This window comes from Podarcis gaigeae (assembly GCF_964106915.1).
Source record: "Podarcis gaigeae genome assembly, chromosome: 2".
Classification (NCBI taxonomy): Eukaryota; Metazoa; Chordata; class Lepidosauria; order Squamata; family Lacertidae; genus Podarcis; species Podarcis gaigeae.
In genome coordinates, this window is record NC_139679.1 from 57,520,648 (window position 1) to 57,796,222 (window position 275,575).

Sequence of the window (275,575 nt, forward strand, 5' to 3'; positions counted from 1 at the left end):
TCAAAACACATTCAGAATACATTACATTTTATGAATACTTTTGGCAGTTGTTTGAGATGTAAAGATATATATATCTATATAGATATATATAGATATATAGCAAAGCAAGGAAAAGGCAGGAGAGAAGAAGAGGGAAGAGAAAACTGTTTAAAAGGGCATAAGAAAGGAGCCTTTTATTTTCATCTCTCAAAATTATCCATTCATCTGCTCACTGTGACTATCTTTCAGCTCTATCATGAAACACATCACAAATTATTGTGAGAGGATTTACTTTGTTATTAATAGGGGGGAAAGTATACACACAGTCCAACATTTATCCCCTTTTGCTTATGAAGGATAATTATGAAAATGTTTCAGAACTCCTTGGTGTTATTTAGAATTGTATGCTTTGCCCATTTTCCTGGATGTTATCATATGAAATGAGCAATTTCGAGGATCAACATTTTTTAAATAAAGCCAGATGTGACTGGATTCTTAGTGGTGGAGGTGGTGAAGGTGGCAGCATTTTTGCAGCTAAAAAAGAGAAAACAATAAAATGCATATAGATGCAGATGTTTATTTCTATGAGGAAAACATTAATGTCCAAACTCATGCATTTAAAATTTCAAATCTGCAGATTAGCTATGTCAGGGATGGCCAGGATTATCATTTGGACTGACTTTATTTCTTACATAATGGCAAAAGAGCATAGCTATTACCTGCCTTCAACACATGAATGCCTATGGAGCAGTATTCTGAAATGATTTTTTTTAGCAACTCCTTTTCTTTTTGATATCTCACAACATTCTGGAAATGGGGGCATATTGATTTGAGGATGTCACATCCCAACCACCTGGCTCTCATACCACCTGGGGAACTGAGACATGGTCACAGAAGAGTGTACTAGTCTGCTTGCACCTACCCTTCCTTTGTTTGAGGTTTTGTTGCTCCTAATCATTTGCTAGGCTTACCCTTATCAAACAGCCTCCAAAAGTTCCCTGGGATCTCCCATAGCTTCCTTAGGTAGGGTGGGGTTTAAGGCAGGAGAGTGTTTAGTATAAGCTGGGGCCACACAGGTTTATGAAACAAGACGTTAGTTTACGAAGATGGAAAAATATAAGACAGGAAACTGTCTTCCCCAAAAAAGATTTAATTAATTAATTAATTGAAATTATTAGCTGCTTGTCATTCAAAGGTTTCCAAATGGCTTACACACACACACACATACACATGCAATATCCAAAAATTTCTGAATCCAAAAATATTTCCTTTGGAGCAAAAACAGGTCAAAATTGGAGAAACTCCATCTTCTGTTCCTGGCATACACAGATCTTTAAACTCAACAGACTCTCACTAGTATTCCTACTCATGAGTAATAATAATAATAATAATAATAATAATAATAATAATAATTTAATATTTATACCCCTCCCATCTGGCCCAGCCTCCCCAGCCACTCTGGGCTGCTTTCAACAAAATATTAAAATACAGTAATGCATCAAACATTAAAAGCTTCCTTAAACAGGGCTGCCTTCAGATGTCTTCTAAAAGTCTGGTAGTTGTTGTTCTCTTTGACATCTGGTGGGAGGGCGTTCCACAGGGCAGGTGCCACTACCGAGAAGGCCCTCTGCCTGGTTCCCTGTAACTTGGCTTCTCACAGTGAGGGAACCACCAGAAGACCCTCAGCAGTGGACCTCAGTGTCCGGGCAGAACGATGGGGGTGGAGACGCTCCTTCAGATATACTGGACCGAGGCTGTTTAGTAACTTTTGTTATCATGCTGAGATCCCTTTGAACTAAAGAATTTCCAGAATAGAAAATGTGGTGTGGTGGGGGTGGGTTGCCCTGGATGTCACCAATGAAGGGGGTGACAAAATGCCAGGCGGCACTCACTGGGGGGCCTGTAGTGCGCCTGAGCCATGCGTCTCTCTTGGCAGTGACGTGGTGGCTTCGGCGCCTGCAGGCTGCACGCTGCCCCAAACAGTCTGCCTGCCGCCTCCCCCTCAGTTGTAGGGCGGCTGAGTGGGAGGAGGCAGGCAGACTCCTTGGAGGCCCCACAGATCATCCTGCCCCAGCTCGCACCGCCCCAGATGCCCAGTCGGCTTGCTCCACTGCTGGATATAGGAACACACACACACCCAGGGTCAATCACAGATCCCTGCCTCAGGTTACATGTTTGTATGGTTCTTTTAAATCTCTCACCCTCAGATGTGGGATGTGAAGTCCTGTGCATCAGCAATGATGGTTGCCTTTGTCTTGATGTTTAGAATCTTGAGGCACTTACTGGGACTCCAAGCCATCCCTATAACCCCATCACAGACTGCAAGAAGACATACAAGCAATACATTCATTATCAATACAGTTGAGGGCAGCAAAGCCTCATTTCTTCACAACCATCAGAACATTATGGGCAAAAGAAGATGGCAGCTGCCAGTCTGCCACCACTATTGAGGGGGAAAGGCAACCAATGGAGTGGAAATGATGAAAGAGGAAATTATGCCAACATTTCAAAGTTTTGGCTCACCATTAAGAGATATGCTCCTAATATGCATATGTGGACAACATTCCATGCATACAGTTTAGAATATGGTTCCATTTTACAGCTGAGGAACATTGATGCACAGTAGTAGGTAATAGTCACAGATCAGTCAATGAATCCATGCAAAAAAAGTAGACATGTTAAAAATTAAATGACTTAAGAGTGCTTTCCCCAAAACCTCTGAGCAAACATGGCATCTCCCACCCACATTTATGAGTAATTAGCAGAGTTTACAGAGTGATGGCATGAGCCCAAGCACCCTTCCCATTAGAAATTAAGTACTGACCTCACCTCTGCTGCCAAGCAACTAGAAACAGAGAACACATACATTTCTTACCACTGAACAAGTCCACTCAAAAGCACTCAAAAAGCATGTTGCCTCTGACAATATAATGAAAAGCTCAGCGTTTTCATTACAAAGGTTGAGGACACACACACACACACACACACAACTTCTCATTTCCTTGTCACTCTCCTCATTTCCTTTATTCCAGCAGCACCATGATTATTATTTTTTAAAAAAATAATAATCTCATTTCAAAGCACATTGCCTCCACAGTGGAAGAAAGCACTTTTTGTTTCCAGTGTTCATCATTAACTGATGTGGTTTGTTAAGGGAATGAGTAACGGCCCAACCTCCTCCTATTCCCCCACTTTTTTATGACTGGAAGGTTTCATGTTGCTCACCAGTGGTCATTGCAATGTTCCCAATGAAAGCAAAGACTTGTCCTCTGCTTAGTGGGCTTAAGCTACAGGAGGGTAGACTTCGGTTGAAAATTAGGAGAACCTTCTTTACCGTAAGAGCATTTCAGCTATGGAGCCAATTACTTGTGGGACTGGTAATCTGCCTTATCAGGAGCCTTCAAGTAGAGGCTGCCAAGGCATCATTTTGGGAGGTTTTAGCTCTTGATTCCCTCCATTGATCAGAGGGTTGGACTAGATAGCCTACAAAAGGGATGAGGAAATGTGTGCCTCCCATTTCAAAACTTGAGTGTCTCTAACAACTGACACATTTACAGTGTGTGAGTAGAGGTCTGTGCCACAGGAGCTGTTGAGGAGAGGCCTTATAAGGCCTTATAGGCTTTCTTCTTGCTGAGGAGAGATCTTGCAGGTTTCCTTCTTGCCTGCTACCATCTCCTCCCTCCCCATTTTAGGAGGGGAAAGGGGGGATGGGCAATGGTGGGGTGCAGACCCCGATTTGAGGATGAGTTTTTTGTGGTGGGGAACTGTGTTCACATTGGAATAAATCAGGCAGGTGCATTTGCATATTAGAGCTCCCTCCATCAGATAATTTCTCCTATTCCTGATCAAGTATCTGGTTGCATTTTCGACCCTATGACACAAGTGGATGTTATTCCATGTGCAAACGGTGTGCGTGTGTGTGTGTGAAGTGACTCTGGAGCTTCACAAATGGTTTATCATGGGGAGAAATCTCTGTGTGGTTTCACTGCCCGCATATGTGGTTTCATTTTGTCAGACGAGCCATTTCCCCACCCGCCAACAGCAATATCACTTGACTAGGAAAAAGTATACACAGAATAATGTATGAAGAATGTATTACGTGCCAGTTTTTCCACATACACATATTCTTCATATATGAAATAAGTTATACAGGGTTCAGTGGGTTTACTCCAAAGAACTTGCCATTTTGTCCTGCACTGTAGCACAGTGCCATCCCCATCTCCATGAAGCTGACTGTTTTTAAGACTTTTTTTAAGGTAGGCAAATGTCCCCTGTATATATCATTCTGCCCTTCAATCCCTGTAACATGAATTAATTTTGTCTGTTGTACTGGTGGGAGGCTGCTGGTTTCTTTGTATGCTAGCTACAGATATGAAACTGCTCCATGATTATAAATGGAGGGTACTGATCCGGGTGTGCAAAGGGATAATATCCAGAAAAATGAACGTGGCAGGCTTTGCAGGTCAGAGAGCTTTGCGTGAACTAAAGTTTCAGCAATCACTGGTTCAAGAAACATTTCATATAGGCTCTAAAATTTCTTTGGCCATCATTACCAGATAATATGAGCTGAAACTGTTCTTGACCCTCGTATCATTTACACACAAACCTCAGCAATGACAGTTAGGAAAAATGATTCAAGGAGATGGAATAGAGAAAACCCCAGGTATTATTCACCATGGGACCATAGTTGAACATTCCATCTCACAATAATAATAAAAACCAAGAATTCCACAAAATAAATTTATTTAAATATGTTATATACCTACAAAACTTTCATAAATACATTTTTGTTGTCCTGGTTTGCAAATATTATGCAATACTTTATAAATAAAATTATAAATAATTTTGCAAAGAATAATAATACTATATATAAATTACCTGCATTCCTGTGTAGATATTTTTTAGTTTTGCAATCCTCAACTTTCAGCTAGAATTGAAGTATAAATGGCTAGACAACCAGGGACAATAATCTAGAAAAGTGCTTATAACTCAGTTAAAAGCAGCATGTTACATAAGAGGGTCTATAACTTACGGCTTCACCAGGGCCCAAAATATTTCTCACAATCCCATTTGAAAGAAGTGCCTAGCCTATGTTGAGTCTTAACTTCCAGAGGAGCTGTGGTCATTAAAAGAAACAGAGGATCTATGTCTTAGCTGACAGCCCAGTTCCTGTGGAATAAACCTCAAAAGGAAATCTCACAAGATTTGAGATGTGTTCGGTGGAAGCTAGTCTTTTAGGGCAAATGGGGCACTGCCCCACAAAGCTCAGCCTGCCCTCAGTAAGACCCCACCCAATAGCTGCCAGCTTCCTACTTACAACCAGCCCTGAGTAGCACCCTCTAGCTTCCTCCTCTTTAGACTCTGATGCCCTTGTAGAACTCAGCAGGGAGGAGGCTGGGAACAAAGATAGAATTAGCTGGTTCTGCATCTGATTGGCTCTGGTTCCATCCAATCTAATGTCCCCTGCTTTCTCTCCTACCAATCCCAAAGGGCACCAGTCTTCACTGGATGGATTTCTGGTGCCATTTGCCCGTAATCCATGAGTCCCAAACCCAACAGTTGGGAGACACATCAGACAAAGACAAAATTTGGAGCACACTTTCTTTCTTTATCCCTGTTTCTCCTGTTTTCGTTTTCGCTTATTATATTGGTATTGCTTAATCATTTATAATTTGGGGAGGGTGGGTGTATTTTTAGGTGGTGAAGGGAGGATGGCAGGGAGTATAAAGCAGGAAAATGTCTAGGGGATTTGTTGTGTGCTGAAATTTGTGGAAATATCAATTAAATATTGAATAACATAATAATATAATAATTTATTATTTATACCCCGCCCATCTGGCTGGGTTTCCCCAGCCACTCTGGGCGGCTTCCAACCGAGTATTAAAAACAATACAGCATCAGACATTAAAAACTTCCCTAAACAGTTGTCTTCAGTTGTCTTTTAAAAGTAAGATAGTTGTTTATTGCCTTGACATCTGCTAGGAGGGCATTCCACAGGGCAGACGCCACTACCGAGAAGGCCCTGTGCAAAATGAGGTCATAAGTAGTAGGGTTTCTAGAATGATTTCACGTACAGAAATAAATATGTATTACAATTTGATAACATTAAATAATATATTAAATAAATAAATAAATAGTTTCATCTTTGAAAGACTGTTATAAGTTAACAAGCAAATTGCATTCCTTTTCTTCTTCTTCTTCTTCCATGATACATACTGATGAGAGTCCTGGTTTGTTCAACACACTTGATTAGTCAAAGAGATCCTCTTGAACAGCAGAGCAAATGATCCTTTGCATGATCCAAGTTCACAGCGTTGCTTTTTTGGGTCGCAAATGACTGTGCAAGGTTTTCAGAAAGCGTTCAAGGTATTCTAAGAGTTTGTCAACACTTTTGTGTGGTGCTGTACAATTCCTATTCTTCTCCTGTGGGGTAAAAAGTTTGCATTGAAAAATTAGATTGTTTTCAGCTTGCTTTCAGTCAGGGGCTTCAGGTTGCCAATGGGTCATTGAGAAATCACAAACAAGTCATGGGCAATTATTAAAAATAAAAAATAAAAAATGTCAGATTATTTCTGCAAAGGAAAAACTAGGATTGAATGGGGTAAAAATACTGGGTTGGCATTTTTCTGTTAAATCATTTTTATTAATTTTCCAATAAAAAACATCCAATTAACATATTAAATTAGAGTTGGCATTTTTATGCTGATGATGGGTGGAAAACTGTGGAAAACCTTCACATATGAGGGGTGCCAATCTCACAATAAACACTTGTCTGGAACCACCCAGAGTGCAGTGTGCAGAAATATTATCTTCCACAGGGCAGATATGTTGAGTATGGTGTCCCATGATTCCTGATTTAGGTGGAAGTTGGCATCTCTTGTATCACTAACTTATCAGGCTATTTATTACTAACCACACACATGTGACTAATCCAGGGACAGTCAAATTGGTGCCCTGCTAACACTGTTGAATTCAATTCTCATCAGTCCCAACCATCATGGCCAGTGGTCAGGAATGGTGGGAGTTGTAGTCCAACAACATCTGGACAGCACCATGTTGGCCACTCCTGAAGCATTTAAAAATATGTTGTTTTTGTCAATTGATTGCATTAACCCAACATACAGTATCAATATTTCTAATGAAGATAACCTTCACCACCAGAAGTTCCTTTAGGCTGCAGTCCTAAATTTAGTTCTGTACACGCAAAGGATTACTTTGTTAGGCATGGTAGCAGATGACCAGTGACAATGAAATTGCAAATTCAAAAGGCATCTTAAGGATGCCAGGGATTTAACGTAGGACCATCTGCATGCAGAGCAAATGCTCTACCACTAAGCTACAGACCCTCCCTCTAATTAGTCATCTTCATGACCATCAAGTATCTTAATAACCAGCAAAATGCAATTGCAACCAGAGGAACTTATCTGTTGCAGCTCCATCATGGTTTATTTCTAAAGATGGGAATTGAAATTATTACTCTGAGAATATGCACTTGATGTACAAAGTCAGCTGCTTCTCCCTCAATGCTCTTTCCTAACATGATTGCTGTATCAACATTGGATCCTTACCAACAACCTAAGGAGGAAGCTGTACTCCACCAAATGATATGTGCCCCTCTCTCAACAAGAGGTCTGCATGCAGAATTTAACTCCTGTATATGCACCTGTGATGACTGAAGACAGGGCACCGGAGCTCAGAAAGCACATCTATGCCCACACCACATGGATCATCCAGGCCTATTAAAGGAAGCATCCTTTTGATGCAAGCGGTAATATTCTGGAGTTGCTAGTTCTTGCATATGACTAGGGTTGAACCAGGTCTGTATTTTAAGCATATATACCACAATTTCCCACTTTGTGATAATTTTCCTGGCCCTCCAGCCACATTACTAAATCCTAACGGTGGAGAGCTGAACCTTATTCTTATGGAACAGTCCTACCAGCAGTTTCACTGACAGAGTGGTTCATAGGATTGAGGACCCAGATCCCAAGGTGGTATGAGAAGACAACCTATCCAGTTTGTATGGGAGCTGATATTTAATGGGATCTATCCCACTCATGACCAGGGCTGCATCAACACTCCACACACCTCCTGCTCCAAATCTCTGCACAGCTCAGATGTTCACATGAGGGTTCCCTCCACCCCCAGAGCAGCACGTGCATTAGATGGATTTGTAGCCATTCTCGGGAGTGCCTGAGGACTATCAGAATGGTTCCAGATCCCCAGCTCTAGCCCACAACTGCAACCAATATTTTAACATTAATGTTAAGATGTGGTCAGGGCAATCCTAATGGGAATTTAGAGAATTACAGTGGGATTTGGGAGAGGTTATGTGTTAATAAAAATAAAAATAATATATTTGTACCCTGCCCACCTGACTGGGTTGCCCCCTCCACTCTGGGCAGAGCAGCGTTAAATAGATCAGAGTTGGTCATCTCTGATACACTACACATACTTAGAATGTTGAATTTGCTACTGCTGCACAAACACCTGTTTATAACCACTGCAAATAAGATAGCACCTCGTGGTTTGGCTGCCTTTGACACAACCTTAATAGCTATGGCTCTGGATTTTGTGGCTTGGGGTATTATAGGCCCTACAGCAATATGGATCCATCAGGATGTACAAATAGGGACAAACTGGAGCTAAACGAAAGCAACTTTGTAAGGTTTCTGTGAGGGTAAATATGTTCCAATATACCGTTGCTGAAAAGTTAACTAAAATAGCTTTACTTACATCATTTTTTGGCAAATCTTCTTTTAAGTGCTTAAGGTTTCTGCGCAAGTTGTCGATGCTCCTGTTGTCATCAGTTTCAGCCCTCACTAATTCCAATGAGTTGATAAATACATCCAAATTATCCTTTGCACAAAATTCCTGAAATGAGAGTATGTGAGGAATTATGTAGCCTTCTGAGGAATAACATACTATATGCCAAAGTTATTTAAGACCAGACACAATTCAGTATTCTTGCACAATTCCCATTTACATATTTCTAAGAGCCTTCCACAGAAGAACTTTCAGGAAAGTCATGCCTCCTCTTTTAAGGAGTAGTATTTGTTCTGAATAGATATCTTTTCCTGACCCAGGCTTAGAATGCCATGTTGATATCCATAAATGATAGACATTTCATTAGGTGAGTGTTCTGTACCTCACAAGCCCTTTTAAGACCACTCACAATAAGTGGGAACTAACTTTGGCAGGATCATGTTTTACCATTTTAAGGGAAATCCATTATTTTGAAAGATAGGTTTTCATTTGAAAAAAACCCACTTCCAAGGATGTCTTTTAAGTCAGGACATCCTAATGTCGTACCCATGTTCCCTCCTTTTCAATATGCCAATTGCTTTACACACCAAAAGTGCTTCTTCTAGCATCCCATACCCAATATTTGAAATGATTCAACATTTTAAATAAATAATAATAATGTTTTAATTTCTTACCCGGAAATTTTCTGGGACAAGTAGTGATGTCTATAAATATTAAATGACAAAATGTAGTTAAGTAGTGGCCGTGTGAAAGTCAAAGTACATGTTCAATTAGACAAGGTTAAAAATTAGATATGCCTTGATAGTCCCCTTTTCCTGCCCCCCATGTTCAAGGAACACATCAAGGCAGAGGATTACAAGAGGCTCAGCAAATGGCAAGGGCCCATTACTGATTGGAAGAGGAGAATTCTATGTAACCTTTCATGTCTTATTATCCTAACCCATGGGTGGGCAAACTAAGGCCCGGGAACCGGATCCGGCCCAATTGCCTTCTCAATCCAGCCCGCAAACGGACTGGGAATCAGCGTGTCTTTACATGAGTAGAATGTGTCCTTTTATTTAAAATGCATCTCTGAGTTATTTGTGGGCCATAGGAATTCATTCATACCCCCCCCCAAAAAAAACAAAAAAAGTCCAGCCTCCCACAAGGTGTGAGGGACAGTGGACCAGCCCCCTGCTGAAAAAGTTTGCTGACCCCTGGACCTAACCTATCCCTGTGGCATTTTAGAAAGGATGCAGCTTTCTAAAGGGAGAAAGAATATTGAAAATATGAAAAGGGTGTGTTGGATGAGAATGGAGGAAACAAGGAAGGAAACAAGGGATCTCTGAATACTGTACCTCTGAAGACACTATCTCTGAATGTACATATGGAAAGGCCCAGTAGCACAGCCTGGGTAGCTCAGTTAGTTAGAGTTTGGTGCTGATGATGGCAAGGTTCAATCCGCATATGAGACAGCTGCATACGTTGGACTAGATGATCCTCAGGATCTCTTCCAAGTCTACAATTCTATGATTCTATGATCTGCTTTGTATGCAGAAGGTCCCATATTCAACTCCCAGCATCCCTAACCCTGTCTGAAACCTGGAAAGCCATTGCCAGTTAGTGCAATGACTCAGAATACTGAGCTAGATGGACCAATGGTCTGAATCACATTATGACAGCTTCCTATAACATAACATAACATAACATAACATAACATAACATAACATAACATAACATAACATAACATAACATAACATAACATGAGGAGTTTCCTATGTACCTATTAACTTTTAATCAGGTAGGCCCTAAATTCCATTGAGCCTGTGCCGGGGAAAAGTGCAGGGTTCCAAAGACACATTTCCACATGTAAATCTTCTATAATTTCCTTTACTTTCTCATGTGCCCACCACTGCAAGTCCAATTCATTCAGAAAGGCTTGGTTTTATATGCATTTTTACTCAGAATCAAGGTTCACTGAATTTAGTGGAGCTGAGGAGGTCTTTCCTAAATAAGCATGCAAAGGATGGCAGGTTTAGTTTCTTACCATGGCTGGATCCTTGGGTACCACTTTGGTCTGCAACTAGCAAAATACAAAACAAGGTTAGCTGGTAAATATGCATTCTTTCATGATCAAATGTTTTAAAGTTCAGTCAAACATTAGTTAACTTTGCTTTACAGTTATAGCATACCTGTGTCAAATCTTTCAGACGATTCTGTGTTTCTATAAGCCCCTCTATACCGGTAAGTTCTTTTCTCGCAGTCGGATTGTGTGCTGGTCTGCAATTGATGTATGCTCCAAGGCAAAGGATGATCAAACAGTGGGGCAGCATTGTGGTGATAGCAGTGTGCTTCAATTTCCTTGTTCTGAACCTGGTAAGACTTTGATGCTCTTATATATACACATGAAGCTAAAGGAAATGATTAATATCTCACCACAAAAGTCAAGCATACCCAACGGAGGTGGAGGGGTGGGAAATTACCTTGAATAATGGAATCTCCTAGCTGCTTATCTGATGCTCGGGTGCATATGATTTGTTGTGAAGAATGCTTGAATTTTAAAGGGAAATGTATACGTATATGGGCACAGAGATAAGCACTTTTAAGTTCAATTGATTTTAGTGAGGAGTTAAGCATGCAATAGTACATAAGAACACAAGAAGAGCCTGTTGGATCTGCCCAATGGCCCATCTTGTCCAGCATCCTGGTCTCACAATGCCAACCAAATGCCTGCAAGAAACTCATAAGCCGGACCCGAGCACAAGAGTGTTCTCCCTTCCTACAGTTTCTAGCAACAGATACAGTGGTACCTCAGGTTAAGAACTTAATTTGTTCTGGAGGTCCATTCTTAATCTGAAACTGTTCTTAACCTGAGGTACCACTTTAGCTAATGGGGCCTCCTGCTGCTGCCGCCGCGCAATTTCTCTTCTCATCCTGAGGTAAAGTTCTTAACCTGAGGTACTATTTCTGGGTTAGCGGAGTCTGTAACCTAAAGCATCTGTAACCTGAGGTACCACTGTATTCAGAAGCATCTAACCATGGAGGCAGAACATAGTTTAGCCATTGATATCCTTATCTTCCATGGAATGGTCTAACTCTCTTTTAAAACTATCTGAGTTGCTTGCCGTCACTGCTTCCTGTGGGAGCAAGTTCCATACTTTAACTTACTATCTGCCCTGAATCTTCAAGCTTTTAAGCTTCCTTGTATTTTCATAAGTTATTAAAAGAGGAGAAAAACGGTGTTATTAAAAGAGGAGTAAAACATTTCTCTATCCACTTTCTCTGTGCCCTGCATCCTTTTTTTAAACTTTTAACTTGTCACCTCTAACTCACCAAAAATGATCAAGGGCATGGAAGAACTCCACTATGAGGAAAAGGTTGCAGCATTTTTACAAAAAAGCTGAAAGGCTTCAACCTTTCCTCAAAGGGAAGTTGCTCCATCCCATTGATCATTTTGGTTGTCCTTTTCTGGATGGTGTGCCCTGTGTCCTACTTTTACAATGGATAGTCCTCTCTTTGAAGGGCTCCTCTGAATGGCTGCCCAGCAAAAGGCCAATTATTAATAATAATAGCCTGCCCATCTGGCTGGGTTTCCCCAGCAACTCTGGGCATCTTACAAGACACAAGACCACAGAAAAGCATCAGCCATTAAAAACTTCCCTATACAGGGCTGCCTTCAGATGTCTTCTAAAAGTTGTGTAGTTGTTTATCTCTTTGACATCTGACAGGAGTCTGTGTGTGTGTGTGTGTGTGTGTGTGCGCGCGCGCGCATATGCAGATTTTATTCAGATCTGTGCTCCATTTCATCGTTGGTGTTGCAAAAGGAGCTGCCAAAAGTTAACAGAATTTAAAGTACGGTAATTAATTTCATATAGAATTATGTCCTTACACAATTTGGAATTATGAAGCCACCTTCAATTGTCCATGTATATTAGAGCCCTGGTGATGCAATGGTGGACCTCTTTCTAAGGAAGGAGTTTGGACTATTGCTTCATCACCATGGGGATGTGACATGAGAGCATGGTTCTATCTCTTCAGGCACATGGGCAAGCATGGGCACTAGATCAGTGACCCTGACCACAGGCTTGTAGATGGGGGTCTAGTGGGGCTTTACTCCCCCTTATTTTTTTGTTATAAGCAAGTAATTAACTCAGCAGGAAAGCCTTTGTTTTAATAGTACTATCAAGCACCACACATAAGCCAATCAGAGCCATATATTCTTAATGTCTTCATACATCAGGCATCCTGCATACCTCTAGCTAGTTTGCAGCAATGTGTGGGGAGGGCGAGACAAAGGATTCATTTTTATTTCATTTTTTGACTGTAAGGCACAGGACTGGGGGCAGAGTTCTCATTTGAGCGGTTCCTCAACTTTCCCCCTTTGTTAAGGAGGGTTGTAAGAAAAAGGGCCTCCTAAGAACACTTGGGGGTGGGAGTGGAAGGGCGGAGAAGAGAGAATTCTGGAAGTTTCTGTTGAAATGCATCTAGGTTGTTGTTGGTGATAATTTTATTCAGTGCTTTTTTCTGGGGGGACACAGGGGGACGCTTACCCCTAAACATTCTGTGAATCTTTGTACTTTTGTCCATTTACTGTATTTATTTTGTCCTGATTTGAACTATAAAATGGTGATTTTCTTGAGTCAAAATGAGAGTACCACTAAACATTTTTTTTTAGGGAAAAAAGCACCAATTTTATTTATATGCCGCCCATCGGACCAAGGTGCCCCAGCTACTCTGGGTGGCTTCCAGCAAAATAGAATGACTAGCAAACCAATACATTCTGGGTTCTATTCAGCTAAGTCCTACTCAGAGTAAACGAGTCATGTCTCTTAACTTCAACAGGCCTCCTCTGAATAGGCTAGCATTGAATTACTCCCCCACCCCCCAACTTATGCCAGAATACTTGTGTGTGGGCAACAAGTGTTGAGAGGGATAAAGAATATTAAAAATATGAAAAGGGTGTGTTGGAGGAGAATGGAGGAAACCAGGAAGTGAATGGAGGTCAGGGAAGAGGTGGAAGAGAAAAGAGAGGGGAGAGGGAAGACAACCAGTGGATGGATGGCTGAAAAGATGAGAACAAAAAGGAGATGAACAGAGGGGAAGGCAGTGGGAGGCTGAGGTTATGCAACCCCATAAATAGCTCTCCTCCAACCTGGCTTACCACTGCTACAGGTTACAGTAAGAAATATCACCTTTATCAGCGTCATCATTAACCACATTAATGTGTACATGGGGATGAACTGCCCCCTACATTTTTAGTGCCTCCTCCAAACTTTTAGGCTAGCTATGGGCCTAGCCTGCCATACTCTATGGCATACCTTGTCTTCCTGGTGTTCACTTTTCTTTACCTTTAAAAAAAGAAAGAGTTGCATCTGGTTCAGGAAGTACTAACTGTAGTTCCTATTTGTGTGGGGAGGATATTCTACAGGATATCCTGTAGATTTCTGAAGGCTAAGGAGCGTCCTGGGACTAATCAAGGACTGTTTCTCAGTCTGTATATACAGCATTAAGAAGCCAACATCCTTGTTGGTTCAGGGTTTGGTCACACAAACCAAAGCATTTCCATTCAATGGGACCTGAGCTCTTTTCTACTGCACACATGCTGCCAGTTATGTAGACCCTTAACCACAATGTCCTGACAATAATTCATGTGACCAAAACAGCTTGGAAAGATGTGTGTGAGAGGGGGAGTGCTCAACTTCAGTTAAATGCCCAATGACTGAAATCTTTGCGACACTTTCTCTTCTTGCCATCTAGATAAATATTTTTTTAGTATGGATCAAACTTTGAAAATCTATTACACTGTAGCAGGACTAGGAAACTTTGGGGTTTTTCCCTCACTGAGGGGAGCATTCTCTCAGACGTAATCTTGAAAGACCTACATTGGCTCCCAGTACGTTTCCGAGCACAATTCAAAGTGTTGGTGCCGACCTTTAAAGCCCTAAACGGCCTCAGTCCTGTATATCTGAAGGAGCATCTCCACCCCCATCATTCTACCCGGACACTGAGGTCCAGCACCGAGGGCCTTCTGGCGGTTCCCTCACTGCGAGAAGCCAAGTTACAGCGAACCAGGCAGAGGGCCTTCTCGGTAGTGGTGCCCGCCCTGTGGAACGCCCTCCCACCAGATGTCAAAGAGAACAACAACTACCAGACTTTTAGAAGACATCTGAAGGCAGCCCTGTTTAGGGAAGCTTTTAATGTTTGATGCATTACTGTATTTTAATATTTTGTTGGAAGCTGCCCAGAGTGCTTGGGGAAGCCCAACCAAATGGGCAAGGTATAAATAAATTGTTGTTGTTGTTGTCACAGCCACAGGCCAGCAGTAGGAGGGGCTGAAATGATGGTAGGTGAGAGCAGAAGCAAAAGAGGGTGGACTCCCTTTGTCTCTCTCCTGCCACTTCCCTACCCTGTTCCCCACCACCAGCTTGCTTCATGCATTGTAGCTCTGGAGCCATAGGTTGCCTACTCTGCTTTACAGCAATAACTAAGAAACCTGTCTCTGCAGAAACCAATAAAATCTGCTTATTCCATAGTTTACCTAAAGATGGCTACTTCAATGTGGGTTGCTTGAGACTGGAACCACAATGACGTTCCAATATTTGTAACCAAAATATTTCTCTAACAATAGTAGTGGTGGTATATGAACCATAAATATAATAATTTCTAGAGTAATGTTGTTGCTATGGATGTGTGAGATATATGGACTGCTGACACAATTTTTTTGCAGTTTTTGCTGTCACCTGGTTATCTTGATCTGCTAGAAGAAAAGACATAGTAGCAATGGTTGAGTACTTGATATAGATAGTAAAGTAAAGGTAAAGGGACCCCGGACCATTAGGTCCAATCATGACTGACTCTGAGGTTGTGGCGCTCATCTCGCTTTATTGGCCGAGGGAACCGGCGTACAGCTTCCGGGTCATGTGGCCAGCATGACTAAGCCACTTCTGGCGAACCAGAGCAGCGCACGGAAACGCCGTTTACCTTCCCGCCGGAGCGGTACCTATTTATCTACTTGCACTTTGACGGGCTTTCGAACTGCTAGGTTGGCAGGAGGATATAGATAGAGGGGTAATAACCTCACTCCTCAAATCTTTATAAACAGTGCAAGCCAGTAGCACATGAACTACTGATTCAACACTGCTATCTCCACATGGACATAAGCATTGCTCCAGCAGATTTTTTTTAAAAAATCAACCCTCAAGAACAGCTGAAGGCATTATATTTAATTTTGCGTAAGTGAAAGCATGTCTGTATTTTGGAACTGTTAAATTTTGCAAATAGGATGCCAATGTGTCAAAATGACTAGGTGGAAAATAATCATACCATGAACAAAATTTCCTTATGGTGGTCAAATTATTCTGTCACTCAATATCATATACGCACTGTCTAATTAAATTTCTTGCTTTGCTGAAGCCCAGTGTTAATAACTGCTGTGGTGATAAACCAGAAAAATAAAAAGATGGCTGTTTTTGAAAAAGTTGCACAAATCAAACCTGATGGTGTTCAGTATTCTACCTAGAATATACACTGATATCAAAAGAGCTGCCTGTCCTACTTAGCTGGGATGGGTAGGATTCTGCTACTTGATAATGAAGAACTGAAACAAGTTGACTTGGACTAATTTTGTCCTTCTGATTAACAGGATGAAGGCAGACTTGAGGAAATGGAGCAAGTTTAATTAGTCCATATTTTGGAGCACTGCGTCAGTCAAGATATCCCATCTCTTTAAAGTGCTATTTTTATTTCAAATGCTATCTATTCTTATTTCTGATAGCATCTTATCTTCCTGGCAATGAATATACAAGAAAGTTAATTTTGGCTCCAAGAAATCCAGAATAAAAATAAACTATTTAGACAGATCTGCTTCAACTGGAGACTGGGGGAGCCCCAACATTAACCTCTCTTTTGACCAAGTAATACCACCCATCACTCAGGACAAAACTTAGGCGTGGGTGCAGTTTGAGCCTGCTCCATGGAGTGTCATGAGGGGAGCAATTCCAGTAAGTCAGCGTTTATGAGATTTGCCATTTTCAAAAGCCACATTCTCAATTTAAAGCAACAACAACAACAACAATTTTATTATTTATTCCCCACCCATCTGGCTAGGTTTCCCCAGCCACACGGTGCAACTTTCAGCAGAATATAAAAACATAATAAAACATCAAACATTAAAAACTTCCTGATACAGGGCTGCCTTCAGATGTTTTCTAAAAGTTGTGTAGTTCTTAATCTCCTTGACATTTGATGGGAGGGTGTTCCACAGGGAGGGCACTACTGCTGAGAAGGCCCTGTGCTTGGTTCCCTGTAACTTCATATCTCGCAATGAGGGAACCACTAGAAGACCCTCAGAGGTGGACCTCAGTGATTGATGAGGGTGGAGACGCTCCTTCAGGTATACTAGGCCAAGGCCTTTTAGGGCTTTAGTCAGCACCAACACTTTGAAATGTGCTTGGAAACGTACTGGGAGCCAGTGAAGATCCTTTAGGACCAGTGTTATACAGTATGTATATTGGCAGCTGTTCCAAGTCACCAGTCTAGCTGCTGCATTCTGGCAGAAGATACTGATTAAGTGTGGATTTCACAATCTTTCATTGGCAGACAAATTTCCTTTTGCTGCTACTGACAAGAATCTTAGATTACAATCCTTAAGGGAGGGAGAGGGAGCAAAGTGTTTGATAAAAATCATTTTCTGCTTGTGTGTTTTTTCTCCACGCCTCTAGACTGAGCATCCCTTGAGTATGGGCGCCATTCAGCCAGTGTAGCAGCAGCATCCCTCTGGTCCCTGTGTAATGTGAATATAAGTGTCCTGTCCTGGCAAAGCAGAGCCCACAGATGAATCAGGAGGGTACAAACAGTCTGGAGTGGAAGGAGAGGGCAGGTAGCATTTCTTCAGGGTTTGGACGCAGGAAGACAAGGGAGGGTGGCAGCAGGTCTTTCAGGACCCCGGACAGAGCCCAGGGAGATGACTACAAGAGCTTCTGAACCCAGCCTATTTTCATTCCTTAACCTTGCCTACATTTCTGGGGTAGAACCTTAAAGGAACAGTTCCTTTGCCTGGAACTCTACCATCTCTTTAGCCCAGTGGTTCCCAACCTTTTTTTGGTCATGCCCCACCTAAGCATCTCTAAAATCCTGATGCCCCCCCCCCCCCCGGTGACATATAATTCTTATTATTCAAAAAGTGAGCTCCTATTTACATGGAGGAAGCCTAAAAGGCCATTAACTGTTAATAACTCATTCTTGAATTGCACCCCCTTAAAAATCAAATTGCCCCACATTGGAAACCACGACTCTAGCCAATGCTGCTTAATGCTGGACTGTCTAGTCCCTTCTCTTAATGCCATTGGATGAGCATTTGGCTTGGGCAAACAAATGTTACTGTCATTGGCTTAGCTACTGTCTCAAAGCAGCAATGCTATAGGACAGGGGTGGCTAACTCTCAGCCTGTGATCCAGCCCCCAAGCAAGGTGGGTTGTTGTTGTTTCTGCCTGTCCCAGAAAAAAGAAGCCACAAAAAGGTGGGGAAATAAAGTTGGCATGGCACTAGGTTAGGTGGAGAGGTTTGTTTCTGTGTCCTGATATCATGTGTGTGTGTGCATGTGTCATGTATGTGCACCCACCACTAGCATTCCGTCTCCACAAGTTGTGGTTGGCCAAGGGTGAATTAAGCCCTTGTTCTTACCCCTCAAATGTTTGCCAGTATAGGAACCAGCATCTGAGGGCTAAGCCAGAGATGAAAATCTAAATGATTCAGATTCCAATGCCAATGAGCAATTCTTGTGAGAAGAAGACTTCAATCCTAGCCACATTCTTGTGAAGTAAGTCCAAATAAATACAGAGGGGTTTATTTCAGAAAACACTTGCACATTGTTGCATATGACTTGGTTTATGGATTTCCCATTGTTTTTAAATGGTACTTTGGTCATGGCAAGAGGTTAAGTGGATTTAGAGCTTTTGTCTAGAAACTCAGGCTAGGAACATGCTATCCCTTTAAAGCACATTCTTTCCCTCAAGGAATTCTGGGCATTGTAGTTCACCTCTCACAAAGTTACAGTTCTATACAACCCTTAACAAACTACAGTGCTCAGAATTCTTTGAGGGAAAGACTGTGCTTCGAATGTGCTTTAAAAGGTAGAGTGTGCACACATCGACAGATGTTACTTACCACTTAAATAAGTGATCAAAAGGCAAGTGTGATGTTAGAGGGTGTTTTTAAAAGGGAAATAAGATAATATTAAAAGAGGTTAAACAAATCAGCCACTTTGCCTCTGGAATGAGGAACTGCTGAAATGTATCAGTGCTTGGGCAAAGGAACCCAAAACATCAAAGCCATGGGGAAAGAATTATTCTGGAGCATAATTCAGAAGCCAGAAGCCGTCACTTTAGACAGAGGTCTTAGTTCTTTGGCAACAAAGAAAAAAATTAAGCTGAAAGGTTGGCATGGATGGGGTTTTTCCTCCAAATGCCTTATCATATGTGCTGCAGGATGTGGTTGATGAAATCAAGACCATGGGCATTCATAGAGAACATACAGAGCAATGCAAGGGCTGAATTGTCATAGGGAAAATACACAGTGGATTCTATAAAATTAGAAACAAGAATTCCCTATGAGAGATAAAGAAAATGGCAGGTGTACATCAGAATATTCCCCATGAAGATCATTTCCTACGAAAGATGGAGGGCACAAGGAGAAGGGAACGACAGAGAATGAGATGGTTGGATAGTGTTCTCAAAGCTACCAGCATGAGTTTGACCAAACTGCGGGAGGCAGTGGAAGACAGAAGTGCCTGGTGTGCTCTGGTCCACGGGGTCACGAAGAGTCGGACACGACTAAACGACTAAACAACATTTGGTGATTGGAAATGAACTGCTACCCTTGAAGGGCTATAGCTCAGTGGTAGAACATCTGCTTTGCATGCAGAAGGTCTCTGGTTCAATCCCTGGCATCTCCATATATGGCTGGGAGAGACCCGCCCCCCCAACCACCTGAAATCCTGGAGATTCAAAGCAAGCCTTACCAGTAAGTCATGAGAAACCGGGAAACTCCCTTATACCAGGTCAGATGATTGGTCCATCTAGTCCAGTATTATCTACTTTGACTGGTGGATCTACTTTGACAGGATCTCAGGCAGGGGTCTTTCACATCACTTGACACCTGATCCCTTTTAACTGGAGCTGTCAGGAATTGAGCTTGGGGACCTTCTGCATCAAAAGCATGGGCTCTACCACTGAGGCAGTGTCTTCCTCAATCTTGGGATTGAATTGGAAGCTTCTTGGCCTGAAGCTAGTGTTCTGTTTTGCACAGCCAGTGTCTTTTTTTTTTTTTTCAGAGTGTATTCTCAGGTACGCAGAACCAGCACGGGTTTCTTTGGGGGGGTTGTTGTTGTTAAAAAGTGTGGCAGAACTTCATGGTGAGTACCGGCACCTATTTTACTAGGAAAAAATGCACTGTGAACAGCACAGAGGTCAATTGAGCCTTCCATGATACCTTGGGCCACTCAGTTCACAGCTGAGGAGAGTGTTGTTTCAGCAGCAGTCATCCTCAGAATAAGGCTGCATTCAAAGCCCAAAGAATCCTGGGAACTTCATTTTACCCACACCCAGGACTACAGTTCCCAGCACCCTTAACAAACAACTGTTTTCAGGATTCTTTGGGGGAAGAACCATGTGTTTTAGATGTATGGTGTGTGTGCAGCCTCTGTCTTAAATAGGGGGTGTGGGTGCCTGCCATGAAATTGTTTAAAGCCAACAATGTGCCAAGTCACTCGTGCATTCTCTCCTCATGTGTCCTGGTGCTGCCTTCAACATGGGAGATGTTGTGTATGAGGAATGGAAGGATTTAGTCAGGTTCTGCATCTGACTAAATTCTTCCGTTCTCTCAACGGTTCTATCCTTGTAACTTTGCCCTCTAATGTTTTGAACCAGAAATAAGCTGCCACCGGTGCCAGATATTCTTCCCAGGAAGAATGTTTTTTAATCTAAAGCCTAAACTCTGTTTCACCCACCTGCTTTCATATGGTTCATATAGCTGAATTTCTAGAAATAGGGCATGTCTTTTTCATTCAAGGAATTTAAAAAGTGACAACCACAGTTCACTGTGCCCTCTTCCCACATGGCGTCACATATAGTAGTATCAGGAAAATGCCCGCTTTCAGATGAGTCATGACCTGAATTCTCATTTACCCAATTTACGGTTGGCTATGCACTGACAATACATTGCTTCTGTTTTCTGTTTTCTTTCCTTACCTTCTTTTTGCATCTTAATTGTGGGGAATGGAACTCCTTTCCTGCTGAGCTGCAGCTATTGCTGTCTTTATTTTTCAACACCCACCTATGTAATTTAGCTTTCGTAGGAGTCTGATATTCTCAATATGCAGCTACTTTCTGCTTTTAACTATTTCATCTGTATTTAAATAGTTTGGCTGTGAATTATTCAGGAGGGTGGATCTGTAATCTGCCTTAATGAAGGAAGGGTTATTTATCACAAAACACAATACTACCTAACACAACATTGTTTTTGAGGTGCAGAATTTCTCTCTGTTGTGATTACATGGATATATTAAGCTCTTTTAAGGTTTCTAATATAATGCAACATGTTTTGACATGTTTTGACATGCAGCATGTTTTGACATGACATGATCCACGCTTTATATTCAGGGGAAATGAGGCCCAACAGAAGAAGCAAAAAATTGTACATGCCTGCTAGCCCTCTTTCAGTACTGATGACACAAACCTTGTCAAGTTACTGGCTTTAAGTCTTCCCTTATTTGCTTGTGAGCATTAGCGACTTATTAGAAATAAGGGGGGGGGGGATACCAAAGCTTTCATCTCGAACAAATCCATAAACTGAACTTTATCCTGGAAATTAGTACAGTATTCCAATGGTTTACAAACAAAAGTCTTCTACAATTTATTTGGCAATCTAACCTTTCTGCCTCTTTTATAATAAGTCACATTAGTAAACAGAGCACTAGTCCATCACCTTTTCCACCAGATGGAGCTTCTATTGGTTTCCAAGGTGCACCTAAATACATTCTGGCTGAAGTCAACCAGCGGGTAACTAACTCAAAATCTTCTAAAATTATCTTTATTGCCTTTTCCTCTCTCCCTTCCTCTGAGGAGCTCAAACTAGTGTACATAGCTCTCCCTTTTCAATTATAACTTCAACACCATCCTGTAAGGTAACTATGGATGGGCAGTCTTCAGGCTCCCATGATCTACATTTTGTTTTAATAAACCCCTGAAGGCTGCCAACTGGATCCAGGTGTCAGAGAGAGAAAATAGTAGGTAAGGGTGTGACCCAAATAACCTACTGTACTGCATGCCATAATAGCCAAAGGGTGTGACCCAAATACCTACTGTACTGCATGCCATAATAGCCACACACTGGGTCAATACTGGAATGGATCAGGGCAGGACTGTGGAGAGGTTGGGACTGTGCAATTGCATCAGTGGAGGCAATCACAGATTTGCATGCTCCAGGTCTAACCTGCTCTCCATTTCCACTGCACTACTCTGGCTCTCCATCATATGTTATCTTCCTTTCAGGGGCTTTCCACGTGGTTGTTCTGCTGCATGAAGAACTGTCAGTTGTAACTTAAATGCTGCGCGTAAAATCAGCATTTCCCCCGAAGTATCAGTCAATATCATCTCACTGGAAAAAGAAAAGCAATTCTGTTACCCAAATGCCACATGAAAACTACCATATCTAGCTGTGGTTTTGTGAGTATCACAGCCGTTCAGTGGCTAGTTTCCATGACATAGTGAATGACCGGAATATGATTCTTTCCACCACTAAGGCCTGGCATTTGGGAAATGTTTAAGAAACAATGTCATGTCTTAAAACCTGTTTCTGCCATTGTTTTAACAGGCTGAGTGTACCATCCAACGGGAAGGAATCATCTGCATGGAGGAAGACATAACTGGAAGGCATGTATAGTAAAGTTATAGCAGAAATGTGTTGCTTGCATTACCATAAATAAGTCAAGTCTGTGAGAAAAGGTGCAAAATAACGCTGTGTAGCCACTGGTGTGTGTGGAAGATGATGGGAAACATCAGCTCTCTTCCACAGCATTGCCATGCAACATAATAAATAAATAAATTGGTTTTGTTTTTGTTTTTAATTTATGTGCTGTTCGCTTCCTACCTCAAGCCATGGAACATTCATTTACCTAGGTTAATTTTAAAAAGACAGGGCAAAGCATAATCTCTCAAGCACTTTTGTCTCTCCTTCCACTGTAAAATCCTTGCAAATGAAACTGTGCATTCTGATGACAATCTGTTAGAGGGACAAGGGATTCAGTCTGGCTTCTCTCGCTTTGGACAAACTTCACTCAGGGTCAAACTGGACCCCATTATATGTATATTTGTATTTAACATGCAGCCTTTTCAAATAATTTTGCATTTCAAAGAAAACGCAAATAACATCAGCTACTGAAGGCAATAATTATCAAAACTATGGCAGGAAAATTCTTCATCCCAAGCCATTCCTCCCTTACACTGGGAGGAAATCCCCATGAGCAAAAATGGGGAATTTCCTCTTGATGCAAATACCAGCTTCAGAGGGGATTTTCCTCAGGGTTGCAGCAGGAGAGGAAATGGTTAAATCTCTCTCTCTCTGTGTGTGTGTGTGTGTGTGTGTGTGTGTGTGTGTGAACACCCCACATTAACTAGGTGTTTAACATCATGTCCAGTTCAGCTTTCAGAAGCCGCTAGAGAGACCAGTGTTTTATTGGACTGGTAAAGGAGGGGAAGCTCATCTTGTAGATACCTATACCTTCCTTATATCTATTTAATCACAGATTAAGCATCCAATCTCCTGTTGGGAGATAGCACTTTCATGACTCTGGGTCTGGATAGAACAATGTGAACACACAGAGTGGTCTTAGCAGAGGTACCAAACAAAGTCCAGGTTTGATTTGTGCCAATCCCCACCAGGGCTTGATGCCAGAATATATGGGAAAGTGTCCCTGACAAATGCTTAAGTACCTTTTCCATCATTGCTGAGCAGCTCCACAACCCTTATTGCTCTTTTGCTAGCAATAAAACACTAATACAGTTGACTGCTTCATCATGTCATCCTCTCAAAAAGCTGCTCCCATAATCACCTATGTAATTGGTTCATCTCCATATATGTGCAAACAGCTTCTCTAATGCACAGATTCTGGCAACTAACAAGAAAAACATCCTGTCAACATAGCATGGAAAGTACCTGTAAGATGAGTGACTGACCTGCAAAACAGATGGCATAATTGACTGGCATTTGGAATTCACTCTGTCGTTAAGGAAGTCAATAGTACTCTTTCATGCTGGAGTTACATGATTGTTAAGAATGGCATGACCTCTAAAAGAGTCCTCAGGAATAAGTCTAATGAAGTATTCTGTTTACTTTGGCATACCTCACAGAAACCGCTGGCTGGTTTACTACAACCGTATAAGCTGTATAGGACCAATGACAGTGTTTGTTTGGTATGGTTCATTACTGTCTCCTTTTCTTCTGAGCTTGCAATGTTCCTCACAAGATCTGTTTCCTGACTGGCTGTGTTGGCACATGCATGGACCTCATACTGCACCTCAAGAACTGCGGGTCCCATTCCTGTGCCACAGACACTGTATGTGTTCGAGATATGTTGCAAATCAGACGTTCACTTCCAGTCCCTGTCTGAAATATGCCACTATTAATGGTGTGACTCTTGTTAATGGAGTGACAGATGTGTGTTAGCTACATGTAAAAGGTAAAGGACCCTTGGATGGTTAAATCCAGTCAAAGGCGACTATGGGGTTGTTACGCTCATCTTGCTTTTCAGGCCGAGGGAGCCGGCGTTTGTCCACAGACAGCTTTCCAGGTCATGTGGCCAGCATGCCTAAACCACTTCTGGCACAACAGGACACCATGCCAGAAGTCAGAGTGCATGGAAATGCTGTTTACATTCCCAACGCAGCAGCACCTATTTATCTACTTGCACTGGTGTGCTTTCAAACTGCTAGGTTGGCAGAAGCTGGGTCAGAGCAATGGGAGCTCACCCCGTCACACGGATTCAAACCACCAACCTTCCAATAGGCAAGCTTAAGAGGCTAAGTGGTTTAGCCACAGCGCCATGTGCTCCTGTAAAGCTCAACCCTGCAACCACTCCACCTAACCTGGGCCAGAGAGCAAGAGATAAAGTACCACTCTCTACTTCAGGGGCCTCAGACAAAAGAAACCAAGTTACCAAAGGAAACTAAGTAACAGATGTGATCAAAGAAGTCCAGACACTAGTTTATAACCAAGGCTTAACCCAAAGAGACACACCAAAATGAAGAGGTAGATGTTTTATTAATAATGGTTAAAATAACAGCAAACCATGAAACCTGTTTACCACATAGGAGAAATAGGAAAGGGAAATACTTTTCTGTTAAGGAATATAGGACCATTTGGGGAATCACAAAACATTACAAAAACAACCAAGCAAAGCTAATCTAAGCAATGAATTCATGTCCCCACAAAGATGCAACACAGGTGCCAGTCTGGAAGATAAAGACCAAGTTTAAACATCACACACAGAACATATAGGTAACTTCTACCCTTTTGCGTAGTAACCAGTCTGAATCTTCCCATCAATGAGTAGATATCTAGGCTGGAACTTTCCAGAACAGAGAGTCCAGAGTGTACATGTAACTCTGGAGCTCTTAAATGCTTCCCAATTAGAGAACTTGCCATCTTTGGTCTTGAAGCCCTGATGCAGACAAGATAACACAGATGCAATTAATGAGCATGCTATCAACTAGCAGAGAAAAAAAACTGCTTTCTCACAAGCTCACCTCTTTACCCAGAAGTTTGAGCTCCTGACAGTACCAACATTTGAGAACAGAACCTAATACAAGATTTAATTCAGTTTTGTGTAGTGTGAATATGTATGTGAATGATTCTGGTGGTTGCGTTATGTGGGTTTTTTGTAATATTTATGGTTTTTATGCTATATTGTAATTATGTTGCATTTTGATGTATCTTGATAAGCTTTAGTGTTTTGTATATGATTTGTAATTATGTTACTTAAAATGTTGATATATGAGGAACATTATTTTTGGTTTTGAATGTGAAATTTGTACTGTGTTTTCTTAAATGGAATTATTTTTGTTGAGATCTGTAAAAGTATGAAGCAGTATATCAATTAAATAAACAAATTCATCTTGTCATGAAGCCACTCACGAGCAAGTCAGTGCATTTGTGAAATGCTATGCCGCTGCCCCCCTCCAATAAAAAAAAACCCACCCAAATGCTTGACAACTTTGCAGCAGACAAAAATATTGGAAAAGTAGGATAAAGCATTTATTCCCAGGGCAGCTGACATGCAACAGTAAGAATAAAAGGAAGCAGTGCCATAAAAATGGCAGGACAAAAACTATAGCAGGAAGAAAAAAATTCCACTAAAAGTCTGGGAGAAATAAACACTTTCTCATTTGGTGATGAGAAGACAGAGTAAGCATCATTTAAATAATAAATTAACGACAACATCTCACACTTTCACCCACACTCAGTAGCCCCGGAATGAAAAAGTTCTGTATCCTATTCAAAGCGGAAGACACACCCTAATCCTATTCATCTATGATTTATTCTGTAGGTAAAGGCATAGGAAAATCACACAGAGCCAGGCTGAAGGTTGACAGCCCCAGTGGTCATATCTGACGTATAGGCAGGTTATTCTGAGAGGAAAGCATTAGTGGACTAGATATATAGCCCAGTGGCTCAACAGTGTATTTGCAGCTTTTCTTGGCAAACACTCTGACTCATTTCCTCTGCAGGTCATCCGAAACCTATACTAAATCTAGCCCAAAGAAGGGTTCTAGTGAATTCAAAAGCATGTTACTATACTTGGTTTGCTTTGGTTTAATTATCTTCTATAGATAAAGTCAAATGACATGCCAAAAATAAACTAGCTTAACAGTCCATATAGATATTAATTCCTCCCGGTAGGCAGCAGCAACACACCTGCCAGGAGGTCAGGTAAGCCCCAGCCTGTCATCTGCTGCTGCCCATAGTTAAGCAAACGAATTCACTCCCACAAGATGTAGCAGAAAACTTCTTTTGTAATAGCTGGTGGGCTATGATTTTAAATTTTTACATCCCCCCTCCCTTGGGAAAGGAGCTGAAAGTATTAAGAAGAACAAAAAGAGAGATTTAAAAATGCACAGTGTGATTTCTTAGTTTTATTGCTGTGCACATCACCCCCCTCAATCCAGGGCTCTGACCTGAATTAGAGACCCCAAATCGATTAAATGGTGGGGCTAATACGGTACTTAATGAGGGTTTAAAAAAAAAACCCTTTATGATGCAGAGGTGGGGGGGGAGGTGACACTGCCGCCCCTTTCCTTCTCCTCCCATCCATACTGCAGAGAGCAACAGGATTCAGTCCCTGCAGGAAACATGTTGGCAAAGTAGATCCCTGTAGCCAGCAGGACTGCACTCTTGGTGTGCATTTCTCAGCTGCTGTGTCAGGCCTGCTGGGCCTCCCTCTCATTTCTTTATACCCAGTGTGTGTCCCAGCTTGGTGTGGTTTGGGGCCCTGCTGTCTTTTCCACCACCACCAAACATTTCTGAACAGGGACCAAAACCTGCTTCTCTATCTCAATAACCCTCATGCCAAATTGGGCAACCTTATATCTTCAGAGGAATCCATATTGGTGCAGCATGGAATCATCATGTCAAAACGGTCAACATCACCCCAAATTGGGTGACGACATCTTCAGAGGCATCCAAATTTGCGCAGTTTGGAATGGTTCAGCCTGCCATCTTTATTAAAAATGGTTTCCCGCTGTTTCCAAATGTAGACCAAAACATGTTCCTTGGTCTTGGAAACCATTGTGCCAAATTGGAATGATGGTATCTTCACATGGAAGTAAAGTTTGGTACCCAGAATGAAGTATTTGATGAAAGTCAGGGAAGCTGGGGCACGCCAAGATAATGGAAAAAATAGTCATATAAGTCACGAGATTAGGGTGGGTGATGATTAAGCTGGATTTCTTATTGATTACACAGTAATGTACTGAAACTATAGATATGGCTTATATGTATCAACATGTTCTTTATACTTAGTCATGTATTAGGCATTGGTTACTCAGCCACCCTTTATTTTTAATAAAGATGGCAGGCTGAACCATTCCAAACTGCACAAATTTGGATGCCCCAGTCTTGGCTGGGGAGGGCGGGGTATAAATAAATATTATTATTATTATTATTATTATTATTATTATTACTTCTTTTATCTATGAAGATAATAAAACAAAATATAACTTTTTTTAAAGGGGTTGCAGCTTTTTGAAATACTACAAAAACCCTGCAAACTGTGTCCCACCACAGGCCACAGTAGGAGAAATAAATAAAATAGCATGTACCCAAAAGCAATCATAGTTTTATTATGTCACCTTCAGATCCCTGAAAGATCATCTTTGAACACACTCATGCAGCCAAAGGGTGACCTCTAGAGGCGACGTGTCTACCAGGAAAAGGAATCTGAGACAGACAAGGAGGCATTATTTTCTCAAAAAGCAAAAGAATGTGTGTTGGTCTATTAAAAACATTTCGTAATTCTTTTCTGGGTGGCTCAGTGGCTGTCCAACTACCGGGCCTCACTCAAAGGTGTGCATCATACTGTTTGGGGAGATGATTGCATTTTTATAGTACATATTGTTGTTGTTTTAGTATTTCTTGAGTTTTACATTGTTGTGACCTGATGAGATCATGTATGATGAGAAACATGATATAAATTCTAGGAATAAATAAATGGGTTAGTGAATAATTATTAGCCTTTGAAAAGCTGCTTCAGACTGCAATCCTACAGCACACTTACCTGGGAATAAGCCTCATTTAACTCTTTAAGGATTACCTCTTGAATAGATGTGTATAGGATTGCTCTGCCAGTAATGTTTTAACACTTGTCTTTTGCATACGTGTGTGTAACCTATGGTTAAAATGATTAAGCAGCTTTAAAAACGACTGAAAGTAAAGAAATTATATATCTTTATCACTAAGATTTTTATCCTGGTTGTCAATGAAATAATAAGGTTGGCTGATTCAGCTGTTCTCATCAGGGAAAAATCCCGTCCTACTTGTTATAAATTACAGTATTTGGACACTTCCAGGCTTAGATTCAACAGAACCATCAATATATGGCAGGCATAGGCAAATTCGGCCATCCAGATGTTTTGGGACTACAACTTCCATTATCCCTAGCTAACAGGACCAGCGGTCAGGGATGGTGGGAACTGTAGTCCTAAAACATCTGTAGGGCCGAGTTTGCCTATGCCTGATACACTGGTACCTCAGGTTAAGTACTTAATTCGTTCCGGAGGTCCGTTCTTAACCTGAAACTGTTCTTAACCTGAAGCACCACTTTAGCTAACGGGGCCTCCCGCTGCTGCCGCGCTGCCGGAGCATGCTTTCTGTTCTCATCCTGAAGCAAAGTTCTTAACCCGAGGTACTATTTCTGCGTTAGCAGAGTCTGTAACCTGAAGCGTATGTAACCTGAAGCGTATGTAACCTGAGGTACCACTGTATTCATATTTTAGCTCTCAGTCCAAATAGCAAAGACTCCTATAGACTTCAGATGAAATTGCATTACTGGTTTCAAACAGAAGGTGTCACTTTCTTCAAATGTGTGGAACAACGAAAATCAACTTCCTGCAAATCAAGCAAAATGTAATTCTTTGGTCAATTTCCAATTTGACCCGTTGACGTTTTGCCCTGTGGAGCTTGAAATTGTGACCAGCTATATCTGCAAGGAATTATTGCTTTCCATACCCAGGCCTCACGGGGGGGGGGGGGAGAGTTGGAAAGTTTTGAATAAGGAAACGGTATGTGCAACCCTGTGCATGTTTACTTAGAAATAAGCTCCATTGAGTTTAATGAGGTTTGCAGCAAGTCCTCTCCACCACCTTCAACATGGACTTTCCCCTCAGCTCCCACTGTAGGCAGCTGTGCTCTGGTGGGTCCTGAGCTAGGAACAGAATTACATTTGAAGGAAACATCACTATCCATGGTCTTGGTTTTTCTAAAACCTCAATGGCGAACCTCCAGTTTATCATTAAGTGCTCCCTGGTTCCAAATCCTCATAGACTGCATTACTTCCTGAATCTGTATTGCTTCAGCAGAAAGAGTTGAGAATCCATCTTGTCATAACATTGCTATAAATATCCCTGAAAAGAGAACATTCCCAAGTCATCCATTTTCTTATTGGCATTCATAAAAGGAAGAGGTTTATCTGAATCTAGCCTGCAGCACTTAAATTTGCTATAGTGCTGGTAGTTCACTGTTGCCCAGAGTTCTAATGCTGTAACAGCAGTGTATATTAAACAGATATAAGCAAAATTCTAAGTGGAGTTCCAACTGTACAAATCAACATCAAAACGCCAAAGCAATATCGTGTGAGCAATACAAAAATTCAGTAGCACAGGAATCAAGGAAAGCCTGTGTGTGTGTGTGTGTGTGTGTGTGTGTGTGTGTGTGTGTGTGTTCAAAACATCTGAAGCAAATGATGATGTCTGACCACCCAAAGGGCATCCCAAAGTGTAGAGGTAATAGCAGGAAATGCCTCTTTTGGGATCAGCACCATATGAAATCATGTAGGATGCTGTGCATGAGTAAATATTTCCTCAATGATCTAAGTGTTCTTGCAGGTCAATAGAAAGATAGAGGGTCCTTCATGTAACCTGTCCCCAAGTTTTTTAGGGCTTTATTTACTAATTATTGAAGATGATCTGGTAGCTATTTAGTCACCAGTGCAACCAACTAAGGCAACAGAAGTCCTTTGTTTCTCAGCTGCATGGTAAGAAGGAACCCTAGGTGGGGGAAGAGTATGTCCTTTGCTTTGGGGCAAAATAATGTTGCTTTTAAGATTGGCACCATCTATCTGGGTGCCTGTCCATAATATTATATTCAGCTTGTATATGTGTGGATAGATAATGCAAAAACAATATTGGGCTCTTCTCACAAGGGAACTACAGTAAAGCTACAAAGCACTTTCCCTGGAACTTCCGTACCACTTGAGGAGATAAAGAAGCATGGACCAATACTAAGTTATTGTTATTGTTTAGTTGTTTAGTCGTGTCCGACTCTTCATGACCCCATGGACCAGAGCACGCCAAGCACTTCTGTCTTCCACTGCTTCCCGCAGTTTGGTCAAACTCATGCTGGTAACTTCGAGAACACTGTCCAACCATCTCGTCCTCTGTTGTCCCCTTCTCCTTATGCCCTCAATCTTTCCCAACATCAGGGTCTTTTCCAGGGAGTCTTCTCTTCTCATGAGGTGGCCAAAGTATTGGAGCCTCAACTTCACGATCTGTCCTTCCAGTGAGCACTCAAGGCTGATTTCTTTAAGAATGGATAGGTTTGATCTAATACTAAGTTATATCCACGGCTTTTCAGTATTTCTCAACAGGGAAACAGTCTGAACACCTTAAATTTCAACAACAGGAGGGACGTTTCTCATGGAGGTAAAAAAAAAACCAACTGTTTGTACTTCACTTTTTGGTTTTCAGAATAATGTGGATCAGCAGTGAATCCTATTGCAGAACTGGTTGGCTGTTCATTTAATGAGCTTCCATGATAAATTCTCACAACTTAAAAATTAAACACACAAACACACATTCTAAACACCTATTCTAAAATAAAACCTTAAAACAATGCACTATAAAACTACAGCCAAGAATTAAGGTCCATGCATACACAATATAGTCTAATGTCTGTTTGATGCATTAAGCCCTCTAAGGACAAGCAGGGTTTGCTGCCACTCTGTCTTAAGCACTGCTTGGACTCCCTCAGGTTTCCCCCTTCCTGACTCCAGCAGTGCTATGCGTGCCCTTTTATTCCATCTGGCCCAAACCCTCTAAACCAATCACAATTTACTATCTGGCAACTTGACAATTCCATTGGCCTATACCTATGAGCCAATTAAGCACAGATAGAATGCTCCCTCAAGGACCTATTACTGCCTGACTTTTGCACTGCTTTTTGATTCTGTTGGCCAGTGCTAAAGCAAATGGACATACCTGTAGACCTCCAAATAAAAATAGTTGCTACTGTAAATGCTGCTGTTTCTTGGCAGGCTGCCAACTGTCGGGCCCATAAATATAATGTGTCTTTTAGACCTCAGTAAATTGCTACCTTTTACCTGGTTACTGCCTTATGGGAAAGCTGTGGTGCTCAATCAAGTGCTGACTGCATGGTGTGTTTTTCAATTGTTGCTGTGTTTTATTACAATTATCACTTTAAATGGAAAACATGTATGTGACTGGTGGTGTTTTGGATTCTACAATATGCACCCATTCTCCTTGATGTTGTTGTTGCTTTGCCATTGCTTCCCTTAGTGATGAACTTTATCAACTTGAACTTGGCCTAGGTAATGGAAAAACATTTGCTCTCACAGAAATTTGGCTGAAATTTTAGCAGCCTGTGGTATAAAGCTTTGCAAGCTTGGAAGTTCGTTTTAGTGATACTGAGTGATGGCTAAATCCTCTGAGATGTTGAGTGGAGATGGGTCCTAGCACTGTGTATGAATAAGGTCAAGGTTCAGGGCCTGATGTCTCCAGTTAAAATAATTTCTGGCATCCGAGATTCAAAGGCCTCTGCTGAGGATTTGGGGTTCTGCTGTCAGTCAGAGTAAAAAGTACTGGATGAGGTGGATCAATGATCTGCTTCAGGAGAAGCAAATTCCTTGAATCAGCCCTGAAAATTGAGAAATCTTTCTCATACTAGTGAAAGTATGTGAGCAATCTCACTGGAGATTTCCTATTCAAACATCATATTTCATTGGATCTGATTAGCTACCAGCTTTTTGAAAGAGAGAGCAGTTCACTTAGCTGTGCCAAAAAACAAGTTTGATGTGAAAAGATAATATACAGGCTATTTAAAATTTTTATTTGCCCCTAAATATGTTAATCAGCATCATTTCTCACACGCACACACACTTTTTAAAAAACTGTATTTCTGCCATGGGTGTAAATAAGATCCTATCCAGGGATGGGAGCTTATTTAGAATAGAAATCTAAGTTCGTCCTCTAAACTGCGGAAGATTATGCGTTTATTCCTTTGCCTTAAATGACTCAAGTTAGAATGTGCATGAAATGTTACTGGCTTTGACAGCTGTTATGTCCTGCTTTGATCTCCAATCTTAATTTATTTAGGGCTTGATATGGAGGGCTACTTACTTTACACACACACACACACACCCATAAATGGCGGAAATTCTCCGGAAAAAAGAAGAAAAGTATTTCATATTTTGAAAAAAGAACAATTGGACATTATTTGCCTGCAAGAAACGCATGTGACAAGGCTCCACAGAAAAGTGCTAATTAATAAAAGACTAGGCCAAGAATTTATCTCTTCGGACAAAGTGAAGAAAAGAGGTGTGGTGATATATGCAAAGGAGAGCCTGTCACCGAAATTCTTATTTAAAGATGAACACGGCAGAATTTTGGCGATTGAAATTCAGACACAAGGAGAAAAATTTCTGATATTAGGAATATACGCCCCAAATGAAGGAAAATCGGAATTTTTCAGGAAGCTGCATGAGATTATGCTGGATTACTTAGACTATAACAACATCATCATGATGGGTGACATGAATGGGGTTGTGTCTGTAAATATGGATAAGTCGCAAAGTGCTAACATAACGAAAGATGGCAGACTACCTAAAACTTTTTTTGAAATGACTGACAATGTGGACTTAATTGACATATGGAGGGTTAAGAACCCCCTAGAAAAAGAAGGGACTTTCTTTTCTGAAGCTCATCTGACATGGACACGAATCGACCAAATATGGATAACTAGAGGACTGGCACCCAAGACTAGAAAGGTGGAAATCTGCCCAAAAACCTGCTCCGACCATAATGCTTTGAAAATGGAATTGAGACTAAATACAACCGGATCCTTCAGATGGAAAATGAATGACACCTTATTAAGGGACGAGAAGATTGTTAAGAAGGCCCAAAAAACTTTAAAGGACTATTTTGAGATAAATTTAAATACCACTGTGGAAAAAAGAATAATCTGGGACGCAAGTAAAGCAGTCATGAGAGGGTTTCTAATACAACAAAATACGATCAAGAAAAAATTCTGGAATGAAAAGAAGGAGAAGATATTGGAAAAAATAAGAGATGGAGAGAAAAAACTAAGATCCAGGCCAAAGTCGAAGGAGGTGCTGAGAGAAGTGAAATTTTTCCAAGCACAATATTTGAAACTGATAAATCAAGAGGTGGAATGGAAAATTAAACAAATGAAACAAAGATCCTTTGAATCAGCAAATAAGTGTGGGAAACTGCTAGCATGGCAGTTGAAAAAGAGACAAAAACTTAATACTGTTACAAATCTAGAGATTGAAGGGAGAATGGTTCAGAAACCCGAGGAAATTAGAAAGTGCTTCCAGAGATATTTCAAAGAACTTTATTCACAAGGGCCACAGAAAGATTCGGAGGTGGACCAATTTCTTAAAACCAACGGATTACAGAAAATACCTCAGGAAATGAGAACAACCCTGAATAGTAATATCACACAGCAAGAAATTGAAAGCGCCATTCAGAACCTCCAATTAGGCAAATCTCCAGGCCCCGACGGACTTACCTCCAAATACTATAAGGTTTTGAAAGACTATTTGATACAACCTTTGTTGGAGGTTTGTAACCAGATTATGGAGGGGAGGAAGGCACCGGAAACGTGGAAAGAAGCCTTCATCACATTGATACCCAAACTAGAAACTGAAAAGACTCAGCTGAAGAACTACCGCCCCATCTCACTCCTAAATGTGGATTACAAAATTTTTGCAGACATTTTGGCAAGTAGGTTTAAAAAAGTGCTTAATGAAGTGATCCATAAAGACCAGGCTGGCTTTCTCCCTGGTAGGCATTTGTTTGTCAACACAAGAAACATTATCGACATTTTGGAACTTTTACAAACAAAACTAAACACTAGAGCGGTGTTAATTTTTATTGATGCGGAGAAAGCCTTTGACAATATTTCCTGGATGTTTATGAAGAAAAACTTGGAAGGGATGGGAGTGGGGCGGGGGTTTGAAAATGGAATAGAAGCAATATATTCAGAACAAAAAGCGAAATTGATAGTAAACAATGTGGTGACAGAGGAGTTTAAAATTGAAAAAGGGACACGGCAGGGGTGCCCCCTATCCCCCCTATTGTTTATTTCAGTTCTGGAGGTGCTATTGAACATGATTAGAAAGGACCGGTTGGTACAGGGAATTGAGGTCGGAGTGAAACAATATAAATTGAAAGCATTTGCAGATGACCTGGTATTAACATTGCAGGAGCCTGTCTCTAGTACTAAAAGAGTGTTAGAATTAATTTCGGACTTTGGTCGGGTGGCGGGATTTAAGCTGAACAAGCAAAAAACTAAGGTTATAGCAAAAAATTTGACAAGTACAGAAACAGATGAGTTTGTGAAAGAAACAGAATTAAATGTGGTTAAAAAAGTAAAATACCTAGGGGTGTATCTGACCTCCAAAAATTTGAATCTGTTTAAGGACAACTACGAGAAATGTTGGTTAGAAATCAAAAGAGATTTGGAAACATGGTCAAGATTGAAACTTTCCTTGTTGGGCCGAATAGCAGCTATAAAGATGAATGTATTGCCAAAAATGCTATTTTTGTTTCAGACCCTACAGGTCGTGGACAAGGTGGAATGCTTTGGAAAGTGGCAGAGGGATATTTCTAAGTTTGTTTGGCAGGGCAAAAAGCCCCGAATAAAGTTTAAGATACTAACTGATGCGAAAGAAAGAGGGGGATTTGCCCTGCCAGACTTGAGGTTATATTACGAAGCTGCAGCCTTCTGCTGGTTGAAAGATTGGATTTTACTGGAAAACACTGATGTCCTAGATCTGGAAGGGTTTGACAATGCTTTTGGGTGGCATGCATATTTGTGGTATGACAAGGTTAAAGTGCACAAATTGTTTAAAAACCACATTGTCAGGAGAGCAATTTTAATGGTCTGGACAAAATATAAAGACTTATTGGAGAGTAAGACTCTCACCGGTGGAGGCCAAGGCACGTAAGAGACCTAATATGGAAGCCAATTGGCCTAAATATGGGGAAATTATTGAAAAGATTGGAGACAATTGGAGGTTGCAGAGCTTGGAAAAACTAAAAAACAAGGTGCGAGATTGGTTGAATTATGCACAAATTCAAGAGGTCTTTAAAGTAGATAAGAAGGTTGGATTCCAGGTGGAAAAATCGAAACTAGAGACAGAATTGTTAGAACCAAAAAGTAAACTACTTTCGAGAATGTATAACCTGCTGCTTAAATGGAATACTCAGGATGAGACAGTCAAATCCGCCATGATAAAGTGGGCGCAGGATTTGGGGCATAACATTATGTTTGAAGACTGGGAAAGGTTATGGAACACCGGAATGAAATTTACGGCATGTAGTGCCTTGAAGGAAAACATTATGAAAATGATATACCGGTGGTACATGACCCCAGTCAAGCTTGCTAAGATATATCACCTGTCTGATAATAAATGCTGGAAATGTAAAGAGGCGGAAGGGACATTCTTTCACCTCTGGTGGACCTGCCCGAAAGTGAAGGCCTTCTGGGAAATGATTCATAATGAACTAAAAAAGGTACTGAGATTTACCTTACCTAAGAAACCAGAGGCCTTCCTTCTGGGCATGGTGGACCGGAGAGTGTTTAAGAAGGACAGAACTTTTTTTATGTATGCTACTACAGCAGCAAGGATTCTGATTGCAAAATATTGGAAGACACAAGATTTACCCACACTGGAGGAATGGCACACGCAGTTGATGGACTATATGGAACTGGCCGAAATGACTGGCAGAATCCGAGACTTGGGAGAAGAAACATTCGAGGAGGATTGGAGAAAATTTAAAGACTATTTGGAAAAACATTATAAGTTGTATGAATGTTAAAAAACGCACCTTTTAGGAAATTCTAGCTTCAGTAATGTTAAATTAAAGAAATGGAAATTAAGGTACAAGGAGTCAGAGATAGAATAATGAAACAACTTTATTGTGTTAAAATGAAAATGTACATGATTTGGGTTATAATACATTTGAAATTGGGTAACATGATAAAAAGGAAGATACAATAAGTATTGAAATAAGTTAACAAATTGCAGACGTTATGCATCACAGAGAATGCAGGGTTGGGAGGACGTGGGGAAGTCCAACAGATTTGGAAAAAAGAGTAAGAAAAATTTGTAACCTTTCTTTTTTACTTCTATAATACGTTCTTTATTCTTTTTTCTGTATTTTATAAAACTAATAAAAATATTATTTAAAAAAAATTATTTAGGGCTTGATATGGAGGGCTACTTACTTTACACACACACACACACACACTGAAATTAATTGAGAGTGGAATGGAGAGATTCTGATTTGCTCTCTGTGGTATCAGAAAGTTAAAAGTCCCCATGGAATGTCCTGCCTTGCCCTACATACAGTTGTACCACAGGTACTTAGAACCAGATCTTAAGATGGCAGACAGAACAAAAAGGCTTTAACCTGGTGCCAAAAGACAGCTGTGAGGGCGTCAGGCAAGCTCCCCTAGGAAGAGCATTCTACACTCTGCCGCTCTCTCATGGCCACCTTCTGAGCTTCATATGCAGGGGGAACATGGAGAAGGTACACATGGGGAAGGTAGTATTCCATGAGAATATCTGATACATGTGCATGGTCTGAATGCTACAGTGCAAATAAGTGATTCAATCCTTTTTGGTCCTGAGCATCTGACAGTGGGAGGGAAGACACATAGACAGAGCATAATGTATACATGTGGGAAAATATATTAACTGCTCTATATTCCAGTAAAGTCATCAGGAAGATCAAGAATTTGCCTCCACATGATGGTCAAATGAGCCAACCAGTACACAAAGACTTCTTAGGCTGTAATCCTAACTCCAATTACTTGGGAGTCAGCCTCATTGAATTCAACAGGACTGACTTCTGAGTAGGCATGGTTAGGATTGCCTTGTGAGTTGTGAAGATGGTTTCAATAATTTGGGAGGAACATTTTAATCTTTCTCTGTTCTTTGAATAGAAGACTGTGGTGAGGGTCCTCTGGGCCATAGTCAGGACAGCTGAAGGACCTGAAAAAAAATCTCTGGGCCATATGTTTGACACATCCTTTCTTTCTGTCAGAGAAAGAAATACACTCCAAATGTATGCTGAATTACTGGGATCTCCCATTTCTTGAATCCCTGTCCTAGGTGCTGGAAGAGATGCTGTGTTTAGTTATGTTAAATGATATCACCACTTCACATTTTTATATTGGCTTTTAGAGTGTTTCAAAAGGCTTTATATATTTTATCTCAGTTACTAATTACACATCTTATTCTCATATTCATGATCAGTTCCAAGGTGAAGGGTGGAAGAGGATTTTGAGCGAAAACAGGTGGTGATAGAAGAATAAACTAACTTTATCTCCAAAAGTGACCCTTATTTCGGAGACTCACATTTCCTTGTTGTAATCCACCACAGCTACACACAGAAGAAGTTGAGATGAAAGTACAGGACTGTGGTTTCTTTGCCCAAAAAATCGGTACAGCTTATCGAAGAACTGTGTGGTCACCAGGTTATCAACAGCCACTAGCCCTTGGCAGAAGCCCCTCGAATAGTGAATCAATAAGAACATTTCTAAGAGGTAGGCCTGTCAACCATTTAAACCATTTTAGTTTATAAATCACCTCTTTTTAAAAATGAGATATTGAAATGAATCTGAGATTATTGTGGTTTTTAATAAATTCAGAGCACCTTGTGCAGAAGAGCCCCCACAAATTTCACCTTCTTCATCAGTGACATTCAAGGCTCTTGTGGCTAGTGTGCACTATGAGTACTCCGCTGCCACTCTCTGCTGCATTGAACCAAGCACTAGAATTGCAATAGTCCATGCTGGGAGCCTTGCACTGAGATGTGACCTCAGTCCCAGGCCTGTTACCATAGCTGTTAGTAGCAGATCTTAGTGGGGATTAATAGCAGGACAACAAGAGGGGATTTTGTGAATTTTTATGACTTGTACTTCAAGCCAGGAAGCATAAGCACCCACCATCTATTTCACAATGATGAGGATCTCCCTGCCCTTACCACATTTGAGCACATTACATATTAACAGCAATTCCATATGGATACCTATCTGGACATTTGAATGCCTTGCATCAATTGATATTTTAAAATACATTCTATATACTGATGGTTATTGTACAGTAAGCCCGTGAACTATGCCCATTTAACTTGTGCACATTTGTAAAGAAACCAGAGGCTTTCCTTTTAGGGATTACAGGGAAGGAAATAAGAAGAAAGGACTGTAAACGTTTCCAATATGCAGTCACAGAAGCAAGAATTTTATTGGCCCAGAAATGGAAGCAAGAGGAAATACTGACGTTAGAAGAATGGAGAATGGAATTGACAGACTATGCAGAGTTGGACAAATTAACTGGGAAACTCAGATATCTTCGAGACTAAGGGAGCTGGGCATGTTTAGCCTGGAGAAGAGGAGGTTAAGGGGTGATATGATAGCCATGTTCAAATATATAAAAGGATGTCACATAGAGGAGGGAGAAAGGTTGTTTTCTGCTGCTCCAGAGAAGTGGACACGGAGCAATGGTTCCAAACTACAAGAAAGAAGATTCCACCTAAACATTAGGAAGAACTTCCTGACAGTAAGAGCTGTTCGACAGCGGAATTTGCTGCCAAGGAGTGTGGTGGAGTCTCCTTCTTTGGAGGTCTTTAAGCAGAGGCTTGACAACCATATGTCAAGAGTACTCTGATGGTGTTTCCTGCTTGGCAGAGGGTTGGACTCCATGGCCCTTGTGGTCTCTTCCAACTCTATGGTTCTATGAGACCAAAAGTTTATCGAAGACTGGGGGAAATTTGCAGATTATCTGAAAAGTATATGTGATGTGCAAACAACACTAGTGGGGTTTCAAGAAGCACTGTGAATTTTAAGATGTATTGGTAAGAAGAAATAGAAGTGGGAGGGAAGTCCAATGGCAATACAAAATATGGGGAATGCGTAATTGAGAGATTGATATGGGTGATTGCCAGAGAAGCTGAAGGAAGTCCAAAAAGAGATAATTTGTTAAAATTTGGATAAAATTGTATATTTGTGTGGGAAACTAATAAAATTTATTTTTTAAAAAACTTGTGCACTTCAGCTTTATGCACTTGGCAAAATAATGTTTAATAAATTAAAAGGGGGGCAGAAAGAGGGTGGACATCTGGGGGGGAGACTTTGGCAATCCCACCCACCATTGCACCCAACGTGTTTTGACGATTCAGGATTTTGGCTTTAGGTGCCATCCCCGGAAGGAACCCCCTGTGTAAGTTGTGAGCTTATTGTATTATCAATGTCAGCTGGGGGAGGGGTTTCGCTTTTCTTTAATTTTTCACCATCCTTCTTTTTAAAAAATTTGTTATAAAAATTAAGTTTTTAATAAAAATAACAGCCAGCATCAGAACTGACACGCAGCAGTGCCACAAGAGACACTCAAGAGTGGGCAAGCAGGTGTAAACCACTGCAGAGAGAAGAGTCTTTCATTTTAGGGACATAGCAACTATTTATGCTTCCTTTGCCTTGCTGGGCAGTGCTCTCCAGGGTCTCAAACAGAAGTCTTCCTCGCCACTCTATTGTGGCAGCACTGGGGATTCAGCCTGGGACTTTAGCATACGAACTTTGTGCTCTGCCACGGAGGCATAATCCCACCCTGCAGGTAGGTAGGTAGAATTGGGCTGCTATCTGCCTGCTCCACTATAAGCCTGCACAACACTATTCTCTGCGTTGCGAAAAGGTTGTCGCATGGAAGGTTTGAGACAAAGAAAACACCATCAGTAATCCAGTCTGTCGACAAGGTAGGAATTTTGAATATCAGGTAATATGCAAGCTGACACCACCCAATGGGAACAAATTGCTTTCCCAAATATATTTCTTTTTTGTTTCAGAGTCCTACTGAGAACCCATTAATTTTCATCAACCACAGTTCTGCAAATCTCACATTAATAACTCTCCCAAAGTGACTTGTTCCACTAATAACTTTTCTTAGGGAGTCTTTCAGCATGTGTCTCAGAATACAAGCTTAGTAGGTAGAAAACAATAATTGTATCCAGCTGTGCAGTCACTTATTTTTGTTGTGTGGTTCTTGAAATAAAAGAGCAATGGGGAGAACCTTTTAGAAGCCTGCATGTTCCCGGCAAAGGATGACCCCACCATGTGCAAAATGTCTGTATTTCAAAATGTATTGGTGCCTCATTGGCAACTAAATTACACTTCTGCCAACATTCATGAGCCTTCCCAAAATGATTTATAGCAAATGCATTTGGGATGCTTTCATGTTTTCTTTGACTTAAGTGATTTTATTTATAACACATGATTCATTGCATTTATTTGGTTACTGACATTTAGGCAACAGTCCTCACTTATTAAGTAGTAAGCCCTGTTGCAAAAGTCAGGCTTACTTCTGAGTAAACACTTATAGGATTTTCACCTGTAGTAATAGGAAGAAATATCAATCTATCCCCAATTTTAAATCAATTGCCAAAAGTTTCTCAAGCTTCAGGCTGCTTTTAAGCAATAACTTATGGGGAGGATACACTGCTTTCCATAATATGTTTCAGATAGGTGTCATACAATACTTCTTGAACCAAAGGTAATGCATTTCATTGTGTGATTCTTTACATGTCTGCTATGTTCCATTGAGGGTGGCATGTAACAATATTCCAAAGGTGGCTGACAAGTTGATTCTGTTGGTAGGCTATCATCCCCAAGAACAGACATTGAGATCTTTCTGCATTTGTATACCAAGCACTGAGGATTACACACCTCTTGAAATGGCTCTGATTCCTGTTAGCAGAGGGTATAACATCAACAGTGACACAGTAAAATTTCCTAAGCCAGAGTGTTACATATTTAAATCTCTTGGCTGGATTCATCTGAGGAATGAAATTTGAGAGATGATAAAGCAAAGCAAACAAGTCTTTGTTGAAGAAATATCTATGTTAGCTATGGAGCTGCTCTAAGTTCTGCAGGTTTCTTCACTGACCTTGGTATCTGTCACCTCGGTCATCCCTCTGTAGTGGCAGCCCCAAATCTTTTTCAACCCATGCTCCACCTTTAGCTCAAATATGTGTTTGGGGATCCACTTCTTTATTTATTTTTACCATGTAGATGTATGGTATACTGGGAGTTCACTGAGTGATTTGCAATAGAGAGGAAATTTGGAGTAATAATTCCTGCTAAACAATAACAACAAGAAAACTTTCCCCCAAATTAGGCAGCTGAGATGAAGAAAGCTTGGTATGGGGATGGGAAGCTGAATGGGCTGTGAGCTCAGTTCTGTTACTGGGGGGAAATTGAGGGTTGAGTGTGTGTGTTTGTAAGCACCCTGTTTCTAAAAGTGTGTTGCTTCCCTCACCAAACCATGATTTTGCATCTGGCTCTGCTTGATGGATCTCAGGGTCCAATAAAAACTAATCAATCAATCAATCAATCAATCAATCAATCAACAATCAGATACAGCAGTCCTGAAGTCTATCTGCCCCATCTCTATCAGGTAGGTCATATCTACAAAAAGTATAGGAAAAGCTCAATAATGATTGTGTTGCAGGTGAAGCACTACTCACACTTCTTCAGTTCCTTCTAAGAAGGTGCAAGGGCAATCTGAGTCTAGTTTTCCATGACACAGCTGATGGCAAAGATTTTATTCAGCACATTCCTCTCCAAGTACTGCATTTTTATTAGTTCTGTTATCATTTGACTCAAAGCACATTGTTCAATATTGATTCCCCCCCCCCCGCCCCGATAACCAAGGAAACAAATGCCAGAGTGGAAACACATGAAAATAAAGATACTCAATGAACACACAAATGAGAATCCTGGGTTGATTTGTGTTGTGTAAAAAGGTACCTATGGGAGTGGATGCAGGCATTTTGCTCCATGAAGGAATATATGTAGTCCTGTCTCAGACAGAGACAAGAGCAGGTAATATCCAACCCTTCTGTTTTCAGAAGTTTAGTACAGTTGTATCTTGGATCCCAAACGCCTTGGTACTTGGACGTTTAGTTTCCCAAACGCCACAAACCCAGAAGTGAGTGTTTGAGAACGTTCTTTGGAACCCGGATGTCCGACTGGGCTTCTGCGGCATCCAATGGGCTGGAAGGGCTTCCTGCAGCCCATCAGAAGCCGCACTTTTCTGAACATTTTGGAAGTCAAACAGACTTCTGGAATGGATTCCGTTTGACTTCCACGATACAACTGTATCTAATTCCTGTCCCTAACAAGAGAAAACATGCCATCCTAGTTTTCTAAATGCAGGGCTTGTTGATGTTCTTTTAACTGGGGCAGAAGCATTTAAAATATGCAGCCTCTCACCTGCGTTTTGAAGTACTACTGACTTTAAAGGCTATGCCGCTACAACATCTTTGAAGGCAGAGTGCGGCTCTAACTCCTCAAGTGCCTACCATCTGTTTGACCTTCATACTACACAGACATCTGTGGTACTCTGGTTTAAATAATAATGTTGCTCTCCATCTCTAGAGACTAAGAGCATTTTTCCATTCACTAACACTAACAACACCTTTGAGCCTCTGTTTTGCTATTTGTGGACACGTGAGAATGTTTTTTGAAAAGCGGCATTAGAAAACAGGAAAGAAAAAAATATATGTACAGCATAGATTTTACATTCACATAAAAGATATGTGGGGGGTGCATTCTTGATCATTGCCTTTGTCTTGGAACATGATACAATAAGGATTTTGCCACTGTAGATTGCAGAGAAACCAGTGCTCTGACCCTAGTTTGAGAGATAAAGAGACCGAGGAACTTCTACACTGCAGTTTGTTTGATTGAACTTATATCCTACCTTTCCTGCAATGAGCTCAAGGTGGAGTATTTGGTTTTTTTTCCTTCTTATTTTATTCTCACAACAACCCTGTGAGGTAGGTTAGGCTGAGAAACAGACTGGTCCAAAGTCACCAAGTGAGCTTCTTGGCTGAGTAGAAATTTGAACCCTGGTCTCCCAAGTCCTGGTCCAGAACTCTAACTACTACACCACCCTGGTTCACTGGCCTTTGGTTGCTATTGCAATCTTTTAATGGGACACAAAGGTTTTTCATATGTTACACTGAATAGCTATTCCCAGTATGTTTCATTGTCCCCTTTCTGGGTAGCTTTTGCTGAATGCAATCAAACCCTGAGAGATTAATCTCCAGAGAGACTATTGGGGTTGCTGAAATTTAATAATGAATAACTCAAATCTGTTTTCTCCAGATGCTGCCCAAAGAAGACCATGAACAATATGCAGGATTCTTATCAAATTCTCAGTGATCAGACATACTTACAGGTTCAGGGCTGATGACAGGAATTCAGCTCCCATGTGACAGCCTCCTTGAGCTCTTTATCTTCAACCTTTCCTGACTCAGAACCCACCTTTGCCCAAATATGCATTTAGGGATCCATTTCTTGATTTTTATTTATTTTTACCATATATTTGTATGATGAAAGTGCTGTTACTATGACTCACCTTAGGTGCTTTCTACTGAACCATTTGAAGTGAAGTCCAACTTGCTTTATGTATTGCATTTTTATTGTTTGCCGGTTTATTGCTTAGCTTAAAACAACAGCAACACAGTACATATAAACATGAAAAATATGCAACAAAAATGTAACAAAATGTTGCACATAATAATAAAAAAAATCCAAGTATCATTGGGTGCATTTGCCAATACAGTACAGTGGTACCTTGGGTTACATATGCTTCAGCTTACATACACTTCACGTTACAGACTCCGCTAACCCAGAAATAGTACCTTGGGTTAAGAACTTTGCTTCAGGATGAGAACAGAAATCGTGTTCCGGCGGCGCGGTGGCAGCAGGAGGCCCCATTAGCTAAAGTGGTGCTTCAGGTTAAGGACAGTTTCAGGTTAAGCACAGACCTCCGGAATGAATTAAGTACTTAACCCGAAGTACCACTGTATTGGCTCACTCCGCAGCAGCTGGCCTGGCTTTGTAATGTCCGAAACCAGTTGTAGAGACCCCAGAGCATATATTTGACCACTGCAGTCTTGGGCGTTTGCCGCCTGCTGGCCCAACCCTTAGGCATTGGGAGGCAGTAGTCTCTGGCAGCTAATTGTGGGCATCAGGAAAGTGCAACAAACTGGCTCCCTAATGCATCATTACAGTATTTTTTATTCTCAGGGAGAAATGCTTTGTGGGGTCTTTAATTTTTTTAATGTCTGAGGTGCCAGGAGAGCAGCTATTTGGTAACTTAACTTGAAGGGGAGGCGAGAGCGTTTGCTGCTTCGCCTCATGCCTGGGGCCTGCTCTGAGGCGACTCCCAGCCTCTTTGTCTGTAAAGCGCCTGGCTTCTTTTGACCTTTGCCCTCCTGCAAGGCGGACTACCGGCGCCTTCTTGGGCCTCCCGCTGCCTGCCTCCTGCGCCTCAGCCGGACTCCCCAAAGGGGGCGGCGGGCAAAGGCGAGGACGGGGGAGAGAAAGGAGGGCCGAGAGCTGAGCGTCGATGTCTGCCGCCTTGTACGCATGCACCGCGGCGGCAGCACGCGCGAGCCTGGCATCCTCTTAGCGCCGCCAAGCCGGGACGCGGCCTCGCCTTCTCCAAGAGGAGCCGGTGCAAAGAAGGGCGGCGGGCGCGCGGCTAAAAATAACCTCCTCCTCTGCTGCTGCTACTGCTGCGGGCGGGCGGGCGGGCTTGCGCCTGGGAGCAGCGAGAGCCAGCCAGTCCCCGTCGCCGCTGCCTCCACTGCTGCTGCTCCCTCAGTCACTGCAGTGAGTTTGCTGCAGTCCCCCCCTCAAGCTGCGCTCTCGCTTCAGGCCGCCCATGCCGCAGCCGGCTCCAGCAGGCATGCTCACCTTCTTCCTAGTGTCTGGTGGCTCCATCTGGCTCTTCTTGGGTAAGTCAGCCTCGGCGCTCGCTCGCTCGCTCGCTCGCTCCCCTCCCCGCCATCCCGCTCCTTCGCTTTCCTACGGTTTCTCTCTCTCCCCCCTTCCCCACCTATCACGGGCGCCGCTTCCCTGCGAGGGAAAACGGAACAAAAGCGGAAAGAGACGGAGGGTGTGCGCGGGGAGGCTCCTTTTTGGAAATGACCTCAATCCAACCCCGCACACCTCTCCCGGCCTCCATGGAAGCGGCTCGTCGGCGCGTCCCGCTGCTGCTTTGAGCTGCTGCTGCTCTCGGATCTCCTGGACATGAGCGCCGTCGTTGGGATGCGTTTCCCCCCAGACCCTCCGGAAGGACCAGGGCAGGAGAAGAGGAAGGCTGCGAGGGATGCTGCTGCCTTTGATGTCATCCTTCTGCGGTATTGGGCCCTATTGTGTGGAGGAATTTGGAAAGCTCAGCAATGCTGGGCGAGCCTGAAAAAAAGGAAAAAGATTACATAAGTTATCTGCTGTGATTTCGCTGCCTGCACCGGGGTCAAGATGCTCTCTTTTGAGTGTATAGGATGATGCATATGGGTGTGTGTAGGGGTGCAAAAAGGAATCTGCCCTTGTGTGTGGCTGCTGCCTGCAGTATTAATGATGGGTCAATGTTTTAAAGATGATGGGATCAGACAAAGAGGATTAGCGGGACCCCGGAATAGCTGCGATCCTCTTCAGCGCCTGACAGATTCAGTTTTAAATGGTGTAATCTGCTGCAATGATTTGAAATAGAACACTCTGGAGGTGAGGGAGAAGGGCAGCTTTTAGGAATCTGTAACTCCTTGTCATTTGTAGGTGATGGGTTGAGATCAACTTCTTTTTGGTGCAGAGATCTTTGCTGTGTTGAGTGGGTGTTGCTGCTGTGAAGGGAGAGCCGTAGTTCACATGGGCTGAATTTTCTGGTGCTAAAATAAATGCATGGGAATTAAGGCTGGGCTCCTGCCTCCCCTCCATCCGTGTAGGAGGCAACTCCCCTTTACAGCACTGAGGACACTCTGTTTCTCTCCAGGGCATGCAAAGCCACAGAAAGGCACTTAGATGTGGCAATATTTCCTTTTGTTGGCCTACGTTGGGGTGTGGGAGGCATCATCCAAATGGCTAGCAAATTCTTTTCAGCATGGTGGAAATCTAGTGGCGCTATAATAATATTGTGGGATGGGGGAAGGAGGAAAAAAAGATTTCGTTGCCACGTCTCATGTCTTAAAAAATATAAATTTAGGAACTCATGCCAGCAATTGCTTGAAGACTTGCTTTTTTATTCTCAATATGTATGAAACACTTTGCATGTGCTCAGAGGCTTATTTCTTTGCTGTTACTCTACACATTGCCATGTCCCCCCAGCCTTGCTGGTGAAATCTATGGCTTGAAGCCATGACAACAGAGTCCTCTTGCAGAGGCGGGGGGAAAGGACCAATATGTATGAACTGTTGAGGTTGAGGCAACAGAAAGCAAAATTAGCTCATTTAGCAGCTCCAGGCAAGAGAGACCCTGCCCCAGCCTATGCACCACCTGGACCAGAGCTCTTTCACTTTGTCTGCTTGTATTGGTCATGTCAGCTGGCTGCATAGCAAAGGCTTGAGCATGGGGCCTAACGCCAGTGGGGTAAGGCAGGATAGCTTTAAGAAGGAGAAGAGTATTTCAAATGAATGTTGTTGCTGTTTTATGTAGCATTTCTCAGGGAATAAAGCATTTGTTCCCTCTTTAACTCTCATAACATTTCATAATGCTTATTCTGTAATCTTACATGGGTGGGGCTAACAGTGATACCCTTAGCAGTTGAAGCACTTTGCATGTGCTCAGAGGCATATTTCCTTGCTGTTGCTTTACTGCTTACATTACATCTGATCCCGCACAATGGGTGACACTTGAGATATATGGCTGGGAATGTGATCTCTGCTTCGTGCCCATGTGATGAGGCGACAGCACAGCAAGGAGATAAATTACAACCTCCAGATCAACTAATTATTGCAAGGCCTGGGGGCTGTTTCTGTGATAAGTTAATGCTGGTGCCCCAAAGAATTCTGCTTCTATTCATTGCAAGCAAACACTCAAAGATCTAAAACTGGTACTTGGAAGCTAAATGTTTGCCCAGTCATACTATGCCATATTCTCTTTCGGGAAAGCCTAGCCAGGCCTCTGAGTCATGCAGGCATGGAATCAATAATTGATCATTTGTAGTTAAGTATAGAGCTGCCCTTAGGGCCCCACCCCTTTGACATAAACTTTTTCTTTTAGTGTACATGCTGAGGCCCTGAAATGTAATGGAATTGTTGTTTTTAAAAATGTGTGCTGCATCTGCCAATGACCTATCCTTTAACATTATCTCTTCTAGTTTTAGGTGCTTAGTCCTAGGTGGTTAGATTTTATTGTGTCTTGTTTTGAGAGGATGGGTTTGGGGACTCCCCTGAATATTTTTTTTTTTTGGGGGGGGGGAGAGCTCATGGGGGCAGAAGAGGAAACAGAAGTGCAATTGTGCCAACAGAACTCTGCTTTGAATACAAGCCTAAGTGTTTTAATAATTTCTGTATTTATTAAACTTCTATACTGCCCTCTGTCCTGAAGATCTAGGGAGGTTTACAGACACCCCAACACACAATTAAAATGATGATATTATCAAACCCACCAACTTAAAATGACATACAGCATCAGATATATTACTCCCATAGCTGTGCTGTTTGTTTTAAAATGGAAAGGCAGGGCAAAATTGCTTTTTATTGGAGCAACTCTGATGAAAAGTTACACGGCTCAGGTACGTCCAACAAGGCTGCATGTTGAAACATTCAAAAGGAATGTTGAAAGGCTTAGTTAAACTGTGAAATTTTCTGGCCACTGGTTTGGATGGCTTTAAAAGAAGATTAGACAAATTAATGTAAAAGCTACTAGCTGTGATGGCTATGATCTGCCTCTACATTGCTGGGAATTGCAAGTGGTGACATCCTCAGTCACAAAGAGCTGTAGCCAAGGAGAGAGAGTGTAACAATGAGCCATAGATGATGCACTAAGCCAAGCCTTGCTTTAGCTCAGGGGAGCACAGGAGTAAAAAGTGTGGGGAAAAGCAAAGCAGCTGTGAGCCTCTCTCCAGAAGCCCACAAATGGTGCTGGTAAGCCAAGGTCTGAGGTTGTATAAACCATGTCATAACCATGTTTTCAACACCCACCCCAGGAACAGCCCAAGTTTTGGAAAACAGCTAATACCAATGTACCAAAATAGCCAGTGTAGTGTCCTCTATACAGTATGTTGTTGGACTACAGCTCCCCCCAACCCTAACCATTAGCCATGCTGGCTGGGGCTGATGGGAGATGAAGTCCAACCAGTAGCAGTAGGTGGGGCTGCATTGCTGCTGTTGGTTACCAAGACGGGGAAGAGGCAAGTGAGCAGGGAGTTCTGTGTTGGGAGCATTGGATTGGCTCCGGTGCTGCACCAACACTGTACTGCACTCCTCACTGTCCGCCCTCTTGACAAGCGGCAGTCTTACGCAGTGTTGGGAAGCCAGGCCAGCAGTACAGCCCCATCTGCATCCTCATGCTGGCTGTTTCTGAGTCCAAAGGTTAGGAAACTGTACCAGATGTTTTGAATGAGCAGCTCGTTGTTTATTGTAAACCATCATTCTGCTCACAAATATGGCAAAGCTGCTTATAATTCATCAGTGGTGAAGGGAAAGCACTGCAGAGGGTGAGCGTTTCTCTCATCTTTCCTATTATTTTATAAATTCCAGCCCCAGAAAACAGATTGTTTGAAAGAACCTGGTTTAAATGAAGCCCAAGAGTTTAGCCAGTACTACTAACTTGGTTGGACTTTTATGGTATGTGAAACCGGGGGTGGAGATGCTGCAGGATTAATTGATGCAATCCTTTATCACAGGGGCAGGGAACCTTTGGATTTACAGATGTTATTAGACTACAGTTGCCATCCGCCCAGACCAGCACAGACAGTGCTCAGGGGTGAGGAGAACTGTAGTCCAACAACATCTGATGGGACACAAATTCCCCAACCCTGCTCTAAGACTTGGAGCATGTTCACATTCCCACCTTATAGCACAGTGAAGCTGTTTTCTATGCATTTCACAGCTCCCCCCCATCTGTTCACATAAGCATGGTTTCAATTCAGTTGTTTGTGTATGCACCAGGGAGTGCTGAGGACATAGATGTTGTTACCCTAAGCAGAGGTGCTCACACCTTGGCTGGAGTCTAAGGACGCCTGTTAGTATGATGCTTGTTTGACATAGAACAGTAGTAGCTCTTAAGAAAGTACAGGATACTTAAGCATTTTGGACAAGGTCATGTAAATCCAGCACTGGAAGCAAAGCCAGTGCATAGTAAATGGGAATGTGAACACAGCCTACGTTTTATTGGTTTCTTCTCCCTCCCTTCTCCTTTTATCATATAGCTTTAGTTCTGTTAAATGCTCCAAGGCTGAAGAACTAAATGCCCTTGAAAAGGATGATACAGTTTCAGTGTTCCTCTACAGCTGCTATATTGAAAGGGAAGCTTAAACTGGAGATTTGTAGTATTCATGTCACACATATTTGTTAACATGGGTGAACTAATTAAAAACATTGGCAAAGGTTACGCACTGATCCATGCTTAGACTGCAGTCCTATAGCTTACCTGAGAACACTGCCTTTACCCATTGGCTCTCCTGCTGGTGTTTTTTTGTTATTTAATAAATTTTTGTTCCCTGAATAATCAAGATACAGGCAATACAGAGCTTTATAGCTCAATTCTTGAATTAGCTGTGAAAGAGATGTGAAACAGTTCAGATGTTTCAGCTGGTGTAATATGACCATGCTAACCCATCTCTGTTAACAGTTGGGCAGCAGCCGTCTGCACTAGCTGACGTTTCTACGTGGACATCTCTGCATAAAACACATCACAGTAATCTGATCTAGAAGTAACTGAAGCATGAATGTCTTCCAGCAGTGTCCGCAGTGGGTGTCTCAACCAAAACTAATCAAAGGCATTATAGGTCACAGGGATTCTCAGTGTAATGTCAAGTACTGAAGCTTGCCTAAGCTTCAAAGTGAATCTTTAGGAACAGTACGATTCTAACCAAAGCAATTTAACCTGCCCACAGGTGTCTCACTCCCCAAATGTTACCAACTCTGTCTAATCTGGATTGACTGTGTTCACTTTCATCCAGTCCATCACTGATCCTAGATGCTAATTCAGGACACCACGGTCTTTGTGGGACTTGCTAGAAGGGTGAGATAAAGGTGTGGGGCAGGTAAGGATATGTAAGGTAAGGACAATTGGGAGCTTGCTGATTAGACAGTGATCCCCACAGGGATTGGCGACACTAAGAGGTTCCCCACTGGTAACTCCCTAGTAGAGTTGAGGGGGCTCATTGTCCACAAGCCCCTTTGAAGATGAGCTTTCATTGGCAATTTGCCTTCATATAGCCATGCTCTCTCTGCTTGCAGCAGGTATGGTTTGGATGCAAACCATGTGTGCAAATGGACTTCAAATGTCCTCACTGTGACCACAATTATAGTAAGACCCTTTTGAACTCTGACAGGTGGCCAGGTCTGCGTACCTGTCAGTCATGTGATATCCTTATGACATGTGATTGACTGCCACCCACGAAAGTGGATTTGAGGCTGTTTTCCTCTTTTGCCACAAATCTACTTCGGAAGCAAAAAGGAGGTATTTGAATGTTTGCAGTAAGGAAAGTGATGGGGAAATTCACTGGTAAGTATGGGATAACAATTGACTTGATGCAACATCATTTAACCCTCTTCAAACAAATGAAAATGAATGCTTCTGAAGGCAACCCTGTTTAGGGAAGTTTTTAATGTTTGATGTTTTATTGTGTTTTTAATATTCTGTTGGGAGCTGCCCAGAGTGGCTGGGGAAATCCAGCCAGATGGGCGGGGTATAAATAATATATATTATTTTATTATTATTATTATTACTATTACTTGCCAGAAGGGAGAGGAACAAGGTGGTGGTGCAAACACACCAGAAGGAGCTCTGCTGATGCCTTTGCACTGCACCAACCTCCCTGCTGCCTCCTCCACTCCCTCCAATTAAGCAACTGTGACCCATTTGCTGGGAAGCTAGTGTAGCTGCTCCACCCCACCCGGCAAGCCACTTCTAATTGGGTCGCTTATTAGTTTAATGCTGTATATGTTTTAACTGATTACATCAGAAATGGTAAGCTGCCTTGGGGAAAATATAGCATTTTGAAAGGTGGCTCAGAAATTTCTTAAATAAATAAGAAACTCCAGGGGAACTTTCTCACTGCAATTCTAAAAGCTACAACCATTTCTAAACTTAAAACCAGCCTTTCTGTCTCTTTATTCAAAGAAAGATTTATATGCTAATATATGGATAGAATAAAAAGTAATAATGTCCACTGTGTGGTAATCATTGATGATCCCAATAGTTTCTCATTCACATATGAATAACAGGAATCTTCTGTATTTCTGATAATAGCTTAAAGTTGGACTTTGATTATCCTTTCTTTCCACTAGGGGGAACTGCGTTCTGCAGCTTGGATTGGTGCAAGCTCCCTTGAGTTTTCCACAGTAATCTTTTGCAGACTTTACCCAACTGCCCCATCAGTTTCCCTAGACACTGGTTTACGGACCCGGCCCAGCTGAGCAGGTTCCTAATACTGAATTTTAATTAAAAAGCAGCTACAGGGATTAATCGCCAAAAAAGTTTTCGTAGCACCACAGTCCCTTAGCTGGAGTCTTAAGCTACTGCCATAATTATTATTTGCCCCCTGTTTCTTACTGTTCTCATTATTAACTTGTGATGTATATTGAGATTCTCAAGGAAGACCGGGATTAAAGTATAATAATAACAGTATTAGTAAGAACCATAGTAACGCTTCCAAATCCTTGTTATGGGCAGGAGAACTTTTATTCTTGTCTCTCTCCTCTCACCAAACACATATGAACAGGGACGCACACAAAAATTATTTGCATAAGTTGAGCTGCTAAAGCCTAAACTGTTTTTGTTGAATTAGTAAACATTCATGTTTTTAAATGCCCTTTATAAGAAATCACCATTGGAACAGTGTTTTTGTGTGTTTTGGTAAAAGGTTTACAGAGAATATTGTTCCTTACATGACTCGGTGTCCTCTTTATAAGAATCTTTGTGAAAAGTATTTAAGTTTAGTCCTACAACATTCTTTCTTAAAGCATTTATATGGTTTTTGATGTTGAGAATGAAAACTATGTTACTTTGTGTGTTTCCTTTTGTGCTGGCCAGGAAATTAAGAGCCCAATTTGTTACTTCAAGTCTGAATGCTCCTTTTGTTTTTGTTATGGCTTACAGCTAAACAATAAGCTTGTTACTACTTCTTACTTGAGAGTAAGTCTCAGTGAACTCTGTGGGACTTACTTCTTCTGAAGGATGTATAGGACAGCACTGTTAATGGTTTACTACTTGGTCTACAATGACAGGATGTTACTGGAGCCTCCACACCTGGTACTGTTGTGGATTTTATTTATTTAATAGTTTTTATACCATCTTTCAAAATACATTTCTGAAGCAGCATATATGATATAAAACTACTACCATTAAAACATATAATAAAAGAAATAAAAATGATAAATGCAAAGTAAAAAAAAACCAACAGTAGAGGAGTGGAAAAAGAAGTGTTAGCAGATTCAGTTTTTGAAAGCGCAACAGAAAAAAATTCGGATGGTTGTGCAAAGGGAGCAAAACATTGTTAGCCTCTGCTACACACCCACACCCACCTAGAAAACATCAGAACGAGAACCCATTGAAAATTCATTTTAAGCCAGTGCTGGCGGGGGTGGGTGGATGACTGCTCTGAAAATACATGGGCATCAATTAGTGGTTCTGGCAACATGAGGCCTGAGGATTGTGTCAAAATGGCACATTATATTTTCTATTAGTGGTTTTACTGCCAGAAACAATGAGATGTCAAGGGATGGCTGGTTTGGGAGTTGTAGATAGAGGGCAGAATTTAATAGGATTTTGTTCTCATTGTGGTGGTGCTTAGTAGTGCTAACATCCTGAGGAGATAATATTGAAGTTGTGAAGGAAATATCTCCGAAGGTTTCCAGCTAACAGACAAGCAACAAGCCCAAATTCATATTTTTCCAGATACCAAAATTTCCCTATTAATAAGGTTATTTGGAAGACCAAATGCAAAGTGTGTTTCTGCTTAACACACACACACACACACACACCCCACATCCCTAACATGAATTTATATTCATAATGCCAGGGATTCCTTATAAAGGGTATCTTAATATAGTACTCAGTGATGCAGTCATCAGAATTAAGTGTTGGTAAAGTCCCACCTCAGTTCTGTGGGATTTGGGGGGCATGTTTCTTTGGCTCTACAGCAAAAGAAGGCAGGTGGTTTACTAGTTTGGATTGTGGCCACTTCCCTCCTCACCTGAAATAAAACATTCCTTTAAAATCAGATCTGTGCATGTTCAGGGGGTACTGTATACCTTGATATGATTAGAGGCAACACCATTTGGTTCTCTGCCTCGGGCAACAGGAACATAGGAAGCTCCCTTTAATTCATCCGGTTCAGTGTTGCCTGCACTGACTTGGAAGCAACTGTCCAGGGTTTCAGACCCCTTCTCCAGGGGTCTTTCCAAGCCCTACCTGGAGATGCTGGAGACTGAACATGGGACATTCTGCAAACAAAGCAGATACTCCATCACTGAGTTATGGCGGTTCCCTAGATATGTTTTGGGCAGCGCTGCTCCACTGCAGCAGCACATTGCCGAAGAAGATTGGTAGCAGTGGGGTGGGCAGGCTGCTTTTCAACTCATTTGTCATTACTGATTTTTATCACTGGGAACCCTTGAAAAGCTTCTAGAAAACCCCAAGGTTTCCTAGAACACAGATATAAGCCGGGTAATTTGCATCATTACTCTCCTATTCTTTGTATCTTCCTCTTTTTTCTTTTCTTAAACCTTGCAAGAGGCATTTGCTTTCCTGTCTGCTTGGTTTTCATAGACAGCTTCATGTGTGTGGGACTCATGGAAATACATTTTCTAAACCACATGCTTGCCCTTCTCTCTCTGCGCCCTCCCCCCCACCCCAAGCTAGGCTTGAATAATGAAAATAGAGGCCCAGCTTAGGAGACAGATGGCAAAACTGAATTAACTGAATATCCACGGAAAGAGTAACTGATTTGAACTCATGCCAAAGGCAAGGAATTCAACTATGTTGCAGTGGAATGGGAACAACATACATTATATCACTGTGTTGTTGCTTCAGCCACAAAACAGGTGGAATTTGCTGCTGCAAGTTCCCTTGTATGCACATTCCTGAGTGGCTATGCAAAGTTTGTGATTAAATTTAATTGAATTTCAACAGTAATATAATGCAGAACAGAAGTGAAAGTTGCTGACTTTCAATGCATTCACATTTTTACTGTTTGAGTTGGTTTAAATTAATTTGAGTCCAGAATGAGGTAGGTTAGGCTGAGACACAGTGAATGGCCCAGGAGTCACCCAGTGAGCTTCACGGCCAAGTGAGGATTTGAACCCTGGTCTCCCAGGTGCTAGTCTGACTTGTTACGTAAAGCATGATGTTGGAGAGTGGTTTTATGGAGTGACAAAGTTTGCATCTTTTAAGATGAAATGTAGGGTGGTACATATTAGCATTCTCTATCTTGTATGCAAACACATACACCCACAAAAAAAGCAAGTAGTAAGCCAGCCATTAATCTATTTCTACAGCAGAAGTTTAGAATAAAGCTGATTACTTTTAAGTTACTGGCTGGCGTCTGGTTCCATGATGACGGCATCTCCACCAGCACCTTGAGAGATCTAACAATAATAGTTGTTGCTGTTGCAGGACTGAGGCTACAAGAGCCAACCATCACTTGCAATCTGCACCTGCTCTTGTTTCAACAGCACTGCTGAATTTGTGCTGATCATGCCAAAACCCAGGAAAAACTTAAAAAGCACCTTCTATTACTGTCAGTATAAGGGATGGCAGGGTCGCTTGAGGTTAGGGGCTTGCACTTCTCTTCGTAGCATTTGGGATGTTTTGTTCCTCCACTTATTTAAAAGAGGAGGCTTTGTGGAAATTTCTTGTTACACAGGTTTCCAGTTCACTGGTCTGTTGACCTCCAGATATGCACACTGCTATGGTTTTCCTCGTTGTAGATGTCTTTTACACATGCAGGACTGTACAGTGGTACCTCAGGTTACATACACTTCAGGTTACAGACTCCGCTAACCCAGAAATATTACCTCGGGTTAAGAACTTTGTTTCAGGATGAGAACAGAAATCGTGCCCCGGTGGCACAGCAGCAGCAGCAGCAGGAGGCCCCATTAGCTAAAGTGGTGCTTCAGTTTAAGAACCGTTTCAAGTTAAGAACAGACCTCCAGAACGAATTAAATTCTTAACCCACGGTACCACTGTACACCCTAACTTTGATGATTTGGGGGACAGTATGAAAATGTGTAATACTGTTTTTCCTATGCTCAGTGGGCAACATATTTCCTTAGTGTGAGGCTACCACTGGGTTGTCTAGCCCTATGTAATAAGAGACAAAACTTCCACAAAATGCACCCTTGCCACAAAGCACCCTTGAAAACAAATATGCTTGCTAAAGAGGCATGTTCAGATGATCAAGTATTTTTGACACACTGAATTTAGGCCCAAGTATTTAAAAGACCTTGTTTAGCCTCCTGTAGAGATTTGCAACATTTTTGAGTAATTCCTTCCATTGCTGAAACCCAATAAGTCATGTTCGTTCCCTCCCTCCTTTCTCTTCTCTTGTGTGGGCCAGTAGGTTCTGCTTGACACTGCTTGGTGCACTATGTTCCTTCACAAAGAACACAGAGTAAGGCAGGCAAATACAGTCCAACTCAGTTTGCTTTTCTGAGAGCTGATCTTTGTTATATATTCTCTAGACCAGGGCCTCCCAAGCTTTCCATGGTATATGGAATATATAGATTTTTTTTAGATTTGCCTTGAGACAGACTTTAAACCTCTTTTGTTGACCACCAGCATTGCACTTTCCATTTTTAAGTTTGGAATAGAGTAGTTGCTTTGGAAGACGATAATCAAAGCCCATGTCATGGACTTTGAAGACACTCAAACTCAGAATGCAAGGGAGAAATGTGCTAAGAGGAAGGCACGCTTGGCAAATCCACACTGTGACCAACTCCCACCCAGGAACCAATGTCCCCACAGTGGAATTACATGTGGGCCCAGAATTGGCCACTTGTTAAAACCATGTTTGTGGAAGACAATCTTACTCAGCTACAAGTTATCACCGAAGAAGAAGAAGAAGAAGAAGAAGAAGAAGAAGAAGAAGAAGATAGCACCCTGAACACAAATCTGGTTTCAGGGCAGTTTACAAAACTAGTTTACTAGATTAGTAGTAAACTAGTAAAACAGATTTTTTTAGTAGACTCTGTCTTTCCAAAATTATTTTGCAGATTTCAGGTCATCTAGGTGTTTGTTTTAATGTATGTCTAGGTAGGAAACATAAATTATTTGCTGCATTTGTGAAGGCATTTAGTTTCATAATTGGCCTTCCTAGTATACTTGTTGACAAAACAGAGGCGAAAAAAGATCTTGTTACAACCTTGAAACAAACACACACACATTCTCTCTCACTCATACACGCACACACACACACACACACACACACACACACAGACTTAAAACTATGAACCTCCGGATTGAGTGAACGAAAATAACCTCGCTGCACTTGAGTGTAATGCTTAAGCCCTAATTTTATTTTCTTCTGAAAGGATTTTTTGTTGCCCATTGACAGCAGCCTTTATTCTGGCAGGATTTTTTCAGCCAACTATCTGAATAATAATAATGTTTAAAAAAATCCTTTCAGTTCACAGGCTGCTGAGGGTGGTGTGATACTGTGATCTGCCAACACCAATTCAGACTTGTGTTTCATTCAGAGAAGCTATTTGCATATCCTCTGTTCCCCCTGTTTGCTCAAACACGTCTGAAAAAGCAAAGTTCTCAGCCATTGAGGTTGAAGAATGAGCCGTCTGGTAACTTAGCTGAGCTTTAATACTTCCCATACTTGTTACTTGTTTTACCGTAGAGGGGAGTTCCGAGGTATCGGTTAAATTCATAACAACTCTCAAGAAATTATTTTCCAAAAGGAGAAAGAAAAGCAGCATTCAACAGATGGGAAAAGAGAGGGATGTACCTCTGTCTAAAGGCCAGCTAATTGGCAATCCATTTCCACAAACTAAAAATTTGTAAAAAATAATAATACTGTTTGTACCATATTAGAATTAGTCTGCAAAGTGAAAATGATTGTTGGTTCTAGGGTCAGGATGGATCAAGAAAAGGAAATGCTTTTTCACACAATGCAGAATAAACGTATGGAATTCTCTACCATAGCATGTGGTAGTTTTAGACAAATTTGTGGATAAAGCTATGACCATGAACAATTAAGTAGAATCTCCATGCTTAGCGTAATATTCCACTGACATAGAGGTGCACCCAATGTTTTCCTGTGAACATTTTAGGCACAAAAAGGTGGTAGGGAGAAGTCCAATTCATTTCCTGAAATACCCTCCAAAGTTTTCATGCAAGCAATCAGATTTGGCTGTGTGATGACATCACTGAGGGCAAACAAGGCCAATTCAGAGTGAGAGCAGTACTTCCTGAATGTGTCTTGTTTCTTATTCAAGAAATTGAATGCAAAATTGGAAATGTTTCTGAATCTTGAGCAGATTTCAGGTGAATCTTGTGAATATTCATTTCATTGATGGACTGCCCCATCCAGGTGTTTTCTTGGTCAGTTGCAGTATGAATATAACTACTTGTTATTAACATAGAGGGGGGGGATAGGTTTTACTGGCTCTGTGTATAGTGTTGGGGGCTTTTTTTAGGTGAGCCCCGTCTCCATCAAGATTCTCCTCCACCTCTTTTTGTGCTGTGTAGCATTCTTTTGTGTGATTTTTGTATGCCTGATCAGACAAATCATAGAATTTTATTGCAGGAAGGGAACCAAAGGATCATCTAATCCAGATCAACCTAATAATACTGGCCCACATGACTGCTCTATCTCAACATCTTGCAACACCCAGCAGAGCCACAGAAAGAAGCCCCTGAATCTGGTGCTGCGTGGTTATATGCCGGGGCAGCTGATGATAGAACTGAGCTGTTCGAAGACTCATGGAATAAGCTTCTCCCCCTTCAAAACATTTAATTTGCATATGAGGCTGCTATTATCTGACTCCAAGCCTGTTTGTGCTGTCTGTAGGGTCAATGTAGTTCTTTAGGGACCCTGACATATTTCATGGTGGGGTGGAATACTGTTGTGATTGTTCACCTTTAGCCATGCCTTTTTGATACTATTTCTCCCTTGATTTGCTTCCATTTGAGCTCTGTTTCCCCTCCCCCTTGTTTCATTCAAAGGATTATGCACATTTTTTCTCCTTCATTGAGTGATCTCAGCTGCACATGTACAGAAATACTGGTGTGCATGCCCCAAATGGCAAAAGAGTCATGGGTGGGACAAAAACACATGGCCCAGGTACATTCTGGAAAGCAGCAGAATAGCAATGGATGGCTCATTTGCCCTGAATCTGGAAGCACCCTGTGTGTCTGTCAAGTGGTGCAAGTAAACATTAAGGGGTCAGAATATAAACAGCGGTGCACAATACTTGTTGCCTTGCAAGCCAAGTATGGTAAAGGTAAAGGACCCCTGACAATTAAGTCCAGTCACGAATGACTCAGGGGGTGCGGCTCTCATCTCGCTTTACTGGCTGAGGGAGCTGACGTTTGTCCGCAGACAGTTTTTCTGGGTCATGTGGCCAGCATGACTAAGCTGCTTCTGGTGAAACCAGAGCAGCGCACAGAAACACCGTTTACCTTCCCACCAGAGCGGTACCTATTTATCTACTTGCACTTTGATGTGCTTTTGAACTGCTAGGTTGGCAGGAGCTGGGACCGAGCAACAGGAACTCACCCCGTCGCAGGGATCCAATCGGCAAGCCCTAGGTTCAGTGATTTAGACCAAAGGACCACCTGCGTCCTTTTGCAAGCCAAGTATATGATGTCAATTCAGGTGTACCAATTCAGATGGACCAGGCTTCCGGTAAACAGATTCCTTTTGTAATATAATTTTACAACATGAAAAATGAAGTATTGTTCAGAGATGTATACTCAGCAATTGCAATTGCTTTGCCAACAGATTTTACAGTACTTAACAGTACTACAAGGGGCTATCAGCAGAGGCAGTTGTAACTCTATGTGCTAATTTATGTGTTTTTTACACTGGGAAGACATATTAGAGTATGAGCACTAAACTCCAATTCACATTCAGCCAGTAATCTATTTTTAAAACACTGTTTTTGATAGAAGTTGTTACCCTCTTGATATCACATTTTCATATTGTTCCTAACACTAGTGTTATCATATCCAAGCACCTCTGCTGTTAGTGTTGCTGCCTTTTTCCTGTGACTTTTACATTGCCTTTCTTTATTATTTATGTCCCATACCATGAGTGGGAATGCTTTCAGTGCAGCTGACAGCTGGTACCCCCCCCCAAAAAAAAAATCAATGGAAAAGAATAACAACCAATTCTATATATAAAAAAATAGTTAAAAATAGTTCCAGTACTTACTTTTGCAGACTGGGATAAGGATATCCATTTAAAAAATGTGATAGAGAAAGTCTTCAGCAGGTGCTGACAAGACAATAGAGGGAGGCATAAAGGGTGGGTGCCACCACACTAAAGGCTCCATTCAGACATGGTGCAGAACAGATCTCCTGATAAGATGGTGTCTGCAAGAGGGCCCTATCCTGCAGAACACAGTGAGCTCAATGCAAAACTAAACTAAATGCATAAGGGTAAATTGACCCAAACCTTTTGTAATAAGGAGGTAAGAAAAATGGTTGTAATGACTACTTTGTTTATAGATTACAAATATTTACTAAGTATATTTTTTAAAAGAGAAGAAAAATTTCTCACCTTTTCTACTCCATGCAAAGAAAAGCTTCACCGCCTTTGCCTGTGAAGTTACTGTTAAAGGTCCAGAAGCAGGACTTATTGGCTACCCTAGAGAGCCATTTTGGTGTAGTGGCTACAATGTCAGACTAGGAATGGAGAGACCAAGTGTTCAAATCCCACCCACCCCACCGGTAGCCATAAAGCTCACTGGGTGACCTTGGGCTACTGACCTTCCAGGGTTTGTCCAGCAAAACAACCAGCAATTTTCATTTGGCCCCTGGGGTGGAGGGCTGGGAACACCTGATTTGAATGATGGCTTACTTACTGTGACAGTGACTTACTGTGGATGAGCAGCCTGGTGGGGCATGCTGCTCAAGTAGCCCTTGCCGTGCTCCTACCTTTGCCAAACAGTTTCTAAAAGCAGCTACTGAAAGCTAGGACTAAATTTAAAGTGCTGAAGCTAACCCATCAAATAAAATATAAATTCTTCCTTCCTTATTCAGCTCCACTGGTTACCATTAATAGCCTAATGAATGCATTTTATTTCTCTCACGTCCTAGCTGCTTTGCATCTGTGTTCTCTGCCTGCTGCAATTACCTTCTATTTGCAATTTTTTGTTTTGTTTTGTTTTGTTTTGCTGGTAATAGCTGTCCTGTTATCTCATCCGGTTATTTCATGCAGTGAGTAAGGAAGTATGAGAAATGCTTAAATCAGAACAAGCCTTTCAAGCCTCACCAACCTTTAGAATTCTTTGAGTGCTACATACATATGTAGATAGGGGTGATCTGCTAGCCATTACAGTATATAGTTGGACTTCCAAATGGCTTTCGGCAAAGTTCCTTCCCAGCTGCTGAGTAAACTTAGCAGCCAGGTGCTTTTATGGATTTGGAACTGGTTAAATAACTGGTAGCAGATGGTTTCCATAATGGAGTAAAGAAGGCAGTAGAGTCCCCCAAAGAGCTGGACTAGGACTGGTGGTCTTTTAACGTTCACGAATAACCTGGAGTCAGGGATGAGAACCAAATTAGCTAAGTTTAAGGTTACATCAATATGAAGAGCTCCAGAAGGATCTCACAATACTGGCCTTGCTTACATGTCACAGTAAGTCGTGAACATGCAGATGATTCCCTCTTTGCTTCTCCCCAGCAGTCAAAACAAGCCACAATCCTTAGTGCTTGGTGTTAAGTGGGAACTGGGGATTGTAGAGAACCCAAGGTTTGGTTTTGGCTTTCCAGTTGTGGTTTGTTTGAGCAGTTTGTGGACCAGGTGCTGCTGACTGTTGATGGGCGATTTCAAGACTTCTCTGTACAGTTCCTAGTCTTGGACTGGACAGCCCTCTAACAGGGGACACCTTCGAAGAGACAATAGTTTTCTGAGAGCCCTTCCAAACAGAGGATTGTAAAGTGTGATGCATGGCCACTCTGAGCGAGCAGGAGCATAGGAGCCAAAGAAGAACCTAGCTGGATCAGGCCAAACATCCTGTTCTCACAGTGGTCAACCTGATGCTCATGGGAAGTTGGCAAGCAAGACCTGAGTGCAATGGCAGTCTGCTGTTGTATGGCATTAACTGGCCCAATGCGTGAATGAGCAAGACAAAAGTATGTGCAATTAAACATAAGGAATTGCAAAACTATGGCAAAAGGAAGAGAAAAGACCATTCTATTACATTTACACTAGTGGAGTTTAAACTGGTTGTGAGTATGCAGAAAGAGAGCTATTTCTTACATCGGGGATGGGGATCTAGCTGTTGTACCAGATCCTTATAACCCCAGCCTCAGGTAGGCCAAGTTTGAAAGGCAGGAGGCTGCCTACCTGTCAATCACCTGACATCACAATGGGATTGGTTGACCACAGTTTGAAATCGAACCACATAAGGAAAATCACAGCACTCTGCAAGCTCTGACAATCAGCTGATCATTGGTAGCCGAAAGTCCCTTTTTAGCCCAGTTGCATCTTTACCTGCCCCATACCTGGCATAGAGAACAGGTCAGGTAGGGAGAGCTAGTGGGCATAACTAGGCCCATGGACTGGAAGTCCCCCCATCTGTTCCATCTGAAAATGTTATTGTATGTTTGTATCACAGTCAGTGTGAATCTATGGGTTGCTTTCTTTGTACAGTGGCATCTCGGGTTAAGTACTTAATTCGTTCTGGAGGTCTGTACTTAACCTGAAACTGTTCTTAACTGAAGAACCACTTTAGCTAATGGGGCCTCCTGCTTCAGCGTATGTAACCTGAAGCGTATGTAACCCGAGGTACCACTGTACTGCATTCCTGTCTTTAACAACAGTATGTTACTCAGAAGAAAACCCTAAATTTCTGGCTGGATAGTTTATATATATATACAGTGGTACCTCAGGTTACATACGCTTCAGGTCACATACGCTTCAGGTTACAGACTCTGCTAACCCAGAAATAGTACCTCGGGTTAAGAACTTTGCTTCAGGATGAGAACAGAAATCGTGCTCCAGCGGCGTGGTGGCCCCATTAACTAAAGTGATGCTTCAGGTTAAGAACAGTTTCAGGTTAAGAACAGACCTCCGGAACGAATTAAGTACTTAACCCGAGGTTCCACTGTATAAAGTAGCAAACCCAGCAGCAATTGCCAACTTTGCAAGCAGCCACTTTAGGCCTGCTTTATGATGTGTGGACATTAAGAGGTGGTGATATTTCTTTCCATTCTGTGAAAATGTTTCAGATGCGTTCTCCTTTGCAAAATAGAGATAACAGGAAACTACTGCATTAGTTCATATGGAGCAGCCAATACCCTCTCTCTAGTGTTAGGCTTGCAGACTTGTAGCGTGTGGCTTCTTTCAAAATGCAATGGAGGTAATTTAACATATTTGAGGGTTATTTGAAGCTAATTCTATTTTAACTGTCTGGAGGTGAAGTTATTAGTTTATTTGGAGTAAAATGCACTCTAGATAAAGTAGTGCAGTGGTCCTGGAGTCCCAGAAGTATTGGAGATGCATGTAGATAGTTGAGGTGGCTGTTCCAATTGGAAATCCTACCCTTTGGGGGGTTTTGGGGGGTGGGATGGGGGTGGGGAAGAGAGCTGCCTTTTTCATGTGAGAGGTGTTTATAAACTGACTAGTGTAACACTAAGACATAAGATGCCATTTCTTCATTAACTGAAACACTAGGAATGTGGGCCAATTCTGTTATTAAAGAGTGTTGCTGTCTTTTTAATTATCTGGGACTTGTCAGGTAGGCAGAAAAGTATGTTTAAAAAAAGCACAGACATTCTCCTTTCTTGTTTGTTCAGATAGATAGTAATGGCACTGCAAACCTTTTTAGTATGTTTAAAAACTATAGGGCATAACTGTTGCTGCTTTTATGCTGAGGTTGATGGAGACTTTTGTGTAATGTGGAAGTTTGTATATTCCTTTACCAGTAGAATGTATGCATAAAAGAATCCCCACCTTAAGGCTTCTGATTCTTAAAAAGAAATGTACTGTAATCAGAAGACATTCACCAGGTAGAACTTCTCCAAGCATGTAGATTATGACTTACTATGTGTTCAGATGAAGCAATTGTTGAAGTCATGCAAGCAGGAACCAATTAAAAAAAAAGAGCAACTGTAAGTATGTGACAACAGCATTTCCTAAATACAAACTACTAAACTGTCCTTGAAACACTTGCTCTTTAAATTTATGTAAAGTAAACCAAATGGGATAGCAAGGGCTACCTACCAAATGCTGGTGTTAAAATATTCCCTAATCACGTTAGCAATGAGTAAGCATTCTTAGTAAATACCTGGCCATATTCTTGGAACATAGGTTCTCAGCTTCAAACCAGTGGCGTAGCGTGGGGGGTGCAGGGGGGGCTGGCCGCACCGGGCGCAACATCTGGGGGTTAGGGTTAGGGGGTGCAAATCCACGGGTTAGGGGGCGCAAATCCACGGGTTAGGGGGTGCAAATTACTTGCCTTGCCCCGGGTGCTGACAACCCACACTATGCCACTGCTCCAAACTGATTAGGCCAGCTGCAAAAGACCCATAAAAAAAGAAGAGAGGCAGAAAACTTGTTCATTTCAGAAGTGTAAGCCAGTTGCACCCATTTATCTTCGACATGCATTTGGTGTGGGGAGGAGGACTTATCTGCTGGCTCCTGTTCCCATTTGTGCTCCTGTGTTGAGAATATTCCAAGGATGTTTGAAGAAGAGACTTTAGTTATTTTGCAAAGAGAATAATATTTCAGCACATGGCTGACAACGCAGTCTCAGAAGCAGCAGGGTTCCTAAGCCACTGCACAAAGGTAAGGACATGAATTTAACCATTTTTTTAGGTTAGAGACAGTAAATAAGAAGCTGGAAGCTGAAACTCGAACAGAACCACAGAAGCACACAATATCATTTAAAAGTATTTCCTACAGAGAACAGTAATAGTTAGAGAAGCTGCTATATATATTTTCTCTTATTATATGAATAATTCCAGGCTTTGTTTGAGCTAGGGTTCAGCAGCCTGTTCTCCAGAACCTATTTACACTGCTAGGGTTTAGCCCTGAAATATGCAGTAGAAAGTGCCTTTGAGAATATGCAGAGTCCTTTTCTTTTGTCACCTAATGCCTACCAGCAGTCCTTCTCTGTGTTTATGGACACAGGCATAAGGGAGGCAGCTTAACTCCAGGAACTCTTGTGTTGGAAATTAGCACCAAACAAGCCTTATCATATGAACTCAGTAGACTTAAAAGCAACAATACCTCACCACCTGTTGCTATAGAAAGGTTGAAATTTCTTTAGGTAATGATTCCCCAGGTGGCTAGTTGTATGTGAATAGATGAGCACAAAAGGCAACGTGTTCACCTGCAGAAACAATGAATACTTCATCAAACCCAAAGCATTTGCTCTTCAGCGGTGACTTTGGCTAGTTGTTATTTTAATATCCTGCTGCATTAAACACTTGACAGTCAGGATTGCACACACTCACAACAGTCTTTTTTCTCAGTGAGGGATATGAATAACACAACAGGAAGCTAGTTAGCCCTTGAATGTTTGATTTCTCCTAAAGAAGCCTGCCAATTCACACACACCCCATCTAGCAAAACATCGTAATAAAAAACAACAACCATTGAATTTAATGGGGGCAGAAAGTCCAACAGGGCTTACAACCAAGGAAATCTACATAGGATTGACCAGAAGTAGTATTAGAAGCATCCTGTATGTGGTTTTTCCCCAGGACAATTGATTATTAATAATTATCATTGCATACCCTCTAACATTTCTCTGATGAAAATAGGGACATCCTATTCAATAATAATAATTTTATCATTTATAACCCACTCATCTGACTGGGTTGCCCCAGCCACTCTAGGCAGTTTCCAACATATATAAAAACACAACAAAACATTAAACTTTTAAAAACTTCCTTATGCAGGTGTCTCTATCAGATGTCTTCTAAAGGTTGTATAGTTACTTATCTCCTTGGCTCAGGGGTCACACAACTCTATACCCTCTGATGAAAATAGGGATATCCTCCCATGCCCCACAACATTTGTCCAATGAAAATAGGGACATCCTAAGGAAAAGCAGGGAATTCTGGGATCAAATCAGAAATTGGGACGTCCTATGTAAATCTGGGGCTGTTGCTGGAAAATAGGGACACTTGGAGCATCTGTTTTACAGTGCTAATTAATAAATTTGGAAGTATGAGGCACTTTCCAGTGATGGAACAGTGTCGTGTGCATATCTCAGACTTAGCAATGCAAAGTTGTCAGCAATTGACCCAAAATACATTTGCCTCATCAAGTGCATCTTCCAGTTCTTTTCCCCACCTATATCCTTAGCAATGAATTTAAGCCTTTGGATTGAATAGGGTATGAATAGAAGAATAATTGCTCTCCCGCCTATTAAGGTAGCATTGGCCTTATTCAATGTAAACAAAACCAGAAAAACAGGGGTACAAATAATTCAACAGGCTCTACCTCTTCATGCCAGCTTTTGAGACCTGAAATGTGTCTACAGCTTGTGGTACCCTATCTACAGTGGGACTCTGGAATGCTTTGGATGGTGGGATCTCTCAGCCACTGGTTTCCCTGTCCTCTTTCTAGCTAGGGCTGGTGGGGGTTGTAGTCCAACAAAATCTGACGATCCAAAGGTGCCCCATACATATCGGCTATAGATTCTTACCTGGGAGCAAGTCCCACTGAATTCAGCAGGACTTCCTTGTGCATACATGGAATGGATTACACTGTGAAAGAACTATAACTTAAGTCAACTGATTGTGATGTAATAATGGAACAGTTGAGCTGATCAGTGTCAGTAAAACTTGCTAATGAGAGCATATTTCTGTCACCCTAAAATTGCCCACTTTTACAGCCTGTTTTAACGTTGCTCAAGTAGTGAGGGCTACTACAGAACTGTTCTTTGCTGCTAGGGGCGTGCAACTCAGCACCTGCGTGGGATTCCTTGTTGCCTTCTGTGGCCAGGTGAATTGTTAAATGAGACTCTTAAGTTGTGTTACGATCCATAAGGGACAAACTATGCCCAGTTGTTTGCATGCTGGAGCTCACAGGCTCATTCTCTCGCATCTTCAGTTAAAAGGATCAGGTAGTAGGTAATGGGGGGAAATTCTGCTTGAGACTCTGGATAGCTGCTGCCAGTCAGAGTAGTCAGTATTGGCTTAGAATGTAGGAAGATTCCTATTTTTGTAGCAAAGCATGTTTCAAAGGCTGTACTATACTATATCTTGATAGCAACATAGTCAGTAGGAAAGGCACCTGAAATGTACTGTGACAAATAGGTCACTTGTTTGCTAATTATACTTGCTGTCGCACTGGCTACAATTAAAAAGATACAATTAGTCGTACTGGATCATTATGCATGTATTATTACTGAATCCTCCATTTGTTCTGTTGGATTATGGATATAGAGTTGTTGGACCTTTCCACACTTACCACTTATAGTAAGGCAGTTGCTGTTTTTTTCAGATTTTTTGGCATGCTGCCACACAACTAAGTTATTATTCAGCTAGTATTCCAAAATAATGTACTCAAAAAAGCCCACTTTTTCTTCTACCACAAAAATTTGACTTATGTGAAGGATGCAGAATGGATCCTCAAGTTTTTCATTTGTGTAGCGTGTGTACAGTGGTACCTCGGGTTAAAAACTTAATTCCTTCCAGAGGTCTGTTCTTAACCTGAAACTGTTCTTAACCTGAAGCACCACTTTAGCTAATGGGGCCTCCTGCTGCTGCCGCACCACTGGAGCACGATTTCTGTTCTCACCCTGAAGCAAAGTTCTTAACCCAAGGTACTATTTCTAGGTTAGCGGAGCATATGTAACCTGAAGCGTATGTAACCCGAGGTACCACTGTACAGTCATCATCCTGGTTTCCGTGTGGAAGGGGATGGGGGCCCTTTTGTGTCTCCGTGCTTTCTTTACATCTGGTTTCCCACAGGCATCTGGCTGGCCACTGTGAGAACAGAGTATTGGTCTCGAAGGTCCATTGACCTGATCCAGCAGGCTCCCCTTATATTCTTAACTGATAGTGGAGGGGCACACAGCAGAGTTTCCCCCAGGGATCTGAATGATAGGAATATGCTCATCTGAAGGGCAACCTTCACTAGCTTTAAGGTCTCAACGACTGATAAGAGCGATTCCAGGGACTGGGTGGCTCCCCTCTTATGGAATACCCTCTCCAGGGGTTTGCATGAAGCCCCCTCCTGAGAGTTTTTAGAAGATCCCTAAGAACGTTTTTATTCTAATCTGATGTAGGTTAACTGATTTTATGGCACTGTGGATTGATGAAGAGGGCTTTAATAACTCCCTGTTATTTTAACGAGACTTAATGCTGTTGTTGGTTGTTTTAGTGTTTTGTAACTTTACTGTGCTATTTTGTTGTAAACCAGGGGGCAAGCCTTGGTTACAGTTCTTGGTTTGTCTGGAGAGAGGGCCAAGTTCAGCAGCAGAGGAGGAGGAGCAAAGCAGCCACCACCTCTTCTCTGGGAGCTCACATATTTGCTTGTTTGTGCCAAACCATCGTTTGCTAGTTTGTGCTAAACCATAGTTTTACATGTGAATCAGGCTTCTTGGGAAGTTAAGGATTCTCATTGGAGAGGAGAGGAGAGAGTATGGCACCCAATATTACATCTCATGATTATTAAGAGCTTCTGGTACATAATATTATGTTTGCACCAGGCATGTGAAGGGTAAAGATAACCAAGTTTCCTTTCTCCTCAAGAGGCTTATCATAGAATTGTAGAATTATAAGGGAGCCCAAGGGCCATCTAGTCCAGCCCCCTGCAATGCAGGAATTATCTGGATTGCAGTCAGTGATGAGGACAGAATAGTTTAAAATTCCCAAAGATCTCATATGTAACAAAGTTGTTTTCTGTTTTAATCTCCTTTTCAAATTACAACAGCTCTTGTTTAGTCATTTTGACCTGTTTCCATAGTTACTTTTTAATATAGTTTTAATATAGTTATACAATATGAGTGATGCTGCTGTTTCTGTGGTTACACTGAACATTAATTTACACCACATCTCCCCTCCTGCTTTAACTAAGTGTATCTGAAGAAAAGAAAAGAAAAGAAAAGAGAAAAAGAATGCTTGCTTACAATGCAATAAAGGGAGATTCCAGACAATGATTGGTGGATGAAACTTTTGGATGTTTTACAAGAGTTTTACTTCCTGAGTTCCAAACATTCAGTTGAAGATTTGTTCAACCGGCAGCAAGCACAGCAGATACAAAAGAAAATCAGGCTTTTGCATTATACTGTTGAAACCTCTTTCTGACCCAATCTCTAGGCCTGTGGCACTTTGGAGTTTCAAAATTGTGTATGTTTGCATTTGTATTTGTCAAGTGCCTGACACTTGACACTTGCATCTAGGAAGGGCTTATACTTTGCATGCTGAAGCTCCCAGTTTCAATTCCTAGCATATTCGGTTAAAAGGATTGGGAGCAGGACTAGGAAAGACCTCTAGTGTGGAACCTATGGCTTTTCGACTCCAACTCCCATTAGTCCCAGCCACCAAGGCCAATGATCAGGGATGATGGGAGTTGTAGTCCAACAATTCCTGAAGGTCCGCGAGTCTCCTCTGTGCTGCCTTAAGGCTTTGCCGGATCACAGCCAGAGGAGACAGTCATATGGGGCAACTATTTGATTTGGTGGCAGCTTCTTAAGTTCATTCAGCTTGTTGTGTCAGACTTGCCCTAATACAGTGCCTTCTCATGGAAGAAAACCTGGTCTGAAATCTTGGGAGAGCTGTGGCCAGTCATTGTAGACAATCTGTGAGATGGCCAATGGCCTGACTCTGTATAAGGCATCTTTGTTGGTTCCTATGGTATGCTGACAGGGCTTTTTGCTTACATTGCTATGCAGCCTAAGGCAGGGATAGGGGAGCTTGGCTTGCAAGCAATTATTATTGTTGTTGTTGTTTCCACAACTTTATCATTTCCCCTCTTATTAGTTGAAGAGGTGTTTTCCTATTGGCACCCTAGTTCTAAACAAATTCATTTTAGTGGAATTTGTCTCCAAGCAAGCAATTTTAGGGCCGTACCCCACTTTCCTTAAGTAGGCAGATAATTCATGTTCCAATCCTATGGAGCCAAGGGCAGCCTTTTTAGTTCTGTGTTGCAGGATTTGCCCTTGGTTGGCGTGCAGGGATTCACAGTATGGTGCATTTTCCAGACGGGAGCAGTGATTTCAGGACATCTGTCCCGAGGGAGAACTGGGCGTAGGAAAGAGGCACTCATGCCCAGCTTTTCAGGGACTTGGAGAGGGTGGAGCTTCCATTGTTCTTTTGAATCTTAGTAAGAGTGGAGTGATGTTGGCTGGCTCCTCAGAACGGCATCTCCCATGCTGTTGCTTTGGTGCTTTGTTAGGGAATGAGGAAGAGGTAGCTCTGAGTCAAAGGATATGCTGGTGTGTGGGAACCTTGAAAGCCCTGTTTGGACCAAGTAAGTAGCTGCATTTTATTTCGTTCATGGTGTTGCGGAGATGTGCTGGTTGTGAAGAGGAACTTGCTGCACATGAATGCCAAACCCTCTGCACTGCAAGATTTTTTTAAAAAAATCTAATCTCAGTTGCTAAAGAAGGAGGGGAATAACATAAAAACGGGGAAGAGGGCAAAGTCCTTTTAGTTTTCCCCTTGGAGGATAAAACTTTTGATCTCTGAAACATTGTTAATCCCTTCTTGGAGTTGCTGGTACAAAACTCTTACCTCAAAAAGCGTTCTGTGTTAGTATTTAGCACTGTGTGCCAAGGACACACTTTGAAACAAACACTTGGGAGGATGGGAATCTTTCTATTGGGTGATATTTAGTGCAGAAAACCCTGAAAGCCTATTGAAGTGCTATGATATGTTACACATTGGCTGCTCAGTATTTCTTTGTAAGGAAGAGGATGTAGTCTATACATGAAGATCCTAAGATCTCCAAGTATGAAAAGTAAGTGGTGTGCATATACGTTTTACTAATTTAGCAGGATGCAAATAGATTGCCTGGTGCATTTGACCCTGTTTTGGAAATTTTGGGGTTGGTTGAATGAAAAATAACTCTGAATGTCATGTTAACGACATCTCTGTTTCCCGGCAACATGCCAGGAGAGCTGTACGTATATAAAGGAGACGCTGAGAGCAAACCCAAATTATAACAATAGAGTGGAGCAAATAATTGAATGAGCAATCCTAGCAGCAGCAGCAGAATACTTTTACTATAATAGCTTTTCGGATTTAAAAAAAATCAAATTAGCGTAACTGTCTACGTGTGTTTGTGTATCAATGTTTGTGCTCCTATGTATTTGTCATTTTTCCAACGATGAAGAGATTATGTTAAGATAGCGGCATTGGTGTTACCAGTAACCCAAGATTTTGCTAGTTGGATATCTACTCTTTACTCAGCAAAGTGGCATCAGACTGCAGCTTCTAAGTATTTGAAAAGCTTATGTTGCAGATGAACATTTCAGCAAACAGAGGGCTTTTGGCCCTGACCCTTAGTCTTAGATATTTTGGAGGCAATAAACACTTTGTTTCCTAAGCTCTAATCAACTGAAACATGAATGAACAAACGAAGCTGCAGACTGGGGCAGCTTTTTCATGCTTCTGCAGCTATGTGGACTTTGACTGATTGTGCACCACAAAAAAGCATTGAAGCTTGAGTTGGAAATATGTGACAGTATTTTAAAAAAATAAAATTATTTGGCCTTAGGGGGCAATTCTTTCTAAATAAGATGCTAGTTAAATTTGCCAGTTCCACATTGCCTCGAAAAGCACCAGTTTGCAATGGTAAAGGTTGCAGTCAGTGCATGTTTTTCTTCAGATAGCTGCAAAGGGAAATTGAGACTGAGATGCAAAGTTGGAAGTTCATGTGGTGTAAAAATCCAACTTCAGTTTCATTACCCCTTTAGAGTGGCAGTGGATACTGCCAGTCAGAGGAAGACATTTTTTGAAAGGATACCTTCCTACTGATGGTTTTTATTTCATCGTAATTTAGCAGTGTGTAAAGGAAAGATCATGAGACTTGCTGATTCTTTTTGCAGTTGTTTCCCATCTCTTTTGGCTTCTGCTCAATGCAGTGAGAAGATGGGTGCATTTATATGTCAAACTGCTGTTCCCAGGGTTCCCAAGAGAATATTATGAGACAGGATGGCAGGCTGCACTGTTAGATAAACTGCTTCCCAATCATTGCCTCCTTCACTTGACTTTGAATTATAGCTTGCTTTGGGAGCCAACAATGGACTGGAACCCCCCCCCATTCCCCCCCAAAAGTAGATTTCATTTAACTTCATATATCCTGCCTGCTTTTAATAGGTGTGGGAACCATCTGGTGGTGTTAGTAGGTTGTTGCATATCACAATTCTATGAGCAGTCTTATTGAATGTGAACTATAACCTAATTTTAGGTCCCATTTATTTTAGTGGTAGAGGCCTGAACACATGCTTACTTCTCCCATTAAAATAAATGAGATTTAAGAATGTGCTTGAGATTGGAAGTAACATTTACTTGGATGGAATGTCCACCAAGTCAGTGAAACACTTGGAATATGTTTAGAATTGGGATGCAAGTTAATGGTGACATTCCATGTGAGGTTTTCAATATCTGTACTTCGTGTCCTGGGTACAATGTTCTCTTGCGCAGCCCAGCACAACATTTGCTTGAAGGTAACGTGCATGGATTTCAATTGGAAATTGCTTTGGATAAATACGTTTAGGCTTGCATTCTTCATTATAACCATAAAGGTATTTTGGATTGTAGTAGGAAATATAGGATTGCAGAGGAGCCATAGGAAGACCTACATGGCAATATGCTACATAGCATCATCAGCATATAGGCCACAGGTGATGAACCTTTTTCAGCCAGAGGACCACATTGCCTTGTGGGAAGCCTTCTGAAGGCTGGATGCCAGGGGTGGCTGGAGTCATAGGCAAAAGTGAGTGGAGCAATGGGTATGGCTCTTACAGTAGGCTGTATTCCAGTTGCACTTGAGTTGGAAGCTGGCCGCTGTGAGAACTGGATACTAGACTAGATGGACCTAGATGATCTAGCAGGCTTTTATGTTCACACATTCTCTCTCTCTCTCATCCACACCCACCTCTCCATTATTACATTCCAGCGAGGCAAAAGCACTCAAGGAAGAGATGAAGCCGGGCCAATGAGAAGTGTTTTAGGCTAGGAGAGTCCTGACAACTGGATAGAGAGTCCTGGAGGGTTGCATTCAGCCTCCAGGGCTGAGGTTCCCCATCCTGATACAGGGAATTTAATTATGCATTAATGTTTATAAGGACCACAAATTCCACAAGTTAAGGGAGCCATCTTTTGAATTCGTATGCACTGTAACAAGCCAATAGATGACACTGTGAAGAATTGTAATGGCCTGATCTCACTTGGTATTCAGTCTGAGTGCGGGAAGTCCTCAGATGTACTGCTGCACACTCTGCATTTGCGGTATTGTGTGGGAAAGTTTGATTCCCATTTCTAGAAGATAAATGTAAAAAAACACACATGAGCAGTTGTCCAATTCAATATATTTTTATTTGGATGAGAATAAAGTTTATCAGATTTGCAGGTGACACAAAGCTGGGAGGGATGGCTAACATTATAGAAGACAAAAATCAAGATTCAGAATTACACAGGTGTACTGGAGCAGGGAGCTAAAGCAAAAGTGTTTACATTCAGGATAAAAAAAATATAAGGCCCTGCATTTGGGTAAAAATTAAACAAAAAAGCAATGTCACAAATGTAGAATGGGGAGACTTGGCTTGAAAACAGAATTGTGAAAGAGATCTGGACATCTTAGGGCTCATCCACATTTGTGTTCTCATGATTTCAAGTTACTGGTTGGCTCAGAGGGTGCCCCCCCCCCCACTTTCCCAAGGAAACCTGCTGTTTTCTGCTGAATCGGAACAAACGTCAGTTGGGTTTTCTGCAGATTGATGTCTGTTATGATTCAGCAGCAAACAGTGGGTTTTCCCAAGGAAACTGGTAGAACAAAACAACAACAACCCCACCTTTCAGAGCCTTGGCTTGAAATCACAGGACAAAGAATGTGTGGATGGGCCCTTAGTGGATGTAGCTGAGCATGAGCTGGCAGTGAGATATAGCTGCTAAGAAGCATACAGCTGCTGCTGCTGCTACCACCACCCAGGAGGACTCCCCTGCTCAATGCCTGAGGGCCCCAGTCCTGCCACTCACTACCTGGCCTAGGTTGCCTGATGGGCTCTATAAAGGACTACTGCTGCTGCTGCTGCTGGGCAGAGAGGGCTCCGTTTTGTTTGTTTTTTGTTTAAATTGCTGTTACTTTTTACCTATGCCATTTTAAACTGTGATATTAATGCTGTATTCTTAGTTTTAGATTTTGATTTATGTGGAAATTGTTTTCCATTTGGTTGTGTATCTTTTTGATGTGGTTTATTTATTGTTTATGACATTTGTAATTATGTAAATCTTGTCATGTTGTAAACCGCCTTGAGCATTGTTTTACCTGTGGAAAGGCAGCATACAAATAAAAAATGATGATGTTGATGATACTGCAGTCTTAGGCCTCTAGGCAGGAGCACAGTATTCACAACATGAGAAGTAATAACTCTGCACTATTCTGCCTTGGTTAATCCATATCTTCAGAACTGTGTTCAGGGGTGCCACATTTTAAGAATGGTCATAGACCATTTGGAGCATGTCCAGGGGAGAGAAACAAGGGTGCTAATGGGCTAAAAATCAAGTTCTGTGAAGAGCAGTTGAAAGGTCTGGGTACATTCAGCCTGGAGTAGAGTGCAGACATTACATTGGTCTTCAGATATCTGAAGGTCTGTCATGCAGAAGACAGAGCAGACTTTTTCTCTGTTGTTCTGGAGGACTGGATTAGAACCAATGGGTGGAAACAGCAGGGAAGCAAATTTGCCTATGTGTTAAGAGAAACATCATAACAGTATTTGACAGTGGAACAGACTGCTTTGAAAAGTGATGAGCTCTTCTTAGCTGGAGCTTGCTGCTGTGCTGCTGTCCAGCTTGAAGGCTTCCCACAGGCATCTGGTTGCAAGAACATAATGCTGGACTAGGAGGGCCATTGGCCTGGTTCATCTTGCTCACCATTTGTTCTTATGTTCAGAGGCCAGACAGCCATCTGTCAGTTGCATCTGCATTAAAGTAGGAAAGGGATGAGGGAATTCTGTTCAAGGCATTGTTGTCACCTGGTGTCATTACGATTATGACTAGGTGATTGACAGGTAGGCTGCCTCATCCACCTGCCCAATTTGGGCCTTAGGAAGACAGGATCTTGGCCCAGCAGTCTGAAAATATTTCCCAATCCCCTTGTATGCAGGAGCATATAGAATACACACCAGATTCTGACTGAGTGTGCTGTTTGTGTTTGTATGTGGAAAATGGGATTTGCAAGTCTTGCAAAGTTGCCTTACCTCTACTAAGAGTAGAAGATTACATCCAGGGTAGGCAACCTAAGGCCCGTGGGCCGGATGCGGGCCAATCACCTTCTCAATCCGGCCCATGGATGGTCCAGGAATCATCATGTTTTTACATGAGTAGAATGTGTCCTTTTATTTAAAATGCATCTCTGGGTTATTTGTGGGGCCTGCCTGGTGTTTTTACATGAGTAGAATGTGTGCTTTTATTTAAAATGCATCTCTGGGTTATTTGTGGGGCATAGGAATTTGTTCAATTAACCCCCCCAAAAAAATATAGTCCAGCCCCCCACATGGTCTGAGGGACGGTGGACTGGCCCATGGCTGAAAAAAGTTGCTGACCCCTGGATTATATAATGGCAGCATATCATCTAATTTTTGAGGGTGGAAAAGAGGCTGAAACTTTCCAATGGCAATTCTGTTCCAGTTCTATCTGCCAGAATTGGCCCATTCACTAAAGCAAACCTGTAATAAACCCCCCCCCCACACACACTTTCTTGCCTATTTTAAAAGGGCATTTTACTCAGTGTCCTGGGTATATCATTCGCTGAGGAAAGAAGTTCCATTAATTAGTTTCACTTTGCCAGCTATGGGTGTCTGGTGGAAGACGGTATCATGGTCACTATGACTGTGCAGAAAGTGAGTAACTGCATGGTCAGCAGGCATGCACAGTCTCTTGCCCTGCGAAGTAAACCTCTGGGCCCTGAGAGGCCAAACAATACCTGTGTTCCTTTATCCAAGTGTCTGGTGGCCCCCATTTTGATGAAGATTATGGACTACAACACCTATGTGTGCCTGGATGCAGCTTGCTAGTTTGGTGGGCGTCTCTGACTCTTAAAGGTTAGCATTAGCATGCTAGCTTTGTTATTTTCTGTTCTGTACTTGAATTCCCAAAAGTATCCTTCCTTACACTGTTAGTCCTTTATCTTTTTACTGGTAATAGGTTCTTATGCTTATGCTTCTAACCTCCTTAATAAAGTATTGCATTTATCCTGGTGTGGTTTCTTGAAGTAAGCCTGGCTCTAAATCTGGTACCTGGCTGCCTGGTGCTCCTGAATAATTTGTTTGTTTGGGGCTTAAGAGATAGAGAGTGAGTAGACAGTTTGGCGCTTGTCTCTGTGAATCCCAAGGATGTCCAGAAACAGTCTGGGGGCACTAACAGGGATGATGGCTGTACTACCTGGCAGGGTTGGTTTTCACCCTGGTTATTCAATACCCCATTACAGCTCAGGAGATTGGCATCCAGGGTTCGGGTAGAACATTCCTTGGGGGTGGGGGCATTAGCAGCTTTGAGTATTCATTCTCCCCATTTCTACAAAACCTAATTTCTCCTATCTCACCTGTTGGATGCTGCTGCTCTCTGCTAGCTTGACTCAGATGGAGTTATTTTTGTGTTGTAAGTATTGGGCCATGTCCCAAAATGGGGCTGCAGACTCCAGGCCGACTCAGGACAGGGTCATTGTCAAGCTGCTCTTAGATAGAAAAATCAAGATTAACCTTTCAATGTGTTGTCCTAGTCAGAATATCTGCGAGCCACACAAATGAAGAAATCAGATTTGAACTGGAGAGAATAGCAGTACAAGTAGTTTAGAAGTATTGATTTTAAAAATATATTCCAAAGGTGGGAAGAGAGAATTCCAGGTTTGTTTGCTTTTAATATAAACATTTGTTTTAATTCTATACCTAATCTCCTCGGTTTATTGACAGCATTCCACTACAGAGTGTTCTCCTTTTACTTAATTGTGTGCACAGCTCCCTTTATTTATTAAATTCTGGTCAAAATATGTCTTTATATGGCTCCATGAATGAATGTATTAGCCCATGCAATTGATCGACTTTGACTTCATTTGCCCAAGTTCATTACTGACTCATCAGAATGAAAAAGATGGGAGATAGTCATAGGTGCTGAACTATTCAAAGCTTCAAATGGGGAAAAAAAGAATCTGAATTCTTATTTAATTCAGTGGCATATATGCCTAGGATGTTTGCTTTTCTCCCCTCCCAACTGGCACCACACTAGAATATTTCCTCCCTCCCCAACAATTTTAAGGGGTGTGTGGTAAACTAACTGTTCTCGAGGTTAAGCACGTAAGGAGAGCCCTGCTGAATTGGACCAACGGCTAATCTAGTTTAGCATCCTGTTTCCCACAGAGGCCAACAGGATGGCTATGGGAAGCCAGGACAGCAACATAATAGCCCTCTCCTCTTGTATCCTAGCAACTGTTATTCAGAGGCACATTGCCTCTGCCCCTGGAGGTAGTGACTTAGTAGCCACCCTTTTCTTCCAGGGACATGCCAGCAAGAGATAGTTACCAAGAAGTTACCACCTCAGGGGGATGTTGGATACTAAACTGTAAAATGTAAGCACAACTTACACAGCAAATTAGAAATGTAATATTGAGCAGCGCAATAGTCACTTTTGTTGCAAAAGAAAGGAAGAGTTAAACTTGCTTCTACTTGGAAGAGGAAGTGCTTAGCAGCACACGCATAATAATACTGCAATAATATCAGTCATGAAGAGATGATGGTTTGTGTGCCTGCCCATCAGTTCTATTTTTGAAGCTAATCTCTTTAAGGTACCTACTAACAGTAGCACCTGTGTGTCTCCTGGCACCAAATTGAATAGGAAACAGAAAGCAATTGCTTAAACTGTAATTTAGGCAGTGTGATGATGTTCATAGCTAAGTAATTGTTGATCACTGAACATACTGATATAGTGCTATTGATTGAACACATGGCAATTTACGAAGAACAGGTCTGATAGGTCCTTTACCCAACAATCTGCAAAAGAGAAAGCCACAACAAGAAGAAAAAACTGTGGAAGTGGGGACAGATAGAGGCGGAGGTAAACAGAATAAGAATAATGGGCTTATTTCAGCCTCACATACTTAATAGGAGACAATTGGGGCAAGGATGTTGTTCTAAATGCTTCATGAAACAGAGGAGGAACTGAGGAGTGATTTGATGGAGGTGAGGAGAAAGGTGTCTCAGAAGCCATTCTGAGAGGCGTAACAACCAGCAAGTGAGAAAGGGCAGAGTCATTTTAGGAAACAGGAGGGTGTTGTTGTTGTTGTTGTTTAGTCGTTTAGTCGTGTCCGACTCTTCGTGACCCCATGGACCAGAGCACGCCAGGCACAGGAGGGTGGTGAAATACAATATTAATATTTTGATATACTCTTATCAATTCAGGTGTGAATGGGATGGTTGGTAACCTACTTCTTACTAAAAAAAAAAATTCCTTCCAGTAGCACCTTAAAGACCAGCTAAGTCAGTTCTTGGTATGAGCTTTCGTGTGCATGCATACTTCTTCAGATACTTCTTCAGTAAGATACTTCTTACTATACATTGTAAACTTGGTTTCTGATCTCAAGGTACAAAATAGGATGCCTATGTGTTTCCCTATGTGCCTATGTGTTTCCCCTTTAAAACACTTGGAAGTAGCAACTGGAAAAGGATTGCTTCATCTTCATGTATTTGGGAAGAAGCTGGTGTGTGTGTGTGTGTGTGTGTGTGCGCGCGCGCGCGCAACCTTGTAGCCAACATGTATCATCCTTCTGAATTATTTTATACTCATAAATTTCTCATGCTTCCTCTTCTAAATGTGGCTTTAAACCCTTTAGTTCATCACCATACTCATCCATACTCCATACTCAAGGAAATACTCATCCACAGACTGTGCTTGGCAATCCTGAACAAGTTGATTCAGATTTCGGCCATTAGTTCCTAGCTTAGGATTCTGCCAGGACTGGATTTAGTGACCTCCTCATTATTCTGCTGCATATTCGGCATGAAATAAATATCACAGTTGTGCATTTGAAACAGATTTGAAAGCCACAAAATGAGGGGGAAAGAGATGGATGCAGAGCCCAATTGCAACTGGATATGGGGTGTACAGTATTTTCCCCACTATCAAACTGCATGCTTGAACTATCAAAACCCGTGTTACCTGAGGAACCCGGCCAATTCACATTTCAGAATGCTTTGCTGTTGTTTTGAAGCAAACTTCTTATTGTCACAGTTGTAACAGATATCTTCAAGTGTGATTACAGGATGTATCCTAAACAGTGCATCTCAAAAGCATCGCTGCGGGTGTCTCTGAATACAAGGCGATGCTGTCATGGCAACAGGGTGTTACTTAGCAAGCATTCCACTTTGTTCAGGCAACAGGGGAAGGGTTTTGAATTTAGAAGAGAGTTACACGCACTCACACTGTTGAAGCTGCCAGAGAGTACATGGCTGCAAATGGGGAGGCATCGAAAGGGATCTGATTTTGGAATCTGTTAGAGAAGGGGATATGAAAGGAACCTTGCATTAGGCAGCAGTGATGAGAGGGAGCTATGAGGGGGAAACCTCGCAGGGGGACAAAAGGTAAGAGACAAAGAGGCTGAGGGCAGCACAGACACATGGAATGCAATGAAGTGGATGCAGAGATCGTTGTGTGAAGTTGATACAAAGGGAAGCAGTAGAAGTCGAAGAATGTAAGAAGATATGGTGGGAAGCAGGGTTAGGGGAGAAATTTGATAGCATTGAAAGCTGAATCTATCAAGTTAACACATTCTAAAATAATACGTGAACTGAAACACAGGGCTCCTTTGAAATGTGCATTTATCTGAATTCTGCAATACAGTTCTCCAATCCAACAATGTTTGTATGTCTTAGGGGGAAGTGCATAAAAATGAATGCAAAACATAGATTATATCAGGGAAAATTGCTTGAAAAAATATGTACATTGGTCAAAACTGCATATAAAAATGTGTTTATCGTGAGAAATTTGCAGTAAAATCCTGATGAATTTTCAATTGCTAACTGCTTCAAAATGTGGAGAACTGAATTTGAATGTGGAAAAATAAGAACCAAAAGTGGCAGATCCTTCCATCCTTGGCTGGAAGACTAGGGGGCTTATTTGGGCTCATTAAGGTGTTGACATTTGTATGACACACTAGGTTAAAGGCCATGCTGAATCTATAAAAGGTGCAACTTCACCAAACCTTTCCTCACACACTAGGCTCCTCATATATGCCAGGCTTATTAGAGCAAACAGCTAGGAAAGACCGTTCATAGTGCAAAACAAAATTATATTTTAAAGCTGCCATGGCTGGGGGATTCTTTAAAAACACTGACACTATCACCACCAACATCAACAGGCCACAGAATTTGTCAGTTTCCAAGATAAGGTCATATTCATGCTGTGCAACCTTTTGTTTTTCATTGTAGAGAGTTTCCAGCACGAGAAACATCTCCTTTCAGTAAAAGAGCAAACAGACTTTCCACCAAGACTCTTCTGCCCTGTGTAGTCATTCTCTTCCCACCTACTAAAGCAGAATTGGGGAAAGAGAGCCATCACAGTAGATAGGAGGGAAAGTGTTACTCACACTGGATAAATCTTGTACGTGCAAAGTAGCTGGAAATATTTAGAGAAGTGCCTCACCCTCCCTTGTTCTCATCCTTCTCTGTAATGGCTAAAACAAAATGCTTGTTTCTCCTATCCATGATCGTAGTGCATGTAGTAGTGGGAGACTGAAAGTTCTGTTTTGCATGCTACAGAAAAGCATGAGGGACTGACAGTATAAGCCACTCAGATTCACTATTCTTGTAAAACAAAGGCCTTACAAAATGTAGTGACCTCTCCGGAGTAATTTGTGGTAGTTTTATCTTGTTACCCACAGCCTCTGGCCAATGCCATTCCTCTTTGAGCCATGACCCTGATTCAAATTGCCTTCCTGACACATCTGCTTTTGGGGGAAATAGAGCATCCAAAATGCCAGTCATGGCATGCCATTTATCAGGTAGTTTGGTCTGATCATCTGTAGGCTATTTCCTCTCTTTGTCCAAGGACTGGTCCCAGTCTACCAGAAGTTACCAGTGCAACCAAAGAAGACTTCAGGTCTAGGTCTATGAGTTGCTGGGTCCATGGTAGGGAGGGGCTTGAATAAGGTTGCGTCCTTATTCTTTTAAAGAACTGTGAAGTAAATGGTACTGGATATCTTGTTTCACACCCTAATGTGAATCCTAGAAGACTTCCACAGTCTCCTTAAAATTCAGTGAAGTTTTTATTGTTTGATGCCTTATTGTGTTTTAATTTGTTGGAAGCCACCCAGAGTGTCTGGGGTAACCCAGTCAGATTATTATTAAGGGCTTGAGAAATTTGTAGCACTTCTTGAACAGATATCACACTCATTGACTGTTGAGGGGACTCCTTAGATAGTGAAATAGTTTCTCCTGCTCCACATCTGAGATCACTCATCTCCACACTTCACTCAGCGGTCCTGTTGAAGTATGAAAATGAATGCATTGTGGGGAGGAGCCAGTAGCTGGTCTCACCCTTGGTTGTTTGTGCAGAGGCCTGCACCTGAACAATACTGGCAGGGTAAGTTGTGCATAGGGAGCCTACAGGCATTTGGTTTCATCCACATGAGTTGTATGCCAAGGAGTGCCATCGAATCAGGAGTAGCCATAGTTTAATAGTAGAACACGTGCTGTGTGTACAGAATGCCCCAGGTTCAATTCAGGACATCTACAGTTTAAAAAGGATGAAGTAGCCTTTTGATGGGAAAAGGCCCTTGAGAGCTGCTGCATCAGATTATATTGGGTTAGATTACCAAGGATCTGACTCTGTGTCAGGCAGGTTCCTATATACCACGTTCACACACTGTTTTCCTTGTAAACACCTGCACAGGGCTAAAGCATAGGAGCTGTAAGGTCAGACCACACTTGAGCTATCATTACATCAATGTAGGTGGATTTATAGCACCCTCTCTTGCTTGCTGAATGTAATATTTTCTGTTTTGTATAGATGTTGCAGTGCTTATTCAGTGGGAGCTGTTGGGAGGAAGGGAAAGGAGAATGTTAGCCGCTTTGAGACTCCTTCGGGTAGTGATAAAGCAGGATATCAAATCCAAACTCCTCTACTACATCCAGTAGTGATGTTAATGAAAGGCCTGGATGTAGAACAAAATAAGCACATAGGTGACAAGAAAAGTTCAGGAAAGGATTGATTATCACACACTCTTAGGGCTTTGTTTTGTTTGTTTGTTTGTTTGTTTATTGAATTTATATACCGCCCTATACCCACAGGTCTCAGGGCGGGTCACAGAATAAATGCACATCCTGAAGCAACCAATAACTAATTGTGTGGTTTAAAGTGTGATAGCTCAGTCAATAGAGCATGAGACTCTTAATCTCAAGGTTGTGTGTTCGTGTCCTCTGGTGGGCGAGAGATTCCTGCATTTCACGGGGTTGGACCTTGTGGTCCATTCCAGCTCTACAATTCTATGAATCTATAGGGTGATAAATCTGCGGGAATGAAAATTAAATGCTTTACCAGAGCGATAATAGCAATGCATAGAATTTACTTTAACCCAAATCTACTTAGAGAAAATAGGAATTATAATTGTCTGAATCTGTGCTGCCAAATGGTACTGAGTCACTGCTTTAAAGCAGGCAAATTGCACAAATATTGGCTTGGATCCTAAAATATGTGGACATAATGAAATTAAAGGAAGGAAAGTTTCCAGTTTCTTCCTACCCCTTGCAGTGGTTACACCCACAACTCATGTTGACTGTCTATTCTCCTTCCCTTGTTCCATTCAGCTTCTGGGTCTTTCGTGTCAGCTGTAAGCTAGGTGAGCTGCATGGTGTCTTATCACTGTTATATGCTCTGCCAATCTGATCCTTCCATTTCTACTACTTTTGCAAATCCCATAAATTCCAGCCCTGCCACTATTGCCAGCCCAAACCTATGGAGAAATTATTATCACTTATAATATTAACAACCTGGATTAGGAAGGTTATTGTTTACAAAGCCCTCTCACCTTTTAATAAACGTGATTTGACTATTGTGTCTCAGCACAGTCTGGCATCATGCCTGGGTGCTCTGCTCTGGGTCCAATGGCTGGCAGGGATCATCATGGCCGCCTCTGCAAGCCATTGAGTTTTAATTGAGCCTGCCCACAAACTTTTTACATCAGCAGTGGACTTACTGGGCCTGGGTATGCAAGTTTAAATTGCAACCATCTTCTTCTTCTATTAAATTTGTATACTGCCCTATACTCGCAGGTCTCAGAGCAGTTCACAGGATAAAATCACAATATAAAAACAAAAAAATACATAATCAAAATAAAAACAGGTTACTTACCTGAGCCTAGTTTTACAAAAAGCAGATGTGATACAACCCTGCTTCTGGCTTGTGCCACTTTTGATACATGCTATTTTGCTGTTTGTCATTTTGTTTTGTTTTTGTAAAGATGCCTTGAATTGTCTTTAGTGAGAGAAGGCATCTAATAAATTTAATTATTTATTATTATTATTAATAATAATAGCTAGCTAATGGGTAGGCACATGCCTGAATATTTCCTGAATAGAAAAAGATAACACATGAACATGGAAAACTAGTACATCAGAAAAAAGACAATGGTTGTTTTTTCTGTGTGCAGATATTCCTCCCATGAAATAGCATTAAGGCATGAGAATTCCCACAGGCAGCCAGAAGCTGGGTTGCTACCACACATGTTGTGAGAACATAATCTGCAGTTTTCATACTTCCCCAACTTCTCTAATAGCTTCCTATCTTGTACTTCAGAATGCTATGCACAAAGCTAGACTGAATTCCTGACTTCTACGCTTGATTATTTACAAACCATTACACTGAGGGATAAAGCCAAAGAGCTTGGAAAATTTCCAAACAAACAAAACGGAACATTGTGAGCTTAATGAGAGAGAGAGAGAGAGAGAGAGAGAGAGAGAGAGCGCAACAGACAGACAGACAGAGACATAGCTACACCCTCTCTTCAAAGATATTCAGAACTCTCCTTGTGGCTGGCAATGCCATTGGATAATTATCTCTGTTCCATCACTGAACATGAAACCAATGACCCACTGGAGCGATTTGTCATTTCTGAAACTGTCTTTCTGGGAGCTGGCCTTGCCTTCGCTGAAGGGACAAGCGTAGGTGAGCTTGTGGTTGTTGCAGGATGAACTAGTGGGTTTATGTTGGGTGCATTTTAATTGTGTGTCCTCTCAGTAAAGTACTACTGCGGTGCTTCTCTGTGAAATAGATTTGCTGTGGCAGTAGCAGCCCTGTGTCCTGTAGCTCTCTGGAAAGCTATTGTAGTCTATTGGACCTGAAGTGATGGCTGTAGTTTGCCTAATGCCACCTGAGTTTTGCTATATACCAGCATATCATTCACTGCACCAAACAAAACAATAAGCACCCTATGTTCTGATGTCTGTTGGCAGGAAATTAAGCTACAGCTTTATTTTAAAAAAACTGGTTTCTTATAAATTCTTCAAGGGTGCTCAAAGTGGAGGCAAGTAAACAAGCAGGTTTTAAGCATTCTCAAAGATGTACACCGAAAGTGTTATGGCTTTAGTTCTGGTCTAAATTTTCTGTTAAGGGTTTTCATAACTGAGGGATTTGCTGCTTCTCACAGACTTGCTTTTGTTTTCAACATGCTGTGATGTCATGTCATTATGAGGTTGTTATTGAGGCTTAATGATATTTGAAATGAAATCTGTAAGTAAGCACCGAGCCCTTCTCTTGCTGGAAGCAGCTTTTGTGTGGGCATTTTCAGTTGTTTTCTTAATAAGACTATAGTTATAGGAGAGGCGTAGCAACCATGAGTTGGTTGATATATTACTTGGGCCACAGAAAGTGGCATGCTAGTTACAAGTGTCCCATTTCATCCCCTGCACCCCGGAAATATTACGAAGCAAGATGCACTATGGGTGGGTGTCAAGGCCCAATCTGATTCAGTGCTGGCCGGGGCTGACACAAGACCCTTGGCTGCTGAGGTAAAGGAGAAGATGGCCTTGACATCTGAAGGGAAAGCGTTCCACGTGGAGGGCATCACTACTGAGAAGGCCTTCTGCCTGGTTCCCTGTAACTTCATTTCTCACGGTGATGGAACCAGCAAAAGACCCTCAGAGGAGGATCTCCATGTCTGGGCTGAATGATAGAGGTGGAGATGCTCCTTCAGGTATACTGGGCCGAGGCAGTTTAGGGCTTCAAAGGTCAGCACCAACACTTTGAATTATTCTCGGAAATCTACTGAGAGCCTGGGAAGATCCTTTAAGATTGGTGTTGTATGGTCCTAAAAAATCCCACCTTTGGGCTCCTCTGTCTTTTGACCCTGCTATGAACTAATTCATTGTTTCTCCATTGGGTTCTGCAGAAGTTGCCATTTCAATCTTTGAAAAGATGCAAGCGCAAGAGATCCTCAGGAACCTGCGGCTTCCAGAGATTGAAGACTTCAGTCAGTTTTTCCGAAGTTTGCCGGCTGCTACCTTGGTTGGCATTGGTGCCTTTGCAGCTGTTGTTGCTTACTGGTTGGCCAGCCGGCCAAAAGCAGTGAAACCACCATGTGACCTCCTGATGCAATCAGAAGAAGTTGAGGTGAGTCTTTATGCTCTTTACAAAGAACAAGAGTTGGACTTTATGAAAAGTTGTTGCTGTGTTTTTGCTGTGCTTTTTTCATTAGGAGGCAGCATGGCTCTTACATTATTGATTTTTTACAATATTCATAGGCAGCAATCTTAAACGTTGTGACAGTACAATTGATTTTAACAGAATGGCTTGCCCAAAGTGGTTTTTGAGTTTTCCTCTGGATACTAATAGTGACTTTATATTTTCCAAAAGTAAAATATGGTATTTTAGTACATGGATTCTGCTCAAAGACTTTGTGAGTGAGTTGTAGTGGGTGTGTTAAGGGATGAATATTTCTAAATGTATTGGTCAGTGTGAGATATTAAATTACAGAGCAATTCAGTCCACCTTGTGTCAGGATGGGGAGGGAAGGATGAGTCGGATTGAGCAAAAGTATCTCTCAGCCCAGCTCTGCCACAGGCAGCCACTACCAGAGTGCATTGCAGCAGTGCAATCTTGGAAGTCACCTGACAGATATTATGGAGAAATAGTGTCATCAGCATACCGATTGCAATTTGAATCAATATTCATCATGACTGCTCCCAAAGGCTTTGCGTCAATTCCCTGCGGATAAAATAGCGCCCTGTGGCACCCTATAGCATAACTGCCACGGGTGCAAAAAACCTTCTCTTCATCTTACTGTCTGGACTTGGCTACTTAAGATAGCTGTAGAAGCACTGGATGTCTCACTATGCCCATCCCATGGAGCCTGCCCAGGGGGATATCATGGTTGACTGTATTAAAAGCCACAGGCAGATTGAGAAACAGAAGTAAAGTTGCCCTCCTCTTCTTTCTCCTTTGGTAAAGATCACCCAACAGGATGGCCATGGCCTGCTTGATATCATAGCCTGGCCTGAATGCAAATTGAAATGGGACTAGATAATCCATATAATCCACAAATGCCTGTAGCTGCCTCTAGGGGTAGGTATTTGCAACTGGTTGGTAGTTTGTCCAAGCCAATGGATCCAGGGCTGGCTTCTTTAGGAGTGGGCACAATATCACCGCTTTTAAGGCAATAGGGACCACCCTCTCACACCACATAGTGTTAACCCACGGTCTGGACCCAACCAATCATCCAATCAAATCCCCTCTGCTAAACCAAGAGGGACCTTGTCCACATCCTCAGTTGTATAAACTTAAACTGATCCCATGAAACATTGGACTGTGTAGCATTGAGTAGTTCAGTTGGAGATACAAGAACAGAGCCAAGGTCACTCCAAAGTTGAGGTATATATCAGAACAAACTTAGTACGACCTGCTTGTCTGCAGATTACTGCCATGTGCGCCTCTCAACCACATATTTGTTTCTGCAGCAAAAATGCCTTGATCCAAATAATTACTGAAAATTTCATTAGCTTGGTATTACTATGATATCTTATTTTTTAAAATATGTTTGTTTGTGATGAACAAGCACTTTCAAGAAAGCACTTGCTGGACTGAATTCCAGTTCTGTGGAGCAAAGTGTTTTTTGTGCTGACCTTCACCGAAAATGATAAAACATGGGATATCTAGCTGCCTAAATATTAATGAAATATTTACATGTTTGTTTTCTGAAAAATGAATGATGCAATACAATCCCCTTGCCATTGTTCTTGTTTGTAATCCTTGGAGACATATTTGTAAAAGCCTAGACAAAGCAAGGTAATTATACTATTGAGATTCTTGTTATGATACTCAAAAACTCCTCATTATTATTTCATTTTTAAAGCCCTTACAAAAACTTACCTATGGTAATTGTGCACTCTAATCCTTTATGCTTTTGGGGTTACCTAGTGTTATCCAAATATATAATTTTGAGACAGCTGAAAACAAACTACTTGGGCACGGTGGATGTTGAAGTGGTTTTATCACATGGGCTTATGAGGGATTGCTGAGGCAAATGGACTGCTCAACCAGTGATACATGAAGCTTTCCCCCCTACTCTGAGAAATCACCAAGCAACCATGCAGTAAGCCTAGAAAGTCCAATCGGAGAAAGGAATTCAGAATGAAAATACTGAAGGGGCAGATGTCAACACAGAGGAATAATTAAGAATACATTGACTCTGAACTGTAATGATGAGATCTAGTTTTTTTCAAGTCCACTAATCACAAGGATCAGCCATACCTAAACCAGGTATTTTCTTCAACCGATCTGGATAATGATGACCTAATAATAATAATAATAATAATAATAATAATAATAAATGTCCAGGCTGATCAGTGGATTTATTCATTTTATTTGAAATAGGAAAGTTCAGGAAAATTTTGATTGAAACTTTACTTTAGGCTACTCTTTGATGTATAAAATAAGGAGACAATTAAAATGTTCCCACTACATTAGAAATGAGATAGTAGGCCACAAAATTCACATTGTGCCAGTGTTCAACTACATAAAGAGACACTGTCAAAGGTGAGTAGGGGGAAAGCAACTGTTTTGAAGGTTGAGGCACACAGCTGTGTATAGAACAGTATTCCCCCCCCTCCAATTGACTTCTTTGTGAGTAACATGAATGATGCAGCAAGACTCATGAAATATACATTTAATTCCATGCAAGTGTCCACAGGGAGCATTTCTGCAGCCAGCGGTAAGAGTATTTTGAAAGCACATTGTACAAAACAAGGATTCAGAAAAATCAATATGGCAAAATTGCAGGTTTGGAATGTTCTGTAATGTTATGCATAAACGAAGCATAAATAGAAACTTTTAGCAAGCAATTATGTTTTCACTGCACCGTAACATGTTGCTTTGAAGGTAGCACAGATTGATATATCAATCCACATGCTCTCCTACAGGCTGAGGCTCCTGAAAGCGCATGCTTGTATGCTATTTGGCCTTTGAGCGATCATGCTGCCACTATTTATTCTGTAGCACAATCCAAGCATCCGCATGTGTAAGCAGTTGCACAATCTGGGTTTTAAATCAAGCAGGCGGCCTGCGTGAGAAGAGGAAGCTCCTTGCTACAGACTTTTGCAACTCTTGGAAGAGTTGTTCGTAGAACAAAGATGACATGCTAGAGAGGAGGGGCTTAGCAGTGCCCTCCCCACTCCGCACTGTGTGATTGCTTACACATGAGCACAGCTAAACGCCCAAATAGTGCTACTGTAAATTGACAAAAGGGATGTAGCCAGGCATGTCAACTCTCACATTCTTTAGGATCTTGACAGTCTTGCCGGAAAGACATAAAAAGGGCGGTGGTGGAGAAACCAGGGACAAGAAGAGATCAATGTGAGCAAATGAAGCTATATGTAGGTGTAGGCTGCATGTCTGTTTGCATTGGAGATTAAGGAGTGTTTGGCATAGCTTTCTTTATACTGTCTCAGAGTCTGCACTTCAATGGCTTTAAGAACTTTGTCTGAGTAACTGGAATGCGACTCTAAGGGCCAAACTCCTGATCTCCCATTGTCTGTGTTGTTTCACTGTAGGGCTGGGATGGTGCACGGAGATCTGTAATAGGCAACAGCTCCCAACTGCTAACCCACTACTATGATGATGCAAGGACCATGTATGAGGTTTTTAGAAGGGGTTTTAATATCTCTGGTAAGTATTTGGAAGTGTTAATGTGGACTTGTAGATCATAATATTCATCTTCTCGCCTAAACTTCCTACTAGACCCACAGGGGGCTGTTGGCTCAGTTTCTGTAAGAGGCCAGTTGTGAACTGAACTTTGATGTTGACCAAGATTGGAAACTGCAATGGGCTGGAAGCAGTTTGGGATCTAGAAAACGAGGTGGTGGTCCAAATTGTTCACTGTAATTGATATTGCAACCCTTGCACATTGGTTCAAACACCTTCAGCATCTAGCAGTATTAACTATGTGTGTGCTTTCTGGCAGCCCCTCTTTGGGTGAACAGTAATCAAGGTATAAATTACTCTGTTCTGAAGCAAAAGAGATAATATAGCTAATTCCAGGAGGAGCTAAAATCATGCTATAACAATTCTACCTTTAGGATAAATCTGATGTTATAATCACACCTCATATAGCCCTCCCTTCCATCCCTCCTGAAAAAATATGCAGTATTTTGTTGTTGTTAGATGGAGGTTTTTCTTATTTTCCCTTCTGCCAAAGCAAACTGAACCAATGGGAGGTGACATTTAGAATGGAAGTATCAATCAGATAATGATGATGCAGCCCTCTAGAGTCTAGATATATTAATAAGGCAGTGGAGGTGCTTAATGTCACAGTCACCTTCTCATTTCTAAATGAGAACACTGAATGGTCCTTGAGGGAACTTACAGAATGCAATATTCCATTAGGCAAGATAGCTTCTGTTTGCATTTGATGGTTCTCTGTATGAACTCCTGGATTGCTGACATACATCCTGACCTTGATAATAACAATGGTTTATTTTTAGGCATGCTGTCCTCCTGAGGAGCACTCAGGCTGCCAGGAAGTGCATTATTAACCATCTTTTTGGGAAAGAATTATGGTTCTTATAGCTCATTTAATCTGTTTTTCTTTAGAAAATGGCCCCTGCTTAGGATTCAGGAAACCAAAACAGCCTTACCAATGGTTGACCTATAAAGAGGTGAGGTTCATGTTATATTTTTCTTAATAGAACAACAACATTAGAAGAGGGTTTTTGAATTATTGCTCTTGTGGAATATGTGTTCCTTCCACACAGCAGTTTGTTGTGAACTTAGTAATGCTCACATATGGAAGGTTTCTGTAGTGTCCATGTGATGTTGTCCTCATTAAGATGACATCCCATACCTCCTTTCCAATTTTATCTGGCGTTATGTGTGTCTGCCGGTGCGGTTGCTCGAGAGCGAACAGGCAAGACTCCCACTGGTCTTTTCAAGGCTTTATTATCTGTACAGAACATTTACAGGGTAGAGCGTCTCAAGTCCAGGTCTGCTCAGTCGCTAGCAGAATCTGGGAGTGGGCGGTCCTTAAACTTTCCCTAGCATAGCAGTCTTTTGACCCCCATCCTATGCCTCCCCTCTCTGCACGTAAACTGACTGCGCAGAGAGGGCGTGGGCAAAGGGGGATCTGCCTCCCCCCTGCTTTGCTCAGGCCCGGTGTTGCGGCTCTTTCTAGCATCTTCCGAGCCCTGCATCACTTCCCCACTGGAGGCGGGGCTTCCCTCCTTGCCAGAGGAAAGAGCTGCTTTGCACGATCTTCGGAGGCTCCCTGTAACCCAACTGGCCTTCCACCTCACGCCTCTGAGCTGATGGCAATTCCCTGACATCAAGATTTACTATTTCTGAAGGGAGGGAGGTTAAAATCAAATTATTTAATGGGAAAACAATATGGGACAGCATTTTGATGAATATGATGTTGTGTGGATGCTGCTCAAAACTTCCATGCATGAGAACCACCAAATTCACAGTAAACATATGTGTGTGTGTATATATATATATAGGTTCATTTTAGATATCATAAATCCCTGTATATTTTACAAAAACTATACCAATCAGTATTCCATTATTGCATCCATCAAAAGTTATTTACACTGTTTAATTTATCTTAATGCTGCCAGTGTTTTCAGCTGTACACAATTATTTCTCATATATTCAGTAACTGTTTTCCAATCTTCTTTAAATATATGTTCTTCTTGTTCTCTTATTCTATATGTTAAGTCTGCAAGTTGTGCATATTCTGTCAACTTAAGTTGCCATTCTTCTTTGGCTCACAGTAAACAGCTCTTTATGAGATGCGGGTGGCACTGTGGGTTAAACCACAGAACCTAGAGCTTGCTGATCAGAAGGTCGGCGTTTCGAATCCCTGTGACGGGGTGAGCTCCCGTTGCTCGGTCCCTGCTCCTGCCAACCTAGCAGTTCGAAAGCACGAAGTGCAAGTAGATAAATAGGTAGCGCTCTGGCGGGAAGGTAAACAGTGTTTCCGTGCGCTGCTTAGTCATGCTGGCCACATGATCCGGAAGCTGTACGCCGGCTCCCTCGGCCAATAAAGCAAGATGAGCACCGCAACCCAAGTCGGTCACGACTGGACCTAATGGTCAGGGGTCCCTTTACCTTTATGCATTTAGTTTAGGTTTGCATTGAGCTCACTGTGTTCTGCAGGGCAGGGCCCTCTTGCAGACATCATCTTATCAGGAGATCTGTTCCGCACCATGTTTGAATGGAGCCTTTAGTGTGGTGGCACCCACCCTTTATGTCTCCTTATGGCTACCTCAGCCAAGAAAGCAAGATGAGTGCCGCAACCCCAGAGTCGTCTGCGACTGGACCTAACGGTCAGGGGTCCTGTTACCTTTACCTAAACTCCTCTTTGGAAGTGCCCATACACTATAAGAGCTGTTTGTGAACAGACAAACACAAAATCCCTGTTAAGAATATCATTGGATTTGCCTAATGCAATGTGCAAGATGATCCTCTGTTAATTCTCCTTAAGTGTTTTCTTTTACTTTCAGGTTGCCGAAAGAGCAGAAGCATTGGGATCAGGTTTACTCCAAAAGGGGTGCAAACCATCAGCAAGTCAGTTTATTGGGGTTTTTGCACAAAACCGGCCAGAGGTGAGCTTCAAGAAAACCAGAGCCTTATCTCCAACTTCACATTTTATTCATATTTATTGCAAACTGTAACTTATACCTTTCATAATCTCCTTCCAGTGGATCATTTCTGAGCTGGCTTGCTATACCTATTCCATGGTTGTGGTTCCCCTGTATGATACGTTAGGCCCTGGAGCCATTCGTTATATTATCAACACAGGTAAAAAGAAATGTAGATTCATTGTGAGTAAATAGCTTCATAGAAAGCTATTTTTGCTATGTAAAACAGTAACCGTTTCGGCTGTTCAAAGGGAGCATTATTTCACCAATAAGAATCGCTTCACTTCTGAATCCTCATTTTCTAGTGAAATGTTAGAAGAGGAAAACAGAAGGTCTTGCACACACACAAAAGACTGACTGGGAGGTTACAGGTGGTTGTTTTATCACACGACTGATATATAACGGTACTCCTTGGCAGGATGATATAGCCATCCAAGCTACCCTAGGGCAGTTTGGTTGACTTTGTGTTTTATTGTGTAGGTTGTCAAGCCAATATCAACATTGTGATATTTAATAGGTACTTTTAGTGTTAATATTCAAATACTGCATCTTTTTAAGATCCTTTACCAAGTCCTCATTCCCTACAAAAAAAAAGCTATTCAAATTTCAGCAGGGCAATCAGCCCTAACCTGTCAAATTCATACCTTTGAATGCACTTCAGAAGATACCCAAGGTGAAATTTGAACACTAAGCACTAGTATCAACAGAGTCTAGTTGTGGCTCTGTAATCGTTTCCTTTTTGGAGTTCCAGGGTAACACTAGTTCATTTCAGCAGTCATCCACTGGCAATATGGTAGCAGAACACCTGTACTTTTATTTTGCGTTTTGGCTTTTTTTTCTTGCAACAATCATTTCCCATCAGAAAAGATCAATCTCTCTGCTCCCTTTCTTTTTAAACACTAAAACAACTGAAGGCGTATACCAGAATTTCCAAAGGAAAACTGTCATAAAATGTGTGTGAGAGTGTGTTATTTTGTATCCTGCTTTTTGCCCAAAGACCCCAAAGTGGCTCATGACATTTATAAAGTAGGGCACTTTCAGCCATGGGGAGAGTCAGGCCAGAAGATGAAGAACAAGTTGAAAACTAGGAGAACAAGTTGAAAACTAAAATTTTAAAATACTGAAATCAAGATACACAGAAGATGGTTGATGAGCCTGGAAAAGCAAGAGCTGTTAAATTAAGGAATTGGTGTATTTGTTTATTTGAGCTATTCCTCTGTATCGACCCGGGTGAAGTACAAAACATCTGGTCTGGTCATACTCCAAAAAAATCCATCCACTTAAGACCATTGATTTCAGTGCTCTATTCTGAATATGACTCAGTTGGACATCACCAATTAAATAAAAGCCAGCCAACCAAATAATAAAATAAGCAACAGCAAGGCATACTAAAATGCACCAATGAACAAAAAAGTCAGTTAAAAACCAGAGTAGGTGAATCAACATAATGCACTTAAAATGCATAGGCAAATGAATAAACCTTAAGCTGTGCATTGAAATGATAACAATGTTGATGCTGCTTCTTCCTGTAAAGGGTGGGAGGGCATTTCACAGATGGGAGGCCACCACAGAAAAGGCTCCTCTGCATTCCTATATCTCTTTGTATAGTGGTCAGTGACAAATTTCAATGGAGGACGGATTATGATTTTTTAAAAAGAGAAATGTGTTGACACTGCACTGCAATTTTTTCAAACTTATTTTCTGTTTGTTTCTTTGTGTGTTTAGCTGATATTTCTATAGTAGTTTGTGATAAGCCTGAAAAAGCCAGAATCCTCTTAGAAAATGTAGAGAAAAAACAAACTCCGGGCTTGAAATTCATTATTTTGATGGACCCTTTTGAGAAGGATCTTAAAGAAAGAGGGCAAAAGTGCGGAGTTCAAATCCAGGCTATGCAGGAAGTAGAGGTAAGGTTCTTATGCACTGTTTAACTGATCTCACGTTACACTGTTTATGCAGTTAAGCAGCAGTTCCACAGAATTATAACAAATTAAAGTTATGTGATATGCCATCAGTGTGTGTGTGTGTGTGTGTGTGTGTGTGTGTGTGTGTGTGAAGACTTGTCAAGACTAGCACAAGTATAAAATGCACTGATGGACAATCAAAGATGGCCAAAGTAATAATAATAAGAGGTGATTATTTTTTATGTCCATGCTTTTCATTGTGCAAACAGTTTTTCCTCTTATTTGTCACCATCTGATATTAAAACATGACACAAGCAAATGAGAGGCACACTGCAGAAAGGCATCTGCAGAAAGCGTAGCCCTGGTGACTCAAGAAAGTGGGCCAATCCACAGGCTATAGCATGGGTGGCTAACCTCTGGCCTTCCAGATGTTGTTGGGACTCAAACTTCCATCACCCCCAGCAGCATGGCCAATGGTCAAGGATGATATTCCAGCAACATCTAAAGGGCACCAGGTTAGCCACCTTCCTGCTGCAGGGCTAAAGGCCTTTGGCCAATCCACATATATTAAATTGTTCTCCTTTTTATTAAATCCTTTTAGGACTGTGGTCGAGAAAGTTGGCGTGCCCCTGTAGTGAGTATAATCCCTTTTATTCCACACTGAACAGTTCCTCATAAACAATGAGTATAATTTACCACAAACGTCCCCGGTGCAAGCATAACTGAAATGAATGAAAGCTGCAGAACAGCCTGTCTCTGTCCTTGTGCATGGCCCATTTGTTTTAATGAAAGCTGGTGCAGGGGTCTTTGTAGATGATTCTCATATTTAAGTACCATGTGGTTTTAAATGGAATCCAAGTTACTTGTGAAAAGCACAATTGGCCACGTTTCTTGCTGTGTATTAGAAGTTGTGCCCCTGGGTCCCTTTTTTCGGTTTTTGGGATATTTCACCTTAATGGACGAGGCATGAGATAAGTAAAATGGCAGTAAGATGGGGGAAGGGAAATTTGCTTTGGAGGAGGAGGAAAGACACTTGGTAAATATAGTCTAGTACAGATAAGTGCCTAGCCAAACTACATGCTAGAGGTGGCCACCGAAACAGTTATTACAAAGGCCCCTTCTTCATTACAAAGCACCCTGGGTAAACAAATTGAGTGCTTAAACATTCAATATGATCAGAGACTACAAAGTGATCCACTGTGGGGCAGAAATTAAAAATTCTGAGTTTGTCTCACATGAAGTATCAGCTGAGAAAAAAATAAAGCAGTGAACTCTGAGGAAATGAATGTGCTGGGCACCTACTATTGTGCTGGTCCGAAGGTTAACCGTGCAGCGAGGTCCGAGTCCAGTCTGAGGTCAAGGGTGTGGTATGGGGGCTGTCTGTCAAAGCTGAAGCGGGGTCCAAGGTAGGGAGTTGGGTGAGGTCAGGAACTCTGGCAGAAGAGCAGGACAGGGTGCAGGCAGGAACAGGCTACCAACAATGTTGCTCCCGCAACCTGGGACTGGGGCTGGCTGGCTTTTATCTGCCCCAAGGCATAGGGTGGCCCCGGTCCACAGGTGACTCGCCTCTCCTGGCCTGGAGGCGAGCACTTCTCCTGCGGGAACTTAGTTCCCTCCGCCTTTCTGCCCTGAGCCTCTGCAGCTCAGGAGAGGCTGGATGGTTACCGGACCCAGAGGCAACCTCAGCTTTCCCGACGGGGCTGAGAGTGGAGCACCTGCAGGCGATGGGTCCTCCATCACCTCAGGAGCCAGAGCTGACTCATCTGGTGCCTGCACCTGAGGATCCAGCACAGGTGAGGACCCTTCAGGCTCAAGCCCCAGCCCCAGCTCAGCTGGTTCTGGAGGTGGGGACTCCAGTGCAGGCTGGGATTCCTCAGGTTCAGCCTCCGAGTCCGAATCCCAGGCCATCACAACTTCCCAACTACTTAAGTTCAGACAGCAGCACCAGAGCTGCTAGAAGGCTGGAAATCACTTAAACTAACAGTACAAACAGGATCGGCTTGTTAATTAGCCGTGCTGAGGCCGCAGGCTGGCAGCAGATCCTTCGCATACCTTTGCTGCTGCTCCTCTGGCTGCAGATAGGAGTTACTGCCATCCCAGTTGCCCCTGAGGGCGAAGGTCCCTCTGCCACTGCCTGCTCCTCTCCAGACTCTATTTTTTCCTCCCTTGACACCTTCAATGTGCTGGGGCTTCCCTGCACCACTCCCAGTCGCCTCAGGTGACAGAGGAGGAGGGAGCTGAGGGCACCAATTTATGATTTCCCTCAAGTGGCCAGCCCTGAGTACAATCTCTTACTCAGAGGTAAGTCCCATTGCATCCAATGGGACTTAGTACCAGCTATGTGTGCATATGATTGCAGCCCAGCACTCCTGCATGACAAGTTATTCAAAGAAAGTCATCTGCTTCGTATGCTTCGAACAAAATACTTTGGCTGGAGGGACAAGGAATTCACACAGTGGGAAAGCATAATAATTTCTCTCAAACCTGCACTGTAAGGTTAAAAATGGATAAGCAATGTACAAGGAGCTCCCTGCTCTCCTTGGGAAGGAAGGCTGGGGTGTAAATCATATAAATAAATGAACTAAAATAAATGAACTAAGACATTTCTTTTTCTTCCATGACTTTTCTAGCCTCCTCGACCAGAAGATCTATCAATAGTCTGTTTTACTAGTGGCACTACAGGTAAACTTTACCAGTTTTGCAACAGTTTTCCTTGGGCCTTAATAATGGTGACATTGTACAGAAAAGCATTTTGATTCCATTAAAATAATATGTAAATAGATATCAGATGTATGTAAATTAAAGTTATGTATATATTTTAAAACATATTTCATATATACCAGAAAGGATATGAAAATATAAGGTAAAGGTAAAGGTACCCCTGCCCGTACGGACCAGTCTTGACAGACTCTGGGGTTGTGCGCCCATCTCACTTAAGAGGCCAGGGGCCTGCGCTGTCCGGAGACACTTCCGGGTCACGTGGCCAGCGTGACAAAGCTGCATCTGGCGAGCCAGAGCCGCACACGGAAACACCGTTTACCTTCCCGCTGGTAAGCGGTCCCTATTTATCTACTTGCACCCGGAGGTGCTTTTGAATTGCTAGGTTGGCAGGCGCTGGGACCGAGCAGCGGGAGCGCACCCCGCCGCAGGGATTCGAACCGCCGACCTTTCGAACGGCAAGTCCTAGGTGCTGAGGCTTTAACCCACAGCGCCACCTGCGTCCCACCTGCGTAGTATATGAAAATATACTACTATACAAATTGTAGTACACTGGCAGATGATAAACGGATAAACTGCTGCTTTGTCAGTTACTTAAATTTATGCATTGCATTTTGAAAAATAATAGAAACATGTATGCAGAATTCTCTGAGAATATCACTAGTTTTAGTTTAACATTGCTTATTAAGTTTACTATTAAAAAATAAATAAAAGTCAGCCTAGCTGAACCATTACAGCTAATGAGCCAAAGTTTCTTATCACTTGAAATGTTCACTAATGTAAAACATATATAACAACTCCTGTTTGCAGCTTCTGAATATTTTAACCATGCAGCCAATCCCTCCTTATTTTCTAGCAGGGCAGAATGAGAACTACAAACAGATCACTAGCAATATCCATGGGCTTTATGCTGAGTAACTTAGTCAGGATCCAATGTTACCCAGCAGCAAAGTAAATAAAAAGCAATAGAAAACACAGCCCAACAGGACAATGACAATAATCCACCAACAGCATACAAATCAATATGGCTAACCTGATCCAAAACACCCACCCACCTCACTCACACACGAAAACAAAGATCACCACAGCCAATCACAAACAAACAATCACACCCTAGGCCAACCCCAACCTCTCTCACCACCAAAGGAACACAAGTGAACAACACAAGCAATGCTGACACCAAACTCTACATACATTAAGCATAATAGAAACACGCCACCCCACCCCACCCCCATCCATCTCCCCTCCCTCCACCCCCTTTCTTTTTTTTCTTTTTTTTCTTCTCCCCCTAATGCCTCAACAAATGAAATGGATTTGTAAAAATGTTACATGGAGGGGGAAAAACCGAGGCATTACACTTACCTCTGTAAAACAAGAAAATCCTTAATAAAATATTTTTTAAAAGCAATAGAAAACTAACGATAACAGAAACAATGAAATGCTGCCGCCCTGAAAAAAAAAATCTCTGCTTGTATCTTTCTCCTTAAGCCTTTCCAACCAGAGGATGCAGGCATATTGTCCAGCACCATGACCTTACTAGCCCCTCTTAGGAATTGACTTTGATAGAAAACAAAGAGGGCAAAGAACATTGTAAGATGATTGTGACAGTTCTTTCAAAACTGTGCCAAATGTCCCTTCTGAAAACCTCCCATAACCAAGTGGTTGCAACCAAGTGATTCAAGAAGCTATCTACTAATTTTAGGGTTGGAATAACTGATTCCAGTAAGATGACAAATGATAAAGTGATACTGTATTCTATAGTGGCAAGACATAAGAGTTGAGGTTGGACACGGCCACCCCCAAAGAAAAAAAGTTATGAATTGCCATGACTGAAGAAGCTGAGTTTTTCTTGTTTGAGGCAAGGCATAAAATATAACACAAATAATCTTTACATTTCATCTCCTTTCTCAGAAATTCATAATAATAATAATAATAATAATAATAATAATAATAATAATTTATACCCCGCCCATCTGGCTGGGTTTCCCCAGCCACTCCGGGCGGCTTCCAACAGAACACTAAAATACAATAACCTATTAAACATTAAAAGCTTCCCTAAACATGACTGCCTTCAGATGTCTTCTAAAAGTTTGGTAGTTATTTTTCTCTTTGACATCTGGTGGGAGGGCGTTCCACAAGGCGGGTGTCACTACCGAGAAGGCCCTCTGCCTGGTTCCCTGTAACTTGGCTTCTCACAGTGAGGGAACCGCCAGAAGGCCCTCGGTGCTGGACCTCAGTGTCCGGGCAGAATGATGGAGGTGGAGACGCTCCTTTAGGTATACAGGACCGAGGCCGTTTAGGGCTTTAAAGGTCAGCACAACACTTTGAATTGTGCTCGGAAACGTACTGGGATATTAATCTGTGAGCCTAACAATATTTTTTTTATAAAAAAAACCTTCTTGATTGAGTCTTTTTAGCTACTGCCAAAGACAGTGGCATAGCGTGGGAGATGCAGGGGGGGCCGGCCGCACCGGGCGCAACACCTGGGGGTTAGGGGGCGCAAATTCACGGGTTAGGGGGCGCAAATCCACGGGTTAGGGGGCGCAAATTACTTGCCTTGCCCCGGGTGCTGACAACCCACGCTACGCCACTGGCCAAAGATGCTGAAACAGTCACTAGTGGCAATGAAGATCAATTATTTTATTAGTTATTAACTGTAGGACAAGAACTCTGTGTGTTTTGCATATTAAGTTTTTGGAATTTAAAATGCTCCTAGTGTGTGTTAGGCTAAGTGTGTACAGACTCTGGTTCCACTTCCTGACCCACTTCCTGGCCACTGAGCAATGGAATTTTTCCCTAGGCATTTAGATTGTGTGCTGGTTTTGATCTGGATCTGATGGAAGGACTCCAGGTGGCTGGGTGCTGCTGTTTGCATTGCACATTTACATTTAACAATGTCAGTGTGATGTTTTCTGCAGCATGCTTTTGCTCTTGTATGAGTTGTGCAATACACCGGTCTAGTTCAGACATAATGCTACACCATAGCAATTAAGCACAGCTTTCCAGATTGTCCAAACACAGACATTCTGTGTTTAATCTTAAATGTAGTTAGTAAAAGTGACCCAGCTTCAGGGCATAGTTTAGCTTCCTGGTCTGAGGGCAAAACATGCAACCACCTTGCTGAAGCTAAGCAAGTCCAGCTCTGGTCAGTTCCTGACTGGGTGAACCACATGTACAGAACCACATGTACACTGGCTTGGGTTCCATGATGAAAGAAAGGTGAGCTGTAAATGTAGAAAAATAAACAAACATAATGAATAGTTTATGAAGCTGATTTGTTTTTTACCGGCCATGGTGAAGACAGAGCACAGTTTTAGGGTTCAGTATTAAATGCTAAACCACATTTAATCTAAAGTGGAAGTGGAATCTGCTGATCTAGTTGTGGCTGTGTGAGAGGAGAGAGAATGAATGAGTGGACAAGCCTGTGGCAGCGGGAGGGCTAGGTTCCTTCTCCTGACAGGAAACCATTTTTGCCTTCAACATGACTTCTTTTCCTGCTTCCTGCCATGTTGAGGTGGCAACTCTAGAAACTGCAGCCTAAATATGCTTGGGACCCTCCAAGACAGCAGGAGGAAGGGTGCAATGGCTGTAGGAGAAAAGGGAAATTTGTGAACATCGCTCCTGTTCATTGAAGCCTTGAGTGGATCAAAGAGCCTTCTGTGAATGGAAGTACGCCATACAAAATAGCCCTAAATGTTTTTTTTTAAAAAAATAATTACCATTGCTAGTCTAAACATCAGTTGGGGACTATCTAGGGTGTGAGACACAGTCCAAATCAGAGACTCAGAACCAAACCCTATTCTTTACCTTGGGGTACATTCTTCCCATATATGCACATACACTTCTGACTTGCCCTACAGGTGTTGGGCCAAGCTACACAGTTTTAGTTAACACGGTTATTGTATTAACACAATTGATGATAGATCCATTGCTGCTAATTTAGATGTCACTTATGGACAAAATTCTGGCCAAAAACATACTGCTGTCTGAGGCAAGGGGCAAGATGATGCTGCCTCCCATATTCCTCACACAAAAACCAAATGGATTGCTTTGGAGAAATCCCGGTGGGCATCTTAAGCAATACTGAAGTCATGGTTTGAGATATATAAAGCTATAACACACAAACCTTTGAAAGCATTTAAAAGCTGCTTGCTTTTCAAGGTAGTCCAGGAGCAAGCATGTTCATTTTAAATGAGGCCCCTTGGAGGAAAAGCTTATTGTGCCCTCTTTCAACACCAGATAGAAAAGTATTCCTCAGGGAATGGAAAAGGTCCATTGCTAGTGGTCCCTTGAGGTTCGTTTTGTGGTTACACGCGGGGCTTTTTACACCTCCCTTCCATGAGTGTGCTTTCTTTAAAACTAGTGCAATTAAAGCATCTTAAATTGTTAAAGTGCTCAACAAATCAGCTGAGAATGTGCATCCTTTTATGGCTCACTGTATACTAGATAATCCAGAGGCAGTTTCCTGAGAGAGTCCAGTGGTGCTGGTTGTCTCTGCTATATACCAACTATAATCTTCCCTTCAGTCTTTCCATGATAGACTTGTTTATGACAATAGTGTTCACAGAAGTCTAATTTCATCTGCATGATAGGCATAACGGAAGGGAATCCTGATTTAACTACAGCTGTGCTGGGATTTCAAATGTATGCACAGAGCTCAGTTTGGGTCACTGAGGTTGTTCTGCTTTATCAGTGGTGGAGAATCTGTGGTGCTTCAGGTTTTGCTGAACTCCTCCCATCATCCCTGACCATCGGTCCTGCTGGCTGGGGCTGATGGAAGGCGAAAGTCCAGAAACATCTGGCATGCTGCAGGTTATTATTATGCTTTGGTCCAGAAAAAGAAACGGGAAATCCCTTTAATTCAACTTTGGAAACTCTTAAGTGTTCCTTTGATGTATTTTTCTTCTTCCATTCTCCAGGTAACCCTAAAGGTGCTATGCTGACTCATGGGAATGTGGTTGCTGATTTTTCAGGTTTTTTGAAAGTAACAGAGGTGAATATTCTATCTGATTTATTTATGTTGCAAAAAAAATATCAGCAGAATGTGTAACATGCGGTGAATTGGTTACTTTGATGTGGAAACAGCTACCGGATGTGAAACTGCCTTTTTGAGAGGTCCTCCTTGCCTTGGTGCATCTGGTGATACTCTTTCAAACAGAGCTGGGTTGAGTGTGTTTTTTTGCAGGATGCTGAAATCTCCAGATCCATCAAAATAATTCAAGTATCAGTTAAGATACTAGCCTACAACGGTCAGTGAGTCTTTTTCCTCCTAGAAAAGGTTTCAGAATTTTGTTTAAGTCTTTATCCTCTTTTGTATGAGGATAACATCCCAACTTGAGGATAAAGTTAGAAATATTTTGGAAAGAGGGAAGCAAATCAGGGCTGGAGCAGTGTGTCCTCAGCTTCAAAATGAGATAGCAGTTGCCTAAAATGGGTCACAGAACTCTGAACGCTTCTCTTTGTGCTCTGGAAGAATTGCCAATAGGAATGTCATTTTCCATCATTCTCTGTCTGTCTCTCTCTCTCTGTACTCCAGATTGGAGTATATACCATAAATGTGTTTTCCTACAGTAAAGCTTCATCTGCATTGCTGAAAAACCTGTCTCGTGCAGTGCCTTATTAGGTGCACTGATAGTCTTCCCATTGTATTTACCAACTCTTCTAACTGGTTGACTTTTGCTTTCTTAAAGCATGGGTCCTACAATTAATGCAGTAGCAGGAAGCATGGTGGGGCCGTGCCACTCATCTGACCTCCCTCCAGCTGAATCACTACTGCAAACCATGATGATGAGGGACAGTGGCAAGCCAGTACAGTGCAAATGCACCAGCAGGAGCACTGTATTAGTTCCGCAGGCACGTTGGCACTGTGCTAACCTTAGTGGCATCTTGCTCTTTCCCCTCTCCATCCTGGTATGCAGCAGCGACTCAGTCAGAGAAACTTCAGCTGAGTGGCAGAGGCCTGCCACGCTGTCAGCTTCTGTATTTATGTAAGTCATAATTCATAGGGGCTTACATGGATATAATCTCCTGTAAGACTGTGAGGAGTTATCACCGTAATATGAGAAGGAAATGTAATTGTAAAATGTAACCACAGGTGATTCCTTCTGTGCATTGCTCTTCTTAGTTTGAATCTGAAATAATGTAATGTCTTTGGAGGTTAAATGAGAACCTAGAATCAATGATGGGTTGTAAAAATAGGATCAAATTATCCTACATCAAAGCATTGTTACATCAAAGGATTTGTCCAGCCTTAGCAAGAATGTGTTGGACTGTTCATGAAAGTTTAGTACAATTGAGGAACATGTGCCATCGGTCTCTCTGTTCCTGGATGAATGCATCCAGAAGAAAGTTACTTTATATAGTCCTGTTCTTAGAATCACTAAACAGGATTAGAAACACCACTCCACATTTTAGATGTGTGATTTATGATCACTGTCGTTTCAGTTAGTTTGCCATGATTTCCATAGCCTAAATAAATAAATAGTAGGTTCAAGGTTGGTAGTTTAATTCTTTTTGCCATTCGTGAGCATGTTTAGTGTTACGGGCTGGGCTTACAATTCTGTAGCAGTTTAATTCCACGTTAATTACCCTTCAAGTGTCCTTATGGATAATGTGGATCAAACTCACTTTCCTTTAAAAAAAAATTGAACGAAAGAGAGGAAGATAAAAAGATGGCCTCTTCCAGTGAGAAAACTTTGTGATCATGGTAGCAAAAATCTGCTGGGTATTAACTAATGTTACATTATCATTTAAAGTTGATATCCAAGTGCCGATTTAAGCCATAGCAGGCGTCTAATACTTTAAGTCTGCAAGATTAGTTCATAAGGTTGCCTTCTTTTTCTCTCCCTAGTAGGATTTCTATGCCAAGCTGCCTGGTAGGAAAAATCTAATCTATTAAATTTTGGTTATCAAATTGCCTTTGTATCCCCGCAAAGTGTCACCTGCTACATTTCTATTGAAGAACATAGGAAGCTGTCTTATAAACTGAGTCCGACCATTGGTCTGTCTGTCTCAGTATCTAACACTGACTGGCAGCAGCTCTCCAGAATTTCAAACAGGAATCTTTTCCAGCCCTACCTGGAAATACCAGGGATTGGACCTGGAACTTTTTGCAAGGAAAGCACATAGGTTCCAGCACCGAGCCACAGTCCTGCTTACCAGGTAGCTTATTAGTAGCAAAAGAATCCTGCCAGGGAGGGGTGAGGATCCTGTCAACCTTATGATCCAATCTTCTGGTCTTGAGCTGTACCAATGCTCAAATGGGTATTTGGAAATAAAGTTTAAATCATTTGGTATACAAGGTGTGCAAAAAAGATCTGCTGTAGCCGAGTGGTGCAGGACACACTTTGCACACAAAAGGTCTTCGGTTCAGTTCCCAGCATCTGCCCGCAGGGCTGTGGAGGACTCCTGCCTGACAGTCTGGAAATCTGCATCCAGTCAGTGCAGAGTGATAGACTGTGGCTTCCCATGCTCCCAATTCAGGTGAATGTTGGCACTCGGCTTTGTTGTTTAGCAGCCAGACACCTTTGCAGGAAACCTCTTAGGAGAAAAGAGCTATGCCTTGCCTTGGACTATTACAGGGCAATAGAAGTGTCAAGGACAGAGGACATGAAGCCCAAGCGCATTGGTCAAAGGGCATGCTCGCCACCAGCTCTCCGCACGTGCCCTGCACAGCGGAGAGCGCTCTCTGCATACGTCCCTGTGTTCTTCACCACTCCTGCTAACATAGTTCCATTGGTGTTGTGGCCTAACGCATTACTTCAAACACTGTTCTCTTTTTTCTCGCTTAATAATCTTTACCCCTTTTGCTCCTCTTGGTGCCATTTTTCTTTTTTATTGTTTTATGACTTTCTTGTTGTGTCTTCCTGTCAGTGTTTCTTTCCTTTCTGTCTCCCATGCCCTTCATCTGCAGAAAGTGATCTTTCCGAGACAGGACGATGTGCTCATCTCCTTCCTGCCTTTGGCTCACATGTTTGAAAGAGTGATCCAGGTAAGAAACCTGTCTAGACTGACCCGGGCCTTGCGGGGCTCCTTGTTTTTGTTTTTTTTCCAGAGTCAGTGGTCTCCTACATTTGAGGATGCACACATTTCCTATTTGCCTTTAGCACACATGTTTGAGAGAATGGTACAGGTAAGGTCTTAGTGTCAGTGGAAGTCCACTAATTCCCCTTGATCAATGAGTCTGCTAATGGTCACATTTGTATGCCACACTAAACTGTAGTTTAGCATGACGCGCATAAGCTGCACAGAGCTGCAGTGTCAGGCTTACACACTCCTCCTCCTCTGTATAGCTGAGAAAAGGAGTGATTTCAACATGGTCCATTTCCACAAGCCCAGTTCAAAGCATAGTTTCTGAAGCTGTATTGTTTAAACTAACCATAGTTAACATTAAGAACAGCTCTAGGTTTAGGCAACATGGGAAACAGCACTTAACCAAAAGTGAAGGCTTTTGAACTCCTTCTCATGGCTGCATGGAAGTAAGAAAGGGGAGGAGACGGAAGAGCCTGGGGCAGGCATAGGCAAACTCGGCTCTCCAGATGTTTTGGGACTACAACTCCCATCATCCCTAGCTAAAAGGACCAATGGTCAGGGATGATGGGAGTTATAGTCCCAAAACATCTGGAGGGCTGAGTTTGCCTATGCCTGGCCTGAGGCTTAATGCTGCCTGTGCACATCCATGGTTTAGCCATGGTTTGGGTTTTACCGTGGATTCAGTGGCTGCAATGTGGTTTGCAACTACAGCCTGTCTACTGTAAAAGTAAAAACACTTACACTCCAGAAATGCCATGGGCTATTTGACAGGGGGAATTTTCAAGCCCCAGTTCTTTGGCACCTCCCCACCCCAGACTATGTCTCCCAACTTCCAGCTGCTGCAGAGCCTGTCTGCTGCAGCATAACGGGATTCTGACTGCTCCAAAACTAGTGTTGAAATTTCTAGTGGGCTTATACATGACTGAATGAGCATTCTTTTATTCCACTAACTTAAAGCTGGGTCTGAAGAAAACTGTTCCCAACAGAGCCTGAATCACAGCATCGTGTAGTTTTCTTTTAGCAAGGAAACAAATATAAACAAATGTCTCTTTTAAAGAAACTTTTATATAAATTTGAGATTAATCTAGTTACGATGCAAAAGAATGGAAAGGCCCAGAGGTTAAATAATAACAACATACTATTTTCTGAGAGAGGCTAGAAATTGCACAACTCTTGATAACAGATTTAGGGGTGGGGAGGAGAAAAATGCCTCCCTATCCCGTTTTGCTGAGATATTCCTTCTGTCAATGGACAGGCAGCATTGAGTACTCCCCTACAGAAATTAACAACCGGAGAGGCAGTTTTCACAAGCAGCATAATGACAGTAGCTGCTGCCAGTTCATAAATCATCTGGTTCACATATTACATTGTCTATGCTAACATATACTGGGGAAAGTACAAGACCCTTTGCATGAAGGTGTCCTGGCTCCCACCCAACACACAGAAACCCTAATGTGTGAGTAAGAAGAGATGTTTATTCAGGCAAGTAATGGTACAAGGTCAGCAGAAGACAAAGAGTTCAGGAGTTCAGGAATCAGGGAATACTTTCAGAACTGGATGGAAGCAACAAAGATGTCCCGATAGGTTTCATGCCCCACCCACTAACCTTTTAAAGACATGTCATGCTCACTCACAAGAGTCACTCACTTTGTAGGAATGTCAGAATTGCAGCCACGTGCTCCTTCAGGGTGGGTGGGTCTGCTCCCTTCTGCGAAGGTGGCAGCTGCTTCTAGGCAACAATACTGCACCCTAGGCTCCAGATTCCCTGCCTAGCAATGCCTGATCTCACCATTCAGGTCTCCTTTCAGTTTCCTCCTCCGATGTTGGGGCTTGCCAATCCAAACCCGATTCCAATCACACAGCAGAGATCTTAACATTATGACCAAATGACCCATACTAAATGACCCAGATCAAGGAGCGCTATTCATAAACACCCAAATAATGTTTAAGAAAGCATTCTTTAAATGAGCAGGAAGAATAGTCATTATGTATATGATTAAACTAAAATTTATTTTGTTCTGCCTTTCCCATCACAGTCCGTAGTGTATTGCCATGGCGGGCGAATTGGGTTCTTCCAAGGGGACATTCGCCTACTGTCTGATGATATGAAAGCACTGCGTCCCACCATATTTCCTGTTGTGCCAAGACTGCTGAACAGGATGTATGACAAGGTAAGCCTAACGTATGTTTTAGGGATTAAAACAATCAGTGATGGTCTACAGTCTTGTTACCCAATGAAGTGGATCTACTGAATACTTCTTTTTTGCATCTTGAATTCTTTGGCTGCTTTGTTTTCCACTTTGCCGTAAACCAGCAGACACAAACTTACCCAGAGTTATCACTTTTGAAAAGTGAAATGAACTCCCAAGTTATGTGCATTACTGTTTATTACATGTAGACAGTATAACTTGCACATCCACAGTATGAGTCTCCCTTCTGTCTGATGTTGTAGCTTAGCAGATAGGATACTGAACAGAAGAAACTTGTGCCTCTAGTTCTACCACCTATGCTTTTCTATGCCTGAAGATTATTATTGCTAGCAGGATGCCCAGAAGGTGAGCTTTGACTTGTGAAGGCATGGTCTGTTAATCAAAGCTGTTTTGCTTACTAAATTAATGTATGGGTTCACACAATGGAAAGGAGTCTTAAAGTGATTCCAAGAAAAGCAAAGCACAAAATTACATTATAAAAATATTCATACAAACGATACAGCAACCAGTCTGCTTTATCAGAGAAGCTCCCTTTCCACCTACTTGCAAAAAGCAAGTGTTAAGGTGTCATGTGCAATGTTATTAGGGCTGTTTGTGAGTGGGGAATTAGCATCCCAGTCATACTTAAAAACCTTTCTCCTGAGCAGCCTGAAGTTTCTAAATGCAAGCCTCCTCACTACTGAGCCATGGGAAGTTTCTGACAGGGAGCCACTGACAGGGAGCTACTTTCCAGCACTCTGATTGTGCCTTGTTTGTAGGCAGGGAATGTGTACTAGGGCAAGGTGATGTCATTTATACGTTCCCAGCTGTCACCATGGACTGATTGGTGCTTTGCATGCATGGGGTGCTGCTAAGCTGTAAAAGATACACAACAGCAAATTTTCCAGAGATGCTTCAAGAGTGTCTGTTAAGAATTGACCTACTTTCTTTTTTCTAATGATGTTATGACTGCACTATGCTTGATTTACCCGTCATATCCGGATACTATGAATGTGATACACGTTCATTATTGGTACCCAGTTCTTGTCTAAGTTTTCTGTATCCACCCCCCTAGATACAAAACAGACTTCTAGATACAATTTATATGTTTTTTTGGAAGTTGATTCAACGTTCTTTCTTTTTCTTTAATGAAATCTGATATGGAAGGCAAGCATGTGTACATCATATTGCAACATTTGCCAGTAAAATACTTCGGGGTGGTGGTGGTGGGGCTGACTTTTGGCGAAATCTCATCTATCTGGATAGACAATAGAGAAAGGTGTGTATGTGTAGAAACCAGCCAATGATAACATTTATGTTTATTGCTCTGCCCACTTCCACCTGTGGCCCCACCCAATCCTGGAATGTGGCCCTCAGCAAGGACTGTGTCCCGTGGGCTGCCGAAGCCTGTACATTTCTTTGCTTTTTCACATCTTTGCTGTGTTACCAGCATTGTATACCTGAGAATGAATTTGCAAGCAGGAAAAGGAGCTTGTGAATCAACATACTTGAAGTTGTAAGGGCAACGTGAAAGAAGTCTGACTTCCACTCCCTAACATTTTTGCATGTGGGGCTGTTTATAAAATGATTTCTGATGAATCTTAGGTTGGTTTGACATGGAGATTTGCCATAATTGCCACTTCATAAAACATTAATAAAAATAACAGCCAGCCACAATTAGCTCATTAACAGACTGGGAACTGCTCTGCAGCAGCCAGATGTTTCTATTCTGTTGTTACAATATCCCCAATAATTCTATATAGCTGTGCCAAGCTAATTACACAATGGGAAGCCCTTGGGATACCTTAATCTCTATACATACTTTTCAGTGATTTTGTTTTCCCTTAGAAGAGAACAGAAAGCATAATTCAGAGTGAATTGCAGCAGAAGAGTTTTATTGTTAACTTTTAGCAGTGGTATAGTTATGATTAATTCAAACAATTAATTATACCGCTGGCATCTGCGGAGCCCTGTCTGCTTATGCCAGTGATAAATTTGGTCCCGCTTCCCTTTTAAGCTGTGCAATCTTTTCTCCCCACGCCCTGCCATTCTGCATTCTCTTAGATCTTCAGTCAAGCAGACACCCCACTGAAACGCTGGCTTCTGGAATTTGCTGCCAAGCGTAAAAAGGCAGAAGTTCAAAGTGGAATAATCAGAAATGACAGCCTGTGGGATAGACTATTCTTTAATAAAATACAGGTAAGGATCTGGGAAAAATGGGCACTTGTGCAAGGAACCCTTTACGAAAATGAAATTGTACATGAAACTAGAAAAATTACTAATGGGGGGGGGGAGGCAACCTTTCCCAGGGAGCCTTCTTGCCCTGTAAAGGATTGGGTTTTGGCCCCAGCAGCAATTTTTATTGGTGAGGCCTATGAATGGCATTGTTATTCAAATGAATGGAGACAAACCTTGGGCTGAGTGGGTCCCAGTCACTGAATGGGTGTTTGTCCCCTAGCAACAGTTTTACTGTCCTTCAAAGGAGGAGTAAACCAGGAAGTCTCTTTCAGTCTGGCTTTTAATCTAAACTGGAGAATCTGGATGCTCCCTGACTTTATTTTCAGGCATGAGCCACCACACTTCCCTGTCTTTGCAACAGACAGAAGCAACTTGTTTAAGAGTCAACTAATCTTTCACTCTCTATCGGCTGTTTAGTTTTATGCAAGTTCACAAGTACCTAAACTGTGAAAATCACAGGAAATGTTGCTATCAAAGTGACTAATTCAGGACTGCTGGAGTAAACAAAGAGACCCCAAATAGGCGCCATTCTTCTTATAGAATCCCAATCCTCTTACTGTGAAAATTCGCAGACCAAAAGTGAAATTTAATGTAGCTTTAAGGAGATTGTTCATCAGTGCAAATATTTCTGCTTACCTGATACAGTGGTGCCTCGCAAGACGAAATTAATCCATTCCGTAAGGCTCTTCGTATAGCGGTTTTTTCGTCTTGCGAAGCAAGCCCATTGACAGCTTAGCGGATTAGCGCTATTAGCGGTTTAGCAGCTTTTAGCGATCAGCTGTTAAGCGGCTTAGCGGCTTAGGAAAAGGGGGGGAAGGGGGGAAACCGCAGGAACTCTCAAGACATTTTCGTCTTGCGAAGCAAGCCCATAAAGAAATTCGTTTTGCGAAGCGCCTCCAAAACAGAAAACCCTTTCGTATAGCGGGTTTTCCGTCTTGCGAGGCGTTCGTCTTGCGGGGCACCACTGTATAACTATCTCATTCCAGCTCCCCTTTGTGCTGTTCTGGGGTTACTTTCAAACCCCCAGAGCACATCTGGGAGCAGGGCATGAGGCAAGAAATGAAGCCATTACTAGAAACACAAAAGGAAAGCTTGGACCAGTAAGAAGCAAGAGTCTATTCAGAGTCTATCAGAGTCTATCAGAAGGTCTCAAATACATTAGTTAGAGTTTTACTCAACAGTACTTGCTTCAACCAATTGTGTGTTCCTCCAGAAAAATGGTAATGATAAAAAATTAAAAGCGAGACACTAAAATACAAGGTTGTAGCCAGTTGTGGCTTTGCAGTAGTAGAAAATGCTTATGATTGTGTATGGCAGGGCATCCAATTTTCACCCATTGTTCCTACCTGCTGCTCCTCTGTACCTTATCCCATGCTATTTGGAACAGCTTTGTAGGGACTGCAGTGGGTAGGGAAGGAATCCATGAAAACTGGATGTCATGGTTTGCCTGAGGATACACTTTCTGCTAGTGCAAAACCATCACTGGATACAGACAATCCAGTTTTATTTGACATGAAAACAGAATACTCTACAGCCAATATTATGCATTCAGAACTACGCTCCCTCCCCACCCCATTTCTCCCAGAACATCATTCACCTAGGCTGAGGTGTGTGTGTGTGTGTGTGTGTGTGTGTGTTATGTGTGGCAAGGTCAGGAATGTAGCTGTTTGCGTGGTGAGGCCCTGGGCCCCGCAGTTCCATTAGATAATAAACACACAGACACAAATGTTTAGGTTAATGGGATAAAACAGGCCACAACTTTATTGGTTACAGAGGTGAGCAGCTTGGCTTAGGCATTGGGTGAAACCGGACTATATCCTGACTCCTGCACATCTGCAGGGAGTCTCATAAGGGTAAACCACTGGTAGGGGCAGCCCTATGATATACATCGATTAAGAGCACCCCCAGGGTCCCCGATGGGGTCGAGACATGGCTTTGGACAGGATCCACACGCCCAGGTCCCTTTAACAGGATACCCTTAACATGGAGGGGCAGGCAGAGGCAACAACCTCCCCTCCCATAAACAAGGCTTACCAAATGCCTAACCACCACTCAAGCCCTAAAGGCTCGCCGCCAACTTAAATGGCTAGTGGCCATACCCCCGGCCAACCTGATTGGCCAGCCGGGGGGCGTGATGCAGCTGGGAGTCCCTATAATAGTAATAATAATATTTTTTTTATTTATACCCCGCCCTCCCCAGCCAAGGCCAGGCTCAGAGCGGCTTACAAGCAATAATAAAAACAAGATGAATGATTACAACTTAAAAACAAAAATAAAATACAACATTAAAATAATGGAACATTAAAATATTAAAATGTAGCCTCATCGCAGGAGGAGAAGGAAAAGAAAGGAAAAAAGGGGAGGGAGGGAATCAAATTGGCTCCAAGCCAAAGACCAGGCGGAGCAACTCTGTCTTACAGGCCCTGCGGAAGGAAATCAGATCCTGCAGGGCCCTGGTCTCATGAGGCAGAGCGTTCCACCAGGCCGGAGCCAGAGTTGAAAAGGCCCTGGCTCTGGTTGAAGCCAATCTAACTTCCTTAGGTTATGACTTGGGCGGCATCCCTCCACCCACAGCTGGGTTACTGGGAGGTCCTGGATGCACTCCTGCAACACTCTCTCCCCCCCCCCCCCCGGAAAGGGGAGTGAACTTCCAGCATGCAGTGTGATCTTCATAAATGTGGGAGAGGAAAGAGGTTTGGAAATATAGGCATAAACTATTCAACTAGATCTAACGGGTAGGCTGATCTTTGTTGTCCCTGAAAGCCCAAAGTATACTGTGCAAATATGTACAATAACTTCTTTATGCTACATGCTGTTTTTTCAAAGTTCTCTTTGCTCAACAGGCAAGCCTGGGTGGCTGTGTTAGGATGATTGTGACAGGAGCCGCTCCTGCTTCTCCCACTGTTCTGGGCTTCCTTCGAGCAGCCCTGGGATGTCAGGTATGTTGCACCTGTACATTTATCCTGTTGCACTTTTTATTTCCTAGCTAGAAGTTCTGCTACCATTAGGGAAAAGCTAGATTGTTAAAAATGAGCTGTGGTATTAGCTAATAACACTGTGGGAACTAAACACATCCATAATAGAAATAGGGAGAGTTAAGTATTAGGACCATATAAAGAGCCATGTTTACGTATAGCAAGTCCCTTGCAAAAGTAATAAGCTAATGGTAAAGATCTGATCAGAACTTGTGTCTAGATTTAAATTTACAGCTCAGATCAGGTGGGGGAAGTACTATAGACAGATTGGGGCCAGATTTGTCTGCCTTCCAGTTCTGTCTAAGGGGAATCCTCCTTCTTGGATGCCCCTGTGTTTCCTAGATACCATTGAAGACCTCCTATTTTAAGAAACAAGTTGGATGCACCCACCCTTCTTAAATGGGTGTTCAAGGTGGCAGGGATGCTGAGTAAGACAAACCCAGCTTGCAGTGTCTTTCCTTTTTCTTTAGCAGCAACCACCAACAGGCCTTTTCAGGGGTGGGCAGAGGCCTGTAGCACTAAACTTGACCAATAATTGGCTCATGCCATTCTCAGCCAGCTACTAGTAGCTTTCCTAGCTTGCAGTACAAGTTCCAAAGTGCATCCTCTTCAGCTGCTCCCAGAGTTCCTACAAAGGAGAGATTTCTCCTCCATCTTTAATGTCTTTCTCCATCTCTAAATTCAGCCATCAGAAGCTATTATTGTACACAATTGTAATTTAGATTGTGTTCTTCCTGAGTCCCAACACTGGAGAGAAAAGTATTTATTGCTCATTTATTTATTTTTGGCCTTCAAATAAAATGGTGAAATTAGCATCATCTTATTTAAATGATGCAGGCCTCTGAATACCTGTTCTGCCTCTGAATACCAGTTGCTGAGGATCGCAAGTGGGAGAATTCGGCTGTCCGCTTGTCCTGCTTGAAGGCTTCCAACAGGCATCTGATTTGACTAGATGGACCTTTGGTCTGACCCAGTAAAGTTGTTCTTATTTTCTTACATACCTTTGACAGGTATATGAAGGCTATGGTCAAACAGAATGCACAGCTGGCTGTACCTTCACTACTCCAGGGGACTGGACATCAGGTAATAAACCAGGCAGGGTACTGAATCATCAATTAATCAATTGCCTTTTTATGCATCATGAAATAATTCACAGATAAATAATAAAAACAAGCTAAGAAGAATTGTAAAAACAGTACATAAACCAAATAAAGTTAGCTGTGAAAACAGTACAAAATGAACATCAAAGACAGGGACCTTTTCATCCAGCTGGAAAAGCTTGTTGAAACAAATATGTCTACCATTTCCCCACCAGAAACTACAGATAGTGGGCACCTTTCATAGCCCAAGAGAGATAAGTGTTCCACAAAACAGGAGCAGCCACACTGAAAACTCTGCTTTGAAATACTGTGGCTTCTGATATTTCAGAGATTTTGAGGATAAACTCCTGTAGAATGCAGTGACCTACTAGGTATATGAGGAATAAGGCAGTCCCTCAAGAAATTCTGTTTTAGAATGCAAGTTTAATTAGCTTATTTAAGCTTGAAAACAATTAGGTCAGAATCCTAAGATGCTATGTATGTGCGTGCAGGAGAATGACGTGTAATCGTGATATACTTTGCAGCTTTGGGCTCAGCGTTTTTCACTGCCAAAAAGGCAAGCAGCTTTAAAAACCAATTAGTGGTTTGTCCCTTTTCTCACTGAAACAACAGCTGTGCTCAGCCTAAACAAATGCTACTTACCAGTATTCGTATATCATTTCTTTAGATCCCAGCTTCTGTGACTTACGATAATCTGTGGCCCTGTTTGGGTTTTGTTTCCTCCTTTGGATTGTCCTTAGAAAGAGATGAGCTCTGGGTTATATGTGCTCTTTCCCCTCACTCCTAATTACAATTATTATTTTTCACTAGACTAGCAATAAAACTGCATCTTCAGCAATGTTCAGATACTTTTATGATAATAATCTGCTGTAGTCGTTTTACTTTTTTTTAACTTTTTTTTTTTAAAGACGAATGTCTCCTTGGCAAGAAGCCAGTGACTCGATTGCAGAGCAGTCTCCTTCACCAGAGAGCACTGTGAACTGCACTGTCACTTTCATAAATCTATGTCGAGGGATTAGATCCTGCACTGGGCAGGTTGTTGGCCTAGATGACCTTTATGGTACCTTGCAACTTAAAAACTATCATCTCTCTGTGATTTGCAGGTCATGTTGGAGCACCTTTGCCCTGTAATTTAATCAAGCTGGTGGATGTTGAAGAACTAAATTACTTTTCTTCTAAAGGAGAAGGAGAGGTAACTCTTCCTGAACTCTTTGCTGTCTCACTTGTAGTTTAAAAAAGCCAATGAACCATTTTCCAGAGACAAGATCTGTCACTCCTTTACAGGGGATAGGAGGGTGCAAAGATATATATATTTCTCGAGGACATGACCAACAAGCTCAGGTGCAGGAAGAGGTTGCTCTGGTGCTCAGAAAGGCAAGCGAGCAAGTCGGGCATTGGCTCTCATTCTTTCATTTCAGTACTGATGATCCAAACTTCATGCAGGGTAATAGCAAGAATTCCTGGAATTGACAGGAGCTGGGAAGGGACAAGGTTCATGACATAACTCCTTAGAAGCCTAGTTTAGGATGAACAGCTAAAGGAAAATAGGCACAATGAAATATACACAGCATCCTTGGAGTAAGATAGTGGCAGTGGAGTTAGACATTCATCTTGTCCTGCTGGCCAGGATTAGTATTGTGGTGAGGCTGCTTTCTGATTACTGTGGACTATTATTGTGGATTTGCCTTGAAGGAATGCAGGAGCACAGTTTGGTTTTGAACAAAAAACGGTTCATCATTAAAAGATGGTTTCTTGGTTCTCTGTGGAATAATTTTTTTTGGAGGGGGACAAAGAAGAGTGGCACCTGAAAGTCCAGCAAATAAGTTATAGCGCAAACTTTCATAGTCTTAGGGCATAAGTTATTGTGGACTATGAAAGCTTATGCCATGAGGCATTTCTTAAGTCTTCTACAAGACTCTTTCTGCTGCAACAGTCTGATATGGCAACACACATTTCACACCCAGCTGAGGATGGTGTAAGCAAAATATGTGCATTTGAGAAAGAAACAGAAGAGCAACTGGAGTTTTAGAGACAGAGAAAGCTTGGAGCTGTAAGCTAACAGCAGCTGAGGAGGAAGAAAGGTGTCTTTCTCTGGCAATCTGGTGTGGGAACAATGGACTGGCTTTGTTGAATGTTAAGCTGTCTACCTCCACCTATGCTTGACTTGTATATATTTATTTAATACATAATTTTATTTTGCAAACTGCAGTACAGTAAACAACAACAACAAAGCAAAAAGTTGCAGATTTCTCATGCATTATTGTTACAGGATATAATTTGGGGGATAAGAATTAAATAATAATAATTAAAACAACTATCTGATATAGCCTCTCCAAAATACAGCACAGGTAGCTGGATGAATTTGTAAATAAACCCAAATATTACAAAACATCCTAAGTTGCAAACGATGCTTCTATCCTGCCTGTTGTGCATCTAACAGTATGTTGTGTTGGCTCAGGCTGGTCTTTACTCAGATAGAACAGAAAACCTTCACTCAGGAAGCATTACACATGTTCCAGTCTACTCATTGTTGGCACAGAGTCCTCATAGGCAAACAGCTGTGCTTCTAGAACTCACAGGTCCAGCTTCCTGAAAGTCTCCCACCTTGTGTCAGTGGTGCCAACTGTATATTTGTGTGATTGGCCCTCCCCTCCCCAGAAAAGGGTTATGCCAGTATTCAGTGGCATGTGATTATAAAATAAGAGTTCCTTGTGTGGCTCAGTCTAACCCATAGGCTGAGGTTCTTGAAGACTTTTTGCCTATATAGTCATCATTTGTGTGAAGTTATAACAATTGGCCTAAGTCTCTCTTTTTAAGTCTACCTTGCAGTGTACCAGCAGATCTATCTCTTGCAGATTTGTGTGAAAGGTCCAAACGTTTTCAAGGGCTACCTGAAAGATAGAGAGAAAACCACGGAAGCTTTAGACAAGGATGGATGGCTTCATACTGGGGATGTCGGGAAGTGGTTGCACGTATGTACTGAAATGCTAACTTTGCACACTAAGATTGCAGGTTTACAAGCCCCTCTGACCAAAGGAATAAGTGAATTAGACATTGATGTGTACATCAGATCATGAGTATAGTGGTGGATAAAAATTACTACTGTGTGATGTGAGTATATGCCAGGCCCACATCAGGGTTCAGCTCCAACATGGTTCCCTTCAGATTCCAACCCTCCCCTGGCCTTATTTTATGGGTTTATGGGCTACCTCAGCAATTGTCACAACTTACTGGTGGATAAGGAATTGGGTTGGGAAATCTATGTGGGTGGGATGGAGGCTCCTCCCCTGCTCCATGGTCACAGGGTATCCCCTTAATGGGAGCCTGGGGGAAGTACTTCTTGTTCTGATAACTAGCTTGGGAGCTAATGGGCTACAGCACCCCAAATGGTGATTTTGGGGTTTGCCTGGATATGATACATACTGTGATATGTTTCTGTCCCTGTGGGGTGACCCATAACCTTGATCAACCCTGCCAGTCATCCACCAGCAGTTGGGCTGCTTGAGTTCAGGATACCCACCCAATGCCTACCCCAAAACCTGCTGACGCCTATAGTTGTAGCCTGTTTAAATCCCAACATTGCTGTTCTTTGTGTTGTTGTGATTATACCTAACAGCCTCCCCACCCGTGGCTCTACTATACCTGGGCCTGCCACTTTCTGTTAGGTTTCATAGATATTTGACCTTAGCTTCTTTGGCCAGTCTGAGAAATTTGAAATCAGTTTGAATTCTGCTGCTCAGAAGGGACCCAGTAGACTGGAGCTGAGTTACAGGCAAGGCGATCTCACTTTTCCCTAGCTCTATGTGATTACTTGCTGCTGCATAAGCGAGTCCCCACTTGCAGACTTCCCTTCGGCATCTGATTGGCCCCTATGGGAGATAGGATGCTGGACTGAATTGGCCTTAGGCCTGATCCAGCAGACAGACTCTTCTTACATTCTTATGTTATTTTTTACTCACAGAATGGTACACTTAAAATAATTGATCGAAAAAAGCATATATTTAAACTGGCTCAGGGAGAATACATTGCACCAGAGAAAATCGAGAATATCTACATTCGCAGCGAGCCTGTTGCCCAGATATATGTGCATGGAGATAGTTTACAGGTAACGCTATCCATTTTCTAAACATTCCTTGAAATTTGGTCATGCCTTTTATACCATTTTGTATTGTTTCCTGGGTTGGGGGGGGGTTGCATTTAGGAACAGGCAAGGTGTCGTGTTTATTCCGTTTAATAATGTTCCAAATGGATACAAGATGTTGGTGTCTGTTACCTGCTGAGCAGGTAAGTTCAGCAGCTAGATACATACAGTAGTTTAATGAGAGGAGCACAGCATTTGCTCACTGATGTCCCAGGCACGAGGCATTCTAGGACATGTAGCAAACTTTCTGGCGTAGTGGTCATTGATTGACCTGCATACTCTATAAAGTCTGTATAGATCAATAGGGAAACAACTGCATAAGCAGAGTCAAGCAACACACCCCACATACAGATTTTGTAACATTGGGGGCCAGCCTCCTGATGGAACTAGAAGAGCTGAAGGACTATGGAGAAGTGGGAGTAACCTTACTGCAGAACTTACTGCAGAACACACACACACACACACACACACACACACACACACACACACACTGCTCTGACTCTTGTGATAAGCAGAAGCTGCTGTATCATTGTTTGAGGAATGGGGGCAAAGGGCAAAGAACTTGACAAGCACTCTTATTTAGAAAGCACAGATAAGAGAGCACAGCAAAATTCAAGGGATCAAGAAGGGTTTGCTGTGTCACAAATACAGTCCCCAATTTTATCTGTATCGTTGCAGGCCTTCCTGGTGGGGATTGTTGTACCTGATGCTGAAATCATGCCAGCCTGGGCCAAGAAAAGAGGCTTTGATGGAACTTTTGCAGAGCTCTGTAAAAATGCGGTAAATTGCTTATGCACATGCTCCTGTGCAATTCAGTGCCAATTTGGGCTGTGTGTGAACAGACAAACATAGATTATAATTCTTATTGGTAGATCAGAATTCGCCAGTGCACTGAAAGAGCCTTATGGCGAATGATGCAATATGATAAGCTGAAAGGCCAACTTCAATGTTACATTAAAAGCAGCCTTCCATATCCTGTTGCCCCCAAGATGTTTTGGATTCCCAACTCCCAGCAGCTCTAGCCAGCATGGCCAATGGTCAGGGATGATGGGAACTGTAATCCAGAATATCAGGATAGCACCAAGATGGGAATGGCTGAATTAAAACAGTTCAGCTAATGTGTTTGGATCTGACTGTGACCTTTTCTTTAGGAAAAAAGCAGCTATAGGGGGCTCTGAACTGGATCAGATCCACAGCACAGAAGGAGGGAGCTTAACTATGCCCTGTTTTCCTGCTAATAATAATGCCCCCAAAGGACATATTTACTGCTTTGGATAGTTTTCAGGGAAAAAGGGAAAAGGTGTTTTAATCCTGGTCAGGATCCCCCACAGCTTCTTATCATAAAGAAAGGCACAGCCAAGTAGTTAAAACTGCTTTTGACATAATGTGTAATTCTGGCTCTAAGTAGCTAGGTGATTACTGTGTTAAGAAACAGGGACATCTGTTAGAAAGATTCCATTAGATTAGCAAAGCTCTGTCCTATAACAGGAGCTAGTATAACATCTTGGGTTTTTTCCACTTTCTTTATCAGTACTGTTCCATTGCTACAAGATGACATCTATTTTTTTGCACAGTGAGATATGCTTTTGTTTCATTTTGTTTTTTGGAGGCTTGGAATGTCTGAGCCAGCGCCAAATCATGTGATTTCTCTGCTGTTGCCTAGACTAGATAAAGATTGCAGTAATGTTCCAGAAAGAAGACAGCAAAGCTACTAAAGAGCAGGTTTTATTTCTTCTATGGGTGTTCCAGCACATTTACCTTTGGTGGAAGCCATAAGCAAAGGACCATAGTTCAGTGGTGGACATATGTACTACCTGAAAAAAGGGGTCAAGATTCTCAACACTCCCTGGATGTTCCAGGGATTGAAAGAGCCCATGTCTGAAACCCTGCAGAACTGCTATGAGTCAGTGTAGGGTATCCTGAACTAGATAGACAAATAGCCCAACTCATTATAAAGCAGTTCCTACGCTCCTATGTATTTGAATAATTAATTCCCCACTCCTGTGTGACAAAGCCAGGAGGGCTACTACCACTTGAGTAAGGGGGTGGAAATATGTAGAGCAGCTAGGAGTCAGCAGTAGCAAAAGTAAATCCTGGCAACATTCTTGGGATGTTCAAGAAATAAGGCTGTAATCCTATCCCTGCTTACCTGGGAGTAAGTTCCATTGAACTCAGTAGAACTTACTTCTGAGTAGATGCCTATGCTATAATCCAGGGACTTGGTTATTAGAACACTAAGAAAGTAGATTGTAAGCACTTTCTCTTTAGATTGCCAGCTGATCAAGGCTGGGAACTGGTCTTTGTGCAAAATGCAATTCATATTGACAGCATTAGATAAATAACATTGAAAATGGCATCAGTGTAAGGTATAGGGAATGTTTTCCGTGGAATGGAATGGAATCTACTATTTTGGAACTGGCGTTATAATATACAGTTTCAGTCACTGAACTCCTTTGTACTTTAATTTTAAATGCAAAGAGGAAAGTGAGAGCTCTGAGCTCTAAGAACAAGTTCCAAGACAACATGCCAGAATAAGAATTTAAGTCTTTCCCCTGCAAACATATGTTCATGCTTGGGAAATTTAAATCAAAGAGGTATTTCAGACACTTCTGCATGAAGACTACAGGACCAGAATTCCTTAAGGATGGGCAATGTTTTTCAAGCTGAGAGCTACATAACCTTCTGATCAATCTTGCAAGGGCCAAAATGGGTGGAGTAACAAATGTAATTTTTACCTTTTGTACAATAGGCTATTTTGTACTAACACTCAAGCAGGCTGCCTCTATCCTCCCCATAACAGAGTTCAAAGACACGTTCCAGATGGGCATATTTGGAGTGCAAAGCTTGGCATGTGAAGGGTATGACCTGAGGAGAATTCCAAGGGCAAGACAAAGAGGTCTGGGGGGCGGGGGGGGGGGACACAATTTATCCCTCTTGCCTGATATTTCCCATCCTTGTCCTACATAGTATAATCACATTTCATCCTCTGCTTCTTTGAAAAGTTAATTGTCAATAGAGAGCCAAATAAATAATTATTTAAATATTGGAACATGTATTTGAACAGGACTTCCTGGCTGTAAATGTTCTCATATGTTCTTACTTAGGAGCTCAAAAAAGCAATAATGGAAGATATGGTGCAATTAGGGAAAGAGAGTGGACTTCATTCGTTTGAACAGGTAAATACTAAATACTGATGATAGCTTTTGATTACTAGATGCAGATGAGCTGCTTCTTTGTGATTGAATAGCAGGGATTTTAGCATGCATTATGTAAAAGCCCTAATGCCTCGCTTATGCTTTGTGGTTCAGTACTCAAATGTGTATTTTTCTATGAAATAAAACTATCCTTGTCTGTTTATGAATGCATGAAAGGTAATGTTAAAGAAGGTCTCTCTATGATAGATAACATGATAAAATATTTGAAACACCATTCCATTCAAGCCGAGAGCAGTATTGGAAAGTCAGCTTAATTACCATTCTTGTAGCTGACCTGGAAAATACAGCTGTTCTGTTTGTCCCCCATCCATGGACTAATCTCCTCCTGACGTAGGTATTTTTGCGGCAGACCTACAAACCTCCAATAAGGGAAGTTCAAAAATGGACATAATGTGCTCCTCTCTCTCTCTCTCTCTCTCTCTCTCTCTCTCTCTCTCTCTCTCACACACACACACACACACACATATCTTTTAAGAAGTGTGATCTAAAACAAGGTCATGTTGTGATTCTATTATTTTTAAAAACACAAATGTAACAGCTGTAACATTCGTATAATGACATAAATTCCTAAGTGTGCCTGCATTTGTGCACTAGATTTGGCAACAGCATAATAAATGCACTTGCAGTGTCATAGTGCATGCAGTAAACAAGAATAGAGACTATAGAAATCAATTCCACATAAAGCTTTCCTGCTTTTTCAAAAACTGGTCTATAAAAAAATGTTGAGAACTGACTGTCTCTTAAAATTGCTTTTTCTCCCATGCTGTAAACCTCCCTGTGATGAAATATACTAATCTATCAATTCATCTAATATAATCCTTGGGGGTATGGGGGGACATATGCCTGTGTTCTCTGCAGCATTTCAGCACTGTGTAGTTATATGGGCGGGGGGAACCCTCCTAAATGAATTCTTAAAATCACAAGCAGGAAACATGGGTACAAAGAAGATATTAAGGGCAAAGCCTTTTCCTCTATAGTCACTGCCAGCTGCTTGGGTAATGATTTTGGGTATTCTTAGCTCAGGGAGGCAACAAAGAATCAAAAATATGCAAGTTGCATTGTACCCAGTACCTCTTATAATGAGCTCCTGACACTTAAATGAACAAATGCACATTTAAACATCATAGTTTCCTATGAGGTCTATATTCAGGATTAACACATGATTTAACACTGCTTTCTGCAACATAGAAGATGGATGGCTAATGTGTTACTCTTTAATTGTAAAAATGCAAATAAAACATAAATGATCCTTAAGTTGTTTCCAGAATTAATGCTTAGCACCAACACATTTTTAACAGCAGCAGCAAAGATTTTGCCAACATGAAACTTTGAAGTGTGCACTGCAGTTCATTTTCAGTGCTAAAGGTAGTCAAGTGTTTTAAAAGTTAAAATTTAATTTTCCCTAGTGCCAGTTATTTCTGCAAAAGGTGGAGAGAACTCAGCATGTCCTCATTGTGTCTCAATCCTAGAATTGAGCCTTTTAAGATTGTTTTTGATGCAGAAATGTATTTTTTAAAGTCTGTTGATAAAATATACCTTGTGTCTGCCATTAAATGCCAAGTGATAACAGCAACAGCCAAATTTAGAATTTCTGTTCCAATGTCTCTGGGAGATATATACTAAAGCAACAGGGACAGAACCTCATCCATGCAGCAAGCTACCTCATTCTCAAATAAGCATGCACAGGATTGCACACTAAATTTGTTCACCTTTCAATAACAAGCCACGCAAATAAAAAGCGACAAAACTTCTAAATATCTAAATAGTCTGGGTTGTATTAAGGAGCCAGATAAACAAAAATACAGAGTGACTGCTTACTATAATTTATGCTGTAAAAGTCACATGCTTTGCCCTATGGGGGGACCTTTTGTTCAAAAAGCCAGTGTATTGGGCAAAGCTAGGGACATTATTGATGAATTGCTGCAACTAAAAGGCCGAATTTAAAAGTAGGCAGGTGTTAGCACTGAGCTATTACATCCTACATAGGAGTGGGTGTGCAGAATAATACTTGGCAGAGTGACCAATGTGATATGTCTGGAACACAGCTATCAAATCAGCCGTATCCTTTTATTCAACGTTACAGTATATTTTTATAAACATGTTGACTTGTTTCCCCCCCCCCTCATAGGTTAAAGCTGTTTACATCTACCCCGAAATGTTCTCTGTACAAAATGGTTTGTTGACACCTACGTTAAAAGCTAGGAGACCGGAGCTGAGAGAATTTTTCAAGAAACAGATAGAAGAGCTTTATTCAAGCATCTCCATCTGACACCAGGGGAAAGTTCTTCAGAATAATGGACTCTGTAGCAACATTAGGATAATACTGAAATGTGAAAAGGGCGCAGTTGAAACGAATAAGCATCTGACCTTCCACGCAAGCCTTCTGTTGTCGGAAGACACCATCACTGAGTAATTCTTTTACCATCTAGTTCTAGTTCCTCTTGTTGTAATGGATGCTCTTGAAGATTGCTTAAAAACATATTGGACAACCGTTAAGCTACTTTCAATCCCACTCCTTCTGAAAGCATTTTACAGACACCTTTGTTATTAATACCTGCAAAAACATAAACAAAGATCCCTTAGCAAACAGGAAAGAAAAGCAGATTGGACCTGCCCATTTTGTATGACACTCCTCTAAGCTCCTGGATGATTCAATAATGTGATAGGGTTTCCAGATGTCTCTCTGTATGGGTACCATTAAGAACTCTTTAGAAGCAAGCAGTTCCCAGGTTGCACATCATGCACACACCTTCCTTAGCATGGTACGGCACCTTCCTTCGTGTGGTGTAGCTTCACCCTTGGCTGCTACTGCGTGCATATGTGGCCAAGAACTCCTGACTGCAACTGAGCTCTTAAAAGTACCAGGGTCCCACTCAGCGAGATATCTGACAAAGACTAGTGGTCTACCTCAATGTTCTTGGATGCTCAAAGCCAGAAATAAATCTGTTACCCTGATGTAGAACTTAAAACTGGAATTGTTTAATTGTTCTTTAAGTGGTAGCACTTGTGCTTTCCCTGCAAGACATAAATTGAATTCACCTTGTGCGAGCCATTCACGAAAAGAACAAAAGGGAGGAAGAGTTTGGATTTCATATTTATGGAAGTAGGAAGAGCTTTGGATTTCATGCCTACTTAATACAGTGTAGTGGCACATGCTGGGTGAATGCTAACCTGTAATTGCCAGAAATGTCAGAAATGTTACAGGCCCTGGAATTTTTTGTATTTCTTGTGTCTTGGATGTTTCTGAAATTAGCAAGGGATCTCTGTGGGCTGCTCCTTTTAAAGAACTGACTGCCTTGTGTTGTGGCAGCTACCTGACAGCAACTTGCAAAACAGAAGGGTAGTTGGTATAAACATGCTGCATAATTTTGCAGCTTCCACTCCCCACCACCCCAGTGGATTCCAAATAGAATAGGATTTTGAGTCAGAGCTTTCCCTTTGCAGCACTTTATAGCGGTGCACTTCAGGAGAACTGAGATGGCTTTAAATAATTTAAAGAGGATGCAGAGTCTTAACAAACAGCTGTTTGGCCACATCATCTGACTTTAAAACAGCTTCTTCCAGCTTCTTCTTCCACCAGGCTAACTTCTACTCCAAGTCCCCACCTCTTATTCTCATGCATTCCGATAGCAAGCACTTCTAAGCAAATAGCAGTAAAGGCTTCACTCCCTTGACAACGGCCTAGAGAGGGATTCACTACACTGAATAATAAAAATAAATGTAGAAAAAGAGCCTGTTCCCATATTTTTTTAGGCCAACACCTTAGAAATTTGCCTAAACAAATAAATGTTTCGGTGGAGAAACTAACGCTTGCTCTGGAGAACCTGCACAAGCCTTCTTATGATGCCCAGGAATTGCAAGTAGATCAGGGATGAGAACAAGCCAGGTGGTGCTGGACACCCAATGCCCCATCCACCAGCACATCCAGTAGTCAGAGCTGATAGGACTTGCTGAAGTTCCCTCTCTCTTATGCAACTACTAAAGGTGCAGGGGCCATGTCCCCTTCTGCATCTGACTACCTTAAATATAGTTTTCTGCTCTGAAGTAGTCATTTGATTCAAGGGTTGGGGAACCTGCAGCTGGGCTAAAACTCCATTCACACCTGACAGCTGACCATGCTGGGTGAGGCTGATGGGACTCAGGAGTTCAACACCATCTGGAGGGCAACAGGTTCCCTACCCTGGCATAGTTAGTACTAGTACCTGCATACAGGAGGACACAAGAAGATCTCTGCTGGATCAAACCTAAACCCAGTCTACTCCACCATTCTGTTTCTACAGTGGCCTGCCAGGTGTTCATGGGAATCCTGCAACATGAGTGTAGCAGCACCATTCCTACTTGTATTCCTAACACTGGCGGTAGATCATAGCTATCAATATTAGTAGCCATTGAAAGCTTTACCCTCCATAAATTTGTCTCTCTTTTAAAGCCATCCAAGCTGGTGGCCATCAATATCTTGCGGTAGTGAATTCCACAATTTAACTATACACAAAAATAGTATTTCCTGAAACTTCCAACATTCAACTTCATCAAAGTTCTATATATACTTTCTGCACATCATGCATAATTTCATACACCTCTGTTATGGATGCATGTTTGCCTTTCCCCCAAACTAGAAAGCCCTAAATATTGGGATCTTTCCTTATAAGGGATTGTATTGTTTTGGTTGGTCCTTCCTGCACAACTATTCCTCAGTGGTGGCTGTGGCACGGTTAGGTGAATGTCTGAGTTCAAATGCCATAGCTATATGAACACAGCCATAGAACCAAATCCAGTGCTAACAGATTACACGGCTTTCTTGAAACTGTCTCCCCAGACGTAGTTCAGATTTTCTAAAGTTCTCAACACACAGCACCTAGCATGGAGAAAGAAGCTTGTGACCATATTAATACAGGAGCTGCTTCTGATGTAGATTAGCATGAGTGGAAAAGCTGAAAGGTGGTGAATAGGATGGCAAGGTTCAAAAGAAGGCTTTCTGTATAGAAGAGGGAATTTTAGCATCTGCAGTCTGCATGACACCTGCTGAATTTCCACATATATATCACTATTCAAGGAGCGGTAACTTGTCTTTTTTGCACCTGGAGCTCCCTAATGTTACTTTTTCCATGAGGAAACCTGGAAGGTTTTAGGACATCTGAACTATCCATGAGACATCAAGAAGTCTTGGGCTTGTTTGAGTTGAAGTAGACCTACTATCTCCATATCATCTTACCAATAACTATGGTGTTAAATGATTTATCCACATGGAGCTGCTAAATGAGTCAAGTTGAAGGGTGACCAAAGTGAACTTAAGATTGCAAGATTTTTTTTTAGAAATTAGAGAGGCGGTGAATTAATGAGCAAGTGTTTATGCTGAGCCTGGTTAATTAATGTCTGTTCTGAACAAACTGTTAAGATTTCAAAAGTGACTGCACTTTTGAAGTAGTACTTCCAGTACAAAAAGTACTTCTTTTGTAGTTTTCAAATGCCTGTTCTGATTTCTTGATAGCCCAGCTACAAAGGTTTCACTTTATGCTTAAACTTACCTGATTATCCAGGTTCTATCAGTGCAAAAGCAGAATTAAAGCCAGTAATTTAGGCTTCACTGTCTGGGCATAAGTCTCACTGAACTCAATGGGACTAACGTCTAGTAGCTATGTATAGACTACACTGTTAGATCCACACTTGAATACTAGGCTGCAAGTTTACAGCAGATAATGACACCACGTACTTTTCATATTCATTGGAGGAGGAAGGTACACAAGTTTGTTGTGTGTGTTCTTTTCATTTAGGTTAAGGCATTGCTTGGGAATGATTTTCTAAATGCTTACTTCCCTGAGCTGTAAACACTGGAGAAAACTGGCCCACAGATTAAAAGCAGGTCTATATGAAATTGAGGATTTGTAGTTGGCACTGGCTCTAAAATTCTCTCATGGCCCCAATTTACAATCTACAAAGGTTACTTAGATATTTATTGAACTTTTACTTGAAGCAGTACATAGGAACATATTGGGCAGGATCCAGCCAAAGCCCCTTGGGTATGATCCAGCCACATTTCATTCTCTTTGATTTCAGTTAGACAAGCATTTTCTTAAATCTTAGATATTTTCTAGTGAAACCAAGAGTTCTTAAAATGATTAACACTGGTTGGCTCTAGCATATTTTTCTTAAAGAAAAAAATTCAATTGTGCATTTCCCTTCATTGAGGAATTGCAATTCCTTAAACCATCATAAGGAAAATCCCAGTAATCACAATTGCCCACTCTAGTGGCTAAGTTGTGAATGTTGTTCAATATACACAAACCCACACAAGTTTGCTGCAGAAAAAGGAGCCAAGCTACGGCTTGGCCCTGTATGCTTGCTAAACATTGCAAGATGTATTACACCGCAGTTAGGCAAATAGGACAAACACTATGGCCTAGGGACAGATTGCTATATGCCTGTCGTTTGCAATGGATATCTGTCTCTGGATTCAAAGACTACTAGGGAGTATGCATCCTTGAACTTTAGGTGCCCTTTATATGATATGACGGTAGCATGAGAGCCACTTACTCCTGGCTTTATGCCACATTCATGCTGCAACAGTTAAGAGCCTGGCAGCACTTGAGTTAAGCATCATACAGGTCCTTCCCACCCAATCATCACCCTTTTACCTCACCTATGAAACAAGTACATTAGAAGAACCCATTGCTGCTGTGCTGGTTGCCCACATGGCCATGTGCTTTTAAAAGTTATAAAGGCAAAATATAATGCCATAATTGTAATGAATGAATGTGGTTCCTACATTGTACCCAGAATACAAGAAGGACACCTTACCAAGTAAACATGCATACCCTGAGCTCTCAGTACTTAGAGGAAAAACATATAAAAGCATAAATCAGAAAACGAACTAGGTTTAAATAAATTGTAAGTTTTCCTATATCAGCAAATGTGCATATGCCAGTTTAGAATATGCACTATTACACCAGTACTATTACACTGTTACCGCACCAAAGGCTATTGGCTTGTGGTGTGGGAATATTATTTCCTATCAGAGTTTTTTGTACTAGCACTAGTACCTGATCCTAAAAAGATATATGGGAGGTAGACAAAGTGCTGCCCTACAGGTATTGATGGATTATGAGCTCCATCATCTCTGATCACTGGTTGTGCTTGCTGGTACTCAAGTGGAGGTGCATCAATGTCTGGAGGGCAACAGATTGGCACAATGACACCTGCATGATGTTACGCCAGCAGGAAAGATCAACACCCCAGCCAGTTAAAATCAGAGTTCATGGCCACCATGACATGCTAGTCAAAACAGAGTCAACAACCTTTGGCCAGCCAATCCAGGATTTTGTATATACTCTGAATCGGATTGCAAACTACAGTGAAATTAATAGGTCAATTTATCATCAAAAGCACTAGAATTAAACCAAGACAAGTTCAGAATACATAATAATGGGATTTATCTATTCGTTACACACCCATTCTATGAGCCCATTCTGCTGCTGACACTCTTGGGTGATACTGATGATATAGATCTTGCTTCAGTCAAACACCAAGACGGCCTTGGCTGCTGATTTATGCTGAGAAAAGGGACAGGGGATTGTGACCCAGGATCTCTTGGTGGATTTTGCAACCATCTGGAATCCAGTATCCAACTGACAGGCTCTCTCCATTGGAGGTTGGATGCACTGTACTATACTTCAGTGATTCCACTCCTACTTTGATGATCAGTTCCAGAAGGTGGCATTTGCATTATGGGGCCCTGTGGTATTTACACAATGGGGTCCCCATGTTTCCATCTTGCCTTCTATTTTCCTAAATACATACATGAACATAGCAACACCATTCAGGGATTTAAGAGTGAGGTGCTGCCAGCAAACTGATGTCATTGAGCTCCACTTCCAGACGAAGCAATGGAGATGCTGAATTGGTATGGATCATTCACTGGCTCCAGACAAGAAAGAGGTGAATGGTTTGTCTGAGCAGAGAAGTGCTGTTGAACCACTTCTGGGTGGAGTTTCATTCCCTCTAAGGAATCACGTTCATAGTTTGGAAGCAATCATCCAACACTATCTCTGGAAGCCCAAGTCTCACCTGTGGCATACAGTGTTCCCAGCTAAGGATGATGTGCTAGTTGCAACTCCTCAACAGAGGTAGCACGGCCACATTTATGCCCTAGTAACCTCCAGTTTATACTACTACAGTGCATTACAAAGGCTTCTGAAGATTTCTCAAAAATTTCAGCTAGTTCAAAATTCAGTTGCTTCAGTACTTACTGGGATTGGCCTTATGGAACATATCACTTCTCTTAACTGCCTCTGCTTTGGACACAATTCAAACTGCTGATGGCCACCTTTAAACCCTTAGATGGCCAATGATCCTGGGTCCATAAAGGGTCACCTTTTCCCACAAAAGTCTTCCCAAATTGTATTACCACTAGAGATCATTTTAAGAGATCCTCCCTGTGTCACTTAAGTTAGGAAAGCAGAGAGAGGGCTTTCTTTCTTGTGGCACTACATATGTCGAATGTCCTCCCCAGACTGATGTATTCTGCTACCTGTTGAATACCGTTTTTATTATTTTAATACATGTCCAGTGTAGATTGCTTTAAGTGACATATTATTGGTTCTACTGGTTATTAATATGCACTATTATACTTCTGTTGATTTGATTTTCTGATTTTTTAAAACTGAGTTTTATTGTATTAGGTATTTTCTTCCGGCTCTTTTTACCTGAAGGCTAGTATATAAATATTTTTAATTAAAATAAAGAAATTTGAGGGCAAGGAAACAAAAATGGTGGTCCTCTCCAGTTATCACTCTGCAGGGCAAGACCATCCAAAGATCAGGTGTTTAGGTGGACAAAGGAAGACTTCCTCAAGCTAGTGCCCTACAGTTGTTTTGGATTACAGTTTCCATCAACCCCAGCCAGCATAGTCAGTGGTCAGGGATGAGGGGAGCTCTAGTCTAAAATGTCTGGAGGGCACCAGGTTAGGGAAGCCTGATCTAGCTCAGCTCAGGTTCTGGTAGAAGGGATGGGAATACTGGTCATGCCCCATGACCCTGAGCAGATAAGATGAAGCAAGCTGGTTCTATATTCCTAGAACTTAACTAAAGAATGCACAGTATTTAAAGATGAGTTGTGTTCTTAGTTATTAGAGGGAATCTCTGTGTTAGCTGGTTCATACATGCATGTTCATCACTTGATGACTTGTGGTTATTGTGTGAACTGTGTCCACCAGAAAAGCATGGCATTTGATACGAGGTGAAGTAAGACAATATGGAGGTTTTGTTCCTGGTCAGTGACATCTATTTTCCACACACGTCATCTCTTCATTTTGGAACCTCATCAAAGTGATAAACTTGCATGTGTAAATCTGCGATGGGCTGAACCAGGGCCTAAGTAAGTTATACAAGAAAATTTGGTCATTACTGCAGGTTTAAAATAATATTACATAGTTTTGTATTATGAATACCTGTTGTTAAAGTCTTCCCCATAAACTATCAAAGAGGCAAAAAGATATACAAGTGAAATAAAAAGCACTATTAGGACCTATTTATTTGACAAATCACCCTGCAGTCAAATGAGGATTTTCAGTGTATCCTGCATGAAAAGAAGCTGCAATTCCTTTACAAACATTTTTGCAGCACATGACTGGTAATGACAGTAAAATCTTGTATCTTGTCAATATCTTGGATTTGATTATTATCGCATATATCAAAAAAGCAGCTTCTATCTTTTAACAGGTTTCTTTTTTTTAATGAAACAGATTAACTTGAACATTATAAACTATTTTCCATCTGTGAAAAGCACAAACTGGTGATCTATATGTAAATAAACTATGACATGAATGTAAACTTTAAAAGTAATAATACTATTTTTGCATGAAATCTGACAAAGAGATGTACTAGTTCTCACAGAAAACTATGGAAATATTTCATCTAGGGATTATTAGTACAATAGACAGAACATTGTTTTCTTTTAAAGTAAACAAGCTTTTGCTAAAACAGAATTTTTCTTGCTTTGTAGAATTTACCAAAATGAAAGCTGGAAGCTGGGATGCTTTAGAACTAATGCTACCCAAGCACTAGTGAGATTCAATCTGCAATCTTATATACGTTTGCCTGGGAGTAAGCCCTGCTGAAAATAAGTGGAGCAGTTTTATGTAGAATTACAAATTTGGCCTGATAATGGCCCAAATGAGGTCTGCACGCAATGAATCAGGGTTAGATATGTTAGGAAAAATATCCCCTCCCGCCACTGAACTAGAATGCCTACTCTTTCTGCTGCTACTGGGGAGTTTTTCCTGACTACTGTTTTCCCCATAAGAGTTTCTATGCCACAGAAGTATTTATGTGAAATCTGTCTCTTTGTCCTTAAGAGTACACTGATTGACAGGGACAAAGGAATAAATGAATTTAAGTTTTTGCCCATCAAAGCCTCCCCACACCCTTAATACCACTACGGCAGGAGGTGTTGTAAGTTATATGATTGAGCTCTATTTTCAAACCAAAATGAGGCCAAATTGCCAACTGCCTTGTTCATTTCATCTCCTTTGGCTTGAATGTGTAGCAGAATGGGCTGGTGTTTTAACTCCAAAAATGCCAGAGGAAAGAGGCATTATAGAGGCATATGTAGTAGGCATGGTGGTAGGGTGGCCAGGTAATGGTGACTGGTGGGGTTACACACTACTACAACACTCATTCCACTCTAGGCAAGGCACTACATCCATGAACTTTGATCTTAAAAGGACTGCACTAACTGCAATGAAAGCTCCCAAAATAGCTACAACCACTTCTTTAAAAAGCAAAAGAAAAGCGGGACAGCAGTTAGAAAAAGATGGAAGTAAATGGCTGGGGAGATTTACCTGAAATCTTGCAAATACTGTAAAGTGAGTAAGCAAATGGCTTTTACTATAGAGAAAATGACTAGTGTGGAAGCATGTACTTATTATTATCACTGCAGGTTAATGAGAACCACCAACTCCATACTACCAAAGTACTAGTATTGATAGCTTGATGAACTGAAATGGAGAGGCAGCATTGCTGAGTGGGGCGCTGAGCATATTCATTCTGCTTTCCTATTTATAGCAGCATCCCTAAGTTCTGCAGAAGTAGTCAATGCTTTTTTTTATTTAAAAAAATGAAGTTCTGATACTTGCATTGATAAAAAGTGCTGTGGGTGGCAGCACAAAATGGCTGCCATGGACAACCAAAAAAGAGGTGATGGTACTCTGTACCAGAGAGTACAGAGAGAGAGTACAAAATTATTGCAAGTAGTGAAACTAAGTAGACCAATAGCAGCTCCTGCCAAAATCCTATCTTAAGTTCCAAAAGTTATCCTGGTGTGGGGGAAGCAGATAATCACTGAAGGTTGATCCCATATGCAATAACACTAAATTAGCCAGAAAGCGCTGTACTAAATGCAAATTCACTAAGATGGCAGTCTCTGTAAGCAAAAGGTGGCTGCATGTTTAGGCATCAGCAGTCACTAGGAAAGTCAAGACTAAGTACCTGAACTCAAGTCTGCAATTCTTCTGCTTTGTGTGTGTGAGCGAGCGCGTGTATGTGTTTTAAGGCCAACAGCTTCAATAACTTGCAAAAAGCCAATTTGGACCTCTGTAGTAAGATGTACATATTTATTTCAATGGGATTTGCTTACAAGTAGGTTTTGGGCTTCTTAAAAAGTAGAGGCAGGGGGAGGTTAATTAGCATTACCTGTGCACTTACCTGGAAGTATTCCATAGGATTGCACAGTTAAGACTGTGAACCTGATAGATGATGAAGTTAAGCAATAAATAGTCTGTTTTCAGGGTGTCCAGTTGTAAGGGATAACACAATTCTTGTAACTTTAGCACTTTTGAAAAAAAAGAAAGACAGTAATTTAAGCAAGTGCAGCTTTCCTTGATGCTGCATGATGAGTTGCATCTGCCAAAAATGTAAATCCCAGCAGCCATGGGGAATCGGTAGCTGTCCAGATGTTAGCTTATGCCATCCCTGACCATTGGTTGCGCTTGTTGGGTCTTATGGGAGTTGGGAGACCAACAAGCTATGGAGGGCCTACATTTTTCCCCATCCCTGTGTTAAAATGTGCAGGAGCTCAGCACTCTTTCACATTTGGTCACACTAAAGGACTTGCAGCAAAAGCAGTTCATGATCAGGGAAGAAAACAAAGAAACAAAAAAGACCCCAACAAACACCAGCCACAATTGTTCCCAATTAGGATTTTTCTGTGAGACAATAGCACTTCTATAAAAACCTTACCCTATCTATCATACCGCAATAGAACAACATGCCTGCATTCAAATAAGAGTAAAACATTGCAAGTCAAACAGCCATTTCCCCTAAATATACTGCTTATTCTATTTTCAACTAAAGAAAAATGAAGAGATTAAAATGCAAGGACGTATTTGTTTAAGAACAATTGTAATTAAATATTCTATCCTCCCTAGTTTTGGTATATCCGCATGTATACTTAAAATACAAAGAAGCAAATGTGGGATTTTTGTTTTGTAAAGAACTGAAAGACTGTCAGGTTTCTCAAATTTGTTAATATTCCTCTTGACTGACAAATAAAATATTTTATACAAAAATTGTTTTATTCTAGTATTTTGTCTGTGTGGTCAGTAACTAGTCATTCAGAAATGAGTGCCTATACCTATACTATATTATGCTTGTTTTCTTTTCTTTTTTTTAACAACCAAAGAAACACTGCATTCTGAGGTCCATTTCAGAAATCTATGCTTTCTGACTTCAATGTCTTTGCAGATAAAGAGGAACCTGTCTGCAATCGCTTGAGTTTATTCTCGTTATAAAACTGGCAGTAACAACAGAAGAAAATGTATGAGCTTGTTTAACATGAATGGATGGGAATGTATAGTATTTTTTCAGACCATGTGTTTAAAAGAATAAAGTCAATAGAATTATTCAGCTTATTTTCCCACTCTGTGTATTAATGTAGTCTTCAACTGATCCCCTTTTTATATATTTCCCCCCTCATGGTTTAACACAAATGGACAAGAGGCTCACAATTTTCAGTTGTTCAAAGTCAAAACAGCCTTGTATGCTGTAACTTTAGCAGAGCAAGAGAAACAGATGCTCAAACAGGTGTGGGGGCACTCAAGGACTCAGAGAGGAAAATTCACGCAAAATCTATCACCGCTATATATAATTCAATTTTATTAGGTATGCTTTATGCTGGTGGATCCTGTTCCATAAATTGAGAGTTAAGTTTGGAACTCTCACATTACACTGCTCTTCTAGGGCTTCCCCATCTTAGAAAACAGGTAGCGAATTGAATTAAATTAATTAAATTAAATTAATTGAATTAAATTAATTGAATGTTTGAACACTTCCTCTGTAACAACAAACAACAACATCTGTCTGTGGGATGCCCTGATTTGCACAAGAACCTTTGAGGGGGGCAGGAGATGGGGGAGAATTCTAACATGCAATAGCGCACATGGATTCTGAAGTAGTACCATTCCAAGAGCTTGGGACCTCATGACTCATAATCATAGAGACAAGGAAATACCGTACATCTAATAATACCATTGGTCTGTTTAGCTGAGAATTGTCTATAACTGGCAGTGGGTCTCCATGGTTTCAGATAAGGGTCTTTCTAAGTCCCACCTGAAGTGGCTAAGGATGGAGTCTGTGACCTTCTGTATGCACCATAAATTTTCCATCTATTTAGCTACAGCATCTTCCCCTGAAGGAATTCAGTTAAGAACAATTGTATATTTAGAGTCACTAGCTTGAATACTGGAAAGATGTCATTTCCTCATCAGGATTACCAAATTTGAAACACATAGAGGAATTATTGTCAACACCAGTTCACAGTGCCACCTACTGAACAACAACATTGCTGTGCATATACATATGTGTGTGTGCACGCACTCACACACACACGTACACCCCCACGTCCCCAGCTTAATTCAACATACAATTCACATTTCACATTTTAATTATTATTTAGGTTTTCTCCTCAAAACTCAGTATTTCATGCCAGTTTGGTGTTTGCAAATAGCAAACATACCGCTTTCATCAACACCTATTCACATAGTGTTTGATAGACTGTATGTACTCAAAAACACTATGCCTCTATTAATAAACTCATTACAACTTCCACGTCAATTAATCTGTTAGCAAAATCACAATAAAAAGTACAGTAAAGGTTTGCCCATGTTGTTCCAAATTGGTCAGCACTACTAATCAAGACTATGCTATTATATTACTCCCTTAATCACACTCCCTTAATCATATGAGAATTTCTGCGCAGACTAGCTTGATATTGGGGGTGTACTGCTGCCAGTCTGAGGTTCTTTTGCCAGTGCAATACCATATTTACTCGAGTCTAATGCGTCATCAAATCTAATGTGCACCTTAATTTTCAGACCCTTGAAACAAAAAAAAAGTATTTGCTGGCAAATGTAAAGGTGCCATCAAATCTAACTAATTTTCGCAGCGTAATTTAGCCAAAAAAGGTGAGCATTAGATTTGAGTAAATACGGTATTTGATATTTGGTGGGATGGGCTTGTATGTTGCCATGGGCAACTTCCAAGGACTCTGACCCTTCCTGGTTCTTTTATTTGCATGGGACTAATTGTTATTTCTTGGTCCCAACAGATGCCCTTGAGAAGAAACTACTACTAGGCAAACAGCACCCCCTTTTCCCAAAGCAAGCAAAACACACTCAGACAAAACCATACACATCAAACCACACACAGTAGGCCAAGCGCAATGCCTGTCCAATAATCTAAAACATAAAGGAAAGCACACACAACCTTACCATGCAGTGACAGTTTTCTTTTTTTTACCAGACTGTGACAGTTCTCTCTTTCTAAAAAATAGTATTAGTGTTTTTCTCTTATCCCTCCCAAATTTAAGACGGTTTGGCTGGGAGGCAAAGCTAACTCTTGGCCTCCACCTGCCCCACCCTCTTCCTTTCCTAATAAATTTGGGAATCCTCCTAGCGGTATTCTGGGAAGAAGAAAGGAAAATGGCCGAACGGTTGAAAGCTGACTTATGCCTCCTACAGGTAAAAATAGAAGGGGCTCGAGGCCTGCAGGGGACCCCAGACTTAAAGTATTTATCAACACTGGTGCAGGTATGGATCAGGTCCTGTGACCTGCGTTTTGGTTTGACTCCTTTATTTCTGCCACGCCAGAAGCCTCAGGACCTCCTGGCTCTTTGTTGCTGCCATTTGTGTTCTCTCAGAATGGGGCTGAATTTGAAACCTGAGACAGTTCTCAGTAGGGGAAGGGGAATACCCTGAGGCGAGACAGCTGCCTCCTCTCAGTTGCTCAGGCAGTATTTGTATTATTTAATCCAAATGTTTCATTTTCTTTTCGCTTGGTTGCATGATCTTTTGCCCATAGCACTGCAGGCAGTCACAGTTAAAGGCATATCCACGCTGAAACAAAAAGTGGGTTTGGAGGTAGCTTGCAGCCTGAGGAACCTTGGGAAGTGTAGTTCTGTGAGGGAAGCAGGGCTGCTTGCCTGACAGATAATAGTCAGCACCTTCAAAAAGTTATAATTCACAGAGTGGGCAGGGAACAGTAGCAACAGTTGACAGTGATTTTTAGGTATTTGTTGCAGAAAGGGTATAAGTGTGGTGCGAAGGAGGTGGTAACATTCAGCAACAAAATCCTATCATAACTAGATTTAAACCAGTTTAATAGTCATCCGATATCCCCATAGAACTTTGGGAAGCAGAAACGATAGTTTGAGGGATGGAAATGCTTGGGATCTTTAACCAATAACTCAGTCTTGTTTACTAATCTACAGCTCCCAGGATTATTTGTGGATTCATGTGAGAGAAAACTGCCAAAGGTTTATATAGTAATTTGAGTGTAGGGTGTTTGATGCTTGAAATTATATTCTAGCCAATGTTTGTTTTTTGAAGTGAGTATGTGTGTTTAATTTGGTGAGGGGATATTTGGGTTTAGAATTGAACATACTCTCTGGCACACTGAGCTCCAGTGAAAACATTTCTGTTCTGTGGGGCTGACAGCCCCTTTAACAAGTGAGTTAATATAGGATAATATGGGGGTAAATATGGATTTGTTTAATCCTTCAGGGAGTAAGCCACAGGAGCTTAAAGAAGTTTCAAGAAAGCCAGCAATCCACCAATGAGACTCTTCCCTTCCCTAAAGGTCATGGTTTTGGTTTTTCCTGGCATCTGTGCTTGGATTATATTTTACTTTTCAGAACCTCTTTTCTTAGTATTGCCTCTTACCGCTTTGTAGGCAGCATTGCTGTGAGGAAAAGCAAATAAAGAGGATGGACTGGGTGAAATTGCGTTCCTATACCCGGAAGAGGCGGGCTCAACAGAATGTCCATTGTGCATCTCCTATCCCAGCTGCGGCAGCATCTGCTGCTGTAGGTGAAAGGAATACTAAAGCCAAAGGGAGTCGGCTGCGCCTAGATCTGCTTTCTGGACCTCGGCAGGAACCTCATGTCAGAAGTAATCATTCATGCAACTACCTTGTCCTTCCCCATCACATCCCTGTTTGTCTGGATTAATTACAATATTTATTGTGTCTTTGTGTAGTGGCACAAAGGCCCTAACTACTCTACTATGCACTGTCTAAAAATGTGTAGGGGTGAGAATGTACTCTTAATGTAGTCACTTTATGTACTCTTAATGTAGTCACTCTTAATGGAAACACTTTATTGGTGAAATTGGTAGTGGGGAAGAGGGTGAGGTGTTTGTGAATGTGTTGGGGGCTTATCTCACCTGCTATGTCTTGATGAGTATTGTAGAAAGCCGCTTGGCCTGCTAAATGTATTACATGGGACACAGAGATGGGGCTCATTGCTTTCCTCAGTTTGGTTTGTATTCATAGTTTTTGTCACAGTTGCTCAGACCCTGACAACACTGAGCTCATTACTCCAGTATGTGCTCCTTCTGCAACACTGAATGTCAACAGTGAACTCGGTCCTGATGTCAGTCTTTACCATCCCAGCTAAAAATCACCAGCTGCAAATACAAATCAACTGTCCCCGAGGCACACAAGGATGAATCCTACCCTTTGAGCCACCTCACAGTGGAATCCTGTCTTAGGATGCAAGCACCATTGAACCTAGTGAAACTTACTTCTCGGTAAACAGGCATAAGATTGGGTCTTGAGCCAGTTGCTGTTTTGCTTTTTCCAAGGTTCTCACTGTTTTTGAAAGCAACACTCCTATCACCTGGTGTTTTTCCAAGCTGTTGAATCCCCACCCTCTCAGGCCACTTTCTAAATTTATGGTGCTTTCTGGGGCTCCTCTGCTCAGCGCCATTCTCTTACAGTGGGCAAAGACTCCTGTACGCAATTGTGTGTTCACATATGGTCTGCTGCTGCATGCTAGGATTTGTGGGGTGATGTAGTGTGCCCCAAACTGACATTAGAAGTCTAGTGGAGCAGCCTTATGTCTTCTCAAGAGTAGGTTTGTAGCATTCTGCTGAAACACCTGCATTGGCTGCCCATATACTCCCGGACCAGGTCCGGGGTCCCTTATACAAAGCCCTGATCAACGTGAGTCCAGGATACCATAATGCTTCTCTTAACCCTTATATACCAGCTCACTCACTGAGATAATTTGGAGAAGTACTGTTGGTTGTCCCCCATATTTCAGAAGCCTGATTGACTTCAACGAGAATTTAGGCATTTAGGATACCTGGTTCCATTCTGTGAACTCTTCCAGCCTTGATTATTTAGGCATTCTCACAGTTAATTTTCAGGCATCTCTTGAAGATCTTTTTATGCCAGAAGGCCTATGCAGCTGCTTAAACTGTTGAAGATGAGCCACCCATTTTGTGATTATTTTATATTTTTATGGTATATGTTTTATTGTACATGCATATTTTGTTGATACTTTATGTGAGGGAGTTTTCTATAAATATTATACATAGCATGCATGCATGCATGCACACCGTACATACGGACTTTATGCAAACAGAACACTGATGCCATTCAAGAGTTCATCCAAGTCTCCTCTTTTGGAATTTTTTGATGGTGTTCACAATTATTTCCCCCACACCTGCAATGGTTAGAAACAGCCATTTTTATAAATTGTGTATGGGTGCCACTGACAACACCTGTTCTCATCTGTCGCCAAAATAATTTGCCCCTCTTGAAAAGCAAAGAGCAGGTGGTAAATCTGAATATAGTTATGCACACTTAAGTCAGTGGTGGACTTTGGTCTTTCAGATTTCAGTGTCGCCTTGTGGGCAGCCAAAATTCAGCACCCCCCTTCCTCTCACCACCTGTTTGGCTCAATTCAGTACATCATAGTTGTGCTTCCCTAAATCCACCTCTGCTTAAATCCTGTTGTTCCCAGAGGGATTTGCAGATTATTCTCAAATATTTTTGAAGTAAAGTGTTGCTTCATTGTGACATATCCCTCAGTCACATGACAAAAAGATCCTTGTTAGGGGGAGGAGGATAAAGACTAAGTATAGCTGCAGTCTTACCATATGGAGTATTTACCTGTGTGAGGAATAGGTGGAAATGCAACCTGTTGATGATTATTCTACCCAGTGCTTTTTTCTTGGGGTACGCAGGGGTACGCATACCCCTAAACATTTTGTGAATCTAGGTTTAGCCTCATTGAGGGGCAGTATTTCAATATGAGTAGGAAAATGAGAGCACCCCTAAACTTTTTGTAAAGAAAAAAAGCACTGATTCTACCTAAACAGCTCTTAAAACTGCGCAGCAAAAGCCTTTGATCCAGATAGGCTTGGTTTACCAAGTGCATTAAATTGGACTGTCAGTAGGGGGAGCTTTTTGCCTTCTGATATTGTACTAAGTCTTGGGAGTATCAAGATTTGCCTTAATTTCTTTTTTAAACAAACTGATAGCAAAACCTGATGAAAATTAAAAGGTGCAAAGGAGTTGTTCTTGCAAATCTCTGGAGATTGAGAGCTTAACATGTGTCTTGATTTCACAGTTGTACTAGGACCTTCCTTTTGAGAGCAGAAATTCCATTATAGTGCAACTCTGAGGTTTTCTTTTGCTCATTCTTTGTTGACTTGCTAGAGTTGTGTTGTCCGTAGCTGATACACAAACAAAACAAATGTGGAGTAATCTACTGACCTTGAAGAGAATTTGTTCAGGGTGGGTTAACATGCTTTTTAATGCACCCAACTGTATGTGCACATGTCTTTGCTTTGTTTGCATGCCAAACTATGGTGTATCAGGGCTGTGCAGACTCCTGAAGAGGATCTCACAGCTGCTTTACTTCCCCCAAGTCATTTTACTCCTGTACTGCGATGAGTTTGGGTTGGCTTAGCTTGTTGTACAAACCTAGGTTCGTAGTTAAGCTCTTTCCTTGTTTACCATGAGCTGCAACCAAGAACAAACCATGTAGTTATTGTGACATATGAACTAGTCCTGCATATATTCCCATACATACCTAGGCAGCCGCACCAATTGCAGAGTGAGGAATGGCAGGCCAGCCTAGGCAAACTGTTTAATGGAGCATTCCAATACAGTGGTGCCCCGCAAGACGAATGCCTCGCAAGACGAAAAACCCGCAAGACGAAAGGGTTTTTCGGTTTTTGCGTCGCTTCGCTAGACGATTTTCCCTATGGGCTTGCTTCGCAAGAAAAAAGCCCATAGGGAAATCTCCGGGGACCTCTTTTAAATGCTGGCGGTGGGGAGCAAAGCCTTTCCCCCCCCTCCGGCCTTCAGAAGAGGTCCAGGAAGGCCGGCAGGGGCCGAAAGGCTTTGCTCCCCACCGCCAGCATTTTAAAAGCGGTCCAGGATATCAGGGAAGCGCTTCCCGCTATCCCGGACGGCTTTTGAAGGCAGACGGGGGGGAGCAAAGACTTTCGCCCCCCCGCCGGCCTTCAGAAGAGGTCGGGGGACAGACTGTCCCCGGACCTGGTCTGAAGGCGGTTTCCATAGGAACACATTGATTGATTTTCAATGCATTCCTATGGGAAACCGTGCTTCGCAAGACGAAAAACTCGCAAGACGAAAAGACTTGCGGAACGAATTAATTTCATCTTGCAAGGCACCACTGTAAATGATCCCGCAGTGAGGTTTAACAGAAAGGTAAGTAGGCCATTCACCCAGTGTTTAGAAATCTGCTGGGTGAAGTGTTTGCTGCCCTCCATTAAATGCAATTACAGCAGGGAAGGGTGTTTCACCAAGCAGTTTAGCAAGCTGCACTTTGAAGGCCCTCTCCATTAAACCTCTCTTCAGCCATGTTTGGTAATCTGATGGGTAGATGGGAGCTTGCATCCAACACACCATATCCTTCAACCCTTGCCCCCGAGGTTTGAAAGCCCCATGGGTCACTTGAAGTCCCAACAATCAGGGCTTCAAAGGGAAACATTGCCTAGTGTCACTATGATGTCAGGTGGGCAGCATGGAGGTCGGGGACAGACTATGGGGTTTATGGGTGAAGTTTAAAGAATGGGGAGTTAGCCCAGGGGGTTGGTGAGCAGGGGCAGAACCCCTTGTGTGTGTAAGTGTGTGTGTATGCGTCTATGGAAATGTAAGTTGAGTGGCTAATATACACTCAAAGAAATTGTGCACATAATCCATGAAGAAGAAACTGTGTACATTCCCTGTTCAATATAAATAATCTCAAACAGTCGTGGAGGAATGTGCATATCTCGGTTTGAATTTTGCACATACTCGGGGCACCAGAAATAATTACATTGAAACCCTTCACTCAGCACCTGTATACAAGTTGGGTGAATGCCAAACAACTGTGTCGTCTTAACACAAAGAGATGATTCTTACTCTCTCTCTTTACAACAGAGCAAATCCTTTGGGTAAATGTAGGACTTTAGGTTAATATCAATTTATACAGTTTATACAATATTTGTTCTGTTGGATCATAATTCTGTGTTTGGCTAAACATTCACTTTTTTCTCCCTGTAGGACAAATTGGAAATGCCTTTAAAAAAGCATTGCCCAAAATTCAAGAAGCCTCTGGGGTGACCCAGATGGACTGTCTTTCAGTGGAACAAAGGTATAGATTCCAGTTATTCTATTATTGGATCTGGGGGAAGGTCTTGAGCACTTGAGGCCCCATAGATGTTGTTGGACTACAAATCCCATCAACTCTGACAATTGGCTATGCTGATGGCTTGGAGTCCAACAACTTTTGGAAAGCACCAAGTTCCACACCACCAGTCTAGAAACTATCAATATGATGATGCAATTCAGCTTTAATTGTATTTATAGGTGTTATGGCCAGGACAGGAAGGACTTGCCTTGTTTTGAACAACATCCCCAGAGCAATAATAATGCCAATTTCTGTTGTCAGTGTGTTGGTTTAAGTTCAAATTAAAAGAAATCATTCTTCTCAGAAATTCCAGATATCAGAGTTGGTTTGAAATTGCCTATGAAAAATACAGACCCATATTTGTGCTGTATCCCCCCCCCCAATAGCACTGAATTAAATGAAAATGAAAACAGAAGCATGGAGGTGAATAAAAGTATCAATAAAATGGGCACTGCTATATTAAAGGTATGTATTTAATTGTTAAACCTCTTAAATCCCAACAAATCTATGTACTACTAGTAGGGTAAAAACGAAAGACTGCTGCACCTTCAGAGTTCAGCCAATCAAAATACATATACAGTATTTTGTATGCAGCCAGTGGTGTGTCATGGAGCTGGTTCGCACATCACACTAAGCCAAAATCACAATTAAGCCATGCTAGCTCCTAGGCAGCATGGTAAGTGGTCAAGGATGATGGGAGTTATAATTCAAAATTTATGGAAAGCACCAGGTTGTTTCTGTATGTATTCTGTGGTTCTGACTTTAAAGTGGGGGCAAATCCATCTCTCTGAGGTACGTGGAAATATCAGGGTTTGCAGTAGTCGCCAGCATAATTAGTGTACCAGCCTCTCTGATTGCTGGGAGAATTTTAGTGTGGAGGATTATTAGAAGTCATACTGTTTCAAGTGGTTGGTGTGGAACAGATGAATTGTCATAAAGACCTATGAATATTGTCCAGGTAAGTTCACATTGACTTGGATAGTAGCTGGAAATGTGCATCAATCACAATGAAATTTATACAAGTTGACAATACCACTATAGAGATTCAGTGTCCAGGAAATAACCACCATATGGGTTCAGCTTTAAATTATTCTCCCTGTCATGTTAGTCTCCACACAGAACCTCTGATCTTAACAGAGACTGTGCTTGGAAGAAATTCTGGGGCTTTGTGGTGAATGAGAAATTCTCCCATTCTGCTTGATGACCTTCTGCAGATGAACAATTTACATAATTTAAAATTGCTTCCATGTGGCCATTGATAATACATTTCAAATCCAAGAGTTGCTTTGATCAATGTTAAGGAATATTTTGTTAATGACAAAACTGTGCAGAACTGTTTCTTTCTGAGAAATTATTTTCATGAATTTTGTATGGTCATAAGGGAAATCACAGTTTTATCTACGTCATACCTTGTCATCTGCATCTTTCACTGTTGTTCTTAGGATTCTTTGCATTTAAGCTCTGCAAGTAAAGAGAGTGCGAGATATAGTGAAACTACATCAGGTGAGTATGCTTAAGCATACAGGATCAGGAACTGTATTCTTTTAAATATTATTCCAAGTTCCCTAATGTGACTAGTCCTCATGTTAATATTTTAGTTCCCCCAACCCAATTTTAATTCCCCCAACCCAACTCTGTGGCCAGTGCTGAAGCTTTCCTCAGGAGCAATTCATATTACTAGTGTTTCTTGTTCAGCCTTCTACATAAGAAGAAGAAGGGCAGGGAAAAAAAATGAATTATTGGGTGAACAGGAGTGAATAACCTTTGGCCCTTCAGATGTTGCTGAATTACAACTCCCATAATCCCTGAGCACTTGGACTGCTGGAAATTGTAGTTCAGCAACCTCTGGAGGGCCACAGGTTCTTCACCTCTGATCTAGAAATACCAGTGGGTGTTCTAGATAGCTTTGCTGAATGCTTGGGCTTCAAGTTGGTGCTAGCAGCATTGGTTTAGGTCATGTACTTGGTTATGTATTATAACTAGAGATTTGCAGACCTTTAAAAAAAACACAGAAAAACGTTTTTCCAGTTTTTTCCTATTTCCGAAAAATTGGAGGAAAGGTTCTCTTCCCCCCACTGTTTTTTCTTGGGGGGGGGAGGAATTCCAGGCCTTCACATCACTAATTATAACAGACTTCTAAAAATTCAAGTAGATTTTGAGCACCAGTCTGTAGACCTGGATATAACTTTTAATGCCTTGCGGATCTGTATAGCCCAAATATGTGGATAATAACTTCATATTCATTCCCATCAACAATCCTTTTAATTGACTGCTCACAGTGGCTGATGGCACCTAAGTCCTAGTCTTATTTCCACCCTAATCATATTGTGCACTTTGGGTCATTCGGTCCACTGCCCATCTGATGAAGAAAAGGGATCACCAGTTACTTTGTTGAAATCCTCAATATTCTTATGAAAAATTGTTAATATATTATAAACCTGTTCTGTTCAGTTTAATTAACCATTTTAAACCATGGCCCTACATAGAAGTGGTGCTGTTTATCATTTCCAGGATACCTACAGTATTTCTTTTATATAGAATAAATATATTACTGCTTATGATGGAAGCTGAACATTGCATGTATACTGAAACAAGTGCAGAGGTTTGAGTATTAGACTAGGAGACTATGGTTCAAATGCGCTTTCAGCCATGAAACTCACTGGGTTACTTTGGCCCAGTTGCCATCTTTCAATCAAACCTCCCTCACAGGGTTATTGTGAGGGTAAAAGAGGGATGGAAAGAACCATGTGGATGTATGTCACCTGGAGCTCCTTGGAGGAAATTTAGGACATGTAACATAATAATAAATGAAAACTAATCCAATTGAACCTATTACTGTTGCTGTTCTCCATCCTTCTCTCATGTGGCCTGCCTTCTGTTCACAGGACTATATTGTATAACCTATTGCAACATACAGTCTTTTTATTTCAAACTGAAACCCAGATCTTAACATTTGTATGCATTTATAGGTGCCCAGCATATCAGGGTACCTGAATGAGCACTTTAAGACTGAGCTGTGTCCTGATCTCATTTTCCCTTTATTTCCAGGAATGACTTTACCCACAGGTGTTTCACATTTTCTGCTGCAGTGTTTGGATGAAGAGTCTTCACTGTGCTCTAATACAGAATCTAGTGATGGAGCAAGTACTTATTCATCACCTGAGATATTCAGAGATGAAAACACATTAGGTATGCATGCTTATGCTCTACATGTGAGAGTGACCGTTTGAGAAAAGCATGTGTGCTCTCATCTATATTTTTTAGTTGCAAATGTATGGCAGAAATTGGGAACCTGTGGCCCTCCAGATGTTGCTTTCTTTTCAGCCCCAGCAAGCATGGCCAATAGTCAGGGATCATAGTATCTTAGAATTTGTAGAGTTTGAAGGGATCACGAGGGTCATCTAGTTCAACTCCCTGTAATGCAGGAATATTTTGCCCAACATGGGGCTCAAACCCATGACCCTGAGATCAGGGTCTAGTAGACTCATGGTCTACAGACTCAACTGTCCCAGAGAGGAAAAAAAAAAGGAGAGCAGTTGACTCCACATCCCTGCTGTAAGGCCTGACTACATTGCATTTTTATTTGCTTAATCAAGCCCATCACATAGTCAAGTGAGGAAAGCTTTGCTAATTGATTGTTGCCAAATGCCTCTTAATTTGGTCAGAGAATGACCATTTAATCCAAGGCTAGAGTTCAGAGTGTCCTTGGCAATTCTTAACCTATACTACATTTTTTTGATTGGCTTAACCACAGCACTGGGCAATCAACCATGCATCGATTGCTGAACAAGTGCTTCAAATTACATTCTCAATTATTGTTTGTAGGGAGGGGATCTAACGTCTTTACACTTTATGCCATAATATGCCAACTGAAATCTGTGGAGGTCCTTCAAGAGTGATCAGCTTACAAATGCAATGTTAGCAAACTTAGCATTGTAGAACTTCAAGCATTTCAAAAGTACAGTAGCAACCATATTGTGTTATGTGTTTTAGAAAAAAGCACCGGTCCAGAAGAATGCATTGGGCACAGGAATTCAACCCTCTTGGATACCAGCAAAGCCATCAGCATAGACAAGATGCCACATGTGCCAAATCTTTCACAGATATTGGGTAACCTTGAACATGTTACATACGTGTTTGGTTGCCAGCTTGAGTTTAAACCTTTCTTTGATGCAGAGGGCAGCAAATGTGGGTGACGGGAACTTGAGTTGGTGCTTCCACACTCCAAGTAGCAGAGTTGGATGTCTGGAAATAAAGCAGCTTGATGGTGAGACCATGGGATGACTAAAATGGTTTGAAGAGGAAAGATTAAGCATCCTAGACACAATTGGTCAAGCTGCAGGGTGGGGCAAATTCATATATCCTTTTCTTCAGTCCGTCTCCTGTGTCAAACCAGCATCTATTCAGGGCTGCCCCAGCGACTTACTATAACAACTTCATGGTTAGCTCCAGCACCTATTTTTCTTGGGGAAGAAGCACTCGGAACAAATGTCAATTCGTTTTTCTGTGAATTGACGTTTGTTCCAGTTCAGGGCTAAACAGCTGATTTTCCCGGGGAAAGCAAGGGGCAAGCGAAAATCCTCTTGGACCCATGCCTTGAAAGCACAGGACAAGCAGAAAAGCTAAGACCTGTGCTTTCTGGGCATGGGGCAAGCAGAGGTGTGGATGAGCCCTAAGTTGTGCTGTATTGCTTTAGCTTACCTTGATCACACTCTTCACATTTGATCTCTTACAGAAACCACTTTAGGGGAAAAAAACCAGAGCATTACAAGGTAATACCTAAGCAAAATATTGTTACATGTCTCTGAGCGGTGTGAGATTCCAGGGGTTCCAGGTGCTTGCCCAGGGATTGTGTTCCTAACGAAATGAGCCACAGCGGAGACTGTGATGTCTTTAGGGTATACGGTTTATTTACACATACTGTATATACAACCTGAGTATACGATGGAGGGGTTCAAAGCATTAACACTCCAAAAGGTTCTTGCCCTTCCCATGGCCATAGTCTTGGATGCCTGCAGAAATCAGCCATCACCCTCTGTTCAGCTTGCTATGTTTAATAGACTGCCACTTTTCTCTCGGGCTTGCTGACACAGCCAACAACTATTTTTTCTCCAACCGACGTCATCCCCAACTGCAATCCTAAAAGCAACTGCTCTCCTTCCAGTTCTAAAACTCTACTTCAGAGGCTTTTGTCTTTCTAGCCAATTATGAGTTGAGAGAGGGGGTCGAGTATCTGACACCCAGGAATTATAAGCAGGGTCCAGGAATTAGAAAGGGAATTCAGGCACCCCACAAACGCATAACAATATTTTTTTGTGACTGCTCTCTTTTTTAAAGACAGTATATATGCAACTGCTTGGAGTAATGACTCTGATTGTGGCAGCTACATAAAGCACTGCCTTCGCCATGGCCATTAAGAAGCAACAGCTGTAGCCAGGGAAGTCCCCTCTCTCAAAGAGAACACATTGGGGGAGCATCCCATTATGGCAGAATTGAAGATATTAATTGGTCTGTTGACTCATTAGCCAGTGTATTTTCACTAGATTTGAAGTGATATTAGCCAGTTAGGAAAGAAATCACTTGGATCTTAATGGAAATTTTGTGAGCAGCTAAGCATATAACTACTTTCTTACTTTCGTCTCTTTTTTTTTTTTACTGTGGCAGGCTATCAAAGCAGAAATCACGTTCTGAATTGACAGATGTTTCAGCTGTAGTTGCAGGTAAATAATGTTGTTTAAAACAAACAAGTTGCAAGTTATGTGACGCGACTAGCAGATTTGTTTTTGCTGTGTGCTTTTAAAATAACAAGTTCAGGCCATAGGGCCTGTGTATAATGATGACCCTAAAAGGTTGTCCCTCTTTGCCTGGCTTGGTGGCCCTCCTGGCATTGAAATTCCTTTAACTCAAACAGCTGCAGAGCCAAAGAAGAAGTGAACATGGAAGCCAGCACTAAAGCAGAATGAGGGAAGTAAACATGCCATTGCCTCTTCCTCCTCAGTCAGGCAATTAGAACGCTGCAAGGCATGGCAGGAACACTGACTGCAAACAGGGAAAATGCTGGCGGTTTTAGAAAACAAAACTGCAAAATACAGTGGCTCTTCCTGGCTGCAGACTGCACCCCAGTCCTTCCTGGTTACCATGGCAACTGTGTTTGTGGACTCTTGAAAAGTGATTCATCCAGAGTAGCTCACCCCCACCCCATTTTCATACTTGCAGACTCACATACCATTTAAAAATCTCATTCCACTAAAAAAAAGGGAAAGAAAGAGAAAATTGAGTGAAAAGGACAAGCCACATAGTGTTAAGGGGTGGTTAAAAGCTCAGAAATTGAGGCCGAATGAATGGCTCTGCAGATCAGCCAGTAAATGACTGCAGATCAGCCCATGACCCCCCAAACTGCAGCACAGAATTGAGACAGAGAAGTAGCTGGGCCAATTTGCACAGTCAAATTGAAGAATTATTTTTCTTCCTGTTTTCTCAGGGAAACAAGTGTGCAAAATTTTGCCTGCAAAGGAAAAGACACCTGAATTGCAATCTTTTGGAGCCTCCTTATTGCCTCAAAAACAAACAAAAAAGGTGATGAGTTTAATGTTTATAGGTTGCCATGTGTGAATTGGGATAGTGGTGTGGTGGACAACTAACTGTAGTGACACAACCATGGAAAGATAGCTTGGTAGAGTATGAGACACTTAATCTCAGAGCCGTAGGCCATGTTGGGGAGAAGATACCTGCATTGTAGGGGGTTGGACTACATGACCCACATGGTCCCATCCAGCTCTACAATTCTATCATTTTATCCATCCTACCTATAGATGAATCTGGACAGGAGTGTGATAATAATCTCCAGTTGACTGTAGTCCTTTCATTCATTTTTTTAAAAATCCAGTAAGGGGTCATCATGGGTTTACTGGGGATGGGGCTGTAGTCCTGGCACACTGCCTGGCCCCATCTTTAGATGAGCATTCTGTTACCCTGGATCAGTCACCCTGACCAAGGGGCAAGAGCTCAAGCAGTAATCACATGGCGGCACCTTAGTGCCAGTGATGAGTGAAGAGGGCTACACTTGATGTTACAACTTCAGAATAGGTCATGCTATGGTGGCGCAGTGGGATTGTTAACCCTTCCCCTGCTTGCTGACTCTGCTCTCACAATTCTTCCCTGGTCCTCCCCATGCACTTGATGGGGCAGCTTTCTGTGTTCCATTGTAAATTGAATTATTTGGGTGGGTAATGATTAAGCACCTCTTGTTTTCTTTCTTTTGAAGTTGGATTTCAAGTTGACCTTGTGGAAATCATGGAACATCCAATTATAAAATAGCAGAATTAAGGTTGTCCCTTCAACCTGTCTTAAATAGCCACCCAAATAAAAATGTTCTGGTAACTTAGGCTCTAAATTTGGTAAACCTTTGGAGAAGGAAGCTGCTATACCTGAGGCATCTGCAAAAGAAACTGACTGGGCCCTAGTGGTACAAATTCAGTTTTTTCATATATTATAGAAAGGTGCTCCTGGCTTATCTTTCAACTAAGCTTTTTACATAATATGAAACCACTTCCCATCTAGAATCACTAGTCAATGGCTATTACTTGTTCTTCTAAGTGGGCGTGGCTATCTTTTCTTCTGTGTAACTCCTTAAATAGTTGACAGTGTGAGTTCAGTGAAAAGGCCAAAGTAGAGGGGAAACCACTCCCTTGCAGAATTTTCCTTTTACAAATATGTTTGTGTGTGTGCGGTCTTGATCAAAATAAAGGGTGGCTTCTGTTCATGATGAAAAGAAAGCTATTAGTTAAAAGAAAAAACTGTGCAAAGACAAGCTTCATAGCAGATCTCTAGATTGCTCCTCACATTGCCCTTTTTGCCTCACACTGAGATTTTGGAATTGGGAATTGTTAGCGTTCTGTGCTGAGATCATTTGGAACAAATGTCATGTTTTTAGTGAACATAAAATGGGTCAAGCACTCTATTGGCTGGCCGTCTTCCAGGGACTGTTATGTGATCCTAGTCCTAATGAAGTATAGTGCAGCGACTAAAACCTTGATTTAAATCTCATCTCTCCTCTGCCATGAGATTACTAGTTGGCCTTCAGCAAGCTGCTATCTCTTTCTCCCTCCCCTGCAACATGAGGATAATAAGTGAGATTTTCATCATGCTATTGTTCATAAGAATTACTGAGATGTATACAAAGCACTTCAATTGCTCAAAATGCTATCTAAAACACTTTTAAGTAAGTCCCTTACAAGTGTTGATGATACTACTATACAATTCTTCATGTTTCTGTAGATTAAAGATCAGCAACCCAGGAAAATGAAGTGCACAAAAAGAGTACTGTTTTCCTCATCCTCATCCTCATCCTCTCCTTATGTATTGGGTCCAGCCAAATTTTGCGGAATCGCAGCTGAAACCTTCGGCTCTGCACAGCCAGGTACTGGCATGGTAAGTTGTTTTCAACTGCTAAGCTTTAAGGGAATGGGGAGTGCTGCACTTGGGGGTTAGAGAGCTGTTGCAAGGCTAAGAGATGCAGAAACTATACTGAATGGTGCTATGGGAAATTACAACGCAAAAGCTGCCAGGTGGAGAAATCGAAATTGGAAACAGAACTGTTAGAACCTAAGACTAAGGTACTTTCAAGAATGTATAACTTGCTGTTAAAATGGAACACACAAGATGAAATGGTTAAATAGGCTATGATAAAGCGGGCACAGGATATTGGGTATAATATCATGTTTGAGGACTGGGAAAGGTTGTGGACCACTGGGTTGAACCACTGCATGTAATGCTTTGAAGGAAAATGTAATGAAAATGATATATAGATGGTACATGACCCCAGTTAAACTTGCCAAAATATACCATTTGTCTGATAACAAATGCTGGAAATGTAAAGGAAATGAAGGAACTTTCTTTCACCTCTGGTGGACGTGCCCCAGAGTGAAGGCTTTCTGGGAAATGATATATAATGAGCTGAAAAAGGTATTTAAGTATACCTTCCCTAAGAAACCAGAGGCCTTCCTCTTGGGTATTGTCGGCCAGAGGGTGATAAAGAAGGACAGAACTTTTTTCCTGTATGCAACAACGGCAGCAAGGATACTCATCGCTAAGCATTGGAAAACTCAAGATCTACCCACACTGGAAGAATGGCAGATGCAACTGATAGACTATATGGAACTGGCTGAGATGACCGGCAGAATCCGAGACCTGGGAGAGGAGAAGGTTGAAGAAGACTGGAAGAAATTTAAGATTTATTTACAAAAATATTGTAATTTGGTTGAATGTTAAGAAGGATGCTAGATCATAAATAATTGAGCACCACTAAATTAGATGGAATTAGGATGATAAGTGAGATTGAGGAAAATATAAATCTTTTGGAGAATTATTATATTATATTTAAAAGAGCGGGACATAAGAACGCAAACAAGATGATAAATTGCTGGTAAAAATCTACAATGATGTAAGTGGGAGCGGGAGACATGAGGGAGTCCAAAGAAGCTATGAAACTATGTTATGATACATGTTATATTGTTTATTATTTTTGCATTTGTATTTAAAAATTTTAATAAATATTTTTTAAAAAAAAATACAACGCAAAAGCTGGCAAAAGATAAAAGTGGCACTAGTTAAACTAGGTGTTGGGAGACCTGGGGTCTTTGGGATGTTGTTGGACCCCATCTTCCATCGTCTCTATTGGACACACTGGCTGGGGCTGATGGGAGGTTGGGTCATGTTAAACAATATGGATGAGCCTTTTGTGGTCTATGGGCTGAATTGGACCCATAAACCCTCTTCAAAATTGGGAGTCTCTCTTCCCTTTGGCATGGTTCCACTGATAGGTGTACTTAGTGTTCAGGAAACAGGAAGTAGTGCTTCAGTTGGCTTTTCCATACTTATCTTTTGTCCCCTGCTTTCTAGGCGCAGGTCTGGGCTTTAAAGCTCAGTGTCTGAGCACTCCCCCCCCCCCCCACGCTTTCCCCAGGAAAACTCTCTCTTTAATGCAGAATCAAAACAAATGGCAATTCGGGTTTGGGGCAAATTGCCATTCGCTCTCATTCAGTGATAAAGAGTGGGGCTTTGCAGGAAAAGAACTGGCGCAAAAATAAAAGTGCTTGGATGGGGGGCATTAAAGCACAGACCTATGCCTAGAAACACAGCACAAAAGGAAGTCTGGATGAGCCCTGAGTCTTCTCAGACATGTTCACTTGACATTTTGCTTTCAGAATGAATTCAGAGTATCCTGCGATACAACCAAAGCATTCTGTTTACAGGAAAATCTGGTTATCTGTTTCAAATGGAATTCTCTCTTGTAAAGGAATTCAATCTGGAAACTGGATGGGGCTGCAGGTAGATGTTTTATATGAAGGAAATTAAATATTTTAAAATTAACAGCAGAACAGATTGCTCTTGCTATTTGCTTCTGATAAACTTTATGTCTGTATCGGAGAGCAGTTCCAGAGCAGTGAACATAGGAAAGAATAAAGTACTATTAACAAGTGCAGCACTTCTACAGACAGACGAATCATAGAATCATAGAGTTGGAAGAGACCACAACAGCCATCGAGTCCAACCCCCTGCCAAGCAGGAAACACCATCAGAGCACTCCTGACATATGGTTGTCAAGCCTCTGCTTAAAGACCTCCAAAGAAGGAAACTCCACCACACTCCTTGGCAGCAAATTCCACTGTCGAACAGCTCTTACTGTCAGGAAGTTTTCCCTAATATTTAGGATTTAGAGTTTAGCAAAATAAGCTCAAAACAAATGTAACCATTTGCATTTATTTCCATGTGAATGATACAATGCAATGAAATGTGTTTATATTTAAAACATCAGGGTCTTGGTGTTGTTGTTTGTATCAGTTTCAGACGGCCATTTTCAAACCAGTTTTGTGGGCCAAAAGCTATCTCTCATTTATCTGCATAATTTCCTGGCTTTTGAAATGTTTCTCCATACTGTATGTGCTAGTAGCTGTTTTGAAATCTGGGGGCCACTTTAGGCAATACCTTTCCTGTGTAGAAAATAATCATCATGCAGGAAGAAAAGTACTTGCATTCATATAAAAATTGCACATATATAACCGTTGCGGCTTCCAAATATGTGGCAAAATAGATGTCGGTACTGGTGGCCAGAGTGTAGGGAAAAAGCTCTACATCTCCACTTACCTCTTGTTCAAATAACTAACTAATTTCTTTTCTTGCTTTTTACTATTTCATTATTATTATTATTATTATTATTAATTATTAAACATGCATCTCTTAAGATACACAAAAGGCTTAAAAGAGATAGGGATTGGCTTCGTGGTAGTGTGTGGATTTCACTCTCGGTCTACTCTGTTCAATGTGCCACACTAGCTTTTTTTAAAAGGACAGAAAAGAAGCACAAACAAACTGTAAGATTGCCTTCATTTGCCTTATCAGTAGTTTAGGTCATCCTGAAGACAGGTAAGTATATATTCAGAGATTCTCAAGTATTACACTAAATGTTCTGCTCAATTCAGAAAAGCAGTATGCATGTGTCCTTTTGTCTTCCTTCTGACAAACAACTGCAGTTACTCCTATAGTAGTGTGCTGGGAGAAAGAAGCTGAGTGACCTGTGACAGTCTGACAGTCACATACTGAAAAAGAGAAGGCTAATTGTCATTCTTCCTCATGACTCAGACAGGCTGTATATGCAAAGTATAGGATGCCAGGAGGGGGCTCATTTGAAAGCTTGCTTAACCTTTTAGTTGAAGGATCTTAGATCCGTATTAATGAGAGTGCTGTACATTTTTGTTTTGTTTTGATATAGTTGGACTCTTCATCAGTGCATAAAGTCTCACTCGGTGAAGCTTCCTTGCCAAGCACAAGTCGTTCAAATGTAAATTCAAAAGAAGTCATTCCTGCTTCCCTGTCTCCAGAAAGTGTTATTCATCAGGTTATATCTCTATTATATTTTTCCCTTTGCGGCAGTGCTAACCAAACATACTTAGGTGTGTGGGTGTGTGTGGGTGTGTGGGTGTGTGTGTGTGTACATACTTTTAAATAGACAGGGCAGGAGAACATGTCAAATGATTCCAAAACTCAAAATTTCTCACTTATCTATGGTAAGTGAGGACAGGATATTTAAATAGAAGTTATGTTGTGAGGCCTGTCCCAAACCTGTTTGATTATACAAGCAGCTGCCACAAAGAAAGTCCAATGTGGAGCTGCATTAAAAAAAAAAAAAAGCACAAGCAAGAATACGCAGTACTTGGCCACATCTTAATTATTTTAAACTTTTAAGACGATGCACTTTTGCTGAAAAAATAGCAGAACCAGGGTTTTTTTCCACCCAGAGCCTGTAGGGGGTGAAAAGAGTATGTTTGTAGTGAACATATTTAGGGCACCTTCCTGTTGGCGGAATGTCCTACATAACATGGCTTTTTCTAGATATTAAAATTACTACCATAGTTTAGTGTTATCGTTAATGAGCAGCACCAAGCCTTGAGCTTGTGAACTCCCTTCTCCTTTGGTGCAGCCTAAAGGGGACTGGACGTGGGGACGTGGGTGGCGCTGTGGTCTAAACCCCTGAATCTAGGGCTTGCCAATCGGAAGGTCGGCGGTTTGAATCCCCTCAACAGGGTGAGCTGAGCTCCCGTTGTTCGGTCCCAGCTCCTGCCAACCTAGCAGTTCGAAAGCACGTCAAAGTGCAAGTAGATAAATAGGTTCTCCTCCGGTGGGAAGGTAAACGGCATTTCCGTGTGATGCTCTGGTTTTGCCAGAAGTGGCTTAGTCATGCTGGCCACATGACCTGGAAAAACTGTCTGCGGACAAACATCAGCTCCCTTGGCTAGTAAAGCAAGATGAGCGCTGCAACCCCAGAGTCATCTGCAAGTGGACTTAACTGTCAGGGGTTCTTTACCTTTACCTTTAAAGGGGACTGGAAGTTTTTGCTTTTAAACCAACCATAATTCCTCATTATGTTCAAACTCAAGAGTATGTTCGAGAGAAATGATGCTTTGTCAGGATCAAATATGATTTACAATCCTGACTTTCTGTCTAACTGTTTTTGAACTCTTGATTTTCCTGAGTTAAGATGCAAACCAAGGAACTCTGCTTTGCTTAAGTGGAAGCAAATGCTTCCAGGTTCTTCCTCGTGGCCCCTCTGGAGGAGAAAAGGGGAGAGGGAGCATGTGAGCCCAAAGCTATTGGTTCATAATTCAGTGCTGCATCAAAGCCCAGTCTATGCCTCGTAGGATGGCCTAAGTTTTGTTCCATTTCTTTCAGTGTCTACGTAACCCTCCAGAAATCTGCTGTATCATTAAAGCTTCACCAGGATCTAGACCACTGAAAGTTCTCCAACGCCCACTGATAGGAAAAAGAGTGTTTCCCCCACCAGGAGCAACTGAAGGTAAAGCAGGACAAGGGGATACAGAATATGTATTTATTGTGAGAACCCCTTACACAAGGAAGAGATTTGGGGTGGTTGTTGTTTGTTGTTGTAAACTGTTGAAGCTCCTGTTTTTGACTGAAGGAATCCTTACTTGTAAGTATAGACTGTGCCACAAAACTTCCCTTCTGTTTGAATCTACAAACAAATTGCTGGGGATATGAAGGACATTGGGCTTGGACTTGGGTTCAAAGCCCAGCTCAGCCCAGAACCTGCCAGGTCACTGGGCAAATCATGATTTCTCAAACATTGTGAGAGATGTAGCTGAATGGTAGAGCATCTGTTTTGTATGCAAAAGGTTCCAGGGTTCAACCCCTGGCTTGCCCAGGTAGAGCTGGAAATGTCTCTAGTCTGAAACTCTAGAGAACCACTGCCAGTGTAAATGAGATGCTTTCATGCAGAAAGAAGATCCCAGGTTCTGTCTGGCACCTCCAGGCCAGGTTGTAGATATGATGGTGGGTCTCCTGGGTGGCAGAATCAGGGAGATTGGATAGCTCTGTAAGTCAATTAAAGTGATATGTTTTCTTCAAAAAGTGAAATTGAAGTTTATTCCCAATGCAAATTGATTTCTTTTTCAGATATTATTACCAGTTCAAAATACTAGATCTACAGGAACAATAGGTAAGCACTGCTGCATGTAATGTGGGGTAGGGGAGAGAAAGAGAGGGGAGCACTTTCTAGAAACCTCAGCAGCAGCCTTCTTAACCCGGTGTCCTCCAGATGTTGTTGGACTCCCTCCCAGTTCCCATCATCCCAGGTAGCATAGACAGTGGTCAGGGATGATGGACTCTTCCAATGACATCTGGAGGAAACCAGGTTGGGAAAGAAGCCTGCCCTGCAGCTGCATTGTATGGACAGTGGGTTCAGTAAAAAAAAGAAAAGAAATGGACTGAATGAATGGGACTGATGTTCTTTATATTATCCTTATGCCCCAGTGATTTCAGTAGCTATTTTCTTTCTAACCATTTTGTTTGTCAGTGGTACATAATCTTCTAAACTGCAGCTTTATTGTCACAGAGTATTTAAAACACCTGAAAATATAGTTTGGGGGCCTTTATTGTTCCCTTGAGGGAAAGTATTTTGTTTCTTTATGGACTGTTCTCTAAGGGTACAACATTTCCTTTACTTGTTAAAAGAGAAAAAAACGGGATATTGAGAACATGGAATGGTAGGAAGAAGCTGAGCTGCACGTTTGGACTTCGTTAAGTTTGAAAGTTAATGACACCTTCAAAAAAAGATTCTGAAAATACTTACAGTTCTGGAAATCTATATTCTGGTAGGTAAAAATAAGATCAGGAATTATAAAAGTTAGTACAAGTGTCATTCTTTTACCTCATGCTTTGTATATACCACTATCCTGTATTGCAAAGCACTTCTTTATTGTAAAATGTGTGCGGAATATACTTCTGGTAGCTCTCAGCCTGATTTCCAAAACTTAACTTTAAGTGCTTCCGTTTAAGCCAGTTTAGGATAACAGCATCTACTTGTAAATCTTAATATTTCCCATCAACTGTTCTTGTGAAACTGACTTGTGTGTGAATATGGATATGGATTTTAAACATTAAGCTAAGATGTGTATAAAAACGAGATGCATTTTGTTAGAGTCAAGCTACTTGCATCTGAATTCAGAATGAAGTTCTAACCTTTAACATTTGGCATAAGAAATGCTCCATTCCTACCTACTCATTTTGTGCAAGTAGACTGTGGTCTGCTCACTTAGGACAAAAAGTGCACCCTATGAAGTTTTGTCAGTAGCGTGATATTGACTGTACATTTCTATGTGTAACTGCTTAACCTATTTTTTTAAAAAAACGTAGAGTGGTGGGCAGAAAGCTGCCCAAGTTCTGTACTGAATACAAAATCTGCACCACTGTATAAGCATACATAAAAAGGAAGTTCAAAGGAAACATTTTGAGTCTTCATTTGTTTAAAGTGGAAAACCATTTCCACCTGCGTGCACCCTCCCTACCATGAGTCACAGAGAATAGGAGGAAGACTGGATTGTCTAACGCTAATTACTAACTTTCGCTTATAATATAAAGGGAAAGAGTAGTCAGGAGACCCAAATGATGCAAACTGCCTGAATTTCAGTCTTGATTCCAGCCTGAACTGCTGGTATCTGCCTCTGCTTCCTGTCACTTATTTTCAGCTGCCATTCTGGAAGCCTAAGCTAGCTCCTGTAGCTGTGTTTTTACAATGCATCTTGACGCATAAATATTAGCAGATCTTATGTTGTCTCCATGCTGCAAAACTTTTTACCTGTTCATTTCTTTACATCTAGTTGCAGTTAAAGACAGAAGAGTAAGTGGAGCCATTGGGTTGTATCCAAGAAAGTTGTCTTGCCTGCACAACAGGGCTTCCACTTCCTCTCTTCTCCACCGCCCCCACCTCCCTGTTTGCTCTGGAGGATTGGGAAAAACCCCAGAACCAACTGGGAGAGGGGTGTGCAGGGAGAGCAGGTGCTGTTGCATAAGTGGGTGGAAACCACTTTTTAGGTCCTCCCAGAAGGGCACTGAGGCTGGGAATCTTTTTAGAATCATAGAATCATAGAGTTGGAAGAGACCACAAGGGCCATCGAGTCCAACCCCCTGCCAAGCAGGAAACACCATCGGAGCACTCCTGACATATGGTTGTCAAGCCTCTGCTTAAAGACCTCCAAAGAAGGAGACTCCACCACACTCCTTGGCAGCAAATTCCACTGTCGAACAGCTCTTACTGTCAGGAAGTTCTTCCTAATGTTTAGGTGGAATCTTCTTTCTTGTAGTTTGGATCCATTGCTCCGTGTCCGCTTCTCTGGAGCAGCAGAAAACAACCTTTCTCCCTCCTCTATGTGACATCCTTTTATATATTTGAACATGGCTATCATATCACCCCTTAACCTCCTCTTCTCCAGGCTAAACATGCCCAGCTCCCTTAGCTGTTCCTCATAAGGCATCATTTCCAGGCCTTTTCCGATAGCTCAAGCTAGCAGCATTCTCTCTTTCATCCAACATTCTACTCTTCAAGATGGGGATAATACAGAGCTGATGTAAGGTTTACAGTGTTTGAATTTGCCATTGTTCAGCTCTTCTCATCCTTGGAATATGAGGTCTCCTCAGTGGAGGAACAGGGACATCAGAATTCCCCAGCAGATCTCTACACCACCAGTGATCCTGAAGAGATTTTTGTATCCCTATTCCAGGTCACCATACCAGCTGACTGGGTTCCAGGCCATCTCTTCGTGTCCCACCCCTTGTCTCCCAACACCACAGGAGCCAAGATGGGGAGCCTAGCAGAAGCTTCAGAGCTACCACCAAAGTGCTCAGCTACCTGCACAGGAGGCTACTTGGGAGAAGGGGGAAGTATATGGAAGCACCTACGAAGATCAGCACAGGATGGAACCTCTGTCTCTTAGGGCTCATCCACACTTCCACTAGTCTTGTGCCTAGAAAGCACCTTGATTCCTGTCAAACCTGCTGATCACATAAGGTTCTGTAGACATCCTTACGAATGTAAGGAGAAAGAGTTCAGCTAGCTTTAATTTGAAGACCTAAGATACATGCAAAAATAAATAAATTCAGACTGACAGTGAACGTTGATGTTTCAAGCGGGTGCAAAATGTAAATAAAATCTGGAGAACGATTTTTCTAGAATGGTGTATGGGTTATAGTGAAATAGTTGTCTATAGGTAACTGTTCAATCTCACAGTTTCTGTCTTCAGAATATCATAGCTTGTCACACTTGTTATTGATAGTGTACTAGAACTTGGATTTGGAGACAGCAGCATTAACCAAATTAGTCTGAAAGAATAATTTATTGCATTTACTCCATGTCCTCGTGAAGCCAAAGCTGACCTAGAAGTTATCTGTGCATTTGAAGAAAATATCCACAATGCTACATGCTCCTGTGCAAATAACGCCGGTGGCAAAGGTGTTTTAAGATTGTTTCAAAAGGTGCATTTGATGAAAATGCCAGATTTGATTAATATTTTACCATGAAGATGTGATCATGCTAATTTAGACCAAAGTACTTTTATGGACTTCAATCAGCCTTACGTGTGTCACGTGGACTGTTAAGAGTGTCTCCTTGATTATATCTGTATGCATGGGGCTTCCACGTTAAATATGCGGCTGCTGGCCTGCAGTGTGTGCTACCTGTCACTAAACTATAGGGTACTCTACATACATTTACTTAGTGGTATTTTGTTGCAGTTGTGCCACTAGTGTATATATAATTGTTGAAAACCACTTTTTGGAATCAGCTCCTTAAAGCTCAGTAAGTACTGGGGGGATGAGTTTCTCTTGTCTGACTAAGGATGAATTTGGTAAGATATTATTTCTGGAAGAGTAATCAAGAAGGTGAAGATAATCCTCACTGATTGACGGTTTGCTACTTTTTTAACAACTTTATTTAGACTGTGGAGCTTAGTCTCTGCACGGTTTCCTTGATGCTATTTTCCAAAACATCAAACAGGACAAGGTCACCACACTAGGAAGATTCACCTCTGATGGAGGCCTTCAATGCTGTTGACACAAACACAGCAACGTACTTTGAATGACAACGAGTTTCTGATTCCAGCCGGGAACCATCTGCATGAGGTAGCTGTGCAGGGTGTCAGTTTAAACTTCATCTTGCATAATATAAGGCTGGTGGAGGTGAAGAGAGACAGAATCTTTTCCTAACAAAAGCCCTTGCTTATACAGAAGGGGACCCTTCCAACCATACTCTAGTCCAAGACTGGCTGAAAATAATAATACGTACTCCTTGATAAACATGTCAACAAGCATCAAATTGATTTATGCAAGTCCTATCAGTTGATGACTGCACTTCAAGTAGTAACTTGTGTATGTGAATGACATGTCTTGAATTAAAGACCACCAACAGAAATTCTATCTTGCAAGAAACATGAGACTTTTCAATGGAGTAGCCAGACTAGATATCTCACCCTTCCTGCATTGTGCCACCAGTGGGTGGAAGCCAACTGGGCTCCTGAAGAGACAGAGTTGGTTGGTAGGAGCCAATCACAGGCCCCATCTAGCATGAGATGGGTATGTGTGGAGATAACCAGAATGAGGAGTCTCCTCCAGTCTGCCTCACATGTATACTAAAGGTGAAAGCCAATGTCGATTTAACTTGTGTGAGATTTGGGTTGCTACTGAATTCCTGTAAAGCATACATGAATTCCTTGTATTGACGAAGAGGTTTTTTAGCAAGGTAGGCAAGATTGCAATCCTCACCCTCATGGGCCATCTTAGGTGCAAGGAACAACTCACCTGTCGACCACCTGGCAAATGCCAGAGGATTATCCCACCCACCTATCAAAGTACCTTGCGTGGCATGTGGGAACCACAGCATAAGGTGATTTGCCAGTTCTGTGCTTGGCAAAGTGTCAAATGTAGGCTTCGCAAAACTGGCTTTCTGCAGGATTGGGCTGTGTGATCAGGATTCCCAGCTGATCTGCTTTAAGCCGTCCGTGCTTTAAACCATTCTTCCCTATTAAGTTATGAATTAAGCTACTGACTACACAGTCCTGTAATTTATTAAAATGCCATGAACGAGGCATCTTTGCTATGCTGTGTTTTCCTACTCTGCCCTTCCCCTGCCCAGTTAAATTGGACTGGAAACAGAACATGATTTTGTAGTATCCTATTGGACACTTAAAGGTTGCGAGACACAATCATAGTACTCATAGAAGTAGCTGCTATTCCCTAAAGTCATTGGAACTCCTTGAGAAACAAGGGCTGAAAATAATCCTTTGAGGGATTTCAATGACATCATCTCAGATGAGTCACATTCCTAACTTGTGGGAAATGTGCAGTGCAGATTTGATGTCTGATCATTTTATGGCATATAATGGGATTTATATGCTGCGCCTGCTTAAGTATTTGCAAAATTGGAGCCCCTCTAGACATTTTAAAGTGCAGCAGTAGAAATAATTGAGAGTGGAATTAGTAAATGTGTGAAAAAAGGAAAGTGGGGGGATGCTTTCCTTCTTTCTATTGAGAGCACTGTAGGTTTGTGTAATAACACTTCTAGAGCATGCCAATGGACTTCTTTCACTTCATTGGTTACAGTTTGCTCAGCCCTGGGAAGAGGAAGCGGGGAGAGGAACCTGAATCTCACAGAAACCTATGAAAGGTAATGAATGAAACTCTGCGTAGGAAGAGATACCTAAGCTTGCTTTTACATTTCTCTGTCACGGCCCACATGCGTCACTATGTACATTTGCACTGTCTGATCAGCAAAGCAGTCCGTGGCGAAGGGTCGTAGCTCAGTGCCAGGGCATCTGCCTTGCAAGTGAAAGATCCTAGGTTCAACCCCTGACATTTCCAGAAAAGACTGTGGATTAAATCCTGGAAAATTGCTGCTAGTTGGGTGGACAGTACTGAGCTAGATGGACCAAAGGTCTGACTCTGTATAAGGCAGCTTCCTAGGTTGATTGTTCTGGTAATGCAACTGTACTTTAAGGGTAGCTGATGGGTCTCAAACCCTTGATGAGTTAGGGACTTCCCTGCATGCAAAGGCAGGATCTGGAGGATTGAGTGGATGAGACCAATAGTCAAGAAGGTGGTTTCTGCACATGCAAGTGAGGCCAGATGGAGCTCCTCAACCTGGAAATGGAGCCCATCTAGGAAAAAGAAAACTGATACTAAACTTCTGCCTTGTGGTATATCTTTGGGAGAAGAAAGGCTAAGAAGTAACCCTACACAAATCTGGAGTGGAGTCCCTAAGACAGTCAGATGGTGCCTTGTATGCCTCTTTCTGGCAACTTCTGCAGCCAAGCTGGTGCCAAATGTATTACTCTGCTTTCTTTTGGACCACATCAGCGAGACTGAGAGGCGGTTCTGTCATCTGGGCAGCCCAGGACCCCCATGCACACTGCCCATGCTTGCGCCCAGGGAGGTCACTTCGGTGCTGCTAATGCTGCGGTTTGACTACACCCCTGGAGGCATACTCCATTGTCTTTTGATGGATCTCAGCAACAAAAGTAAGGGAGCAGTGTTCAAAAAGGTTTCAGCCTGATCTGGGCCTTTGCAGGTGTGTTTCAGAATCATTTTGTATAATACTTCCAGGGTATTACATACAGAACAAGTTACACTAATGCCAATTCTTTGGGCTCAATGGGCACTTACAGCTAGTGATGAAAGTGAGTAGAAGCTCCCAGTAGTGTTTTCTATGTGTTAGTTGGACATACCAAGGAGGATCAGGATGGTAATACAGTATACACACCCATTATTAGTCTGAAAGGGCCTGCCACATGACTGGGAACCGTGATTGCCCCAGAGTTCCTAAACATGGAGAGCAGCCCTTCCAAATAAATACTGGATATTGGCAGTGGCAGGCCCCATTAGACAGGCATGGACTATTGTCCTTTCACATGCTCAGGGATTGCATGGGGGAGGACAACTAACACCTGTCAAGAACCCCTTTCCCTGCTTCCTTCAGCACTGTGGCTGCTGCCTAGTCACTCATCTTCCCTATGTCTGTGCCCCGTCTTGGACTTAGAGCAACATAAAAGTCTGCATGTTCTGCTGCTTCAAGCTTATGTGAAGCACTACCTGAAGGGTGAGTGTGTGAGCAAGTTGGAATACTTAAGCAGATCCACACATTTCAATCATAATCTGCATTTAGAGCACATAAAATAATATTGGGGACTGTAGCTTGGGGTGCAGGGAAAGGTAACTTTGTCAGGGGGGACTACAGTTTGCAAGATCCTTGTGCCGGGATCATGTGCTTTAAATGTGTGTTGAATGTAACTTAAATGTATGGCTCGGGATTGCAGAGAAAAAGGGAAATTGTGGCTGCTGCAGTTGGAAGACTTGGTGACCATCCCAAGGTGAGCTTCGTTCATGGAAATTCGTTTAGTTTTAATCTGGGCCTTACTAAGTTACTCCAAGAAACTCACATGTTCTTAATTAAAAGTTCAGAATTTTTGGTGCTGATAAATCCAGGGTTGCAGGTTCTGCTATTCCTATATTGCAGGGGGTTGGACTAGATCAGAGCTTTCCTGTTAGTGTGTGGGCTGTGTGTCACGTGAATGTTCCTGCGCTCCTCCTGGGGCTGGAAAGGGGTTAGTTTTAAGCTCTGGTTTGATTGTAAAACTGAATTACTGTGTCACGAAATGTTGCATGTCTAAAAAGTGTGTCACCAACATGCAAAGTTTGGAAAGCTCTGGACTAGATGATCCTCAGGGTCCCTTCCAATTCTACAATTTTATTATTCTAATTCCGTCGGGAAGCAGAACCAAAGCAAAAACACATGGGGGGGAGGGGCGCCAATAAGTCAAGAGTTTAACTGCGATCGTGACAAAATACATTGGGGGCAAGTTTTTATGTTTTTGCCTTCTTGCATCCCTGTTATTGACCCTTCTTGGATTCCAGGGGTGGGGGTGCTGATCTTAAAACATCTCCAGAGCGGCTCAGGAGTCCCACATCCTCCAGGGTCGTGGAATTCCAGTCGGGGTGGGGGAGGAAAACCAGACAAAACTCCACAAAGCCATCCCATCCAAAGCGCAAGGAGCGCTCGGGTGTCCCCATTCCCGTCTGCGTCTTTGAACGGGGCCTGTTCCGTGCTCAGTAAGCTAAAGCTCAGCGGATCGAAGGCGAAGTTGGCGGGAGAGCCCAGGCCGAGCGCCTCCCGCTTTCCTCCCTTTCCCTTCCCTCTCCTTCCTTGCACCAAAACATCCCCAAGCGCCGCCGCTCCACCAAAGCCAAGCAGGGATCGCCGTGTTCCCCACGTGGGCTGGGCCGGGCCGGGCCGCGCGGCCAATCGGCTGCCGGGAAGCCCGCGCGAAACCCCGCCCGCCCGCCTCCCCCTCCCGCCGCGGCTGCTCCAAGTGATTAATTTTTGTCATATGACTGTCACACCGAATGGAGTCGGGTTCGCGGAACTAGCCGGCCTTCGCAGCTCGCGCGCGGGGAGGGGGGAGATCGCTCGCTGGCTGGCTCGCTGGCTGCTCCGGGCTTGGCCCCGCCGGGGCGAGAGCGGCGCGCTCCCAAAATGCCGCCCACACCCACCTTGTTGCAGAAGCTCTTCAACAAAAAGAGCGGCTTGGTCTCCCCCTGCAAGGAGCCCCGGGAAGAGTGCGTCTTCAGGTAAGGGGGCAGGCAGGCAGGGGGCGGGTGGAGCAGGGGCTGGGGCTGGCCCTGGCTTGGTTCCGGGGTCGGATCGCGGCGGGGCTGATCCGCATCCCCTCTCTGGCTTGGGGGCACTGCTTGGCTTCCTTGCTGCTCTTTGCGGAGTCGCCTCCTTCGCCTACCATCCGAGCCACGCCGCCGATTCTTCTCTTCCCCATCCCTAACTTGACAGATCAGACTCTCCTTCTCTCCCAGCCTCCCCCCTTTTCCCCCCAGGAGGAGGCGGAGGGGCGGGCGGGGAGTTTTCCTGGCACCGTCTTGCCTTGGCGGCCACACAGCCGATCTGCCTCCCAGGCGGAAATCACACGGATGTGTCTCTTCGCCATGCGCCAAAACTTCGCGCAACGTTGTTTCTACTTTTTGAGGAGCTCCCTCTCCCTCCTCTTCCTCCTACTCGTGCCTCTTTCGGCCTCGGAGGATCGTGGCCGTCACGTTCGTGCAGAGCCGAGTACCCTCCCCCCAAAAAGTCACTTTCTTGAGTTGCAAAAAGAGAAACGACTCCCCTCAAAAAGGGAGCCACTTCCCCCTGCTGCCTCTCAAGCTCTTCATTTGGGTTCTGTTGGGGAAAGAAAAGAAGAAGACCGGCTCTCTCTTCCTCCTCCTTTCCCAGTGCTCTGTTCCCTCCTCCTTTCTTCAACTTCGAAGCACTAAATAGACAATTAAATTAAAAATATATAATATGCCATCTGCACACACTCGGCTGTCTTGAAAGTGGAAGCGACGACGCTTGACTGCCTGGCAAGAGCCACCTTAAATCTTAAGGAGGGACAGAAAACGCGAACTGTCTGGCTGCCAGTGCAGTGTAGGTTTACCAGAGAAATCTGCTTGATCTTGCCATAACAGAACCCTGCCTGGCTGGGCGAGGGTACCGAATAAACAGGCTGCAAGCCAAGGATGGTTCTGTGAAAGCCCTTTGTGCCTCTCGGAAAGTTCCCTTTGCGTCTCGTTTCCCTTAGTAATAATAATAGAAACAAAACGTACATTTCAGCTCTGTGACTGTGCAAGAGACTTGCCACTGAACTCTTTGGGCTTATGATATTCTTTCTTATCCTTTTGCCTGTTGGTGGCCCAGTACAATCCTAGAGATATGCTGCTTATATTGGGGTTACAGCAATAGTCAGAAATTGAATTACTGTTGGCACAATATTTAAGCACTGAGATCAGAATATTACTTAGAAGTCTTTCCATTGTGTACCCGGCCAAAATTGTTTCTGAATGTCCTGTGCATATTTCTTGGACCTGGGTTCTGCTGAGTTCTGCAGGAGTGACTTCCAGGCCTTAGGATGCAAACCTATGCACCCTTACGTGGGAAAAGCTCACTGAATTCAGTGGGACGTATTTTTGAGTAATGAAATAGGGAACTGGGCTGCACATGACTTTCACAGATGAGGAATAGTATGCTGTTGGTGTTGAGTCTTCTATCAGCCCAATTCCACTGCTGCTGGAAAAGAAAGTTAGTTACCAACTTTGAATTTAGTATTAGAAGGCTGATGTGAGTGGAAATCATTTGCTTAAATTACATAACAGACAATACTACAGTCTTGTAGAGGCAGCTAGATGTTGCCACAGACTTCACTTTGACGAAGATTTCACTATTCCCACAAAATTTCTATTTGACATTCGCCACTTGAATTATTTTCATTGTCTAACCATTTCGTTCAGTTAAACTATGTTTCAAAACATAAAATAGATTGCCCAAAGGCTTCTTTGTGGAACCACTTACCAGCTTTGTTTAATTTTATACACAACCGTGTTACTGTTTGTTGGCACTGGGTGTTGATATCACCTGGTAATACTCTACTGTGCCACCTAGTCTTCAAGAACACCTAAATTAGCCCAAACAGTCAATCCTAGCTGCATCTACTCAAAGGTGTTTTATAAGCAAACCTAATACTGTATCTATCTGGCTACTTCTAGTGCACCGTTTTATTAGAATATCAGTATGCAAATGGGAATTCCTTAATGACGTGTGAATAAACATGCAGAAGTCAATGAAAATTGTTTTGACATATTAAAGTCAGTGTTTAAGAAGATACATTTTTAAGAACATATACTTTGAAATAAATATTTCCACACATAAGAAGCAAGCACAGCTTTTAACATGCTATGTATTCCTTTCATGGCTTGGTCATATATTCTATGGTTTCTGCTCTCCCACTTGGTTCTCACCTTTTCTACTGTATTTATAAAGTGTTTTCAGGAAAGTACTTTGCAAAGCATGCAAAGCCATTTAGCTATGGTGAAATACTAGCTAAGCATCAAAAGATTTTCATGTACTTTATAGGCTATGTACTTTTCACAGTTGTAGATATTTCAGAGGTGGCCCTATTAAAAGGGTGAGGTGGTCTTTTGGATGACAATATTGTCACTTATTTAGAGGCATGTGTCTATCACCATCGGAGGATGTTTGGATCTTCTATATTAGGAATCGCATGCAGGTTGTTGGAAATATGCATTGGGTTGAATCCAGACTTCATCTTCTGCAAATGGAAAGACTCCTGTCCATGGAAGGCTCTTGGTCCAGTAGAAGGATCTTGTAGGTGTAAAGGGGTGTAGTCCCTCGATACCATTTCCCATCCTGTTCTGGAGGGTCCTCATGTCTCCACATTTTTTCTGAGCATGCAAGGATCTGTAAAGGGAAGGGGGAATCAACAAAAGTCACCTTCCCCACTTATGCTGGAAGGAGCAAAGCTTGGATCCAAGCCATCGGTTACATCTGTTGAAGACATATCCTGCCATAAACATTGTGCACTTTATTTTAGTCTCCTCATTAAATAAGGGGTTGACATTTTTATTTGGTTACAACCGATACCAAAACATACATAAGTAAGGATGGACTTGAGGGCCTACATAAACTTTCTATCTGCATTAAGTTATTAAAAGTTTGTTTTCTACCCATAGATACAGCACAGTTATATTAGTTAGGCAGCACGTCATGGAGAATAGGTCAGTCGGCAGTTATTTGGCTGTGGCAGCTAACATTTCGGAGGCAGCATAGTCCTTGGTACCAGTTGCTGAAGAAAGGCAACAGGGCATGAGTTTCTTGTCCTCACCATTGAAATCAGAATATGGGACTAGTTCCTGTATTTTTTTCTAGCTATTTGGTGGTTATTGGCGTGGTTGCATATCCTCAGCAGTGTATTTATTTAACGCAAAGAAAGCACTGGACCTGGCACAATTCTGTGTGGGTATGACATCTGTGGTGGGCCAAAGTGTTCTGTCAGTGTGGGACATGCTTTTGACAGCATCTTGCGCCCAAAGAAAGTGTTGTAGAAGAAGACTCCAGGAGGTATGTGTGTATCATTTGGGGTGTCTCAAATCCATTTTGGAGGTGCACACCTCCGGTTCCTTATTGCTTGCTGAAGTCTGTGTTGTGCATTTTGAGTGAGTGTTGAGCACATTGGGGGAAATTATTGTGAAAGGGACAGTCCTCCATTCATGGAGATATATGATACTGTGTAGATACTTACAAACCTCCGTTCTTTTTTAAAAGATGTTTTGCTTGAATTGTGATTTAAAATGTCATACAAATAAACAACTGGGAACTAGGAGTAATCAACTTCAGCACTGTAAAGCATTGTAGGGAAAGCAGCAGTATGGTGTGGGGGTTAGAGTGTTGGATCTCAGGGGCGGATCTACATTCAGAATCTCGCTTAGCCATGAAACTCATCGGATGACCTTGTGCCACTCACCATTTTTTAACTTAGCGGGTTTGTTGTGAGGATAAAATGGAGGATGGTGAAGGAAACTCTGTATGCTGCCTTAAGCTTCTTGGAGGAAAGGCAGGATAGAAATGGAGAGAGTAAATGTTGTAAGTGGATGAGCCAACAAGGCATTTCTTACGTTTTTGCGTTTGGTGCAATGCTTAGCATCCTGTAAATCCCTCATCAATATTAGATTGTTGTTGTGTAACATTTTTAAAAACAAGGATATTAAATCATTCACAAAGTAGAAGTGAGTATTCGAGCCAAGTCCTTGCTTGCTTTTCTCATTCTTCCAGAGGAAGAAGGAACAGCAAGACATAAATTGCAGTAAATATCCAGATGTTAAGGTGGCTCCTTTATTTGGAAAGATCATTTTTCTTAAGAAAAATAGCCATGCATTGCATAAACTCAAGGTGGCTTGGAGTGGCTGTTGGCATTTGGATTGGGTAGGTTATTGACAAAAGAGGACAATCAAAATGATTATTGGAGGCCTTTTCTTTTACCTAAAGGATACTGGGTATCCTGTTATTCTCTCCAGTACAGATTTTTACTTCCCTTCCCCTGTCATCAGAACTGTTGCTTATGAAATTTATAGAGCAATCCTATGCAAGTTTACTCAGAAGCAAAGCCATTGTTAAAGCCTCAAGGTTTTGTTTTAGTTTTGTAGCTAAACTTACAAACCCACAAAGCCCAGGTTCAGAGCTAACACCAAACCATGACTTAACCCCAGGTAAGAAAATAAGTAATTTGCACTTCCTGAAACAATGGACAAAAACTTCCTTCAAAATCTGCACTTCTCCAAATTTTGCAGTGCAATTCTCCATCCAAATAATGTGTTCAAGAATGCATACGCTAGTGTGTGCTTCAAAATGCATATATTAGTGACCGCAACATTTAAACACGTAGTATTGTAGGGGAAACTTTGCATTAAAATGTATTTTTAGGTAAATTTGCAGCTGAAATCTTTGCTCTGAGAATCTGCAAATTTGCTGCTTTGTGCTAAGCCACAGTTTGGCTTAGTGTTGCATGCGGATTGGGGTCGATCATGCATGGCTAGTAAGCAGGAACTCAGCTGACTTCATTGACTCGCATGTGGGTTCATTACTTGATTAAGAGTTTTTTGGTCGCTGCACACTGTTCCCTTCAAGCAACTACCTGAGATCTTATGTCTCAATGCATTTTTCTAAAAGTGTTTAGATTGCTTCCTGGGTATGCTCACGAGCCAGTTTTATAGTTGTTCTAAGCATGTCCTTCATCAATGCTCTCTTTCCCCATTTTTCTTTACTTGACGGAGTAATTTGTTTTATTATTTGAATCCCCTCAGCTGTTTCAAGTCAGGATTCACCCTTGAGGGCACAAAAACTCATAGTATGCCAAGTTCAAATTTGTGTTCTTGAAGGTAGGCGAAAAATGTTCTTACACTTCCTTTTAAAATGGCAAACACTGAAATACTTTTGTAAACACCAGGTTTATAATAGAACAGAATTTTCAGACGGTCTGGTAGTATGTTCTGGCTTTTTAAACAAATGACAAAACTTGCAATCAGTTGAAGAACACGTGCCCAAAGTGACGAAAAATGCTTACTTTGGGCTGGGTTTTCCCTTATTTATTTAAACTAGTTGCATCCAGTGCTGCAGTTTGGCTTGTGAAACAGACTCCATGCAAGCAACATAACTTCCTTTTCTTCTCCTTCCAGTGCTCTGCCCTCCCCGCTTTCAAGGGCTGGAGAGGGGCACTAGGAGCAGATTCAGGGAGTTCTTAGGTGGAGGAGAGGAAACTGAAGTCCTGTGATGTCAACAAACCATAGTCTACTCTAGACTGGAGGCTGGGGAAGGGCAAAACCTCAAAATCTTTCTGGAGTGATTTTGACAGTGAGCCTACCTATGGGCTCAGAAAGAGAGAGAAGGTGGGGCTGGATCCTCTGACCATATATTTTCCTCCTTGCTCAATAGAGTCTTCTCAGATGCAGCAGAAATCACCAGTGCCCCAGGCTATGGATTCTTGGCTGGAACTCCAATAGAAGAAAACAAAAGAAAGCATAAAATAGGGATAGGAAAACAGCAAGGGGTCCCTTAAGCTTTTTATTCCACCATCACCACCCAGCTTTCATATGTTCAACCCCACTGTAATCCTACTTCCACCCGGAATATGGGCATTAAGGCTTCCGTTCTTTACCTGCTTACCTGGGAATAAGCACCATTGAAGTCAGTAGACCTCTCATCTGAGTAGACAAGAAAGGGACTGCACTGTAGGCCTGGCAGCCTCAGAAGTGGCTTCTGTTCCTTCTTGCCCCTTTCCTATACTTTCACCTCAGTTGTGGGTGAGCGGGCTCCAGGAATATTGTGGACCTTTGTCCATGGATGTACCTAGGGATTGGCTTGGTTGGCCCCTGCCAAAGGCGCAGGCCCAAGGGCGCGAAAAAATCCCTCCTCTTCACTCTGGCTCAGAGTGTTTAGGAGCCTGACTGTCCACACGCTTCCTGGGCTGCTCCACCGCTGCACAGCCGGGCAAGGTATGCAGGCTTCTCTGGGTGCCTTGGTGGAGGAATCTGGTTGCTGGCATGGGCTGTTGCAGTAGCCCCACCAGTAGGGATGGGGTGGGTGGTCTCAGTTGGCCAACAGCGCTATTAGAAGTGTGAGCAGAGTGCCCAGTAGGGCTCAGAGGGAAGAAAGAAAGACAGTGGGCAAGAGTTACAGGAGGAGGGAAAAGGGAGGGAAGAAGGAAGGAGGCAGAAGGGTAAGCAGTGAGTGGAAGGAGGGAGACAGCAAGGCAGACTGAAAGACCAACAGAGGAGGAGGAGAGGTTGAGCAGAGCACAGCAGACCCTGATGGCCTTGGAGGAAGTCAGTGGCAGAGCGTAAAAGCAAACTTTCTGAGTTTCTGGTCCATGGGCTCTCCTGGCTTCAGAGCTCCTTGCCAAGATGCAAGGGCACCTAGGTAGACCTCTGTCCCTGTCCCCAGAGAGTGGTGCAGAAGTCGTTCATGAGGCAGTAAGGTAACTCAGGAATACTTTGATTAACTGCACTTCAGCGGCATTAAGCTTTAAAGGCTGATCCACTAATTAATAAAGCAGCTGAAGCATCACAATTAACTAAGGCACACACTTACTTGGGAAAAAGCTTGCTTATGAATGGGTTGTGCAACTGCTCACAAACCAGTTTGCCCAGGGGCTCACCTTATCTCTCAAAGTCGCCAAAGGCTCTTTCTTCCTCTCTAGGGAATAGGCTGCGCTCCTTTCCCTGACTTCTGCTTCCCCTCCCCCTCCTTTTCACAGACAGTATATGAGGAGAGAAGTGACTCAGTGCAGGCTCCTCATTAAGAGCTGTACCCGTCTCCCCTTTTGGGGAATTCGTAGAAGTGCATTTCCTTCAAGCATCTCACCGCTTTGAGCAATAGCAAAATGCCTGACCTCTAATAAATGCTACAGCGATGGAAGCCAACACAGCAGAACCACTTCCAGCATTTCGCAAAAGGAATTAGAAGTTGTGTCCAAAGCATGGGGTTTAACGTATTTCTTCTGCCTCAAGGGAGGGGAAAAAGTGAAACTGACTCATTTCATACTTCTGACTGTGGCTGGATTCTCTGACTCTCACTATCATCACCATCCTGCTTTTTCAGCCAGGTCTCAGGGCCTGAGTTCATCACAGTGGTCATGAGTTGTTCTTTCGCCGACGTGTGACACTCTGCCATGTCGTCTGTGTTATCACTTCCTTGTCTGCCTGTGTGGTTTACTAAGATTGGACTGTGACATCTGACACATTTGGGCTGCTTGCAGTGCATTCTGCCTGCATCGCACAGCTCTTTAGTTCAGTCTCCTTCCTCTTTGGGGTATAAAGCTCTTTCAGAAGAGGCTGAGCCAAAGCAGCAAATCATTTGGTTCCCCTTTTACCCTCCTAGGACATTGCAAACAGTCATAGTGGCACTTGTAAGACAAGGCATTGATGCAGCCGTTTGCCCAGCACAGACACTATTTCAGTATTTGCTTAACGGAATAAATCTACACGCCTTTGCCTAGAAATCAGGGTGCTTTTCTTCTTGCTGTGGCCAGACCTACTATTGGGCAGAGTGAGGTGGTTGCATCTGGTTACAGATGCTGAAGGTGGGAACTTCAGTATGTGCCCAACCAGCCTGCCAGAAGCCCCCAAGGTAGCCTGATGATCTCAGGTGTACTGAAGGAAGATGCTCCCCCATCAGTGTTGAAGTAACTGCAGGTCCAGTTAGTCTTTGATGGGGGAGTGGAGAGCGAGCGAGCATTTCTTCAACCTACCGTATTTTTCGCTCTATAAGACGCACCCGACCATAAGACGCACCTTGTTTTAGAGGAGGAGAACAAGACAAAAAATATTCTCCCCCTCTGCGCAGAGCCCCTTCAGCGAAGTGGCAGGAGAAGCGGAGCCCCTTCCATTTCTCCTCCCACTTCACTGAAGGGAGGCTGCGCAAAGAGGGAAAGCTGCGCAGCGCCTCTCCAGCGAAGCGAAGCCAGGAGAGCAAGAGGGATCGGTGCGCACCGACCCCTCTTGCTCTCCTGGCTTCAGCGAAAGCAACGCGAAGCCTCCGGAGTGCAGCAGGAGCTCCCACTGAGCTCCAGAGGCTTCGCGTTGCTTTCGCTGAAGCCATGGAGCCTGCATTCACTCCATAAGATGCACACATATTTCCCCTTACTTTTTAGGAGGGCAAAAGTGTGTCTTATAGAGCAAAAAAATACGGTATTTTCTTGTTTTCTTTGGCATTTAGTATTTAGCACTTTGCAGTAGTACAGGTATAGTACTACTTGTTAGCTTTGACTGGGGGGGGGCAGGGGGGAAGCCAGGTGCTCCATCAATACAAGTGTATTACGGTTTCATGGACACCCCCCCCCCACACACAAAAAAGGTGCACAATAGAAACTGAAAATGAACATGCTAACACAACTCATAGCAGGGCTATGAGGAACCTATACATGCTGGAGTTTATTTTATGTTCTTTCTTGACTTTGGAGCAAATAATCTTAGTCTGTGGGGAGTTGAAATGCTTTTGACTGCAGTCCTTTGTACACTTACTTGGGGGTTCTGAGTGGGTCTTACTTCTGAGTAAACATGCCACAGGTGAGACTGTTAAGCTACCAGCAGTAGCTATTCACGCACCCCTTTCCATTGTCCCCCTTTCCATTGTCCGTCCAAACAAGCAAGAGGCATTATCAGATCTCAAGGACACATTCCATCCAGGCAAAAGCACTCGGGTGCAAGGCTGGGCCAGTGAGGGATCTGGCTTGGGGAGAGTTCCCAGAACTAGATAATGCTCTGAGGAAAATTATTTCCTTATGCCTCCTTTGGTTTGCTGTTATGGGAACGATTCAGTTTTTATTGTTGGAAATTATTTAGCTCTTGTAAAGTCACTCTGTTAGTGGGAGCAGCAGCATGTTCCTTCCTCCTGGAATAACTTGACCTGCATGACTTGGAAGCTGAACGTCCATTTCCTTACCCTTTTGTTTGGGTCCAGGTTTTGATTTTTTTTTTTAATGCTGCTTCCGGAGAAGTTTTTAAGGGGGAGGGGGGCGAGAAAGAACTGGCAGGATGGTTTCGTAACTACGTAAGACTGTTCTCCTCTTGTTGCATTGTAGCTGAACATGTGCAAGTAACTCAAGGAAGGAGCCACTAATTTGATCGGGATTACACTGGATTTACATGTATGATCAGTGCAAGTTAGGAAGGGTGTGCAGAGTCTTGTCAGTCAAAAACAGGAAGCAACCTCAGCCATTTTGGGTGTGTTCCCAAGATCTCTTGATATGGATTTGGTTGCTCTTAACACACACTATTCTCTCCCCCCTGTTCGGGGCAACTAAAAGACTGGCGTTGTTGAGATGTGTATCTCAAGTGTGTTTCTGAGCACTCTTTATCTTCCAAACCAGCCTTTGAAATGAATTCACTTACCTTAATACTGAATCCATTTATTGATTAAATATTGATTTCTCTGGAAGTTCTAAAAAGAGATCAGTCCAGCCACAGTTTTGCTGTTTTATGTCCTGTTACTCTTTTAATTTACACCTCTCCCACTGAGTGCAGTGTGATTGATGTTCAGTATGCACATTGACTCATTGTTATGAGAGCAGTACCAGCACCACTCCTCCCTGCACTGATGAGGTAGCATGAGGAGCTCTGGCCCACACATGAGGAGTCCACGTTGACTCCTTCCTCTGGAAACACCAACCTTCAGAAAACTGGATTACTGCTAGCCTGAACAGGAGTCCCCTGCTGGACTCTTCTTACATAGTTTTGGACTTATTGCATTACCCTACAGTGCTGGCAGTGTGAATAGTGGACCAGTTCTGAATATTGACTGGACTATGTCCTCAGTTTGCATGGGCATATGTATGGAGCACAAACATTCCGTTTCCACTGACACAAAATATTCCATTCAGAAGGGGCTTCCCCTTTGCAAAACAGATCCCCGGTTTTCAAAAAGCAAGACTAGTTCTTCTGTTTAGTGACCAGTTATTACATGACTTTTATTTTATCAGACCCTATAAAATACCCTGCATTTCCATAGCTTAGCTCTCAGTGGGGATAGATGAATCAGTCCATTTAAGTTTCATTCAGTGTGACATCTTTACAATCATGAAGAAGAAGAAGAAGAAGAGTTGGATTTGATATCCCGCCTTTCACTCCCCTTTGGGAGTCTCAAAGCGGCTAACATTCTCCTTTCCCTTCCTCTCCCACAACAAACACTCTGTGCGGTGAGTGGGGCTGAGAGACTTCAAAGAAGTGTGACTGGCCCAAGGTCACCCAGCAGCTGCATGTGGAGGAGCGGAGACACGAACCCGGTTCCCCAGATTATGAGACTATCGCTCTTAACCACTACACCACACTGGCTCTCATAATCATAAATTCATCTCACACCACTACTGCATGTGCTCACGTTTTGTTTTGGTTCGGTTTTTTAAAAAAAGGACCCCAGGAAAATCCATACACATTTTGGTATCATTTCTCCTAATATACATATTGCGTTTGTGCAGTTATGCCTGGCATGGGGCTCGGGTGGCGCTGTGGGTTAAACCACAGAGCCTAGGACTTGCCAATCAGAAGGTCGGCGGTTCGAATCCCCGCAACGGGGTGAGCTCCTGTCCCGTTGCTTGGTCCCTGCTCCTGCCAACCTAGCAGTTCGAAAGCATGCCAAAGTGCAAGTAGATAAATAGGTACCGCTCCAGTGGGAAGGTAAACAGCGTTTCTGTGCGCTGCTCTGGTTTGCCAAAAAGTGGCTTAGTCATGCTGGCCACATGACCCGGAAGCTGTACGCCGGCTCCCTCGGCCAATAAAGCGAGATGAGCGCCGCAAACCCAGAGTCGGTCACGACTGGACCTAATGGTCAGGGATCCCTTTACCTTTTAATTATGCCTGGCACATGTGTTTTTACTAAGATACACCAATTTGTATGTATTCTTTGCAAGGAGAACTGCATTGCAAAGAAGTATGCGTTTGAAGGAGACCTGATTTTCATTTTGTGTATTGGTTTGGGAAGTGTAGATTTGTTTGCATGAAAGTGCAAGCAGAATGATTCTCCCCTCCCCATCCCTAGCTTTCAGACTAAGCTAAAGAGCTGTTATGCTTCCATCCAAGATGACTGTACACATCCAGCACGATTCTCTCCCCTTCCCATCCTTTAAGAGTAGGGTTCTAATCTGACCCCCACAACATGGCTCTTTGGAAAGCTCTCCTGAGTTTTACAAATGGTTTGCTGTTAATTATGGAAGACTGCTTTTCAACAGGCACAAATCCAAAAGCCAGTTTGATATCTGGCAGTAGTTCCTGGGCGTTCTTATCCTGGTCTACATCTTTGTATAGTTCTCAGAAGATATTCCATATATTTTAATGGTTATGTCTTTGGACCTTGTAGCAAAACAAATTAAAATGAAAAATCATTACTGTACAAGATTATTTTATTAATTGTGATTAGTCTACTTTATTTCATGATTACGAATTTTGCTTTGCTACTTCAACTACCAGTAATTTCTGTATTTATTTATTTTTTAAATGCTTTTTTATTGAGTTTTAAAATTATTATTCATATGCATACAGTATTCCATTCATCCTTTAACATATATTGTACATATATAAACCAAACAATAACAATATTTCTTCATAAGTGACTTCCCACCACCTCAATGCAGTTTCTTATTTCTTCCTTCTCTTTTCCAGCTGTGTTGTATTTCCTTATTACCCTTCTCTTACTCAATATATCTCATCACTCTGTTCTTTAATTTGAGAATGTTGTTTTCCCATATAATCTTTTACACATTCCCACTCCTTTTTAAATTTTGGGTTTGGTTGGTTCCTAATTGCGCCTGTCATTTTTGTTAATTCCAAATACTCATACAATTTAGTTTGCCATTCTTCCTTTGTTGGTGTCCTATCCCACTTCCAGTTTCTAGCCATTACCATTCTTGCTGCTGTTGTAGCAGATAGGAACACCCCTTTTTATCATTTGAAATATCAATTGTCATAATGCTCAGAAGAAAGGCTTCAGATTTCTTCTCAAATGTTTGTCTGAACATTTTAAAAAATTTGTCATAGACAGTATTCCATTCTTAAAAATTTTGTCACAACCCCACCACATGTGGTACATCATTCCTTCTCCTTTATTTATCCTCCCCTCACCTGCTGCATGACAGGGTTTGCCCTGACCGTCATTTAATGACAGCAACATGCTGGAGCTATACAGAACATAAATTGTCAAAATACATGAATTAATAGAGGAAGTAATACTATTGCATGGAAGGGATCATTTTACGGAAGGATATATGTACTTTCAGGGGACACGGGGGGCGCTGTGGGTTAAACCACAGAACCTAGGACTTGCCGTTCAGAACTTCGGCTGTTCGAATCCCCACGATGGGGTAAGCTCCCGTTGCTCGGTCCCTGCTCCTGCCAACCTAGCAGTTCAGAAGCACGTCAGAGTGCAGGTAGATAAATAGGTACTACTCCGGCAGGAAGGTAAACAGCATTTCCGTGCACTGCTCTAGTTCACTAGAAGCGGCTTAGTCATGCTGGCCACATGACCCGGAAGCTGGACGCCAGGTCCCTTGGCCAATAAAGCAAGATGAGCACCACAACCCCAGAGTCGTCGGCTACAACTGGACCTATTGGTCAGGGGTCTCTTTACCTATATGTACTTTCAAGCTCCAAATAATTTTACCTGCAAGTAGTCTTAAGCCACCCATCTCAAATTCATTGGGTGGAATACAGCATAATACTAAGTGGGGTATGCATGCACGGAACAAGGTCTGCACATGATCAATGAGATTTTCCTCCCTATCCTCACCCTGTGTGCCTCCTAAACCTGTTCTGGGGTTTTCTTCAGCCCTCCAAAGCAGATTTAGGGGGCATGGTGGTGGTGGGGAACGCTGTGGTATGTGCAGTTGTTGTTGTTGTTGTTGTTGTTTAGTCGTTTAGTCGTGTCCGACTCTTCGTGACCCCATGGACCAGAGAACGCCAGGCACCTCTGTCCTCCACTGCCTCCCGCAGTTTGGTCAAACTCATGCTGGTAACCTCGAAAACACTATCCAACCATCTCGTCCTCTGCCGTCCCCTTCTCCTTGTGCCCTCCATCTTTCCCAACATCAGGGTCTTCTCCAGGGAGTCTTCTCTTCTCATGAGGTGGCCAAAGTACTGGAGCCTCAGCTTCACAATCTGTCCTTCCAGTGAGCACTCAGGGTTGATTTCCTTCAGTATGGAGAGGTTTGATCTTCTTGCAGTCCATGGGACTCTCAGGAGTCTCCTCCAGCACCATAATTCAAAAGCATCAATTCTTTGGCGATCAGCCTTCTTTATGGTCCAGCTCTCACTTCCATACATCACTACTGGGAAAACCATAGCTTTAACTATACGAACCTTTGTTGGCAAGGTGATGTCTCTACTTCTCAAGATGCTTGTCTAGGCCTGTCATTGCCCTTCTCCCAAGAAGCAGGCGTCTTTTAATTTCGTGGCTGCTGTCACCATCTGCAGTGATCATTGAGCCCAAGAAAGTAAAAATTTATGGTAAGGTATGTGCAGACCTTACCATAAATTCAAATGCTGTTGCCTGTGACATTTTATTGTTAAATACTGATGATAATGCATTTCCTAAGCATCATCAGTAAGTAGTCTTGGCTCACAAGAGATCCATTTCTCAAATGAAGCTGTTATTTCTTGGGCACTGATTCCTAACAAAGAAAACAGACTAATTCAAAATTCAGTAAGTGGGCATTCTAGGGCAGACAAATTGTCCATTGGAAAAATGCAGTGAACCCTAGGGGGTTGGCATCTTTTCATTTTTATGCTATGGTTTCCTTATCAGTTTTCATGCAGCTTTCTGTGGTTCTGCTATAACATGTCTTGAATCAGGATATGGTGCTGCCTAGTAAGCTGTTTGCAGAGCAGGACTGCCTCCTCCCTTTCCTGAAGCCAAGGAGGCAGCTGGAGAGTTCTTAGTTACAGTGATCAGGGAGGGTGGAGCCCTGACAATTGAGAGCTATTGTGTCAATGCAATGTGCAGTGCTGATCTGATCTGCCTCAAGGAGTAGTTGAAACAGCTTAAAAATGGCAGTTTTCAACTTGCATAGCTAAGGAGGCCCATAGCTGCCTCTACCCTCAAAGTTAGTCCACTGCATCATTCTGTTTTCAGGCTGTGGGTTCTCCCTCCACTCTGCAAAAAGGTATTGCAAACCCATGGATGCCAGGCTTCTGTTTATATATACCGTATTTTTTGCACCATAACACTCACTTTTTTCCTCCTAGAAAGTAAGGGGAAATGTCTGTGTGTGTTATGGAGGAAATACCTACGGGTGGCATGCCTACGGATTTTCCTCCTCTAAAAACTACGTGCGTGTTATGGTCGGGTGCGTGTTATAGAGCGAAAAATACGGTGTGTATATATATATATATAGAGAGAGAGAGAGAGAGAGAGAGAATATGTAATCTGTGTTCCTCTTTCTCTAAATGTTTTAATATAAAATTTCAGCCCTTTAAAAATCTAGCGATTGAAAAACTATGGCCTGGTTCAGATGTAATAGGAAACCATGGTTTCCTGCTATGAGAGCATACTGTGGTGGGCTTCTGTTTCTGATTTTGAACTAACTGCAGTCCCCTGTGACAGCCAAACTTGGGGAACTGAGGTTTGAGTAAACGGTGATTGTAGAATAAGCCAGCATCTGAAAGCAGAATTTGATTCTGGCTTGTTCAAACTAACCACAGTTTTCAAATCACAGTTCCTAAGTTCCAGTGTCACAGGGAACAATGTGTAGCTTAAAATTGAAAGCGGAAGCTTCTGGCATCCTCCTTGTGGATGTGAAAGAGTAGCAGAGAGAGTGAGAGCCTGAGGCTCCTTATATGTTATTTTCTGATACAGCTGAACTTGACCAATGTATCTGAGTTTCTACTTACTTACCTTCAGTTTGTATTCTTTTAGAAGAGATATTGCCATTTTTATTTGTGTATTTTTACTTGCATGAAGGATACAGTGTTGGTAGTCTATAGATGACAAAAGACCATACAAATATAGACCATACAAATTCAGCTTAACAGCCATGTATGGTAGTCCTTCTGGATTGTATGTAGCCTGCTTCTGCTTTAAGGTCATTTCTTTTCTGGAATGGGCCAGCAAGTAATTGAGCTTCTGTCAGCACTGTGGGCTTTTAATGATGCCTCCATGTATCTAGATGACACATTCAACTATCAGCCTTCCTTTTACTGCTACCACAAAAACCCATACCTTTCATTTTGCTCAATCTGCCATTGCATACATTTGATATATAGCGGACAAGGAAGGGAAGGGAAGCCAAATCCCATTGAGCTGCCATCTGTTTTAGGTGATTAATAAACAAACCGAGGAAGTTCCAACAGAAGCTTAACATTGTGGCACATTGCCCACTTAGGCTGGGGTTCCATTTGGCTGCCTCCCACCCCACCCCAATCCCCGCTGTGTCCCGTGATGAAGTGGACTTTCTTAAAGTCTTCTTTCAAGACAATGGCCCAACAGTCAACTTCCGAAGCCTTCATTTTAAAACCATTGTGCTGCAACTCTTATGCCTCAGGGAGGTGTTTTTTTTTTTGGTTGAAAATGGGCTGCATGCATCAGGGAAGTGGAACATAAAAGATTTATTGGCCAATGTGTGTTTTGGCTTACCTGAATGCTTGTATTTTCAAACAGATCTTTTGCTCATGAATAGTTGTGATTGTTGAGGCCGGGATATTAGAAATCTGGATGAGACGTCACACAGGCTCGCAATGAATTACAATAGGCTCGTGTACATTATTGAGAGAAAGGTCAATTAAAAAAGTACCTTGATCTAATGATCATGATTTTGTTTTTCATGTGTATGAGTAAACTTTTACTGTACAAAGTTGGCAGAGACAGCACTGGTTGAAAAGGGAAGGCTTGTGCACGTGGTGGAAACCCAGATGTCCTGCAAGCAGCTGTGTGACATTAGAGTTTTAAGACATATATTTAAGGGATTTGAATGGGACTTCAATAAGAATGCATATATAGAGTGTAACACAGCTTTGCACACTTCCCATTTAAATCAGATGGGCTTACTACTGGAACAAGAATTGATAGCAGCTGTAGAATACATTCTGGTATCTATGCAATCATTAACCCAATTCAGAAGCTATAATTGCTGACGTGATGAGGGATGGTGGAGACCAGCACTTTAACTCCATCCCCTCACTGCTGTACGCATAGCTTCCATGAAGTGGTGGGATAACTTCTAAAGTGGATAGTCTATCATCTTGGGATGGGCTCCATGTGCAGTCAAGAACCCCGTGTCTTTGAGGGTTCTAAATTGTACAGGGCACCCACACAAGGAATTTATATCAGAGATTCCCCACTGCAGGAATTTATATCAGGGTCCAGGTAGAAACATGCACAAGGTCATGACTCTTCAAGTACCCTAGTCCTAAGCCCTTTAGGGTAAGGTTACCAGACGTCCCTGTTTCCCGGGGACAGTCCCCGTATTTACAAATCAGTCCCCTGACAAAATCCATCTGTTTAGTAGGAAGTTGAAAAGTGTCCCTGGATTCATTGAAAAAAAATCTGGTAACCTTACTTTAGGGCTTTCCTTCTCATGCAGACGATAAAGTCCCATCACAAGTATAAGTTTCATGGCTCTCTTGCTGTCCCTCCCTTGCCGTTATTCTCTCCACATCTTCCCATTTGACTTTTTTTGCCTTGAAAACAACATTGCTTGAACTGAAGTATTCAGAAGACCCCCTTTTTTGCCCGTGTTTCCTCATGTAGCCCATGTTTAGGAAACCTGCCTTGGTCCTTTCTCTTCTTTGTGTTGTGTCTGGCTCCCACACACTGTGGTTTACTAGCATCTTCATTGTGAAATGCTATTTAAGCGATGTGCTGCTTCGGCCCAGTATAATGGGGGCACAGAGTAATTATGTCATCCAAATCCTTTTGAAAGAAGGAAAAGAAAACATCCAGAGTTTCGCGAGAGGCGTGACGGTCATAGGAAGCTGCCCCTATGCCAAGTCAGATCCATTGGCCTGTCAGGCCTCAGTATTGTTGACACTGACTGGCGATCACATTCCAGGGTTTCAGACAGGAGTCACTCTCAGCCATACCTGGAGATGCAAGGGATTGAATCTGGGATCTTTTACACGCTCTACCACTGACCTTCGAACTGTTCCTGCCTCTGTGCTGTCTTGCCTTGCCCCCATTAACACTACCATATGAACAGCTCCTTGTCGTGGCTTTGTTTTGCTTTCCACAGCATAGCGGTGCCAGCAGCTTTCTTGGGGTTTCCTGTCTGCCCTCAAATGGCCAGGAAAACCCTGCTCTGCTGGTGTTTCTAAGCTGTGGTGACAGGAAAGCTAAATATCCTGCTGCTTTCCCTAGGAATACAGTGAGTCGCTTTTTCATGTGAACCCCATCACATTTCCTGAGAACTGATGCCAGCAGCTCTCAAAATTGCCTGCCCTGGTGCTTAGGAGAGGGAGGAAGAAAAGACTGCTAGGAGCTGCCATAGCCATGAGTGTCTCGTGAAGTCAATAATAGCATGTTGGCCTGAGATGACATTGCTTTGAGCAGCCTCCTGCTGTGGTCACAAAAATGGGTGTGGTGTGGTTACATTTTACATATGGAAACAGTTTTTTATTCTGCAAATGGTAATTGTTACGTAGAGGGAAGTGCAGTTCTTAAAGTGCCTTGGTGAATGTCACCCATAATGATAAAACTAGGCTGAAACTGGTTATTTGCTGAAGCATATTTTTGTAAACATTGACATGCATGAGATGTGGGTGAAATTTGATGATTTGATATATCGGTTGCATCTGCACATTACATTTAAACCATGTGAAACCCGCCAAAGAATTCTGGCCCCTGAGGTCTGTTAAAGGTGCTGAGAATTGTTAGGATTGTTAGGAGACTACTATTCCCCTCATAGAGCTACAATTCTCAGAGTGGTTTAACAGTCAGTCCTTCTTCCCAAGGAACTCTGGGGGGAATAGCATATTTCAGGATCTGTGTGGGTCCAAACCACACACCAACACAGGCTTGGTGCTTTTGAATTTTCTAATTTGGGGCTTTCAAGAGGCTTAGTCTTCAAGTGGATAACTACCGTAAACAGCCTTTGCTACCAGTGTGACCTTGTTTTTTTAAGGGTTCTTTAAACCAGAACTCAGGAAATGACGAAAATGCCACTAAGCGTATGTCCTACTTCTCAAGTCAACATCATGATGGATAATCATAGCGTTATAGGAAAAAATATATAAATGATCTGCTAGTTCTAGATTGTTGGGATTTTGTAGGATTGAATGTTTTGACTTTGTTCTTGGCTATGTGCTCCTCCGTATGATGTCACTTGTTCTTGGCTTGTTCTGATGTCCTTAAGGTTGCATAACACTAAACTAAGTACTTTCTTTCTGTGTCTGTGCTATATTAATCTTACCCAAAATAGTTTCAGGTCACTCACGATATCTTAAATTGGAAAAGAGTCAAAGTTTCCTCTTCTGGGGAAGCTGAGTGGTTAATAGTGGAAGTTTAAGCTATTCAGTAGTTGAGTTGAAAGTGTATATAGCATTGCTACCTTAGTGTCACATATGGCATTAAGTTACTGGAGTCCAGGGAAGTTAGTTATTTAAATTTATTTTCCCACCTGCACATCTACCAGATAAGGGTAAGTCTAGACGATAACTTGTGTTTTGTTTGTTGCTTGCGAGATCAGTTACTGACATTTACACCAATAGGGTGTCCACATCATCCTGTCTGTACTACACGTCCCATGGGAGTTTTTGTTTTTGTTTTTGTTTGGTTTGTGTGTTTTTTGCAACAAAAACAAAAACATTTTGCTCGTTTGTACATTTGGTAAGTGCAAAAGTCTTGTGGCATTCTGCTTCCTGCCTGTATTGTCATGCTTGATGGTGATTTGTGCTATTATATATTTTATATAGCCCAGCAATGGACAACCAGAGAGCTGAATCTTCCCCAGCCAAGCTACTGTGGGAGCTGGGCTCCCTGGCAATGATGCTGTTACAGCTCAGGAATGTCCAGTTCAACCTTTCTCAACCTTGGGTCCCCAGATGTTCTACAACTCCCACCATCCCTGACCACTGGCCATGCTGGCTAGGAATGATGGGAGTTGTAGTTCAACAACATATAGGGACCCAAGGTTGAGAATAGCTGGAGAGACTAGTTCCATGACCTGAAAAGTCTGTCAACCTGCTTCTTGGCTGTCATTGGCCACTAGGGACATCATGTAGCTCCCTTCCCCTCTTTTTGCATCATGGGTGCAAAGTGGCACATGCCGCGATACTGTCACAGCACCCATTTTTGTTACCATATGTTACAGGGGAAGGGATTAGATGGCCGTTCTGTTTTTTTACTAACATCTAGGTTCGCTCAGACAGGACTATTACCGGAGGAACTGTTGTGTGTCTAAACTTCTGTGCTAAAACATTCCTAAGTCCTGCATCCAGAACTTCCAAAACGTGCAGTCAGAATAACTACACATGACCCAATCAGAATGTTCAAATGCTGGGCAAATACTCCAGCCAAATGGAAATGCTTCTCTTAAGTCCTGAGAAGTTTAGTGGGAGGAGAGGCCAGCACATTCCTAAACTGCAGCGGGTCCTCTTCTTTTATCTTTCACACTTCCTTTGCAATTTGTTTTGCTCCATAACTGGGAGCAAAAGGCTGCTTGGAGTTCCAACAAAACTGAGGGACATTTGTTGTGTTGAGGTCAAGGAGGCTTGTGCAGTTACCTCTTATTTTTCCTATAATTAGCAAAACCCGGCACCTTTTGCTGGTCAAATAGTATAAAACATTTTGAGCCTTAGGGAAGTGAAGGGAATAGTAAAGAAATAGTGTGGCCCTGTGCATGTTTTAGCAGAGAAGTAAGTCTCCCTGTGTTCAGTGGGGCATACTCCCAAGAAAGTGTGTATAGGACTGCAGCCAAAGAGCCTGAAGCCTGACTGTACAGTTCCAGCAAATCAATTAATAAATGGTGAATCAAGAATAAAAGGAGAAGGAGTTTTTCCAGGCAAGAGGATATGGCTGTTTCAGGGATTTGTTTGAAACAACAACTGAAGTTGCAATCCATTCACTGAATTTCCCTCTTCTGTATTCCCTTAATACAATAAACTGGCAGAACAGGCATTGCCATTCCTTTGAGGTTAGACCTTGCATCCTTGTTTGCTCAAGTCTCATTTGTGTCTCATGACTGAATGAATCAACACCTAATGAGGCAGTCACATGAGGGACAGAGTCAACCAGGACTCATAGGCTGCATGTTGTAAACCTTGGAAGCACCCTGCTTGCAACTTGCTTCATCCTTGTGCCTGAAAGCTTGGGTGGCAACCAAATGCTGTCTTTTTAATTCCTCCCTCTCTTCAGTCACCACCTCTGCCCCAAATCCACTGATTAACTTTATCAGTGCAGAGAAAAACTAAGGTCAATCTAGCAATGCCAGATAAGTCCACATAATTGAGCATCCTTGTATATAGTTTCAGGGACTTGTAAATGGCTCCCAAGAACCTTTCCCACCATACCATTTTGCTGCCCTGTCTAGTACCTAAGAGAACTGATTCCAGAAAAGTAAACATGGTTCACCAGTTCCAGCAGAACTAGGGTCGTTTCAAAAACCATGCTGCTTTTTAAATTTTTTTTTTTTTTGTAAACCACCTCCAAGAGGACCTACAAAGAATAAATATGGAAAGGCAAGTGATAAAAATTCAAAAAAAGTCTTAGCATTTCATAAGTATTAAAACCAAATGCATTTGTGTCGCTGCCAAAAAGGCAAAGAACATTCCTCACAAAAATGTTGAGAGCGCAAGAGCAAATACTAAAGTAGCAGATCCTCCTCCCAGGCAGGGTTGGGGCAAAGCAGGTGGAGAAGCTTGCCCTTGATGATTTCTTTCTCCCCTTAGCCAAAGGAGTTGCCCCCAAGCATCTCCTGCTGCAAACAAGAGCCTTCAAGTTCTTGAAGCAAATCCTCATTGGTTCATAGGAGGTTGCACCAGGACAGTGTCTTGAAGTACGGGCTCTTAAAGTAAGATAAACACATGCATGCACAGGTCAGACACATGACAATGCAACTATTTTCATGCTCACTCCAGCTCTGGTGTGCCTATGAATGCATAATGGTTGGGTCCAGTTACATATTGTATGCAATATGCCTGCAGCCACTAGCTCAATGAACCAGTGGTCATCATGCCCCATATTTCCCTCGGTGTCCTATATAATCTCTTTCCTTGGCTGTTGTTCTGCGAGGTCCATCATCTGGGAAAGAAATACTGTGGAGGTAATGTATATTGAAGACCTCTGTAGCAGAGAATTGGTGGTGGGTTTTGCATTCCATTCAGAATTCCATTTGCCTGCCTTTCTCCGCAATGTGCAATACTGCGAGAGATTTGAAGTCGCTTCAAATATTACTATGTGACATCTGTAACCACGTGAGTGGAGATGGGTGGTTGGCTCCAGCCTCTAACCATATAATTAAACCCAGGGTTGCTGTACTTTTGCAGCTGTTTCACAATCTGATGAGATGGGCAGGCTGGGTTTAGCCATGTGGTCCAAGGAGTCAGGCATCTCCTCCAGATGGTTACAGGTACCACACTTAGGTTTTTATGTGCCTTCTGGCAGTAACCATGGCAATGAAAGCAGAAACAAACAACAGAGTTTCTCCTTGCATTGGATCTCTTAGATGTGGGCTTGTGGGAACTTATGCCTTGTCTCCAGTGTGGTTTAAAAGAGTCTGGAAGTCTCTAGCTTAACAGCAGAGCACAAAAGTTGCATGCCAAAGGTTCCAGCTTCAATTCATGACAACTGCAGCTAGGGTTGGGAAAGACTTATCTGAAACTCTAGAGCAGAAGTGAGGAAACTGTAACCCTCCAAATGCTTCTGGACTCTAGCTTCCACCACCCCTGATTATTGCCATCTTGTCTGGGCCTGATGGGAATTGGGAGTCCAACAACATCTGGTTCCCCATCCCTGCCCTAGAGAGCCACTGATCTAGTGGAGCAGTGGGCTGACTTGATATAATACATGTTTTATGCATTTCTGACAGTTGTGGTACACAGGGGCTGGATCGCTGCTTTGTTTTTGCTTTCTACCCAGCCCTGAAGACTGGGACTTGCAAAACTTAATTTGCGACTGTTAGTGTTCAAATAGTCTACAGTGGTAGCTTGGATTATGAACCATCCTACTTATGAATGCTTCAGGTGACGAACTCCGCAAACCCAGAAGCAGGTGCTCCGGGTTGCGAACTTTGCAATGTACATATCCGCTTCTGGGGCTGTGGAAAGCCTATGTAGGGAACGGGCGCCTCGGGTTAAAAACGCTTTGGGTTAAGAACAGACTTCTGAAATGAATTAAGTTTGTAACCTGAGGTACCACTGTAGAAGAAAAACACCAGCTTTCTCAGTGGAGGCTTTCAATAACTTTTATCTCAGTCCTCAGTCAGTGAATTGTGGCCTGGTTTTCACCATGTATTTTCTTTGACCACACACAAAGATAAACAATTTGGGAGGCAACTGTTAAAAAAACAACCATGACCACAGCATCTGGAAAAAGAACTGGCCGTTTAATCATGGGAACAACTGCCAACTATATAGGAGAGCACATGGTTCATACACTTGGGTGCTTGGATCCTGGCTTACTAGGCCGTAGTTTAGCAACCATTTCAAGCAATGGGACCACACGCTGCCTCTTCACCCCTCCCTTTCACTTGCCTTCTCCCTCCATTGGTGCTTACATCCTGATTGAATTAAACATCTGGTTTCATTGCACGTGAAAAAGGGAATTTTAGGTGGATGCCAGTTTTAGCAACCAAGATCTTAAACTAAGTTCAAGCTGTACTTTAAGATCTTGGTTAGTAAATAGACATTAAACCACAGTTCTCCACCTCAGATGTAACAGCAAACAGCAGGAGGAAGGAGCCAAGATGAGGGGCAAGGAAGGATCCAGTCCCATTGGTTGTTTGCAATTGTTAAAATATGGTTTGATGGACCGAGAGTGGAGTATTCAAATCAGCTTGTTATGTTTATTTGCATAAATGTATGCCTAAGGAAAGTGAGAGCTGTACATGTGTAGAAGGAAAAGTTGTGAACTGATGAGGGAAAATATGATACCACATCATCATATATGTACCTTAAAACCAAAAGGACATTTTAACGAAACACATCCAGTTAACATGGCTCAAGATTGACATACCCACCTTAGGCCTTGACTTGTGTCTGCTTCTGGTTATGAAGACAATGTGGGGTGTGTTTACTTAAATGTAAGTCTGATTAACCTTAGTAGGATACCAATACACTTTTATTAGTTGGATACTTTCAATAAACTACCAGGGGTCATCAAACTTTTTCAGCAGGGGGCCCGGTCCACTGTGCCTCAGACCTTGTGGAGGGACGGACTATATTTTGAAAAAAAATATATGAATGAATTCCTATGCCCCACAGATAACCCAGAGATGCATTTTAAATAAAAGCACACATTCTACTCAAGTAAAACCACCAGGCAGGCCCCACAAATAACCCAGAAATGCATTTTAAATAAAAGGATACATTCCACTCATGTAAAAACACGATGATTCCCAGACCGTCCGCGGGCTGGATTTAGAATGCGATTGGGCCAGATCTGGCCCCCGGGCCTTGGATTCCCTACCCATGAACTATGTATATGGGTATAGTATATACCCATGTATATATCTTCAGCATATACTCAAATCCCACCTTCCATTAATTGTTGCTTTTAAAATTGAAGAGCACAGGATAGACTTGATTGCATGTTTATAATCTGTCTTGTGCCAAACTTGATGAGAAAAGACAATAAGATGGTGTTTCTTTCCAATTTGAGAAAAGACAATAAGATGGTGTTTCTTTCCAATTTGTATTGAACAATACTTTGAACTTTGGGAAGAAACCACGACTTTAACAATAAAGCTGAAGTTGATGATGCTTTTTGAGAGATGAATGGCCTGGCCATAAAGCTAAGCTATGGAGATGGTTTTTTTTAGCTAACCATAAGTTGGCCCACAGACAATCAGACAAACCATGACTTGCATCTCCAAAGCTTGGCTTGTTTTCCAGCTGCTCTTTCCTCATGCCTTTGCAGCTTGGTAAACATGTGGGGTGGTGTTGTGATTTAGACTTATGACACTTCTAACCTAAAATGTCTCCAGGCAACTTACATCCAAGTGACTTAACAGAGTAGGCAACTGATGTCCACAGTCATTTTTAAAATGGCAAATTTTAGTTGAGAATTGTTGTTGTTATTATTAGTAGTAGTAGTATTAGTAGCAGTAATAACATCAATATTGCTTCTTGTTTGGTGGTGCTGGCTGAAATGTAAGAGCTAGTATCATATTCTGTGCTTCTAATAGTGTCAATTTACCAACACTCTGTAACCGTCTCTTTCCAAATCTGACTGACAAATACTTGTCTGGAGATTGATTTGCTTCTCAATTATCACCCAGTCACAAGTGCAGTCCCTTTAATCAATTATATGGGTAGAGATTACAGCCAAGGAGAGCTCACAGGCTTCCATTAAGCCAGATCACTTTCGGAGGAAAGGCAATTTTCTCTATAAGATTTGATTAGTGATCAAATCTTGTGCTGGAGGGTGTGTAAAATTATCCCTCTGCATACAGGTTGGTTTTCCAGTTCTGACCACCTCTGCTGCATGGGTTGGGCTCCATGGGTGTACGTCTTTTGTGATGCTTCTACACTGAAGCAAAACTGTTAATGCACAGTGCTTTAAGGAAGAGGTCACACTCTGAGGATGAAGGAGAAAGTCCTCTGTTTACAACAGAGTGAGACCCACAGGGAACTATCAGCTATGCAACTTTCCCAGTCCTACCTGCAGTGGTGGGGTGGTAAACTCTGTAGGGCAGGAGCTTATAGATGTGCCCTCAAGAAGAGTCCAAAAATGTAGTCAGCAATATTGATTCCTCTGCATACACATACACTCCGCAACCCATTGTAATACACAGTACCCAACTTATTAGGATCAGCATGACAGCCATCCTAAGCATAGTTTCCTGTAAGACTCCCGCCCTGTTGAAATCAGTGATGTTTACTTCTAACTGCATAGATTCAACCTGTGAAACGCACAGAAGTGACTTACCTGGGGGGGGGGGGGCTGCTGCAGCAATAACCACCTTCTAGGAGTATCATTACTGCTTAGCAGGGGGAGGTGCAAGTCAGCAGTGAGGTTGGGGCCACGCAGGTACAACAGAGGGCGCGCCACATTGGCTGTGCTGCTACACCAGCTTAATCCTTTACCCACAGCCTCTGCCCTCTTCCTTTTGGCAAGTGGCAGCGTCAGTGCTGCCTGGAGGCTATTGCTGCCACTCCGAGAACACACCTGACTTTAGCCTTTAGCTATGAATTAGATATATTGCAAGTAAGTGTTACTGCTTAAGCTGCTAGCCTAAAATAGGGACATCATCAAATAAAAGGGAAGAAGAATCTAGCCTCTGATTTCCCACATATTCTGACTTCCTCCCATGCTAATCTATCATAGAAAAATGTGAAAGCCTTTTTATTATTTAAAGGCATTAAGGACTAACAAGTTACCCTGGTTTTCCAGTGGATGGCTTTGTTGTTCCTGCTCTGTAAAAGAAGATCCCAAAGTTGCATTCATCAGCATTTCCCTCTCCACTATACTACTGCCTAAAAATGAAGAGATGTGTTTTTAAGCTGCTTCATAAAAGTAATCACTGTGACAGATTGGCATATTTCCAGAACTGGGGCACCACCACCAATAAGGTCCTGTTTCTCCAGTATTGCATGTTTCTCATGCATTTCTTCAGGCACAAACATGGGCACATTTTCACACTCGCATGTCGCTTTCATGTCCATTCCATATGCACCCTCAAGTCCCAGGGAAATGCACAAGCGCAGATGCTTGTCCACAAAGAAACACATCCTTACAATGATCTCAGCAGGCCAAGTTAATAAAACAAAAGGGAAGCCTCTGGATTCTCCCTCTCTGCCTTAGGTCATCAAATCAGTCTTGGAAAGAAAGTACAAGTACTCTCTTCTCTCCTTGTCACAGGTTCAATACAGTCATACCACAAGTTGCGTTTGCTTCACATTGCATTTTTTCAGGTTACGAATGCGGCAAACCTGGAAGTGTTTACTTCCGGCTTCGCCGCTTCGCGCATGCGCAGAAGTGATCTTTCGCCTCACATGCAGAAGCGGCACTCTACTTACGGACTTTTCGGGGTGCGAACGGCACCCCAGAACGGATCACGTCTGTAAGTAGAGGCACCACTTTTTCCTTGGAGCAGGATGGATGGAAAGCCACTATCAGATGTTTGCCCAATTCAGTTCTGCTGCTGAAAACAAATTCTTAGGTTCACACTATACTCAAAGGCATACTCATTGTTTGTTTTTGTTTTTTAAATCTAGTTGTACTGTATGTTTTTTGCACCTGGCTGGAGTTGATAGATTTTGGGATTCTAGTAATAAAAGACAAGTCCACTCAGTGCCAACCCTGGGTTAAATAAACCGCTGTTCTGATCAAGAGGTGGCATCGTTGTTGACCTCCCCACTAAACTCATTTATGCAAATTGTTGCTTATGAAAACAAGAATAGTATTTTGTGCAAATGAGGGCCAGGTGAGCCATATCAGTGGCCTTTACTATAAGGACCTATGCCTGCATCTTCATTTGGTCCACTTTTGCCCTTGTTTCTCAACAAAATATTTATTTTATTTTTTACCGACAGCGTGACTGTTGTCTGGTAAAACGGGTTAGGAAATGAAAACAGAAGGGCAAGCAATGAGTTAAAACAGAGTCACCTGAATCGTACACAAAACCAACTTGCAAAGAAAAGTGCGCGCACTCTTTTTAAAATGTAACAAGACACATCAGGATCTGATCTTGAAACGGGCAAGGCGTCCCCCTTCCCCGTCATTGTGAGATGCACAGATAGCAACCTCAGCAAGAATGACCCAAGAGGAATTTTGCACTAGTATTTTTCCTTCCCAAAAATCTTTCCGTTAAAGGCACACAACACTGTACTATTCACACTTTCATTTTAATAGCTCTGGGGAAAGATTATTCAGCTCCCTGAATAGCTGGGGGGTGCACAATAAAATAACTGTTCGACTGGGGGGAAAATGCTCTGTTGTCTTGCAGTACCAGTTGGTATTATGTAGGCTTGTTTGGTGTCTATTTATAATAGATTGCAATTGGGAACTGGATACAAAACAAACACTGGCGCTCCAGTGTGGCTTAACTTTAAATCAGATTCTTTCTTGGCTAGTTTATTTTTAGATTATCTATCTTTGACTTACAGATGCATCATTAAGCGACACACCTTTAAAGAAAGCTGTATCTTCTCTAGCATCTACCAATGATAACTTGTGAGATAGGAAAATAAACTCAGTTTCAACCTTTCCCAGTACTGCTTTTTGAACTTTTGGGGATTGCAGAATACAGCAAGGCCATTGAACTGTCAAGTTCAGGAAGAACACATAGCTTATTTTAGGTATTTGGGAGACTCTTTGGGACAATTGTATGTCCTTTGCATCTTTTCTGCTGTTGGTTACTCTGTTTACATTTTTTTGAGGTTGGTCTTCATTCCCTAAGGCTTTAGCAGAAATCCATTCACATAGTTTCCTGGTCACTTACTAGACAGCAGTTGTGTTTTGGATTTTTAAAAAAAGCTCTTTTATGTCTATGCGTGTCAAAGTGAGGTAATATGGAAACTTACTCCTGTAAATAAATATTTACATAATGCACTGGTCTCAGTAACGTCTCACCATTACATTGCTCCCTGGAGAAAAGGTCACTTTTGACATCATTAATCTTTTGAGGGCAAGATACATGCTCACAGATAACATGGGTTTCGTTTTAGCAGTTAGGGTGTCGCTGAATATAGGCTGTGCTTGTTTTCCTTCCTAACAGAATGCAGCCAAAGTTAAACACTTCTGTGTGCCACTGATTTCATTGGGAATTAAACATTTCTAACCTTTGGCAGCATTGTGCCTGTTAAGAATGAGCTTTGCTGAGTCAGGCCAGAGAACTCTGGGAGCTGTAGTTCTGTGAGGGGAACTGGGGCTCCTAACAGCTATGAGCATCCTTTACAAACTAAAGCTCTCAGAAGTCGTTTGGGGAAGCCATAACTGTTCAAAGTGGTATCACTGATAGCACAGTCCATAGACCACTAGACTCAAGCCCCATGTCGGGCAAAAGATTCATTGCAGAGGGATGGGTTAGATGACCCTCACGGTCCCTTTCAATTCTACAATTCATAGTGCTTTAAATGTATGGTGGGTATGTGGCCTAGATTTACACGACAGGCAAAATTGTATTTGTCCAGGTCTCTTTTTTAAAAACCTGATTGTGTTGATGCTGTCTGGAGATTAGGCTCAGTGTTGCTTTTAAAATAGTAGTAGTAGTAATAATAATAATAATAATAATAATAATAATAATAATAATAATATAATGGTGGTGATGATGATGGAGGCATAATTTCATTCTGTTTCGTTCTTTATGGTTGTTTATGGTTGCATTCAGATGTGGAAATTATTGTGTTTGTTTTCCAGGGTATAGTCCTAGCACTTCTATCCCAGATTCTGTCATTTCTTTTGCATTGTATTACCTGTTGTGTTGTGACTTTGTAGTCAATATACTACCATATTTTGCTAAATTTTAAATGGCAGGAAAGGACTGTATGCTGGTGTACCACCCCAATTTTGGTCGTGTGAAATTACACAGCAAATCTCCCGCCATTTTCCTGGATAACAGGGTTGAAGAAAGTGTGTGTGTGTGTGTGTGTGTGTGTGTAAGCAAATAACATGGAAATGAGCACTAAACTTCCACTAGCTTTCCAGAAGTGGTTTTTACGTTGTGTGAAAGATCACATAACACTTGGAAATTATCGGGTAAGGAAAAATTGGTGAAACCAAAGAAGGTTGATAGAACGGAGCCTGTATTGTATGTTGTGTTGTAATCTGCCCTATGCTCATAGGTGCCATCGGGGGGAGGGGGAAACAGGGAGCCAAGGGCTCCCCCCAAATTTTAAGGAGTGGGCCGGGTTTCCCCAAACTTCTGTGGCAGCTGTGTGCACACACTGCAGGGCATGTCACGTGCACAAGATGCGGAGTGTGCACACAACATGTTAGCACGCCCTGTAGCATGTGTGCTTGATGTCAGCATGCCCCACGGTGTGTGCGCACAGTGTGCTTACGTCACGCGGCCCCAACCCCCTCAATTGCGGGAGCGAGGTGGTGTGCTCGCCTGTGCTCCAGTCTGGAGGAAGGGTAGAGTATAAAAGTTCTGAAGCAAACAAATAGCGCTTTGGCACATGGCATGGTGGGGAGAGCTATTTGATATGCCCAAACCCCAGTTCTGTGTGAGAAACTAATCACATGGTTCTTTGGAGCCTGCGCCATGTGGCTTCTCTGGAGGCACTTGCTGTTCTTCAGTGGAATTCACGAAAGGAGTTAGGAAATCCCTTGAAGTGGAATCTTAAGACTTCAGGACTCCATCAATGGCATAATGCAAATACACACAGAGTTCTCAGATGGAAAACTACTGGTGAAGTGAATTAAAAATGTGTTAGACTCCTGGGAAATTCCGTCCCATAATGTGTAAAAAGTTAAGGAGGGCTTCTCACAGAAAATATTGACATTTTACAGAATACCTTTTTGAGGGGGAAATGGCCATTTAACATTTTAAAAAATGTCTTTCTCTGTTTTATTGTATTAGGTAAATATGTTTCTGAGAACAGATGTCAGATTAATTATGTCTTTAATTCCCCGCATTAGATGTTTACAAATATTTTTGGGGTGTTTTAAGGGGGCAATTTGTATTAAAGCATATGGTTGATTTTTCTTTTGACAATGTAATTATATATATCTATATTTAAAAGATAAAGATTTGTTGACAATCTCTCTTTTCAAGCTTTAAAAAACCAGCAATCCTGAATTACTACTTTTACTCACGTTAACCTTTTCATGTTGTCTCTTGAAATTATACATAGTTAAGGAAATGTGAAAGAGGGTTGGGAAAGATAGGCTATACCACCTTTGGGGCTGCAATCCCATATGCACCTACTTAATTGGCAGTGAACCCCATTGAACTCAATAGGACTTACTTCTTTGTAGACAGGAGTGTGTTGGATTGTACTGCCAAGCACACAGGACCCCATGGCTTGCGCTTTTCCTTCCATCCAAGATTTTAAGTCAAAGCCTAAAAGATTTGCTTTTCATTCCTAGAACAGCCCTCCCTCTATCTTTGTGTTTTGCCCCAAGAGCAGTTATGAAACCTTGTTTACAGCAAGGAAGCTGGGCACAATTTCTAAATGGGTCTATAGCTGTACATTGCTATCCAATTGTGTGTGTGTGTGTGTGGCAGTTTCTGGGGTTTCACTTGTAATATTAATGAGCCGTTAGAGAGCAAACAGTGCTTCCTTTGTTCCTATAGAAGATCCAGTCTGGGGAGGGCCGGAGGGTGAAGATTTCATGGGAGAGAAAAATAATAAATCTTTAAACTGAATTTTTCTGGCATGCTGCACTGGTCTGTGCCAGAGCTTTGAAGAAGAAGGCATAATCAGAAGCAGAGTTTCCCCACTCGTGCTAAATAATAAATCAGACACCCAAACAAGAGCCCCACATGGGTTAATGGCCTTATTTTCATGGTGAAATCTGCATGCATGTATCTAAGGCAGAGCCGGGATTGGCTGGCAAGCTCATTGCAGATCCAGGTGGCATATACTGACAGCTCCGGGTCACATGATGGCTATTAGGGCTTGCTTTTCCACTCATCTGGCTGAGCTTGTCAGCCAGGGTTGAACGCAGGCATCCTGCAGCTCCAAGGAATGTAGAAAATGAGAGGAGGGGAAAGGAGGGAGGTCGCGAGAGAGGAGGCTGCTTTGTTGTCTTTCTCCCTTCGATCAGTCTGAATTTCTGACAAGCGTGGACCACGGAGGTGCGGAATTGCAGCCGCAGCTGCCAGGAGACCCTGGTCATGAGGCTCAACCCATATCGGTTTCGCCAAAGGAGGAGGATAGATTAAACTGGCATGTACAGTCTGCATTGGCTGCCAAGGGGGCACTTAGCTCGCTGATGAATTAGATTGATCTTCTGTCCTCTGCAGTAATACCCCCGAGGAAACAAAGGAGCTGGAAAAAACAGGCAGTGTTTGCTGTAGTAAAATTCTGGACTGATCAACAGAATGGGAAGGCGGGGTCCCGGTTATGAAACTATAAGGCAGCGTTCATATGTGGATCCTTGGGCAAACGCGTGGATTCTGCTTCGGGGACCTGTTTCTTTTCTTCAAGGGTTTTTCCCTTCTCCTCTCTTTTTGTAATCCTGCCTTTTAAGATTAAGGCTGTCCTCCTCGTCCTCGTGTCCCGTCCCCCCCCCCCCGCTGCCTCTCCTTTTCGTGCTACAGCATGGAACATCTTTTGTTTCAGTTAAATTCAGTCCTCTCGGTCTGTCACCTGACAGTCTTGTGGTTCTGGATGAATGTGGTTCATTTCTATTATTAACCTGGGTTGGCAGCTGGTCCTCCTAACAGGAGTTTATAGAGATTCCGAAAAGTGGAGCTTGCTTAAGGGAGAAAGATGCTTCCCAGGTATGAAATAAATACTATGATCTGGACATTCTTTTCAGTGGCAGACTTGCTAAATAAATATGTGTATATATTTGAAGTTGTCCTATTTTATACTGTAGAAATAATTATGCTCTTTGGGGGGGGGGATAGCTCTGTACTACACCACTATTTTAAAATGAATGTATATAATCTTCTGTTGTTTTTCCTAAGGCATTTTGTGTTGTAGTGAAAGATTATGAAACGGTGCCTGGAACACTAGTGGTTGTAACCCTGGTGGATTAATCTTGTTTAGGTGGGACTTCCTCCGTAATAAGGATTATTTCCTAAAATAATCAACTGGTGAAATTGGGACGGGTACTTTTTTGATGGTATCTTTTTAAAAAACAGCTCCGCAACACACACAACTCACCACCTGAATTTCTAAGACCTGTTCTACTCCAAGTTAAACCTGTTTAAATCCTATTAATTTGACTATGAGGCATTGAAGCACATGGTTCACTTTCCCATTTGAAATTAATGAAACTTAAAAAGTACTTAACTTTGGCTGGATAGTCCCCCCCCCCCGGGCAAGTTTTTACATTTAATATTAAAGCAGTAGAATCGTTAGAGCATCAATATATGATTTAATTATACCTATCAAGAGCTGTTATATTGCTTTGAAAAACAGGGAAGAGGAAGACCTGACTATGGAAAATTTAACCTCAGGATCCCTTAGTAGGGATGCAAAAAACCTGAATAGAGATCTGACTTTGAATCAAATTATCAAAAATAAAATAGGGACTAACAGGTGGGAGATACATATGAAAATAAACTGAAGTTAGTTTCATTTGCAATCAGCCATGTAGAGAACAGCCAGAAGTTATGGTAGAGGAGTGTCTAGAGGCAGCAAATAAGATCTGTGTTTTATTGCTGTTCTTATTGCAGAATGCATTATTTCTTTCCATGTGGCAGTGAAATAGTATACGCATAGTCCAGGCTTCTTTGACCATAACTTGTGCATCTGTCTTTACAAATTGTTGCTAAGCTAATGGGCAAGTCCAACAGATCAGATTTTACACTTGAACCTTAAAAGGCACAAGTGTAATAAGCTTGTGTAATATTAAACATTAGTTGGAAAAGATGGTACCACATTCGTAAATTTAGATTTATACATGTGGAATGCAAGAGTGGCCTGTCTCTGGGCAGAGACAGGAGTTATGTCCTTCCCCATCATCACCTCTGCCCTACATAAAATAATCAAGCATTTTACAAGCCAATCTGAACTTTGGAATAAGACAAATTCATTTCTAGTCTTTAGAAAAGTCTTCAAGAAGTGAAGCAGGATTCCTAGCAACCAGGTTATAGTTTTGCCACTGATTTTCATTCTCTTCCCCTAACTCAGTATTTCCCCCACAATTAACCAGACCTTTCTATGGGCGCTAAAGTTAGCCACTGGCTTTGCAACTTTGATCCAGGCCTAGTTCAGTCTCAGGAGAAAGGGGACACATGCCCCCTGCGACAGCTATCTCAGGTTGGGAGTCTTTGTGGTGCTGGAGAGAGTCACATCCTCCTCCCTTGGAGGCGAGAGAAGACTGTTGAAAAGCAGTCGGGTCTCGCTAAATTTGGGAGGCTTCCCAGACATCGTGAGACTCCATATAGAAATTATTGTGCGGGCTAATGTTTCCTTCCTAGGTGATTGTTACAGAGTAATGACAATAAAGTGGGAGAGGTCTTAACCAGCAGGCACTGTGACTGAAAGAGTTTCAGATGAGGATCAAATGTCACCAGCTGACTTTGTTCCAAGTCTGCTTTGGATTCTAACACTGTGTAGCAGTCGCCACAACTTTGTGTTATCTTGGCAAACATGGAACATAAAGCCACATTTGACAAGATAATAGCAATGCAGAAGTAGACTGGAACTTGAGGGGGAAGATTAGTTAGAGGGACAACTGAAGGCTTAACCTTCCTTTGTCCACTGATTCGCCCAGGCAAATCGGAACTATTTTTCCCAGTTCAGAGCCCAGAATATGGGCACACAGTAGCAAACCATATAGGGGCAGTGTACTAAACCTTGGTGAGCAGATTGTGGCCTGTAGGTCCTGATTCTTGCTGCCTCAGCATTTCAATGCAACCAACTACATAGGTCTTATTTATATCTCACCTTTCTATAAACCCCATTTATATTCCGCCGTTCCTCAAATGCTATCAAGGTGGCTGGCATGCACCCCCCTATTTTATCCCCACAATAAACCTGTGAGGTGGGTTAGGCCAGGAGGCAGTGACTGGCCTATTGTCACCCAGTGATGTACATGGTGAGTGAGGATTCGAACCCTGACCTCCAAGGTCCTAGTCTGACAGCTCTAACCATTGCATCACACGCTGTAGTGGCATTGTCAATGCTGGGAGCTACATATCCATTAGCAATGCTACAATCCTGTGCACAATTTAGGTCCTTTTGAGAGAAGTTGGATTTAAACAACATAAACATTTGTTAGTAACTACTGGCTTACTGTTAGTGATGGTGAGTATTGTCACTGTTTATTCCTCTCCCCTCCTTCATAGGAGGAAGTGTTCAGTCCACAGGTCTAATAATCCACTGTTGGGTTCTAACCGATAATTTAGCAATATCTGTGATATTCAACTCTTCCAGGTGCTATAGTGTTGTATTATTCCAGGCACAGGCAAACAGCCCTCCAGATGTTTTGGGACTACAACTCCCACCATCCCTGACCACTGGTCCTGTTAGCTAGGGATGATGGGAGTTGTAGTCTCAAAACATCTGGAGAGCCGAGTTTGCCTATGCCTGTATTATTCCCACCTCAACCTCAGTTTGCCATACTTTCAGTCACAAATTCTACAAATGACCATTAACAAATGTGTAATTTCTAATCCTAAACCACCACCCCCATTATATTAACTTGTAAAAATCTACAGTGTTCCGAATTCCAACCCAAAGATCATCCTAACAGTAGCCTAATGCTGGCTGGTTTCCTATGCAGTGTAAATCATTGCACCTACATCAATATAATCCAAATGATAAATACTATAAGCCGAAGTGTAATTTGATCATTAGTTAGCAAGTGGATTGGATGTTTCCCTTGTTAAACAGTACTAGGTGCTTAGATGCATTATGTCACTTATACTTTCCATTGAGGCGAACAGCTTTGGTGACTGTTGGAAAGAGTCAGAGGGGCAAGGGTACCAGACAAATGGAGCAAGAACCTATTCCAGTGTGCTTTTGCCTATCAACATTCCAGAAAGGTGCTAACATGAAAGGCATGCAGAACAGATAAGATGGCATAAACTATAAATATCATTTGCGTAGATGTCCTTTAAAAATAGTTTAAAGTGATTCATCACCTGGCAGTTTTCATAACTTTAGTTAAGATATGCTGTTGGGAATAGTGGTTTGATGGCTTTATTTTTTTATTATTTTTATTTTTTGGAACAGCCTCCCCCAACCTCCAGATGTCATAGACTTCGGTTAGAATCATAGAGTCATAGAATTGTGGAGTTGGAAGGGACCCTGAGGGTCATCTAGTCCAACCCCCTGCAATGCAGGAATATCAACTAAAGTAGCCATGACAGATGGCAATCTAACCTCTGCTTAAAAACCTCCAAGGAAGGAGAGTCCATAACCTCCCAAGGGAGTCCGTTCCAGCTTGGAACAGCTCTTACTGTCAGAATGTTCTTCCTGAAGTTTAGTCGGAATCTCATTTCTTGTGACTCAGATCCACTGGTTCAGGTCCTACCCTTCAGAGCAGGAGAAAACAAGCTTGCACCATCTTCCATGTGGCAGCCCTTTAGATATTTGAAGACAGCTATCCTATCTCTTCTCAGTCTCCTTTTATCCAGGCTAAACATACCCAATTCCGTCAACTGTTCCTCATAAGGTTTGGTTTCCAGACCCTTGATCGTCTTGGTTGCTCTTCTCTGCACACGTTCGAGCTTATCAACATCCTTCTTAAAGGTAAAGGTAAAGGTACCCCTGCCCGTACAGGCCAGTCTTGACAGACTCTGGGGTTGTGCGCCCATCTCACTTAAGAGGCCAGGGGCCAGCGCTGTCCGGAGACACTTCCGGGTCACGTGGCCAGCGTGACATCGCTGCTCTGGCGAGCCAGAGCCGCACACGGAAACGCCGTTTACCTTCCCGCTGGTAAGCGGTCCCTATTTATCTACTTGCACCCGGAGGTGCTTTCGAACTGCTAGGTTGGCAGGCGCTGGGACCGAGCAGCGGGAGCGCACCCCGCCGCAGGGATTCGAACCGCTGACCTTTCGATCGGCAAGTCCTAGGCACTGAGGCTTTAACCCACAGCGCCACCTGCGTCCCCAACATCCTTCTTAAATTGTGCTTAATGTGAATGTTATATTTATCTTGAAAACAGACCATTGTAAAAGATCATTTACAGTGTGATCTAATGCATGCCTGTTCAGAAGAATGGTTGTATCCAAAGGACACGACTCTAAAATGTGTAATGGGACGCTTACTAAGCCTAGACAGATTTAGTCATTTATTTTTATTGAATAAATTTCTATCCCACTCCTCCTCCCAAAGGAGTCCATGGTGGCAAACAAGTGATAAAAAAGAAAAGAAAAACTAAAACGTCTTTAAAACAGTTCCATTATAGATGCAGACTCAGAAAGAGCTCAACTTAAAAGGCTTGTTGAAAGAGAAGTCTTTGGTAGGTGCAGAAAAGACAACAGAGATGTCTGTCTAATATTCAAGGGATGTCAAAGTCAATGTCACACAGCTAAAGGCTTGATTCCTAAATTAGGCAGGATGGAACTCCTGATAAGAGACCCTCACCTTCAGAGTGCAGTGATTGGCTATGTCAGCTCCCCATTAGGGAGGGGCTGCTTTGCGGGCGGGAACCGGGTCTCCATAGCGACCCTGGAGTGGGCGGAGATAAGCTGCCCACATCAGCAGGGTCCCCGGCCCAGGAGGCCCTGTTTCTTGATGATGGTGCTCACCTTTCTGACATGGCTCGATTGGCGGTTAGGCATTGGGTAAGCCTTTTATCGGGACGCAGGTGGCGCTGTGGGTTAAAGCCTCAGCGCCTAGGACTTGCCGATCGAAAGGTCAGCGGTTCGAATCCCTGCAGCGGGGTGCGCTCCCGCTGCTCGGTCCCAGCGCCTGCCAACCTAGCAGTTCGAAAGCACCTCCGGGTGCAAGTAGATAAATAGGGACCGCTTACCAGCGGGAAGGTAAACGGCATTTCCGTGTGCGGCTCTGGCTCGCCAGAGCAGCGATGTCACGCTGGCTACGTGACCCGGAAGTGTCTCCGGACATCGCTGGCCCCTGGCCTCTTGAGTGAGATGGGCGCACAACCCCAGAGTCTGTCAAGACTGGCCCGTACGGGCAGGGGTAACTTTACCTTTACCTTTAAGCCTTTTATGGGAGGGGAGGTTGTTGCCTCCACCTGCCCCTCCATGGTAAGGGTATCCCGTTAAAGGGATCCGGGGGTATGGTTCCTGTCCGAAGCCTGGGCATAGGCTAGGGCCAAGACACAGCCCTAACGGTACATCAGAGAGCTCCCCCCTTCCAGTGGTTAACCCTTCAACAAGACTTCCTGCAGGCTTGCAGCAGTCAGGTTATAGTCTTGCTTCGCCCAATTGCCTAAGCCAATGCTGCTCACTTTTGTAACCAATAAAGTTGTGGCCTTATTTATCCCATTAAATCAATATCCTTTTTTTCATGGGTTTATTCCGGGGAAGCTTGGGGTCCAGGTCCTTGCCACACAAATAAGGGGTGAGACGATTTTTCAGATATCCTGGCCTCAAGCTGCATAGGGCTTTATTTACCAAAACCAGCACCCTAAACTTAGCTCAGCAGCTAATTGGCAGCCATTCCTGATTTCTTTATGGAGCCTGTACGACCAATCAACCACATCATTTGTAATACTGAACAGTCAAAGATCAAGGTCACATCTGGTCCTCAGCTGATTGTGGAAGATGCTTAGGCATGAACAGGATGTTTCCCCACAGCTATTTAAAATGCATGGTGTACAGTGTCCTGAACACAACTTAAGTCATTCCAAAATGCCTTACTGCCTGCAACCAAGGGAGAGAAAATCTAGGGCCTTTTGTTTTTATTTTCTTCTTCTAATGTAATCCTTTATACTCATTTTCTGGTTATTATCTCTCACCTAATTACATACATTCAGCCCCTCCTCTGTTTATTGTACCTCTTGATCACTCTTACGATCTCAGCCTATGGGCAACAACAGTGTGTTGAGGTAGGGCTGGCAAAACACCAACCTATTTGTTAAGCAATTTAAAACCTAGATATTACACATTTGGAAAGTAGACAAAGTACTTCCCACACTAAGTATTTCCTACAAAGCAAACCATCCTTAAGGTACCCAGAAGCATCAGATTCTGGGCAGCCGTAGAGTGTTTTGCCGTATCTCATACCTTGCATGTTCAAAGTAATAATAAAGTATACTTTCCTCCAGAAGTATGAAATAATGTGACAATTTGTATAGGTACTGGATACAGTGATATATTTTCTTGGGTGGATCCATAGTTTTTAGAGCCAAACAGTATAAACAGCTCATTAGGAGTCAAAATTCATTGAAGTTCACTCAGAATGTACAATTCATTTTGTCCCCCCCCCCCTGAAAAAACAAAACAAAACACTGGTCTAGTCCAATGGCCCATTCAAACACTTTTCTTCATCTTACCCATAAAAAAAAGACAAGCCACACAACACAGTAGTAGTAGTTAATAACCTAGCCATCATACACAAAATGGTGCCTGATTCTCTAAAAGAGCCTTACCCAACCTGCTGCCCTGCAGGTTTCTTGCACTAGAAGTCCTATGAACAACTTTGACAGTGGAACAGACTCCCATGAGAAGTTGTGGATTCTCCTCTCTTAGTTTTTAAGCAGAGGTTGGATGGCCATCTGTCATGTGTGATCTAGTTGAAATTCCTGCATTGCAGAGGGTTGGACTATACAATTCAGAGTTTCCCAACTTGGGTCTCCAGCTGTTTTTGGACTACAGTTCCCATCATCCCTGACCACCGGTCCTGCTCGCTAGGGATGATGGGAGTTGTAGTCCAAAAACAGCTGAAGACCCATGTTTGGGGAACTCTGGACTAGATGACCCTTGTGATTGCTTCCAACTCCCCAATTCTATGATTCATGCAAAATCTTTTTCACACATCTTATATCTGCAAAAATATATGGTTGGCTCTTGGAAGGATAAATGTGTGGATTCAATGTGCCTGTGTCTTATTGATTGTTGCACTGAACCTGTTCCCTGAGCTCGTCTTCTCCACTGTCTCTCAATCCCAGTTGCCAAGGAATATTTTTTGGAAGACATGTTATGTAACATTGATAATAGTTAGCTGGGTCAATCATGAAATGTAATTTATGAGACACACCAAAGCCTTTCAAGGATAGTTAAAATAGCATGTGCTCAGACGGAGGAGTAAACAGGTTCATTTTACCTTGATCAAATGTTGATGAATGCGGCAGGGTTTTTAATATATATATATTTAGCTCACTCTCCTCTTAGCACGTAATCTGCTCTTGGAGCTTTTTATAAGCAGACTTCCCTAAAGATCTGGAACACTTTCTGCTCTTCCTTGCCAGGCAGCTGTCAAGAGTCAGATGTCAAAATACTACTAAATGGAAACCATGTCTTAAAGAAAGGGGTGGTGGGCTTATTGCAAATTAGGTAAATGAAAAGATTTGTTTGGGGAGGGTTGGTGTAGAGTTGTTGGTTAAATAACAATTGCAAGATGAAAACAATATGGGTTTAATGCAGAAATGCCACATCTATGCAGGTGACTTTAAGCACTGCATGAAATACCAAGCTAACTTCAAGTACGGATATATAAGAGAGTTTGGGCCACTTTGTATATATCAGGGATTATAGTTTAGGTGAGAATCTAAACATACGTTTTATTTGTTAAAAAAGTTTTCCAAGGTTATCTCAGCTTTGCTTTCATTTGTTCTCTCTGGCAATTTCAGTATTTGAGGCCAATGTTGAGGAGTTGCAGAGTTTGCACCCCCATCGTGTAGGCAGCATTGGGGCTGCCCCTGTGGCCGACCCCTCTCTACCTCCCCTATAGATGAAAACCTGGCTCAGCCAAAAGGGTGTTCACAAACATCACTGATCAACTGATGGGCAGTGCCTGCCAAGCCCCTTTCAAAGCACTGCACAAAGAAGGGGTTTCTGAAGACCCCTTCGGGCAAAAAAGGTCACCTGGTATCATTGTGACATCAGGTAGTTGACACTCAGCAACCTTGGCCTGTAAGGGGTACAGGAGAGAACCATCCGCTCCAATGCACTAAAAGGGCTCCCCACCCCTGGTTTTGCGTTTGATCTGGACCAGGGGCTGGCAAAGCTTTTGTGGCTTGAGCCGGTTCACGGTCCCACAGACGCTGCGGTGGGCCGGAGTGCTCAGGCGCACACACATGCACAAACACTATTTCTGGCGCTCCTTCTGGTGCGGAGGAGGCGTGTGCAGCTTCCCATTGGCTGCCGGAGCTTCCTGCAGCCAATGGGAAGCTGGCCAGCATCACGGAAGGCAGTCCCCGCTCTGCTCTGCACCGGTTTAGCATGGCACACGGGAGCCGACCGAAGTTTTGCTTTTTTTAAAGCATCTAATATTCCAGTCCCAGGAAGAGTATTTTTATTCCTCCTTTTTATAGGTGCAGGAGATGATTTCAGTGGCCTTTGTGCTCTTATAAATGTGGTGATAAAATGATATCTCAGATGTCTATGAAACAGGAACTGATTAGCCATGGCAATCCCGTGATCATGATGAATTCTTTGTGGGTTGGTATAAACTATAAAAATCCAGAGACAAGCCAAAGCCTCCTGTAGCTTTCTTCCCCATAAACATTGCATTGTTCTCATCTGGTATCTCCCTTTCCACTAATAATAGTGGCGTTATACTAGGTGCTTTTTAATGCAAACATTGTAATCATACTCTGCATTGTGTATTGACTAGGATTAGAAGTACCTTTGATTTTTTTAAAAAGAAAATGTTGTAGCAAAGATTAATGTTCCCAGTTGAGTTACACCCATTTATTTATACCACTGTGCAAGTTGGATGAAGAGGTTTCTCTGTTGATATATATTTACACAAATTAAATTTGCATTTTATGTATATTGTTGTTACCTGTTGTTACCCCTTAATAAAGTCAGTGAAACTTTTTTTTAATAAACTCTATTGTAAAAGCCACAGAGATAAGAAACTCTCTCTCACTTTTCCTCCCTATTAAAGCTGGCCTTTGCCGGAGTTTGATCCAAGTCAGATCCGACTAATTGTGTACCAGGACTGTGAAAGAAGAGGGCGAAATGTTTTATTTGACTCCAGTGCTAAGAGGAGAACTGAAGATGCATCCGTCTCGGTGAGCAATATTCACACTAGTATGACTGCCTTCTCCCCTCAACCCCCCCCCCCCCCGAAATGCAATGCAAAGTTAATTCATGCAGGCTTCAATAATAAATTATTTGCATCAGTAGCCATGCTTTGAAAAGAGATATTCAAAATGCTACGTTTAAAAAGAGGTTGTGTTTGCAGTGCATTAGTGCTTCAGCTGTTCCTCCTCATTGCTTTACTGTTACAGCAGTCTCCTCTTTTTAACCTACCCCTTTGTTATATCATATTTCCTCTCATAGGATCTCTCCTTTTCCTGTAGCTTTAGGAACAGCCTAGATGGTGAAAATGCCTTCACTATTTATTCCCTTACTTGTCTTCTGGCAAGCCAGAATTTAATAAAGTTTGAAAATAATTCCAGTGAGGGTGAATCAGGTGTACTGTAGAACAACAGAGAGGAACCTGTGGTCTTTCAGGTGCTGTTGGACTACAGCTCCCATGATCCCTGACCATTGGCTGGGTGGGGCTGATGGGAGTCCTATAACATCTGGCAGGGCACAGGTACCCCAGCACTGCTGTATAGATGATTATTAGGACACTTGCATGCTTGAGGGTTATGCATCGACCCAGTTTTCACGTAATGCTTAGCAAAAGCTGCGGCTTAGCACTGAGCCGGGGGAACTTCCAAACTGTGGGCCCACTTTCCCTTACAATGCTGTTTCCCCCAAACCACACCCGCCTGCCTTACCCCTGACATCATACGTGACATCAGGCAGGAGGCGGGGAAAGGTGTGGCCTGCACACTTGGTTCATGGAGCTTGTAGAGATAAAGATCAGGTCTACCAGGCTAAAAAATGTTTTGCGCACCTGAGCCTTAACATGAACAAGCAAATATGCAGCCTCCCAAAGAGAAGATTGTCGCTGCTTTGGTCCTGCCACCGCCACACTGCTGTGAGCTAAGCCATGGTTTGGCTTAGCATTGCATCTGAACCTTGATCCATTGTTTATCTTGCCCCCAGTTAAATCACAAACTGTAGCTAAGGTTTGTTTTGTGGCCTACCACTCCTTGTTTTCCTGAGGAAGATGAACCATGAGCCTGGGTTTGGACATAATGCAAACTAGCTTAGCTCACACCAACTCAGCAGCAGCAGGACTGAAGGAAGAGTGGAGCAGCTATGGTCACATGGGAACTCATACATGTGTTCAAGCTCAGCCATGGTTTGGCTTAGTGTTAAGTGTGAACCAGATTCTGTCTCTCCTCCAATCTTCTCCCTTATACCGGCATTTCTCCCCACCCGTTATTTGATCACCCCACCACCTCTGTCTCATCAGCTTGGGAAACATTGAATCTATTACTTGGATGTATAGATCAATCTTTTAAAGAAAGAAAAAACTTTTAAGGAAGGTACTGAAGAAGTGTGGAAATGTACTGTACTATCTCACAAGCATACCTGAAGGAGTGTCTCCACCCCCATCGTTCTGCCTGGACACTGAGGTCCAGTGCCGAGGGCCTTCTGGCAGTTCCCTCCCTGCGAGAAGCCAAGTTACAGGGAACCAGGCAGAGGGCCTTCTCGGTAGTGACACCCGCCTTGTGGAACGCCCTCCCACCAGATGTCAAAGAGAAAAATAACTACCAAACTTTTAGAAGACATCTGAAGGCAGCCCTGTTTAAGGAAGCTTTTAATGTTTAATAGGTTATTGTATTTTAGTGTTTTGTTGGAAGCCGCCCAGAGTGGCTGGGGAACCCAGCCAGATGGGCGGGGTATAAATAATAAATTACTACTACTACTACTACTACTACTACTACTACTGGGGATTCCAATGATGGCATCTCCTCACATGCAAGGCTTTGGGCCTTAAAATAAGTGTTAGCCACATACTGAGCCCTTTTACCTGTAAGTAACTGCAGAGTACATTTCCGAAGCGGAGACATTATCTCTTTGTAGACAGTGAAGTTGTTATATTTCATCTCTTAGCAAAGTGGCAAATGACTCCTTCACTTGACGGCATACACGAAGTGCTAGCTGCATCCCACGGCACTTTTGCCCTTTGCAAGAAAACACTGTGTGGGACAGACGTTTTCTCACTGTGAAAAGAGCATCTGTTAGCTGCGTTTTAGAATTCAATGCCTTCTGCCTGTTGCCCCCCACATGTCTCAGCATGATTTATAGCTCCTGGCCTTCTCCAGTAGAGTGTCGGCTTTGTTGGCTTAGGAACATGGAAGGTTTGGACTTGAACAAAGCTGTCCACCATAATGGGTGGAGAATCAGCTGATTTTCAGAGCATGTATTTGTGTGGGGTTTGCCCGCCCACAGACACACACGAGAGGGCTATGTCCACTTCCCCACGCCTGCTGGAGTGAAATTTCTCGCTTAGAGGGACACATGGCCTTAGGAGTAGGCCAGGCAAAAGAAAGTTAGACCTGCAATATATTGCCTGTCAACACTTCTTGATAACAAACAGTTCTGCTGAAAAGAACACTACTGTGGCAGACAAAGCATGCGCTGTACCTTTTAAATGTTGGCATGTTTCAAAAGGCAGTTCCATGTGCACAGAATGAAAATATCTCAAACATTTACATAGACGTATGACCAAGAACAGCTTCTAATTTCATCTGGAGTGGCTACTCCTGACTTTCTGGGGCCTGTGCTGTGAATTGCTTTGACACAGAGTTACAATATCTCTGCCATCCTGGTCAGCCTTCTCCCAAACTGGTATCCTCAAGATTTTGCTGGACTACAACTCCAAGCATCCCTGAACATTGGCCAGTCTCCAGGTGACTACCTGCTGGTTCATAGAAACATATAATTGTAGAGTTGGGACCCTGAATATCATCTAGTCCAACCCCCTGCAATGCAGGAATATGCAACTGTCCCTTACAAGGATCAAACCTACATCCTTGGCAATATCAGCACCATACTCTAACCAACTGAGCTATCCAGTCTGGTTGCTGGAATTATTGTCAAGAATGCTAGACAATGTGAACCTTAGTCCGTAGCTGTCAACCTTCCCTTTATTTGCGGGAAATTCCTTTATTCCAGCACTGTTTCCCGCTGCTATCCCAGATTGTTAGATATCTCGTAGACTGTCCCTGGGACAGGTGAGGCTGCTGATCCCTTATTTTCGAGGCTGCTGATCCCTTATTTTCAAACCTGAAAGTTGACAGCTATGCCTTAGTCTGATCCATCTAGCAAGGCTCTTACAGTTTTAAGCATGAATGTTGTTGTCAGTAGTAGCAGCAGCAAGAGCATCACACTTTTATTCAGTGACATTAGTGAACAGAGTGCAATAATCCCTGCTCCTCCAAGTGCTTACAAACTAATTTTCAACACAGAAAAGCAGCAGAAGAGAAGGAAAAGTGGAGTCTGGCTTAAATAAGGAAGGAATATGTAATACTTTCAGATACATTTACAAAGCTTTCACGGAAAAGGTTGGTTTTGGGAAGGAATTTGAAGGAAGAGTGGTGGCACCATTAAGGTGTTTGGGAGGCTAGACAGGATAACTAAACACTCATCAGTTGTGCTTTATTATCAAAAGACCCTGAACAGGTATTTTTGTTTTTTACATTTAAGATACAACATTAGACCCTAGAGATTCATGGTTTGGGGGCTTTAACCTTGAAAGATTGAAGTCAGCCCATCCAACATCAAGGCAATGAATTATGCATGTCAGAAACATTCTTAGGCAACCTATCAATCATTAATAAACCCTTTATTTATAAACTGCTACTTTTAAAATGAACATTATGAAATTAAAACTCCTGCCTTCTGTTAGATGCATGTATTTTTCAGGTCTGGGCAAATCTGGTTTGTATAAATATTTGTTTATCTTTGTCTCATGAAAGTGCTGCAGGCTTTTGTTTTGTTTTGCCTTTTTGGCTGTAATTCATAAACAGTTAACAGAAGCAGACTCAAACCCACCTAAGTTATCATCCTCCAAGCAAAAGAGAAAAAAAAGAGAGTTTAGCAGTCCAGACATAAGTAAAAATGAGTTTAAATTTGCCATTTATATTCCTCCTTTCTCTTTGCAAACTCTCAAGGCAGCTTACAAACACAACAGCAAAACAAAAGGCAGTTTTATGTTAATGAACATTTTGATTTCTTGTGTGTGTTTTATGCTTAATCATGAATCAGTGAAAGGTGGGGGGTAAATTGAATAAATGAATAAAATATGTCATTAATGACTGGCCTAAGTCCATATTCAGGGCACACGTCAGAGGTCATGCCATGGTCTAGGGCAGGGGAGGTCCAGAGGGCAGCTATTTTATGTGGCCCTCCAGCCCCCATCTTCCTCTCTACCTCTTCAGTAGGTTGGAGGAGAGGTTCCCTTCACCCTGGCACTGTGATGCAGAGGGAAATTGCTGTCTCTGCTGTTCAAGGATTGGCTGCCAAAGCCCAGGTGTGGTTTTTGTCCTCCATATTGTCCTCTCTGTAGCAAGCCTAACACTGTGATGGGGATGAATGTGGTACATGTCTGCTGTGTGTGAGTGAGTGAGTGAGTGAGTGAGTGAGTGAAAGAACCGTGTGGCTGTATTTGTGTGTAGTCTGCATTTGTGACAAGGGTGTGTGCTGCATGTGTGTTCGGGGGGGGGGGGTTATATGCACTATGTGTTTGACAATTGCGGTGTTTGTGTGCGAGAGGGAGTTATTTGCAGCAACTTGGGCCATGGCTGTTGCTGGTATGCAGAGGGTTAATCAGTCTTCCGTGTGGCCCCTGTGCCAAGAACCTTAAGCTGGAGATGTTAATGGAAGAAAGATGGGCCTACAGCAAGGTGATAGGTTACAGCAAGCTTGTAGTAGAAAGTGCCAATGGGCTGACATTTGTTATTGGATAGCAACAGTGGGAATGCTTAGTGGATGCTTAGAGATATTCTAGAAGGGGGACTTGATCCAGATAGTAAGGTTAGGCATGGGAAGGAAGAAAAGGGAGGATCTAAAACAGAGGGGAAAACTACTGAGATGTAGTAGAGAAGGGTTGACTTCAAGCTGTGTGGATGAGGCAACACTTAACAGAGTTTGAACATGTTGAACACTCTGTCAACCTAAGCACTGAGTCGTAGGCCATAATTTTAAGCAGATTAATCGGATGCTTTGCAGTTATGGTTGTGAACACTGTACACCAAACACTAAATTACTGATAGGATCAGAAATGGGATATGCTGGCTGAGTCCTTTACCTTTCGGCGACCTGCCTGAAACCAAGACTGCTCCCTTGTAAGGTTTCGGTTTCTGGAGAACAAAGAATAGCCACTGCCATTGACCTCTTTGGCTGCCGAAAGTGCACAAGGACAGGGTCTGGCCTCAGAGGAGAGCCTTGAGGTCAAATAGCGGAGCTAACCAGAGTTAGAGTTCCCAGCTGTGTAGAAATGGAATCGCCAGCAAACCTCCTTGTGCTGCTGCTTCAATGGGCATGGCAGATGGTGCTAGCAGGACGGTGCCTGCGGGGTTTTTTTATGGCACATGCGTGCTCTTTTTGGGGACAGGGATTCCAACGTTCTTTTACGTGCTGCACTTATTCTGTAATCTCTTTTACAATGTTGGAAGCACGACTTGAGCTATGCCGGGAACACAAGTCGACCAGTTCCCTTTGTTGCATAATATCTGGTGGCTTGTTACATCTTGTATTTCATTGACATTCAAATCCAGAGGAAAAAAACCTCACACAGGAGCAGGGACACCTCAGATATTTGATCTAGGTGTCCAGCAGGTTACTCTTTAGCATATGCTGGGTTCTAAAATTGCACGTCTTAAAATTTGTCTGCGTTCTGCATTTTGCAAATGATTTGCTTGCTGGCAGACTGCTGACAGTTGGCATCCAAAAGATTGTGACCATTTGACCTCTTTTTACCACGGGATCCTTAAGTTCATTGCATTCTACTGTAAAGGCCAAAGGTATAATCTTCCATAGTGTTTGAATCAGGAAATGATCACTCTTAAGACATTGTGTTCAGCTGTGGCTTTGAAGAAAGCTGTGTAGGAAGCTTATAAGAGGCTCGTGCATAGACTCGATTAGCTAGCTTAAGGAAGATGTTTTGCCATCATAGGAATTCTCTCTCTCTCATATTCATTCATATATATATATATATATATATATATACATACATACATACACACATATGCTTTGCTATCAAGTGTTATTAAGAAAACTTTCAACATCAGCTGAAAGCTGCAGTGTGACTTGCCTGAGAAAGATGTTGTAACCCTGTGGACTCGGTGTGGTTTTATCACATGATGCTGTGCCTAGCCCAAGACGCTGTTGTTTATCAGAGATAAAATGAAATTCTAGTTCACGGGTTTCTAGTGAAGTCATATGATTGCCATTCACATGTTTTCAGCCATTGTCTGCCAAAAAAATTCAAGGCAGTAGCAATTCTAACTCTGCACGAGTTCAGCATTGTCTCTTTAATGATCAGCTTCTCATAATGGGAGGTTGTTCTTATGAGAAGAAATGAATTCTTGTGCTGCAGCCATAAGAAAAGAAAAGAAAAGAAAAGAAAAGAAAAGAAAAGAAAAGAAAAGTTAAGGGAGTTCTAGCTGGCTTTGCATAGGCTAGGCTGGCTGCCATAAGATCACTACTGAGAAATCCTGTGGCTCTCTAGAGGTTTTGGACTACAACTCCCATCAGCCTCAGCTAGCATGACGAGCAGTCTTGATGATGGGAGTTGTAGTCCAGCAACAACTGGAAGCGCACAACTGCCACCACATTTGCTTTAGATATTAACTTCTTTACCTGCCAATAGTTCTCTCAATGGGAGAACTGCAGTGAAAACTGCTGGGTGGGGGCAGATGTAAGCTACTGAGTGAGGGAGCCCTTTTTCCTTAAAATATTTCTTTGCAATTGCAGTCCCCATTCTCATTAAAATGTTCTGTCCGGTGTTTGCAAAATCTATATCACAGGGAGAATTTTAGGTGATGATATGATGAATAGCTGCACCTGTGGTTCTCTGAAAGCAGTCTGATTTAATGGAATTTTATTTTTTTTACCCCAAACTTAAATATGGAAGAAAAACAAAACCTTCGCAGGTTTTGCATATTTGTCCCTATTGAAGTTAATTTTGTTAATTTGGACCCAGTTCTCCAATCTGTTAAGGTAATTTTGAATCCTGATTCTACCTTGTGCGGTGTTAACTACCCTTCCTAGTTTGGTGTCATCTGCAGATTTGATGAGCATCCCCTCCATTCCTTCATCCAAGTCATTTATAAAGAGGCTGAACAACAATAGGCCCAGGACAGAACTCTGGGGCACTCCACTTGTCCCTTTTTTCCAGGATGTCGAGAAACCTTTAGTGAGCTCTCTTTGGGTTCATTCAATCAACCAGCTACAGATTCACCTAGCTTTAACATTGTCTCTGAATCCTCTGAGACTAATTCCCCATCCCTTATAGAACTCAGGTTGAAGAAAACCAAGTGAGAATCCACGGCCACATGCAGGACAGCAACTATACATACAGAGGGAGTGATTATGCATTTTGATGTCTGTGAGGTAACAAAGGATGAATTAACACAGAATTCTCCTTAGAATTTAGAGCTCACTTTTATCTTCCACATTTGAACACCACTCTTCTTTGGCACAACTTCACTCCTATGTTTAAATATATAAACACTGATACCTGCATTGCAGGGGATTGAATTAGATGGCCTTGGGCTTCCTTTTCACCGCTACAGTTCTGTGATATGATTTATGAAGTGTTGAACATTGGATTTGTGTACTCCACATCTATCTCCAAAGCAAAAAGATAAGACTTATTGAAATTATTCCTATTTTGCAAAACGGTTGGCTTAGCTTCCAATCTCCATTCTTTCACTAATGCTAAAATGCTTGTGTTCATCTCGCTAGTTTTCTTTTTCTATGCCCGGGATGCAGGTGATCTGTACTCTCAGAACACTGTTTTGAGGATTACTAAACACAATGTAACAAATACCATTTTTACTCCACCAGAAACTCTGCAGCGATGCTCAGGTGAAAGTCATTGGGAAATGTTGCCAGCTCAAACCTGGAGGGGACAGCTCTTCCTCTTTGGATAGTTCAATTAATTCGTCTTCTTCCTCTTCTGAAGCAAAAGAACAATGTCCAAAATTTCAGGTGAGAGGTCCCCTTTTTAACTGTATCATGCTGGCATTGTGACTTGTATTGCATGTTTGAAACATTGCCTTATTAGGAAATGGCTTGGGCTCCTGGTGGAGGGAGTGAGCCCGGAAGCCATTCTTTGGTGGTTGTCCAACAAAACAGATGGCTGTTGTCATGTAGGACTGCAAAAGGAAACTATCAGAATATCAGCAGGATGAATGTTCCTACAAGTGGCTTATTTGAAAATCATTCATAAAGAACAATGGCCAATGAGCCACTAAGAAACCTGGGGCAAGGATATACCAAACAAACGTGATAGTATAGATCAGTCCCTTCCTCTCCTTGCCCTCCAACAAAGATGAAACAATTTAACCAGCAAACAGCTGAAAATGCAGTACTAACAAAGGCCCAGGAGATGGATTTACATATGTGGCCAGCCACCCCACAATAAGTTGGCCCATTTCTAATTTTGCTTCCAGAAATGTGCTGCATGGATTACGTTTTCATACAGGCTTGTGACAAAAATCCTTCACTTACTTTCAGATGTTTGTGATTAACGCTGATGTTTTAGCTTTCTCATGAGTTGTGAAAATATTGTTCACTCAAGATTTCCATCCAAAATATTAATAATACAGGTTTTTGTGGAGTCAGAATCAGAATGTGACCAGGAATCCCTCTCAACTTAGTTTTTGCTGGTCTGCTTCAAATCCCTGTGACAGGGTGAGCTCCCGTTGCCTGTCCCAGCTTCTGCCAACATAGCAGTTCAAAAACAGGCCAGTGCAAGTAGATAATTAGGTATCACTGCAGTGGATAGGTATATGGCATTTCCGTGCGCTCTGGTTTCCGTCATGTTGTGCCAGAAGCGGTTTAGTCATTCTGGCCACAAGACCCGGAAAGCTGTCTGTGGACAAATGCCAGCTCCCTCGGCCTGAAGCAAGATGAGTTCTGCAACCCCATAGTTGCCTTTGACTGGACTTAACCGTCCAGGGGTCCTTTACCTTTACCATCCTGAAGTGCTTCCTTTAACTGTTTTGTAAAGCCTTATTCTGGTGGCCTTTTTATGCTTTTTTAATGTATTGAAAAGCAATTTTAAAACATTCAACTGCAAATTTTTGCTTGCTGGCAATTTAAAATGCTTATGGCAGTGGCACTCATTGAACTTGAGTTACACTTTATATAAGAGGGGAGGTTTTGGCCACCAGTGTAGCCAGAGTCATCTGACTGGGTATATTTCTGTCATCTCACCTTGCACAGATCACAAGTGTTTTCTGTTAAGCCATCCTAAAATAGAGCTGAGCCTTTACCCTTTGTACTGAAGTAATTCTCTGTTTTAGAGTGGCTGATCCCAACATAACATATTCTCGGGGACGTCTTTAATGTAATGTAATACTAGGCTGCCAAGCTTTAGTAAGCATACATTAGTTGCTGCATTTCATTGCACAGACTCACAGATGCTCACCCACCCACCCACAAGGTCATGCAACTGATTTTTATATTGTGTTATTGCGCCTGAGAATGAAGTTTATATTTATCTCTCTCCTCATCATGGAAGAGTATTTTGCTGTGGTTTGGACAGGAAGAGACATGGGTTTCTTTGAACAACATTGCTCTTGCACAACGAGAACTGTGTACTGATGCCCAGAGTTGAGGATGCTAGCTTGTTTATGTTCCATACTGGGAGGTTTCCTCACAAAATCTAGCACAGGTAGCATTATCTGACATCATACTGTGCATACAGTTTTGAACAGGCATGTCACATGTCATTAGCATTTTAATGCTTTGTGAGAGAGGGAGGAATTAGAATCTGCTTGAAGGTAACTTGAATGAAGAAATAAGGGATGATGCTTCCCAAACTAGATGCTCACTAGCTGCTATGAGCTGCTTCCCACAAATCATATTTTCCCCCTAATCAATAGGATAATCAGTTTTATTAAGACTTTAAAGTTTGGTATTTGCTTTAGGTTGTGAGGTGACCTGGAACAGAAGTGGTGCCCTCTTCCCTCACCCCTGGTGAGGAACAGAGATTTGGCAAGGCAGTGATGAGACCGGGGAATGCTCCCCCAAATTCATCATCACTTTGCCTCACCACATCCCAGCAAGCACTGCCACAGTGCCCCCCCCACGACTGTTACATGCCAATATCCTGTTATAAACAACAGACATTTTTAAATAATACATTTGACTCAAGGAATTATTTTCTTCTCAAATTGTCATTGCCTCAAGCTGGATCTCTTTGCTGTATAGTAATCATTTGGGTTTTTACATTGTGGCTATTTCTCTTGTACCTAGTTGTGTACAAGATTTTGGTCATCTTTGACTGCTGTTTTGTGGTGGTAGTGATGGGGGGGAGGGATTTCCAGCCATAGCAGCTGAAAAGCGGGGGGGGGGGGGGGAGGGTGTTGAATGAAGCCTCATCTTCCACATACCTTACACCAGGGGTCAGCAAACTTTTTCAGCAGGGGGCCGGTCGACTGTCCCTGAGACCTTGTGGGGGGGGGCAGGACTATATTTTTTTGGGGGGGGGGAATGAATGATTTCTTATGCCCCACAAATTACCCAGAGATGCATTTTAAATAAAAGGACAGATTCTACTCATGTAAAAACATGCTGATTCCTGGACCATCCGTGGGCCAGATTGAGAAGGCGATTGGGCCGCATCTGGCCCCCGGGCCTTAGTTTGCCTACCCATGCCTTACACTAATAGTATAGGGACTAATTTTCCTCAATCCACAATGCAGTCTGCTGACAAGCTTCTGAAATACACTGCTGAGTCAGATCAGCATCATTGCTTCTGAGGCGTGATGCAGAAGCATGTGATGTGCTTCTACGCAAACCTCTGCTGCTTTGATGATATAGATGGATGGGTGAAGTACTAGGTTCCTTCCATTCAATTTGTTTCATGGGCTCATGTAGTTCTTCCATAATTACTTCATTGGACTACCATGGGATGTGATCTCAGAAAAAATGTTCACTTGCTACGGCTGTAGTCTATAAATTAAGCTTAAGATAACCAATTTCGGTTTTGGGTCTTGCAGAGGAAAACAGCTGAAATCAGTTACAGATGACATAAGAACTTGGAAACTTCGTCCATGGCTTTGAAATTTAATAAATCGCCGAGACCAGGCTTTGTAAATGTCTAAAACTTCATTTAAGCCTACATGCTATGTAAATTTCACTTTTAACCTGAATAACAACATCCTGCATGTCAAAAACTCTGCTATTGGTACTTGTCAGCTTAACAGATCTTCCCTTGCAAGTAGTCCCTGCGTGATAAATTTTTCCGTCCTCTTTATTTTTGTTATACATGAACATCTGTTTAGGTAGTTTTCTTTACTAAACTTACTAAATCATTGTTTAGTATGGGATTTTTTTTCCCCTGCCAGAGAAGACATTCCAAGCTCAGCCTTTCCCACTCAAGTTTTTTTAAAACTAACAGCTGCTGTGAGATTCTATGGCTATAGTCTTAAACATTAATATTATTGGAGACCTCACACTGATCTACATGCAAGACAGTGTTTTGACTGAGGTCTTTGTCAGGGTCATCTTAATAATTAAGCACAGCTCCAAAACGCGAATAGCATGCTTTGAATTGTGGTTGATATTAGTTGCCATTTCTTCTCCCAGTTTTGTTTCATTGAATACCACACTTTTTAAAATTAGAATATATTTCAGATATGGTGGGGAAACAACCCAGGTGCAGTATAAGCCTTTTCTCAAATGCACTGTCCTCAGGAAAGCAACTCCCCCATCCTACCAGACCCATTGCTCGCTGAAAACATTTACAGGAAACTCCCTGGTTGTGTGTGGTTGTGTGGGGTTGTCTTCTGGGTCGTCGCATGTGTCGGCAGAGCACAAGTAAGCCCATTCCGCCCCATTCCGGGGCCAAAAATGGTGCAAGCGCCAGCAGTTTCATCCAGAAAGTATACATTACCCTGTGGAATGACACCTTTAACTGGTGCCAAATAATTGTACTTGCTTTTCAATCAGGTGTTAAATGTGTGTGAAACTCCAAGCCCTAATATTTTAATGCAGAAGCTGCCAATTAAAGATTAAGGGCAGATGGAATGCAGTGAATTAAGGTGTTCAACTCATTTGTCCTATCTTTTTGCACTATTCTGCATAAATCCTTCATGGGTTTTAAAATGTACATGTGGCTGGAGAAAAGTATATTAGAGTAGTAATGAGGTCATTTAGTGAAGGGTCAGTTCCAATAGGCTCCACCCCAATCCAGTTGCCTTCTCTGGAACTAAAACAGAGGAGGGGGACATGTTTCAACCCCCCTCCCCACTTGCTTATATGCTGGTTCAGGATGAGTAGTAGGTGAGTACACAAACTGAGATCATACCCTGGTGCCAAAAACATAAGATCAGCAATGGTGGGTGGGTGAAAGATGCAGATACAGGAGAATTGAATCATAGCTATACAAAGATTATTATAGGTGTCATATGCGTTTACCACAGAGTGACAAATGCCTAACCACTCTTTAGATCTGAAGTGCAAACTGCACAAGATATTGATCACATCATTTCCCCCAGGTGCAAGATTTTCCTTGCAGAAATAGTGAGCACAGTCAATCCAATTTCAAACAGGATCCGGGCCTGGGGCTTTTTTTTGGCAGGGGTTGTTGTACCCTGCTGTGCTTCCAATCTGAATTGGCTTGCAAACCTCATGGAGAAAATTCCCATTCACTACAATGAGAATGACGTACCTTGTACTTTGGCACTGAAATTTAAAAGTATTTTGGTAGGCAACTTGCCAAAAATGTTGCATTTCATTTTCCCCCTTTATCATATTTGATTATTAAGTGAAAGTGATGTTTTCTTTCATTTCTACAATGCTTCAGTTTGGTGTCAAAATGATCAAGCATGCAACATAATCATTATAGGCTTATTCTTTTTCAGGGTTCCCGGTGTTCCTCAGATGCAAATATGCTTGGGGAGATGATGTTTGGCTCTGTGGCTATGAGCTACAAAGGCTCAACCTTAAAAATCCATCAAATCCGGTAAGGTTTTACTTTCTTCAGTTCGAAGTTTAGAGCACTGGAAATAGCTATGCTAAACAGAATTGTCTCTAGTCCTGTGCACACAATCAAACAATATAGAAAGCGTGTTGAGGAAGGAGATAAGAACAAGTTTGCAGGCCTCGCCCCTGTTCTTTATGAATTGTCCTTTGTACATAGATGTTGAAGCACGAAATTGAAGTACCTTGGTTTCTACAAGGTACAGGCTGCACATTCAACACCTGTACACTTTGGGGTGCACACCTGAATGCATCTTCTGATCAAGATGTGGAAGATCTTCTTGCATTGCAAAGGGAAAACAATGAAAATTCATATAGCCTTTTTAATTTTCACAACTTAAACAAAGGAGAAGATCCCCAAGTGTATGAGAATTAACAGATGAGATCACAGGAACCCCAAAAACGATATATAAAAACGAACATGGATGTATAAAAGCAAACGTGAATGATAGCCACTGTTGTGTGACAGTTACAATTTATCTAAACCTCTCAAATGTTAGGTGAATTCTACTGAATTGCATCCTGTGTCATACTTCATCGGAAACAAAAATGGCGAATTTTTCACAGTTGGCAGCTGGGGTGTGTGTGTTGAATTTATCTGATTTGGCTGAAAAGCTGACAAAACTGTTTTTGACAAATTTACGTTCTGAGCTTTAATTGGGTGCCTCATTTGTCTCTGTAGTATTGTAATCCTCCTGTAGCGTGTTATTTTAAAAGCGTTTTTCACTTCAAAAACACACTCCGGTGTTGTGTTATGTCGAGAGACGTTTTGGTATATTCCGTGAAAACACCTGGTTGATCACTCTGTCTAACTTTGCTTCACAGCTCTCCTCCACAGCTCATGCTAAGCAAAGTTTTTACAGCTCGAAGTGGAAGCAGCATCTATGGAAGTTTAAACACGTGAGTACAATCAGTATGTGATCCGTGTGGATTTTAGGTATGAGGGAGTGGGGTATGGCTCAAACTCTTTTTAGTGCTGCTGAAGGAAAGATTGTCACCTAGCTCCTGTTTTCTCAGAGACCCCTGGCTCTCTGTCATAGGACATAAGAGTGGGGAGCGGGCAGGAAATGTGTGCAGGGCACAGGTAGAGATAATAATAAAATCAAAAAGTACTGTAACAGAATACAAATAACCATTTCTGTTTGTCCCCTCCCTTTGCAGGCTTCAAGACAGTCTTGAGTTCATTAATCAGGACAGCAATACTCTAAAGCCAGACCATAGCACAATTATGAATGGACTGCTTGGAAACATAGGTAATTAAAAGCGCTGTTACTCCCTTGGAATATTTGCACCGTAAGGCCTTTGCAGACTGATAAACACATTAATCTACACGTGTATAATAGAATATCATTGTTTTAAAGAAATGGTGTGGTCTAAGAGTGGGACAACTTTTGGGCTGAACTCAGATGTAGCTCATTTTCAGGAAATCTGAAAACTGGAATATTCTGTGACTATTTGGCTTGAAGTTTATCAGTTCAAATCTATATATGGTGAAGAAAGGCATAGTAGCTGATACACAGTTTAAGCTAATATGAATTTGATGGAAATGGACACGGTGGACTCTATTTTAGAGAACTAAGCACAGAACAGCACAGATATTATTTCCCCTTAGGGCCTCATTTATACTCAGAATTTTCTGCCTGTAGTCATAAAAATCAGGAGCAGCTGGCACAGTGAGGCTATGTTACAGAGCCACCGTCCAAACATCAGCATCACTGCTGCTTGCTGGTGCAAGGAGGTGGTGAGATTGGTGCTGTGTTAGTGCACCAGTGGGAACACCAGCCCTGACCTCACTGATTCCCTGCCCAACCCCAGCAACACCTCACCCTGCTCCTGATAAAGACAACGTAATATGTGCTTGCAACAAATATACATTTTACAATGGGTGTGTCATACAGGAATGCACATCAGGAAACCAGTGGTGGTAATTATGATTGTTGCTGCCACACAATTTGTGAAATGGCCTTCAGTCTTTCGGACTGAAAAATGCAGAAGCAGGGAGAGCTAGCAGGAAGAGAAAGTTGTTGTATTTTTCACAAAAATACCTGCAGGATGCTAGAGGGTTGACTTTTTTTTGCTTTTGTGATTTCCTTCTTACCATCTTGAAGACGGTTATGGAAGTAAGATGGTTTCAAGGAGATGGTACCTTGGGCTTAAAGCAGATAGACAGTGTGGTCTGGCTTCTTTAAATTCACTGCAAATCAGGCATTCGCAAAATCGACCCTCCAGATGTTTTGAGACTACAGTTCCCATCATCCCTGACCAATGGTCCTCTTAGCTAGGGATGATGGGAGTTGTAGTCCCAAAAACATCTGGAGGGCTGAGTTTGCCTATGCCTCTTGTAAATGCACCTTTGTATTAAATAAATACAAAGGATTGGGCAAAACATGCTCAAGTCTTGAGCGTTGTTTTAAGATTTGCTTTTGCATATCTATTACCCTTCAAATCATATGCAAAAAAATGATGTTAAGGAACCCTTATGGTTAAACATGCCGGGAAATTGTACTTCGCTGATGCAGAATTTTAAGATCTATTTAAAAGAAAGGGTACCTTATCCAAACAGTACCTTGACCTGAAAAGTGTTTGTTTTTTATTTACCTGATATGTTCACACATCCCATTAATTAGAAATTAACCAACAAAAGAGCTACTGACACATAACCCCACATGTACACCATATACAAGAACATAAGTTTCACCACCCCACCCCCCATCTCCCACCTCTCTTCTTCCCCAACCTTATACTGGATACAACACTAATGTCTCATATCAAATGATCTGTTGAAAAGCATTTACAACTTAGAAAAAAAAGACAATGTATGTACTTTTGTAAACCAAGAAAATCTTTAATATTTTTTAAGAGCCACTGGTTCTAAATATACATGAACTGTATTGAAAATTCTGTCTGTCTTACTCAGTTTTGCATCTCCTTAATTTCTCTATTGGAATTGCAATGTGAATTTTCTAAACTGAATGTGTGGCCTCCGAGGCTACAACTGAAAACTGGAGTAACCAGAACTGTCTATGGACTCTATAAGTAAATTTTGTTAATGATGTAAGTCTGAATATTTGTATGCTGTATCACAGGAGGATTTTTGCACGGCATACTATTTGAATGTTATGTACGCCTTTTCCATTGCCACTTTAGAAGGACAGCAATGAAATGACCAATTAAATGAACTTTGGTGTAGGGTAGTTACTGAGAGGTTGAGTTTCGAATCAGGAAGTGGCTGGTTTGAGTCTTGACTGTCATTAATTCACTTGGTGACTGTAGGCAAGCCACCTCTTAGCCTCAGTATCCACTTCTGCAATATGAGGTAATACTGCTGAAGTTAAAGAATGCACATGAAGCATTGTGAAGCACATTTGGAAGGACTATAAAAATATTAATTTTATTATTAGCACTACTATATTGCACAATATTACTTCTAAATTGTTAATGAATGCCTGTTTAATTGCATTCATATAAGACGCAGGTGGCGCTGTGGGTTAAAGCCTCAGCGCCTAGGACTTGCCAATCGAAAGGTCGGCGGTTCGAATCCCTGCGGCGGGGTGCGCTCCCGCTGCTCGGTCCCAGCGCCTGCCAACCTAGCAGTTCGAAAGCACCTCCGGGTGCAAGTAGATAAATAGGGACCGCTTACCAGCGGGAAGGTAAACGGCGTTTCCGTGTGCGGTTCTGGCTCGCCAGAGCAGCGATGTCACGCTGGCCACGTGACCCGGAAGTGTCTCCGGACAGCGCTGGCCCCTGGCCTCTTGAGTGAGATGGGCGCACAACCCCAGAGTCTGTCAAGACTGGCCCGTACGGGCAGGGGTACCTTTACCTTTACCTTTACTAAGACTGGCCTGCCTGGTTCTTCTTAGTACTGTATGACTTTTGTTGCCAATTATTTTTTAAGCATTACTTAATCAATGTGAAGAATGAGCTTTATTAATCACGATTATTTTCACTGTTGTGTTAGCTGCAATTAGGTGCCCTTATCCACGCAGGTGTTCCCCAGCAGCCTAATTAATCTTCCATAATTGCACTGTGCCAACAAACAGAACAATATGATGATCTTGTCAAAACTCTCTCCTTTCCCATAAGCTATGTCATTTACATTTTCCTGTTTTGGTGCCATCTGTGTGAACAGAATTATTTCAACACCCACAGTTTATCAGATTAGTTGCTGGCTCTTTAGAATTGTGCTTTGGGCTTTCTAATGGCCCAATCACCCTGGCCAGCTAAAAGGTCAATCTACCGTGTACCCATATAACACCAGTGGGATTACTCTGTGTAGTTAAACCATGTGCTCAAATACCCTTTAAAGCAATTTCTTTAATCGATATCACTCAGCTTTTAGGAATAGATTAGCTTTTTAATAGGTGATTAGAAATCAAGAGGATAAAGCTAAAGTGATTTCTTTACACTGTGTCACACCTTTATGTGCATCTCAAATTACCTAAATCAAAAGTACGGTTATTGTGATAATGTAGCTTTGGTGTGAATTCTTCATCTTGCTATAGATATATATATTGTGGAATACTGTCCCCAGGGAGGTGCAACTGGCATCTTCATTATACAGTGGTACCTCGGGTTACATACGCTTCAGGTTACAAACTCCGCTAACCCAGAAATAGTACCTCAGGTTAAGAACTTTTCTTCAGGATGAGAACAGAAATTGTGCTCCGGCGGCGCAGCAGCAGCAGGAGACCCCATTAGTTAAAGTGGTGCTTCAGGTTAAGAACAGTTTCAGGTTAAGAACGGACCTCCAGAACGAATTAAGTACTTAACCCAAGGTACCACTGTACACCTTTAGGCGCCAGGCAAAAACCTTCTCTTCAACCAGGCCTTTGGGTGATTAACATCCTATACCTTTTAAACGTGTTTGTGGGAGGGGGGATTATTGGTTTGTGGGGTGTTTTTGTTGTTGTTTTTATTATGTATCCTATGTTTTTAGCTTGTATTCTTATGTTGTGAACTGCCCTGACATCTACAGAACAAATTTAATAAATAATAAGCAACTAAATGAAATAATACTCATGCAGTGGTTTCAAATGATCGCCATTTTGTCATATGCTGGTGTTTTAGAGGTGATCTCAAAGAAAATTTTCAGTAACTTCACAAGTGTTGTTCCTGATTCGGTAAAATTCTGATTTAGAGTGGGAATGGGAAGACTGTCACCCTGCATATTGGACAGCGGGGATGGACCCTATGGGTATCACAGAGGTCCTCAGTGGGTACCACATTGGGAACCATTACTGTTAGGACAGTATCAGTACCTAGGGAATGAGTATTATAGGCTTTGATTTATAGGGAATATATATGCAAGCCACCTTCCCTGAGTCAAGGAGTATAACTATCAGTGGGGCTTGCTATGGCCAGTAACAACAACTTCAGAAGAGAAGACAGTGACATCTGTAGTGAGGGTGTGCCAAAATAAGGTCCACTCAGCAGTACTTGCTTACAGCTCACATTTTAAAGCAGAGCAGTCAAAAGAGTCAGGCATAGCAAAAAGGAGTTAATCTGTAACCAGAACATTTCTAGAAACCAAATTAAATAAAAAAGAATACTTGTGACCCATCAGTCTTTGCCAGTTCTTCATTTGTAAAGGTTACTGTGTGCTTTAGGAGGTTGTTGTGTACATGCCAACTTTCCCCAGCACACCTGGTTTTTGGTGGAACGGTTAGTCCTTGCAATTAAGCTTCCTTTTAAGCCAACTGATTAGCAAAAATGGAAAGAAAAGAAGGTGGAATTTGTGGCAATGCAGCCGTTTGAAATTTAAAAAGAAAGTGTTTGTGTGCTCGGTTTTAGAACTGCAGACACAACATAGAGCACAAGCTTCCATGTGCTCCAGTGAAAATATTACAAGTTTTCTGGTTAGTATTAAGGGAAAACCTTCAAGGAATTGCAAAGACTGAAGGAAGAGAAAGCAAAGGATACTTATTCTTCAGTTTCCCTATTTGAGAAGCTGAATTGAGTTAATAAAATGCTGTGTCTGTCCTTCAGAACAAGGAATGCTTCAGTGAGAGATTGGACTCCTACTTCTTTAGAAAAGAAGGAAAGGCTGGATCTCCTCATAGCTCTGAAGTGACCACTGGGGAAAGGGCAAGCCAGAGGTGTGCCAGAGTTTCAGTGCAGTTATTCTGCTGGCTCCACCCCAATTATTTGGATGTCAAGATAGAGCTCAGCTCTTAGGGGTAGTGTACCAAATGGGGCTGAGAGAAAATGTGCCGAAGTAGTTTGCGGCCTCTGATCCCATTATTTCTCATATACACACAGAGTTTTTATTCCCAAGATCACTTTAGATAATGAATTATGGGTTGTGAAATTGAAATAATCAGGGTGACAGAAAGTGCTACTGAATTGTCTTCAGAGATAGTTTGAAACTCTCCCACCCACCCCTGAATTGATTTATTGTGTAGTAAATTAGGACAATTTTGATATATATATAAACAATATATATCAAATATATATACATCTATATATATATATATATATATAACTGAGGACATAGGCAAACTCATTTATCAAAGTAGATCATAGAATTGTAGAGTTGGAAGGGACCTCAAGGATCATCTAGTCCAACCCCCTGCAATGCAGGACTCTTTTGCCCAGCGTGGGGCTTGAACCCACGACCCTGAGATTAAGAGCCTCATGCTCTACCAAGGGAGCTATCCTAGGTGTGTTCTTTGCTGTCTGTGGGTCTGCATTTGTGTCGGCTTGAATCCTTTCCCCCCCTCCCACAGAATCTGTTCTGCTTTACTAACCTCATTCTTTCATATATATTTTACGTTTTGCCATGTAGGTTTTTCACAGCTTTGCAGCCCTAGGCGGGCATTCTCTGAACAAGGTCCGCTCCGCCTCATCCGGAGCGCCTCTTTCTTTGCAGGTTTGCTATGTGCTGTGTGGATAGTCTAGTTGGTGTGACAAAACTGAGTGGATTTCGTAGTTTGGCTTTGGAAATAAAATACCGTTTCTAAAAATCTCTCAGGCATAGTTTACGCAGTGGATATGGATCACTGCAAAGGTTATCATAACATGTTAAAATTTCAAAGAATGTAACCCTTAATCTCTATTTCTACTCAGGTAATGATTTGGATGGAGCTTATGAATTTTTCAGTAAAGTTTGAAGAAGAAAAATGCAGGGGGAGCTTGTAAATTCCAGACAAAAGGAATTTGCCATTAACTGTTTAGAGCTTGATTCAATAGGAGCTCCATTTGCAAAAACATAATTATTTCACTGTTTGTATAACACTGAAATAAAGAGTATTTCCCCCCGCTTCTATTAGCCGTGTTTTATTTCCATGCCTGGTTTAGATTTTCCCTTCTACAAATCTGGCAAATTTATGATTTCAAAAATGAGTATGATCAAGAGGCTTTTGATCTGGTGGATGAAATCCTAGCTTTGTTGGAGGCAATTTGGCTAGGATTTCATCTCTGTTTAGTAAGGACTGGCTGCAAATGCAGATAGCTTCATGCTTAGTTGAAGAAGCGATAGAAATCCAAATTCCATCTGTCCTAGAGCACCCACTTTACAGCTGTTTGCTATAAATTTCTTCTTTAGCATCTGCTTAGAGCTTGCACTGAGTGCTTTTGCTTCATAGCTAACTTGCCTTTTATGTTATTCCACTTGTCTTGAAATAAAGAGATGGGGCTTTGGCAAACACTTGTCTGAACACTGGTCCAATCAAGTGCATTGGCTTGATCAGCTTTGCAGCCTTTCTTGGTGATGGGTGTGTGTGCTTTGCTGTTACTTTCCGTGTCCTAAGTGAATGCAGCCAATGAGCATGATTTATTTTGATAATTAAACCGAGCACTGCAAAGCCAAAGAGAAGCGTCATGTTCTCGTGCTAACTGGTGACTTTATCTGCATAGTTCACAGCAACCCTATGGACATGCCTGGGAGGGAGCTGAATGAAGACAGAGACAGCGGAATTGCAAGATCTGGTAATGTTTTTATCAGGAATATAAGGCCATTACACAAACTTTCCCTACTGCATATTGATTTGGCCGGTAATTAAAGTGTTATTTGTTTCTGCTTCTTGACCTTTGTAATCAGAACTCCCTAAGATGTGTTTCCCTTAAAAAAAACAACACACACGTGATTTATGCTTTACATTGACCCAGTTCCTATATTAAATCCTGAGCCAAGCCATATACAGTATTTCCCAAATATTGGGTAATACTTCTAAAATATATGTGGCTTTTTAAAATAATATTTAATATTAAGAGAATATTCAGCACTTGGATATACAAAGCGAAATTGGTTCACCAGTACTGGGAATTTTAAATAACGTAGGGCTAAGGTTGAAAGGTGGTGGAGGTGGCCCCAAGCCTGTGAGTTGTTAATGGGCATACTTAAAGTATCCTTAATGTAAGGCAGGGATTGTCATTGCCTCCTTGCCAAATCATCAATTCACGTTTAAACCCCTAGCTCATGTTCTGTCAAAGCTGACAAATGCACAGAAGCAACTTCCCATAGGCTGAATGCACTTGCTCTTTCAACTGTGCCCCAGAAATGGGGGCTGTAAAGGGGCCGCCATGTCTCCACCCAGGGCACTACATGCTCCCCTCCAAATACCTCCTTGGTTTTACACAATACTGGGGATGCACTCATACAAATCTTGTTTGGTGAGGCTTCTGGGATGAAGCAGAAATGGGAAGTGTCTTGCGTGGACCTGCTTCTCACAGATCTCTCTGCGAGTCTCCAAGGGCTAATGGTTTTTATCTACTGGGCCATACTGTTCACATTATTACATGATCACCCAAGTAGCATTTTTCTTCTAGCAAAGAGTTTTTTAAATATAATAAATAATTTTCTTCTCTTTTGTCTCAGCGTCTCTTAGCAGCCTGCTCATCACCCCATTTCCCTCCCCGGGCTCTTCGCTAAACAGAAGTTGTGCTAGTAGCTACCAACGGCGCTGGCGCCGCAGCCAGACGACAAGCTTGGAGAATGGGGTCTTCCCTAGGTGGTGAGTTAAGCATTACTGCTGGTAGTAAATGGTTTTTCCTTCTTTCAGATTTCCACGTGAAATATGTGCATTTGCTTAGTTTGGAGGGAAATTCAGATTCCTACGGCGGGAATCTCCTCCTCATCTCAATTAAATCTGCAACCAGAAGGAGCTCTTCTTGCCCACAAAAACAGTATTCTGCATGCAACCCAGTGATGGGATCAGTCATATGCTAATGGCATGATATTGGGTTATTTATTCAGGTCACATGGTGAAATGCAAGTACAAGTAATCAGGAAATGAATATAGTTATCAAGGAATGGCCGTAGGAATAAACCTCACCTTATACTCAGATTTAAACGAAACCGTGATGGTTCCTTCTCCTTTCTTGCTCCCCAGGAAGTGGTGGTCTTGAACAAAGTAGCAGCAGGGCAAGAGGGTAGTTAAACTATTTCTCCTGGAGCGCTTCTCCGCTCAAAGCTACCTCCCAAGCTGTCTCCCCCCTTCATGGTTGCGAACATGAGCTGGCAAGTAGAAAGCACTCCTCCTAAAGCAGCTTCTCCTGGGGATGGGGAGAAGCAAATGCACTTAGGTTCTAAATGTGTAGGTTCCTTCATAAAGCCACAAAAAGGAATCTCTCTAATGTTGGAAGTTTTGCAGAACAGGAACATTTGCATGACATATGTTTAAGCTGCTTTTTTCTCCTTTTCGTGTTATGAAACCAAAATTGTGAGCAAAGCTAGACTGCCACACGCTGTAGACTGCAGGACTTGGAGATTAAGCTAATTCATGTAGGGTGGGAGACAGATGCTCATTGTTCTGTGAAAATGGTGGTATACAGTTCGTTGTTCGTCCTTGTAATACATCTGCACAGCAAAAGAGAGGAAGCCCTGATTTTTAAAACACAGCCCATTGCTGGCAAATGCCCAGAACAACCTGTAATCTGTTTTACTTGCAGACTGGGAATACCCGCTGTCTGAAATCCTGGTGAGCTGCTGCCAGTCAGTGCAGACAGTACTGAGCTAAATGGACCAATGGGTTTGAATTGATATAAGGCAGCTTTCTATGCTCACAATGTTCCGAGATCAGCTACAGCAGACGTGGTTTAAAAATGAAACAACTGTTTTGGGGAAAGGGGGCTCACTTCCGTATGTTTAAAGAAAATAGTTTTGAGATATTTTCTGAAGTCGTTAACTCTGCAACCTTTGTAAACCCCCTAAAGGTCAGTGGAAGAGAGTTTTAACTTGTCAGATGACAGCTCCAGCCCGAGCCCAGGAATTGTCAGGAAAAAGAAAATAGCGATTGGGGTGATTTTCACGCTCTCAAAGGATGAAGAAGAAAACAGCAAATTTAATGAGTTCTTTTTCTCACACTTCCCTCTTTTTGAGAGCCATATGAACAAGCTGAAGAGTGCAATAGAACAGGTAAATACCACCACCACCAACTGTGTTTTGCCCCTGTTCTAATCAGAATCTCCATTTTAATACGTCTAAGCTTCGGGTGGCGCTGTGGGTTAAACCACAGAGCCTAGGACTTGCCGATCAGAAGGTCGGCAGTTTAAATCCCTGTGACAGGGTGAGCTCCCGTTGCTCGGTCCCTGCTCCTGCCCACCTAGCAATTCGAAAGCACGTCAAAGTGCAAGTAGATAAATAGGTACCGCTCCGGCGGGAAGGTAAACGGCATTTCCGTGTGTTGCTCTGGTTCGCCAGAAGCAGCTTAGTCATGCTGGCCACATGACCCGGAAGATGTACGCCGGCTCCCTCAGCCAATAAAGCGAGATGAGCGTCGCAACCCCAAAGTCGGTCACAACTGGACCTAATGGTCAGGGGTCCCTTTACCTTTACCTTTAAGCTTCTGTCATTTGGTTTTTCCGGATTGTTTTGCGGGTCACATTAGTTTTAAATTAGGGGTGCTGGACCAAACTGTGAACGAGGCATGAGCCAAAGTGCACACACATAGATTCAGTAACACTGGTTCTGCGGAAGAGGCATAGCTCAGTGGTAGAGAACACCCTTTTGGCCATAGTATGTGGCGGAGCTGCCCTTTCGACATGGGCTTCTGTGTGGCTTTGCTGGATTGGGGTGGGGCAGGGTGGCGACAGCAAGGTCAAGGTGGGTGCTTGAGTGGGCCCTATCTGACAGCCCCAGCCTTGCCACTCACTTCCAGGAGACAATAAAAAGAGAGGTGGGATTACCTGCTTTGCCTAAGAATTGAAACTTGCTTCAACTTGAGTTTTGCCCCTATCTCTTAGAACAAATCCTATCACCAAAATGAGTGATGTTTACTGCTGGGTGCAGGCCGATTAATTCAGGGGACTGTTTAAACACTGCTCCTGAAGTGAAGGAGTCTCTGTGCGAAACCTTGGACCTCTTTATAGCCTTCTGCAAGCAAAAGTGTGGAAAAAGAAAGACAGTGCAAACACATATGCCTCATATATCTCTACCTTGATATGAAACTTGGAAAGCAGCCAACGTTTATCATGGTACAAAAACAAAACAAAAAACCAACCCACTGTTTGCCTGTCCGGGTACACATTAGATAGAACAGAGCACATGACTTTGTTTTTCATTTTCTGTTGCCCTGCCTAATGTTAGTTATATGTTTTACTATTGTTTTCAAGGCTATGAAAATGAGCCGTCGATCAGCTGATGCCAGCCAGAGGAGTTTGGCATATAATAGGATTATGGATGCCTTAAATGAATTCAGGTGAGTTTGTTTCAAACCTTTGTGTGTCGTTGCCAAGTATTTGAGTGCTTCTCTTGGAAACAATTTCAGGGTTTCTAAATCTGGAAAAAACTTTCCATTTAAGCCCTTCAACTCACGGCTGAGATCTGTAGATCTAGTTCACTGCAGAGCAGCAAGGGAACCAGGTGGAATCTGTGAAAATGCTTTTTTAAAAAACGTTTTGAAGAAGGCATTGAATTTTGCATAGCTCACTGTTGCCATCTAGTGCCACATTTGTCTATTGCAGATAACAACACATTTAAAACGTTTTACTTGCAGCTGTGTAGCTGAATCCCCAGTGCCAGGTGGAGGCTAAAGCATCACGCATTGCTGTGGAAACCCACAGTTGAAATCCTTGCTCAGCTTGAAGCTCTCCTGCCACCTCATGTTTGCTTGAGCCACGTTTCTGTGGACCACCATCCTAGCAGAGATTGTCCTCTTAAAAGACCAGTACAGAAGCGCCCTTGAGAAATTTTCCCTGGCTTCCTCCTTCATGGCCAACATCCTTGCTGAACAAATGCTGTTTGGCATGAGCAAATTGTTCAAAAGTGGCCGCATAGTTTAAGATCTGAGTTTTGTCCCTGAAATATTGACGGTCATGAGCTTGCTGCAATGGTTGCTGTGCCTTTGGAAATCCAGGACAGATCTCTTGCTGTGCCTGGGAGCTATCAGTGTGATACTTTATTTTCAACCTTGTGCTTAGTTGGTTCTTTTATGACAAGAGAGGTTAAAGGGGTTTGCTGTTCTATTTGTTTGTGCAACTTAAAAACACTTCAAGGAAGTTAGTATACAGATATAGTCAAGTATAGAGAGGATTTGAACAGAGATTTGAAGGACAGGGGGTGCATATTGTAGTGCATTGCATTTATTAAGACAGTCGTACCTTGGAAGTCCAACGGAATCCGTTCCGGAAGTCCATTCGACTTCCAAAACGTTCGAAAACCGAAGCATGGCTTCTGATTGGCCGCAGGAAGCTCCTGCAGCCAGTTGGAAGCCGCAGAAGCCCTGTCGGACGTTTCTCTTCCAAAAATAGTTCCCAAACCGGGAACAGTTACTCCCGGGTTTGCGGCATTCAGGAGCCAAAACGTTCGGGAACTAAGCTGTTTGACTTCCAAAGTACGACTGTATTATCAGTTCTGCTGCCACCCTGGTTTGTGCAAGGAATTCAAACAGCTTGTGTGGAATTAATACAGTGGTAACTCAGGTTACATACGCTTCAGGTTACAGACTCCACTAACCCAGAAATATTACCTTGAGTTTAGAACTTTGCTTCGGGATAAGAACAGAAATCATGCTCCGGCGGCACGGCGGCAGCAGGAGGCCCCATTAGCTAAAGTGGTGCTTCAGGTTAAGTACAGTTTCAGGTTAAGAATGGACCTCCGGAATGAATTAAGTACTTAACCCGAGGTACCACTGTATATGAACCCCTGTGGACCCATGTTTGGGTGGAGGGTGAAATGGCTGGGTGCCTGGACTCAGAATGTGAGATTAGCACACAGCGAGCCCCAGTAGCAGAATATTAAACTGACAAATATAAGCAGCATTGGGAATTTTATCCCATTCAGCTGCACACAGCAGCAGCTGCCCTCTTTCTACCCATCTTGTAATGAGCAAAGTAGGTTTAAAAGGCTTTACTTACAGAATCAAGGTCTCAGTCGTGCATTGTTCCATGCAGCAACAAGGATAATACATTTGGGTAGAAAATAAGGACTATAACTCCAAACACATGCTGTAAGCTTGGGTACAAGCTTGCAAACACTCTCCTTTGTTGGTTACATGGGAGGGGGGGGGAGAAAAGGAAGGAAAGAAGTAGCAAGGCTTCCTCACTCTTTGAAGGTGAGGGGGTGTAACCTAATGGAATGTAACAATACAACTGTGGTCCTTTACCCCTTCATGCACTAACTAGCCCTATGCTTGCTAGTTTTACTGGACTGACTGCAACCTCCCACACAGCTGTCATTTTGGATTGGTTTGCAGTAGAGATTCGGCATGGGAAGGCTCTTTCCCTCCCTTTTATGCCTCTGGAAGGAATAGCATTCATTTGATCCCTGATTTGTGTGTCCTTCTTGGTTCTTTTCATTAATTAATTTGAGCATAGTTCCCTTTGCCCCACAGAGCAAATCCAAGTAGAGATCACTTTCCAACATGAAAGTAGGAATATGCTTTAGGAAGAAGAAAACAATTCAGCTTTATACTGTACAACTGAGACTCTTGGCTAAGCCTTTAAACACATTGTAAATACGTGGCAATTCACATGGCACGTTGATTGCATAATTTGTTGGGAGTGTGTGTGTTTGTGTGCACTTCCAGTTTTATGCCCCGGTTTCCATGGTGCAGCAACTATTGTCCCACAGCAGCATAATTGAGTGCACAAAATCCAGGATATATTCATACAAATGAAACTACCTTTGGGTGGTTTTACTTTTTAACTAAGCATGTTAATGTGTGGAAAGGCTGGTTGCCAAGGCATTTTCTATGTTGAGTCCCCCCTTTTTTTAGTGCTACGCTGGGTTTTAGTGCTGCAAATTCCACAGCAAAAAAAGTATTTGTTTATGTGAAGCAGGAGAATCACTGGTTCTCCTTCCAACCTTCTTTGTAACAAAAATGAAAGAGGCCAAAGGCTGAAATTAAATGGAGATTCAAATATCAGCTGGTTTGGCAGAATAAATTTAATAACCTAGCAGAGAGAGAGAAAATAAACCCATTTCTATGCTGTGTTAGGGATAGCATTTTAAAGGAAGAAGAATGGATACTTTTCTTGCTTATGATATTGATGACATTTTGGAGTATCGCCAGTTACTTGCAATAAGATAAAGCCAACTCAGGTCTTTAAGCTGGCTTCCCACACGTCAGTGGCTAATACCAGCTGCAGTTTCAGTGCTCTGTTTAGAGGCCAACTGACTGCTTAGAAATGTTATACACATGCGTGTTTCACTCACTTCATTGGGCCAGAAAGTGGAAAGAAAACTAAATTATTGTACAACTATTTTTAACGGTATAACAAATGGCCTATAGCCCTAATTCATATTTTAGGTTCTTATTACATATCCCCCTTCTTTATGTGCTTTATATATGGGCTTATTTTTTGCAATAAACAATGAATAGGGACGCATTCAAACATCAGCAAACTAGATTGATCCTTACTGAAGAAGCAGTGATTCAAAAGGTTGCCAGTGACCTACCTGCATTCTTATGTGAAGGTGCTATTTTATTTTATGTGCTTTTACACATGGGATAATCAGTTATGTTTTCCGTCCCACTGAGTCTAGAATGCTCTGGCAGCCTACCATGCAAAGTCTCTATTACAGCATTTCAGTATCATTTATTGTTTCATTTAATTTATATTTTTAATACTTCTGTCCTGCGCTTCATGGAAATTCATTCCGAGGTGGTTTACAGCAGAACAAGCAGAACATTAACATGCAACAAACTGCACTACAACAAACAAGCAATAAAAAGCAGGGTCTTTAAAAAAAAAACCCAAAGAAACTGAATTTAAAATTTGCATGTGAATTTTGCCTGGCTCCTAGAAAAAAATCATACTTCCCCTTTATGTTGCCCACCTATGCAGGTGTGCACTACCCACAAGGAGACGTTCACCTGTGTAATTCTGTAGGAAATGTTATCTTAGCAAAGCTACAGGATTTTCACTCATCCTGCTGACTAGATATCTTGTATACCCATCGCCTTTCTTTCAAGACCACCTTGTACAAGTTACAGATGTGCTGCTTTCTCATTTTTAGAACAAGCCTGCACCGTTCATAAATGATTATTGGAATGTAGACATTTTTGACAGCACATCCAAAGCTTGCGTATCTGATTGCTCTTTTAGCTTTGCAGTGTTCCTTCTTGACAGTATGTGATGTCTTGCTGTGCTGATTAGATTTTTAAAAGAAGCTGCCTCCGAGGTTTAAATCTTGTTTATGCAAGGGGATGTTGTAGGCCTGTGTGAGACAATCTTTGCATTTTTGTATAGCCTTGTAAGGAAGATAGTCTTAGAATTAAGATATGGGCTATTTTTAGTATACATGAATGTATTTATTTGGGCAAGGCAAATTAGTGGGTAGGGATGGTTTGGGGGGCGTTGTCCACATTTCCCTAAAAATGTGTGCTTGTGCCAAATAATATCACATACTGAAGAGAGCTAAAGAAAATACCACTCCCTGGGATACAAACTACTACGAGCCAACTACTGAAGGTATTTCAGAGCTGCTGTAAAGGGAATCTGCCCCCTTGAATTCTCTGCTTACACCTGAAAATTAAGACCTTCCCCTGCTGTTGTTTCTCACCAATTCAGAAACAAAGGTAGGCTGTATTCTGAGCCACAGTTCCAGTCTCAAGGTATTTCCTGCTAGGTAGTGTTGATATTAATAAATATCTTGCTAGTCTTGTGATACACCTTACATATTTATTAGTTATTATAAATGCACAAAGCATTTAAATTCATTATAAAACTACTATTAGTACTCAAGAGGCTACACAGGCTTCTTTGACGTTGCAGTTCCTCTGGAAAGCAAGCAACTTTGCTTGCACATGAGATTGGTTTCTCTGAAGCCCCTGAGGGCCAACTGAGTGCATTAATGTTGATTATGCTGCTGAATAACATCCGCATGGCATTCATTTTGGAGACAAAAATATGCACAAAAAGGAGGAAACTCTGCAAATGGGACTAAAGCAAACACCTCCTGAGCCTTGACACTCCTTGTCCACAGAGCTTTAAAAGACAATGCACCCTGAGAGAGTTTCACTTAAAAAAATTAAAAATCCATTGTGCAGTGTGACTCACTGTCTGATTTAGCTAGGCACCTCTGCATTTTCCAGCAACTCTTTCAGAGCAGCAGTGCCAAGGGGGGGGGGGGGAGATCTGTTGTGCATATCCTGGACCCTTGAATGCCTTTAACTCCCTTCCAAAATAAGCTATTTATTAAAGGGGGGGAGAAGCCTTAAGAGATAAGAGCGCAGAACAAATTAGTTCATTAACCAAATGGATGGATAAACCCCTTTTTATTCTCCAGTTTCAAAACAGTTTTTTACCGACATTGGTAAAGTTCTCTGAAGTCCATGAAAACTCTCTTAAGTGCTCTCCTGCAACCGCTAAAAGAAGAGGGCCTGCCCAGGGAACAGGGATCCCAATTGAACAATAGCGGTGAGAAAGAAAATGCTTAGAAGTCAGTCAGTGTTAAAATGTTGGCACTGTGGCCCAGTAGGCAGAGCAGGAGTCTTCATAACCTGCTCATCCACAAATACACTGGCCATAGTCCAGAAGTCTGTGAGCGACAGAAGCAGCTGAGTGATTTACATTTGTGACCCAGCACCCCCCCCCCCGTATCCATGTACTCAGTTGCCACAGTTGAAAGAAACTAGTCCATGAGAGGAAAGACAGCCACTCTATAGAACCCCTTGTTTTTGATTAAAATTAACATTAAAAAGTCCCCCCCCCCAAAGAAGGATTTGGGCCAAAACACTCTGGGCCCAGAACAGTTATAGCAAATATCTGGAGTTTATCACTCTTCCCCCCCCCCCCCCAAATGGAAAAACAGGCTCCACTTATGGATCTCAGTCACTGAAAGCACCAAAGGATGCTACAAAGGGTGTGGTTACCCATATCTAGTTCCTAGGGTGCATACATGGTAGCATTTATTCTTGCACAAACCCTCCACTCACCTTAATTAGGGGCCCTTTTCCTCTCACCCGCAACAAGTAAAACAGTGCAGTGATCAGCGTTGCAAAAGAGAGTGAATGGGTTAATTTGCTTTCAACTCTTTTGGAAATGAATGAGAGACTTCAATCCAATTTGCACTTGAGGAGTAGGTTAAAGCATCACATCCCCACACCAGTGCCCAAAGTGGGAAATTCTGAATTTATATTTTGCTGCAAGGGAACCGCTTTGTGAATGTGAAAACCTACTTTTAGCTCTATTCTCCAAATAATAATTTTGACCAATGCGGTAACCAGGGGTGCGAAGAACCCAGAGTTTTTCTCTGTGCCATGAAAATATCCGACAGGATTTTCCAGCATTGTGAATTGAATCTGCAGTATGTCACTACAGGGATTGATGGGGAAGGTATGTGGCGCTGCCTTCAAACGTTAATAGCCCTTAAAAAAACAAAAAAACACACTATGTAGTTCTGTAACTGCGAAAAGTGCCATGTGGTGTTTTCTTTAGTACTCACTTTGTCAGGGACAGACTCTCTTTCTGTACCCCTGGAAGCCCATGGGGCTGGCTACAAATCCTCAGCAAATGTTCAGACTCCCATAATGATTTCTAAGTGTAGGCCCGTTTTCGCTTTACTGGAATAAAGAGCTTCCTAAGTGAGATTTCCTAGACTCCCATTAAGATGCTGATGCAGATACAGAATTAAGGAAGTTGAAAATCCTGAACAAGGATTTTGTATATGGGACTTGGTTCAGACCTTCAATAATTTCTGGCTACAACTTCTTCTTCTTCTTCTTCTTCTTCTTCTTCTTCTTCTTCTTCTTCTTCTTCTCACTCGTAGCCGAGTAAGATTGTCTTCCATGAACACGGTCTTAACAGTGAGTCTGTATGTGACTGTGGAGGCCAATTCTGGATCCTCACGTCCTTCCACAGTGGGGACATAGGTTTCCAGGCAAGGATTGATCATGGTGAGGGTTTGCCTAGCGTGTCTTCCTCTTAGCACATTTCTCCCTTTCGCCCTGGGTTTGAGCGTCTTCAAAGCCCATTACACCTTTAGTAAAGGCTGTTCTCCAATTGGAGCACTCACAGGCCAGTGTTTCCCAGTTGTTGGTGTTTATACTACATTTTTTTAGATTTGCCTTGAGAGAGTCTTTAAACCTCCTTTGTTGACCACAAGCATTAGCAGTGCCTTAAAGGGGTGAAAAATATATGTGTGCAGTTTGTATATCGGGAGACTGCAGGGAGAAGTGAAAAAGCCTTTTCCCATTTGCCGAGCTGAAAGGCAGTTAATCCTCACCCTCGTGTTCAGTGCAATTACTTACATGTCTGGCATTGAGGGTTCCCTTTGCTGCAGTCACATGCCTGCTGGCAGGCAGCCAGCGGAATCTGATCTCTCTCTGAGGAAACACTATCAGTTGCAGATGCAGCCACGGTTACCAGAATAGTAAATAACGAGTCACAAGACTCGAGCTAGCCCTTCAACGAAAACAAATAGTTTAATATCTTGGTATCGGAACAGAAACTGCTTCCTTCCTCACACACACATGCACACAGTTCAAATTGAGTCAGCTTCCAGAGAGCTTTCTGTGGGGGTTGATGTTGCTAAACAAGAACCCAGAAGGCTCATTTTGGTTTGAACTTTAGATTTCACCTCAGGCTTTTAAGGTCGGCCGAACCTTTGTGAAGCAAAAGTTGGGTTCCACATTTTAAGCTCTCCTAAGGTACTTTCTCAGCTGGTATCTCATTTGTCCTTTGTCTGTTCAGTGGGTTGACCACAGAAGTACAAGGGGTGAAAGTTAATCCTACGGAAAGCTTGGTTTCTTCTGATTTTAATGGGTCTGAAGTGTAGATGCCAGCAAATAGGAAACTGCAAGCTTTTTGTGACACTGAAGGCCACTTGCAGCACTGCTCTTACTTATTCAATCATTTTGATATAGTCTCTCGTTAATGACACTTTCGATAAAAAAAGTGGGGTTTTTGCCCCTCAGCAATTGCGCTGCTGAATCCCATTTAACATTATCCTAAAATATGCTCTTAGTTAGCACATCCCTTTTCCCTTACAATATGAAGCTGTCTGTGAAATATTTAGTACTCTGTGGAAATAAGCCTGTACTCAACCTAGGGATGCTCTCACAAGAAGGTTCACAAGCAAGGGCATTAAGGCAGTAGCTCTTCTCACTTGTGTGCCCTTCACTTGAACTTCATATTTACAGGTATACTACCACTGAACATGGAGACTCCATTTAGCTGTTGCACCTGATAGCCATCGGTCGACTTATCCTATGAATTTGTCAAACTTCTTTCTAAAGCCATCAAAGCCAGTGCCCAAACCATAACTTGTGGCAGTAAATCCAGTAAATTAATATGTATTAAAGAGGTGATTTTGTCTTCTATTGCCACGCAGTTCCATTGAGGAATGTCTGATTTACTCTGAGCCACACCTTTGGCCTATTTAGCTGAGTATTGTCTACACGGGCTGGCAGTGGCCCACCAGCATTTCAGGCAAGGTTATCCCCCATCTCCACCTGAAGATGCCAGTGATGGAACCTAGGGCCTTCTGTCTGCAAAGCAGATGCCCTTCTACTGAGCCACAGGCCTTCCTCGCTAGTAATAGATTAAGGGAAATGCCTTCCCAGTTGTAAGGATCTTTAAAAACTGTTCTAAGCTCTAATGCACTTGTATCCAGGACTTCTGCAGTTGTAATGAGACTTGTGGTGCTTTTTCTAAAATGAGACTTGAGTCATCATTTCTGGCAACTACCTTACTCCTTTCTCTGTAAGCAGCCTTTGGCTTGCTGTTTGAAGAATGTCCATCCTGATAGCACTGAGCTTAGAGGAAAATGCCCTTCACTAACTTCTGAAGATAAGGGGACCCGTGCAGTATGATTAGAAGAATAGGATGTTAGGCAATTCCCTCTTGCCAAACCTAAACCACATTATAGTGATGCAGGGATAAATGACATAGAAACAGGGTGACATTTTGTAGTTTAAAAGCTGCAATAAGGTGGCAGAATCCGAGACCTGGGAGAAGAACTGGTGGAGGAGAACTGGAAGAAATTTAAGGATTATCTACAAAAACATTGCAAATTGTATGAATGTTAAGAAAGATGTAAGATTTATATTAACATGGCTCCAATAAATTAGTAATAAGGAATATAAATTTGAATGTAATTGAAAGAAAGGATAAATCTTGGATTAACAATATTTTATAATTAAGCTCTAATAAGAGAGTGGCTAAATTTTAAAATTTGAGACCTTAATACTGGAAAACTTTATTATATAAATTAAAATAAGTTAATAATTTGCTGTTAAAATTTTTGAGTTTAGAAAGCAGGAACAAGAGGTGTGAGGAAGTCCAAGGAAGTGTATGAAATGTGGATACTGGAAAATGTTATGCTATTATGTGTTCTTTATTGTTAAACAGAAACCTAATAAAAATTATTAAAAAATAAAATAAAAGCTGCAATAAGGATACTCATGAAATTTCCACGCTCTAATTTTTCCCACAGAATTGGGAATTTCCATGAATTTGGGGTTTGTTTTTAAAATACGTTTCAGGTGAATTTGTTGAACTAAAATATTGTTTATGCAGTTCTGTTTATATACTTTACAAAGAATGGGCAGAGAGTTCCCTAAACCGAAGGTATTTCTATCTAAAAATAGACACAAAGGGAGAGAACAGCAGCAGGAAAGGGACGTGGAGACTGAGCTAAACAGGGGGAGGATACAGTGGTACCTCAGGTTACATACGCTTCAGGTTACATACGCTTCAGGTTACATACGCTTCAGGTTACAGACTCCGCTAACCCAGAAATAGTGCTTCAGGTTAAGAACTTTGCTTCAGGATGAGAACAGAAATCATGCTCCAGCGGTGCGGCAGCAGCAGGAGGCCCCATTAGCTAAAGTGGTGCTTCAGGTTAAGAACAGTTTCAGATTAAGAACGGACCTCCGGAACGAATTAAGTACTTAACCCGAGGTACCACTGTATTCAGTTATTTCAATGAAGTGTTGTTCAGCTTCATTAAAGTAGAATTTTGGACCTCAGGTGTTCTGAAGGCTTTGTGAAGAAGGTGAGTCTTTAGCAGTGAATTGGAGCTGGATGAGGAACAGGGTCAGTCAGGGGTGTGTCGAGGTAAGAGCAGAGATATGCGGAGCAGGGCCTTTGAGAGTTTTTAAAGTAAGAATGAGAAGTTTGTGCTGGATCTAGGATCAGACAGGAAGGCAGCGTAGGGATTTAAAAGGGGGGTGTCACATGATTGTAGTGAGGGAACAGTTGTGATAACAGAATGCTGGATAAGCAAATGGAAGGCCAGAGAGGCAAAGATTGTGGTAGACAAGGCAAGAAATGACCAGGACACAAGGCAAGGGTTTTTGCCAGGCATAGGCAAACTCGGCTCTCCAGATGTTTTGAGACTACAACTCCCATGATCCCTAGCTAAAAGGACCAGTGGTCAGGGATGATGGGACTTGTAGTCCCAAAAGATCTGGGGGGCCGAGTTTGCCTATACCTGGTTTTTGCCATGGGGACAGAAAGGAAGAGGCATAGGAATGTGTAATATTAAGCGAGACTGAATATGAGGAACAAAGGAGAAAGAGAAGTCAAAAAGAAAGACAGGGGTATGTGCCTGATCAAAAGGATAGCTGCCAGTGGATAAGGACGTTAACAAGGAAAGAAGGGATTGGGAAGAAAGAAGAGAAGACCAGTCTTAGACACATTGGGCTTGACCTGACAATGAAGCATACATGCAGAACACTTGGAGATATTGGAGTGGACAGAAGGGAACGTTTTGTGACAGTGAGACAGAGCAGGGACACCACTATGTCATTAAATTATACGTGGTTCCGGAAGCTTGGGGGACATTGTATACTTTTCAGTTGCTAATCAAATAACATATTTTCTTGGCACAAATGGCTCTTGGAGCCATATATTATAACAGATGTGTCACTTTGGTAACCTATTGTTCTCTTCTTTTTACTTTAGAACAACAATTTGTAACCTCTACACCATGCCACGGATTGCAGAACCTGTTTGGCTTACCATGATGTCAGGAATGCCTGAGAAGAACCAGCTCTGCCATCGCTTTATGAAGGAATTTATTTTCTTAATGGAACAAGCCTCCAAGAACCAGTAAAGCATTTCTCATCTTTCTCCTATTGGTTTTTTTATTGTTGTAACACTAAAGGCAAAATAGTAAAAAAAAAAAATAGACAGTGGCAAGAGGTGATTTCCTTCCCCATGCTCCCTTGTAGTCCCAAGTAAAGAATAAAAAAGTATTATGTATAATGAAAAGGGAGGACGTGGGTGGTGAAAAGGGCATGTGGGAATATGTGGAGACCATTCCAACCAAAGGGATAATAGACACTATTACTAATTGAATCAAAATCTCAGTAAAGGATCCACCTGTAACAATGTTTTGTTATTATAAAAAGCTGCAAACCTCATGAAGGAAACAGAAGATGCCTAATCTCAAAATCCAGAGACATATTTTCAGTAACAGTATCTGGTGAAAATACATAAGAAATCCACAAAAATTAATTTTCTTTGACTGCTTTAATGTATTGGCATTTGAATCCTATGCATGTGCAGTCATATGTAAGTTCCATTCAGTTCAATGGCACCTACTCCAACTAAATGTGTATAGATTGCGTCCTTCATTAATTAGCATCTAAAATATTTGTTAATTAACTTAGGTGTAGTTTTTAGTATTTTAAAAAATGTTTAATAGGCAATATTAATAGCGCCATTAATGATTGGGAAATAACAATTGTCTGATGCTGAGCCCCTATCCTTGGTAGAGTAAAAGTCTGCTTTAAGTGAAGAGTTACTTTCATCTCATCTTATAAAAATATTATTCAGGAAAAAATATTTTATTCCTTAAAACCTTTTAACAATTTTAAGTAAAAATTATGCTGTGTTCGCAACTACAATTGGTTGCTATGGTATTCAAAAACAAAAACAGAAATCTGAAACTTTGGCCTCCTTTTAAGACTTTGAGCCAATGAGATCTGATGGCTGACTGACAGAATGAAGATGTGCTTGAACAGAAAAGAAAATTAGAGACAAACTGCCAAACCTTATAACTTCAAAACAGCACTGAAACCAGATACTACGAAGTCACTGGCTGCCAGATGTTGAAATTGCCTTCTAAACCAGTGTTTTTCAACCACTGTTCCGCGGCACACTAGTGTGCCGCGAGATGTTGCCTGGTGTGCCGTGGGGAAAATTGAAAAATTCGAAACATTTTTTTAAAAATAATGTCAAATTTTCACCCACTAGGCGGGTGCCGGACTGTGTCCACCCTATTTTCCGTGCGGACCAGATCGGATGGGATCGGATGAGAGCGGACAGGCGGTCCGCTCTTATCCGATTCCCCATAGAGAGCAGCGGGGCTCTGACATCTCCCTCTCTGCACACAGTGCGGAGACAGAGCTGTCATCCGCCGGCTCAGCAGGGATCAGCGGATCGATCCCCGTTGAGCAGAGAACAGTCCGCAACGTATTTGATTCCTATTCAAGAGAATTACTTTATATATAGTCAATATAGGTGGTGTGCCTCATGATTTTTTTCATGAAACAAGAGTGCCTTTGCCCAAAAAAGGTTGAAAAACACTGTTCTAAACTATCAAAACTATCAAAAATTAAAGCATGATAAAATTAGCACAGTGCAATACTATGGCCATATTTCAAAAGAACTACTTCAGGGGGCTAATCCAGGGTTTGGCATAATAAGGTTTTCTTCCCAAGGCACCGTGCAAGCTGTGATCTAGCTTCCGCCTTGCAGATCCAAAAACACTTGTCAGGTTTAACATTCTGGGTTGCATGCAGGACATTTAAAAGATAGTAATACTGGAAGCTTTTTAAAAAGGCAACACGGCAAAGCAAAAGTAAGTTTCAGACTGCGTAGCAGTTTTATTCAAGAGCCCCAGTTTAAGCACTCTAGGGAGCCTATAATACTCTAGTACAAGATGCAACTTCACTCTTCAGTTTATGTCTGCATATATCCACTGGAAATATGTCGCTCCTTCCCAATTGGGAAGCCAGTGTTGTTATGCATGGGAGTTGTGGGTGTGCATGAGACTCCCCACCCTCTGACCCAGCACCCCTGATTCAAACTTTACCACAACAAGAGGCGTGCTTAGTGCATAATGGGATTCCCTTTACAAAAGTGGATGGAAAAGATGTCAGTTGGGATTTTGGATTGTGAATGGTCTTTTTTTTTCCCCCTTACAGATTTTTACCAGCTCTTCTAACTGCAATTTTGACAAACCATCTAGCCTGGGTCCCAACCGTCATGCCAAATGGCCAGCCGCCCATCAGAATCTTTCTAGAAAAGCATTCCTCACAAAGTGTGGACATGTTGGCGAAATCTCATCCATACAATCCATTGTGGGCACAGTTGGGTATGTCTGAAATCACACTTGGATATTTATTCTAAGGACAAAAATTTTACATGGTTGACTATACTGTAATAGAAAACCAGTGGAGTAGAAGTGTAGTTAAAGGAAAACAATGTAACAAATCACTGTGTCAACAGTTTTCTACTGAATAAAATAAAATAAATAAGAAATAAACCTGCCTTTTAAGTAATTATATTCCCCCTTCCCTCCTCAGTGGCTCCACTTGTGCCTTCTTCCTGTTTCTTCCATGTACCCCTTATTCATACTTTGGGATGAAGCGTTTTCTTTTCCTCATAAAAGTTACTTTCTGAAAGACATTCCTTAAGGCCTTTTCAGTATTATCCTATGAGTGCTTACTCAGAAGAAAGGTGTATTATCTTCAAGCTAGCTTACTTCTAGGGAATTTTGTTTAGAATTGTAGCCTTTGTTACATACCAGCTTAGCAAAGACTCATATGAACCGGGCTGACGTTTATTTCAATTGAATGGTTTTACATCCCACTCTTGGAGTTGGCTCTGATTTGGTGTTATTTTTAAATAGGGCAGGGCTGTAGAATATTTTTGCCGATAAAGTTTGCATAGCCATTCCAACCAAATAATTTACAAATCTTATAAATCTGCATAAGCCTATTGTCCATTTTTGGAAATTTTCAAGGATCTAGTTTTTAGCGATGACACTGTATTTTTTCATGTGTTGTGTAATTATCATACTACTTTTATATTCCGTCCTGTAGGAGACTTGTATGGAGCTATTGGGTCACCTGTCAGACTATCAAAAACAGTTGTGGTTGGCAAACGACAAGACCTTGTGCAACGTTTGCTGTACTTCCTCACTTACTTCATCCGATGCTCTGAACTGCAAGAGACTCATCTTCTGGAAAATGGAGAGGATGAAGCCATAGTGATGCCTGGCACCGTTATCACCACCACACTAGAGAAAGGGGAAGTAGAGGAAACGGAGTACGTGCTGGTCACAATGCACAAGAACAGAAGCAATTTAGCCTTTCAAGAGTCTGAAGAAATGAGGAGTTCTAACTGCAGCTGTAAATATTGCAAAGGCCCTCTTAACCCTACCCAAAATACAGAGGCTGTTTCAGGACAGGAAAGAGAAGATACCCAGAATATCTCAAAAGTGGAGGCTGAGGCTCTTTCAGATGAATGCAGGGCTGCACCTGCTGACTGCCAAGAAAGACCTGCTGATGTCAAGCAATGCAAAGAAACAATGACCTCTTGCCTGGATATAAAGTTAGAGAAAGAGGTCTTCTTAGGATCAGCCTCAGTAGAAACCTGCGTGTTGGCAGAATCCAGACTGGAACCAACAGGTGGATCATGGAGGAGTGAGGAATCATTAGATTCTGCTAATCAGGCTGTTGAAGTAATGAGATCTACAAGTGCAATGGTAGAGAAGAAGCCTCCTGACAAAATTTCGTCGGATGCAATTCCTTGCAGCACGGCTGAGGCTCAAACAAAGGTGACCTTCCTCATTGGAGATTCCATGTCACCTGATTCGGATATCGAGCTCCGAAGTCAAGCAGCAGTGGAGCAGATGGCCAGGCACAGCAACCAGTTGGATGCTGAAGAAAGAGTACCTGCTGATCAGAACTGTGAAGCAACACAAACCCTTGAGGACCAAAAAAGAGATCAGAATACGCCTGAAGCGTTTCCTGAGGTTGCCAGAGAGATCCAGAATTGGACCCCTTATGGTGCAGAAAGTGCAAGCTTGCTTGATGAATATGAGGAGAGTTCAGTAGAAAGCAGGACTATTGATGATATTCCAGTAAAAGGAACAACAGACATTCTAGATCCTAGCAGTAGCTTAGAGTTTCCCCCCAAAGTGTGTTCAAAGAACAAAAAGCCCCCCAGCGAATTTTGTAAGTTTATGGAATCTGTTCGACAAGAGACTTGCAAAAACTGCTTTGCAGAGCAGGACCAAAGAGACAAAATCTCTATGTGCGTCCCCCATGGGGACAGAGAGAATTTTGAGAAAAAGGCTGACCCAGGTGTGGATTGGGACATTCCAAGAAATGAGAGCTCAGACAGTGCCCTTGGCGACAGTGAAAGTGAAGATGCTGCGCATGATGTGGCCAGAATAAACAGTAACTATTACGGAGCAGAGCAAGAAGAGTGGGCAGAAGAAGAGGACATACCTTTTCCTGGGTAAGTATTTCTTACTGAGATTAGGCCAAATGTATTACATTCCTACGAAACAATGGCATTAGAGTAAAAAGGCAAACAGGGCATCTTAGAGACAGAAAATACTGTGTATATATTATAGAAATAGATTGGATGGATCCAGTCTACTTTGGTCTTGCTTTAGCCCTATTGAAGTCAATGGGAATTAAGTTACCTATGCATTTCAGTAGGAGTAAAGCATAACTTAGTCTGGATCCAGCCCTATGCTTTCATCATGCAAGTGATACAGCATTGAATATTTCAGCTGGACTCTCCCCCAGCCGGGCATTAATTTAAGCAATGCAGCAATGTAAGAGTTGCTTATTTCACTGAGGCTGCAACTTAAAAGAGGCTCTAATTACCTTTCACACTTTGTGGAGTATACTGCTAATTTAGGAAAGTCTATTAAAAGAACAGCACTTGACTAAGGGAACAAAAACTGTTACAATTATTACTTTCAGCGCTGGTTCATATAGCATAGGTGTTTGTACTTTATCCTGTCCTCAAACTGAAACTTTCTTTCAACCCGTTTTCTAACATCTTCTACCCTTGGGTCAACAATGAAGACAAAACGATTCCCCCCAAAGACTGCCATCCAGCCTTGTGGTTTACGTGATTCCTATCCCACTGAAGCAGAGGGTCTTAAGTGTACATAAACTGTGCACTAGATTGCACACTGAAATAGAGAGAAAACAGTGCTAGTTGTAGTATACATGCCCATGTTATACCTTTCTTTCAGGTCAAAATTAATTGAAGTGAACTCTGTCCAGCCCAGTATTGCCAATTTTGGAAGGTCCTTGCTAGGTGGCTACTGTTCATCTTACGTACCTGACTTTGTTTTGCAAGGAGTAGGAAATGATGAGAAACTGAGACACTGTTTGATGTCAGATTTGTCGCATGCGGTACAGGTAATTTAAACTATATCCAACAGATGAATTTATATTTGACAGTCAACAAAAGGAAATATTTCTGGAGCCTGCTGGAATAGGAATGAAGTTGTAATTCTGTTAAGCTTTTCTGATTTCCACAATCTCATTTAACAAAGATTCATAACGGTCACAGAGATGAGAAACTTTTATGCAGTATAGAACGACAATTTTTGAGACTTATGAGTTGGAGGGTTGCTGCCAATATCCTTTGTAGTTTGGAGTCTGTTATGGAAGTACCATGATTAACATTTTGGGAAGCCTCTTAAATTATACATAAACAAACAATAAAATATTGACAGACTGCTTGCTAATTTTGCAGCCAGTTGGGTTAAACAAAACCATTCAATCTCAGATTACGATAAGGCCCCAATAAAAGGACTTTAAAAAGTAAATGGTACAAAACTAGAAAAAGCTTGTTGTCCTTAAGTCTTTTGGATATAATGTTCTTAGAAATTGGCACAAATCCATTGGGGATGCCTTTTTTCCCGTCGGCAGTCAAATTTCTGAGCCTCTAAGTTCTAGGATGGTGAAGATCCTTTAGAATCAAAATCGCCTTGCCTTGTAAGCCATCTTGTCAGCTGATTTAGCCATGAGCTGAATGCAGTGTCCATGTAAAAGTCTGGAAGGCACAAGGGTGGGGAACCTCTGTCCCCTCTAGATATTGCCGGACTACAGTTCCCATCATGACCTTCCAATGACTATGCTAACTGGAAGTTACAGTCCAACAATACCTGGAGGACCATAGGTTCACCAATACTGTGAGCGACTGGAGGCAAGCAAAAGGATGGCTACTGCCATCACTTTCTGGCTCCTAAGACCTCCAAGCAATCTGTTTCCCTACTTGATCTTATCCACAAAGGGATTTTTAAAATGTTCTTATCAAATCACTGGGGGAGGGGAATGATAAATAGTTAAAAAATGGTTTTAAAAAATGTCATTACCAACATATAAAATTAATAATGGACTATTAAGAAGGCAATATATATTGAACATTACAATATATTTTCAATAGAAATATCTATTTTAAATGGCTTTTTAAGAAAAACAGTTGGCTTAAACTCATCCTTCAACCATTTTTGGTGTTACAGTAGCCTTTAGATCAAAAGTACACTGGATGTAGAAACTAACATTTTGTTTCTAGAAGTACTGTGTCATTTTACTTGAAATGAATGCTTCCCACCCCCTTTTTATACCAAAAAAGAGAGAAAACTGTTTTCCCCCTAGACTATAATTTAACTTCAAACATCAGTAATAGTCATAGGGAATATACATAGAGAATATTGTACCTTAGCTGTGAAAATTAAAAGTATCCTTGTTTGCTCACATTGTTTTTCTAATATTGGAAATTAAATCAGTTGAGGACCCCAAATCTGAATAATGCAGACATGCTTAATCTGTGTTTGTGCGTGTGTTTTTAAAAAGAATACAAATGAAAAACACTTCAAAGCCATTATTACGTAAGTGTTTCCTTGCCCCCTCTGCTGGTCTTCTTGCAGTATCAAGTAGAAGCTAACTGAGCCATATCTAAACTGATCCTACTTGCTCAGACCAGAGAGAAATGCAGAATTAGCAGGGGGTAATTTTGCAAAGAGAAAAGGGCAAAACAGTTTTAAGATGTTTTGAGCTTTTAACTAGTTTGCCTCGTAGGCAAAGTTACAGTATTTTAAATTATATATCTTTTCAATAACCTGTGAGACTTGGAAGTTTCCTTATACATCAGAAGAGGGCACGTGCGCACACACACACAGAAATTCAAACAATATTTTAGGCACGTCTAAAGGTTTGCTTTTCTCCATGGTTCCATGCCATATCACAAACTGCCTTAGAAGTTGCAGAAATGGCTTGCCATGTGGCATCTGGGACTGCTGTTCTAGAACCATAAGCTCCCGTGGGCATGCTGGCTAGTTTCACAGTTCTTAGGATCCTGGTTCTTGGCTGCACTGAATGCAGTGAAAGTTTAATCGCTATATTTTATAGTGCTAGGATTTAGCCCAAAGCACAGGTGGCAAAGTGCGTGCACAACTACTAAATTCTTCCAAGTGTTCATGCTAAGGTTACTTTTTTTTTTCAAGGAGTGTTCGCAAATTCCACTGATGCTCAGAAAAAATGTATTTATTTGTTCACAATGTTTATTGTGGCTTACACCTCGTATTTCTCTTTGCCTTCTAGCACCCTGTTCTGGATGAACCAATTGCAGAAGCTGTCTGCATTATCGCAGACACGGACAAATGGACAGTACAAGTGGCCAGTAGTCAGAGGCGAATCACCGATAATAAACTCGGGAAGGATGTGCTAGTTTCTAACCTTGTCTCCAACCTGCTTCATTCCACTCTTCAGCTTTACAAGCATAATTTATCTCCAAATTTTGTAAGTACCCAACCTGTGAGGCAAGATGAAATCACAAAGCCTAATCAGAATGAGGGTATTTTTTCCTGGCCCTACTCCTATTGAAGATAGACAGACAGACAGACAGATAGATCCTGCCATTCAGGATACAAATTCTACTAAGAGGGCTTACAAGTAATACACAGCGGTACTTCAGGTTAAGTACTTAATTCATTCCGGAAGTCCGTTCTTAACCTGAAACTGTTCTTAACCTGAAGCACCACTTTAGCTAATGGGGACTCCTGCTGCCGCCGGGCCGCCGGAGCACAATTTCTGTTCTCATCCTGAAGCAAAGTTCTTAACCCGAGATACTATTTCTGGGTTAGCGGAGTCTGTAACCTGAAGCGTCTGTAACCTGAAGTGTATGTAACCCGAGGTACAACTGTACAATTATGTATTTTTAAAATAAAATAAACATATTGCCTCATTTCACAAGCTTCCACAAACAGTTGCTGAAATAGTGTGTATAAATTTCACATAGGCAAATTTTTCCACAACACGTACATTTCCCTCTTTCAGCTCATCCATGGTTATATTCAACAACATAGCCATCCGGTTACAGTAGATAATAAAGGCCCAAAGAGAACATAACCTGTTAACATCTAATCAGTCACTTCTGGAAGAAGGAAAGAAAGATGTATTTTGATCTAACTCCTCAACGGGCATAGACCTGTACTAGTTTGTTTTCATGAAATAAACTCAAAATGTGTTTACGTTGATGTACCTTGAAGGTAGCATGGTTGGATGGACTGTCATTTTGACTGAGATTAGGGACTGGTTTGTGACATTGTTTCTCTTTTCTTTTGCCTCCAGTGTGTCATGCACCTTGAAGATCGATTGCAGGAGCTGTACTTCAAGAGCAAAATGTTGTCTGAATATCTCAAAGGCCAGATGCGAGTGCATGTGAAGGAGCTGGGAGTGGTACTGGGGTATGGTCCATATAGCTTCCTTGTCCTCAGCTCTTATGTAACCTTATCCTGAACAGACAGCCTATACTAGTAGACGAAGCTGTAGGGCTATTTGTGTCAAGATTTTGCTCATTGTTAAATAGCAATGCCATTGATAAGGCTGTACTATAAGCAGCAATCTTCTCATTTTAAGCATACTCTACCCAGCTTCAGAATTCTTCAGAACTTGAAAGGTTTTTAATGCACATCCTGCTTAGGAAATAAGTTAGTTTTCCAGCTGTGCTTGGAATCAGCAACTAGGGCAGGCATAGGCAAACTTGGCCCTCCAGATGTTTTGGGACTACAACTCCCATTATCCCTGACCACTGGTCCTGTTAGCTGGGGATGATGGGAGTTGTAGTCCCAAAACATCTGGAGGGCCGAGTTTGCCTATGCCTGAACTAGGGTAACAATTCCATTCTCATTTCCTTGCTCTTTGAAGAAAGCATGCATAGGATTGTGCTGTAAACCTCAAACCCATCAAAACCTAGCCTACTGCTGTCCTCCAAGAGCAATGAGAGGTGGTGCTTGAAGATTAGCAGCTGTTTGCCTAGTGAAAAGTGCACACCACCTCTTTACAGAAGAAGCAAGTCTTTTTATAGACTTTAGACAAGGAGGGTCTGTAACAGATGGCCTGTTGAGAAATTAGAGGGGAAAGTTCTAGAGGTGTTAATTCCCACCTAGTTTTAAGAATGCAATCTAAATTTCAACCCAAGGGTCTAATCTAAGATTCATTGGGTCTGCTGGAATTTTTTCATTTGCTTCAGTTAGCTTTGGGTCCCAAGACAGCTGGAAACAATTAAATCTTTAGTAATATAGACCTGTCGCCAGAGGGAATGCTGCTTGTGACAAACAACCTGGTCATGTGTGTTTATGATATAAATTAACATGCTCTTTAATTATATAAATGCATATGGGCTACTGCAATATATTTGGAGTGTCTTGACAGTTCAAAGGCTTTATTTCTTTTTAAACATACAACTGCTGATGTTTTAATAGTCTAAGTGCAGGTACCTTGACATGACACAAATATTACGCCATGTTAATAAGCTGCGGAATATTGAGATTGCGAGCTTGGATTGAAAATGCCCATCTGTCTTTCTTTCAGGATTGAATCCAGTGACCTCCCTTTACTGGCAGCTGTAGCAAGCACCCACTCTCCTTACGTTGCCCAGATTCTGCTCTAAAATACCAAAGGGCAAATACAATAACTTAATTTTTTTATAAAGTGGAAGACAAGGAAGCAAACATGAACCGTTCTTGTCCGGGCTCTTTCTTGCCCTCAGGCAAATAGGCTGAACAGCTTGCTGACTTGACTGTGTGCCTCTGCAACTGAATACACAATGTGCAAACAAATGAAGTTGTTTCCTTCCTTCCATCCATCCTTCCTTCCATCCATAAAAAAATAAGTAAAAGACCAGAGACTCAGATCACTAGAGAAGACACTAGAACTTGGAGGGCTGGCTTGGGCAATAACTTCTGAAATGCATATAACTGCAAACTGTTAAAATCACAGGATTACTGGAGGTTAGAACTGCTCCATAACCATATGCAGTGCTGTTACTGTTTATACAAGAGAATGGAACCAACTGGCTACTTGGTACAAATTAGGAGAGCATTTAAAACAAATAACAACAAAGCTACAGCTATTTGTAACAGTTTTAACCATTTCCGTGCTAAAAGTTGAGGCTGCTGAAGATTTCTTTCTTTCTTTTACTGAGGGAAAAATTCAATTTACATGGAGGTAATGGACTTGGATCGTAGCCTGCTAATAGCACTCACCTCAGAAATGTATTTGCAGGCATTTCCCCGTGGATATGATGTCTGGGAGTTCAAGCCAAGAAACACATCTCATTTTACCATAATTTGGGTGTGTAATTGACATTATGCTTTTGATGTTGTTCTGATATTGTGTTGTTATCTAAGTACCCCAGAAAACAGAACATTTGGCCTAGGAGATGTTAAATGAAATTTGTCTCCCACATTTTGTTAATGTTGATTTAAAACACAAACACACAGAAGACTTTATTTACTTTGATCTTGTCCTGTTTGAAGCACAATAAATAAAAGTTACCTGCCCTCCAGGTCCTTTAATATCTAGGTGATTCAGGTGCTTAACTTCATAAAACCTAAAATTTGCAGATTTCAGTATGAAAGAGAGATAATGTATACCATAAGAGCCAAAACTGGATACAGAATAAGAGTACTGAAAAAATGTTGCCCTTAACTACTTAAGCAAATTTTGTTTTGAAGCCTCAGATTTTGTTTTACACCACAGTTTAACAGTTGCATCAGCATCATTTAGTAGAAGCTACTCTGATGATGCCACCATGTTTGTTAATAATTGACTTAAATAAAAAAGAGTAGCTATGCAGTCCCTTCCCCCTCATAGTTTTATCCTTGATTAAAGCAATAACATCAAATATTTCTAATGAGGGAGCCATAATTTATAAGACATGCATATAAGTAGATGAATAGATAATATTCTGAGCAGGCTCTACTACCTCACTTTGAATATTGGGACATGCGGGCTCATTTTTCCTAGCATCTAGCACCACTAACCATATGTTCGTCATTAATTATTTTAATTATTAGTGTTCTGAATTTCATATGTCACCCCACAGGGAAAATTAAAAGTATATATTTCCTCATTTACTAAAATAACACCTGCCATGCCAGACCTTTTAATTGTTTGCTCTCTGTGCAGGTGAAAATTGCAGTCCTGGAAACAATTGCATGCCCGTCTGATTTTTGGTTCCACTTAAATCCTGCAAATAGTTTCGTAATTTAAGTCTCACGCCACCTTCGGTTGAGACTATTGCATTTGCACAAGTGCTTTTGCTTCTTCAGGCTGAAGTGTTTAGACATGGGTACATAGGTTGAAGATTACAATTGTGCGCCCTGATCTGACAGCTGCACCATATAGAGCAGGGGTTGTCACGCAGCTGAAGAAGCATCCTGTACAAATGGACCAAGAATGCCCTGCTATGCTTTCTTAGGGATTTCAGACAGAAGGAGCTAGCCCATATCGAATCAAAACTTTTGGTCCACTTAGTTTAGTAATCTATATTCCGATTGGAATTGACTCTCCCAAGGTCTCAGAGAGAGGTCTTGCTGCGCCCTGTCTCTAGATCCTTAAGTAGAAATGGCAGGGATTGAATCGGGGACTTTCCATTCAAAACATTTGCCCTGCTGCTGAGCAATACCTCCTCCCTAATAAATTGCTTACCCCAGAACCCCAAGATTTGCACTGTTCCTAGATTTAATGGTGGCATACGATGTCTCCTGTCCTTCATCCTACACTTCCTTTCCATCCATTTCTGCGTTGTTTTACAACAGTGTGCGCAGCTGCTAGGCTACATCACTTGATGGTGGGTTTTGCTGTTTCAGAAACAGCCGTTCAAGTTGCTCCCTAGGTGAGCTGACACTCTGAAGTGTGGTGTTCCAATGTATCAATCCTACACACCGACTTGCAAGTGCAGTTGCATGTAGGATCGGTAAGGCGGCCTGATAAAATCTTCTATTCAAGCAGTAATAAGTGTTGCCATAGATGTAGTCTCTCACATGCCTTCAAAGGCATTTGATAACCAAACGCTACCCATCTCTCCCCAGCATTGGGTTCATTTGAGATGCAAGAATAATTTTTTTTATGCTTGTCTGAATGATATTTCTGGAATGGTTACTGTGCAAAAGACATTGTAGCATGATGGCATGCTTTCCTGTGACTGATAATTGTTTATGGTACATGCAGAATCAAGGTACTACATACACCTGTTTGTTTGGATTTTTGTTTTTTTTTTTAAAAAAAGGGAACTATAACAGCACTGTAGTGTTGACCTCTTAATGTATCATGCTTTTCAGAACAATGTATATGCAAAACTAATCTCTTTGATTTTTGCAATATTCCCAATGTCCATTAATATGTCTTAATTTTAAGGCTGAGAATAAATTTTAAGTGTATTACACATACATACTAGCAAATGTCTTTCTACCGCAGCCTGCAAATGCAAGGCTGCCAAGAAAAGCGGGAAAATCCAAAGCCGGATTTTAAATCTCGCCTTTTAAAACCCGTTAGTTAAGTTAGATGTTTCAAGAGGGTTTGTTTGTTTTTTGTTTTCGGTCTCCTCTAAATTATGTAGATGGTGGTATGTGTAATATGCTGGGCAAAATGTACATACTTGTTATCTTTTGTGTTTTTGTATATATATATTTCCCAAGATGTGCACTTGTATTATAATAACCATTCCCAATTTTAGGGGAACTTTGTGCAATAAATACAATATTGTCCATTGCATTGCTAGTTTTCTTTGTCTTGTTTCCACAGGGCTGTTGGTGAGAGAGTATTTCGTAAAGAAAAATGTTGCAATCCAGAAAGGTGCTTCAGGTACTCCAAGGGCCTTGAGGCACTCTATGAAACCTTTAATTTTTTTTCCTTTGAAAAGGCAGATCCTTCTTCCTACCAGGGGCGGAGAAGGGGTGTGTGGTGGGGGCGGGCAGACCCGGGTGTCACCACTGAGGGGAGTGACAAAAAGCTGGGCGGCACTCACCACGGAGCCTGCAGCGCACCTGAGCCACGCATCTCTCCTGGGAGTGACGCAGTGGCTTGGGCACCTGCAGGCTCCACGCTGCCCCAAATGGTCTGCCCATCGCCTCTCCCTCAGCTGTAGGGCGGCTGAGTGGGATGAGGCAGGCAGACTCCTCAGAGGCCCCATGGAGTGTCCTGCCCCGGTTTGCCCCGCCCCCACGGTGGCTGGCACCAACCCCGGGCACCACCCCAGGCGCCCGATCGGCTTGCTCCACCGCTGCTTCTCCTACCTGTATCACAAAATTCAGTCCAACTCCTCCGAAGTGATTGCCATAAAGCAGGGAACACTGCTGTTGAAGCCCAAAGTGCGTCTACCACCTGGGTTTGGTCATGCTTGTTGTTCTTTAAATTTTGTACTGTGGTGCCCATGTTGAACGTGAGATACCTGCAGTGCTGTGCACATCCACCTGATTCACCCACCCTCTTCTCATGTGATGTTGTAGGTTCCCCATGCAATTTAGAACATAGATTGCACAAAGTTTAAAATCACCTGGGGATTCTGCTAACTTACAGCCAGCTTCTGTCCTTCTTCTCCTACAATGACTGAAAAGCAGGGTCTCTGGCTAGCAGGAGACATGACAGTGAGGACAAGTGTGAGCCTGTTGTCCCCGCCCCCCCATACAGTGGTAATTGTGTGGAAGAAGAATGAGAGGAATAGTTGTAAGGATTCGAGGCCCAGAGGTTCAGCCAGTCTGCTCCAGATGCTTCACCACCATGAACATACGTTTGCATCTTCCAATACAACGGAAGGGCGGAATAGTTATTTTTACCACCAGCACAGTCATGACGTAGCTGTAACATGAGTCTATCTGAATGGAGACATTCCTTCTTTTTGAAAATACCAGCATTAGTAAATGCTATCTTCTTCAATGAAACTTTGGGTGTATACTTTTGCCATTCAGTTTATAGTACCGTGGCTGCGGTCTAGAAAAAGTGCAGATTTGCGCTATTTTTGCCATTCAGTTTACACTACCTGCTTCATGAGCTCAATCACATGGGGGTGGGTGAGGTTGTTGCTGTTGGGTTTTTTTGCATCTTTATTTTAGATCTTGTGATTGTTGAGGAAATTGTTTAGTTAGGTTGTGGGGTTTTTTAATGTTTTATTTATTGTTTATGGCTTCTTATGTTGTTAAGGTACGCGGGTGGCGCTGTGGGTAAAACCTCAGTGCCTAGGGCTTGCCGATCACATGGTCGGTGGTTCGAATCCCCGCGGCGGGGTGAGCTCCCGTCTTTCGGTCCCAGCTCCTGCCCACCTAGCAGTTCGAAAGCCCCCCTAAGTGCAAGTAGATAAATAGGTACCGCTTTATAGCTGGAAGGTAAACGGCGTTTCTGTGTGCTGCGCTGGTGCCAGCTCGCCAGAGCAGCTTCGTCACGCTGGCCACGTGACCCGGAAGTGTCTCCAGACAGCGCTGGCTCCTGGCCTATAGAGTGAGATGAGCGCACAACCCTAGAGTTGGACACGACTGGCCCATATGGGTAGGGGTACCTTTACCCTTTATGTTGTAAAGGTAAAGGGACCCCTGACCATTAGGTCCAGTCGTGGCCGACTCGGGGGTTGTGGCGCTCATCTCACTTTATTGGTCGAGGGAGCCAGAGTACATCTTCCGGGTCGTGTGGCCAGCATGACTAAGCCGCTTCTGGTGAACCAGAGCAGCGCACGGAAATACCATTTACCTTCCCGCTGGAGCGGTACCTATTTATCTACTTGCACTTTGACGTGCTTTTGAACTGCTAGGTTGGCAGGAGCAGGGACCGAGCAACGGGAGCTCACCCTATCGCCGGGATTCGAACACCGACCTTCTGCTTGGCAAATCCTAAGCTCTGTGGTTTAACCCACAGCACCACCTGTGTCCCTTTCTTATGTTGTAGTTATGTGTGTTTTTTTCTTGTTGTGAGCTGCCTTGAGTGTGATTTGAACAGTGGGAAGGCGACATACAAATAAAATTATGAATGAATGCATGTATGTATAATGCATGTATGTACTGTATAATGCATAAATTTAAGGACAGGGCAGAGGAAGGGTGTTTGAAGCATGATAAACACAGTCTAACTCAGGGATCAGCAAACTTTTTCAGCAGGGGGCCGGTCCACCGTCCCTCAGACCATGTGGTAGGCCAGACTATATTGGGGGGGGGGGGGAATGAACGAATTCCTATGCTCCAGAAATAACCCAGAGATGCATTTTAAATAAAAGGGCACATGGTCTAACTGTTTCAGCAGTGCTGGCAGTGTTTTGTTTTTTCAGATTTCTATCAAAGGCACTACTGGATACTCTCCCTGAAACTGTATTGAGGAAGCAGCTGCAAGCAGATAAAGCTGCCGACTTTTGACCGAGCATGTTTCATTTTTGAGAAACGGTTGCTCATGGGTGCGACAGGTGCATTCTGAGCGCTCAGAACTTTTCTGGAGCAAGGCAAGGCTGATAACCTAAGTATCTGAATCTGCCACGGATCAGGTTTCTCTGCTTTCTCTCCCTCCCGCCCCTTGTTTTTTTCTGTGTAACATTGCATTGCTTGTTCTTCAAGTAACACTCCCTTTTTAACTTGCTTTTTGTCCTCAGTCAGATCGTTGGCCCATCTAGCTCAGTACTATCTACACCAGGCGTGGCCAAACTTGGCCCTCCAGCTGTTTTTGGGACTACAACTCCCATCAACCCTAGCTAACAGGACCAGTGGTCAGGGATGATGGGAACTGTAGTCCCAAAACATCTGGAGGGCCAAGTTTGGCCACGCCTGGTCTACACTGACTGGCAGCAGCTCTCTATAGAGTTTCAGATGGGTCACTCTGAGTCCTTCCAGGAGATGCCGGAGATCGAATCCAGGAGCTTTGCATGCAATGGATTTGCTCGACCACTGGACCATGGCCCTCCATATGTTATTGGATTCAAACCATCAAGCAAAGCTGGATGCTCAGTGGTCAGGAAAGATGGGAGTTGCAGTTGCATAATATCTGGAGGACCACAGGTTCCTTCATCCTTGCGCCATAGGATGCTTGATTTTATAACGGCTTTATAAAAAGGGATGGTTGCTAGGTATTCACAACCCTATATGTTTTGTTATTTGCATGGCATATTCATCTGATGAGCAGTGCCTGTGGCATAGAGTAGAGGCATCCTGGACTTGGCCAAGTCATTTGCAACATGTAAAAGTGGAGCAGGATTAGAATAGCAACTGCCCCGTATCCCATCATGGAAACTATGGATGAGAAATTGATGTCATCATCAAGTTTCTGAATGGCCTCACATGAGCCACCTCCTGCTTGTTGCGCAGTAGCTGCTTTTAAATATATGTGTATATATTAAAATCACATTATTAAAGTATTTGGTTTATGAATGCAAAACAGCACAGGTTAATCTTGCTCTGCAGAATGGAGATTCTCCACTTCAAAGCATTTCTCCCACAGTTCACTGTCCATCATGCTTGGAAGAGAAAGCTTAAGAAGTGGAGAGACTTTGAAGAATTAGAGGCTTTAAATAATCAGTGGTTTAAAAATTATTTTTAAAAATTCCTTGTTTTTACATGCAGATAGGTAGTAGAGAATGAAGCACAAACTCTAGCTGAGAAGATTTGAGGTGGGTAGGATGATATCTATTGCTTTAAAATTGTTTTCTTTTGAATATCTCAAATTTATATTTGAATATTTCAAAATTATGAGGGAGACCTATATATATGACATATTCTACCTTGCTTTCTTAATGGAAACAGTGTCACCACAGTCCAGCAAATTAGCCAGCTGAGCAGCTGTCTCCTGTTGAACATGTACAGTACTCCTTTCACTCTGCATATTTTCCACTATTTTTTGTGGAAATAGCAATAGTTTCCCCAATATTCTACAACAGTTCCTTATCCCCACCCAACTGGGAAATGCTTACCCGGTGACATACTGTTGATTGCTATTGAGAAGGCTTCTACTGAAAGAGAAGTAATAACAACACACTAGTTCCTTGGATGGGAAAAGTAATCTGAAATCAATTGTGCACAGTGTTGCCCTGAAATCTTGTCCCGAACCCCTGGCCTATCCGGCGGCAAGTCAGTACCGGGTATATCAAGTCCAATGTTTAAAGTTCAGGGGTCAGTCTATGTAAGCAAAGTCCAAAGTCCAGGAAGCACAGTCCAGGGTCAGTCCAAGCAAGCCAAGTCTGAAACTCTGCAGTCAGAATACAGTCCAGAGTCAAACAGAAATCACAGTCCCATAGAGGTCCAGGAACATCCAATCCAAAATCCATCGGCATGGGCAGTTGAGTAGACACAGTACCTCAGCTCTGCTGCCTTTTTGTACTTTGCATGCTGACTGTAGCATCTGGGCTTGATGAGGCAAGTGAGCCTCACCTGTTCTCAGCCTACTCCAGCTAAGGAATCATATGCCTCCCCTCAGAGCTAGCGAGCCCCACCTGGCCAGCTAGGGAGCTGGGCTGTGGGCCTTGCCTGCCTCAGCCTCCTGGAGTGTCCTGCCTGCTGCTCCCTACAGGTCAAAGCCTGCTGTGTTTGCGGAGACAGGGGCCCCTCTGGCCCTGGAGATGGGTCCTGCTCCTCTGGTTCCTGTGCACTGATCCCCATCACCCAGTGAGTATTCAGATGCCTCTGAAAAGTACAGTGGTACCTCAGGTTACATACGCTTCAGGTTACAGACTCCACTAACCCAGAAATAGTACCTCGGGTTAAGAACTTTGCTTCAGGATGAGAACAGAAATTGTGCTCCAGCAGCACAGCGGCAGCAGAAGGCCCCATTAGCTAAAGTGGTGCTTCAGGTTAAGAACAGTTTCAGGTTAGAACGGAGCTCCGGAACAAATTAAGTACTTAACCTGAGGTACCACTGTACTGTGCATCAGGCCAGCATGAGCTTATTGAAGAGAAGGGCCGTAGCTCAGTGGCAGAGCCACCTGCTTTGTACACAAAAGGTCCCAGGTTCAAATCTCAGTATCTCCAGGTAGGTCTGGAAAAAAAAATCTGAAACTCTGTAATAGAGCCACTACCATTACCGAGCAAGGTGGACCAGTTATATAAGGGAGCTTCCTTCTATGTCAATCTGTACTCCCATTAGGAGGATTCTCGGCCCTGCTCAAATGCTAAATCGGTTTTCTGAACTGGATTAACAAGTAAAACTGCTTCTTTAACTTTAGCTAAATAGAGTCGGGAGCAAATGATCACAGTAAGTTCTTCTGGACACTGAAGGGAAGTGCTTGGCTAATCGCTCCTGTGGCGCCTCTTTGGGGGAATGTGGCAAGAGTTTGTCTTGCTGGGAGGCCATTTAGCAAATGATTTTATGGCAGCAGCAGAAAGGCACACGTGTCTCTCATCAGCCCTTCCCTCAGCACCTCTGCAGGGATACATCTTTTTTATTTTATTTCCCCCTCCCTGGCCCCAAAGCCTTCTTTCTGAATGCTGAATGAGATACCCATAGGTATCATTATTATAATTTCTACTTCTGGTCATTCAGAACACATCCAGCTCAATGTTACCTGCTGCAGATTCACATGGGTTTGCCTGGTAATCTGCAAGCCCAGGCACCATTTAACATGGGGAAGCCTGACCACTTGCTGTGGCCCCTAAACTTTACACTCGTTAGACAATGTGGCAGGGGGGGGGGGAAATGGCACAGCACACTTTCATTAATAGAAATGACCAGGCAGAACCATGGCAGAAAAACTATCAGCTTGGAATTCTGTAATTGGCCATAGTCACCAAATGCACATATCATGCATCACCAGATTTGAAAGACCCATTAAACTGACATTTATATATTATGAGGCACCCTGCTTGAATTGAGTTTTCCCTTATAAATCAGTCACTAACGCTAGTGCATTTACAATGTTTCTGAATTGTAGTTCTCCAGTCTGGAGTGCCCTTGTACATTTTTATTTTTATTTTTGCAAAGGTCTCAGCATTAAATAATGTGCAAGGTAAATTTCTGATTATGAGACAGCATGAAACTATATTAATTAAGCTTGCAAGTTGCCCTAGAATAGTGTACAGATTGTTCAAGTCTTATTTACTATCAGGTAATAAAGTTAAAGGGACCCCTGACCATTAGGTCCAGTCGTGACCGACTCTGGGGTTGCGGCGCTCATCTCGCTTTATTGGCCAAGGGAGCCGGAATACAGCTTCTGGGTCATGTGGCCAGCATGACTAAGCCACTTCTGGTGAACCAGAGCAGCGCACAGAAACGCCATTTACCTTCCCACTGGAGCGATACCTATTTATCTACTTGCACTTTGACGTGCTTTCGAACTGCTAGGTTGGCAGGAGCAGGGACCGAGCAACGGGAGCTCACTCCGTCACAGGGATTCGAACCGCTGACCTTCTGATCGGCAAGTCCTAGGCTCTATGGTTTAACCCACAGCGCCACCCATGTCCCTTGCGCCACCCGCGTCCCTTATCAGGTAATAGGTTTACCTTAAATTTAATATACACAGTTCTTAGAGCCCTGGTGCCTGTTCTCCCAAGGGAATCCACAAACAGGTGCATTTACATAGGTGGGCAGCATAAGCTAACCTTAAGATGAGCATTTATTTTAGTGCATACCCCTATGTTGACACACCTGCAATTGTTTCAGAACCGTTTGCTTGCTTTTCATTAGGCTAAAGGAAGCAATGATGGCTGGTGCCATTAGTTTGGACAGCTCCATCCCTCTAGAATTAACCTTGCTCCCCTTTGCTACAGGGATTGACTTACTGCTGTTATGCAAAGGGAATGGTAATAAATGCATTTTAAAAGTCTTCCCCCCCCCCCCATTTTCCAACAGAAGGATAGGCAATATGCAGCTTAGGGATTTGCATAGGTATTGAATGACAAACTGTGTGCAAGGCTTGTGACAGAGAGCTGGAACTTCCTTCCGTACTGGATCTTCTCATCCTGATAGGGGTGCAGAACACGTGTGAAGTAGAACACATTAGGAAAATGTAGCTTTCCGGGAGTGTGATCAAAAGGGGAACCGATATTGTTTTGTGGGTAGGGAAGGGCTGCTGTGTAAGACCTGGATATACGAGCATCAAAGCTCAGAACAGTCATTAAAGATCCTGACAACTAGAAATTGTATGGCTAGAGGCATTTTCCTTCATTGGTGGTAGCTCATTTGTTTTGCATAAAGAATGTCCCAGGTTCAACCCCCAGCCTCCTCAGGTAGAGCTGGGAGAGAACCCTATCTTTTAAATTATTTATTTAAACATATTTTTATTAAAGATTTCTTGGTTTACAAAAGTATGTGCAATGTCTCTTTTTTTCAAGTTACATTTTCTGCAGATCAGTTTCATTTGTTGAGACGTTAGTGTTACATTAGGGGGAAGAGGGGGAAGAGGTGGAGGGGGCCATGGTGAGTAGGGGTGGGTTCAGGTGGCGATGTTTCTATTTTACTTTATCTATGTGTGGGGTTTTGTGTCAGCGTCACTTGTGCAGGTTCACTTTGCTTTTCGCTTGTGTTCCTTTGGTGGTGTGAAAGGTTGGAGTTGTTCTAGGGTGTGGTTATTTGTGATTGGTTGTGGTGAATTTTGTTTTCCTGTGTGAGTGGGGTGGATGGGTGTTTTTGAATCAGCTTAGCCATATCGATTTGTATGCTGTTGGTGAATTTTTGTCGTTTTCTTATTGGGCTGTGCATGTGATAAAGGGGAGCCGTACCGGGGTGAAGGCGTCTTCTTCTATTTGTCCCTGTGTCAGTTTCAGTTTATTGGTTAATTTTCTAGTAGGGCTGTTTCCCATACTATTTGGTACCATTGGTCCGTGCTTACTCCTGACAAGCATGGGAGAGAACCATATCTGAGATCCTGGAGAGCTGCTGCCAGTCGGTATAGACCAGGGGTAGGCAACCTAAGGCCCAGGGCCCGGATGTGGCCCAATCGCCTTCTCAGTCCGGCCCATGGACGGTCTGGGAATGAGTGTGTTTTTACATGAGTAGAATGTGTGCTTTTATTTAAAATGCATCTCTGGGTTATTTGTGGGGCATAGGAATTCATATTTTTTTCCAAAATATAGTCCGGCCCCCCACAAGGTCTGAGGGACAGTGGACTGGCCCATGGCTGACAAAGGTTGCTGACCCCTGGTGTAGACAGTAGATGGACCAAAGATCTGTCTCAGAAATAAAAAAAAAAAAACAGATTCCAGTGTTCCGAATGACCCAAACCATCTCTCAATGTGTGGTTCTGTGATGCCACATTTTTTGAAATCTATCAACTCTCTTAATAAGCATAAAATTTTAGGAAAGGTAAGTTAGGGTAGGATAGAAAGGAATTCTTTGCATAAATAAAGGGGTTTTGTATTTCAGTTGTTTAAAAATGCTGCCACAGCAGCAGCAAGATAACTCTCCCCTGCACTTCCACCTCCCTCCACCCCCCCCCCAGCTGCTTGATCACTTCTTTGGGGTTGGGCTGATATGCAGGGACATCAAATAGTATCCCTTTCAAATAGATGACAGAAAACATTATGGCTTGATGCCACTTTTTAAATGTGATCTCTCATTATCTGATGGCAGCCTTGCAATCCCTAAAAAAACGTAATGCAAGAAATTCAAGGTTCATAGCAAAACCCAAACTAGAATAAACAGTGGTCAGGAGCAGATCCAAGCCCCAAAGGTTCTCAAAGAAGGAAGATGAAAGATAATTCTGCTTGTATCTGAAAAAGGTTGGGCAGGTTAAAGCAATACTCAAAAGATGTGCTTTATGTCTATACGATGCAGTTTCATACTTTATATTTATAAGCCTGATTATTACAAAATATGGTGGAGTGAACTGTGCTTCCTTCTTCCACATCCAGTTAAACAAAAAACCCTCTTATGACTGTTCTTCGTACTTCCTTTAATACCCCCACTTCCCTAGAATGGTCACTTCTGTTTAATTCTCTTTGTTACAGTAACAATAAGCAGAAATTAATTGTAACCACCAGGGGTCAGAATTTGCATCTATGGTGAGCAATGGTGTTCTTAGCCAATCCAGGACTCGCTTGGTTATGCAATGTGATTTGTTTCCTTAATCTGAAGCCAGCTTTGTGCATGAGCAGACAGAATGACTGGCAAGCCTTTTGGTCCTTTTCTGAGCTCCGGAAACCATAGTAAATAAGGAACTTTAGATAACCACAGTCATATTTGTCCATTCTTCTCCTGCTCCCCGGTTTAAATTCATGTGGCCTGAGGCGGCTTGGCTGTTTGCAATGTGTTCCACGTTTCTGTTCTTTTAAAACTTTAGCTCCTCTTTTGCCCCCTAGGGCAATAGCTGAGCAAACTGCTAAGCTGTGCACTCCCATAAAAATGAAGTTTGCTACTTGAAAACATTTTAAGAACATAATACACTTAAGAGATCCAGCTGGATCAGGCCAAAGGTCCGTCTAGTCCAGCATCCTGTTCTCACAGTGGCCAACCAGAAGCCTGTGGAAAGCCTGCAAGCTGTACATCAACACAACAGCACTCTGTGATTCCCAACTGGTATTCAGAGGCAGCGCACAGATATTGTGATCAGTCTTATTTAGACTTATACCCTTATTTGCCATGAGTATGCATTACTGTCAGCACTCAAATGGCATAAAATACAATAAAACTATAATAAGAAAACTTAAAAGCATTTACAAGCAGATAACCAGCAAATAATGGAAGTTTCCAAGCACAATTCAAAGTGTTGGTGCTGACCTTTAAAGCCCTAAAGAGCCTCGGCCCAGGAGGGTCTTTACCCCCATCATCCAGCCCGGATACTCAGGTCCAGCTCCAAGGTCCTTCTGGCACTTTTGCCACTGTGGGAAGTGAAGTTACAGGGAACTAGGCAGAGGACCTTCTTAGTAGGCCTCTGAAGTAGAGCTTCATGACAGAGTGAGATTTGAACCCTGGTCTCTCAGGTCCTAGTCCAACACTCCAACCACAACACCACATCAATTCCAGTGGAACTCTGCATACATACATTTAGATGTGAAGCACGGTAAAAGCTTGCTCCCATTTCTTTTTCAGTGCTGCAGTCTTCTAGCTGGAACACTTCAATTTAAGCTGTTTTAGTTTAGACTAACTAGTTATTTCAGTTGGCAGGGTGGATGCAGATAAAGGTAAAGGTAAATGGACCCCTGACCATTAGGTCCAGTTGCAGACGACTCTGGGGTTGCGGCGCTCATCTCGCTTTATTGGCCGAGGGAGCTGGCGTACAGCTTCCGGGTCATGTGGCCATCATGACTAAGCCACTTCTGGTGAACCAGAGCAGCGCACGGAAACACTGTTTACCTTCCCGCTGGAGCGGTACCTATTTATCTACTTGCTCTTTGAGGTGCTTTCAAACTGCTAGGTTGGCAGGAGCAGGGACCGAGCAAAGGGAGCTCACCCCGTCGCGGGGATTCGAACCGCTGACCTTCTGATCGGTAAGTCCTAGGCTCTGTGGTTTAACCCACAGACATTGGTGTTAATGTGTCCTTTTCCATGTCAGAAAATGCTTCATGCTTGGGACAGAGAATCTGGCTTGTGGGCATTGATCCTTTCTCAAAGCTTGTCATCTCTTAAACTGAGTTCAGTTTTCACTATGTGTGTGTCAACAATACCAGCTTAAATATGAAGAGCCTGATTTCATACCGGTATATAATTTATTTACAAATAATCCTGGGTTCCAGAGCATTGTAATTCTAGCTGCAATACTGTTGGGCACAGTTCGGGATTGAGGACAAACCTATTCCTGCCAGGCCTAGGTTTTTTGTTTTTAACTGTTGTTATCATCATCACCATTATTATTTAGCAGAGGAAAGACTTGAGTGTGTCACAAGAACCCCTCATATATAAGTACTACCCATTTATTTTAATGGAGGGAGCACATCTCTGCAAGCATTATTTGCACAATGGATGGAACAGATCTGTGCTCACATTACTTTGCACATGTGGATTTTTATCTGTACTGAAGTTAAAGGGGTACCCAGGGTACATTAAAAGGCATATACCATCCCAATTCATCTGCACCACGTGTGAGTAAAGTAGGCTGGCTGAGTGATGGCCTAATATGAACATGGGTACTGTATGTTGGAGCTGAATTGTGCCTGTCATCCAATTGGGAAAGAGGGGCTGCATTCAGCTCCCCATGAACAGATGATCTCTGCTCCTCACAAACAGATGCTTGGCTATTGGCCATGGCTATATACATGAAGACTGGGATCTTGGTGCCTGCTGTTGATATGACCAATTTATGTAAAAATAGCACCAAATGTTTTATTTGCGGAGATTGCGTTCCCTGTCACAGCAATGCATCCAGCAACATATAAGCTAAATCTCTATTCTCTCGTAGTCACACTTGCCCATAGAGAAACAACAATATCCTTGACAGAACATGAGACCCACTGAACCTTACAAAATTAACTAGCACATCTTGAAGCAGCAGGCTTATTAACAGCAGCTGAAGCTGGAAATCTTGCACAAGGCCAATCACTTGCAGATGAGCATGGCAGAGAAATAAATGCTCCTTTTCTGCATAGATTAAACATCTGACAGATGAATTTTTCAGGGACATGTTCAGAGGGAGCATGATAATTGCAGCTGTATAGCTTATGCAGCAATAATTAATGGCTGCGCTCCCTTCATTTCAATGTTCCATTTTTCTAAAATGGTGCAAATGGTTCCAACAAAGGTCTTAATCTTTGTCGTTTCAAATGGCATCGCTCTGAAAGTTAGTATTCTATAGAAAGTCAATGGACTGGAGGCAAACTATATTTTCAACATGGAATAAAAATGTGTTAATTGCTCCTGAAATTAGAGGTTAGTGAAGAGGAAGAACGTTTTTCTCATTTGCACAAATCTGATACTGCTTTGTAGGTCCTAAATATTTAAGACTTAACTGATCTGTTGCAAAGTGGAGCTGCTTTCCAATGATTGCTCTTTCTCTGTACTGTGTGAAGCACCAGCTCAATTGGCATGACATGTTATGAAAAGGTTAGTATTTATGAAGCAGGACTTTGTGTAACTTAATCCTTTTAAGATCCCCGGGTGTATTTAGGGTGAGGCAACGGGGAATAATAATTTGCAGTAGGTAACCATCCCAAAATGATCGTAATGAACACTGGACCACACGGTCTAACTACCTTTGTGGCTTCACACCATCCTATGAAGTCCACAATCTTATTTTATTCCCAGACGTTTGCATTTTTTCTTCACATTTTTGCTGTGATGCTTAACCATGTTCTTGGCAGCAAACATTACAGTAGTACCTCGGGTTAAGTACTTAATTCGTTCCAGAGGTCCGTTCTTAACCTGAAACTGTTCTTAACCTCAACCCACTTTAGCTAATGGGGCTTCCTGCTGCTGCTGCCGCGCTACCGCCAAGCGATTTCTGTTCTCATCCTGAAGCAAAGTTCTTAACCTGAAGTACTATTTCTGGGTTAGCGGAGTCCAGTGGCGTAGCGTGGGGGGTGCAGGGGGGGCCGGCCGCACCGGGCGCAACATCAGGGGGTTAAGGTTAGGGAGCGCAAATCCACGGGTTAGGGGGCACAAATTACTTGCCTTGCCCCGGGTGCTGACAACCCACGCTACGCCACTGGCGGAGTCTGTAACCTGAAGCGTATGTAACCTGAAGCGTATGTAACCCGAGGTACCACTGTAATTTCATTGCTTTGCAAGGAGCTATGGGTGAGCTTAAGACGGCATGGGGAATTTTTTTCAGCCCGATTGTCACATTCTCTTATTGCAGCCAAATTTCCAGTGGTGGGTGTGGCCAATGCAAAGCAGATGGGCTGGACTTAGCACTGGATGGGGCAGCTCTCAAGGCAACTTTTCGTTTTTATTGGGGGGGCGGGATAAATATGAGCTTGTGTCACCTCTAGTCTCATCCTCGTAGGAAGCTTGAGTTGTTCGCATTCCAAACTCTGAATAGCCAAAAAAAAAAAAAAAAGTGCTCTAGAATGTAGTTTAATAAAAAAAAAGTTACATATCACAGCCAATCTCCAGAATTATCTTACATTTCTTTAACTGGGGAGCTTTGTTTGTACAATAAACTATGTAAACTACTTGAGATGAAGTGTGGCGGGCGGGGGGGGGGGGGGAGAGAGAGAGAACTGAACGGAACAGAATCAGGAGCAACTAGTTTTGCCTAGAGCACAATTTTTTATTATTAGAATGAGTAACGTTTGAAAATATATGTAGCCTTTATATGGCTCTGGTTTGTCTGGGTGGAGCACAAAACAATGTCTTTGATAGCTTGCATCAGAATATGACTCATTTGGTCATATGATCTGCTTCCTATTTTTCTTTCTTCCTGCATGCACTTCCAGTGCTCTGCTCTATCTGTGGAAATGACTACATCGACTCCTCTCGTGATTTTTTATAAATGGCATGCACATAAAGGGCTCCTTCCTTTGGTCTAGCACTCTAGGAGGACCTACATGGCAGGCTGAATTGGTTTATTAGCACTGTGCATAAAATCTGAATCCTATGTCTTTTTACATTGGAATGGGCTCAGTTGAACTCAGTAGGAGTTATGATGCATATTTCTAGGAGTAGTTCCCATTGCAGCTGAAATACCAGTTTAAGTGCTATCCTGCACCTTTTCCTCCTGCTTTCCTTTCCGTGTGTGTTTTTTGCATGCTGAAGCTCCCAATTTCAACTGCAAGCATCTCCAAGTAGGACTGGGAAAAACATTTGTCTGGAAACCTGTTACCCATATATTTAAATATGATCCTAATGCATGTCTATGCATCAGAATTGGCACTTGACTTGGGTGTCTATAAATGGTATTTTATTTAAGATATGTGTGTGCGTTTAAAGAGATTGTGTCAAAAAATTGTGAATATTGACATCCATAGAATGTATGTTGACCATTGTGTAATTGCTTGTCAACAGACACCAGTATATTTACAAAACATGTGAGGAACATATGTGAGCATAAATGCTCACATTTTGGACATTTACTATAATATTCAGGTATGTGTATGCCTGTGTCCCCTTGTAAGTGTGTGGTACACAATTTGCAGGAAGTTTGTGCTGGGTATATGAGTGAAGGGCAGTCTCTGAGATCTGATTTGTTGCTTCACATCTACCACACGTTGCATTTAAAGCATTAAAGTGTACAACACTAATCCTGGGAAGTGAAGTTCTTCCCTCGCAGAGCTGTAATTCACAGTGCCTTTATCAAACTGCAACTCCCAGGATTTTTTTTGAAGAAGCAATGTGTGTTGGCAGTGTTTTAAAGCTATGGTGTGGATCTGTCCCAGCATCTGGAGGATTATAACACAAGCCAGAAGAGCAGTCAGCTGTATGTGTATTTTTAGAACTGAAAATAATAAGATTTTATGTACATGCTGAAAAGTAATTTGTTTTGTCATGCTACGGCTATCATGTGATTATCTGGTACGTTTCAGCACCTCGGGACTGGAACTCGGTCTCACAAAAACAGGAATCTTTGAAAACTCCCTGGGGTTGATATTTTAATAGTCTGACTGTTTCTTTTCTGATGCTTGTGCCGGGTAAAATAACTCTCCAGTAAATTGCGTTATTTCTGCAACAGCTCTAGGAAATGAAATACATAGACACAGGGATTGCCATATAGAATAATGAGGCTGGGTGAAAGCAAAGGGAAGGAAAAACCTAACCAAACCTGGAAATCACTAAGGATCCTAGGAGGGGTTCGGTTCATAGCTGTCAACATTTCCCTTTTCTTGCGAGGAATCCTATTCGGAATAAGGGAAATTCCCTTTAAAAAAGGGAAACGTTGACAGCTATGGTTCAGTTGGGTCCTGATAGAAGTACGAAGGGGCCCAGTATAAAAAATGACCGCTACCTGCAACTGATTGTAATCAGTGGAAGATGCAAATGTTAATAACTTTATCACCAATGTTTAACTCTCCACCCCACCAAGTTAGAATCTGCTTTTGCAAATGCTGCACATGGAATTGAGGTCCATTACTTAGCTGACTGTATTATCCAGCATGTCTATGAAGCTTAGCGACATGTTTCTGTGTCTGCAGGTAAACTGATGCTGATGCTAAATAGAGCTGTAAGAAAGTGAAACACACAAAGGTGACATGAAACACACATGCCCATTACAATATAATGTGTGCAGTACCTACCAGGATGCAGCCTGTGATCCTTGTGCACAGATCAGCTTTTGTCTGATCATCGTATCTGAGGTCCTGTTTTCTTTGTAATATAAGTGGGATGCAAATAGGACTGAGAAGAGTAGAACAGGGAATTATTACCCTGCATGTTATGAAAAATGCCTGGTTCCTTCCACTCTTCAATCGAATTTAAAAACAATTTAGGCTGCATTCCCAACCGTCTTACTTGGGATTAAGTCCCTTTGAATTAAACAGGACTTACTTCTGAGTGGACATGGTTAGGATTGTGCCATTAGACAGATTTATGTTACTAAAATAGAAGTAGGACTGATGTTTGTTCACAAATAAAAACAGTAAGAGGTGATGGCACGATTAAATGGCACAATGTATTAATGTTGTAGCATATTTATGGCCAAAACAAAGGCATTCATTCAGTTAGAAACTCTGCAAATAGGTTTTAAGAAGTAAATTGCAGAAACAGGGAGCTTGATCTGGATCCAAAAGAAGCCAAAAGCAACAGGTGTGAGGCCTCCAATTTGGATTGTGTCTCAGCAGAGAGCAAAAGGCTAAAGACCCTGTACACACCATGCCAGGATTCCAGTCTGGATCAGACTCTGCATGCCTGTAATTTACATTTTTTTTAAAAAGCCATTCAAATTTTTTTTTAATTATATCCAGATTGGCTATTCTTGACACGGGAAGGGAGGGAAAGTAGCAGGTAAATGGTATCATGTCCAAAATGGTGTTACCTTAAGGTTACCAGATTTTTCCCCAATGAATCCGGGGACACTTTTCAACTTCCTACTAAATAGATGGATTTTGTCAGGGGACTGATTTGTAAATCCAGGGACTGTCCCCAGGAAACGGGGACGTCTGGTAACCTTATGTTACCTAGAGTTTGGCCATTATTCACACAGAGCAGGGAGGAAATGGACAATGGTATGAGGGATAACATGCTTTCTGTCTTTTGATGCCCCTTCATGGCTGAGTGGGGATTTGAATCCTGGTCTCCCAGGCCCTAGGGACGCGAGTGGTGGCTGTGGGTTAAACCACAGAGCCTAGGACTTGCCAATCAGAAGGTTGGCGGTTCGAATCTCCGCGATGGGGTGAACTCCCGTTGCTCAGTCCCTGCTCCTGTCAACCTATCAGTTCGAAAGCACGTCAAAGTGCAAGTAGATAAATAGGTACCGCTCCAGCGGGAAGGTAAACGGCATTTCTGTTCACTGCTCTGGTTCACCAGAAGCGGCTTAGTCATGCTGGTCACATGACCCGGAAGCTGTATTCCGGCTCCCTCGGCCAATAAAGCGAGATGAGCACCGCAACCCCAGAGTTGGCCACAACTGGACCTAATGGTCAGGGGTCCCTTTACATTTTAGGAGGAGGGAAAAAGCTTACTGAAACCAGATCAGCCAAACCAGAACCAGGTTAAATGGGGGAAGGGATGTAGCTTCACTTCCAAAAGGTCCCACGTTCAATCTCTGGCATCTCCATGTAAGAAAGACTGTACCAGTGTTGAAAATACTGAGCTGGATGGAACAATGGTTTTAGACAGCTTTCTATATGTTCCTATTGGAAAAGTGAATGTTCTCCCGACTTGAACGGCCGGGCTTGTGCTCTGGCTTCACAGCTTCATGTGGTGATGGATGACAGGCATTTGACCATATGCCTGCTCTCAAAATGTCAAGAGAAAGGCAGCTGGAGCTTTGCAATGCTGCAGAGGAAACACAAACCGTTAGCTTGAAAGATCAAAACAGATGCAGGATGTCTTTCATAATGAGGAATGCTTGCAAGACATAGTTAAGAATACGACATACCTTTCCATACCATTGATTGTAGAACAATGCAAGGAGAAGGAAGGAGGCCATCTGCAAGGCAACAATGGGATGCCTGCTCATAGAATGAAATGAGGAGAGGAATATATGAGGTCCAGTGCCGTGATATGCTTACCATCACTGCAAATCCAGCCCTGGAAAGAAGGAGGCATGCATAAACAGGGCTGTGCTATCTGACAACTGAATGCCTAGAATTTGTCTTGGGTGAGCAATTTAGTATACATAGGATCACAGCATGCATTTATAGAGAGAAGTTTCTAGCCCTCAGGATTGTGAAGACTAACTTGAAACTAAAGCATGCTAGTAACACTTGGCAAATTCTCAGAAGTGGGAGGAAAGGAAAGAGGGAAGGAAGTGGTTGTGGGGGCCACATAGCTCTTTGCATTTTCCCCAAATTAGCAAAAGCAATGCATACTATACAAAATAAACGAATGTGCTGATTTATAATTAATTAACACAGGCTCCAGAATCTAGCATTTCTTTATCAGGTATTTTTATTAAGCCGGGGTATTTAGAGGCCTGCATTAGAAGCCTGAGTTTTGTGACCAATCCACCCAGCCATTCCTCCTTCTGCAGAAGTGCTTCTATGGTCTCCATTATGAAATGGAGCTTCTTTGCTGAACTTTTTCTACATTCTTTTTTTTTAATAAATATTTATTAAATATTTTTATAAGAAAAAAGCATAAATAACAAACAACAATGCTTATGTCATACACAAATTTCCATAACTCATTTGGACTTCCTCACGTCTCCCGCTCCCACTTACATTGTTAAAAAGTTTTTCCAAGCAAATTATCATCTTGTTTTCAATCTTATATCCACTCATTTAAATATGATCTAATAGTTCTCCCAAAGGATTTGTCTTTTCCTTAATCTCACTTATCATCTATCATGATATATAATGAGCTGAAAAAGGTATTTAAGTATACCTTCACCAAGAAACCAGAGGCCTTCCTCTTGGGTATTGTCGGCCAGGGGGTGTTAAAGAAGGACCGAACATTTTTCATGTATGCAACAACAGCAGCAAGGATACTTATTGCCAAGAACTGGAAGACCCAAGATCTACCCACACTGGAAGAATGGCAGATGCAGCTGATAGACTATATGCAACTGGCAGAGATGACTGGCAGAATCCGAGACCTGGGAGAAGAAAGGATGGAAGAAGATTGGAAGAAATTTAAAACTTATTTACAAAAATATTGTAATTTGATTGAATGTTAAGAAGGATGCTTGATCATAAATAATTGGCCACCACTAAACTAGATTGAAATTAGATGAACTTTTTCTACATTCTTCGGCATTTGCCATCCTGTCACTTGCCAAGGTCGTGTAGAAGAGGGAAGCTTTGTCAGTTTTATTGACATCCAACCATCCTTTTCCCACTCTGACAGTGGTTAAAGATCAGCAACTTTTAATGCATCTGTGATATTGAGATGGCTCTTCCTTTTTCCTTTTTTTCTTTTTGTTTCACCAAAAAAAAAAACAAACCCCTTAACTATTTCATTGGAGACTGAAGAGTAAAAATATGAAGGAAATGGAGGTGGAATGCAGGAATGCACACTCTTAAACTGTCACCAACCACATCATGATGGGATTGCATCCAATAATAGTTGCAGGGTATTATTGGCCAGCATCCAAAGTAACCAGGTGTGAGGTTTCACTCTCCAAACTGGAAGGTGTTTGGTGAAGCGGGAAAAGTGCAAGTTGCTAATGGTAGTAATATATGTTAATGTGGGCGGGGGAAGATTCCCAAATGATAAATTTTATGTGCTTGGAATTGCACGTGCAGTTTTGAATTTAGTTAGGTCCCAGCTTCTGGGTGTGGCTTTTTATAGCTTGAAGTGTTCCTACACAGCACCCACTTGCTCACGTGCTTGTGGTTACTTGTCCAGTTGGGGCTATGCATGTTAAAGCCTGCTTTTGCAAATACATACTGCAGACTGGATTGAGGTGTATATGTTTTCAGTGTCTCCACCTGTCCACGAACCAGTTTGCCTTGCAGATACATCATAAACTACTTTGAATTGCAAATAGCTGGGCAGAAGTCGTGAAAACAATAGACACCTTTCGCCAGAAAAAAAATTAGTTCATTCGTTCTTTAAGTAAGTAACTTGCAATTTGCAGCTCCCATTTACTTTAGTGTAAATGCAGCCTTTTACACGCTTAACCCTCACTGTAGTCACTGAATGGTCAAACCTTAGGAGCCAGCACTTCAGAGATAATTCAGAATGGATGACAGAGAACAGTAAACTATAGTATCTGAATTGTCCTGTATTATTGTTTCAGAGTTAGAGTTATAGAGTTTAGGTCTGATGGTGTGTTTTTTTACAGGCACTAGAGAAGAGGAATGATCTGCTGATATTCTGAATAGCGGACACTTGGCAAAAAGAAAGGAAAAAAGTTATTTCTAGGTAAATCTGCATATAGTAACTGGGAGAAAAATACGTTGAAATTCAGTGGCGCTTCCTTCTTAATTGACATGTATGGATTTCACAGGAAATGATTTATTTTCACAGGAAATGATTTATTTATTTTTTATATAAAAATGCACTGCACAGTTATAATTTTAGTCAGAGAACCAAATATTATTTGTTACTATTATGGAACTAAAATAGTTGGAACATGCGTTCCTGGGGCTCCTTCAACATTCTTGGTCTCATTGCCATCTCTGTCAAGTTCTGGTTGATATGATAGTGATCAAACATTCTGTGGAAATCTGTGCTTACAGATTACAGTACTTCCTGACATGTCCAAATTGGCAAAATGTCTGGGAAAACCCAGATTTATGGTTGTATGTTTTCAAAAATAAAATAAAATTCAACATCTTGGGCGTGTTTCCTTAAAAAAGCTCAGGAATGCTACTTTTTGAAATATGGCAACCACAACAGTGTGACAGTATGTGCAGTGCAGTGTGCAGGCATTTCATGCAAGATTCATGCCCATATCTAGGATTTTCACCCTACATTTTCCTAGTAATGTCATGTGAAATACTAATGGGAGTTTGCTTCTATTCAGGACTGTAGCCCTCCTGCCATGTTTCAAGTTGTCCTAGTTGTTGCCCTTGTTGTGATTACTTTCTTAAATGATGAATCACATTTCATATGGTATAGCACTATTTTGCCATTCATGACCTTTCTGTCCATTAACAGTTGGTGAACATTCCAGAGTTGTCAATGGAATGCCACATCAGACCACCCAACAAAAACAAAGGGGGAAAGAGTTGAATCAGCTGCTGTCTGTAAATAGATTTGTAACAAAAGGAATGTTTAGTAATAGAGGGATAGTTCTACGATACTCTTTCACCACCTTTTCATTCATCACTAAGAAATTTTGGCACTGCAACTTTGAAAGTGCAGCAAATTGATTTTACAAATAGTTATTCCAGTCATTGTCCAGACTTTCAGGGTTCTGTTCCAACTCTTATTTCCCCCAAAATTGCTGCCATTCATATAATTGTGCTCTAGAAAATAAGGAAGATAGGTAAGAAAAAATTGCTTTTGGTTACACAACTGATAGCAGTTTCTGACTTGTACAGAAACTGCTACATATCCAGCTTTCTAGATTTTAGAGTTACATATCCAGCTTTCTAGATTTTAGAGATAAATCCCACAATTAAAAGTCATAAATTTCCATCATGTCACTCTCTTCTCAACTCAGTGTCAATTTGAAAGAAAAAAAAAGTTTGATGTATCATGCATTAGCAATTAGTCACTGAAAATAGTTGTATGAAATACGATGCCATGTTCTGGATCTTCATGTTTATGTGCATAAAAGACCTATAGCACACTTGTATTAAGGAAACACATGTATAAGCTTATAGGCTACAATCCTATACCCTGTACACACTTACCTGGGTTTAAGGCCCATCAAACTCATTATGACATACTTCTGAGTAGGCATTGCATTGTTATTCCTCAGAAATATTAGAGGGCATGACTGAAAGAGGTTTTTGTTGCTAAAACCCATACTACAGAGCTGCTGCTAATGGGGCTGATGTTAGAAAGATGGACCACTGACAAATATATGCATCAGAAAGTATCAGTAAAAATATTTTACTGCCACTTACATTTCTGTGATTGCAGAGCTCTCTCCATACATAGAGGCCATAGTTTATGCTCTACTAGCTAGGGTCAGATCAGTGTTCTACCTATATCCCAACAGCCCCCCCCCCCCTTTAACAATGGCCCTGTCAGGGTGATTCAGAGGAAATATGCAGGAAGCAGAGGCATTAAGGAGTGATTCATTTAGCTCCTGTTATTCACTCCCACATTCCAGTATTTTGTGAATTGTAGACAGCAGCGGGAGGCTCCATTAGCTAAAGAGGTATCTCAGGTTAAGAACAGTTTGAGGTTAAGAACGGACCTCCAGAACAAATTAAGTTCTTAACCCGAGGTACCAATGTATACCTATTCAGAAATATGTTTTACAGGTTAAGTGTCCTTAATATACAGTGATATTTTGCTTTTCAAACATAATCCATTCGAGTTCTGAAACGTTCAAAAACCGAAAACTCAATAGCTGACAGCTAGGCCTCAGGATCATGCACTCAGCAGATGCCGCGTGGCATGTTTGACTTCTGAGGCGTATTTGAAAACCGAAGCATTTACTTCCAGGTTTACAGCGT

General features: G+C 42.2%; 3 protein-coding genes and 3 long non-coding RNA genes across 32 annotated transcripts; 3 read left to right on the plus strand and 3 right to left on the minus strand.

Annotated features, from left to right (window-relative positions):
- Positions 1–5,786: 5,786 nt before the first annotated feature.
- On the minus strand, positions 5,787–10,796 carry LOC310839736. Its single transcript, XR_014561609.1, has 4 exons — positions 10,772–10,796; positions 9,420–9,449; positions 8,716–8,853; positions 5,787–6,402 (listed from the first exon to the last, which is right to left on the minus strand). It is a non-coding gene; the product is annotated as an uncharacterized lncRNA (long non-coding RNA).
- A 14,399-nt stretch (positions 10,797–25,195) lies between these two features.
- Positions 25,196–155,793, plus strand: MEIKIN (meiotic kinetochore factor). Its single transcript, XM_083728574.1, has 14 exons — positions 25,196–25,227; positions 137,023–137,240; positions 141,655–141,745; positions 142,168–142,246; positions 143,224–143,284; positions 144,830–144,970; positions 145,775–145,891; positions 146,517–146,553; positions 147,446–147,501; positions 148,263–148,357; positions 150,059–150,211; positions 153,552–153,677; positions 155,009–155,132; positions 155,750–155,793. Exons 1-14 carry the CDS (start codon positions 25,211–25,213, stop codon positions 155,773–155,775), a joined length of 1,341 nt encoding a protein of 446 aa, XP_083584700.1. The 5' UTR covers positions 25,196–25,210; the 3' UTR covers positions 155,776–155,793.
- ACSL6 (acyl-CoA synthetase long chain family member 6) lies at positions 45,095–123,774 on the plus strand. 16 transcript variants are annotated; one of them, XM_083728414.1, is made up of 22 exons: positions 48,642–48,743; positions 50,717–50,866; positions 85,559–85,779; positions 89,214–89,328; positions 90,253–90,317; positions 92,160–92,261; positions 92,358–92,457; positions 94,023–94,201; positions 94,800–94,832; positions 96,829–96,880; positions 101,836–101,909; positions 104,829–104,906; positions 106,984–107,118; positions 109,201–109,335; positions 112,218–112,313; positions 113,360–113,432; positions 114,553–114,641; positions 116,305–116,421; positions 117,411–117,554; positions 118,269–118,370; positions 120,695–120,766; positions 122,934–123,774. In XM_083728414.1, the coding sequence occupies exons 3-22, from the start codon at positions 85,585–85,587 to the stop codon at positions 123,072–123,074; spliced, it is 2,097 nt and encodes a 698-aa protein (XP_083584540.1). In that variant the 5' UTR covers positions 48,642–48,743; positions 50,717–50,866; positions 85,559–85,584; the 3' UTR covers positions 123,075–123,774. The 16 variants fall into 16 exon arrangements, with proteins under 16 accessions (XP_083584551.1, XP_083584552.1, XP_083584546.1 ...); XM_083728425.1 differs by lacking the exons at positions 48,642–48,743; positions 50,717–50,866 and adding an exon at positions 45,095–45,617; XM_083728426.1 differs by lacking the exons at positions 48,642–48,743; positions 50,717–50,866 and adding an exon at positions 45,118–46,022.
- Positions 61,261–64,331, minus strand: LOC310839745. The gene is made up of 2 exons (XR_014561627.1): positions 64,229–64,331; positions 61,261–61,889 (listed from the first exon to the last, which is right to left on the minus strand). It is a non-coding gene; the product is annotated as an uncharacterized lncRNA (long non-coding RNA).
- On the minus strand, positions 114,651–133,684 carry LOC310839737. 6 transcript variants are annotated; one of them, XR_014561613.1, is made up of 4 exons: positions 123,173–123,272; positions 121,064–121,156; positions 116,272–116,340; positions 114,651–114,925 (listed from the first exon to the last, which is right to left on the minus strand). It is a non-coding gene; the product is annotated as an uncharacterized lncRNA (long non-coding RNA). The 6 variants fall into 6 exon arrangements; XR_014561610.1 differs by lacking the exon at positions 121,064–121,156 and having other exon boundaries at positions 114,651–114,909; positions 123,173–123,303; XR_014561611.1 differs by lacking the exon at positions 121,064–121,156 and having other exon boundaries at positions 123,173–123,303.
- Positions 155,794–163,986: 8,193 nt separating the features above from the next.
- FNIP1 (folliculin interacting protein 1) lies at positions 163,987–253,845 on the plus strand. 7 transcript variants are annotated; one of them, XM_083728371.1, is made up of 18 exons: positions 163,987–164,245; positions 205,235–205,361; positions 213,268–213,411; positions 218,298–218,398; positions 219,241–219,315; positions 219,577–219,668; positions 225,200–225,283; positions 226,270–226,341; positions 227,231–227,366; positions 228,568–228,769; positions 229,966–230,051; positions 240,706–240,852; positions 242,955–243,124; positions 243,855–245,277; positions 246,032–246,200; positions 248,391–248,588; positions 249,420–249,535; positions 250,662–253,845. In XM_083728371.1, the coding sequence occupies exons 1-18, from the start codon at positions 164,151–164,153 to the stop codon at positions 250,738–250,740; spliced, it is 3,516 nt and encodes a 1,171-aa protein (XP_083584497.1). In that variant the 5' UTR covers positions 163,987–164,150; the 3' UTR covers positions 250,741–253,845. The 7 variants fall into 7 exon arrangements, 4 of the variants coding, with proteins under 4 accessions (XP_083584497.1, XP_083584498.1, XP_083584499.1 ...); XM_083728373.1 differs by lacking the exon at positions 163,987–164,245 and adding an exon at positions 195,228–196,035; XR_014561589.1 differs by lacking the exon at positions 246,032–246,200.
- The last annotated feature ends 21,730 nt before the right edge of the window (positions 253,846–275,575 follow it).

Bases quoted from the DNA above. Each gene is read 5' to 3' on its own strand.
- MEIKIN (XM_083728574.1), top strand. The intron at 137,241-141,654 runs GTAATCATTCAT...TTCTCCCTGTAG, and splicing joins GCAGGAACCTCATGTCAGAA to GACAAATTGGAAATGCCTTT. The intron at 147,502-148,262 runs GTAAATAATGTT...CTGTTTTCTCAG, and splicing joins TGTTTCAGCTGTAGTTGCAG to GGAAACAAGTGTGCAAAATT.
- ACSL6 (XM_083728420.1), top strand. From the start codon at position 45,545: ATGCCGCAGCCGGCTCCAGCAGGCATGCTCACCTTCTTCCTAGTGTCT. The intron at 94,833-96,828 runs GTGAGTATAATC...TGACTTTTCTAG, and splicing joins AAAGTTGGCGTGCCCCTGTA to CCTCCTCGACCAGAAGATCT. The intron at 112,314-113,359 runs GTATGTTGCACC...TACCTTTGACAG, and splicing joins GAGCAGCCCTGGGATGTCAG to GTATATGAAGGCTATGGTCA.
- FNIP1 (XM_083728371.1), top strand. From the start codon at position 164,151: ATGCCGCCCACACCCACCTTGTTGCAGAAGCTCTTCAACAAAAAGAGC. The intron at 243,125-243,854 runs GTATGTCTGAAA...TCCGTCCTGTAG, and splicing joins TCCATTGTGGGCACAGTTGG to GAGACTTGTATGGAGCTATT. The intron at 249,536-250,661 runs GTATGGTCCATA...TCTTTCTTTCAG, and splicing joins GAGCTGGGAGTGGTACTGGG to GATTGAATCCAGTGACCTCC.